Genomic DNA, 278,749 nt, shown 5'->3' with positions numbered 1-278,749 from the left:
AAAGCGACAAAGTTACAAAAAGTCAAAGTTACAAAGAGTCAAAGTTACAAAGCGACAAAGGGGCAATGGGTCAAAGGGGCAATGGGTCAAAGGGGCAATGGGTGGATGGGACAAAGTTACAAAGTTACAAAGAGTCAAAGTTACAAAGAGTCAAAGTTACAAAGGGGCAATGGGTCAAAGGGGCAATGGGTCAAAGGGGCAATGGGTCAATCGGTGGATGGGACAAAGTGACAAAGCGACAAAGTGACAAAGTGACAAAGAGTCAAAGTTACAAAGCGACAAAGTTACAAAGCGACAAAGTTACAAAGCGAGAAAGGTGCAATGCGACAAAGGGGCAATGGGTCAATGGGGCAATGGGGCAAAGTTACAAAGCGACAAAGTTACAAAGCGACAAAGTTACAAAGCGACAAAGCGACAATGTTTCAAAGCGACAAAGTTAGATGGAGTCAAAGCTACAAAGCGACAAAGGTACAAAGCGACAAAGGTACAAAGCGACAAAGTTACAAAGAGTCAAAGTTACAAAGCGACAAAGGGGCAATGGGTCAAAGGGGCAATGGGTGGATGGGACAAAGTGACAAAGCGACAAAGTGACAAAGAGTCAAAGTTACAAAGCGACAAAGTTACAAAGAGTCAAAGTTACAAAGCGACAAAGTTACAAAGCAACAAAGGGGCAATGGGTCAAAGTTACAAAGCGACAAAGTTACAAAGCGACAAAGCGACAATGTTTCAAAGCGACAAAGTTACAAAACGACAAAGGTACAAAGCGACAAAGGTACAAAGCGACAAAGGTACAAAGCGACAAAGGTACAAAGCGACAAAGTTACAAAGAGTCAAAGTTACAAAGCGACAAAGGGGCAATGGGTCAAAGGGGCAATGGGACAAAGAGTCAAAGTTACAAAGCGACAAAGTGGCAATGGGTGGATGGGACAAAGAGTCAAAGTTACAAAGAGTCAAAGTTACAAAGCGACAAAGGGGCAATGGGTGGATGGGACAAAGGGGCAAAGTTACAAAGAGTCAAAGTTACAAAGGGGCAATGGGTCAAAGGGGCAATGGGTCAATCGGTGGATGGGACAAAGTGACAAAGCGACAAAGTGACAAAGCGACAAAGCGACAAAGCGACAAAGTTACAAAGAGTCAAAGGTACAAAGCGACAAAGTTACAAAGCGACAAAGTTACAAAGCGACAAAGCGACAATGTTTCAAAGCGACAAAGTTAGATGGAGTCAAAGCTACAAAGCGACAAAGTTACAAAACGACAAAGGTACAAAGCGACAAAGTTACAAAAAGTCAAAGTTACAAAGAGTCAAAGTTACAAAGCGACAAAGGGGCAATGGGTCAAAGGGGCAATGGGTCAAAGGGGCAATGGGTGGATGGGACTAAGTTACAAAGTTACAAAGAGTCAAAGTTACAAAGAGTCAAAGTTACAAAGAGTCAAAGTTACAAAGCGACAAAGGGGCAATGGAGCAATGGGTCAAAGGGGCAATGGGTCAATTGGTGGATGGGACAAAGTGACAAAGCGACAAAGTGACAAAGCGACAAAGTGACAAAGAGTCAAAGTTACAAAGCGACAAAGTTACAAAGCGACAAAGTTACAAAGAGTCAAAGGTGCAATGCGACAAAGGGGCAATGGGTCAATGGGGCAATGGGGCAATGGGGCAAAGTTACAAAGCGACAAAGTTACAAAGTGACAAAGTTACAAAGCGACAAAGCGACAATGTTTCAAAGCGACAAAGTTAGATGGAGTCAAAGCTACAAAGCGACAAAGTTACAAAGCGACAAAGGTACAAAGCGACAAAGTTACAAAGAGTCAAAGTTACAAAGCGACAAAGGGGCAATGGGTCAATGGGTGGATGGGACAAAGAGTCAAAGTTACAAAGCGACAAAGGGGCAATGGGGCAATGGGTCAATGCGGCAAAGTTACAAAGCGACAAAGTTACAAAGCGACAAAGTTAGATGGAGTCAAAGCTACAAAGCGACAAAGGTACAAAGCGACAAAGGTACAAAGCGACAAAGGTACAAAGCGACAAAGTTACAAAGAGTCAAAGTTACAAAGTGACAAAGGGGCAATGGGTCAAAGGGGCAATGGGACAAAGAGTCAAAGTTACAAAGAGTCAAAGTTACAAAGCGACAAAGTGGCAATGGGTGGATGGGACAAAGGGGCAAAGTTACAAAGAGTCAAAGTTACAAAGGGGCAATGGGTCAAAGGGGCAATGGGTCAATCGGTGGATGGGACAAAGTGACAAAGCGACAAAGTGACAAAGCGACAAAGCGACAAAGCGACAAAGCGACAAAGTTACAAAGAGTCAAAGGTACAAAGCGACAAAGTTACAAAGCGACAAAGTTACAAAGCGACAAAGCGACAATGTTTCAAAGCGACAAAGTTAGATGGAGTCAAAGCTACAAAGCGACAAAGTTACAAAACGACAAAGGTACAAAGCGACAAAGTTACAAAAAGTCAAAGTTACAAAGAGTCAAAGTTACAAAGCGACAAAGTTACAAAGAGTCAAAGGTGCAATGCGACAAAGGGGCAATGGGTCAATGGGGCAATGGGGCAATGGGGCAATGGGGCAAAGTTACAAAGCGACAAAGTTACAAAGCGACAAAGTTACAAAGCGACAAAGCGACAATGTTTCAAAGCGACAAAGTTAGATGGAGTCAAAGTTCCAAAGCGACAAAGTTCCAAAGCGACAAAGCTACAAAGCGACAAAGGTACAAAGCGACAAAGTTACAAAGAGTCAAAGTTACAAAGCGACAATGGGTCAATGGGGCAATGGGTGGATGGGACAAAGAGTCAAAGTTACAAAGCGACAAAGGGGCAATGGGTCAAAGGGGCAATGGGTGGATGGGACAAAGTGACAAAGCGACAAAGTGACAAAGAGTCAAAGTTACAAAGCGACAAAGTTACAAAGAGTCAAAGTTACAAAGCGACAAAGTTACAAAGCAACAAAGGGGCAATGGGTCAAAGTTACAAAGCGACAAAGTTACAAAGCGACAAAGCGACAATGTTTCAAAGCGACAAAGTTACAAAACGACAAAGGTACAAAGCGACAAAGGTACAAAGCGACAAAGGTACAAAGCGACAAAGGTACAAAGCGACAAAGTTACAAAAAGTCAAAGTTACAAAGAGTCAAAGTTACAAAGCGACAAAGGGGCAATGGGTCAAAGGGGCAATGGGTCAAAGGGGCAATGGGTCAAAGGGGCAATGGGTGGATGGGACAAAGTTACAAAGTTACAAAGAGTCAAAGTTACAAAGAGTCAAAGTTACAAAGCGACAAAGGGGCAATGGGGCAATGGGTGGATGGGACAAAGAGTCAAAGTTCCAAAGAGTCAAAGTTACAAATAGTCAAAGTTACAAAGCGACAAAGGGGCAATGGGTCAAAGGGGCAATGGGGCAAAGGGTGGATGGGACAAAGTCAAAGTTACAAAGAGTCAAAGTTACAAAGAGTCAAAGTTACAAAGGGGCAATGGGTCAAAGGGGCAATGGGTCAAAGGGGCAATGGGTGGATGGGGCAAAGTGACAAAGCGACAAAGTGACAAAGCGACAAAGTGACAAAGAGTCAAAGTTACAAAGCGACAAAGTTACAAAGAGTCAAAGTTACAAAGAGTCAACGTTACAAAGCGACAAAGGGGCAATGGGTGGATGGGACAAAGTAACAAAGCGACAAAGTTACAAAGAGTCAAAGTTACAAAACGACAAAGGTACAATGCGACAAAGGTGCAATGCGACAAAGGGGCAATGGGTCAATGGGGCAATGGGTCAATGGGGCAATGGGGCAATGGGTCAATGGGGCAATGGGTCAATGGGGCAAAGTTACAAATCGACAAAGTTACAAAGCGACAAAGTTACAAAGCGACAAAGCGACAATGTTTCAAAGCGACAAAGTTAGATGGAGTCAAAGCTACAAAGCGACAAAGTTACAAAACGACAAAGTTACAAAACGACAAAGGTACAAAGCGACAAAGGTACAAAGCGACAAAGTTACAAAAAGTCAAAGTTACAAAGAGTCAAAGTTACAAAGCGACAAAGGGGCAATGGGTCAAAGGGGCAATGGGTCAAAGGGGCAATGGGTGGATGGGACAAAGTTACAACGTTACAAAGAGTCAAAGTTACAAAGAGTCAAAGTTACAAAGAGTCAAAGTTACAAAGCGACAAAGGGGCAATGGGGCAATGGGTGGATGGGACAAAGAGTCAAAGTTACAAAGAGTCAAAGTTACAAAGCGACAAAGGGGCAATGGGTCAAAGGGGCAATGGGGCAAAGGGTGGATGGGACAAAGAGTCAAAGTTACAAAGAGTCAAAGTTACAAAGGGGCAATGGGTCAAAGGGGCAATGGGTCAAAGGGGCAATGGGTGGATGGGGCAAAGTGACAAAGCGACAAAGTGACAAAGCGACAAAGTGACAAAGAGTCAAAGTTACAAAGCGACAAAGTTACAAAGAGTCAAAGTTACAAAGAGTCAACGTTACAAAGCGACAAAGGGGCAATGGGTGGATGGGACAAAGTAACAAAGCGACAAAGTTACAAAGAGTCAAAGTTACAAAACGACAAAGGTACAATGCGACAAAGGTGCAATGCGACAAAGGGGCAATGGGTCAATGGGGCAATGGGTCAATGGGGCAATGGGGCAATGGGTCAATGGGGCAATGGGTCAATGGGGCAAAGTTACAAATCGACAAAGTTACAAAGCGACAAAGTTACAAAGCGACAAAGCGACAATGTTTCAAAGCGACAAAGTTAGATGGAGTCAAAGCTACAAAGCGACAAAGTTACAAAACGACAAAGTTACAAAACGACAAAGGTACAAAGCGACAAAGGTACAAAGCGACAAAGTTACAAAAAGTCAAAGTTACAAAGAGTCAAAGTTACAAAGCGACAAAGGGGCAATGGGTCAAAGGGGCAATGGGTCAAAGGGGCAATGGGTGGATGGGACAAAGTTACAACGTTACAAAGAGTCAAAGTTACAAAGAGTCAAAGTTACAAAGCGACAAAGGGGCAATGGGGCAATGGGTGGATGGGACAAAGAGTCAAAGTTACAAAGAGTCAAAGTTACAAAGCGACAAAGGGGCAATGGGTCAAAGGGGCAATGGGGCAAAGGGTGGATGGGACAAAGAGTCAAAGTTACAAAGAGTCAAAGTTACAAAGGGGCAATGGGTCAAAGGGGCAATGGGTCAAAGGGGCAATGGGTGGATGGGACAAAGTTACAAAGCGACAAAGTTACAAAGCGACAAAGTTACAAAGAGTCAAAGTTACAAAGCGACAAAGTTACAAAGCGACAAAGTTACAAAGCAACAAAGGGGCAATGGGTCAAAGTTACAAAGCGACAAAGGTACAAAGAGACAAAGGGGCTATGGGTCAAAGTTACAAAGCGAGAAAGGGGCAATGGGTCAAAAGGGCAATGGGTCAAAGGGGCAATGGGTCAAAGGGGCAATGGGTGGATGGGACAAAGAGTCAAAGTTACAAAGAGACAAAGGGGCAATGGGTCAAAGGGGCAATGGGGCAAAGGGTGGATGGGACAACGAGTCAAAGTTACAAAGAGTCAAAGTTACAAAGCGACAAAGGGGCAATGGGTCAAAGGGGCAATGGGTCAAAGGGGCAATGGGTGGATGGGACAAAGTTACAAAGCGACAAAGTGACAAAGCGACAAAGTGACAAAGAGTCAAAGTTACAAAGCGACAAAGTTACAAAGCGACAAAGTGACAATGTTTCAAAGCGACAATGTTTCAAAGCGACAAAGTTAGATGGAGTCAAAGGTACAAAGCGACAAAGCTCCAAAGCGACAAAGTTAGATGGAGTCAAAGCTACAAAGCGACAAAGGTACAAAGCGACAAAGGTACAAAGCGACAAAGGTACAAAGCGACAAAGGTACAAAGCGAGAAAGGTACAAAGAGTCAAAGTTACAAAGCGACAAAGGGGCAATGGGTCAAAGGGGCAATGGGTCAAAGGGGCAATCGGTGGATGGGACAAAGTTACAAAGTTACAAAATTACAAAGTTACAAAGAGTCAAAGTTACAAAGTGACAAAGGGGCAATGGGTCAAAGGGGCAATGGGGCAATGGGTGGATGGGACAAAGAGTCAAAGTTACAAAGAGTCAAAGTTACAAAGCGACAAAGGGGCAATGGGTCAAAGGGGCAATGGGTGGATGGGACAAAGAGTCAAAGTTACAAAGAGTCAAAGTTACAAAGAGTCAAAGTTACAAAGAGTCAAAGTTACAAAGAGTCAAAGTTACAAAGAGTCAAAGTTACAAAGGGGCAATGGGTCAAAGGGGCAATGGGTGGATGGGACAAAGTGACAAAGCGACAAAGTGACAAAGAGTCAAAGTTACAAAGCGACAAAGTTACAAAGAGTCAAAGTTACAAAGAGTCAACGTTACAAAGCGACAAAGGGGCAATGGGTGGATGGGACAAAGTAACAAAGCGACAAAGTTACAAAGAGTCAAAGGTACAAAACGACAAAGGTACAATGCGACAAAGGTGCAATGCGACAAAGGGGCAATGGGGCAATGGGGCAATGGGGCAATGGGGCAATGGGTCAATGGGTCAATGGGGCAAAGTTACAAAGCGACAAAGTTACAAAGCGACAAAGTTACAAAGCGACAAAGCGACAATGTTTCAAAGCGACAAAGTTACAAAACGACAAAGGTACAAAGCGACAAAGTTACAAAACGACAAAGGTACAAAGCGACAAAGGTACAAAGCGACAAAGTTACAAAAAGTCAAAGTTACAAAGAGTCAAAGTTACAAAGCGACAAAGGGGCAATGGGTCAAAGGGGCAATGGGGCAATGGGTGGATGGGACAAAGAGTCAAAGTTACAAAGAGTCAAAGTTACAAAGAGTCAAAGTTACAAAGCGACAAAGGGGCAATGGGTCAAAGGGGCAATGGGTCAAAGGTGCAATGGGTGGATGGGACAAAGTTACAAAGTTACAAAATTACAAAGTTACAAAATTACAAAGTTACAAAGAGTCAAAATTTCAAAGAGTCAAAGTTACAAAGCGACAAAGGGGCAATGGGTGGATGGGACAAAGAGTCAAAGTTACAAAGAGTCAAATTTACAAAGCGACAAAGTTACAAAGCGACAAAGTTACAAAGCGAAAAAGTTACAAAGCGACAATGCGACAATGTTTCAATGCGACAATGTTTCAAAGCGACAAAGTTAGATGGAGTCAAAGCTACAAAGCGACAAAGTTACAAAAAGTCAAAGTTACAAAGAGTCAAAGTTACAAAGCGACAAAGGGGCAATGGGTCAAAGGGGCAATGGGTGGATGGGACAAAGTTACAAAGTTACAAAGAGTCAAAGTTACAAAGAGTCAAAGTTACAAAGGGGCAATGGGTCAAAGGGGCAATGGGGCAAAGGGGCAATGGGTGGATGGGACAAAGCGACAAAGTGACAAAGCGACAAAGTGACAAAGAGTCAAAGTTACAAAGCGACAAAGTTACAAAGAGTCAAAGTTACAAAGAGTCAACGTTACAAAGCGACAAAGGGGCAATGGGTGGATGGGACAAAGTAACAAAGCGACAAAGTTACAAAGAGTCAAAGGTACAAAACGACAAAGGTACAATGCGACAAAGGTGCAATGCGACAAAGGGGCAATGGGTCAATGGGTCAATGGGGCAATGGGTCAATGGGTCAATGGGGCAAAGTTACAAAGCGACAAAGTTACAAAGCGACAAAGTTACAAAGCGACAAAGCGACAATGTTTCAAAGCGACAAAGTTAGATGGAGTCAAAGCTACAAAGCGACAAAGTTACAAAACGACAAAGTTACAAAACGACAAAGGTACAAAGCGACAAAGGTACAAAGCGACAAAGTTACAAAGCGACAAAGTTACAAAGAGTCAAAGGTACAAAACCACAAAGGGGCAATGGGTCAATGGGGCAATGGGTCAATGGGGCAAAGTTACAAAGCGACAAAGTTACAAAGCGACAAAGTTACAAAGCGACAAAGCGACAATGTTTCAAAGCGACAAAGTTAGATGGAGTCAAAGCTACAAAGCGACAAAGTTACAAAGCGACAAAGGTACAAAGCGACAAAGGTACAAAGCGACAAAGTTACAAAGAGTCAAAGTTACAAAGCGACAAAGGGGCAATGGGTCAATGGGGAAATGGGTGGATGGGACAAAGAGTCAAAGTTACAAAGCGACAAAGGGGCAATGGGTCAAAGGGGCAATGGGTCAAAGGGGCAATGGGTGGATGGGACAAAGTGACAAAGCGACAAAGTGACAAAGAGTCAAAGTTACAAAGCGACAAAGTTACAAAGAGTCAAAGTTACAAAGAGTCAAAGTTACAAAGCGACAAAGTTACAAAGCGACAAAGTTACAAAGCGACAAAGCGACAATGTTTCAAAGCGACAAAGGTACAAAGCGACAAAGTTACAAAGCAACAAAGGTACAAAGCGACAAAGTTACAAAAAGTCAAAGTTACAAAGAGTCAAAGTTACAAAGCGACAAACGGGCAATGGGTCAAAGGGGCAATGGGGCAATGGGTGGATGGGACAAAGAGTCAAAGTTACAAAGAGTCAAAGTTACAAAGCGACAAAGGGGCAATGGGGCAATGGGTGGATGGGACAAAGAGTCAAAGTTACAAAGCGACAAAGTTACAAAGCGACAAAGTTACAAAGCGACAAAGGGGCAATGGGTCAAAGTTACAAAGCGACAAAGGTACAAAGAGACAATGGGGCTATGGGTCAAAGTTACAAAGCGAGAAAGGGGCAATGGGTCAAAGGGGCAATGGGTCAAAGGGGCAATGGGTCAAAGGGGCAATGGGTGGATGGGACAAAGTTACAAAGTTACAAAATTACAAAGTTACAAAGAGTCAAAGTTACAAAGAGTCAAAGTTACAAAAAGTCAAAGTTACAAAGCGACAAAGGTACAAAGCGACAAAGAGTCAAAGTTAAAAAGAGTCAAAGTTGAAAAGAGTCAAAGTTACAAAGCGTCAAAGGGGCAATGGGTCAAAGGGGCATTGGGTCAAAGGGGCAATGGGGCAATGGGTGGATGGGACAAAGTCAAATTTACAAAGCGACAAAGGGGCAATGGGTCAATGGGGCAATGGGTCAATGCGACAATGTTTCAATGCGACAATGTTTCAAAGCGACAAAGTTAGATGGAGTCAAAGCTACAAAGCGACAAAGTTACAAAACAACAAAGTTACAAAACGACAAAGGTACAAAGTGACAAAGGTACAAAGCGACAAAGTTACAAAAAGTCAAAGTTACAAAGAGTCAAAGTTACAAAGCGACAAAGGGGCAATGGGTCAAAGGGGCAATGGGGCAATGGGTGGATGGGACAAAGAGTCAAAGTTACAAAGAGTCAAAGTTACAAAGCGACAAAGGGGCAATGGGGCAATGGGTGGATGGGACAAAGAGTCAAAGTTACAAAGAGTCAAAGTTACAAAGAGTCAAAGTTACAAAGCGACAAAGGGGCAATGGGTCAAAGGGGCAATGGGGCAATGGGTGGATGGGACAAAGTGACAAAGCGACAAAGAGTCAAAGTTACAAAGCGACAAAGTTACAAAGAGTCAACGTTACAAAGTGTCAACGTTACAAAGCGACAAAGGGGCAATGGGTGGATGGGACAAAGTAACAAAGCGACAAAGTTACAAAGAGTCAAAGGTACAAAACGACAAAGGTACAATGCGACAAAGGTGCAATGCGACAAAGGGGCAATGGGTCAATGGGGCAATGGGTCTATGGGGCAATGGGGCAATGGGGCAATGGGGCAAAGTTACAAAGCGACAAAGTTACAAAGCGACAAAGTTACAAAGCGACAAGCGACAATGTTTCAAAGCGACAATGTTTCAAAGCGACAAAGTTAGATGGAGTCAAAGCTACAAAGCGACAAAGTTACAAAACGACAAAGTTACAAAACGAAAAAGGTACAAAGCGACAAAGGTACAAAGCGACAAAGTTACAAAAAGTCAAAGTTACAAAGAGCCAAAGTTACAAAGCGACAAAGGGGCAATGGGGCAATGGGTGGATGGGACAAAGAGTCAAAGTTACAAAGAGTCAAAGTTACAAAGAGTCAAAGTTACAAAGCGACAAAGGGGCAATGGGGCAATGGGTGGATGGGAAAAAGAGTCAAAGTTACAAAGAGTCAAAGTTACAAAGCGACAAAGGGGCAATGGGGCAATGGGTGGATGGGACAAAGAGTCAAAGTTACAAAGAGCCAAAGTTACAAAGCGACAAAGGGGCAATGGGGCAATGGGTGGATGGGACAAAGAGTCAAAGTTACAAAGAGTCAAAGTTACAAAGCGACAAAGGGGCAATGGGGCAATGGGTGGATGGGACAAAGAGTCAAAGTTACAAAGAGTCAAAGTTACAAAGAGTCAAAGTTACAAAGCGACAAAGGGGCAATGGGGCAATGGGTGGATGGGACAAAGAGTCAAAGTTACAAAGAGTCAAAGTTACAAAGCGACAAAGGGGCAATGGGTCAAAGGGGCAATGGGGCAAAGGGTGGATGGGACAAAGAGTCAAAGGTACAAAGCGACAAAGTTACAAAGCGACAAAGTTACAAAGCGACAAAGCGACAATGTTTCAAAGCGACAATGTTTCAAAGCGACAAAGTTAGATGGAGTCAAAGCTACAAAGCGACAAAGTTACAAAACGACAAAGGTACAAAGCGACAAAGGTACAAAGCGACAAAGTTACAAAAAGTCAAAGTTACAAAGAGTCAAAGTTACAAAGCGACAAAGTTACAAAGAGTCAAAGGTGCAATGCGACAAAGGGGCAATGGGTCAATGGGGCAATGGGGCAATGGGGCAATGGGGCAAAGTTACAAAGCGACAAAGTTACAAAGCGACAAAGTTACAAAGCGACAAAGCGACAATGTTTCAAAGCGACAAAGTTAGATGGAGTCAAAGTTCCAAAGCGACAAAGTTCCAAAGCGACAAAGGTACAAAGCGACAAAGGTACAAAGCGACAAAGTTACAAAGAGTCAAAGTTACAAAGCGACAATGGGTCAATGGGGCAATGGGTGGATGGGACAAAGAGTCAAAGTTACAAAGCGACAAAGGGGCAATGGGTCAAAGGGGCAATGGGTGGATGGGACAAAGTGACAAAGCGACAAAGTGACAAAGAGTCAAAGTTACAAAGCGACAAAGTTACAAAGAGTCAAAGTTACAAAGAGTCAAAGTTACAAAGCGACAAAGTTACAAAGCAACAAAGGGGCAATGGGTCAAAGTTACAAAGCGACAAAGTTACAAAGCGACAAAGCGACAATGTTTCAAAGCGACAAAGTTACAAAACGACAAAGGTACAAAGCGACAAAGTTACAAAACGACAAAGGTACAAAGCGACAAAGGTACAAAGCGACAAAGTTACAAAAAGTCAAAGTTACAAAGAGTCAAAGTTACAAAGCGACAAAGGGGCAATGGGTCAAAGGGGCAATGGGTCAAAGGGGCAATGGGTCAAAGGGGCAATGGGTGGATGGGACAAAGAGTCAAAGTTACAAAGCGACAAAGTTACAAAGCGACAAAGTTACAAAGCGACAAAGGGGCAATGGGTCAAAGTTACAAAGCGACAAAGGTACAAAGAGACAAAGGGGCTATGGGTCAAAGTTACAAAGCGACAAAGGTACAAAGCGACAAAGTTACAAAGAGTCAAAGTTACAAAAAGTCAAAGTTACAAAGCGACAAAGGTACAAAGCGACAAAGAGTCAAAGTTAAAAAGAGTCAAAGTTGAAAAGAGTCAAAGTTACAAAGCGTCAAAGGGGCAATGGGTCAAAGGGGCATTGGGTCAAAGGGGCAATGGGGCAATGGGTGGATGGGACAAAGTCAAAGTTACAAAGCGACAAAGGGGCAATGGGTCAATGGGGCAATGGGTCAATGCGACAATGTTTCAATGCGACAATGTTTCAAAGCGACAAAGTTAGATGGAGTCAAAGCTACAAAGCGACAAAGTTACAAAATGACAAAGTTACAAAACGACAAAGGTACAAAGTGACAAAGGTACAAAGCGACAAAGTTACAAAAAGTCAAAGTTACAAAGAGTCAAAGTTACAAAGCGACAAAGGGGCAATGGGTCAAAGGGGCAATGGGGAAATGGGTGGATGGGACAAAGAGTCAAAGTTACAAAGAGTCAAAGTTACAAAGCGACAAAGGGGCAATGGGGCAATGGGTGGATGGGACAAAGAGTCAAAGTTACAAAGAGTCAAAGTTACAAAGAGTCAAAGCTACAAAGCGACAAAGGGGCAATGGGTCAAAGGGGCAATGGGGCAAAGGGTGGATGGGACAAAGTCAAAGTTACAAAGAGTCAAAGTTACAAAGAGTCAAATTTACAAAGGGGCAATGGGTCAAAGGGGCAATGGGTCAAAGGGGCAATGGGTGGATGGGACAAAGTGACAAAGCGACAAAGTGACAAAGCGACAAAGTGACAAAGAGTCAAAGTTACAAAGCGACAAAGTTACAAAGAGTCAAAGTTACAAAGAGTCAACGTTACAAAGCGACAAAGGGGCAATGGGTGGATGGGACAAAGTAACAAAGCGACAAAGTTACAAAGAGTCAAAGGTACAAAACGACAAAGGTACACTGCGACAAAGGTGCAATGCGACAAAGGGGCAATGGGTCAATGGGGCAATGGGTCAAAGGGGCAATGGGTCAAAGGGGCAATGGGTGGATGGGACAAAATTACAAAGTTACAAAATTACAAAGTTACAAAGAGTCAAAGTTACAAAGAGTCAAAGTTACAAAAAGTCAAAGTTACAAAGGGACAAAGGTACAAAGCGACAAAGAGTCAAAGTTAAAAAGAGTCAAAGTTGAAAAGAGTCAAAGTTACAAAGCGTCAAAGGGGCAATGGGTCAAAGGGGCATTGGGTCAAAGGGGCAATGGGGCAATGGGTGGATGGGACAAAGTCAAAGTTACAAAGCGACAAAGGGGCAATGGGTCAATGGGGCAATGGGTCAATGGGGCAATGGGGCAATGGGGCAATGGGTCAATGCGACAAAGTTACAAAGTTACAAAGCGACAATGCGACAATGTTTCAATGCGACAATGTTTCAAAGCGACAAAGTTAGATGGAGTCAAAGCTACAAAGCGACAAAGTTACAAAACGACAAAGGTACAAAGTGACAAAGGTACAAAGCGACAAAGTTACAAAAAGTCAAAGTTACAAAGAGTCAAAGTTACAAAGCGACAAAGGGGCAATGGGTCAAAGGGGCAATGGGGCAATGGGTGGATGGGACAAAGAGTCAAAGTTACAAAGAGTCAAAGTTACAAAGCGACAAAGGGGCAATGGGTCAAAGGGGCAATGGGGCAAAGGGTGGATGGGACAAAGTCAAAGTTACAAAGAGTCAAAGTTACAAAGAGTCAAAGTTACAAAGGGGCAATGGGTCAAAGGGGCAATGGGTCAAAGGGGCAATGGGTGGATGGGGCAAAGTGACAAAGCGACAAAGTGACAAAGCGACAAAGTGACAAAGAGTCAAAGTTACAAAGCGACAAAGTTACAAAGAGTCAAAGTTACAAAGAGTCAACGTTACAAAGCGACAAAGGGGCAATGGGTGGATGGGACAAAGTAACAAAGCGACAAAGTTACAAAGAGTCAAAGTTACAAAACGACAAAGGTACAATGCGACAAAGGTGCAATGCGACAAAGGGGCAATGGGTCAATGGGGCAATGGGTCAATGGGGCAATGGGGCAATGGGTCAATGGGGCAATGGGTCAATGGGGCAAAGTTACAAATCGACAAAGTTACAAAGCGACAAAGTTACAAAGCGACAAAGCGACAATGTTTCAAAGCGACAAAGTTAGATGGAGTCAAAGCTACAAAGCGACAAAGTTACAAAACGACAAAGTTACAAAACGACAAAGGTACAAAGCGACAAAGGTACAAAGCGACAAAGTTACAAAAAGTCAAAGTTACAAAGAGTCAAAGTTACAAAGCGTCAAAGGGGCAATGGGTCAAAGGGGCAATGGGTCAAAGGGGCAATGGGTGGATGGGACAAAGTTACAACGTTACAAAGAGTCAAAGTTACAAAGAGTCAAAGTTACAAAGAGTCAAAGTTACAAAGCGACAAAGGGGCAATGGGGCAATGGGTGGATGGGACAAAGAGTCAAAGTTACAAAGAGTCAAAGTTACAAAGTGACAAAGGGGCAATGGGTCAAAGGGGCAATGGGGCAAAGGGTGGATGGGACAAAGAGTCAAAGTTACAAAGAGTCAAAGTTACAAAGGGGCAATGGGTCAAAGGGGCAATGGGTCAAAGGGGCAATGGGTGGATGGGACAAAGTTACAAAGCGACAAAGTTACAAAGCGACAAAGTTACAAAGAGTCAAAGTTACAAAGCGACAAAGTTACAAAGCGACAAAGTTACAAAGCAACAAAGGGGCAATGGGTCAAAGTTACAAAGCGACAAAGGTACAAAGAGACAAAGGGGCTATGGGTCAAAGTTACAAAGCGAGAAAGGGGCAATGGGTCAAAAGGGCAATGGGTCAAAGGGGCAATGGGTCAAAGGGGCAATGGGTGGATGGGACAAAGAGTCAAAGTTACAAAGAGACAAAGGGGCAATGGGTCAAAGGGGCAATGGGGCAAAGGGTGGATGGGACAAAGAGTCAAAGTTACAAAGAGTCAAAGTTACAAAGCGACAAAGGGGCAATGGGTCAAAGGGGCAATGGGTCAAAGGGGCAATGGGTGGATGGGACAAAGTTACAAAGCGACAAAGTGACAAAGCGACAAAGTGACAAAGAGTCAAAGTTACAAAGCGACAAAGTTACAAAGCGACAAAGTGACAATGTTTCAAAGCGACAATGTTTCAAAGCGACAAAGTTAGATGGAGTCAAAGGTACAAAGCGACAAAGCTCCAAAGCGACAAAGTTAGATGGAGTCAAAGCTACAAAGCGACAAAGGTACAAAGCGACAAAGGTACAAAGCGACAAAGGTACAAAGCGACAAAGGTACAAAGCGAGAAAGGTACAAAGAGTCAAAGTTACAAAGCGACAAAGGGGCAATGGGTCAAAGGGGCAATGGGTCAAAGGGGCAATCGGTGGATGGGACAAAGTTACAAAGTTACAAAATTACAAAGTTACAAAGAGTCAAAGTTACAAAGTGACAAAGGGGCAATGGGTCAAAGGGGCAATGGGGCAATGGGTGGATGGGACAAAGAGTCAAAGTTACAAAGAGTCAAAGTTACAAAGAGTCAAAGTTACAAAGCGACAAAGGGGCAATGGGTCAAAGGGGCAATGGGTGGATGGGACTAAGAGTCAAAGTTACAAAGAGTCAAAGTTACAAAGAGTCAAAGTTACAAAGAGTCAAAGTTACAAAGAGTCAAAGTTACAAAGGGGCAATGGGTCAAAGGGGCAATGGGTGGATGGGACAAAGTGACAAAGCGACAAAGTGACAAAGAGTCAAAGTTACAAAGCGACAAAGTTACAAAGAGTCAAAGTTACAAAGAGTCAACGTTACAAAGCGACAAAGGGGCAATGGGTGGATGGGACAAAGTAACAAAGCGACAAAGTTACAAAGAGTCAAAGGTACAAAACGACAAAGGTACAATGCGACAAAGGTGCAATGCGACAAAGGGGCAATGGGGCAATGGGGCAATGGGGCAATGGGGCAATGGGTCAATGGGGCAAAGTTACAAAGCGACAAAGTTACAAAGCGACAAAGTTACAAAGCGACAAAGCGACAATGTTTCAAAGCGACAAAGTTACAAAACGACAAAGGTACAAAGCGACAAAGTTACAAAACGACAAAGGTACAAAGCGACAAAGGTACAAAGCGACAAAGTTACAAAAAGTCAAAGTTACAAAGAGTCAAAGTTACAAAGCGACAAAGGGGCAATGGGTCAAAGGGGCAATGGGTCAAAGGTGCAATGGGTGGATGGGACAAAGTTACAAAGTTACAAAATTACAAAGTTACAAAATTACAAAGTTACAAAGAGTCAAAGTTTCAAAGAGTCAAAGTTACAAAGCGACAAAGGGGCAATGGGTGGATGGGACAAAGAGTCAAAGTTACAAAGAGTCAAATTTACAAAGCGACAAAGTTACAAAGCGACAAAGTTACAAAGCGACAAAGTTACAAAGCGACAATGCGACAATGTTTCAATGCGACAATGTTTCAAAGCGACAAAGTTAGATGGAGTCAAAGCTACAAAGCGACAAAGTTACAAAAAGTCAAAGTTACAAAGAGTCAAAGTTACAAAGCGACAAAGGGGCAATGGGTCAAAGGGGCAATGGGTGGATGGGACAAAGTTACAAAGTTACAAAGAGTCAAAGTTACAAAGAGTCAAAGTTACAAAGGGGCAATGGGTCAAAGGGGCAATGGGTGGATGGGACAAAGCGACAAAGTGACAAAGCGACAAAGTGACAAAGAGTCAAAGTTACAAAGCGACAAAGTTACAAAGAGTCAAAGTTACAAAGAGTCAACGTTACAAAGCGACAAAGGGGCAATGGGTGGATGGGACAAAGTAACAAAGCGACAAAGTTACAAAGAGTCAAAGGTACAAAACGACAAAGGTACAATGCGACAAAGGTGCAATGCGACAAAGGGGCAATGGGTCAATGGGTCAATGGGGCAATGGGGCAATGGGTCAATGGGTCAATGGGGCAAAGTTACAAAGCGACAAAGTTACAAAGCGACAAAGTTACAAAGCGACAAAGCGACAATGTTTCAAAGCGACAAAGTTAGATGGAGTCAAAGCTACAAAGCGACAAAGTTACAAAGCGACAAAGTTACAAAACGACAAAGGTACAAAGCGACAAAGGTACAAAGCGACAAAGTTACAAAGCGACAAAGTTACAAAGAGTCAAAGGTACAAAACCACAAAGGGGCAATGGGTCAATGGGGCAATGGGTCAATGGGGCAAAGTTACAAAGCGACAAAGTTACAAAGCGACAAAGTTACAAAGCGACAAAGCGACAATGTTTCAAAGCGACAAAGTTAGATGGAGTCAAAGCTACAAAGCGACAAAGTTACAAAGCGACAAAGGTACAAAGCGACAAAGGTACAAAGCGACAAAGTTACAAAGAGTCAAAGTTACAAAGCGACAAAGGGGCAATGGGTCAATGGGGAAATGGGTGGATGGGACAAAGAGTCAAAGTTACAAAGCGACAAAGGGGCAATGGGTCAAAGGGGCAATGGGTCAAAGGGGCAATGGGTGGATGGGACAAAGTGACAAAGCGACAAAGTGACAAAGAGTCAAAGTTACAAAGCGACAAAGTTACAAAGAGTCAAAGTTACAAAGAGTCAAAGTTACAAAGCGACAAAGTTACAAAGCGACAAAGTTACAAAGCGACAAAGCGACAATGTTTCAAAGCGACAAAGTTACAAAACGACAAAGGTACAAAGCGACAAAGTTACAAAGCAACAAAGGTACAAAGCGACAAAGTTACAAAAAGTCAAAGTTACAAAGAGTCAAAGTTACAAAGCGACAAACGGGCAATGGGTCAAAGGGGCAATGGGGCAATGGGTGGATGGGACAAAGAGTCAAAGTTACAAGGAGTCAAAGTTACAAAGAGTCAAAGTTACAAAGCGACAAAGGGGCAATGGGTGGATGGGACAAAGAGTCAAAGTTACAAAGCGACAAAGTTACAAAGCGACAAAGTTACAAAGCGACAAAGTTACAAAGCGACAAAGTTACAAAGCGACAAAGGGGCAATGGGTCAAAGTTACAAAGCGACAAAGGTACAAAGAGACAATGGGGCTATGGGTCAAAGTTACAAAGCGAGAAAGGGGCAATGGGTCAAAGGGGCAATGGGTCAAAGGGGCAATGGGTCAAAGGGGCAATGGGTGGATGGGACAAAGTTACAAAGTTACAAAATTACAAAGTTACAAAGAGTCAAAGTTACAAAGAGTCAAAGTTACAAAAAGTCAAAGTTACAAAGCGACAAAGGTACAAAGCGACAAAGAGTCAAAGTTAAAAAGAGTCAAAGTTGAAAAGAGTCAAAGTTACAAAGCGTCAAAGGGGCAATGGGTCAAAGGGGCATTGGGTCAAAGGGGCAATGGGGCAATGGGTGGATGGGACAAAGTCAAATTTACAAAGCGACAAAGGGGCAATGGGTCAATGGGGCAATGGGTCAATGCGACAATGTTTCAATGCGACAATGTTTCAAAGCGACAAAGTTAGATGGAGTCAAAGCTACAAAGCGACAAAGTTACAAAACAACAAAGTTACAAAACGACAAAGGTACAAAGTGACAAAGGTACAAAGCGACAAAGTTACAAAAAGTCAAAGTTACAAAGAGTCAAAGTTACAAAGCGACAAAGGGGCAATGGGTCAAAGGGGCAATGGGGCAATGGGTGGATGGGACAAAGAGTCAAAGTTACAAAGAGTCAAAGTTACAAAGAGTCAAAGTTACAAAGAGTCAAAGTTACAAAGAGTCAAAGTTACAAAGGGGCAATGGGTCAAAGGGGCAATGGGTGGATGGGACAAAGTGACAAAGCGACAAAGTGACAAAGAGTCAAAGTTACAAAGCGACAAAGTTACAAAGAGTCAAAGTTACAAAGAGTCAACGTTACAAAGCGACAAAGGGGCAATGGGTGGATGGGACAAAGTAACAAAGCGACAAAGTTACAAAGAGTCAAAGGTACAAAACGACAAAGGTACAATGCGACAAAGGTGCAATGCGACAAAGGGGCAATGGGGCAATGGGTCAATGGGGCAATGGGGCAATGGGTCAATGGGTCAATGGGGCAAAGTTACAAAGCGACAAAGTTACAAAGCGACAAAGTTACAAAGCGACAAAGCGACAATGTTTCAAAGCGACAAAGTTACAAAACGACAAAGGTACAAAGCGACAAAGTTACAAAACGACAAAGGTACAAAGCGACAAAGGTACAAAGCGACAAAGTTACAAAAAGTCAAAGTTACAAAGAGTCAAAGTTACAAAGCGACAAAGGGGCAATGGGTCAAAGGGGCAATGGGGCAATGGGTGGATGGGACAAAGAGTCAAAGTTACAAAGAGTCAAAGTTACAAAGAGTCAAAGTTACAAAGCGACAAAGGGGCAATGGGTCAAAGGGGCAATGGGTCAAAGGTGCAATGGGTGGATGGGACAAAGTTACAAAGTTACAAAATTACAAAGTTACAAAATTACAAAGTTACAAAGAGTCAAAGTTTCAAAGAGTCAAAGTTACAAAGCGACAAAGGGGCAATGGGTGGATGGGACAAAGAGTCAAAGTTACAAAGAGTCAAATTTACAAAGCGACAAAGTTACAAAGCGACAAAGTTACAAAGCGACAAAGTTACAAAGCGACAATGCGACAATGTTTCAATGCGACAATGTTTCAAAGCGACAAAGTTAGATGGAGTCAAAGCTACAAAGCGACAAAGTTACAAAAAGTCAAAGTTACAAAGAGTCAAAGTTACAAAGCGACAAAGGGGCAATGGGTCAAAGGGGCAATGGGTGGATGGGACAAAGTTACAAAGTTACAAAGAGTCAAAGTTACAAAGAGTCAAAGTTACAAAGGGGCAATGGGTCAAAGGGGCAATGGGGCAAAGGGGCAATGGGTGGATGGGACAAAGCGACAAAGTGACAAAGCGACAAATTGACAAAGCGACAAAGTGACAAAGAGTCAAAGTTACAAAGCGACAAAGTTACAAAGAGTCAAAGTTACAAAGAGTCAACGTTACAAAGCGACAAAGGGGCAATGGGTGGATGGGACAAAGTAACAAAGCGACAAAGTTACAAAGAGTCAAAGGTACAAAACGACAAAGGTACAATGCGACAAAGGTGCAATGCGACAAAGGGGCAATGGGTCAATGGGTCAATGGGGCAATGGGGCAATGGGTCAATGGGTCAATGGGGCAAAGTTACAAAGCGACAAAGTTACAAAGCGACAAAGTTACAAAGCGACAAAGCGACAATGTTTCAAAGCGACAAAGTTAGATGGAGTCAAAGCTACAAAGCGACAAAGTTACAAAGCGACAAAGTTACAAAACGACAAAGGTACAAAGCGACAAAGGGGCAATGGGTCAATGGGGCAATGGGTCAATGGGGCAAAGTTACAAAGCGACAAAGTTACAAAGCGACAAAGTTACAAAGCGACAAAGCGACAATGTTTCAAAGCGACAAAGTTAGATGGAGTCAAAGCTACAAAGCGACAAAGTCACAAAGCGACAAAGGTACAAAGCGACAAAGGTACAAAGCGACAAAGTTACAAAGAGTCAAAGTTACAAAGCGACAAAGGGGCAATGGGTCAATGGGGAAATGGGTGGATGGGACAAAGAGTCAAAGTTACAAAGCGACAAAGGGGCAATGGGTCAAAGGGGCAATGGGTCAAAGGGGCAATGGGTGGATGGGACAAAGTGACAAAGCGACAAAGTGACAAAGAGTCAAAGTTACAAAGCGACAAAGTTACAAAGAGTCAAAGTTACAAAGAGTCAAAGTTACAAAGCGACAAAGTTACAAAGCGACAAAGTTACAAAGCGACAAAGCGACAATGTTTCAAAGCGACAAAGTTACAAAACGACAAAGGTACAAAGCGACAAAGTTACAAAGCAACAAAGGTACAAAGCGACAAAGTTACAAAAAGTCAAAGTTACAAAGCGACAAACGGGCAATGGGTCAAAGGGGCAATGGGGCAATGGGTGGATGGGACAAAGAGTCAAAGTTACAAGGAGTCAAAGTTACAAAGAGTCAAAGTTACAAAGCGACAAAGGGGCAATGGGGCAATGGGTGGATGGGACAAAGAGTCAAAGTTACAAAGCGACAAAGTTACAAAGCGACAAAGTTACAAAGCGACAAAGTTACAAAGCGACAAAGGGGCAATGGGTCAAAGTTACAAAGCGACAAAGGTACAAAGAGACAATGGGGCTATGGGTCAAAGTTACAAAGCGAGAAAGGGGCAATGGGTCAAAGGGGCAATGGGTCAAAGGGGCAATGGGTCAAAGGGGCAATGGGTGGATGGGACAAAGTTACAAAGTTACAAAATTACAAAGTTACAAAGAGTCAAAGTTACAAAGAGTCAAAGTTACAAAGCGACAAAGGGGCAATCGGTGGATGGGACAAAGAGTCAAAGTTACAAAGAGTCAAAGTTACAAAGAGTCAAAGTTACAAAGAGTCAAAGTTACAAAGCGACAAAGGGGCAATGGGGCAATGGGTGGATGGGACAAAGAGTCAAAGTTACAAAGAGTCAAAGTTACAAAGAGTCAAAGTTACAAAGCGACAAAGGGGCAATGGGTCAAAGGGGCAATGGGGCAATGGGTGGATGGGACAAAGTGACAAAGCGACAAAGAGTCAAAGTTACAAAGCGACAAAGTTACAAAGAGTCAACGTTACAAAGTGTCAACGTTACAAAGCGACAAAGGGGCAATGGGTGGATGGGACAAAGTAACAAAGCGACAAAGTTACAAAGAGTCAAAGGTACAAAACGACAAAGGTACAATGCGACAAAGGTGCAATGCGACAAAGGGGCAATGGGTCAATGGGGCAATGGGTCTATGGGGCAATGGGGCAATGGGGCAATGGGGCAAAGTTACAAAGCGACAAATTTACAAAGCGACAAAGTTACAAAGCGACAAGCGACAATGTTTCAAAGCGACAATGTTTCAAAGCGACAAAGTTAGATGGAGTCAAAGCTACAAAGCGACAAAGTTACAAAACGACAAAGTTACAAAACGAAAAAGGTACAAAGCGACAAAGGTACAAAGCGACAAAGTTACAAAAAGTCAAAGTTACAAAGAGCCAAAGTTACAAAGCGACAAAGGGGCAATGGGGCAATGGGTGGATGGGACAAAGAGTCAAAGTTACAAAGAGTCAAAGTTACAAAGAGTCAAAGTTACAAAGCGACAAAGGGGCAATGGGGCAATGGGTGGATGGGAAAAAGAGTCAAAGTTACAAAGAGTCAAAGTTACAAAGCGACAAAGGGGCAATGGGGCAATGGGTGGATGGGACAAAGAGTCAAAGTTACAAAGAGCCAAAGTTACAAAGCGACAAAGGGGCAATGGGGCAATGGGTGGATGGGACAAAGAGTCAAAGTTACAAAGAGTCAAAGTTACAAAGCGACAAAGGGGCAATGGGGCAATGGGTGGATGGGACAAAGAGTCAAAGTTACAAAGAGTCAAAGTTACAAAGAGTCAAAGTTACAAAGCGACAAAGGGGCAATGGGGCAATGGGTGGATGGGACAAAGAGTCAAAGTTACAAAGAGTCAAAGTTACAAAGCGACAAAGGGGCAATGGGTCAAAGGGGCAATGGGGCAAAGGGTGGATGGGACAAAGAGTCAAAGGTACAAAGAGTCAAAGTTACAAAGGGGCAATGGGTCAAAGGGGCAATGGGTCAAAGGGGCAATGGGTGGATGGGACAAAGTTACAAAGCGACAAAGTGACAAAGCGACAAAGTGACAAAGAGTCAAAGTTACAAAGCGACAAAGTTACAAAGCGACAAAGTGACAATGTTTCAAAGCGACAATGTTTCAAAGCGACAAAGTTAGATGGAGTCAAAGGTACAAAGCCACAAAGCTCCAAAGCGACAAAGTTAGATGGAGTCAAAGCTACAAAGCGACAAAGTTACAAAGCGACAAAGGTATAAAGCGACAAAGGTACAAAGCGACAAAGGTACAAAGCGACAAAGGGGCAATGGGTAAAAGGGGCAATGGGTCAAAGGGGCAATGGGTGGATTGGACAAAGTTACAAAGTTACAAAATTACAAAGTTACAAAGAGTCAAAGTTACAAAGCGACAAAGGGGCAATGGGTCAAAGGGGCAATGGGGCAATGGGTGGATGGGACAAAGAGTCAAAGTTTCAAAGAGTCAAAGTTACAAAGAGTCAAAGTTACAAAGGGGCAATGGGTCAAAGGGGCAATGGGTCAAAGGGGCAATGGGTGGATGGGACAAAGTGACAAAGAGTCAAAGTTACAAAGCGACAAAGTTACAAAGAGTCAAAGTTACAAAGAGTCAACGTTACAAAGCGACAAAGGGGCAATGGGTGGATGGGACAAAGTAACAAAGCGACAAAGTTACAAAGAGTCAAAGGTACAATGCGACAAAGGTACAAAACGACAAAGGTACAATGCGACAAAGGTGCAATGCGACAAAGGGGCAATGGGGCAATGGGGCAATGGGGCAATGGGGCAAAGTTACAAAGCGACAAAGTTACAAAGCGACAAAGTTACAAAGCGACAAAGTTACAAAGCGACAAAGCGACAATGTTTCAAAGCGACCAAGTTACAAAACGACAAAGGTACAAAGCGACAAATTTACAAAACGACAAAGGTACAAAGCAACAAAGGTACAAAGCGACAAAGTTACAAAAAGTCAAAGTTACAAAGAGTCAAAGTTACAAAGCGACAAACGGGCAATGGGTCAAAGGGGCAATGGGGCAATGGGTGGATGGGACAAAGAGTCAAAGTTACAAAGAGTCAAAGTTACAAAGCGACAAAGGGGCAATGGGTCAAAGGGGCAATGGGTCAAAGGGGCAATGGGTGGATGGGACAAAGTTACAAAGTTACAAAGAGTCAAAGTTACAAAGAGTCAAAGTTACAAAGAGTCAAAGTTACAAAGAGTCAAAGTTACAAAGCGACAAAGGGGCAATGGGGCAATGGGTGGATGGGACAAAGAGTCAAAGTTACAAAGAGTCAAAGTTACAAAGAGTCAAAGTTACAAAGCGACAAAGGGGCAATGGGTCAAAGGGGCAATGGGGCAAAGGGTGGATGGCACAAAGTCAAAGTTACAAAGAGTCAAAGTTACAAAGGGGCAATGGGTCAAAGGGGCAATGGGTCAAAGGAGCAATGGGTGGATGGGACAAAGTGACAAAGCGACAAAGCAACAAAGCGACAAAGCGACAAAGAGTCAAAGTTACAAAGCGACAAAGTTACAAAGAGTCAACGTTACAAAGAGTCAACGTTACAAAGAGTCAACGTTACAAAGCGACAAAGGGGCAATGGGTGGATGGGACAAAGTAACAAAGCGACAAAGTTACAAAGAGTCAAAGGTACAAAACGACAAAGGTACAATGCGACAAAGGTGCAATGCGACAAAGGGGCAATGGGTCTATGGGGCAATGGGGCAATGGGTCAATGGGGCAATGGGGCAAAGTTACAAAGCGACAAAGTTACAAAGCGACAAAGCGACAATGTTTCAAAGCGACAAAGTTAGATGGAGTCAAAGCTACAAAGAGACAAAGCTACAAAGCGACAAAGTTACAAAACGACAAAGTTACAAAACGACAAAGGTACAAAGCGACAAAGGTACAAAGCGACAAAGGTACAAAGCGACAAAGTTACAAAAAGTCAAAGTTACAAAGAGCCAAAGTTACAAAGAGCCAAAGTTACAAAGCGACAAAGGGGCAATGGGTCAAAGGGGCAATGGGGCAATGGGTGGATGGGACAAAGAGTCAAAGTTACAAAGAGTCAAAGTTACAAAGCGACAAAGGGGCAATGGGTCAAAGGGGCAATGGGTCAAAGGGGCAATGGGTCAAAGGGGCAATGGGTGGATGGGACAAAGTTACAACGTTACAAAGAGTCAAAGTTACAAAGCGACAAAGGGGCAATGGGGCAATGGGTGGATGGGACAAAGAGTCAAAGTTACAAAGAGTCAAAGTTACAAAGCGACAAAGGGGCAATGGGTCAAAGGGGCAATGGGGCAAAGGGTGGATGGGACAAAGAGTCAAAGGTACAAAGAGTCAAAGTTACAAAGGGGCAATGGGTCAAAGGGGCAATGGGTCAAAGGGGCAATGGGTCAAAGGGGCAATGGGTCAAAGGGGCAATGGGTGGATGGGACAAAGTTACAAAGCGACAAAGTGACAAAGCGACAAAGTGACAAAGAGTCAAAGTTACAAAGCGACAAAGTTACAAAGCGACAAAGTGACAATGTTTCAAAGCGACAATGTTTCAAAGCGACAAAGTTAGATGGAGTCAAAGGTACAAAGCGACAAAGCTCCAAAGCGACAAAGGTACAAAGCGACAAAGGTACAAAGCGAGAAAGGTACAAAGAGTCAAAGTTACAAAGCGACAAAGGGGCAATGGGTCAAAGGGGCAATGGGTCAAAGGGGCAATGGGTGGATGGGACAAAGTTACAAAGTTACAAAATTACAAAGTTACAAAGAGTCAAAGTTACAAAGCGACAAAGGGGCAATGGGGCAATGGGTGGATGGGACAAAGAGTCAAAGTTACAAAGAGTCAAAGTTACAAAGAGTCAAAGTTACAAAGAGTCAAAGTTACAAAGGGGCAATGGGTCAAAGGCGCAATGGGTCAAAGGGGCAATGGGTGGATGGGACAAAGTGACAAAGCGACAAAGTGACAAAGAGTCAAAGTTACAAAGAGTCAACGTTACAAAGCGACAAAGGGGCAATGGGTGGATGGGACAAAGTAACAAAGCGACAAAGTTACAAAGAGTCAAAGGTACAAAACGACAAAGGTACAATGCGACAAAGGTGCAATGCGACAAAGGGGCAATGGGTCAATGGGGCAATGGGGCAATGGGGCAATGGGTCAATGGGGCAAAGTTACAAAGCGACAAACTTACAAAGCGACAAAGTTACAAAGCGACAAAGCGACAATGTTTCAAAGCGACAAAGTTACAAAACGACAAAGGTACAAAGCGACAAAGTTACAAAACGACAAAGGTACAAAGCGACAAAGGTACAAAGCGACAAAGTTACAAAAAGTCAAAGTTACAAAGAGTCAAAGTTACAAAGCGACAAAGGGGCAATGGGTCAAAGGGGCAATGGGTGGATGGGACAAAGTTACAAAGTTACAAAATTACAAAGTTACAAAATTACAAAGTTACAAAGAGTCAAAGTTACAAAGCGACAAAGGGGCAATCGGTGGATGGGACAAAGAGTCAAAGTTACAAAGAGTCAAAGTTACAAAGAGTCAAATTTACAAAGCGACAAATTTACAAAGCGACAAAGTTACAAAGCGACAAAGTTACAAAGCGACAAAGTTACAAAGCAACAAAGGGGCAATGGGTCAAAGTTACAAAGCGACAAAGGTACAAAGAGACAAAGGGGCTATGGGTCAAAGTTACAAAGCGAGAAAGGGGCAATGGGTCAAAGGGGCAATGGGTCAAAGGGGCAATGGGTCAAAGGGGCAATGGGTGGATGGGACAAAGTTACAAAGTTACAAAATTACAAAGTTACAAAGAGTCAAAGTTACAAAGAGTCAAAGTTACAAAGAGTCAAAGTTACAAAGAGTCAAAGTTACAAAGCGACAAAGGTACAAAGCGACAAAGAGTCAAAGTTAAAAAGAGTCAAAGTTGAAAAGAGTCAAAGTTACAAAGCGTCAAAGGGGCAATGGGTCAAAGGGGCAATGGGTCAAAGGGGCATTGGGTCAAAGGGGCAATGGGTGGATGGGACAAAGTCAAAGTTACAAAGCGACAAAGGGGCAATGGGTCAATGGGGCAATGGGTCAATGGGGCAATGGGTCAATGCGGCAATGGGTCAATGCGGCAAAGTTACAAAGCGACAAAGTTACAAAGCAACAAAGTTACAAAGCGACAAAGCGACAATGTTTCAATGCGACAATGTTTCAAAGCGACAAAGTTAGATGGAGTCAAAGCTACAAAGCGACAAAGTTACAAAACGACAAAGTTACAAAACGACAAAGGTACAAAGCGACAAAGGTACAAAGCGACAAAGTTACAAAAAGTCAAAGTTACAAAGAGTCAAAGTTACAAAGCGACAAAGGGGCAATGGGTCAAAGGGGCAATGGGTGGATGGGACAAAGTTACAAAGTTACAAAGAGTCAAAGTTACAAAGAGTCAAAGTTACAAAGAGTCAAAGTTACAAAGAGTCAAAGTTACAAAGCGACAAAGGGGCAATGGGGCAATGGGTGGATGGGACAAAGAGTCAAAGTTACAAAGAGTCAAAGTTACAAAGAGTCAAAGTTACAAAGCGACAAAGGGGCAATGGGTCAAAGGGGCAATGGGGCAAAGGGTGGATGGCACAAAGTCAAAGTTACAAAGAGTCAAAGTTACAAAGGGGCAATGGGTCAAAGGGGCAATGGGTCAAAGGAGCAATGGGTGGATGGGACAAAGTGACAAAGCGACAAAGCAACAAAGCGACAAAGCGACAAAGAGTCAAAGTTACAAAGCGACAAAGTTACAAAGAGTCAACGTTACAAAGAGTCAACGTTACAAAGAGTCAACGTTACAAAGCGACAAAGGGGCAATGGGTGGATGGGACAAAGTAACAAAGCGACAAAGTTACAAAGAGTCAAAGGTACAAAACGACAAAGGTACAATGCGACAAAGGTGCAATGCGACAAAGGGGCAATGGGTCTATGGGGCAATGGGGCAATGGGTCAATGGGGCAATGGGTCAATGGGGCAAAGTTACAAAGCGACAAAGTTACAAAGCGACAAAGCGACAATGTTTCAAAGCGACAAAGTTAGATGGAGTCAAAGCTACAAAGAGACAAAGCTACAAAGCGACAAAGTTACAAAACGACAAAGTTACAAAACGACAAAGGTACAAAGCGACAAAGGTACAAAGCGACAAAGGTACAAAGCGACAAAGTTACAAAAAGTCAAAGTTACAAAGAGCCAAAGTTACAAAGAGCCAAAGTTACAAAGCGACAAAGGGGCAATGGGTCAAAGGGGCAATGGGGCAATGGGTGGATGGGACAAAGAGTCAAAGTTACAAAGAGTCAAAGTTACAAAGCGACAAAGGGGCAATGGGTCAAAGGGGCAATGGGTCAAAGGGGCAATGGGTCAAAGGGGCAATGGGTGGATGGGAGAAAGTTACAACGTTACAAAGAGTCAAAGTTACAAAGCGACAAAGGGGCAATGGGGCAATGGGTGGATGGGACAAAGAGTCAAAGTTACAAAGAGTCAAAGTTACAAAGCGACAAAGGGGCAATGGGTCAAAGGGGCAATGGGGCAAAGGGTGGATGGGACAAAGAGTCAAAGGTACAAAGAGTCAAAGGTACAAAGGGGCAATGGGTCAAAGGGGCAATGGGTCAAAGGGGCAATGGGTCAAAGGGGCAATGGGTCAAAGGGGCAATGGGTCAAAGGGGCAATGGGTGGATGGGACAAAGTTACAAAGCGACAAAGTGACAAAGCGACAAAGTGACAAAGAGTCAAAGTTACAAAGCGACAAAGTTACAAAGCGACAAAGTGACAATGTTTCAAAGCGACAATGTTTCAAAGCGACAAAGTTAGATGGAGTCAAAGGTACAAAGCGACAAAGCTCCAAAGCGACAAAGGTACAAAGCGACAAAGGTACAAAGCGAGAAAGGTACAAAGAGTCAAAGTTACAAAGCGACAAAGGGGCAATGGGTCAAAGGGGCAATGGGTCAAAGGGGCAATGGGTGGATGGGACAAAGTTACAAAGTTACAAAATTACAAAGTTACAAAGAGTCAAAGTTACAAAGCGACAAAGGGGCAATGGGGCAATGGGTGGATGGGACAAAGAGTCAAAGTTACAAAGAGTCAAAGTTACAAAGAGTCAAAGTTACAAAGAGTCAAAGTTACAAAGGGGCAATGGGTCAAAGGGGCAATGGGTCAAAGGGGCAATGGGTGGATGGGACAAAGTGACAAAGCGACAAAGTGACAAAGAGTCAAAGTTACAAAGAGTCAACGTTACAAAGCGACAAAGGGGCAATGGGTGGATGGGACAAAGTAACAAAGCGACAAAGTTACAAAGAGTCAAAGGTACAAAACGACAAAGGTACAATGCGACAAAGGTGCAATGCGACAAAGGGGCAATGGGTCAATGGGGCAATGGGGCAATGGGGCAATGGGTCAATGGGGCAAAGTTACAAAGCGACAAACTTACAAAGCGACAAAGTTACAAAGCGACAAAGCGACAATGTTTCAAAGCGACAAAGTTACAAAACGACAAAGGTACAAAGCGACAAAGTTACAAAACGACAAAGGTACAAAGCGACAAAGGTACAAAGCGACAAAGTTACAAAAAGTCAAAGTTACAAAGAGTCAAAGTTACAAAGCGACAAAGGGGCAATGGGTCAAAGGGGCAATGGGTGGATGGGACAAAGTTACAAAGTTACAAAATTACAAAGTTACAAAATTACAAAGTTTCAAAGAGTCAAAGTTACAAAGCGACAAAGGGGCAATCGGTGGATGGGACAAAGAGTCAAAGTTACAAAGAGTCAAAGTTACAAAGAGTCAAATTTACAAAGCGACAAAGTTACAAAGCGACAAAGTTACAAAGCGACAAAGTTACAAAGCGACAAAGTTACAAAGCAACAAAGGGGCAATGGGTCAAAGTTACAAAGCGACAAAGGTACAAAGAGACAAAGGGGCTATGGGTCAAAGTTACAAAGCGAGAAAGGGGCAATGGGTCAAAGGGGCAATGGGTCAAAGGGGCAATGGGTCAAAGGGGCAATGGGTGGATGGGACAAAGTTACAAAGTTACAAAATTACAAAGTTACAAAGAGTCAAAGTTACAAAGAGTCAAAGTTACAAAGAGTCAAAGTTACAAAAAGTCAAAGTTACAAAGCGACAAAGGTACAAAGCGACAAAGAGTCAAAGTTAAAAAGAGTCAAAGTTGAAAAGAGTCAAAGTTACAAAGCGTCAAAGGGGCAATGGGTCAAAGGGGCAATGGGTCAAAGGGGCATTGGGTCAAAGGGGCAATGGGTGGATGGGACAAAGTCAAAGTTACAAAGCGACAAAGGGGCAATGGGTCAATGGGGCAATGGGTCAATGGGGCAATGGGTCAATGCGGCAATGGGTCAATGCGGCAAAGTTACAAAGCGACAAAGTTACAAAGCAACAAAGTTACAAAGCGACAAAGCGACAATGTTTCAATGCGACAATGTTTCAAAGCGACAAAGTTAGATGGAGTCAAAGCTACAAAGCGACAAAGTTACAAAACGACAAAGTTACAAAACGACAAAGGTACAAAGCGACAAAGGTACAAAGCGACAAAGTTACAAAAAGTCAAAGTTACAAAGAGTCAAAGTTACAAAGCGACAAAGGGGCAATGGGTCAAAGGGGCAATGGGTGGATGGGACAAAGTTACAAAGTTACAAAGAGTCAAAGTTACAAAGAGTCAAAGTTACAAAGGGGCAATGGGTCAAAGGGGCAATGGTTCAAAGGGGCAATGGGTGGATGGGACAAAGTGACAAAGCGACAAAGTGACAAAGAGTCAAAGTTACAAAGCGACAAAATTACAAAGCGACAAAGTTACAAAGAGTCAACGTTACAAAGCGGCAAAGGGGCAATGGGTGGATGGGACAAAGTAACAAAGCGACAAAGTTACAAAGAGTCAAAGGTACAAAACGACAAAGGTACAATGCGACAAAGGGGCAATGGGTCAATGGGTCAATGGGTCAATGGGGCAATGGGGCAATGGGGCAATGGGGCAAAGTTACAAAGCGACAAAGTTACAAAGCGACAAAGTTACAAAGGGGCAATGGGTCAAAGGGGCAATGGGTCAAAGGGGCAATGGGTGGATGGGACAAAGTTACAAAGCGACAAAGTTACAAAGAGTCAAAGTTACAAAGAGTCAAAGTTACAAAGCGACAAAGGGGCAATGGGTCAAAGGGGCAATGGGGCAAAGGGTGGATGGGACAAAGAGTCAAAGTTACAAAGAGTCAAAGTTACAAAGGGGCAATGGGTCAAAGGGGCAATGGGTCAAAGGGGCAATGGGTGGATGAGACAAAGTTACAAAGAGTCAAAGTTACAAAGAGTCAAAGTTACAAAGCAACAAAGGGGCAATGGGTCAAAGTTACAAAGCGACAAAGGTACAAAGAGACAAAGGGGCTATGGGTCAAAGTTACAAAGCGACAAAGGGGCAATGGGTCAAAGGGGCAATGGGTGGATGGGACAAAGAGTCAAAGTTACAAAGAGTCAAAGTTACAAAGAGTCAAAGTTACAAAGTGACAAAGGGGCAATGGGTCAAAGGGGCAATCGGGCAAAGGGTGGATGGGACAAAGTCAAAGTGACAAACAGTCAAAGTTACAAAGAGTCAACGTTACAAAGCGACAAAGGGGCAATGCGTGGATGGGACAAAGTAACAAAGCGACAAAGTTACAAAGAGTCAAAGGTACAAAACGACAAAGGTACAATGCGACAAAGGTGCAATGCGACAAAGGGGCAATGGGTCAATGGGGCAATGGGGCAATGCGGCAAAGCTACAAAGTGACAAAGTTACAAAACGACAAAGGTACAAAGCGACAAAGTTACAAAAAGTCAAAGTTACAAAGAGTCAAAGTTACAATGCGACAAAGGGGCAATGGGTCAAAGGGGCAATGGGGCAAAGGGTGGATGGGACAAAGAGTCAAAGTTACAAAGAGTCAAAGTTACAAAGGGGCAATGGGTCAAAGGCGCAATGGGTCAAAGGGGCAATGGGTGGATGGGACAAAGTTACAAAGTGACAAAGCGACAAAGTGACAAAGAGTCAAAGTTACAAAGCGACAAAGTTACAAAGCGACAAAGTTAGATGGAGTCAAAGGTACAAAGCGACAAAGCTCCAAAGCGACAAAGTTAGATGGAGTCAAAGCTACAAAGCGACAAAGTTACAAAGCGACAAAGTTACAAAGCGACAAAGGTACAAAGCGAGAAAGTTACAAAGCGAGAAAGTTACAAAGCGACAAAGGGGCAATGGGTCAAAGGGGCAATGGGTCAAAGGGGCAATGGGTCAAAGGGGCAATGGGTGGATGGGACAAAGTTACAAAGTTACAAAATTACAAAGTTACAATGAGTCAAAGTTACAAAGCGACAAAGGGGCAATGGGTCAAAGGGGCAATGGGTGGATGGGACAAAGAGTCAAAGTTACAAAGAGTCAAAGTTACAAAGCGACAAAGGGGCAATGGGTCAAAGGGGCAATGGGTGGATGGGACAAAGAGTCAAAGTTACAAAGAGTCAAAGTTACAAAGGGGCAATGGGTCAAAGGGGCAATGGGTCAAAGGGGCAATGGGTGGATGGGACAAAGTTACAAAGCGACAAAGTTACAAAGAGTCAACGTTACAAAGCGACAAAGGGGCAATGGGTCAATGGGGCAAAGTTACAAAGCGACAAAATTACAAAGAGTCAAAGGTACAAAACGACAAAGGTACAATGCGACAAAGGTGCAATGCGACAAAGGGGCAATGGGTCAATGGGTCAATGGGGCAAAGTTACAAAGCGACAAAGTTACAAAACGACAAAGGTACAAAGCGACAAAGGTAAAAAGCGACAAAGTTACAAAGAGTCAAAGGTACAAAACGACAAAGGTACAAAGCGACAAAGGGGCAATGGGTCAAAGGGGCAATGAGTCAAAGGGGCAATGGGTCAAAGGGGCAATGGGTGGATGGGACAAAGTTACAAAGTTACAAAATTACAAAGTTACAAAGAGTCAAAGTTACAAAGAGTCAAAGTTACAAAGCGACAAAGGGGCAATGGGTGGATGGGACAAAGAGTCAAAGTTACAAAGAGTCAAAGTTACAAAGAGTCAAAGTTACAAAGCGACAAAGTTACAAAGCGACAAAGTTACAAAGCGACAAAGGGGCAATGGGTCAAAGTTACAAAGCGACAAAGGTACAAAGAGACAAAGGGGCTATGGGTCAAAGTTACAAAGCGCGAAAGGGGCAATGGGTCAAAGGGGCAATGGGTCAAAGGGTCAATGGGTGGATGGGACAAAGTTACAAAGTTACAAAGAGTCAAAGTTACAAAGAGTCAAAGTTACAAAGAGTCAAAGTTACAAAGAGTCAAAGTTACAAAGCGACAAAGAGTCAAAGTTAAAAAGAGTCAAAGTTGAAAAGAGTCAAAGTTACAAAGCGTCAAAGGGGCAATGGGTCAAAGGGGCAATGGGTGGATGGGACAAAGTCAAAGTTACAAAGCGACAAAGGGGCAATGGGTCAAAGGGGCAATGGGTCAAAGGGGCAATGGGTCAATGGGGCAATTGGTGGATGGGACAAAGTTACAAAGCGACAAAGTTACAAAGCGACAAAGTTACAAAGCGACAAAGCGACAATGTTTCAAAGCGACAATGTTTCAAAGCGACAAAGTTAGATGGAGTCAAAGGTACAAAGCGACAAAGCTACAAAGCGACAAAGTTTCAAAGCTACAAAGTTACAAAATGACAAAGGTACAATGCAACAAAGGTACAAAGCGACAAAGCTCCTAAGCGACAAAGTTAGATGGAGTCAAAGCTACAAAGCGACAAAGTTACAAAGTGACAAAGTTACAAAACGACAAAGGTACAAAGCGACAAAGGTACAAAGCGACAAAGGTACAAAGAGTCAAAGTTACAAAGCGACAAAGGGGCAATGGGTCAAAGGGGCAATGGGTGGATGGGATAAAGAGTCAAAGTTACAAAGAGTCAAAGTTACAAAGCGACAAAGGGGCAATGGGTCAAAGGGGCAATGGGTCAAAGGGGCAATTGGTGGATGGGACAAAGTCAAAGTTACAAAGCGACAAAGGGGCAATGGGTTAAAGGGGCAATGGGTCAAAGGGGCATTGGTCAAAGGGGCAATGGGTGGATGGGACAAAGTTACAAAGCGACAAAGCGACAAAGTTACAAAGCGACAAAGGGTCAAAGTTACAAAGCGACAAAGGTACAATGCAACAAAGTTACAAAGCGACAAATTTACAAAGAGTCAAAGGTACAAAACGACAAAGGGGCAATGGGTCAAAGGGGCAATGGGTCAAAGGGGCAATTGGTGGATGGGACAAAGTTACAAAGCGACAGAAGCGACAAAGCGACAAAGTTACAAAGCGACAAAGGTACAAAGCGACAAAGCTCGAAAGCGACAAAGTTAGATGGAGTCAAAGCTACAAAGCGACAAAGTTACAAAGCGACAAAGTTACAAAACGACAAAGTTACAAAGTGACAAAGAGTCAAAGTTACAAAGCGACAAAGTTACAAAGAGTCAAAGTTACAAAGAGTCAACGTTACAAAGCGACAAAGGGGCAATGGGTGGATGGGACAAAGTAACAAAGCGACAAAGCGACAAAGCGACAAAGAGTCAAAGTTACAAAACGACAAAGTTACAAAGAGTCAAAGTGACAAAGTGTCAAAGGTACAAAGCGACAAAGAGTCAAAGTTGAAAAGAGTCAAAGTTACAAAGCGTCAAAGGGGCAATGGGTCAAAGGGGCAATGGGTCAAAGGGGCAATGGGTCAAAGGGGCAATGGGTCAAAGGGGCAATGGGTCAATGGGGCAAAGTTAAAAAGCGACAAAGTTACAAAGCGACAAAGTTACAAAGCGACAAAGTTACAAAGCGACAAAGCTACAATGTTTCAAAGCGACAATGTTTCAAAGCCACAAAGTTAGATGGGAGTCAAAGGTACAAAGCGACAAAGGGGCAATGGGTCAAAGGGGCAATGGGTCAAAGGGGCAATGGGTCAAAGGGGCAATGGGTCAATGGGGCAAAGTTAAAAAGCGACAAAGTTACAAAGCGACAATGTTTCAAAGCCACAAAGTTAGATGGGAGTCAAAGGTACAAAGCGACAAAGGGGCAATGGGTCAAAGGGGCAATGGGTCAAAGGGGCAATGGGTCAAAGGGGCAATGGGTGGATGGGACAAAGTTACAAAGCGACAAAGGTACAAAGCGACAAAGCGACAATGTTTCAAAGCGACAAAGGGGCAATGGGACAAAAGGGTTTTGGATGAAAGGGGCAATGGGTGGATGGGACAAAGTTACAAAGCGACAAAGGGTCAAAGTTACAAAGCGACAAAGGTACAATGCAACAAAGGTACAAAGCGACAAAGCTCCTAAGCGACAAAATTTCAAAGCTACAAAGTTACAAAACGACAAAGGTACAATGCGACAAAGGTACAAAGCGACAAAGGTACAAAGCGACAAAGGTACAAAGCGACAAAGGTACAAAGCGACAAAGGGGCAATGGGTCAAAGGGGCAATGGGTCAAAGGGGCAATGGGTCAAAGGGGCAATTGGTGGATGGGACAAAGTTACAAAGCGACAAAGGTACAATGCAACAAAGTTACAAAGCGACAAAGGTACAAAACGACAAAGGGGCAATGGGTCAAACGGGCAGTGGGTCAAAGGGGCAATGGGGCAAAGTGGCAATGGGGCAAAGTTACAAAGCGACAAAGTTACAAAGCGACAAAGTTACAAAGCGACAAAGTTACAAAGCGACAAAGTTACAAAGCGACAAAGTTACAAAGCGACAAAGGGGCAATGGGTCAAAGGGGCAATGGGACAAAGCGACAAAGTTACAAAGCGACAAAGTTACAAAGCGACAATGTTAGATAGAGTCAAAGGTACAAAGCGACAAAGCTCCAAAGCGACAAAGTTAGATGGAGTCAAATCTACAAAGCGACAAAGGTACAAAGCGACAAAGTTACAAAGAGTCAAAGTTACAAAGAGTCAAAGTTACAAAGAGTCAAAGTTACAAAGAGTCAAAGTTACAAAGCGACAAAGGGGCAATGGGGCAAAGGGTGGATGGGACAAAGAGTCAAAGTTACAAAGAGTCAAAGTTACAAAGGGGCAATGGGTCAAAGGGGCAATGGGTGGATGGGACAAAGTTACAAAGTGACAAAGTGACAAAGAGTCAACGTTACAAAGCGACAAAGGGGCAATGGGTGGATGGGACAAAGCGACAAAGTGACAAAGAGTCAAAGTTACAAAACGACAAAGTTACAAAGAGTCAAAGTGACAAAGTGTCAAAGTTACAAAGCGACAAAGGGGCAATGGGTCAAAGGGTGGATGGGACAAAGAGTCAAAGTTACAAAGAGTCAAAGTTACAAAGGGGCAATGGGTCAAAGGGGCAATGGGTGGATGGGACAAAGTTACAAAGTGACAAAGTGACAAAGTGACAAAGAGTCAACGTTACAAAGCGACAAAGGGGCAATGGGTGGATGGGAAAAAGCGACAAAGTGACAAAGAGTCAAAGTTACAAAACGACAAAGTTACAAAGAGTCAAAGTGACAAAGTGTCAAAGTTACAAAGCGACAAAGGGGCAATGGGTCAAAGGGGCAATGGGTCAAAGGGGAATTGGGTCAAAGGGGAAATGGGTGGATGGGACAAAGTTACAAAGCGACAAAGTTACAAAGCGACAATGTTTCAAAGCGATAATGTTTCAAAGCGACAAAGGGGCAATGGGACAAAAGGGTTATGGATGAAAGGGGCAATGGGTGGATGGGACAAAGTTACAAAGCGACAAAGCGACAAAGCAACAAAGCGACAAAGCTACAAAGAGTCAAAGGTACAAAACGACAAAGGTACAATGCGACAAAGGGGCAATGGGTGGATGGGACAAAGAGTCAAAGTTACAAAGAGTCAAAGTTACAAAGCGACAAAGGGGCAATGGGTCAAAGGGGCAATGGGTGGATGGGACAAAGTTACAAAGTTACAAAATTACAAAGTTACAAAGAGTCAAAGTGACAAAGCGACAAAGTGACAAAGTGTCAAAGTTACAAAGCGACAAAGGGGCAATGGGTCAAAGGGGCAATGGGTTGATGGGTGGATGGGACAAAGTTTCAAAGCAACAAAGGTACCAAGCGACAAAGGGGCAATGGGTCAAAGGGGCAATGGGTGGATGGGTGGATGGGACAAAGTTCCAAGCGACAAAGGTACCAAGCGACAAAGTTAGATGGAGTCAAAGGTACCAAGCGACAAAGTTAGATGGAGTCAAAGGGACAAAGCAGCAAAGGGACAAAGCGGCAAAGGGACAAAGGGACAAAGCGGCAAAGGGACAAAGCGGCAAAGGGACAAAGCGGCAAAGTTAGATGGAGTCAAAGGTTCAAAGCGACAAAGTTACAAAGCGACAAAGTTACAGAGAGTCAAAGTTACAGAGAGTCAAAGTTACAAAACGACAAAGGTACAAAGTGAGAAAGTTACAATGGGTGGATGGGTGGATGGGACAATGGTACAAAGAGTCAAAGGTTCAAAGCGACAAGGGTACAAAGCGACGATGGGTGGATGGGACAAAGGTACAGAGCGTCAAAGGTACAGAGCGTCAAAGGTACAGAGCGTCAAAGGTACAGAGCGTCAAAGGTACAGAGCGTCAAAGGTACAGAGCGTCAAAGGTACAGAAGTACAATGGGTGGATGGGACAATGGTACAAAGCGACAAAGTTTCAAAGCGACAAGGGTACAATAGGTCGATGGGTGAATGGGTCGATGGGACAAAGGTATAAAGCGACAAAGGTACAAAGCGACAAAGGTTCAATGGGTGGATGGGTGGATGGGACAATGGTACAAAGAGTCAAAGGTACAAAGAGACAATGTTTCAAAGCGTCAAGGGTGCAAAGCGTCAAGGGTACAATAGGTCGATGGGTGAATGGGTCGATGGGTGAATGGGTCGATGGGACAAAGGTACAAAGCGACAAAGGTACAAAGCGACAAAGGTACAATGGGTGGATGGGTGGATGGGTGGATGGGACAAAGGTGCAAAGCGGCAAAGGTGCAAAGCGGCAAAGGTACAATGGGTGATTGGGTGAAAGGTTGAATAGGTGAATGGGTGGATGTGACAATGGTACAAAGAGACAAAGGTACAAAGAGACAAAGGTACAATGGTTTGTTGGCTGAAAGGGTGGGTGGGTGAAAGGTACAAAAAGGTACAAAGGGTGGATGGGTGAATGGGACAATGGTACAAAGCGACAAAGGTACAGAGCGACAAAGGTACAATGGGTCAATGGGTGGATGGGCCAAAGGTACAAAGCGACAAAGGTACAAAGCGACAAAGGTACAAAGGGTCAATGGGTGAATGGTTCGATGGGTGAATGGGAAAAGGTACAAAGCGTCAAAGGTACAAAGCGTCAAAGGTACAAAGCGTCAAAGGTACAATGGGTGGAAGGGTGGATGGGTGGAAGGGTGGATGGGTGGAAGGGTGGATGGGTGAAAGGTACAAAAAGGTACAAAGGGTGGATGGGTCAAAGGTTCAAAAAGGTACAAAAAGGTACAAAGGTTGGATGGGTGGAAGGTACAAAGGTACAAAGGTACAATGGGTGGATGGGTCAAAGGTACAATGGGTGAATGTGTGAATGGGTGCGAAGGTACAAAAGTACACAGGGTGAATGGGTGGATGGGTCATAGGTACAAGGGGTGGATGGGTCAACGGTACAATGGGTGGATGGGTCAACGGTACAATAGGTCAATGGTACAATGGGTGAATGGGTCAGTTGGTGAATGGTTCAAAAGTACAAAGGTACAATGGGTGGATGGGTCAAAGGTACAAGGGGTGGATGGGTGAAAGGTACAATGGGTGGATGGGTGGATGGGTCAAAGGTACAATGGGTGAATGGATCAGTGGGTGAATGGGTGAAAGGTACAAAAGTACAAAGGTACAAAAGTACAAAGGTACAATGGGTGGATGGGTCAAAGGTACAATGGGTGAATGTGTGAATGGGTGCGAAGGTACAAAAGTACACAGGGTGAATGGGTGGATGGGTCATAGGTACAAGGGGTGGATGGGTCAACGGTACAATGGGTGGATGGGTCAACGGTACAATAGGTCAATGGTACAATGGGTGAATGGGTCAGTTGGTGAATGGTTCAAAAGTACAAAGGTACAATGGGTGGATGGGTCAAAGGTACAAGGGGTGGATGGGTGAAAGGTACAATGGGTGGATGGGTGGATGGGTCAAAGGTACAATGGGTGAATGGATCAGTGGGTGAATGGGTGAAAGGTACAAAAGTACAAAGGTACAAAAGTACAAAGGTACAATGGGTGGATGGGTCAAAGGTACAGTGGGTGAATGGGTCAAAGGTACAATGGGTGAAAGGTACAAAAGTACAAAGGTACAATGGGTGGATGGGTGGATGGGTCAAAGGCCAAGGCGTAATGATAGGGGGGCAGGGGGGGCACATGCCCCAGGCACCACCGCTGCGGGTCACATGGGGGTGCCGCCATGACCCCCGGGCCCCGCTGGCCAATCCCAAAATAATAAATTTTTTAAAAAATTTTTTTAAATACACATTTCTGCGGCCCAGCTGCAGCAGCACTCAAGGGAGCGCATCGGCACCCCCTCCCCCACGAGCGGTCCCCCCCATTGCTTTTTGCTGGCTTGGCTGCTGGCTTGGCGGCGGGCGCCTTTCATGTTCCTTCACTCACTGCTAGACGCACGCGCGACTCAGCCAGCGTGCCGAGTCGTGCGTGCGTGCGTCTCTGACGTCCTCCCTGCTGAGCTCGGTTCGCCTGCACGTGGCGTGTGCTTAACCTCCCCAGAGGAGAAGTGGTTCCGCTGCTCCGGAAAGCTCCCATTGGGACCACAAGCCCCTTAAGGGTTTTGTAAAACAGTAGTCGAAAAGAGGGGTACTGATCATTTTGATTGCTGTGCAACACTGTATGTGGACTTTGCCACTTGGAACAAGGAAATAATTCCTTGCCACGTTGTTTTTTGTTATTTAGAATATGTATATGCTGCTTTTCGACAACAAAAAAGCTCACAAAGTGGTCCATATAGCAAAAGCAATGACAAGGTGCTTCCAAGGGGTTTACAGTCAAAAAGAAAATACATGGAAGATGCCAGCAAGAGCCACTAAGAGGGACACTATGTTAGGTTGAATAGGAACAGTTGCTCTCCCCCAGCTGACTATAAGAAAGCCACTACCTTAAAAGTTCTGTCTTTGCCCAGTCAGCAGAGATCACGTGCTCTAGTTGAGAGAAGAACTGAGATAAGCATAGTTGCTGTGATTGCTTGGGTTTTGATAACCTCTTTCAATGCATTCAAACCCTCGTGCTGCTATGCCTTTGGTGTACTTAGGATTGGAAGGCCAATTGATTTGCAGTATACTCAAAGCTCATTTAATTGAAAGTAAGTGTAACTACTTTGCATTCCAGTCAACTGACTTACATGCAGATAAATGAAGTCCAGTGTATCACTGCTTTATTTTATTGCAGAAGTGGCTGAAGAGAAACAAAATATTTTTGCCACAAAGTCCAATTACGTTCGGAAATTAAAGGATAATTTTGTGGTCAATAACAGCCACAATATTATACAGCATGGAAGAAGTCCAGAGTGTGGATTAAATGTATCTATATCCTCATTTATGGTGCGCTCACATATTCTCTATGGCAGTGATCTTCGCTCACTTTGTAGTGGGGTCCACTGGCACATGCCCCCCGCTATCTGCTGCAGGCCTGTGCTTGGCCCAGTGGCCCTTCCAGCAGTGTGCAACCCAGCAGTGAGAGGGGAGGGGTGCGCTGAAGGTGCTCACCAGGCACTTTCCTGTCTTCCCCACCACCATTGTTCTTGTGGGCTGCTGCCACTCACAGAAGGTGCTGCAGAAGGTGCAGAGAGGGAACATGCCCCATCGGTAGGGGGGGAGGGTGGAGAGGCAAGTCGGGGCAGCCAGTATGGTCTGCATGGGCTACACAATGAAGAACACTGGTCAATGGGCCAGAATGGTTGATCAGTACAATTTGAGTGAATAAACAGGGTAGTGTTTGGGGGATTGCATTATTAGCCATGATGACCTTTAATGGTGAGTAGCTTTCACATACACACCCACCCACCAACTAGTGTATTCTGTTAAAAAAATAGTTTTAAACTGCTTAGTAAGCAACAGTGACCATATGATGGCCAAACAACTTTACTAATCCAACATTTTCCATCTGAAGAACAGACTGACAGCTAAAAATGAAAAAGTAAGCTTTCCCAAAGCAATCTTCTATACTAGCCGACCCCACACAGAGCATCTGTGTGCTCTCTGGGGCCGGCAGTTACCTCTTCGCCCCCACCTTCTGCCCCAGTCTCCACTTCCTGACCACAGCCGGCCCATGCCGGGCCCAGCCACCACTCCTCCCCACCACCACTCCCACCCCCTCCTTCCTTCTTCCCCTTCCTGGGCCTGCTCTGCAAAGGCTTCAGAATAAAGCTTGAATTTACTTTTTATATTGGTACCTATAACATGCCAGGTCATAACATGGGCTAGGATCCAAAGGCTTGTGTCTGCACTAGGGCTTTCCTGCTGCAGCTCCTTGTATTCCCCCAAAAGGCTGTCCTGAGGGCCAGTAGACCACACAGCGCACCATGCAGTGTGGCACTGGCGAGCAAACATAGCAAGCTGCCTTATACTGAATCAGACCGGGAGCATCATCATTGCATCATAATTCTGATGTTTGGGATACAGGCCAACTTCACAGGGTTGCTTAAAATAAAAGTTTTCTGAAACATGTGTGTCAGTCAGATGTATGCTGGGGGGGCAGCGGGTGTGTGTGTGCAATTTCAGTGCTTGCCCCAGGCGCCGTTTTCCCTAGTTACGCCTCTGGTCAAAGGTAGAAGGGGTGGATGGGTCAAAGGTACAAATGTTCAACCTTCGCCCCATTGAACCTTTGCCCCATTGAACCTTCTTCGCCCCATTGCAAACTACTGAAGCTTCGACCTGTTGAACTTTCCTGAGTGGCATGGAACACTCCAGGAGTCTCCTCAGCCAGACCATCTGATCTGTGCAAGAGTGTCCTGCACACTTTGCTGAGACAATGAGTGTCTTCTTTTCAGAACCTTTGAGTGCCGTACAGAGAAGATCGTCAGAAACCTACACATGTGCTACGATGTATCTTGTATGCAAAACAATCAAACATCCTGAAAGGAAGACAGTCACTGTGTCTCAGCAAAAGTATGCAAGACACTCTTAACATAGAAAAGTGTGTCTGGCTGAGGACATTCTCTGTGTAAATCTATACAAGATGGTCTAGGATACACTCTTTTGTGTGTGTGGTACACAGAAGATGCCCTGCTGGGCTGAAGAAACCCCCCACCCCACCCCACCCCCCCACCCTCTCTCTCTCTCGGCTGAGCATCTGGAGTGGACCCTTGGCCAAGCATGTGTCTTTCGTCATCCCAGCAGAGTGCTTTCTCTGCCTTGGCCAATCAACACAGTAAGCATACTTTATTTTTATGTATTTATTTTTCCATTTATATCTCGCTCTTCCTCCAAGGAGCCCAGAGTGGCATACTACGTACTTGAGTTTCTCCTCACAACAATCCTGTGAAGTAGGTTACGCTGAGAGGCTAAAGCTCACAAGAGCCCGTCTCATGGAGCAAGTGGGCATCACAACCCACTGCAAGGGATCCTCCCCGGCACTGGGAGCGAAACCAAATAATCAAAGCAAGGAGCCAGCTCCTCCTAGGACTAAGAGCAGTGCTTTAGCTTCCAGACTGATGGCCTCTCTTGCCTCCATCCGTGGGTCAAGCCCAGTCCAACCGGGGATCACATACCAGATGCTTCTCCAAATATGCAGGGCTTACTCTGAGCTGTCCCTGGACACAGTGGGGAGAAGCGGCCTTTGCTGCTGCCGCTGTGATCTTTTCTTGCGCCTGCCCTGGGCCGGCAGGAGACGGCGTTTGAGGATCGCTGCAAACAGAGAAGTCGCTCAATTATTTGGCGTCAGACAGCAGATCCAGGAAGGTGCACATCGAGAACAGCCCAAGGCCGCCAGAGAACCCAAACCAATAATTTGCTCAATCAATCAATCAATCAATCAATCAATCAATCGGTGAATAATAGTAAGGCTTGGTGATCTAGAAATGGGCAGCAAGGAGGTCAAATTTGCAGGTGATTAAAAAAACCCCACAAACTTATTTAGGGCAGTGAAATCCAAAACAGATAGTGAGGAGCTCCAAAAAGATCTCTCCAAATTGGGCAACAAGATGGCAAATGCAAGTCACCATAACGCGATGCACACTGGAAGGAAAATCACGCCACTCTGGGAAGTAAACTCATGTTGGACTGGCTGAGCAGGAAGTGAGGAGGAGGGAGAGGGAGAGGGGCTGGAGTTTGCTTGTGGTCGGGGACGGATGGAGAGGCTTGGCGAGAGACAGAGAGGAGGGAAAGGGAGCGTGGCGAGAAAGAGAGGGGCCAGGTGGCAGAAAGGATGGGTGAAACAATACAGTTCCTTGTGGCTTCAGGGGCTACAGCTTCAACACAATTTTTACTTCCGGGACTGGGCAATGCCAGGAGCTGTCCACAAGGGAGCAGAAGTAGCTGGATTAGCCGTGGTTCCAGCCAGTAGGAGGCGGCGCTGGAGAGACCTGCCTCCTGGAGAGAGTTTTCTGGCTCCTAGTCAGTCCAAATCTCCTGCTAAACCCTCTGTGTGTGTGTGTGTGTGTGTGTGTGTGTGTGTGTGTGTGTGTGTGTGTGTGCGTTGGGGGAGGGAGGCACAGCCCCTCCTGTCCCTACTGGCCAGGCACCCCGATGATGGAAAAGAGGCAGAGGCATGGCAAGGCCTTCAGCCTGTGTCCTTGTGCTAACCATCGGGCCTGCCACAGCCACATTTGCCTTGGGGTTGGAAAAGCTTGTCAAACATTTGCAAAACACAGGAACTATGAAATTTCATCCTTGCTGTCAGAGGAATGGACGTAACAATTGGCAGGAAGGTCTCCCCCAAGATCTCCACCTGCAGACAGTGCAAGGAGTTGCTCGTTCTTGCCCTACCCTTTCCTCTGTGCAGACACAGCTGCCATTTGGCCCCGATAGTTTGGGAGTAGAGAGAAAGGGGGGAGATGGCCCTGGGGCACACTTGCAGCTGCTTCTGCGTTCTCCCCTCTTTTCCATTTCTTGGAGAACGAGGCTCCCCAAAATCACAATGCCCTGAGAGGGTACCAGTGGCCAGAATGGGTGGGCCTGGCACTTAGCCTTCCTGCTTTTAATTGCGTGCCAGTCACCAGATCCTGTAGCAGTGAGTTCCACGGGGACAGGCCTTTGCCCAGCCATGTACTTACCAGCCACAGTCTCCTGCCCTTCCTCGCCACTCGCTGTCCAGTAGAGACTCCGGCTGCGGCGACAATTCTGGTGGAGACGCGTGTAGAGGACAGCCAGCGTCAGCACCACCAGCAGGAAGGTCAGGGCGCTGGCAGCCCACGCAGCTTCTTCGGTGCGTTGGGTGGGTCCACGGCGAGCCCCCGCCTGCTGCCCTGTCACTTCCTTCTGCTGCGGCTCTTGTGCGTTGCTTGTGTCTGGGCACTTGCATTCCGGTTTGGGGGCTGCAGCTTCCCAACTGGGAAGGGCTGGGCGTGAAGGCCCACTGATGTCCCGGGGAAGCAGGAGCCCTCCGCTGGGCTCTGCCGGGTGCAGACTGTCCTCGGTTTGGGCCTTGGCCGGCAGCGGGGGTGCGATGCTGCCTTGGGCTGCATTCCTCCTGCTCCTGGATGCATGGCGACGAGGGCGCTGGGGTGGGACCCCAAGGGCTTGCCTCTGCCTCTCTGGCGCCTTCTGCTTCCCGAGAATTCGGTCTTCCCAGCACTGGAAGAGCCTTTGCAAAACCTGCAGGGGAGGAAGCAGACGGAGGGCCTTGGGTGCAAGGACCAAGACTCAGAGGCAGCTGCTGCCTCCCGAGTCAGACCTCAGGTCCACCTAGTTCCGCATTGTCTACACTGACTGGCAGCAGCAACTCTTCAAGCTCTCTTTCAAAGAGGGGTCTTCCCCACACTCCCCTACCTAGAACTGCCAGCAGGGACTGACCTGGGACTTTTTGCTTGCACCCACGGGAGCTCAGCTCACAGCCCAGACCAGCCCCCTGGTACCAACCACGGCTTCACCTGTACTCTGTCCACTGGGCACACTTCTCTGGCTGGCACAAACCAGCCCCTCCACGGATGCCGCAAGTGCCTCCTGCAGGCGTCTCTCTTGAGCCACGCCACCGCCGGGGCCAGCTCCACCTTCGCCATGTGCAGAGCAGCCCCCCAGCCCACCAGCGCCAGGGGCTAGGAAACCAAAAAGGGGGTCAGAAGCCTGGACACACCAGCGGCGCGGCCTGGCCTTCCCCAACCTGAGTGCGAATGGCCCACCGTCTGCCCGGGAAAGAGGGGAAAGGAGGACCAGCCTGGGCCCCACACACTCACCTGTTCCCGTGTGAGGCCACTGTGCGGGGCTAGGACGTGGTGGGGCAGGCAGGCTCGGGCGAGCAGGGCCAGCTGGCGACGGAGGACAGGGTGAGTGCAGGGGTGGTAGAGGAAAGCAACATCTCCACGCTGTGGAAGGAAAGAAGCAGACTTTCTTTCTGCCCAGTTTTAACAGTCCACTGCCTTGGAAAAAACGTTGCTTGAAAGCTGCACACTAACTAAAGGCATTTCTCAGGTTGGAGTGCTTCATATACATCCACAGTAAGTCTCACAACAGCCCTAAAAGGTAGACCCGCACATCTCCCTGGCATGGACCTGGGCCATTTGAGAGCCGGTGAGAGAGCGGTTTGGCCTGGGGTTCCTGGGAGAGAGCAGCATTACCAAAAAAAGATAGGTATTCTGACAAAAAGGACACTGAAAATAGAAAGTGTAAGGCTTTGTCTTTACTTGGCAAAGCTGCAGTGGGAAACCAATGATCTAACAAAAATGGTGATCTTGCAATAAGCCTATCTGTGTTAGAGATACCTTTAAGGGAGCATCTCTTCTATGGAACTTGAACCGCAGTCCTTGAGAGGCCCCTCATAATGTGACGCCCTAAGCTGCAGCCTACGTGGCTTGTGCCTTAACCCAGTACTGCCCTTGTGTAAAAGGTCTCCAGTGACGTGCTAGGATCACACTGGAGGGAATTTAAAAAAGAGAGAGAGGCTCTTACTTTGAAACTCTAAAAGCAAGCAGACTGTGCTAACAATGTGCCCTGACCTAGAATTCATTTCATTCCCCCTTTAAATGTTTATATTCAATAGCAAACTTGCTAAAACCTTCTGTGCAACTCAAAAGTTCATTCACCTGCTTGTGGATCTCAGTTGGTCCCAGGAAAGGGAACCGGAGCACAGGATTTATGGGTTGAGCTACTATCAATCCTATGCACTTGGAGAGCCAAGGTGAATAACAACCCCCTTCCCCACTCTAAATGGGGTGGGTAGACAATACTTGTGTCATCCTTTTTTGAATCTTGTCCATAGCCAGGGCATAAAGCCCATAAAGCTACGGACAAGATTCAAAAAAGGAGGACACAAGTTAGAAAATCATAATGGGACAAAAAAAAGGGGGGGGGATCTAAATCTTAATCCATGATCCAAACTGTTATAATCCCTTATCACAGAGGAGTGTCCTTACTTCCCAAGAGGAAGTCTGGGAGTACCTGTTAGGTTTTGATAGGTCATGTCTAATTACAAGATAGCACCCATTTCGATGGGAAAGACATCATTTTAATATGTAATCATTATAATGATTAGGTACTGATCAATATTGCCTTGGGTGCACCAATTATGAATTGCATAGATTGCATATTTGGATTATATGACCTCACTAACATTTGACGATTATCTAATAGCCAACGTTCAGCAGAAAAAGCCCCTTCCATGTTCTTGTGGCTTTTCTCGTTAGAAGACAAGCCAAATTACATATAGCCCATCTAAATTCATTCTAATGGACCTATAGCCAAGTTACCCTCCCTGTTCTCTACCAAGAGCCAGCAAATCAAGTTTGCAAATTGTCAGCTTAGAAACAGATTTGGTCCAGAGCTCACATATGAATTCTTAATTAGGGGCACAGAAGCCCCTTATATGATAAAGGATTGAAAGAATGTGATCACATATGGTATATATGTATGCATATATGTATGTGCTGAAAAACGCAAGCTCCCTACTCCTTTCCGCTTACCTTCAACTTGTGGGGCCAGAGCCGGGAAGAACAGTCCTCGTTGTCTGCACACAGGGCTCTGTGGGGCCCACTGGGGGAAAGCAACACAGAAACATCCCATGAAAGCCTTCCCCTGTGCTTCTTCCCTCCCAAAATGTGCAGCTGGAGGCAACTGTCAGCTTGGTCCCCAAAGGACAGGTGATGGAAAGCTGTCTATTCTACAAATCCAGGTTAAGACGACAATGTGCCCAGATTTGGCAGAACGCAGCAGTTGTGAGAAAGCGTGCTGTGTAACTCAGACATTTCCATAGCCCCGTGGAGGCTTCAGCAGACTCCGTGAAACACAGAAGAGGTCTCAGCTGCCTGTGGGTCTTTTCTGCCCATGGCTACAGGTGCTTCAGGGGGAAGGCGGCAGCGTCTACATACCTGGTAGAAACACTCCAGTTGTAGACAATCTTGGTGTCCATGCAAATGATTTTGCTCTCCTAGCAGTCGAGTGGAGAGAAAAAGGTTAGTGCCGAGAACTTCTCTGTTGGGAAAGGGCAGATGGGGGCTCTGGACAAGACGCAGGCAGAAGGGGAACGACTGTAGTCTAGAGCAGTGTTCCTCCTAACAGGGATTCCCAGATGTTGTTGACTACACCTCCCATAATCCCCAGCCTAAGGCCATTGCAGCTGGGGATTCTGGGAGTTGTAGTGGTCTAGAGGAGCCATTGCTCTCTCCCCCCACCCACTAAATGGAAGATGGTTCCAATAGGGGCCTCGGTGTTGAGTGCCCAAGGCAGAGAAAGCACTCTGCTGGGCTGAAGAAAGGCACACGCTTGGCTGAAGGTCCACTCTCCAGACCAGGCCTGCTCAACTTCAGCCCTCTTGCAGATATTGGCCTACAATTCCCATCATTCCTGGCCACTGTGGCTAGGGGTTATGGGAGTTGTAGTCCAAAAACAGCTGGGGGGGCAAAGTTGATCAGGCCAGGTCCAGACACTCAGCCAAGAACGATCATGTGTGTGTCTTGGTTTCTTTGGCCCAGAAGAGCACCTGCTCCGCCTTGGGCACTCCACACAGAGGTCCCTAGTGGAGTTGTCTTCCACTTCGCAGGGGGGAGAGAGCAAGGGTGCCCCTCCTGCCTGCGTCTGGCTCAATCCATCTGCACCTTCCCAGCAGAGAAGTTTCACTGCTGGGCTGAAGAGGGGCCCATGCCCTCCCGCAGCTCCCCCCCCACACACACACTCACCCAAATGCTGCTGCTGCCAACCTCCAACTCTGGCTTCAAGGTGGAAGGGGATCCACCTAAGGAGCCCGGGAGAGTCACCGGCACAGCTTGCTGCTGCGGATAATAAGAGACGGAATTAAGGCGCTGGGGGAACATTCAGGATTAGGAGTACATAACTCCAACACTTTCCTGGGAGAGGCGGTCCGAGCCCACTCACTCCTCCACCGCTCCTCCTCTTCAGGAGAGAATGGCATCCTAGGACCACAAAGGCCCCACAAGCTCCACAGACACATTTCAGCCGTAGTCCATAGATCAGAGTCCTTAAATAATTCCCGCAGTGATAAAACAGAGGGCCCCATGGAACAGACCGACGGAAAGAAAAACTCTCATTCCTGTTAAAAGGCACCTCACAAGCCACAGTCACATGATCCAATGCCACTAGCTCATTCCCAAAGATCCCCGCATAAGCTGGGATCCAGCGGAATTTAATACCCTAACCTCTAGAATGTCAGCAATACAGGCAGGGGTCTCTCTCAGCCCTGAGATGCTGCCAGGGAGGGGACTTGGGACCTAGATGCTCTTTCCCAAGGCAAATCTCTTCCACTGCTCACACAGGTAGTCTCCCATCCAAATGCAAACCAGGGTGTGCCCTGCCTAGCAAAGGGGACAAGTCATGCTTGCTTCCACTCTAACACGTGTGCTCTGACAGCCCAAGGAGGGAGCTGCAAGGGCCCAAGCCTCTGCCGCCACCAAGGCATTCACTGGGCCAGCCCAGGTTGATGTTGTAAAGTCCGGGACTGCCACCTGGGCATTTTCTCACTGGTCAGAGCACCAGTCAGGGAGGAGTCTGTAGCTTTCAGGGGAACCATTAGGGAGAAGCGGAGACGCCCGCTTTCTCCTTGCAAGTTAAAGGAGCCGCAGCACAGAAATCCGATCTTCAGCTGGGGGTTTTGTGGGTTGGAAAGAGGGAGGGAGGAGGAGGAACCTGGAGGCCTTGACTGCTGAACACATCAGGCAAAGACTAAAGGCAGTGGGGCCCATAGCTCAGAGGCAGAGCATTGGCTTGGCATGTACGAGGTCCCAGGTTCAATCCCTGGCAGCATCTCCAGGTAGGGCAGAGGAAAACCCATCTGGAACCCGGGAGAACTGCTCCCGGGCAGAGTAGACAAAACGGAACCAGAGGGTCAGACTCAGGAGAAGCAGCTGCTAGGCCTGGAAAAGAAGATTCTCCAGTGCATGTCATAGAATGGGCAGAAGAATTCTCCGAGACATTCTCTTCCATTCCAATTAATGCATGGCCGAGTATTGTTCCTAAAAAACCCTAACCTCTAATTAATGCAGGAGTTCCAACCTTGGGTGCCCAGATGTTGGACTAGAACACCCCAAAAATACCAGTTGCAGGGGAGCAAGAGCAGGAGAGAGGGCATGGCCTCAGCTCTTGTGGCCTTCTGTGGGCTTCCCAGAAGCATCAGGTGGGCTACTGTGGGAAACAGGATGCCGGACTAGATAGGCCTCCTTGGGCCTGATCCAGCAGGGCTGTTCTTATCTTCCCATATGATAGCCTTCGGGCATTATAATCCAGCAACATCTGGGGACCCCCGATCTAATGGTTCATCATGCCAAAATTACTGGAGAAATCTGTACATTTATTCCAGTGGGTGTTTTCTCTCTCTCTCTCTCTCTCATACACATACACCAGCCATTTTTTTTTTTAACCACCTGGATTTATCCACTAAGGGACCGCAAAGGCTTTGGACCTGCATGCAAAGTAAAATCCCTGTGAATGCAGGTGCCAACTTAGAACCTCCACTTCTGTGGCCGAAGGTGGACACATGGCCATCATTCTGCAGAAGTGCAGGAGGCAGAGTCCCCATTTCTGGAGAACCTCAGTTTTCATTTAACGCAACCACAAGTTTCTAGCCCTTAAGGCAGCAAAGTCCGATAGTATAAACGGACGCTCAGTGAGTGTGCTGAAATAAAAGAGGTGGCTGAAGTGCCCTTCCTCCTTCCCATGGCTGGCAAAGCCAGAATTCTGCAAAAGAAGAGGAATTATGCCAACAAGCTCAGTGTGGGCTCAGGGCCCAAAATCCTACCTGCTGGGGGAACGGCCAGGGATCTCCAAGACAGCAGTGCTGCTCTTCTGAGAGTAGATCCTGCAAGTTGAACTGCAAGGATAAAAACAAACGGTGAACAAGCTACTCTCCCCACTTCCGATATAGTTGCAGAAAGGCCCCAGGGCAAAGGACGTCTCTCCCTTGACCCCCACCAGCTTGGCTGCACAAGTCCCATCAAAGTCAGTCATGCTGTACATCAGTCCCCGTTTTTTCTCCATATGGAAAGTTTTTAGCACAAGATTTCTCAAATGTTGGTCCTTGGATACGGCTGGACTACAACTCCCATCATCCCCAGCCACAATGGCCAAAGGCTGGGGATTTTATATTTATTTTCTTACATTGATATCCCGCTCTTCCTCCAAGGAACCCAGAGCGGCGTACATGTTTACGTTTTGCCTCACAACAACCCTGTGAGGTAGGTTAGGCTGAGAGATACATGACTGGCCCAGAGTCACCTAGTGAGCTTCATGGGTGAATGGGGATTTGAACTCGGGTCTTCCCAGTTCTAATCCGGCACTCTAACCACTAACGCCATGCTGGCTAAGACCATTCCCCCACAAAGACTGGGGTGACCACCATTTCCCCTGGCTTGGCTGAAGACACTTTGCCATATTGTGGGGCACAATCCGACATTTATAGTCCATGGGTCTTCGTGGGATAGGCATATTTAGCTCCCCCGCCCCGGAAATCAAGAAGATTTTCAAAAAGCTTTCACTGTGGTACAGCACTATTTTTTAAATTATCAGGCCAAAAGTGTTCAAATAGAAAAAAGGCAGGCCCTTGCCCCAAGGAAGCTACAATCCAGGAGAAGGAGCTATAATTGAGCGAATGGGTTCAAAGAATCCGGGCCCCCAAGTTCCCTCCCATTTTCTTCATTATCTCTTACACTCTTTGGGGGCCATCGGGAAGAGAGGGGGGCAAACACAGCCCCCCACCCTCCCCTAGCTACAATCCCAATGTTGTCAATGAGGGTGGGGTGGGGTGGGGCGGGGGCAAAGCTTACAGAGGAAAGGAGCAGAGGCAAGAGGAACCACAGACACACCAGTCAGGGAAGGGGGGGGGCTAGCAAGTAATCCCAGATGCTGCAAAGCAGGGTTTGAGGTGCTCCTTCCTCCAACAGAAGAGAGCATTGCTGGGGTGCTGCCTGGTGGGATCAGGCAAGTCCTGACCCTACTTGGGTGGGTCATCTCCTGTGCCCAGTAGCAGAGAGTTACATGGGTGCCTGGAAAGCCAGCATCCAAGGAGGACGAGCTGAGCGCCTTGGAGAAGCCCCAGAGATCAGGCGGCAGAGAGCCACCCCATGTGTGGGGCCTGGCCCAACCTCCTCCCAGCCCGCTAGGTAGCGCTGGCATACCTCGCCTGGGGGCTCATCCTCTGGGGCTTGGCACCAGCTGCTGCCGAGGCCAGCTAAAGGCTCGCCTTCGATGCCCCCCTGGGAGGGCTGGGCTGGGCTGGGCTGGGCCACTCTTCGGCTCTAGCCAGACACAGGCCCGCAGGCTGCGAGTCCGAGGCGAGCGCTCTGCCCAAGCCTCGGAGCATGTGCACAGCAGCACGCACCATCCCCTGGCCACCCCGCCGACTCCCCAGGGAGGCCGCGGAGGCTCAGCCCTGCGACAGTGCCGGGAGTCTTGCCCTGCTGAGCCCCTCTCCTCTGGGGCTGCTGGGCGAGGAGAGGAGAGGCGGCGGCAACCCTTCGCCTGTTACCTTCTCCCCGCCGCTCCCCGCGGCCAAGCTGAGCAAAATGAGCAAGATCGGGGCCCGGGGAGGCAGGGGCGGCGGCAGCTCGCCCCCCATCCGGCCCAGCTCCGGCTCCAAGCGGGGCTCGGCCCAGGCAGGCAGCCAGCCAGCCAGCCAGCCAGCAGCACCGCCTCCCGTGCGCCCTGGGCGCAGCGCCCCACCCAGGGACGACGGACTGCCCCCCCCCCACCCCGACAGGCAGGCAGGCAGGCTGGCTTAGCCGTGGGCGGAGCGCGCCGGGCCCGGCCGGGGAGGAGAGATCCCTCCCCACCGCTCGAGGGGCGGCTCTTCCCCCAGCAGCCCTGCCCGCCCGCCCGGCCGACGTCCGTCCCGCACCCCGCCCGAAAGGCGACGCTCCTTTACTGTGGGCTGCTCGTGGAGCGTCCCTGAGCATGCACAGAGGGCCTGGAGAGGGGGGTGCCTTGAGGACCCAGCCAGGGAGGGAGCCGGAGCAGTCGCGATCCAGACAGACTCACACCCCACGGAAACTTCACATGGAGGAGGAGGCGGCGGATCAGGGCCCCGCACAGCGGCGACTCTCCGCCTTGATTTTAAAAAAGCGAACCAGCCCCACTCCGGCAGGCGCTAGGGGAGGGCCTCGTATTTGCCCCAGCAATGATCTGGAGGCGGCCCACCACTCCTCCAGGCACTGAATCTCTGGTAGCATGTAAGAGTGGATTCATGGTTTGTCATTGAAAATCTCATATGCTGCCAGAGAATCTACACTCAGAAGACCTCAGAAACAACAGAACCCAGCACCCCATGGGTTAGCAACCCATGGGGGCAGTTGGCACCCTATGTGCACTACACCACGACTCACTCCTGGCCACCCCAGTGCCCCCCAGGTGGAGTTATGGGTCTGCTGAAACCTCCATTATTCCCTGGGGGGGGGACCTTAAAGAAGCGAAAACTTAAACAATTCCTAAGAAATCAGCCCTTTGCCCTATTCCTTTGGAATCTGGGTTGTGGCAGGCACCCCTTGGGGCACTGCCACCCAACCCGCTGTTTTGCCCCTCAGACCTCCTTTCTGCCCCGAATCTGCCCCAAAGACATTTCATCTTCAGAAATTCTTTAAAAATCAGCCCTTTTCCCAATTCCTTTGGAATCCGGGTGGCAGCAGGCACCCACTGGGGCACTACCACCTGAACCACTCTTCTGCCCCTAAATCCCCCTTTCTGCCCCCAATCCACCCCAAATAACATCAACATCACACATCAACAACAGCAGAGCTTTGGGGGAAAATCAGGCAGATTTCCAAAGGTCATGCACATCCACCTCCCCCCCTGCCCCAAATGCAATTGATCTACACACAACAGTGTAAAACAACAACAATGAAATGCACACTGGTCAATGAGCGTAAATGCACACTAGCCTAATGAGGGTAAAATTTACCCTGAAATTTGCTTAAAAGGAATAAGGAGGCAATTGCCAGCAGATCAGCTCATGCTTCCGCTGGCCAATCTGCAGGCTGGAAGGGCTGGAAATCCACACAGATGTCAAAACTCAAAATAGAGACTGAAGGAGAAAGACTTTTTGCAATTGCAAAATGGAGTTCCAAAACAGCTGAAACAAAACGTTTTGTATCCGAAACAGGGATGTTTTGTTTTGGCTGCAAAATGTTCTGTTTTGCGCATTGGGTGTTTTGTTTTGGCTACAAAACAGGCGAAATGGCCTGTTTTGTTCACAAAACGTTTTGTATCCAAAACGAAACACACATCCCTACTGAATTGTCTATAAATCTTTGTTGCAATGATTGTGTATTCCCTTTTGTTTAGAATAAACAAAATGTCAATTGCGAATTAGCCGTGGCCAGACCCCACCGAAGGCAGCTTCCAATGTCCATCTTCCGATCAGGAAGCCAGCTGCCAGCAGGGACTCAGGCAGAGACCGAGGGGGCACTCCGGAGCCCCTCTGGTGACTTTGCTCACTTTTTGGCCAGAGTTCACCTGACTCTCCACCGCAGCCCTCCCGCTCTCTTTGGACTACAGCTCCCATCATGGTCAGGGATGAGGGGAGTTCTGCTCCCCCGTGGAATACCTCTCCGGCAATGGCACCAGCCCCTCCTCCAGCCAGGAGCAGAGCCAAGCAAAACACCAGAGCAGGGCTGGCGGGGATTGCTTCACCCCGGTTTCCCCTGCACCGGCGAGAGCCTCCGGCTGAAGGCAGCAGGGAGAAGACGCCGCACACACAGGACAGGGCAAGAGGAGCCTTGGGGGAAGCCGAAGGGTTAAACACTTGCAGTCCACTCCCCCACACCAAGAGCAACCCACAGACAAATAAATAGGCTCCGTAACCAAGCTACCCGGCAGTGCAGGTGGTGGTGTGGGGTGCGGCGGGCGGGGGGAGATCCCGGGGAAGACACTCGGCTCTCCACTCCTCCTGAGGAAGGGCTCCCCTGCCAGTGGGCAGACATGGCCTTCTGGATCGGGGCCTTGGCCCTCTTTGGCCTCCTGGCCTGCTGGCTTTGGAGACGGGCGGCATCCGGGCAGCACAAACAGGGGCCCATGGAAGAAGAAGAAGAGGAGCAGGGGGGGTGTCACGGCCGGGCCGACTTTGCCGTTGGAGACTGCCAACTGATCTGCAAGCCCTCGGCTCTTGCGCAGGCCTTGCTCAAGAGCTTCCGCAGGTGCCCGGACCTGGAGGCCCGGTGCTGGGCGTGGAAGAGCTGGCCGAACCTCCAGACTGCCGCCCAGCTCCTGTGGCCACCAGCCCAGGCGCTGGAGTTTGCCAGAGACCACCTCGAACTGGCAGACGGCGGCCTCGTGGCCTTGGACTGGGTGGTGGGGCCGTGGGAGCCGGGCAGCAGAAGAGCCACCAGCCCGGGGAAGGCCGCCACGGTGCTCCTGGTGGTGCCCAACGCCACCGGCCGCCTCACCCGGGCGGTCCACCAGCTGTGCCAGATGGCCCTGCAGCAGGGCCACTGGCCGGTCATCTTCAACCGGCGAGGGCACAACGGCTGCCCTCTCACCAACCTGCGGCTGCAGCCCTTTGGCCAGCCGGCGGACCTGAAAGAGGCCGTGGCCTACATCCGCTCCCGCCACCCGGCCACCCTGCTCTTTGCTGTCAGCGAAGGCTCCGGGTCGGGCCTGCTGCTCTCCTACCTAGGCGAATGCGGCTCCTCCAGCTCCCTCCGAGGGGCGGCCTGCATCTCGCCTGTGCTCAAGTGCCGGGACTGGCTTGAAGGCGGCATCCCCTGGCTGTACGAACAGAGCCTGCTCTTGCTGCAGAAGAGAGACATCAGCAGGTGGGTGTTGCCCAAGCCTCTGAGAGGGGGCCCGGGGGGCGGGGGGGGGGGGCGCTGGCTGGCTGGAGTCTGCTCTAGGCAGCAGCCCGCTGAAGCGGCCTTCTACCAAGCTGTTCCGTCTAACTCAGGTTCCTGGCAGAAGTCTCTCCTAGCCCTACCTGGAGATGCTGCCAGGGCCTGACCCTAGGTCCTCCTCTAGGCAAAGCAGGGGCTCTGCTGCTCAGCTAGGGAGCCTAGGAACAGAGGAAGCTGCCTGCTGAGTCAGACCCTTGCTCCATCTAGTTCAGGATTGTTTACACTGACTGGCAGTGGCTCTCCAAGGTTTCAGGCAGGGATTGAACCTGGGACTTCTAAGCAGATGCTGTTCCACTGAGCACTTCTGGAAGCCAACGGTCATCTCACCCCTTCCTGGCCCCTGCCTCCTTGGCACCCCACCTGCCTTGAGTCCCTAGCACTTTGGCTGCACAGAGCCAACCGGTGAGGTTTTTGCTTCTAGAAGGGCGACAAGGTAGGCCCACATCTGCCTCAAGCCCAATGGGCAAGTTGACCTAGTTGCTTGCTTTGCACAATTCAGTGGGGTGGGGCGCCAGCAACAAAGTAAGGCACTCGAGACTGGCTCAACCACGGGGGTGGGGGGTGGGGGGTGGGGGAGATGTACGGAGCATGTCTCTGCCTTGCGAGGCGGGTCTGCTGTCGACTTCCCCTGCCTGCCCACCCCCGGTGGACTAAAACTCCCATCACCCCCTTTGAGGCTCTCCACTCTAGTCCAACAGCAGCAGCTAGAGTCTCTGGTTGGGCAACCCAGTCGGCAAAGCTCAGAGTCAAGTGGAAGCAGCCCCCATGGGTTCTGAACCCGTAGGGGCCTGCCCCGAAGGAGAGGGAGGACATCCCCCCCCCGCTCTGGTTCTACAGCGAAGGCCAAACATCCGTTATCAGTGTCTCGGCATGCAGGGAGAGGGGTCCCAAGGCAACCAGTGGAAGGGCTGCCTGCAGAACAGCCAAGGCCGTTGCCAGGGAGACCCCAGGGAGGCATGCATCCCCAGGTGCAGAGATGCCCCGGAGGTTGCCATGGCAAGGGAGAAGCATTTCCCTCCAGCCCTGGCACCACAAGCAGGACCCCAGTGGGGAAGCTTTCCGCCTGCTCCTACCCAGTCCCCACTCAGAAGGGGCTGGCTCACCTCCACAGCAGGGGTTGCCAGTTGCAGTCAAGCAGGCCTCCAGCTCTGGAGAGCAGCTTTGGGTGGGCTGGCTTGTACATCTGCTGCTTTGGCTCTCGGGGCCAGACACTCCCTGCACCTGGCCTTCCTCCCCCGCAAGAAAAATCCCCTTTGGTCCAACCCAGCAAAACATCTGTCCCCTGCTCACTGGGCAAAGAGGCACCTTTTAACTTGGCGATTCTCTTTCTTGAGCAGGGGGAGAGTAGCAGGCCCTCTCCACCCCCAGCACAGCAGCCCTCCCGTGGCTCTTGCTGGTGTCTGCCTTATGGTTCTTTTCTTATGTTTCTTGTGAGCCCTTTGGGGACAGGGATCCCTCTTATTTATTTATTATTCCTCTGTGCAAACCACCCTGAGCCATCTTTGGAAGGGCGGTAGAGAAATTGAATGAATGAATGAATGAATGAATGATTGTTATTTCTAGGTACCGCAAGGCCCTGCGGGAGGCCGTGGACATGGAGCGGGTGCTGAGATGCGGCTCCCTGCAGGAGTTTGAAGAGGCCCTCTTCTGCCCCCAGGAGAGGGGCCCGGCCACCACCTGGGAGGCCTACTGGGAACACAACGACCCACTGAGGGACGCGGACAAGGTGGCCGTGCCGGTGCTGTGCCTGTGCAGTGCCGACGACCCCATCCGGGGCCCACCCAGAGACACCCTCCCCTGGGAGCTCTTCCGGAGCAGCCCGTACTTCTTCCTGCTGCTGACCCCGCAAGGCGGGCACTGTGGCTTCCTGAGGAAGGGGTCCTCCCCCCCCTCCAGCTCCTGGGGCAACGCAGTGGCCCTGGAGTACCTACGTACCTTGGCCAAGTTCTTCCGCTCCGAGGAGAGGCTGTGCCGGAGAAGCTCCCGCGTGCAGCATCGCCGGCGCTGAGGGGCCCTCCCGTGCAGAGAGGCCTTGCTGCTCTCCCCCAAGACCTTCAGCTGGCAAAGGTCCTACACACGGTGAGGGTGTCGGTGTCGTCGTCAGGAGCCACAGGAGGAAGTGGGGTTGAGAAGGAATCCCCCCCCCTGGCAGCTGGAATACACCTGCCCAGTTTTTATTTAAACTATTTGCTCCCTAATCCTAATTCGGATGTTACTCATATCGTGGCCAAATATTGTTATATGATATGCCAAATGCGTATAAATGTAGTCTGATTTTATATCATCATCTTATTATCATCATTATTATTTTAATATTGTTGTATTTCTGGTCTACGACCGAAATAAAGTTTTACTAACCTGCCCAGTGTCCCATTAGACAAGCGTGCTGAAGAGCCTGAAGCAAGACTGGGAGAGCTGAGTTCAAATCCCCACCCAGCCATGATGCTCCCTGGGTGACTGGGCTCTCAGCTGAGGGGTGCTGAGAGAAGCTGGGAGGGAACCACATCTGCTGTCTCTTGCAAGCAAGGAAGGACAAGATCAGCAAGGTGTCCCAACCTTGGATCCCCAGTGATGTGCCCTGTAAGGAGGATGCCCACATGTTGACTACAACTCCCACCATCCCCAGCCAAAGACCACTGCAGCTGGGCATGATCGGAGTTGTAGTCAACCCATCTGAGAACCCCTCTTACGGGGAACACTGGTCCCCAGGTGTTGTTGGACTACAGCTCCCATCATCCCCAGCCACAGACACCTTGTTGAAGCTAAGCAGGTCTAGGTCTTGCCAGTGCCTGGCTGGGTGACCACTTAGGAACTCCCATGTAAGCTGCTTCGAGTTTCATGGTGGAAGAAAACTGGGGAATAAAGCAAACACGACCTCTGGTTTGGTGCCCATTTCTGCAGCGTATGGTGGTGGCACACTTGCTTGGGTTCTCCAGAGTGATTTATTCATTATTCATTTTTTTATTTATTGGATTTGTATCCCGCCCTTCCAAAATGGCTCAGGGCGGTTTACAATGAAAACACACCACTTGTGTGTTGGAAGACACTCTCAGCAAGGGATTGCCCCTCTGGTAAGCCCAGAGGCACCTTTAGAGTGGTGGCCCTCTGCGCAACAGTCCCTAGCCAGCCCAGCCCAGCCTCCTCCCGAATGGCTACTTCTGGACTCCCCTTGATCTTTCGTTCAGATTGTGTGGGGGATTCTCAACTGGTTTTTGCTATGGAAATACTTTAGAGAAATTCCAACTTCCGAAAGGGCACGTGGCCCAACATCGGAAGGCATGCGGGGGGGGGGCTGTCCCCACATTCACTATCTCCCTGGACATGGGGAGTCAAGAGGTCAGGGGCTGTGGGGTTCAAAGGCTTGGCCAGGCCCAGTCTGTGAGCCCCATTCATCCTGCTCTGTGCCCAGCTTGGCTTTGGCTCTCTCTGCCCAGGAGTGTGGGATCCGGCACAAGCCCCAGCTCCCCTCAGACCTCTCCGGAACAAACCCACCCCTTCCAAATCTTAACCGACACTTTCCTCTGATCTCCGCCTTTGTCCTCCATCCTTCTGGGAGTCGCTCTCTAATCTGCCTGCGATGGTCGGCATCTGTCCATCGTGCTCCAACATGGCAGCAGCGGTGCCTCGACACCAAGCTCTGGGCTTCAGAAGGAATCTGACAGTCAAGCCAAGTTCAGCTGCACCCCCTTGCACTGTGCGACAAAGCAACACCCGGACGCCATCTACTAAAATTACTTTATTATTACAGCTCTTTTTTTTTTAAACATTTCCTTTGCTATGATACAAAGGATACTTACAAACAAAATATTACATATGACCTCTTTCTCTTCTTTTCCAACAACTTGGTAACAGCTTTAAATGCACAATCTATACAATTAATACAGGTTATATACGAGCTATTATGTACGTCTGAACCAGGAGGAGACCGGAATACTGACAAGAATATCGTACAATAGAAGCTCTACTGTAAGCGCTCGTGGCACACGCTGCCCATAAAGGAAAATGCACACCTGGGGGGTGTGGGGAGGAGTGGGTGGGGGTGGCGGCTGGGAAGCAGCTCTTCTGGTGTCCAAGGAACCAGCAACCTGGCAGTGGAGAGATCTGCTCCTTAACACCTGCGTGTGACCAACTTGTAAGGAAGGAAGCTGAAAACAGATCTCTCTCCCTCTCTCTCTCTCTGAAACCCACCTGCAAATGAGGGGAACCTGACAGCCTACCACAGCTGTCTCTAAGTTGAGCCTGTAATACAGACATGCAGTTCCACTGCCAAGAGAGCATGGGGGGGGGGGGGAGAGGAGAGAGAGAGAAAATGAAGAGCCTCGTCAGAGAATCGAGCCCCAAGCCGGCTTCCTGGTGGCTGCGCTACAGGCTGCTCTGCTGGCTCCACAGGGGGGCTTTAAGTCAAAATAGTTTTGCAGGGATCCGGGCAGAGGGCCAGGACATGGACCACGAGGGTGAGCATCCCCTTAAATGGGGCCGAGGGGCCACACGTATTCCTTCTGTGCAAAAGGCTACCCCTGCCGATCCAGTCAACACACTGGGGGCGGGGGGAGCGTGTTAGGCCGGGACTCCCTGCTCTCCTTGCTTTGGGTTCCCAAGCCCAGAATGCACCTTCGCCTACTTCTAGGTGATGCCCAGCAGTGGAAAACACATGAGGCAATGGTAGGCTTTCATTCTACCACTTGGGGTTTGTGCAGCAACAGGTGTGCATCTCTCCTTCCCTCCAGTCCAGCTCCAAACGGCAAAGGCTGCCAACTTTGCCATTCGGTTCCTTCCTTTCAATGGACGGACAGGTTATGCGTTTTGACTCTCAAAAACAGGATCAGACGTTTGCACAAGAAGCTGCAAACAGCGACCAAAAACTAAAGACCGACCGGAAGAGGGGCAAGGACTTCAAGAAACCACAATGTTGTAATTTTAATGTATGCAACCCTTGTGCAAAATCGAGGGGGAGATCAGACCCACGCTAGAAAGTCATGAAGCCGGGAGGTGGGGGGCGTCAATCATATAAAATTAATAAATAGAACTTCCGGCTGGCTGGTAGAGTCAGCCAACGTGGCATACAAAGAGGATTATACATTCAAGATGCCCTTTTACCCCCAGTGGGATAAAAAATGACACTGAAGTTGTGTTAATCGTTTGTTAGAAATCAAGTCTCCTCTTTTGTTTTTAAAGACATCTTCACAATACAAGCAAGCTCTTTCCCCCGCTCAATGTCAAATGTACACTATTCACACCTCACACGCTTGCCTCGCGGGCCTTAATTTAAAAGAGATGCCATCTGCCTTGTCCATTAAAGCCAAGAGGAATTGGGCTGTTCAAGAGATCCCCCTGGATGCAAAACCATCCCAACGGAGCACTCGCCACAGCCCCCTCTCACCACCCAATGGCTTGGGGCCTTCTCCCCGGGAGGAACGTGCCAAGGACTTCCAGCACCATAAAGCATTAATTGTAAAGAGAGAGAAAAGAAGACCTTTCGCATTTAGAGCTATTTCAGCCCAGTGTCGTTTCTTCTTGTGTGGGGTATGTGATGCCCTTTCAAAAATACTGCTTTACGTCAAATCCACTCCAGTGCATGGGTGTGAACTGGACGGGGTAAACTGTGGGCTCATGGCTGGAAAAGTGGCGGGCTGAAAGTGGGTGATGTGACGAGAAGTGTGCGAGAAGCCACCAAGTTGTGTGCATGAACACACCCACAACCCTCTCCCCACATGCTCCTCTCTGGCTGCCTTGGTCCCTTCTCCCCTGCCCAACTCAGACACCAGCAGCAGTTCCAGAAAACCCTTTCAACACACACCCCTTTCCCCCAGCACCACAAAGACTTCTCAGCTTCCGGGCAAACGCCAACACCTCAGAACCACCCACAGAGAACTGCTTGCCCACAACATGAGTAGCAGTTCCGGGTCATCACTTCTAGCCCCTCCATGTCTCTTTAGGGCTGTTCACACAAATTGGAGTTGAAAAGCAAAGAAAAACCACCCAAGAATTTAACAGCTCTCCCCTCAAACTAGGACTCTCGCCAGCCAAGAGCTCACATCTTTCTCCTGCAAACTCCACTGCAAGCTTCAGCTCATTTGCTAACATCTCCTGATCCTGACATTCTGCTGAGCTAGGAGTTACCATAGAGAAGGGTGATGCTGGAATTAAGAAGCAGGCAATGGGGTTAATGAAATCCACCTCTTTTTCTATTTATTTCAGCACTGGGTTTTTCCCTCCTCAAACCCAAGAACAAGTCCCCTGGTCCCCAAGAGAGACTTTTGTGTTATGAGAAGGGAAGAGACACTCGTAAAAAACACACACCAAGCACAGACCCCACCAAACACAGGAACCAAAAACTCTCTCACCAGACCCTAGAACTCCCTGAAACTGCTTTGCCCCTTGGCACATACTGCAGATTCTGCTAAAAAAAGAAACTGTATTTTTAAAAAAGAGAAAGGCTTCAGACTTCAAAAGAAACGCACACGCACACGTCAATTTGTTAGCTATGTTATTTACAGATAAATTACAGCATTTCCTTCCCCACATTCCCGAGAGTGGGCTGTGAAATTCAGATTTGTACATGTTCCAGATTACCCGTAATTTTGAAAGGGAGAGCACAGTATGTGTGGATAGGTGGTGGTGGGAACCCATTTTCGTTCATACTGCTTCCTGCTGGCAAGGTGGGTGGGTGCGGTTTACTTGGCAAAGAAGTTAATACACAAGGTTTCTGGCTACACTAGAAAGAGGAGATGGGGATGGTTCACTTGCCTTTTTCATCCACTAGAGAGCCTGGCTAGTGGGTGTGGTGAAGGAGATGGACAGTTACTGAGAGGCACTCGGGACTCTGGATTAAAGAGCTGACTTGTTCACGCAGGCCTCTGCCTGCCTGATTCCTGCTCTCGCTGACGCAGCCCTTTCACCCCGGAGAGTATGTTTAACCCAATGTTTGGGAGAGGGCTTTCACAAGAGCCGAGGAAGAGAGCAGAGTTCAAAAGAGGGGGAGATGTTGCATTAATGTTAAAAGAGAGTTTTCAATATCTATCTATCTATCTATCAAATTTATACCCTGCGCAAACTTGCATCTCTGGGTGGCCAGTATGAGGTGGTTACCTTTTGGGGCAGGGGAAGGAAACTAGCTTCAGTGCAAAGAGGCAAGCAGGCAGTAAAAAAAATTAAAAATGAATGCAGGCATTTTCAACCTCTTCACTACAACTCCCACCATCCCGTCACAGTGGTCAAAAGCCACTGTGGCTGGGGGTGATGAGAGTTCCAGTCCATCATTTGAGGGCCCAAGGTTGGGACCCCCTGCATTGATTGGTTGGGAGAAAGGAGCTTTCAGCAATGGGGCAGCCGCTAATCAGTGACTCTGCATCGGGGTGGGGTGGAAGGGGGCGTTTCCTGCCACTCTCTGAGCGGTGTTAAAATAATCTTCTATGGCTTAAATTGTGTGTGTGTGTGTTCGTTTTCCCAAGAAAGAGGGCACCTCAAACGGAAGCTCAGTGAAAGCAAAGCACTTTGCTATGGGGTTGAGGAACCGAAGGACTAGGCACCAGTTTCTGTTCCAAAACACCGCCTTCAGCGCAGCTCTCAGAGGAATGGCAGAAAGGAAAAGGCTGAGAGCTGCAAGCCAGCTAACCTCGCCCATGTTGCTGCAGGGAGGCTTCAGGTGTGCCGTCCCAAGCGGGGGGAATCCTGCACTGCTGCCATGTCCTCTGCCTTCCTCTCCATCCATGGAGGTGGGGAGCTAAGCAAGAAACCTCAGCTGACGTGCTTTGCCAGGATCCAAGAGGGGCTGGCGCTGGGAGGAGGCTTCCAATGACTCCCCCCACCGCCATGTGCAGCTGTGGGGTTGTGTGGACTCCAACGACCCCCGCATCATCAAGTGATCGGTTTCACAGCGGCTAGGGTCAGGATGTGCCCCTCCAGGTCAGCAGGGGTGCCCAGCTGAGGCTCGCCAGCTCCTGCTGGACTACAACTCCCATCATCCCCTGTGGCAATCTGCTGCACAGCTATTAAAACATGGTAGAAAGGGGGTAGCTTATAGTCTCATTGCTGACCTGTGCCTCACACCTAGCACGTGTGCTCTCTCTCTCACACACACTCACACACAGTCAGTGTCCTATTAACAGCACCATCTTAAGAACAAGCAGACTGCCAGAACAGCCCCCATCTGAATCAGTTTTTGCAAACTATTTTAATTAAAATATTAATTCATTGAGTAGTTCAGGGTCTGGCATGTGAAGACATACAGAGAGGGAAGAGAAACTGGTTACACCAGACTTCTCTCCAACACCCCCCGGAGAAAAGTGAAATAGACATGGGGGTGGAGGGGAGGAGAAACAGGCAGTAAAACGATTTCAAGGGAAAGCTCTTGACGAATCAGACCAAAATCTTCCCCTAAACACAAGAAAAAGAATGAACAAAGAACGGGGTTCCAAGCAGTGCTCAAACGAGTCGGGGTGAGGGAAACCCAGGGATTCCCCCCGTCTCTCTCACACACACAGCCACATTCGATATTGCTGTCATGTTCTTGAGGCGATACTGCCTAAAAGGGAGACATTCCAGAAGTTTAGGGGATTCCATTGGGATGGAGTGTATAGGGAGTGCTTCCAAGTTTAAATGGTGTGTGTTTTCCTCTCCCTCCCTCCTTTTAATGATATATTAAATATATAATACTTAATATAATTCATAGCCACCACCTATTAGCTTGGTTTAGTTTCGCTTGGAAGGACCAGATACCTGGCAACCACGATGGACTCACTCTGAAACCATCACAGAGGCACCCATGGCCGAGAATAGGGGTTATTCTCAAGCTTAGGTCCTCAGATGGTGCTGGACTACAAGTCCAAGGCCACTTTGGCAGGGAATGATGGGAATTGTACTCTGCCATCTGGGGACCCACCCCAGTTTGTGAACCTTTGTCCTAAAATATAAAGCCCACAAAATCTTTTCTTGTTTTGATGCTGTGCCCCCCGCCCCAATCCTTTGAATGGGAGGCTACGTGCATGAGTACCATACAATATTCCCCTCAGGGATGGGTCCGCTCTGGGAAGAGTGCTTGCATGCAGAAGGTTCCACGTTTCCTCCCTGGCATCTCCAGATAGGGCTGGGAGAGACGGCAGCCTTGAAGAATCTGCTGCCAGTCTGTGTCGACACTATCGAGCTAGAGGGACCAAGGGTCTGACTCAGTATATGGCAGCTTCCTGTGCTTCTATGATGCTTAATGCAATCAACTGTGCTCAGTTCAACATTAGTTGGCCTTCTCCCCTCTCCACTTTTTAGGTTATGGGCTCATCTTTGCTCCCAATGATATGATCAACCAAAGAGCTGGAGGACAGAGAGAGAGAGAGAGAGAGAGAAAGAGGTTGACTGAAGTGGCTTTTAATTTAGCTAATAAAAAAAGGTCACACTGATTAAAACAGAAAGGAACTGAGCAGCAGTGTGACACACAGAGTATTTTCTATACAAATGTGTCGCGTGGACATAAACACATTCGGGGGGGGGGGACCCTCTCATTTTCTGAGCCCTATAGAAGTGTTAAAAGGCAAATCCTACAGTTAGTAGCTAGTGTTTGGTTGGAGTGGCAAGGAAACTAATGTACACTGAACACCAAGTGGGGCAGCCCTCGTAGGGAGAGGGGTTTCTCTGCCTCTCCGCCCACCCCCAAACGCTTCTCGACTGAGCTTCTCTGCTGCTGGTCACAATGCTTCTTTTTGCTGCCTTGGTGGCTGCAGGTTCCCAAGACCCCCGAGCACACAGGGGAAACCTTGTTCCCAGGTCCCCCGGGAATCTCCTGGGAAGCTGGCTAGGCAGCAAAGAGGCCGCTGGGCGCTCACAACAGCTGCAGAGCTGCACAGGATTTGCAGCCGAGAGTCCGTGCAAAGGACAGCTCCAGAGGCAGTAACAGGTCAGTCAGCAGCTGGGAGAGACCCCCACGGCCTGTCCCCTCCCCCCCCCGTGGCAACTGAACACTCGGAAAATTGGCTACGGCTTACATGGAAACGAGGAACTGTGGCAAGCCCAAGACGGGTAACGAAACTGGCAAATGTAGTGTCAGAAGGGGGCGGGGGGAGCTCCTTGCCTAGCGGTGGCACCTGCAACTTTATGGCCTCGGTCACAATACCTCAGGAGTCGGGGGTGGGTTGGCTGCCAAGCGTGACGCTGCTGAAGGGGGGCGCAGAGCAACCGGGGCGATTCCGGGTGGCCTGCGAGTGGTTCCGATGCTTAACTAAGAGGAGATGTCACAGTATTATGCAGCGGGGGACAGAGCACCGCTCCCAGGGCCCACCTCTCCCCTGCCCGCCACCACACACGGCACCGGCTGTCGGGCCCAACTGCTCACAGGGTCCTAGCAGGTGCATTCCACTGGTGCTGTTCTGTCCGGCCCCGCGAGCGCAGCCTGCCCAAGGGGCCCCGCCTTCTAGTGCAAGCGGGAAAGCGCGCCGTCAAGGGCCTGCCCCGCCCCTCTGCCGCCAGCAGGCCAAGACCTCTCGCCCCTCTCCTGCAACAGGCTTCTGTTTGGTCCCTTCTCAGCAAGAGGCCAGGCCTACAAGCGGGCTGGGGAGGAGGGCCTGCAGGACGGAGAGGGACCCCCGCAATGCACGGCCACACCCCCGCTCAGCAAGCGAGGGAGTCTGGCTGGGGAAAGGGATGCCTACCCTTCCCTCCCGAGTGGATTCGGGCTGCTGCCGCCACCACCGCCGCAGACCAGGCTGCCCTCTCCTCACCACCGCTGCAAAACTGAAAAAGGGAAAGGGACTCTGCATCCCAATACTATGACATCCCCATTAGTCAACCCTGAACGCATCGCCTTCCCCAGCCGGCAGCCGGCGTCCGCCGCACTGCCCAGGCCAGGCTCCTGGGGAGGCTCTCCTGACGGCAGCTCCTGTTGGCAGACAGCTCCAGCGGCAAGGCCGCTCGCGGGGGCCGCTCGAAGTTAGGTGTAAGACACGTGGGACCCGTTGGAGATTTGCGAGGTGACGCTGGCGCTCCTGCTCATGCCCGGCTCCGTCCGTCCCCCGGAAGCCGTCCGCCTCAGGGCCTGGGGGCTGTTGCGGACCCCGAGCGCACTCCCTCGAGGGACCCCTTGCATGGGCCCCGAGGGGTGGCCCCACGGCTGGGGGCCGCCTTGCATCGGGTGGCCCCAGGCTTGGGGTGGGCCGCCCATGGGATGGCCCCAGTGAGGGCCCGTGCTCCCAGAAGGGTTGTGGGGCCAGCTGGAGGCTCCTGGGTAGCTGTGGCTGAACGCCTCGGGGGAGAGGGTGGACAGGACCATGTTACTGAAGCCCAGCCGCATGCTCTCCGAGTCGAAGGCCTCGATCTCCCGGGCCTGGCGCTCCAGCAGGCTTCGGATCCGCTCGGTGCGCTCGTTCTGCAGCGTCAGCATCTCCTCCTCGATCTGGAGAGAAACGAGAACATGGGGCGTGGGTGTGGGGCGGGCGGCACTGAGAATGTCAATTCCTCAAACATGTTTTTTAAAACTCAGGTGGACACTTGAACACCACAACCACTCTTCAGGTTGCTGTTTTTCGAACCCAATAACGCGGGGTGGGGGAGGATATGGCCTCGTTCCATGACGCAAGCTCGTCTGTTCCCTGGAAGGGTTTTTGATGTACGCCAGCTCTGCCTAGTTAGCCACAAGTGGTTAACTGGGCTACCAATGCAGCATGCCCATGTCCTGCATACTTCAGTGCTGGAACCTGCCAACCTAAGGGACACATTGGCCTCCGGGACTCCGCCTGGGCTCCACCCCCCCACCCCGCCCCCATGCTAGCTCCTAATAGGCTCCTGCCACGGGTCAGGGTGTGGCAGCTTCTCTCTTGCCAAGACGCAAGGCTTTCGAGAGCCATTCTAACTGTCCCAGAACTGAGCCACCAGCAAACACACAGCATGGCTGCCAGCCTGGCTCTCCGCCCCGGCAGCTGGGGTCAGCTGCTCACCTGGCTCAAAAGCAGACCCGCCCCTCTGGGGTACCGGCACTGGACTTTGCCTTTGCAAGAGTGGCTCGTAAGTTTACTTGGAACTTGCAAGCCACTCTGGGCTCCTGTCCCATGCGGAATGGCAACTAACTTAAATACGCAGGGCAGGTATGTGGAATTAGTTCCCGGCTACATCCAATGGCAACACCAGGGCTTGAAGGAGCTGCAAACAAAAGCCAGAGGAACAGGTCCTGGTTTGACGGCCACGCTCCGATTCCTTGTGGCACTGGAGGCGACCACCAGGTGGCAGCAGAAGATGCAAGACGAGAAGAGCCCGTGACCTTCACACAAGGAGCAAAGGCACCAGACCCACCATTCGCATCTCTGGGGCTGCTCTCCAAAGCTGAACCTGGCACTAAGGGAGATGGGGGGGTTGACACTGTCCTCACCCCTGCAAATGTGAACAGCCCCCCAAGCTGCTATTAGCTCCAGGAGAGGGGAGGAGATGGAGAGGGGGACAGAAATCCATTTGGCTTAACCATGCAATCCTATCCTCGAGCTCAGCCGGCTGGAGGAGGCCAGGACTGTAGCAAAATCCCCAAGACTTGCTCCACGTCATGGACTCCCCGGGCGGGGTGGAGCTTCAGGGCAGCTGGACGGCAGCACTGTTCACACACGGCAAGGGGCAGAGAGCTGGGGCAAAGGCGGGGCCACCGTGGCCAGGGTCTTATCCTTCCGCCGGACGAGCCCCACCTCCCTGCACACCAGCATAAACTCACTACAGCAAAAGACCTGGAGAGAGGGACACAGACAGATTTCTTGGAGCCAGCAGAGAGCTCAGGGACAGACGGGGAGGCGAGGACGGCACAGCACCGGCTCCACAGAGGAGGGCAGCAGCAAGGGGCAACCTCCCTCCCACGTCTTGGGAGGAGCCTGGAGATCTTGGGCCGGGGCAGGCCAGCCGGGCTCTCGGGCTGCTGTCGAACGACAACTCCCCTCCGCCCCAGCCAGGCTGCCTGCTACCCTGCTCGAGAAGTTCGCGGTGCAGCCATGCTCACCTCTGGCGCTGCCTGCTGGCCATGACTGGAGCAGCACTTCTGCCTTCCTGCCCCGCATCCCGACCAAATGGTACTGGCTGGGTCTGGGCAATGAGGCGGTGGGAGATCAAAACCAGCCCGTCTGAGGAAAGCCCTGGGGCTGCGGGAGCTCCTGAGCACTGGACCAGGGCATGAGTCGTTCTGGGAGAGGGGAAGGGACGCGGCAGGGGGCATCGCTTGGCACCTTCGGTGTATGGCTACTAAGTATGTGGGCAGGATCAGGGAGCGACACGGTCACTGGCGGGTGGGTGGTAAGGGCGTTGCAAGGGATGCTGGAGGCCTGGCTGCCACCGCTTGGTCTGATGGCCAGTGTGTGCTTTCGATGCGGCTGGGCGAGCAAGGGATGCTGCACAGCAGTGGCTGTCTGAGCTGGGCCACAGAACTGCACTGCCCACGGGTGGAGGGGTGCCTTGCCAACGCCCTGCACAGCTCTCCTTGCCCATGGCTAGCTCAGGAGAGAGAGAAACAGGCCAAGTGGAGTACATCTGCAGAATGGACGCAAGGGGCAGAATCCGGCCGGGTCAGCTGCAGAAGCCAGCTGGCCTTGGTGCGGGGTTTAGAAAGCCCGAGGGCTGAACCCCCACTGCCCCCGCCCCCACCTTCTGCTCCAGGAGGGCCCTGCGCAGGGAGACCCGCTGCTCCAGCTCCCGCAGCTCCCGGTCGTGCTGGGCCTCCGCCTGCATCTTGATCTTGCTCTGGTAAGCGTTCAGCAACTCCAGTTCCTGCTGCAGCTGCATCTTTAAGACCTGGCACTCTGCTTCCTGCGCCTCGTCCAGCCGCAGCTGCAAGAAGAGGGCAGATGGGGAATTGAGAGGGGGGAATCCTGGGGAAGGGGCTGTCAGAGATGCTTTTTAGGAAGTGCGGGAGAGGGCGGTGTTAAGCCGTAGCAGTATAGGAAGCTGCCATATACTGAGTCCGGCCCTTGGTCCATCTAGCTCAGTACTGTCTACACGGACAGGCAGCGGCTCTCCCAAGTTACCGGCCGGGACATTCTGCATGTTCTTCCACTGAGCTATGGCCCCGTCCCCTAAGATGGGGTAGGCAACTTTGGCTCTCCAGCTGTTGTTGAACTACAACTCCCATCATCCCCAGCCACAAGGGAGGAGGATGGGAGCCATTCTTCAGCAACAGCGGGAGAGCCAAGGCTGCTTACACCCTTGCCCTAAGGGGACCATCTTCCAGTGTTCACCCTTCCAAATGCAGACCAAGGCAGACCTTGTATAGCGAAGGGGACAGAAGACCGACTCTCCTCCCTGCCCTGCCAGATCAACCCACAAACTCCCAGCCTGCCAAAGGACGGGACCTTCCAGCTTGGCAGGTCCACCCACCCCGGGAGAACCAGTCTGCGGCTGCACCTAAGACCCCTTAGGCGGGGCGGGGGGGGGGGGACACTCACGGCTTGTGTGGAGAGCATCTCGTTGATGCTGTGGTCGTACTGCTCGGCGAGGATGGCCAGCTTCCGGGTCTGCTCCTCCTTGAGCCGCTTCAGGACCGCCTTGTGCTCGCTCTTGGGCGTGGTCTCCAGCAGGTGGTTCCGCAGCGCTTTGTACTGCCGGGTCTGGATCTTGCAGGTGTCCTGGAACTGCTTCTTTATCTGAAGCTCTTTCGACTAGAGGACGGGCAAGGAAGGGACACACAAGAGCCATTGTCAGGGAGGCCTTGGCAGCTGCAAGCATCCCCAGAGCAGAGGCTGGAGTTCCCTTTCAAGCACACACCTCTCATGCGGAAGCCTAGACCGCGCACACACACACCCCCGCCCAGTGCCCAAGAAGAACACAGGAAGCTGCTGTCTACTGAGTCAGACCCTGGGTCCATCTAGCTCAGCATTGTCCACACTGACTGGCAGCAGCTCTCCAGGGTTCCAGACAGGCATCTCTCCCAGCCCTGCCTGGAGATGCTGCCAGGGAGGGAACGGGGGACCTTCTGCCTGCCAAGCAGAGGCTCTACCACAGAGCCACGGCCCCATCCCCTAAGGCAGCGGTCTTCATTGTCGTGACACTCAGGGCATGACATCGGACCATGAAAAGTTGCCTCACAGTGAGCCAGGCCCTTGGTCCATCTAGTGCAGGGCTGTCTGCACTGACTGGCAGCGGCTCTCCAAGACTTCAGGCCGGAGTCTCACCCAGCCCTGCCCGGAGATGCTGCCAGGGAGCGCAGGGGGGGCCTGGTGCATGCAAGGTGGGTGCCCTGCCGCCCCCTCCCTCTTGAGGCACACCGCTGCCGTCCAACAGGCCCAGGCATGGACAGCGAGAGAAACCAACACCCCTCCCTGCTCCTAAGCACCGAGCGAAATGGTCCACGCAGTCATGGTGCAGCCAGGCCCAGCCCAGCCTCCGGACAATTTGGAAGGGGCTTCAGGCCATCGCCTGGGGGGATCTCTTGGCAACATCGGAGGCTTTCACAGGAAGGGCCAAGCCTCCCAGCTGGGCGTCTGGGCAGATCACTTGAGACTTCCCAGCTCAGCAGCAAGAGCTCATCGGCATGACAATTGGGGCTGTCAACATAATTCACCAAATTCAGGGATCTCTCTCTCTGAAGGGCAATTGTGCCTTAATGTGGGAGACCGCCAAGGCCTGGAGCACACACACAAAAGCGGACGAGCTGAGTGAAAGCAGCAAGGCTGGGCTTGCCAGTGTGTGTGTGGCCACCAAGGGTACTGGTCACGGCAAGGGAAGGGCGAAGTCAAAGAGCAGAGGTATCTGGTCATTGCACACCGTTCGATGGCGGGCTCCCTCGACCCACGGGATCTAGTATACGTTCCATGGAGGTCCATACGCAGCGCTGGTGTGGATGTGGGGGCCAACCACCCGCCGCCTTGGAGTTCCTTGCTTCATCACAAGGCGCCATCCGGGATGGGAGCAAAGCTCTGTGGGAGAGCCCCTGCCCGGCATGCAGAAGGTCCCGGGTTCACTCCCTGGCAGCATCTCCAGGAAGGGCTGGGAAGGCCCTTGGAGAAGTGGCTGCCAGTCAGGGCAGGCAAGACTGAGCTCAAGGGACCAAGGGCCTGACTCCGTAGACGGCAGCTTCCTGTGTTCCCCCATATCCGGCCAAGTCTACATGGCATCCCAGCAGGACCATCGGCACGCCTCCCTTTCCCAGAAGCTTTGCCCCCTGCTGCTGCTCTGTCCACACGGGTAGGGTTAACCTCCAATCATTCCTTAATCAGGAAACCGCCCTGAGCCATTTTTGGAAGGGCAGTGTATCAGTCAAATAAATCAATGAGGAATACATACATTCTGGAGCACACAAGACTCCACCCACCCAGGGGACAGAAACTGCTCTTCCAAGGATTCACTGTGGTGTCCAAGGATGCCGGCCAATGGCCCAAAGGCAACCTGCTCCTAGCCCACCGTGCCTGGCAAGTGCCGGCAAACCCACAGCAGGAGCCATTGCCACAGGGAGAGCGAGGACCCACCAGCGGGAGTGGTGGTGGTGGTGGGGAGGTGGTACCTTGAGGCTCTTGGGCTGCTGCCGGACCTCCATGACGTGCTTGCGCCTCAGCTCCCGCTCTCGCCGCTTGTTGTACTCCAGCTGGTTGGTGAGCTCCGTCTGGTGCTGCAGCCGGATCAGCTCGCAGCGCATCTTCTGGATGGTGCTGAGGTGCCGGAACTCCAGCTCCTGCATGGACTCGTGCTGCCGCAGCAGCATGGCGTGCTCCAGGTCCTTCTGGGTCTGCCGCTTGTTGAGCTCCTGGGGTCACAAGCAAGGGGGGCTGTTAGTCCCCCAGTCGGTGGGGCGGGGCGGGGAGGGCGGGGAGAGGCCAGCTGCCTGGCCCTGCACCTCGCCTGGAAAGCCAGCCAGCCAGGGGCCTCTGGAAGTGCACCAGCAGGGAAACCAAGGCGAGGGCCTCCCTCCGGCTCCATTTACTGCCCGGACTTGGCATTAGGAGAGAATTCAACTTGAACCTCCCTGTCCACCAGCAGTCCATCGTGACTAACAGTTGTCCATCCGTCCATCTGCCTTGCCCCCTTCTTAGAGCCCCCTAAGCCAGTGGACCCCCCCCCCACATCTTAGGACAGCTAATGATGGTTTGAAAAAGTATTTTTTGCCTAGGCTGAACTATTGCCACACAGCTTTGTTGGGTTACTCCTGAGTTCTGGCGTATGAAGAGGGAGAATAGTTTTAATCTACTCTCTACACCAGGGGCAGACAACTGTTGGCCCTCCAGGTGTTGCGGAACGACACTATGAATTGGGGCTGGGGATGATGGGAGCTGTAGTTCAACAGCAGCTGGACAGCCAAGGTGGCTCACCCCAGCTCTAGACTACTCATCCATGTGTGAACCCAACATATGCCCTTCCCTCTTTAGCCGTCTGGTTTTTTCCTAAATTATAAAGGTCTTTGTTCTTAACATTTACAGATTGTTCTTAATTAACCCCACCCCAATGCTATAATACATTTTCATAAGGTTCCAGTAAAATTTAGAGAGCAGCAGGGAAGCACTCAGGGGAGTTGTTTTCAAGAACTTTATTCCAGTTTACCAGGAAGCAAATGAAACTCTGTGCAGCAAAGATCTTCCTATAGAACACTCAAACCTACATCATGGAGCTCAGGTTCAGAACCCGCTGGCCTCAACGCTTTGGTCTTTCCCCTTCGGGAAGATGCTCTGAATCTCTGCGCGTCCTTTTCAGGGCTGTTTCGGCTGCAGGGTATCCCAGACACACCTTCCCCCAGCCAAACTCTTTGGCATGCCACGAAAGCAACGTGGCAGAAGCAGAAAATGATCTTTCCTGTTACAACTACTGAATAAATCTCACAGACCACAACAGGCGTGTGCATTGTCACTTTAATGCTGGTTCTCCGAATACAGCCGTGCGCTACAAGTCAGTGGCACGTCTAAGAGGACCGACAATCGCGTACAGGCATGTCATCCTCGTGAGCCTGTGGAAGTTAAGTGTATAGTGAACCACACAACGGCCAAGGCGAGGCCCTATCCAACCCCAGCAGAGCATCCCTCCCGTGGCTGTTGCTGGTGCAGTGTCTATTTTATGTTTCATTTTAGACAAGGAGCCAACTTATTAATTAATTAATAACTTTCTGTGTAGACCACTTTGGAAACGTTTGTAAAAAAGCGAAATATAAATAGTAGTAGTAGATCTACCCTACACCACGCCCAAATTTCTACCATACAGGCTGTTGACAAACAGCCCTTAACTATTGAAGCCCTGGGCTACCTACCCAGTACCATGCAGGCGCCTACTGAAAAGATGGTGAAAGATGGGCCTGCCTGTACCCAGGAAGAGTGCTCCTCACCAGCAGGCTCCATCAGCTCCGCCCATCTGGTTGTTTGTTCACTGCCCTCTGGATCTGCAAACGTTCTGCCCCATGGAGTTCCATTAGGGCAGCCCGGGGTTTTCTCCCTTCAGATTTTTGAGAAACCATCGTATCTGCAGGTTATTTCTAAGTCTACCAGTACTTCCTTCTCACCTGCAGGTGCTCCAGTTATGTTCCTACAAGGATCATAACGTTCCCAGCACTGTCAGAAACCGATGTGAAGATATGCAGACCCCAAGAGCGGATGATCTGTGGGGAGCTGCCGAGTGGCAACGGCTTGTGGGCTACAGGCTCAGCAGCTGAGCCACTCCTCTTCTGTGCCGGCACCCACCTGCTCGGTACCTACCTCCCGGACGAGATCCTGCTCCAAGTTGTGGCGGGCGAGCAGCATTCTCTTCTTGAAACGGCGGCACTCCAGCTCCAGGTACTGCCTCTGCCGCCGGAGCAGGTTGGCCTCCTCCTCTGCCTGGAAGTGCTGGATGTTCTCTTTCTGCTTGGACAGCCACTCTTGCTTCTCCTTCTTGGGGGTGCTCTGGTTCTCATTCAGCTCCTGGAAGCCACAGAGTGGGATGCTCAGCATGGCAAGGTCCCGGAACCCTTTGGTACTTCCAGGAGCGCAGAACTGAGCACCTGAACGGAACGGGAGGCGAGACAAGCCACAAGAGAGGCAGCCTCTCAATTCAGTCGTGCTGCCATTCAGGCAAGAGTGTTGTACACCCAGGAAAAACACCGCTATGGGACACAAGTGTCCTTGCTGGAGAAGGCGGCCTTTTCCTTTTCAGATGCAAGGCCTGACAATCCACAGAGTAGTAACAGCAACTAAAATACCGCAAAGCAGTGACAGCAAGGTTCTGAGTGCTCCGGAATTCCTCTCATCAAGTGTTCTGGAGCTCAAACAATTGTGGACTACTCTGTGATGTTTCAAGTTGGTCCTGGTAAAGGTTTTGCCTCACTCTGATTTTTCTTCGTATTAGTGAACCAGCTTGCCCACCTATCACCCTTGTGTAAAATGCAGATTTCTGGACCGAGACCTTTGCTAGGCCAGGCACCGCCATCACCTGACTTGGGTGAACATTTAGGACATCTGCACAGTGCAGGACAACACAAGCATCTAATCCAGAAGACAAAGGACCTTGCTTACTCACAGCAAACTACCTCCTTTCCTACCGCTTCCAATTAAAACAGGCCCAATTTTTGTGCAACTGCCTTTTCACACCAAAAGTTAACTCTACTAGACCATCAGTTCAGACAGGTACTAGGTGAATGCTCAGTTTCTCTGCCCCTCATTCTCTAGGAGGGGGTTCCCTCTTTTAAAAAAAGTGAGATGGGGTTACCTCTTTGAGTTGCTCCTTCCGGAGTTTATACTCTCTTTTCTGGGATTCCAGGAAGCTGCTGAGCTCCTTCTTTTGCTGGGCTTGAATGTGCTGTTGGAACTTCTTCTCTTCATTGGCCATTACTTTTGCCTACCCCAGGCCCAGGAGAGAGAACAGCAAGTTCAGGACTAGGAGGCTGCAAATCAAAATATCTGTATCCTCAGAGACACAAGGGAGAACGAGTACAGCAGGAGTAGGCCACCTTGGTTCTCCAGCTGTCGCTGAACTACACTATGAATTGGGGCTGGGGAGGATGGGAGTGGAAGCTCGACAACAGCTGGAGAGCCAAGGTGGCCTGCCCTTGCAGTGTAGCATGCTGTGTGTTAAGTGCTCCGTCCTACGTTCAAGCACAATGAGAGCAGAGAACATGCTAAGCTTTTACAGCAGATTGGTCAGAGGCTTCCGTATCATCCGGTCTTCAAAAGGGGACTGGACAATTCCCCAGCAGTAGAGGAGTGTGTCCACGAGTGGGCTTGCTCCTCTTCCTCACTGCAGAAACAGGGCCAATCAGCTTTCCCCTGCTAACTGGACAAAGAGGCCCTCTCCACCCCCGCAACACAGTACCGCCAGTGACTGTTGCTGGTGTCTATCTTATGGTTTCTTTTTGAACTGTGAGCCCTTTGGGGACAGGGAGCCATCTCATTTATTTGTTATTTCTCTATGTAAACACTTTGGTAACTTTTGTTGAAAAGCAGTATATAAATATTTGTCGCTGACGTTTCAGCTTCCAAAGGCCTCATACAGAGGGAGGAGCTCACCATGCGGCCATTTCTTTTCCAACCTTGCTCTAAAGCACAGGCTTGTCAACTGAGACTCTCTGGAGCTTTCCTTTAGCTTTCCCTGTCCTTTCTCTCAGCCACCCTCCACACGCATCTGGACTAGCTAGTTTGAACAGCAAGGGAGGGGGAGGAGGAAGTCTTCCTGCCTTCTCCAGAAGCAGCCCCACCAAGGGAGGGCAGCCCAAAGCCAACCAAGTCTAAGGCCACCAAGGGAGCAGACCCAAAGAAGAGGGCCACTACCTAAGAATGTAAGAAGATCCCTGCTGGATCAGACCCAGGGAGGTCCATCCAGTCCAGCATCCTGTTTCCCACAGTGGTCCACCAGATGCCCCTGAGAAGCCCACAGGCAAGAGGTATGTGCAGGCCCTCTCTCCTGCTACTGATCCCCTGCATCTGGTATTCAGAGGCATCTTGCCTCTGAGGCTGGACGTGGCCCACAGCCACGAGCCAATACCTCCTTCTCCATAGCCGCCTGGTGCTTCTTTATGAGCTTCTCCATTTCCGCTGCAAAGTTGTTGCGCTGGGTCTCGAGGTCCTTGTCCAACCGCAGGCGGTGCTCGTCCATCTCGGCCTTCAGCTTGTTCTCCAGGGCCATGAGCTGCTTCTGGTGCTGCCGCCGCATGCGCTTGTAGCCGGACATCTGTTCCCGGAGCTCCGAGTCCTGCTCATGTTCCTGCATTTGCCTCGTCACCTGCAGGCAGACAAGGCAAGACGCTCACCACACTGAGCTCCCCTCTTCACATTCATGGCTCCACAAAACCCATGCAACGGCGTGGAATCTCAGGGGTTGCCCCTTAAGCTCGCAATCAGCAAAATGACCCAAAGGGACAACCTCCTTTGACCACCACAGAAATAACCCTGTTCTCGCGGGAAGCAACCTTGAGTTGTAGAAAAACATTCATGGAGAGGGAAGGAAAGACACATTAGGTGGAGGGAGGGGAGAGCACTGTTGAGAAAACGCTAAAAGGCTCTCCTGTGCTCTCTGGGACAAAGCAGACTTGGCTTTCGAAGACCAAGGTGACAGTCTTCAGTGAACCCCTAAATGGGTCATATGATCCCCCAAGAAAATACAGAACTGGTTTTATTTCCATGGTTTCCGATTCAGTACAGACTGATGGTTGGGTGGGTTTTATTTGCATTAGTCATTAGACCACAGCAAAGCAAAAACTGCTAAAAATACACAGCATGGGGGAGAAGTCATGCCGTTCATTGAACCATAGCAACAATAAAATAACCAGTTTAAAAAACAAAACAAAACAATAAATCACAGCAGCAACCACCACCCAAAATTGGTAAAGATATACAGCATGGGCAGACTAATAAAAATCTGGCCTCCTAGATGTTGCAATCAAATGTTTCCTGATATTGGAGGATCCTGGGTGAAACAACCTCGTCACATTAAGCGAAGCCAGTGAACAGGCTGGAAGCACCCAAGGCTGTGGTATGCTTGACAAAAAGTGGGTGCAGGATTGAATAGTGATTGTATGGAAGACTGCTAGGAGCCCCTTGTGGGTCGCTGACTCAAAGATCTTCAAGAAAGAACATTAATAAATAAATGCTCATTGCAGAGGAGCCCGTGTATAGGTTGGGGTGAGGGGGAAGCTTTCCGGGAAGAATCTTGTATTTTTGGAGAAATGGCAACCCCTTACACAAATCTTTTCATTTCGGCTGGGGGGAAACAGGTTTTATGCTGACACACGCACTGACCAGCTTTGCCCTGAGTTTCTCACAGGTGAAAAACCAGCCACTCAAGGCAACAGCCAAGAAACCACTCCCAAAAAAGGGAGGTGGGGTTGGAGCTCAACGTACCAGCGATGCTGTGCGTATGGTAGCAAAGTGCTCTCGGTTGCGATAATGGGACCGGTGGCGAGACACTTGGGGTGGCGACTGTGGTTCCGACGTTCTTGACCTAGGGTCCGAATCCTCTCGGTAATTTTCTTCCTCCTTGGGATCAGAGCAGAGCAAAGATTGGACAGCATATTAAAAATCAACACAGAGTATTAAAAGGAACTTCTGAACTTGGCCAGGTTGGCTCCAGACATTTCACATTAGCACAGACTTTGAAAAGCCAACTGCAGTCAGCTAGCTGGATTAACAGAGCTCTAAAGGGAAGGGAAGCCACACTAGCCAGAGGATCTGGGCCTTCATCTGTAGACTGTGGGCTGCCAAGGGCACAACTGCACACCAGCAGCACCACCCCTACTGAAGTGTTCAGTGGGCTATTGCCACATAACCTAAATTTAACCTAACTTAAATGCAATAACACCAATATGCTCTCTCTGGGGTCCTTCAAACACAAACACACCACAAAGCTAATTCTACCAAATCCAGGAACAGAACTGGATACTCACTGCCTTGTGAACCTGAACTTCACCAAGTAGTCAATAAACCGTAAAATCTTATTGGCTGCTTTCACACAATCACAGCAATCCTGGTCAAATAATTAACTGGGATCACTGAGCATGGCAGAGTTGATTAGGAGAACCCAGAATTTCCGGCAAACCACAGGATCTGATCCTGGTTATCTATCCGGGCTAAATGTGAGTTAATCACAGCGGTCTGACCAGGATTGTGCAGAAATTCTGGGTTCTCACAATAAGCCCTGTAGGGCTTAGCTACCCTGGTTAAATTTTTATCCAGGATCATTGTGACTGTGTGAAAGCAGCCAAGGGAAGCTACATCACCACTCTGCAGGTCATTACGTGGAAGTGGAAGTCACATTTCTTTCTGCCATCAGAGGTGAAAAAAGGGGCCCCCAATGCCTCTGCTCCAGGCTGCTGTTGATCCTCGGCTATTCCCAACAGAGGCAGCTACTTTGGATTGGCATATTTCAAGTTCCCCCTCAGGAGGGCAGACAGATCTGAGCCAAGGGGAACAAGATTGTGCTCTTCCACTCAAACATTTTTCAACGGGGTTTGTGCAGGATACTTTCCCCTGAGGTCTCCCCTCTGACTTCGATCATGGCTCTCCATTACAGGCAACCTCGAGCAAGTAGAGAGGTGGCCCATTAATGTTCTCCCTCATTCCCTCTCACTCCAGAGACCGGTATCTAAAACCGTGTTTCTGCATTTTACATTCCCGTTCTTCAGAGGCTGCACCAAGCACACTTGTGCCAGGTCTGCTCAATCTGAGGAACAAAAGGAAGTTGCCTTCATAGTCACATCATTGGTCTATCCAGCCCAGTATCGTCTACTCTGACTGGCAGCACCTCTACAGGATTCCAGACAGGAGACTTTTCCAGTCCACTAAGATGTGTTTGCCAGACCCGAATAGCTTTCTTTCATTTCCGGTTGAGGGCTCACTGTTATGATTTCTTTCCCATCAATGTAGGATAGAAGATAAATCCTTCCCCATTCTTCACCTTACAATATTGACGCTTCTCTTTTGCACGCACACACCCCACCCCGCCTTGCATCTTCTAGGATGCCTGGACTAAAACAGTTCCTCCGACTGTGGTGCTGGCCACCGACTTCTTTTGCACTGCTGGTACCCAGATCACCACTGATGCTGCAAACAGCACAGCATCTAGCTCACGTCTGGTGGCCACTCAGGGACGGGCCTTCTCCGCTGCTGCCCCGAGGCTTTGGAATACACTCCCTAGTGAAATAAGAGCCTCCCCATCTCTGACAGCTTTTAAAAAGTCTTTAAAAACACATCTCTTCACCCAGGCTTTTAATTAATGTAATTTAATTGGTTTTAATGCTGTTTTAAAATATTATTTTAAATTTTTAAATTGTTGTAATGTGTGTGTTGCCTACCCACCTCATTTTTGTCTTAACCAATGTTTTATTTTGTTGTAAACCGGCCATAGACGTAAGTGTTGGGCGGTATAAAAATGTTTTAATAAACACACAAACAAAGAACTGGAGGCCACACGTCCCCCGGGATGAATTACCGGCTTCAAGTGGATGACAGAGCTGTTGGACATCACCGTGTGGTCCCCCTCCATCATATCCAGCTCGCTCTTGTCGTCCGAGGCATCTGGAAGACTATTAACACTACTGCTTTGGCTACTGGCACTAATGGACATGCTGGGGATGGACTGATTGCTGCCAACGCTGTTCACGGTTCCCGTCCGGCCCAGGCCGTGGTCTTGCTCCTAAAGGAAGAGGGGGAGGTTTGAAGATTAGCAAGACAACCCGTGGCGGTTCTAACATTAAGGGCCTTTCCGAGCGGCGCTACAGTTTTCAGGTCTGCATTCAGCTTAACATTCTTTTAGGTCTCCAAGTAGCTAAACAAAGTTCCACACAAGTCCTTCAGGGAGGGAAAATGTGCTACTGATACTGTATTTACCCAAATAGAAGACGACTTTGGATTCAAGACAACCCTCTTAAAAACACAGGTAAAACGCAGGTTATACCTGTATTTAGTGGAAAATAAGATGACCCCCTACCCACAATTTCTAGTACCAAAGAACATGGGGAAAACCTTGCTTGGATTCAGGTAAATACGGCAAATGTTTGCTGCTTTCACAAACCAATCCTTGCAGCTCACTAGGAATGTATCTGTGAATACCTGACTAACGCCAATGTCCACTGGCGACAGAGAGAACTCCATTCGTGCTTTGCCTTACAGCACGGGTTCTCAGGCTTGGGTCTCCAGATGTTGTTGGGCTCCAACTCTCAGTCACTGTGACTGGGGACGAGGGAAATTGTCGTCCAACAACAGCTGGGGACTCAGGTTTGAGAACTTGTGCCGTGAAAAAGTAATAACTTTTCTATTCAACCATTCCACTTTATTTGCAACACAAAGTAATTTACACGATAAGAGCTGTTCTGATAGAAGCACTTCCACCAGTGAATTCTCTCTCGTATTGCCTCAGCTCATGTTGAGAACCCATACAGGTTCGGTTAACAAGATCCAGCCAGTCTTTGCTTCCAATGTGGTGCCCAAAAGGACAGCTCTGTTTTGTAACAACTCTCTTCTTGCTCGAATGTTATGCTGCTCTCATGGTTGCCATTTCAGCCACTGGCATAATGCAGCAGAAGGCTTTTAGAATACAAGAAGGGAAGGCGATGTCCGACAGCAGTTGAAACTCGCCCCTCGTTTTAAGGGGGAATGGCAAACCATTCTCCAAACGCACATGTAGTGAAAGACAGGCTAGTTGCAGACGGAGAGGTGGACTCCTTGGAACAGCGGCTCCAGTGGTGCAAACAAGCACCATCCAAGCTCAACACATCTCACGGGGATCTGCAAGACATCAGGAATCCCCAATGTTCTCTTTGCTCTCCCTCTTTCCCACCTGGGGCCATCCCCTGCCTTACCTCCTCCTCTTCCTGGGCTTCCACTGCAGGTCCATTGTGAGCCTCCTGGAAGAGGAGTTTCTTCATCTTGCGATACTGTAGATTGTCCAGCTCTCGGACCGCATCCTTTGTTCTCTGGATCAGGTCTATTAACACTGTCTCGGGGCGCTCTCGGACGACAAAGACATGCTGCAGCAGAACACACAAGCACAGCAGTTGGTTCCCCCAAACCCAGGTTGAGCACGCTGTCCTCCACCCAGCCCACAATGGCCACCAGCAGAGAGTTCACACCTTTCTCTCTTTGGGGCATGGATAAGGGTGTGGGCGCCAACTGCAGGATCTTCGTGCAGAGCCTAGGAAACATTTGGCGGGCAGAAATCTGTAGAAAGCTGCACGTGGGAAGTTGCTGCTCTGCTGGAAGGGATCAGACTGAGGGGTCTGGCATTCAAGATCACCTATAGCCCTACTCACACGTTATGCTCAACAGCTGTCCAGCGAGTGCACACAAGCACAGTCATTCACACATGATGCTGAACTGTCTGTACCCTGCATTTTAGGGGCCTGCCCCCAAGTCCACTTTTAAAATGTTGTTCACATGAAAACATCTACATGTGTGCAGAAATCTGTACACTTGTACAACTTAAGGCCTGAGTAGGGCTTATTCCCAATTTAGACAAAGCCCTCCTCCCCAGTACATCTAATATTCAGGATGTCTGGATGCACAAGAACACTCTACGTTGGGTTGAATCCATCACAATGGATGATCCTCACATTTGTGGGGGCTGGGGAAACCTGCCACAGACGAACCACCTACCTGGAAGGCTAACCACACAAGAGGCCAACAAATTAAATGCTGCTAGGGTTGATATCCAGAGGCAGGGGGGATCTTAACTTTAAAAAGGAATGGGCCACAAAGTAAATCACCAGGGGACACTGGGAAACTGTCATCACCAAGCATTTAAAACCACATGTGTAACAAGTCCTTCCTGATGGCTAGTGATTAACGGAAGCTCCAAACTAGTACCTGAAGTCTTGGCTTCACCCAATAAGAGCTGCCTGCTTTTCTGAATGGAAATTCTTACTGTGTGTATGTTTTTATTTACAGAGGAATCACAGCAGCAGACAGACAAATGCACACAGAGAGGACAGAATAAAAGCCTGCACTATGTAGCTGGTGTGGCTAAACTATAAAGAGAGGCACATGCATATATTGCAGGGACCAGAGTTCAGTGGCATGTGCTTCACATGCAGAGGGTCCCGGGTGCAGTCCCTGGCATCTTGAATAAAAATTGTATCTGGGAAAGACCAGGGAAACCCCCTCTCTGCCCTCGAACCCGGAGAGCCACTGCCAGTCAAAGCAGAGAGCACTGGACTCGAGACACCAACAGCCTGGTCCAGGGGTTACCAGCCTTGGGTGCCTAGATGTTGTTGGACCATTTCTCTCATGATTCTCAGCCACAAAGGCCTTTGGCCAGACTTCTACAAATCTGCTTGCCAGTGGCCACCAGCCCTCTGGCAAGCGGGGCACTCAGTGCCACACAGATCTCCTCCCCAGAGACCTCATGTCCACCAGTATTTTTGAGTAGGTAAGAAACAGCAGGAATCCTTTGGGAGCAGTAAGAAAGGGCGCTCTATGACAGAAGACCTGCTTCTCTCCTAAGCCTTTGGCCTGAGTGCCAGAAAAGAATCTGAGGGGTTTGATAGCGGTCACAAATAATGGCTGGCTAGTGAGCTAAGCCTAAATGTGTGGATCCCCATGACTGGGGGTGATGGGAGTTGTAGTCCAACAGCATCTAGAGACCAGAGGCTGGGAACCCCTGTTCTGGGCTAGGATAAGGCAGCTTTGTGTACGTGGTATTTTTTTTTTGAAATAGAGAAAGTATTTTTACCGTGAGAAGAGGAACCATTAACACAGTAGCATTTTTACCATTTACTAGTACTTGCTGCTTTCTGTCAGTAGAGCAAAGGAAATTAAATCTATAGGACACAAGGAAGATGAGAAAGAGAAACAGCACGGCATTTTAGAAGCAGCAAACAACCTGTAAGCAATCTATGCCAGGGAAAGAACAAGTTGGGAGTAATATCAGTGATCCACCCCACAATTACACTCGGCAGGTTAAGACTGAACGCCCACTGGGATATACATGTGTCTATGTGTCTGCGCGCGCACACACACACACACACACGTGTATACCCCTAGGATAAAGAGGAGATGGTGGAGATTTCATTAACTAAAGTGCAATAGGCCAATGGGCATCAGCCAATGGCTGAGCTACATGAAAAGATGGCTGCTGAGTGGTATCTAGTCCCTGTAATAGTAGGAATTGGAGGCATTTCATGCCTGACAGAAATGTCCACCTGTTTGAGACAAAACATATGGATACGAGCTAGATAAAACTGAGGTAGATGTCGTGAGCAGGCTGGTCTAAGTCTGTGGGCATCAAAATGGCCATGGGTTACCCTCTTGCATGATCTGTGGCACAAACCTCCATCAAATTTACATTAAATTATAGGGTTCGGGGCGTAACCAAGACAATGACCATGTTCCCAGGTCTGCTATGAGTGAACAACAGTTATGCAGCAAGGTACTGAAATTAAAACACACATGAATAATGGATCGACACAAAGCTCCAAAATTATAGCTACAAATTGTTTAGCAACAAGACCTCCAGTATACAAAGTGTATTGTAACCAGATTACAAACAATAAATACCAAGGGGGGGAATTAAAGGGGGGACACATGGATTACAAATGTATGCTGTTAACACATTTGCAGAGTATGCAACACAAGCAATGCTGGATCAGGCCCAAGTCCAGCACCCTTTCCCCCACAATGGCCCACGAGATACCTCTGGGAAGCCCACAGGGAAGAGATGAAGGCATGCCTGCTCTCCTGCAACTTGTATTTAGAGGGGCATTGTTTTAATGCAGTCCAAAACGATGATCAGTTCAGCAAGGAGATGAAGCAAAGTGTCCCAGTTCTCAAGGAGAACAACTGGTGGCCATTTTAGAAGAGGACACCCATGGACGTATGGCAATCTGCTCATGATGCCTACCCACGCCTCTCTCATTCCAGATCCTGTCTCCTGCTTCATACAGGTGGGAATTGTTGTCAGGCTCCTGACATTCCTATGGAGGGTCTGTTAATCCGAATATTCAGTGGCAGCTGTGAGATGAAGAGTGTAAGACAGACACCCAGGAAGTCTGCTACTGGGAGAAGGAAGGAAGGGAGACGACAGGCGACTTCTAAGGCGAATAGCACTGACCAAAAGGTCTCACCCCCAAGCATGGCTTGGCCTGGACAGCAAGTAATAAGCAAGAGATCCAAAAGCTGGGATTCACAGGGTAACCAACATGGGAGTATCTGATAGTTGGGGGCAGGGGAGGGAAAGAGATGAATCGTCAGAAAAGACAAGCTAACCTTCAGGAGTTCCTCCGACGTAGGCCTGTCTTGGGGGATTTTCTGGAGGCAAGAATCTACAAAGTTTCGAAAATAATCAGACCTACAAGGGTGGAGAAAGAGGGAATTGAAGGCGATTGCTTGGTCAAGGTTTCAGTTTTGTCAGAGACCATTGCAGATTTGGTTTAGCGATGCAAGTTCATCATATAGGAGCTGCAATTGAGCCTCTGTTTGCCAGAGTTACACATCACTTATGTTTGAAACACCCACAGAACAATGGTTATAGGGCAGCCAATAGGATAACAGTTATTTTTACTATTATACAGAATCATGAGGAAAACACAGCAGCTATGACGAGGGTACCAGCAGCCCCTGCAAGCACTAGGCAAGCGGGAGAAACGACACCACCATGACAATTTGATAGGACAACCTTTCTCTCTCTCTCTCCCCCTCCACCCCCTGATGAGTCTAGGGCAGGGCTACACAACTTCAGCCTTCCTGCAGACGCTGGATTACAACTCCCATCATCCCTGACTATTGGCCACTGTGGCTGGGGATGATGGGCATTGTAGTTCAGCAACAGCTGGTGGGCCTAAGCTGTGCAGCCCTGCCCTAGGGTCTTTGCATCTTCCTAACTATAAAAATAACTATGTACATCGCTCTGAGCTGCTTGGAGGAAGAGCAGGATATAAATGTAATAAAAAAACAAAACAAAAAATAAAACGAAGTGCAAACCAACCACGTCCAAGTACCCAAGTGGTAAAAACTGAGTGCGTCATCAAGTTTCCTCGCTCAGCCGTCGACTCACCATTCACTGGACTGGAGTGTAGGGGATTCATTCTGCGCTATGTGATATAAGGCACTCATTGCGTTCATATTAAACAAAGGAGGCTTCCTTTCCGCTGCACAGAAAAGAGAAAGCGCTGGCTTAACCAAGGGGAAAACGATGGGCTACTTCCTCGTCAGCTCATGCCAGCTTCTGGACAGAACCCCCAAGGACAGGGTCACTAGCGCTTGCCCACCCACCCAGCACAGATGGGAAATGCAGCTTGTCTGGTATGTTCAGCAGGGCTTCAGCTGCCCAGAAGATGCTAGATTTCTTGCTTAAGGCTCAAAACCCCTTAAGACACACCTGTTTTCTCAGGCTTTAAATTACTTTTAATTGGTTTTAATATCATGATTGCTTTAATCATTTTATCCTGTTTTTATATTTGTTGCATTTTAACTTATGTATACTGCCTAGGAATTCACATGTCAGGCAGTACAGAAAGATGACAGACAGACAGAAATTCACCACCTAAACTTAATGCTGGCTGGGTTCTTACCACACAGCACAGAAAGCTATGTGCACAGTTTGACAAAGTATAACCATTTCCAGTACTAAGAACTGGTCAGAAAAGCTACCCAACCCAACATCCTGTCTCCAACCAAGGCCAGCCCGACAGCTCTCGAAAGCTCACCAGCAGGCAACAGCCCTCCCTTTGCCCCCACAACCTGGAGCTCAGAGGTGGACTGCCTCTGTACACAGAGGCCCTATTTGGTTACCATGCCCAATAGCCATTCATTAGCCAGCGTGGTGTAGTGGTTAGAGGGCTGGACTAGGACCGGGGAGACCCGAGTTCAAATCCCCATTCAGCCATGAAACTAGCTGGGTGACTCTGGGCCAGTCACTTCTCTCAGCCTAACTTACTTCACAGGGTTGTTGTGAAAGAGAAACCCAAGTATGTAGTACACCGCTCTGGGCTCCTTGGAGAAAGAGCAGGATATAAATGTAAAATAAAATAATAATAATAATAATTAGGGCAGTGTAGAGCTCTGGCATGAAGAGACGGGTGTGGCTTACCTAACTCAATGCACGTTATCCCAAGAGACCACACGTCCACTTTACCATCATATTGCCCTTCGTCCATGGCTAGAATCACTTCTGGGGCCATCCTAGAAAAAAGTGTTAAAGATGTTCAGCAGATCTGCTCTTCACAACTGTACGCTTTACTTCCACCACTACCAGCCACTGCACCTGGCCCTTTACTCTCTCCCTTGACTAGTGGGTAAGATCCAACATAAGCAGGCCCATTACTCTGAGCGACAGCCAGTGCTGCAGCACTGCCTTACCAATATGGCGTCCCCACAAATGAATTGGCAGGAGATGCTATGGAAGCAGATCCAAAGTCAGCGAGCTTCACCTGGCCTGGTTCCGTCAGTAGGATGTTTCCCGCCTTGATATCCCTGGGGAACAGGAGAATGTTAGTGGGCCACACCTTGAAGCCAGCACTGCACTTGCTGGCTGGCCCTGATGGAGTGAGTACAAGCACAATTGCACCCATTCAATGTCACAAGCTGTAGCGTTGTGGTAGAAAAGTGCCCCACCAGTTTCAGTCATACTGCATTGATGGCAACAGGACTAGGCAACAGCTCCCACTGTGAGAGCCACAAGCCATAAGGATTAACTTAACAAGCGAGTACCAAGCAAGAAGGGCCACAGCCTAAGGAGACTACAGGATGTCAGCTGGCTTGAGCAGACACAGTGGCCGACCTTATAAACCACAGTAGGATCAGCCCTGCTGGATCAGGCCCAAGAAGGCCCATCTAGCCCAGCACCCCATTTCCCAGAGTGGCCCACCAGATGCTTCTGGGATGCCCACAAGCAGGAGACCAAGACATGCCCCTTCTCCTGCTGCTGCTTCCCTGCCACTGGGATTCAGAGGCAGCCTAATAAATAAAGATTATTATGCCAAGTACAGGGGCTAGGTGGTTATTTTCAGTAGATTTTTAGATTTTACCTTTGTTACATTAGTCCATAATGCTGGGAAAAATTGAAGGAAAGAGAAGAAGAGGACAACCAGCAGAAAGGTGGATGGACTCTATTACGAGAGCAATGAAAGCACCACTGAGAGACCTTCAAGGCCAAGTGGAAGCCAGATCATCCTGGAGAGAATCTACCTCTGTGGTTTCTAAGAGTCAGCACCAACTTGACGGCACTTAATCAATCACATTAGAATAGTTTTTAAGTAATAATTGCAACCCTCAAATCTGCCTGCACGTGCTTTGAAAAGGCTTCCAACAACCAAACCATTTTATAAGCTTGCTTACTGAACAAATTTTCCACAAATAAATATATAGCTATAGTGTATAAAATGCTACACAATCCCTGGAAGCTCAAGGCCTGCATGAGAACAGCTGGAGCTTACAAAATGCTGAGTAATCTGTGTAGGGGACTGGGTGGGTGAATCCTGCCCCATTAAGCCAGTTCACCACTGCAGGGTCCTCTGTACTTGACGGAACAGAAATGTGTAGCCTCTATCAAAGGAGCAAAGCTGACGATCCAGGAAGCCCATGACGTCCAATATGCGATCTTACATAACGGGGTGATTGAAATGCTCACAACAGGAAACCTTGTGTGGAAGTACTTACCTATGGATCATGTTGTGGGAATGCAAATATGCCAGTCCTTGGAGAGCACCGTGGGTAATGGCAGCTATCTCCACCTCCTGCAATGGCTTTTTATGGACTTGAGGAAAGAGAAACTCAGTTAAACAGGCAAGGCACATGTGGTGCTGATTCGACAAATACATAAAGTAAGAGCAAGGCTCAGACAAGTCAGAGAGTGCAGTGTTAAGAGATTTGGTCATCAGAAGGTTTGTCAGAAACCACTCAAAGCCAAGGCAACTGTCTGTTACCATTACTATTATTTAGATACCCCTTTTCAACAAGAAGTTCTCAAAATGGTATATGGAAACACCAGCAACAACCACTGGAGGGATGCTGTGCTAGCATTGGATATGGTCAGTTGCTCTCCCTCTGCTTAACGTAAAGAGAATCACCACTTTGAAAGGTGCCGTTTTGTCCAGTTAGCAGGGGTAACTGTCAAGTTACCAAATCACTGGATGCCTGCCCCACCCAAATATCAATACCCACTGACAGACAGATCACGCACCTTCAGACACATCACACACGAATGGTCAAGAGTTACCATACAATAAAGCAAGTGGCTGCAAAGGCTTAACCCCTGCCCCCCACCACAGAAGGTGCTCATAAGCTACTGGCCAGGCCGCAGAAGGTACCCCAACGAAAGAGTGGTCCCTTATGAACATCTGATGTCAGATGTGGGGGGCGTGGTCTGGCTCCCGAACGGGGCCACGCAGCCCCGTTCGGGAGCTAGATCAAGGCCAGTGGTATTTTCCCAACACAGCCATAAGCATCTTTCCCTGTCTTTAAGGCAGGGAAGACCCGCTCTGGCCACGCTGAGAATGTAGTGATGGCCATTTAACTCCCAAAAGGGGCCGCACAGCCCCGCTCGGGAGCTAAACCAGCCCCCACTCCTACCTCACGTCTGACTTCAGAAAATTCAATTTTCTGAGGGGCGGTGGCCCAGGTTCTTTGAAGTCGGTCACCCAAGGGTGACTACGCCCCTGCTTATGAAGTTGTTGGGGGGGGGGAGGTGTATGCTCTTCGCACTGAGCAATACAAGAAATTGGCCACCAAATCAGGGCCAAAGACTTCACAGTAAGAGAAAGTTGCTTGGCTAGAGAAGGCACTCGTGATGGAAACATAATGTGAAAACACACACATTTTAGAAGTGTAGCCGGGCTGCCCCCGTGCCTATGGTATACTCCAGTGAGCTGGGGTCTCTCTTTCATACAGGATCATACAAACTCTTGCCAAACATAGTAACAAGGAGAACATACCTTCTAATAAATCTGATGCTGATCCTAGACAGTATTCCATAACAAGCTGCATGGGGAAGAGAGGAAAACCAAACATGGTGAATGAGAAGACCTACAAGCAGCTAAGATCGCGCACACACCTGTGGCTGGGGATGTCCAAAGCCAAAACATGTGCTCCACCACTGAGCTACTTCCTTTCTGCATCCCAACAAGAAGGACGGACCAACCAACCAACCACACACTCACGAATTTAAATGTTACCATTCTGAGACAGGCTGCCTACTACAGTCACTGGCCTACATCCAGACGAAGTTACTCAAACTGGCCCCATTAATTTCAATGGGAGTACTCAGTGTTAGCTTTCTGGAGCCTGTCAGGCAGGCGGAGGGGTGGGGAATGCAGAGCATCAGCATGTAGCCAGCCAATCAGGAGCAGAGGAGGAGAGGCTGCACCGTCCCCTTCTGCAGTGGAGACATTGCTGAGGGCGTGTCGGCTTCAAGCTGGCAATCCTCAGATGTGCAGCTGCAGTGTGGGGAGGTAGGAGGGCTTTGAGTACTCCCTGGAAACCCTTCAGGTACACCTAGGGATGCTAGTACCCCTCACCGTTGGGAACCCCTGATACAGTGGAACTAAACCTTCGACTCTCTGCGTCAGTCCAGGCCAACGGCACACCCACTGGGATGTCCACAGCGACAAAGTTTTGCCCTCAAAAGGAGAACCGCGTGGGGACAGGCCTGCAGGATTTTCCACAGAGTTCCTCTTCCACTCAAGCCAATGGAACGTTTCCATATTTGTTAAAGGTTTTAAAATTCCAGAGGAATCAATAGATCTCATAACATGTAGGCAGGGAATTAGTACTAGAATTTAGGCCAATTAGGACAGAACAAACTTCAGTCAAAATCCTTTGGCTTAGGAGGGCCAGGAATGGGCTGAACACTCAGTATCCTTATTTATGTCATGTGGGATTTAGTCAATCACCCGGAAGCCTCACTCAGTTAAGCCAATTCTTCCCATGTTTATACAGAACCAAGCCCTGTCCATTCCAGAGGAATTTACTTTCACAGAAGCAAGCAAAGGGCTGCAATTTTGACAGACTGGTTGAAAGAGCCCCAAAAGTTCTGTCATTCCTGTGTTTGATTTTGCTAGAGTGAGGTTTGAAGCAGCACTTTGAACTGGGTATGCCTGTGCCCCACAGCCAGGACATCCTAGAGGCAGGAAAGTTGGAAAAACAAGCAACAACTGGTCACTTTCGCAGGTACTGTGCAGGACAGAGATTGGGAAAAGAGCACAAGGTTCTTTCAGTGCCATGATTTGGTTTTCACTTTTAAAGTATTCTCCGTAAACATAAAGAACTGGCATTGTTAAACAAAACAATGTTGCATTAAAATAATTCAACAAAACAAAAATATGATTATGCCTCACACAATAGTGGGAGCAAAGAGTGGATGGAGCAAACAGGCGAAAGGAACAGCAGAGCTCCCGCCAGAAACACAGCAGGGACAAAGAACTTTAGAAGGTGCTCCACGAGGCCTCCACACACGTGAGAGAACCCATCGGTGTGAACCACAGAGGCCACGATGAAGAAATATTATGCCATTTCAATTAAAGCAAGGCCATCCCTTCCCAAAAATCCACTCGCCTCTTCTTTGAGAGGCCAGTGTTTTGATGTTGTCTCGTTTTCAACAGATGAACAGGGTTTCATCTGCATTAAAGATGAAGCTTTAAGTATCAAGAGCAGCAGCAGCAGGTAATGAGGCAAATGATAAACTGTATCATGATAAAAGATGCACAGCAGTCTTTATTAGTTCACACGATTGTAAATCGAATAGGACAAGCATCCTAGCAAGCTTTGGAAGCTGTGCACTCTTCCAATTTTCAGGCATGTGTCAGCAAAATCCAAGGTGGGGCGGGGGAGACATCATCTGCCAGTCAGGACCTGGGGAGGGCAGCTTTTCATCCACCCTCAGTAAAATCTCGGGTACAATTACTGGGTAGGAGGACGCCATTTGACCCAGTCCCCATCTTACAGAAGATCCCTCTCCCCTCCTCCCACTGAGGATTTTGCTAGCACTTGACCAGAATCTGGGGGCCTGGGTAGGATGCTCGTCCTGCCCCATGCACGGCTGTGTGACCTGGCTTAATTAATGCGACATCACCCCAAAACACACACAGGAGATTCTTACCCACGCCGTATGCTCCCGCAAGTAGCAGCCTTTGTATTCTATACTGTTGGGATGTTGAATTCTTTGTAGGAACTTGACTTCTTTAATGATATCTTGCCATTTCTATGAAAGAGAAAAAGAACTTCAGGCTTTATGATGAAAGAATTGACATCAGGAGGGTGAGGGAGAAGAGTAGAAAAAACAAAATATGGAAACAGATAACACGGTCGTTTCTGATTATCTGGCACACTGTTAGAATGCGTATGACATCTCAGACAATGTAAGAGTTAAGGCAATTCCCTTGCTGGAGAAGTGAAGGTCTGTCCCTATTAAAATGGTACTTCACAATCAACCTTTGTGAAATGTTTTCTCTATAACTTAGCCCCCCCCCCACATATAGTACAGTTATTGATATGACCTTTCTATTGAAACCAGGCACATACAAACATTGAATTTTCATTCCAAATGGTCTTCCCTGCTGCACTGCTAGATCTTTCTGTCGCAGAGCTGCACAACTTTGGCCCTCCTGCAGATGCTAGAATACAGCTCCCATAATCCCTTACTACTGGCCGCTGTGGCTGGGGATGATGGGATTTGCAGTCCAAAACCAGCTAAAGGGCCAAAGATATGCAGCCCTGCCTTGAAGACAGAAAAAATGGACACACTATTTGGGAATCAACTGTTTTGCTGCGAACTCTTGCCTAGAGCGAGCATTATAGTGGTGGCAGAATCCAGGCAAAAGGAATCTCCATCTCTGTCCATGCAGCCACCTCTTTCAGAGGGCCAGAGAATGATTCATCATAACTGCAGCTTGAGAGGCCTTTTCTCTCAGTAACGGAGGAGCCATCCAGAAAGAATTTTTAACTGTGCTTTTCAAAACAGACACCCCCCCCCCCCAAACCCACTGGAGAGAATCCGGCCCCGTTTCTGGAGTCGGCCCCACATGCTTCATTCATGTGAACGGAATATTTATAGCTCAGTAGTAATTAAAACAGCAGGATGAGAAGCAGGTACAAATTATCCTTTCACCATCACACAGTTAAACAAGATGCACAAGGCTGTTCGAAGAGAGTCGAAGTGGAAGGTGTGAGGCTGGAGGGCAGTGTGGGAGACTGAGCTCAGCTCTCTCAGAGCGCTCCTTCCCCGCCAGCATTCTGCAGTGTTCACAGGAGCAGGGCCAGGAGTAGCCCTTTTCACACCTCAGGCAGGTACCCCATTCTAGACCAGGACCAGAGCGAGTTCACAACGGCTGCAAACTTCTAAAGGCACGACCGAACTCTCGCTGCAGGTGACGTGCTCTTGTTCAAAGCTGCTGTGCAAAGGCAAGTCCACTTCTCTTCTTTCCCCTCCTGCTGCCCTCACTAAGCCTCTGAGCGGCACGGGAGGGCTGAGCAGACTCCTTCGTGTTAAGCTGAAGGTGCAGCAGCAAGACCAACAGCCTAGCCTGCTGCCCTCACTAAGCCCCAAAGCAAGCAGATACGGGCTTCTCATCTTGAAAGTTACATAAATCAATAGTCTAAATAAATGTTTTAACAGCGACAGCTCTCTCCTGCACTTGGTGTGTCCGGGCAGCGCCCCATCCGAGTTACACTCCTGGTTAGGAGTAGAAGGAGAGCCAGTGCACCGGGGGCATAGCAAGGTTGGAGTGGGCCCAGAGACAAGATTTTAAAAGGCGCCCCCTCACTGAAGCTCAGCTCATGAAGAAAAGAAATCGTAAATGAGGCTAAATAGTGGTAACAAAAAGCATAGTAAAATTTTATATGTATGTGCCACAATAGAACATCATCCTACATTATTTTTGGAAATTGTGGACGCTGCAAGTCATTCAATGGGACTAGAGAAAGACACGCTGTTCTGGTAGCTCCAGGTCTTAACACTCACATCAATTTTGGAGGATGGATACAACTGAAGGAACCCCGGGTGGGTGTGCGGCTGGGGGGGTCAGTCATGTGACTTGCCTCTGGGGCCTCCTCCAAGGCAGTGGGCCCCCAGACAACTGTCTCCCCTTGCCCTATTATAGTTACGCCCCTGCAGTGCACAGAGGGGAAGTTGAGAGCTAGCTGGGAGGAGAGAGGGGAAAAGCTGCCCACCCCCAAGCATACAGCACCTCGCTACCTATGGGGCTTGGGGCAGGAAGTCCACGTCAAAGGTCAGGCTGGCCAGCTTCTGTGTAGAGTTGGGGTTCACACAGACTATGACAGAGTGAGCATTTGGAGGAAGGGGTGTGTGTGTGAGAGAGAGAGAGAGAGAGACTTGCGAGAGACACACTCGACACACTCGCAGGAGGCTGGAGTGAGGAAATGCCCACTAAACCTCCCAATAAGTATCACCTGTCTACCACTTCATATTCTGGGGAGAAGGGAGGTACCACAGCCATGTGATGCGGAGCTGCCCCCCGGGGGTGGAAAGAGGAGAGCTGGTCTTGTAGTAGCAAGCATGACTTGTCCCCTTAGCTAAGCAGGGTCTGCCCTGGTTGCATATGAATGAGACACATGTGTGAGCACTGTAAAAGAGATTCTCCTCAGGGAATGGAGCCACTCTGAGAAGAGCATCTAGGTTCCCAAGTTCCCTTCCTGGCAGCATCTCCAAGAGAGGGCTGAGAGAGACTCCTGCCTGCAACCTTGGAGAAGCCGCTGCCAGTCTGTGAAGACAATACCGAGTTAGATGGACCAGTGGTCTGACTCAGTATATGGCAGCTTCCCATGTTCCTAGGCAACCATCAGGGGATGGAGCTGTAGTTCAGTGGCAGACCCCTGCTTGGCATGCAGAAGGTCCCAGGTTCAATCCCTAGCCGCATCTCCAGTAGTGCTGGGAGAGACTCCTGCTTGCAACTCCTGCTTGCAACCTTGCTGCCAATCAATGTAGACAACACAGCACTAGATGGACCAAAGGTCTGACTCAGAATAAGGCAGCTTCCTATGTTCCTAAGAGATCCCAACATACAGAAATCCTTAAGAGGATGAGATATGCTCCTCTTCCTACAAAATTCAGACACTAGGATTGTTGAAACCTTGTAAATTAAAGCCTCCAGGCGTCCGATCAAGAAGCAAAAGCATCTTGGCCCGTGCTCTAGAACTCAGGCAGATCTGGGTTGCCACGAGACTGCGTGACATTCCTAACCCCCAAGCCTTGCTCTCGCTGGTGGCGCTCAAAGCCGACCTTAATCTGCCTGGCCCGGAATTTTCCCACGCTCGCACCGCTGCTTCGCTGCATCTTTGCAAAGTTCCTCGGGATGAATTTGTTCAGAGCAAAGAGGTTAGGGGAAAGGGATGCATTTCTGCTTGATCTGCCTTTTATTAAATTCTGCAGGGAAGCCCTCTGTCTGAGCCTGCATCTCCGCTGCCTACATGTCGATCATTCCTAGCAAATTTTCTTTCGGTAAGCAGCAAAGTGGTGGAGCTTTTCCCCCTCTTAAACTGAATTTAGAATGGAATGTGGAAGGCCAAAGTGGAAAGTCAAGTTGCATTTAAGTCTGAATGCCACAGAACTAGGTTCATTTCACATTTGTGTTATATGCTTCTGGTACAAACAGAGCCCCCTTTCTGCACAGCAGCATGACAGACCCTGGCAAAATTGAAGAGGGAGCAGCAGCAAGAACACACAAGTCCCCCCAATAATCCCTCACAGCATCCCTTTCACTGGTAAAGGCACAATCACAACATTTTCTGAATAGGACCATAGAATTTAACTTCTCTGCAGGACATTCAACAAATTCAAGTTTCTATTTTGCTGTTAAAAACCACACTTCTAGTCCACATAATTTTAGATATATGCTCAAAAATGGGAAATGGGGCTGCTAAAGCATCTGGAGGTCTTAGGAAATGCTTCACGTGACCAGCGAAAAGACAAACTTTCTTACTCATCAGAGAAGAGGAGGCTGGAGCTCAGTGGCAGAGCATCTGCTTTGCATTCAGAAGGCCCCAGGTTCAGTCTTTGGCAGCATCTCCAGGTAGGGCTGTGGAAAACCCCTGCCTGAAACCTTGGACAGCTGCTGCCAGTCAGAGTAGACAATACTGAGCTAGGCAGACCAGAGGTCTGACTTGGTATAAGACATTTTCCTGTGTTGCTATGAGCTCTTTCCCCTATCAGGACTCTAGTCCAAATACCGTGGCCATATAAACATCTGAGCCTGCCTACTGAGCAGTGTTCCCACTAAGGCATGCACATGTGCATTGTATGCGCACCATTTTTTTTTTAATGTCCACTCAGTTAGTTTTAGATCCCACTCAGGAAGGCCCCATTCTGAATGCACCTGTGTGCACACTGCCTTGATACGGCTGCCCAGAACAAAAGTCACTCTGCACAGAGATGAAAAAAATTAGATGGGCCACTGCTACTGAGTCAGAACGCTGGTCCATCTACCTCAGCATGGCCTACACTGGCTGGTGGCAGCTCTCCAGATGGACATCTTTTCGAGCACTGTCTAGAAATGCCAAGGAATGAACTGGGAAACGTCTGCATACAAAGCAGGTGCTCTGCTGCTGAGCTATAGCTCTATCTGCCCATGGCTCTTATGCCTCACTTCTTCCTTCTTCATATAAAACCTTTGTTTTCCAGTTAGAACAGAAAAATGTTTATGGTGAAGTTTCAAAAATCACAAAGCAGGAAATACCACCCAAACCTGCAGTGGCACTTCTATTTATATTTGAGGACCCTCACATTTAATAAGGACCTTTTAAAAATATATATATTTAGATTTATTTTATTTTTTAGGTTGTGACCTATTACAGGTCACAACCAAGTGTGACCTAGAGACAGCTTAAGATATGTAGAGAGAGCTTAAGCACTGGAAAAATCAGACCAGTTGTCATGGGAACTATGGTATCAGAGTCTGGCATCTTGCTTTATTGGAAAAACTAAAGAATGGAATTAGGTCATCAAAAGCCTATATATACAGACTCTATTGCAGTATGGTTTAACGTCACTGTATATATACATCAGCAGTACTGGGCCATCCTTATGACCACCACCCATGCACATCAACTTCTTGAAATAACTTTGGGATGAATGTTTAGTGAACATTATATGGTCTCTAGCCTTTGCATACTAACTCTCTTAAAGTATTTCCCTTAAATTTCTGGCCTACAGCCTCTTGGTAATGTTTGCATTGTTTATGGAAATTATTAAAATAAGTGGTTTAAAAAAAAAATTCACAACAGAAACCTAACCTATTGCAAGTGCCATTGCCACAGAGAAGCTGTTACCATTTCAGGATATAATTGCTAGACATTTTTAACATCACATCTGTCATTCGAATTCATTCTGCTTGTGGAATTTGTACTGGGAAATTCTGTATGAAAGATCTGAGTTCCTACCCCAGATGGATGCAGTAAACAGAGGACCCTGAATGAGGGCTTTTCTCCTGGCCAAGTGTCATTATTTCAAGGCAACACCACAGATGACTAACAATGGTCTCAAGCCTGCAGGGTAGAAGAGGAATTCACGTACCTCATTGGATTGCTTCCCACTGTAAGACATTTTCTTGATGGCCACCACTTCATTGGTGCGCACATCACGTGCCTGTAACAGCAACATACAACTCATCAGTACCCTGCCGTAGCAGAATTCAACCCACCCAAGTCCAGCTATCTAGGGCTCCAGCCTGCTGTGGGTCCTAAAACTGGAAACCTGAAAGGTCAGCCACCACCCAGCTCCCAGGAATTGCCGGGAGAGCAGCCACACCAGCAAGGAAGCCTCTGAACAACCTAGCAGAGCAGGACAGGCCTGACTGGGTCAGCCTGGCTTGCCAGCCAACACAAGTCGTTCTTGCTGCTGCTTGTGCTGGCTACCAACTAACGTCCCCTCTGCTTCTCCTCCGAGCTGAGAGGAGCCAAGAGCAGCATGGCCTAATGGGGATTCCCAGATGTTGCTGACTACAACTCTCATCATCTCCTGCTAAAGGGCACTGCCACTGGGGATGATGGGAGCTGCAGCCAACCACCTCTGGGAATCCCTGTTACAGGGAAGATTGGCCAGGACTGACAGTGTCCTTTGGGGATCCTCTCTGGAATGCAGGCACTGATTAAATATCACCACTAGCACCCGCAGCATGGCGAGGTGGGTATCCTTATGTGCAGGTTCAGCCTCCCCAGGCAAGGAGGCAATGGTGGATCTGAACCAAGAGGTGCACTGCAGGGGAAGGAGCTGGGCTTGGCCAGCAACCAAATAGGAAGCAAGTGTAAAATGTCCTCACTGCAGCCTGGGCACCGTCAGCCAAGAAGCTGCATTACTGGCACACTCCATGCGGAGAGCTAATGTGATGTCATGGCCAGGCAATACCATGTAGATATACACCAAGAAGAAAAGCCCCTTCTCCTTGGATGGAGAAGGCAACACAGTGGGAGCAATTCAGGTTGCTGAAGTCGGACCTTGTTACCAAGCAAGGAACGCTCCATCCTGATTTGGGTGATCAAATATCTGAAAATGCAACAGGCGACCTCCACCCCCACCCCCCTGCAACTCCCATCATCCCTAGCTGCAATGGCCTTTGGCTGGGGATGATGGGAGTTGAGGTCAACAACATCTGCAAATCCCTGTTTCAGGGAACACTGCTGGGGAGTCTGCTCTTTACAGTGGGGGGCGGGTTGTGAGTTTTGAGGCACATTCTGCACCCAGCTGGCCATTCAAAGGGCCTTTTCCCTATCCTCCTCTACCCGGTAATGAAACGGTTTCTTCTCCCACCACCAAGATCACCCCGCTTTGACAGAAACACAGTAAGCATCCAGTTCTCCCTCCTTCAAAGGAAATCGAAGGCTCCATCGAACTTCCCAGACTTTGGAGGAGTGACAAAAAGGGTTACTTCAAAGGCTAAGAACTGAGGAGAAAAAAGGGAGTGTCGTCTGGCCTTCTTCAGACTGCAGGCTGAGATGGCCAAGAACTACATTGACCTTCCAGGTGGCACAGGGCAACTCTTGCACGGCTTTCCTTGGAAGCTCGCATCACGCCGCTCAGGCAGGTGTGAGGCGCGAGCAAGGAGGGGTCCCCTTCCCAGCTGCGCTCTGCAAGGCCAGGCTGACAATGGAGACCAGTGTCTGGCTTGGCAAGCATCTCCACTTCCACACAATGACGAGCTTTTGTTAGGTTTGCGATTGTTCCAGGGAGGCGCTCCTCATTTCTGACAAGGACACTGGAGCGGAGCACTCAACGCCCCAGTCACACTGCCCCGATTCAAAGCCAAGCCAAGCCCTGCTTGATCCCTGGGAGGCCTGTTTCGGATGGGTCACAAGGAAGCTCCGAGGGCTTAAAGCAGACCAATCTGTCACAGGGCACCTGGGTCCCTTCGAGACTCCCTTTGGAATGCAGAGCACAGTCCTTATACAGAGCAGGCCCCCTCTGGAAAGGACTCTCCCATCCACTGAAAATCCAGCAATGAGGAGCGAAGCACGTGGACTGCTCATCCAAGGTAATAAGATCCAGGGAAGTGTTCTACAGGGAATTCACTGTCGCACGAGCCCCACAGAAATGAAATGGAAGCGTGAGCATGAAGGAAGCACAGCTCAGTTGCTGAGGGCAGCATCTGCAGAACGCAGTGCTGAAATTTAGGCACAGGGCTTCAGGGAAAGAGGTCAGGGGACCATTTAGGGGCAACTGAAAGGACCCAAGAGGGCATGACAAGTGGAGACAGAAAGACCAGATGGAGCACAACCCACGGCATCTGACCCACACCATGATACAAAGTGGGAGAAGTTGGAGAACAGCATGTGCCTCCCAGAGGAGCACCCCAGGGTAGACAGACAGAAAAGCTCAAGATGCCAATTACAACTGGGCAGGTGACATCAAAGGAGTGGGGAGTAAGGGGCAGCTGCTGCTAAGCCTGAGGGAAAGGGCTTGCTGATGTGGTGTCAGACGAAGTGGCAACCTGAGACAGCCAAGGGCTAGCCATTCATCTGTCCCTCCACCTGCCACTTGTACTCCAGAGCCCACCCACGCCACGTACAAAATAAACAGCTCCGAAGCTTCCATGGCCGATTTCTCGGAGATCTGTGAAGAGCTTCTCTGGGTCTTCCTTGAAGAAGAGCTCTGCAATTTCTGGGTCCTTCAGGCTGCCTGCTCGGCTGGTGGATGGCATCCTGCTGGGCAGTTAGCCAACTGACTATCTGGGTTGAAAGTCCTGCCTCGACCCTGGGCTCATCTGTATGAATGGAGCCTCTTCAGCATGAGTAACTGCAAGGGGGCGGGGGGAGGGGGGGGAGAGAGAGAGAGAGAGAGAGACCCCATTACAGAGAGCAAAAGCAAACAGACAAATTAGTTCCAAACCCCATGCACAATGCCTTCAGTTTATAGTCCATGTTATAAGTGCTTTCACAGCACGCACATCAAAACAGGTCAGGAGACTTGGATGTTGCTAGTTAGTGTTAAATTAGTACTATTATTGATGGAGTCCATTTCTGGCACCCAAGCATTGCAACGCTATCCTACAGGACTTTGAGTCTGCTTCGAATGGGCTCCAAAGCTCCCACAATGCACTGCAGCCTAACATTAAGGAGGGGGTCCTGGATCAGTGGTAGAACACCTGCTTTGCGTGCAGAAGGTCCCAGGTTCAGCCCCAGCAGCATCTCCTAGCAGGCCTGAGAAAGACTCCTGTCTGAAAACTTGGGAGAGCTGCTGCCAGTCAGTGCAGACAACACACTGTGCGTAGACCAATATAGCAATGGTCTGACTTGGTATAAGGCAGCCCCCTATACTTTTGTGCCTATTAACCTTGCATTTCAGGAGAACATCCTTAGGTGTGTGGTGGATCACAGACTCTGCAAGCAAAAGACTCCAAGTTCAATCCCTGGCATGCAAGTCAGAGTAAAGTCTGACTGCAGCCAGAGGTCTTGGAGAGATGCTGCCACTTGGATGAGAGTACTGAGCAAGACAGGCCAAGGACCTAAAGAAGGCGACAGGTTATGGTCCATTCCAAACACATGTCTCCCCCAATGCCAGTGAACGGTTCATTAGGATAAGCGTGTATTACAATGATAGAGAATTGCACCTTCTAAGACTGCATATACCTAGGCTACATTATGCCGTTACATTCCTACCCTCAAGTTAGATTATCAATAACTGTATCACTGGCACCACGTCAGAGAACTCGGCAAGTCCTGTTTCTATAGCAATGGAGCTACAGAATCAGATCAGACAGAACATTAGAAACCAAGGGAATGTCAAAACCTCTTGTGAAGAGGAGCTATCTCATGGCCACAGCATGATATTTCCCCATATAAAATATTAACTATTTCAAAGGCTTCTGTAGCCAAAAGATGTTGGTTGCCCTGGAACCAGGGTTTAAAATCTTCCGGTCAGAGTCTTTAGCCAGTCTGAGGGTTGGAAGCATGGCCATGTTGAAAGTGGTCCACAAACCCCTCCTTCATTTTGCAGAACATTCCAGATCCCCACTTTCCCTCAGCACAGCACCCTGACGTACATTACGGTTCCCAGCCTCTCCTTTAGTCAAATCCCATACGTAGGATTTTCTGACCAAGTTACTAGACCTGAAGAAGCAGATGTTTGGGGTGGTTACAAATTTCTACATGAGGAGGAGAGCTAGACGTCTGGTAGCCAGCATGAGCTGTCCTCTTTGCTAAGCAGGGTCTTTCTTGGCTTGCATTTGGATGTGTGATTACATGTGAATACCAAGATATTCTCCATAGGGGTTGGGGCCTTAGCTTGGTGATCTACTTGCATGCAGAAGGTCTTAGGTTCACTTCCTGTAAGCATCTTTAGTTAGGGCTGGGAAAGACTCCTGCCTCAAACTTTGGAGAAGCTGCTGCCAGTCAGTGTAGACCAGGGGATCTCAACGTTGGGTCCCCAGATGTTATTGGACTTCAACTCCCATAATCCCTAGCCCTAGTGGCCTTTGGTTGGGGATTATGGGAGTTGAAGTCCAATAACATCTGGGGACCCAATGTTGAGAATCCTTGGTGTAGACAATATTGAGCTAGATGGACCAAGGTTCTGACTCTGTATAAGACAGCTTCCTATGTTCCTAATTTTGTACCCTTTGAGTGGAAAAACAATATTAAAATGTAACTAATTAATTGTCTTGAAGAGTGTCTTGAACATTCCTGGCCTAAAAGAGAAAAAAACCCACAATACCAATGTTTTTTACACTTGAAGCCTGCTGCTGAAACAATAGACAAAAACCATCAGGCAGAAAGGAAGGAGAAAGGGTTGCGGGGCAGGGGGAGCAGATAAGTGACAGCACACTCCACATTACTGAAGGAATTCTTCTCCATGCAAACAGTAATGAAGTCACACTTCATCTTTAAGAAGCAGATTCTCACAAAAGACGATTGTTCAAGCAGCAACTGCTGCAATCCTACAATGCCCTCCCCCCCCCATATCTGCTCATCAGAAGGATGAAGATTGGACGGACCTGACAGTGGGCAGGCCCCTATTTCTCTGGGCACGCAAGATAACACCGCCACCACTGAGATGAGGCCCATGATGCACATGCCTGCAAAATGTCACCCCAAGGCAAGGCTGATTGCTCTAGACAAGGCCCAGAGCTAGCCAGGAGCGGCTGCGACTTGGCCAGCGCCCTCACAAAGCAGGCCGGTCGCACAGGAAGCAACTCGGGCGAAGACAACTCTGCCACCTTGCGAAAGGTTTCCTTAGGTTTGGGCGCTTTTGACAGCTCTGCAAGAAGTGTAGTTTGTCAGCAGTGTTTATTTTTACTATAATTTATAACCCATGTTGCCACAATAGAATTGTACTCCAAACGGCTAACCATTCAACGCAGTAACAGGAATGGCAGATATACAAGATAAAACCGCTGCTGCACTAATCACTGTAACGCAACACAAAGCAGCAGCAGCAGTTTAACAATTAAAATAGGAAGAAAAGTCTAAGCAAAAGCCCACTGGAGGAAGACCGTATTCACTGCCTGCTGGAAGGCTGGCAGCAAGGGGGACTGGTATTCTTCCTTGGGGAGGGTTCTGGTCTCTGAAGTTTCAGTGTTCAAGTGCTTGATTTGGTGCCTATCCTCATGTCAGTTTTAAAAAGAGCCAACAATGCCAACCCACACCCAGACCACATTCCCAATTCCAAACTCCTGAGAACTCCACACCTTAGATAAAAACAGCCCTGCTGGATCAGGCCCAAGAAGGCCTATCTAGTCCAGCATTCCGTTTCTCATAGTGGCCCACCAGATGCCTCTGGGAAACCTACAGGCAAGAGGTGAGGGTGTTGTATTTAGAGGCATCATGCCTCCAAAGCTGGAGGTGGCCTACAGCCACCAGACAAGTAGCCATTGATAGCCTCGTCCTCCATGAATCTGTCTAAGCCCCTTTTAAAGCCATCTAAGAAGGTGGCCATCACCACATTCCATGGCAAAGAATTCCATAGGTTGTTACCCTTCTTTTAAGTTATGAGAGGATTTGGCTTATTTTAGTGCCATATTTCACAATATTTACTCTTGAACAGCAAATAATTGCTGACTGTGGATTTTTGTGTGCAAAATTAAGTCACACTTCCCAATTACCAACAGATACCAAATTTTACATAAACGGGGGAGGAGCTGTAAATAAATTACACAAAATGACTGACTGGTGAGGCCTCACCGACTAGTAACCAATATTTGTGGGAGTCTGTCTGATGCATTAAATGCACAAGGTCTCAAGGTCTGGTTCATCCAAACACAACTGGTAGCTTTAAGAAGTTTTAAAGCATTTTTCAGGACACCCAAGTTTAAAAAGTTCTCACAGGAAGATGTTGAATTTGCTGAGCAATAATGATTTGGAGCATCCCCAACTACTGAAGTTCCAGTGCCATTTAAATCCTGCTTTGGGGCTGTTGGTGGAATTTTTTTACATTCAGATCCTCCCATTTGTCCTCCAAAATCTTCCCAGCCAGCCACAACGCCTGCTGTTTTGAAAATTTAATCTAGGACAAAACTGGGGGCATCAAGCAAAGCAAGATTGCTCACTTGCAAGAAATTGCTTGCCCAAAGTCAAGGGCAGTGTTTGGGGTTTTGTAGACTCCAAACTATAAGCAGATAATTCTTCCTCTTGCAATATCTAGTCTTCGGGCAGGAACAAACTCCGCCTGCCAGTGCTAAAGGACCAGGATGCCAGGGATTTTCTGTAATGTTGCATGAGGTTTACAATTCCACAGAGTGCATGGAGCAGAGATTAAGATTATCCTCTCAAAACCCTATTAAATTCTTCCTGACTTTCAGTGAGAGTTACAACCTCCCTTACGCAGGAGGTAAACCAGAGTCTGACTAAGTTTTTTGTTTATTTTCGTCTTACTATTTCATCTAAAACAACTGCCCTTCAAAGCAGATTCAAATGGAAAATATACTTGCAGGATAAAAATGGGCATGCCATCACCTCTTTTCATTTCAAATGACTTTGGGTCACCAAATCAAGGCTTTAGGGCACTGTCCAGAGTGGACTTTGGTGGTGGGACACTTGGGCAGTTCTTCCTAATTCCAAGAGGGCTCATGAGGCACGCGGGGTTGGGGCAGAAGCGAGGAGCTCCTCTCTCAAGACTTTCTCCTGCTGGCTGGAGAATGTCACTGCTGTCTCTGCCCTGGGCTTGGTGAGCAGTGGAGGAGCTGGTGGTTGGCTCACGCCTTCCTGTCCACCACACACCTAAATTAGGGACGGCTCCCTCCCAACTCCCAACCCTTTAAAGTTGCTTGTGATCCCTGAGTGAGTGAGTGAGTGTCCCAACCCACAGTCAGAACCCATGATTCTAGGGGTCACATTATCTAAAAGCATGAGAACCCTTGAGCTATGGGATCCAACTAGAGCAGATGGTTGGACAGCAATTCTGCTTTCACCTTTGACGCTTTCTGCACCATATCCGCATCTCTTGACCTACTCCCCTTGGGCTGACGCCTGTGGTGGACACCCCACCTTGACTGACTTCTGGATTATGTTCCAGTTCTTCCCATGAACCTCTCAATCTAACCAGATAAAGACTCTGCTTGCATCTGGGCAAGCTTCTGTCTTGATTAATGATGGATAGGCTGTTTACATGTATGGAATTGTTCTCAGTTATTGTTATGACTATCTATATACGGCTTATCAAGACAAGTTCTCAAAGCAGTTCACACAGAAGAAAAGAATAAGCTGGTTCCCCAACCCCAAAGGGCTCACAATCTAAAAAAGAAACACAAGGTGGGCACCAACAACAGGCACTGAAAATATTCTGTGCTGAATAAGGACAATTGCTCTCCTCTTGCTAAACAGAAAACAGTCACCACTCTAAAAGGTCACAATTAGTAAGGGTCACAATGTGGTAATAAATAATGTGATAATTTTATTTATTTAACATATTTTATATTGCCCAAAACTTGCATCTCTGGGATGCAATGTTGTGGGAATGCAGCCAGTACAAGGCATTGAACTATCTGGCCCAGCAAAGGTGAACAGAAAACAACAAATGACATTCAGTCACCCACAATGAATGCAATCAAAAATCATAGCGGGCTGCTTTATAGAGAGTCAGACCATTGGTTTATCTAGTTCTCTACTGCCTACAGAGATTGGCAGTAGCTCTCCAGGGTTTCAGGCAGGAGACTTTCCCAGCCCTACCTAGAGAAGCCTGGGATTGAACCTGGGGCCTTCTGCAAGCAAAACAGATGCTCTTCCACTGAGCTACAGCCCCATCTAAATCACAAGATACAAATTCAGAAAGTCAGCTTCTTACACAAGAGCCCATTCGAATAGCTAAAATTAGGGTATACCAGAAGACAAGCTATTATTGACTTAGAACTAGGTAACATGGGACTCCAAGTGACACACTGCTTGAGCAGCAAAGTAACAGGAACTACTGTATAATTAAAAAACAAACAACTCTGGTACATCAACAGCCTATTCAGCCTGTCTGAATTTCAGCAGCAAAGTGGAAAGAGTATAGAGTCAAAGAGATAGCAGAAATGAGGAGTGAGAAAAGTCATTCTGCACTGCCAAGGCTTCCTGCCTTCTAAGTCAAATATATGAGCTTCATCTCAACCAAGATAGACAAGCTAGAGAACAACATTCATAAGGTCATTTGTGGCAAATGCCTTTCAGAAAACAGGACTTCAGCCAGTCAAAAGATGTTGGGGGGTGGGCAGAGAGACAGCTTAAATGTTAAGATCAAGTATATCACATATTTTTAAAAAATCAAGGCAAGATGGTTAAATCAGTTTTCTGGATTATTTGGGTGGGGAAAGAGGAAGCTGCAAGAAAGACAATTTGCTTTTTAAAAAACTAAATATTATTTACTATTAAGGATGATGCTTAGAAACTGACACACACTCCTCATCTGCCTCAACCAATGTTCTGAATTTGAAAAAGTCACATTCTGTGACGAGAAAGGCTCAATTCTGCAGCATGAACATACTGAGCAAATTAAAGGAACCATGCTAATGGTTACTTTACAGAATTCTGGATGCAGAATTACCCTTGTGTGGCCTTGCCATGGCATTTATTTTTCAAAGGCAATCTATCCCAGATCCTTATCTTCCAAGAAGGGAAGAAGCTAAACTATTACAGCTTTAGATGTTTGTGTTCACACACCAAACGCTTTCCCCTAGTTGCAACTCCCAGGACAGAAAGCAAGTGGTCCAGCTTCAGGCCAGCTCGACTAGAATATTCATCCCTCCTACCCTCACATGATTGAACAGAACAACTTGTTAACTAGCATGCGAGGAGAGGATGAGTCAAAAACACAATCCCTGCCTTTGTTCTTCCTGGCTCGTGGAAGAAATGTATCCCTAGCAAGGTCTAAGAGCTAGCTTCCTCCTCACCCCCCTCCAGGAAATTTCAAGGTGGCAGAAGTAACAAGCATTGATTATAACACAATTTCAAGCCATTCTCCTTGGCTTACTTAAAAAGCTCCAACTTTCCTTGCAGATAATATATATGGCCAGAGATACAGATACCCCTGTTCTTCTTCTGCATCTCCAGGAAGGATTTGGTTTTGTTTCTTTAGAGCAGCCGTGCGCCAGAAGTTCTTGGTAACGCTGGAGGGATGTTTACAAGCAGTTTGTCAGATGGCAAGCAAGGCAGCAGAGCTGGGTTTTTGTTTCTTGCTCGCTTCCTCTTCTGTGTTGCAGCACAGTACAAAATCTGCCACAATGTACACAAATGCAGGCCACTGATACAACTGCAATTTTAGCCTGCAGTCACCAAGAAAATAAAGGCTAGAGTTAGGACTGTACAGAGACCGTGATCCTGAGGGAACACGGGCACAGAATTCAGCTTCCTGAGAATTTCGTCTTTCCTTTTAAACCTCCTACAAATTTCTAGCCCTTCCTACTGCAGATAAGCTTGAAAATGTGTGCAGTGCTTGCTGAAATCTCAGAAGCTAGAGAAATAACTGAATAAGATTTTCAGTGGAATGAGGCTTCGGTGTCTTTGCCCCCACATGATTAGTAAAACTAGAATTTTTCAAAATGAGAATTCATACAATTTAGCTCAGTTTGCATAATTTATACAGAGGTCACAGAATTCAGCTTCCCTTGGCACAGAATTTTATTTAAGAACAAAGTACACTCGGTCTTGGATATAGCAGTATGGAAAAGAAAAACCAATACAATCTGCAAGTTATTAGCACTAGAGAGCACCTAATCAAAAACATAAACATTAAGTCATGTTTCATACATGCATGATTATCTTTGGAGCTCACAGTCAAGGGATCTGGTAAAAGGAGAAGAAAATACCCTGCATGGTAGGAATAGATTTAAACACAAACACAGACACAAACACAAACACACCCTCTACCTGAAGATACAAAGCTAATAATCTATTTTATTGGCCTGTGTAAACTTTTGAGTTACATAGAACATTTAGAACAAAATGGAAATGCCCCTTATCCTTAACTAAATGTAAACATATTATTGGATGATACCCTATTAGCATTCAAATACAAATGTCATGGACAGAAACACTGTCATTGTTGTTTGTCATGGACAGAAACACAATGGCAATGCAAAGTTAAAAAAAGGATGTTTTTGTCCCCTTCCCTCACAACCAGTTTATACACTTAGACACAATGGGGGAAATGGACATTTTTCTAACACCTGACATCTGTACTGCACTTTTGAAAAAGGCCTACAGAATACAAGAGATGTCAAAAAGGTCACCAAGTGCAGAGATCAAGCGTTACTCGCCACCCAAGGAGGTTTCGCTAAAGTAAGATTTCAGCATTTGTCTGTGTTCATTAGGAGCAGACAATGATTATGCAGGCTGATTACTCAGTGCCACAAGCAGATTTGCATGTCGTGGAACTATTGGAGCCTGGCAGAGTAATGCAAGTGGAAAGTGGATGGATAACCATTCTGACTGCTGAAACACCATTCTGAATGCTGAAACATTCCCTTCTGCTGCAACGGCCTAGAGACCCCTTATTTAATTGGGCCCTACTGCAAGACAGTGGTCAAAAGGATCCTTTTGCTCCAGCATCTCTTTCCAGGACTTCTCCTAGTCTCTGACAAGGAGATGGGGGAGTTTTAGACCCGTAAAGTTATAGCAGCTAAAATGCTCTAAAACTTGGGTCACTCTAACCGTAGCTTAGGATGGGGCCGTAGCTCAGTGTTACAGCACCTGCTTTACATGCAGAAGGTCTCAGGTTAACTCCCTGGCAACATCTCTAGGGAGAAGAGTTCCCTCTATGGCGTGCACGGGTTCACACATTTTTGGTTGTCCGCTCAGTTAATTTTAGATCCCACTCAGGTTGAATCACTAAGGTCCCACTCTGAATGCATGGGCACACACACTGCCTTGATACTGCCACTCAGAACAAAACTCATTCCACACAGAGATGAAAAATTTGAGAGAACAAACCATCAGGGAGGCCTTTGAAAGACTCCTGCCTGAAATTTTGGAGGGCTGCTGCCCATCAGAGCTGACAATACTGAGCAAGATGGAGCAAGCATCTGACTCGATATAAAGCAGCTTCCATATAAACACTCTCCTAAGGTTATGGCTGGGCTGGTGTTCTATAAAAGCCAGACCTGTGATCTGGACCAGAGCTTGAGCTGTCAATTTACACTCACTGCTTGGAAGTATCCTGCCTTCTGTGTCATCTGTCCCTATCAGACTTACACACAATGACTCATAACATCTGTTTATTAAATTATATATGTGGATTATTCTCGTGTGATACCTATATTGACAGCCAGAAACTGTGGGCTGGGGGGCCGGGAGAAGCAGGCATCTGGGGGAAGAAGTAGGCCAGCCTGTCCAGAGGAGGTGCAGATGTTCTGCGCCCGGCCCAGCTAGTATATAATAAAAAGGCATCTACAAATCCATTTGCCAGGTTGTAGTGGCGAGTGCCCCTAGCCCTCTGGTGAGCAGGACAGCACCACACAGATCTCCTCCCCAAAGGTCTCATTTCCACGGCCATTTCCAAGAAGGAAAAAACAGCAGGAATCCTCTCTGAGCCAGTGAGGGCCTTGCTGTTTCTTACTATCTCCTCTCAGTGCAAATGACAGAAGACCCGCTTCTCTCTGAAGTCTTCTCCCAAGTGCCAAAAAAGGATCTGATGGAGAGAGAGGATTGGTGGCAACCACAAGTAATGGCTGGCTAGCGAGCGAAGCTTCAATTTGTAGATCCTTGTAAAAGTGACCTTCAGTCACTCATTTTTCTTCTGTCAAAGACAGACCTGAAATTTAGTTAAAACATTTCACCTTTGCCAGGAATGCAGCTGGCTATCTGAAGGCCTCCATGAAGGATTGCCTCCTCCAGTACCGGATTCCGCCCACTCTCTTGGGTCTTCAGCAGCGACCTTGCCTCACTGCCTAAGATCAAGTAGGCGAGTATGCAGGGGGCTTTTTTTTGGCCATTACACTCAGGCTTTGGAACTCTCTCCCCTAAAATGTTAACCTGGCCTTGAGTTTCCAGATTACCCAAGGACTTTTTTTGTTTGTTCCCAAGGACTTTGAGCAGGAGAGTTAACTGGTTCTGCTGTATTTCTATTGCTCTACTAGTTTAATTTTGACTCTCTCTGCTGTTGTGGTTCTTTCAAGGAAGATTTCATTTTGATAGATTTTATGCATATTTTAAACTCTCTTTCTCTGATAACTGCTTTGGATATTTACTCTGAATGGAAAAGTGAGACACAAGCATTTTACAAATAAATATCAGTTTTAGAAGCAGTCCCCTTCTCACCTGTGGCAAGTAAGCACTACCTCCAAGTGACCAGGCAGGAAAGCCTTTGTACATTTGAAGACAGCTCCTTAAGTCTCTTTCAAACTGCTGATGTGATTAGCTGGCATCCATATGTGTGGGCAGATGGGCTAGTGAAAATTGTGTGGATTATTCAGCTTTTATGCATTCATTTGCAAGGCTTATCGAGGTGTGCGCACTGCATATACTGAAAGCGGTTTCTTAGAGCACTGCAGAATAATGGCAGCAATGCCCACCAGTCTAGCACACACACGTCACAGACATATTCTACAAGAGACACAACCCTCAGACTCACAGCATGCCCTCAACAGCATACTGTAACCCCTTTCCCCTGAATGGCTCCAAAGCACCAAGTCACCGGAAACTATTTCCTATGTCTGTCCATTCCTCCCTCACCCCACCCCAGGTTCATTCAGTCACCTCCATCTGACATACATCTAACCCAATAATCATGCATCATCTAGGGAATAGGGATGATGGGAGTTGCAGTTCAACAGCAGCTGGAGCACCAAAGGTTGCCTACCCCTGGTCTAACCATTAGAATCAGCTCACTCTCCTTCCACCTACCGGCAGCAATTCCCAATGACCGAGACAGCAGCCAGGGACTCTTCCATTGTGCCCGGGACCCAACCCCGGCTGAGCATCCCACCCCACCCCTGAGCATTCTGCACTGAGCTTTTTTATTGCCATTCACATTATAATCCAATTACTGCTTTGGAAGCCTACTTTTGGCTAAAAATGGGATAAAAATATATATCAACATTTTAAGACTAATGGCCTGGTGTGGCCATAGTAAATTATTTCTTGATAGAGCAAACAAATGGAAGCCATGTTATCAGCTTGGTTGACAGACTCCACCTACTGCTGACCAAAAGTTCTGCTGTGAGAACTTCCTGTCTGTTCCTGAGGCATGCTGGGTACACAACCCTCTGTTAATGGATGGGCTCTGATTAATGGCGGAAAAAATAAATCTGCAAGTTCTGTACCTGGTAATTCATTACATTCAAGCTGCTCCCCACCCCCACAGCTGTAGCACACTAAGCCAATGCCCTTAGTGAGCTCTCTAGCCTGACCTCACAATCTCTTCCATGAGTCGTCACAGCCAAGTTAGATTCCCATCAGCGTACATGTGAAGTCGGGATCAGGAGTCAAAAGACAAAGAGCAGCATTCAGGAGACAGGCACGTCCCAGTCCTGTGGCTTTTAAGCTTTCGGCTTTGAGGGGAACCCTTTCCACACAGGCTGTGTCTGCCACAAAACCTGTGCGCAGCGAGAGATTCTGGGAGCCATCTGCTTCCACAGGACACCAGCCTGTCCTGTTGGACCTCCCTGTCACCCTGCATGAACTAGATGTGCCTTAGGGCACATCAAAAATGATCTGGAGGGTGTGAATTAGAGAGTGAAATGGGTAGCGGTGAGCAAGCTATCTTTCAAGGAAGCTTGGAAATGGTGGACAGTTTTCTCACTGAAAAATGCCAGGATTCTTTGGAAGACGGTTTTTATAGCCACTGCCCCAATGTATTATCCAAAGAGAGGCAACACCCTATATCTCCACAGTGTAATGCATTTTTTCAAGAATAAGGTGTGACCCCCTAGGCATGTCAATGCTATGGTGAAAGCCACAAATACATATGAAATGACCCAATTCCTCTCTACCAAGATCAGGAAATAACTGACCTGAAACCAAACACCAACTCAGCTCATGCCCTCTTATCAAAAAAGCTGTGCGTAAATAGGCAGGTCTCACTACAGGCAGGTCATCTGGACGATTTCAGAACGAGGACTAGGGTGTGGTGTTCAGCATTTCCTCCCATAGGTTAGTGGTGCTAAACTAACCTATCAGATGTTACATTAATTATAGTTATTCCATAACTGACCTATGGAATCCTCTGCCATGGGATGTGGTGATGGCCACCAGCAGTGTTCCCTCTAAGACATGTGCATGCGCTCAAAGGGTTTTTGATGTCTGCTCAGTTCATTTTAGACCCCGCTCAGTTGAATCAGGAAGGCCCTACACTCTGAAGGTGTGCACACACTACCTTGATACCGCCGCCCAGAACAAAACCCATTCTGCACACAAATGAAAGCAATTAGTGGGAACACTGGCCACCGGCTTGGATGGCTTGGACAAATTCATGGAGGACAGGTCTAATGGCTCCTAGCCTTGACAGCTATAGGCCACCTCCAGGCTCAGAGGCAGGATGCCTCTGGATCCCAGTTGCAGGGGAGCCACAGTAGGAGAGGGGGCATGCCTTCCTCTCCTGTTTGTGGGCTTCCCAGAGGCCTCTGGTGGGCCACTGTGGGAAACAGGATGCTGGACTAGATGGGCCTCCTTGGGCCTGATCCTGCAGCAAGGCTGTCCTCATTAGGGAGACCATCTGCCAGATCCCAGCTCTACAGCAGTAGCTGGAGTATCTTCACTGCCCCTGACTGTTGCACTGAAGCAGAAAGAGGAGAGTGGCCACCCATACCAGCATATCCGATAAACCAAGGATCTGAATGACCCCACCCAAACCCATCAGAGTAGAAGCAAAAGTTCCAAAGTTCACAAGGCCCAGGCAACTAATGACTGCAGCACAATGCAACCAGCAGGAACAGCAAGCTGTAGCTGGTCACGTCACTTAACACAAACAGATAAGATGACCTAAGGCAGACCCCAAAGGACCTCCACCCAAAGAGTTCCTACTGGAATCCCGACAGAAACTGGCTTCAGGTTCTGTGAGAGGGAGAGCTCTGGTTGCTAACTATACAAAGGGGGAAATAGCAAGGGTGGAAGGCAGCTTTGGAAGTGCTCACATGAAGAATTAACTTTGCCATTTGGCCAAAGCAGGCTTCTTCCCATGGCAGAGAGCACAGGGAAGTGCACCAGCAATTGCTTGCTAACCTCTCAACACCATCCCCTGCCAAGCATGGAGCTTTCCACTGCAAAAGGTCACAAAGAGCAAGTGGCAGGCAGAAGATCTGTTGGGGTGTGGCTCCTGCAATCTAAAGTAAGTTAGGGTCTCACAACTGCTGTACACATGACCTATGATGCATAAAATCCTACAGTCTCTCAATTCTGGGCCTTGGGAGTGGAAGAAGCTGTCACGAGGCTAGGCTGTTGGAGCCCAAAGAGAGCCTGAGACCTGTGGGATGGAAGCTTCTCTGTTCTGTTGCTTACAGACTGGAGTCTAAGGCCAATGCCCAAGAAGAAACTGGCCAACGCCTAGCACTGGTGGCAATGGCCAAGTCCAAAAGGTTGTTTCTCTGTCTTGTTCAATGGATGAAGACAGAAAGTGGTTGGGAGGATGCTGAACAAAGCAGGCCACCAGAAGCATTGGCAAGGGTGAGTGATCGCATGGGGTGAGGCTCAAAGGGACAAGGAACCAGAAGGGAACCAAACACCATACACTTTTAAAGAAATAAATAAAAGGGTAGCATACTGTCTATGGGAACAGAACAAACATGCCATTTCTTCTGCAGGATACGAGACCTCCCTTGGATAAGAGCCTACCCTTTGTTTTTATTTTCAGTATTCACAAAAGTACCTTTCTTCTAGAGAAGTGCTTAAAGTGGTACACAAACAATAAAATTCATTTAAAACCTAGTCAAATAAAAATTACAAAACAACAAAAAGCAAACGCTTGAACGACTGCTTTCTCTATTTCCTCCTGCTCCAGTGGCACTTCCTCCTTTTGGTTAGAAATCTGACCAGGAAGACAGGGAGAACCATGCTACCAACCACCAAGAAGGAAAACTGGGAGCAACTGACCCCACCCCCAAATCCTGCTGTTGGTTAAATGTGTGTGGTGTATGTTTTTGTGGACTAGTATCCACTTCAGCAGAAGTTACAGAGCCCTCTCCTGAGCTGCACATGGCATGGAGGCGAAGACAAAAGTTTGTAAATAGTAGAACTTGAAATGCAGTGGGCGACAGTGGGTGTGCCACGCATCTGGCTGGAGAAACTGGTAGAGCAGGGAGGTAGCATGTTTGCCCATCTGAATGGGTCCAAGACATAGCCAAGAGGCAGGCAGGCCAAGGATCTGAAGGAACTGCATTAATTTTGTTTAAGTAAGAAGAGGAAGGTGATGTTGTTTACTAGGGAAATACTTTTAAGGCAAACTGTGTATTGATTCGCCCTCTCCCTCTGTTTTCATTTAAAAATCCACATGGTTTAAGAAATATGAATGTTAGTGACAAGCAATCAAGCTCAAAGTCATTTGTAAACATTCTTACTAAAATATTAGCCTCCAAAAAAAAAAAAAAGAGCCTTTAGTGTATTGTGCAAGTTCTTCAGGCAAAGCTCTCTCAGAGTATTGTGGACAAATGAAACAACAAAATAACTCACTCTGCACACCATGCCTTAGTACAACAAAAATCTGTGCGACTGGGATAGTTATAAAACCAGAGTCAATGGAAAACCACAGGCAGATAAAAATTGCACCTCACAGCTCCAGAGCTTTAGGAATTTAAAAAATGGGGGGAAATGAGTACATAGAAGAAAGTAAACATTTAGCCAATGTATCTTATTGTAAGCACGGTCCGACATGGAAGCTGCCTTTTTATTTTAAAAGGAAATCTAAATACGTATTATGAAATTCAAACACTTTGGTACATACAAAATGTTGATTTTACAGATTTAAAAAACAAAGCACCCACTGACCTTTGTGCTCAAAACCAATTACTACTTTTAATGAAAGTATACTTAAACCCTTAATTCAAAATGAATATTTCTTTGCAAAGAATGTTCTAGTCCAAAGAATGAACCTGGTAGAATGAAATTAAAATCATTAACTTATCAATGTACCTTTGAGCAAATACATGCAAGTAACACACAGGAAGACCAGCACAAACTAGTGCAATGTTGCAAAGAATTTGACCTAGAGGGTCAAACCTGTTGTCAGCTATGCTTGGCCTTGGGCTTAAGTAGCAAACCTGTTCAAGTTCCACCATATGAGAGGAGACAACACAAATGAGAGGTTATAAGCCCTATTTCATTCTGAGCAAGATGTTTATTAGCAGTTTCTACCACTGCAGAAACAGTGGCACATCACCAGTAAGATATGTCAAGAAAGCTACATCCCTGGCACCCTGTTTTTCTACCATGCTGATGGTATGATTATGTGCTTCGTATCACAACGCTCTATAGCATCCTTGCAAATACGTTACTAACACTACCAAAAGTTGCCTTGTTGCCCAAACCAAAGAACCACTCAATTTTAAACATCCCTACCTAGCCACCTGGAAGTAATTACTAGCCACAAATGACCAGGCAAACAGCTAATTACAAGCCTAAATTACAGCAAGCAATGAGTTACTTCTCACTAAAGCCTAGCTTCTGTGAACCTTCTACCCAAAACTTTCAACAGCAACCACCTTTATGAAAATACATTTTAATGCCAAAATGGAAGCATACAGCCCGCTAGTGGCACGTATCCCTAGATCTCTGGTGAGCAACACACCCAGCACCCCACAATTCTCCCCAGAGGTATCATTTCCACCACTGTTTCTGAATAGGTAAGAAACAGGAGGAATCCTTTCTGACCAGTAGGAGAGGGCTCCCACTGTTTCTTATTCTCTCAATTTCCCAGTGCAAATGACAGAAGACTGACTTCCCTCCTAAGCCCTCTGCTTGTGTGCCAGAAAAGAATCTGAGGGAAGAGAGGGGATTGGTGACAACCACAAATAATGGCTGGCTAGTGAGCTAAACACAGTGTTAATACAAGACGCACTCCTACAGGTAATATTTCAGCTTTTAGTCTTGAGTGAAGGGCACAATTTGCTCAATTTAAGAATAGCAATCTAATCAACCAACCCCCTGACAAAGCCACATAACCAAAGACACTATGTCATGATAAACCAGGGCTTGACAAATCCCAGGCACCAGGGAGCCTAGAACTTTAACTGTGGTGCACAGATTAAGATATGCAAAGGCAGTTATTTAATAAAATATTGATTTGTCTCAGGCAGCCTGGTTTCTGTAAAGGGGAGAAAGAGAAGCCCTTCCCACATAATGTCCATCAAGACAGGTAATTTTGTCAAGTGTGAATTGTCTGGCTCTTAAAACCCAAGAAAATTCATCAAAGATATAGGCTACCCTTTTCATGGCTGCAGGAATAATGGCATGAAGAACTGAAGTTTAATAATGGAATTCCTCAAAATATTCAAGTAACCACCTGTGACAAAATCATTTACTTTCACACAGTTCCTTGTACCACACCCCTCACTGAAATGTCAATAGACCTAGATGCATTGGACCCACTCCCGGCCTTCCAAGCAGCAGTTAGTAAGCTACTCAAACAGAAGGATCTCATAAAGTAATAAAAACACAGAAGACGCTTAGATCCCAAAGGATATTATGATTTGATGTGTTAAAATGATATTTTGGCATCAAGAGAAAACCATTACTAAAACGAATCAACACAAGGTCTTTTTAAATATAGGTCACTGCCATCAATTAGCAACATGGGCACAGTGAAAGAGTGCCTCTTGCACAGAAAACCTTGCCATCAATCTGAAAGAAAGAGGTCCCCAACACATCAGAGGAAGCTAGAGAAAATGGAGATGAAACAGATGCAGCTTTCAAGAAAGAAACCACTAGCTCTCTTGCTTGCTCTCCACCAGGTCGACAAAATCAGAATGCAATGAAAAAGTAACAGCTTCCTCCATTCAGAAGATGATGCCAAATCAGTGACAGGCAAGCAAAGCCCCCATGCTCCCATTGCCACCCCCACCCCACATTCATCTGGGAAAACATTCATCTGGCTGACCCTCCTGTTGATTAAAAGCAGAGAAGTGGCCTTACAACTCCCGCTGCTCCCCACCCCTGCCCCTTTAAGGGTACAACATACACACAATCGCATGGCTGTGTATGAGGAAGGAGCAGTGCAGAGGGCAAAGGGGCGGAGGGATGAGGGGAAAGATGTCTGTTTCCCGCTCCCTCTGAAGGGGTATTTTTGTCTCCAGCAGTTAGAACAGGCCTCCACCAGCACATGAACACATCTGCTGGCTTCTACTAACGACCAGCTGACAGTGCATGGTGGCGCAAGGGAGGGAGAAGCGGGCTTTCCGCCCCCCAAAAACCTCTCCCCAGTTCTGTGCAAGCCATCATCTCAACTAGGCAAAGCCAGCACATCTTCTGCACTCACTCTCAGGACAAGGCAAAGCAAGCGGAGGAAAATCACTCATCTCTCCCATGCCTGGAGAAAGGAGGTCCTATTGCAGTAGGCCAGAAGAACCCATCATTTTAATCCCTGCCAAGTGGCAAGAACACAAGATCAGATCTCAGCCCCATCGCGGGAGGGGGAACACTTGTGAATACTGGACTTTGTGACAGGCATATGGGATGTGGGGGGATGATCTTTTCTCTGCCCCCTTTACAAGTAACATACCTAGAACACAAACAGGGCTGCACGGGCAAATAAGGCTGTTAAATAACTATGAATATTCTAGTCTTGGCACCATGGATAAATTTCTAGGGTCCCTGCCAGATTTTCTTTCAAAAATGTACCCCATCATCTAGGCCTAGTGCAAGTTTCCCTTCTAACTCTCAATAAAGATAGGAAGGTGACTCCAAAAACTGGCAAGTTCACAAAACACACTTCCCACATACTCTTGTATTATTCAAACCCAACAGAAAGGCCTACTTTCAGGCATAGCCCCACCTATTGAACCTTGCCTTTCAAAGCAGGAAGAAACCCACTCTCAACCCTTCTTCCTCACCACCACCACACACACCCCTGCCAGTTCAGCAGAGAACACACTTCTGGCCATCAACCCAAAACACTGACCCATATGAATTGACAAATTCCAGGCTCCAGGGAACCATGGCGCCTAGAAATTTATCCATGGTGCCAAGACTAGAATATTCATACTTATTTAGCAGCTTTATTTGCCCAGGCAGCCCTGTTTGTGTTCTAGGTATGTTACTTGTAAAGGGGGCAGAGAAAAGATCATCCCCCCACATCCCATATGCCTGTCACAAAGTCCAATAATTTTGTCAAGTGTCCATTCTCTTGCTCCTAACTTTTTGGGCTAGACTGAAGAAAATTTCCAAGGCCTGCCACAAAACGTACGAACCAATATAGGGTGCTCTCTGCAACACATCCAGGGGTGGGGAGGGATAATAAAAATAATAATAATAATGAAATAAATAAATAAATAATTCTTGAGACATCCTACCCCACAAAAGCAAAGATGCTCCCTCCATTACATCACCAACCTGCCCCCTCCAAGGGCCATGCTATTGGCTGGGAAGGCTGTTGACCCCTCCTCTTGCCCCCCATGAGGATACCTATATTTTCCCCATAATGATTTTTGGAGTGGGAGGAATCCACTGCTCAGTTCCCTGGATCTCCCAAATAAAGAAGCCACGCCCCTTTATTTGGGGGATCACCAGAGGAGGAGGAGAAGCACCAGAGGGAGTCTCCCTTGAAAACAGGGCTGCACAGCCTTCAACCAGTTTTGGACTACCACTCCCACCCCCTCAAGTCACAGGGGATGGGACTGGTAGCCCAGCCTCTGCGGGAGGACGAAGTCGCGCAGCCCTTGAGGTGCGAGAGGCCCCCTCCCCATGACAGCCAGGCCCCCCCCCGCCCCTTCTCTCTCTCTCTTAAGGGGAGGGCCCTCTCGCGCCTTTAAGAACTGTCCCAGCTGCGAAGGGTGGGGAAGAGCGAGCCCCCTTTTGACCTTCCCGGCCCCGCCCTGAGCCGCCCCCCCCGCTCCACTCGCCAATCCCTCCCCGCACCCACTGCCTGGGCCCGGCTCCTCCGCGGCGCGGCGACTCACCCTGCGGGGCTCTGGCGCTGCTGATGCTGCTGCGGCCGCCTTCGTGGGGGCGGCGGAGAACGCGGGCCGCCCCCCTCCCAGCCGCTTCAGCCTCCTCCGCCTTCAAGGCCACGGCCCCGGCCTGCACTCGTTCGCTCGCCCGTGAGGCTCCGGCCCGGGAGGGGCTGAGCGGACGGGGGGGCGGGCCGGAGACCGCTCGCGCGTCTCTCCGGGCGGGGCCAGGCCGCTTCGCGCCGCCCCCCTGCCTGCTCGCCTGCCCTCCTGGCCCCTCGGCAGCGGCGGTGTCGCCCCCCGCCCTTCCGATCCCGGTGGGTCGTCGTTGCCCCCTTCCTCCTCCTCCTTCTCTTTCCCCCTCAGCCGCGTCCTGTCCCCTCCCTGCCTGCTTGCCCCTTCTGCTGCTGCTGCTGCTGCTGCCGCCGCCCGCCCTCGTTCGCCCTTCCTCCTCCGCCTCAGCGGCAGCCCACCGTGCACTCTCGCGAGACTTGGCTGCGCTCGAGCCTCCCTTCCTCAGCGCGAGCGCGAGAGGAGGAGGTCCTGTACCGGCGGAGCGAGCGGCTAACGTGTGCGCGCGCGGGGAGGGGGCAGCAGCTCCTCGGGAAGCAGAAGCCACCATCGGGCGCGCGCGTGCTGCTGAAAGGGGAGGGAGAAAGGAGGAGGCTGGGGTAGAGTGAAAAGGGGCGTGTGCGTGCCAAGCCGCGACGGGGAGCGTACCAAGTGGGAAGGGGGGGAGAGAGGGAAAGGGAGTGTACCAAGAGGACCAAGTCGCGGGGGGGGGGAGAAAGGGAGTCAGCCAAAGGGGAAACGGGGGAGGAAGGTACCAAGTGGCAAGAGTCTAATAGGGGGGAGGGGTGTGTCACCTGGGTGGGGAGGACGGGCAGGGATCTGTTTTATGGCTGTTGACAGTCGCCCCCAGCAGTAGTGCGCTGCAGAGGCGGAGTATAAATATTTTTTCTTATTAATAATAATGAATTGGGGAAAGGGAGAGAGATTTATTAGAGGTAAGCTCTCCGTTTACCTCAAAGTACCACACAATTATAGAATAATCAGCCAGGAGTGGGCAACCCGAGGCTCTCCAGCTGTCGTGGGACTACAACTCCCATCACCTCCCGCAGAGGCCATGTTGTGACTGAGGGTGATGGGAGTCGTGGTCCCACAACCGCTGGAGTGAACAGGCTCGGGCTGCCCATTCCTGGAATAAGGAATAAGGAAGTTGTACTTAAAACTATGGAAAAGTGTGAGCGCTTGAAGAGATAGCCCCTTAGGGGATAAGGGGGCCGCTCTGGGGAGAGCATCTAGGCTCCAAGCTCCCTCCCTGGCGGCAGCATCTCCAAGATAGGACAAGATTTTTTTTTTTGATTTTTTTTTTAATAGGACAAGATTTTTTTTATTGAACCAACAAACTACCAAAGCATACAGTACGATGCCAAAGCACAATTATATACAAAGTGGTTGTTTGTACATCATATACCTACAAAGATTTACACACAAGGATTTGGAAACCCACAGGGTTATAAAGTATATGCAGGCAGGCAGTACTGTAACTCGGGGGTGGGGGATTTCAAGGCACATCAGGTAATGGGGGGGGGGTTTACGTCCGACGTCCATTTCCACCATTTGTCCCATTGCTATTTAGAAGAGATACTCTTGTCTTTTTGCACATAACCATACAAACTTTTCCAGAAGAGATTTACTGTCTCATCCACGTGAACCTCTTGGTCACGTCTTCCCTCCCTATTCCTATGCAGGAGTATTGCATAAATGACATACAGATTTACTAACCTGATTACGAGAAGGGAAACGTTCCAATTCCCTAGTGTGAGGGCACCCGTTCCGTCCCGTTTCCTTAAAGGTTTCTTTCTGGGACCTCGAAAAGAGGTTCTATCGCTCAAACCCGAGGTCAGTTCTTCCCAAGTCTGTTTTTTCCAAATTGGGCCACTCTAACAGCTTGCTTACTCCCTGCCACACTCTTTTGGCTACCACACACTCTTTTAAGAAATGTGAATGGGTTTCCCTGAATGTTTTGCCTAGCTCACTAGCTTCCTGTTTGCAGGTGATTTTAGGGCACTCTTGCTGGTCCTCTGGGAGCCATGGCTTAGCCGCATTAAGTGGTAGTACTTGGTGGTATAAACGCCACCTATCTCCAAGATAGGGCTGAGAGAGACTCCTGCCTGCAACCTTGGAGAAGCCGCTGCCAGTCTGTGCAGACAATACTGAGCTATATAGACCAAAGGTCTGACTCAGTAGATGGCAGCTTCCTATGTTCCCATGTGTTGTGCGGGCCGGAGGGTGGGGGTGGAAGTTTCCTTTTTATTTCATTTAAGTGAAGAATAGAGGTCCTCTGAGGGGACATTGGCAGGAAGGGAAAGAGAGAGAGAGAGAGAGAGAGAATCTCTGAGGGGAAATGGGAGAGGCAGGGTGGTATAGTGGTTAGATCAGGGCTGCTCCATGTTGGTCCTCCAGCTGCTTTTGGACTACAAGTCCCATCACCCCCAGCCAAGGGCCCCATAGCCAGGGATTATGGGCGTTGTCGGCTGACGTCTGCAGGTGAGCCGCAGTTGAGCAGCCCAGCATTAGACAGTCATACTAGTGCGAAGGAGACCTGTGTGGTGTTCAAATCCTGGGTGCTGGGTGAGCCCGGGCCAGTCACACACTCTCCTCCTACCTCACAAGGTTGTTGTAGGGAGTGGGGTAGAACCATACACCCCACTCTGAGGAAGGGCAGGGTAAATCGGTCACGCCAACCTATTGGGCTTTACAGAGTGTGACGGGGAAGCACCATGGGGAAAGGGTTCCAGGAAGAGAGGGATGGGTGGTTGTCCTAGGAAGTTGGTAGTGGGTTTCTCACCCAAATCGGAAGACAGCATCCGAGTCGGTTCATCAGCCCACTGCTCTGCGACAAGTGGCAGCCTCCTGTGGTAGTTGAAATGTAATCAGGCTTACTTTTGAATTAAACGACATCCACTGGCTTTAATGTAAATTAAATTAATTTTCAAGGTGCATCTATCCATAATTTACGTCATAAGAATAACAAACTCAATCATGTTGAGTCTGTTGCTCTTTAACGGTATCTCAGAATCTGTCCCCTGAAACAGGCAACCACTGTCCTCTTGGGCTGGACCTGTGCAGAGAGGTTTTGTCCTGGGTAGGGTTGCCAACTGTCCCTCATTACGCAGGACGTCCTGCATTTTTAAGGATGAAATGATGATCCCTCTAGGGACAGCACTTGTCCCTCATTTTAGTGATGGGGCAAGCAGCTTCTTATTTTGAGAAGTTTTGGGTGGGAAAATGGTATAATGTGAATATGTTATAATGGTATAATGTGAATAATAACAATGCTGGCATTATTCTAGAGCATATCATTCAATGACAATGATACTCAGGCTCTTGATTACCACTGCATACACCTCCCGCCCGCCCCCAGCTGCCCCCCCCCAACTTGAATCCCTTATTCTGGCAATGAAATGTTGGCAACCCTAGTCCTGGGGGGAAACATTCAAAAATTGGGGGGGGGGTTGTGACAGCTTCTGTGTGGGTTGCTACATGTGTTCTTTGTGTGAGTTTCATTGTTTTAATTTACAGAACGGAGGATAACCAGTTGTAAGTCTGTGCAGGAGGATAATTTGCCGCAGGACAGGAGAGATCCTTGCGGAGGGGACCAGGAAACCCTCTGTGTTGCAGAGATTGCTGGGCAGTTATTTATTTATATTTATCTTTATATTCCACCCTTCGTCCTAAGACCCCAGGGCAGTTAACAACAAGATACAAACAATTCAATGGAAAAATAAAAAAATAAAAAAACCTAGACCAAATACAGCTAGGAGCCAGCATAGCGTAGTGGTTAGAGTGTTGGACTAGGACCAGGGAGACCCGAGTTCAAATCCCATTCAACCATGACATTCACTGGAGTGACTCTGGGCCAGTCATGCATCTCTCAGCCTACCTGCCTCACAGGGTTGTTGTGAGGATAAACATAACCATGTATACCGCTCTGAGCTCCTTGGAGGAAAAGCAGAATATAAATGTCCTGGTTCTAGTCCAGCACTCTAACTGCTACACCAGCTGGAATATGGCAACCCTAATGCCAGGGCTTCTTGAACTGGCTTCCTTGGACTACAACTCCTATCACCTCCAGCCACAATGGCCTTTGGAAATTACATGGAAGTTGTTCCCAACCTCAAGTCCCCAGTGATATTGGACTATAACTCCCATCATCCCCAGCCACAATGGCCTTTGAAAGTTTATGTCTGGCCATTTTGGCTGGGGATGAGGGGGAGTCTGACATCTGGAGACCCAAGGTTAAAAACCCCTGGCTTGTGCTGTAATCCACTTCTTAGTCTTTAAGATGCCACCAGTTTCATTTTTCCTTATTGTGGATACTCGGAAGTTAATCCTGTTTTTTTCAGTGGTCTACCCACAATGTCTTCTCTCTCTCACACACACACACACAGTTCAGCCAAGTCCCTAATTATCGGTTGCAATGTTATACACAAAAAACGTGTTTTGGGGAGGAAGACTGGTGGAAACTGAGTCGATAACGGCTTCCTGGCCTGTCGCATACCTTACATGGTTGCCAGCAAAACGTGTGACTGCAATGGGATGGGGCTTTTCTCGGAAGGAAATTTCAGAACGGCACAGGTGGAATTTGTCTGCCTGGTATGTGCCACGACAACAGACCCCGGGCCTTTTCCTTGTCTGTGGACACGTCCTGGGTTGCTGGAGTCACATTCCAGGAGGAACTGGACAGCAGGATTGCAAAAGAGGGTGACGATATCCCTTGGGGAAGCCTCCGAGGGGAGTGGCTTGGAGTCTGAAAAGGGGGCACTTGATCCAGATCTGGGCTCCAGGGGAGCCTGGAGGACCAGCGTTCCCGCTAACAGGGATTCCCAGGTGTTGTTGACTACAACTCTCAGAATCCCCAGCTGCAGAGTGGCTTTTGCTTGGGGATTCTGGGAGTTGTAGTCAGCAACAGCTGGGAATCCCTGTGAGAGGGAACACTGGACGACTCCATTCATTTTTCTTATTCCCATCAGTCACATCATCCAACACAAGGCAGCTTTTGCGTAACTTGAATTTCTGAACTGCAGAAATATTAGAGCTGCCTTTTTGGGCGGGGCGGGTAGGTGGGTGAACATTTTGTATCTGGTGGCAGATTTTTAAAAGCCCCGCAATGGAACTGGTGTGGGTGTGCAAGCTAAAATTAATACCTCGTGTCAGGTTATGCTCTCCCGTGTGTTTCTCGGGGGAAGGACTATTAGCATTTATTTCTAAAGCACCTAAGATATTTGAGGCGTTGTACAAAAGTTTTACAAATAACGACGAAAGTTTCATGTCATGTGTAGTTCGCTTAGCACCTTTAGATCACCCACCCAAATGGAATCTGAAGGAAAGTGGGCATCAAGTTAAGATATGAGCAGTTAAAGATCAGCGAGTTAAAGATCAAGTCTTCTCCAGTTCTATAGAGACTGCCATGTAACCCACTCTAAGGACTCCCCCCCCACCCTGAAAAACAGTATATAAATATCCATAAACAATAATGCCATCTCAGTCCACAGACTTAAAATTTAACAGACCCAATGCAAGAGGAACAGGTTGTTCCAGTAAGAACTAATCTGCCTACTTTCCTTTCACTACCCCTACAACTGGACTAAATTTGGTTCAAATCAAGGTCCACAAGTTAGACCTCTTGTGCCTCAAATGTTCACATGTCCACCGGCTTGGATCAAAGGGGATAACATCATTACAAACTACACCATTGAGGTTTCCCTGTGTGTACACCACTACAACTGTACCATATTTGGTTCAATCAAATTGGTTAGACAGTCCACAAGTTAGCACACTTGTGCCTCAAATGTTCACATGTCCGCCATCTTGGACCAAGGTGGATGACATCATCACAAGCTACACCATTGGGGCATCCCTATGTGTCCCTATGGCTTTAGCAAATTTGGTTCAAATCAGTTAGGCGGTTCACAAGTGAGCCCACTTGCACCTCAAAAGTTTTCGCGTCCGCCATCTTGAATTGGGGTGGGTGACATCATCACAAACTATGCCATTGAGGTGTCCCTGTGTGTCACTCACTACCACTGTACCTAATTTGGTTCAAATCGGTTAGATGCTCCACAAATTAGCCCACTTGCACCTCAACTGTTTATGTGTCCGCTATCTTGAATCGGGGTGGATGAATTCATTACAAACGACGCCACTGAGGTGTCCCTATGTGTCCCTACAACTGTACCTGATTTGGTTCATAATTGGTCCAGGCGTTGAGAAGTTGCTAGCGGGGGATACACACATGGACGCACAAAATGCCAGATGATCTCATAAGCCTACTTTTAGTAGGCTAAAAAAGGATGCAGGTCAGCCCATTTAAAGAAACGGGGGCGGGCGGGATATTTGCCCTGTTGATCAAATGCTTTTTGTTTATTCCACAGATGAGTCTTCCTCCTTTTCCAGGGGGGAAAAGAAAGGAGGCAACAGAGCCCCATAAGCCCCTAAGAAGACAATTCTATCTGGCCCTCTGGTTAGGCATTGGAGACCCGTGCTTTGCTAAGGGGAAGAACAAAAATGAGATTCCAGCCTTCAAGACGACCACAGTGAGGTTGAATGCGTGGTGACAGAACTGGGAAATAAAGCCCTCCTCCCAATTAAGTGGACTGCAGCCCACAAAAACAGATGCTGAAATATGTTTGCTAGTCTTTTAACTGATGAGGCTATTTTGCTACTGGAGTTGGTGGTTTTAACTGTAACAAACACATGCAACGACTCCTCTGGAATTGCTTCCTTCCTTGTATTTCCTCTGCCTTCTTCCGAGTCAGACCCTTGGTCCATCTAGCTTAGTACTGTCTGCACTGACTGGCAGCAGCTCACCAACGTTTCAGGCAGGATTCTTTCCCAGCCCAACCTGGAGATGCTGCCAGGGAGTGAAGCTGGGACCTTCTGCATGCCAAGCAGACGTTCTGCCACAGAGCCATGGCCCCAATCCACACTGGCCATCTTTTGCTCTCAGGCTTCCCACCTTTACCTTCAACACTTCTAGGACTGAGAGAGACGCAGGGCCCTACTCTGAATGCACGTGCACACACCCTGCCTTGATACTGCCGCCCAGAACAAAACTCATTCCGCACACAACTGAAAAACAGTAGAGAGAACACTGCCTCACAAGTCAGTGTGCTATTCCGAAAGAGCGATCGGACTCTGCACTTCCTTTGGTTCTTCTTAAGTAGCTGAGGAGGTCTAGCCTTACATAGGAAGCTGCCATAGACTGAGTCAGGCCCTTGGTTCAGCTAGCTGAGGATGGTCAACCCAGATGGGCAGCGGCTTCTCCAAGGCTGAAGGCAGGAGTCTCTCTCTGCCCTATCTCGGAGATCCTGCCAGGGAGGGAACTTGGAACCTAGATGCTCATTCCCTTAAGGGGAATGTCTTACAGTGCTCACACATCAAGTCTCCCATCCATATGCAACCAGGGTGGACCCTGCTTAGCTCTGGGGACAAGGCATGCCTGCGATCACCAGAACAGCTCTCCTCTCCCCATCCAGGGTGTCTTGTGGGGAAAGCCTCTGCTTCATCCGGAAGGGTCTCTCTGCCTGCTGCTGTGTCCGCCTGCCGGTTGCTAACAGCGGCTTTTGCTGCAGCAAAATGAGTCACTCTGTCAGGGGGCTGCAGCAGTCGTGGTCGAGAGGGATGGAGGGCGAGTCCCTCCGCAGCAGTCTGGGAGGCTGGTGCTTCCCATCCAGCCCCCACAGGTTGAGAGGCAGCTCTGATGTCCCCGAGAGCGGTTCTGCGCTTCCCATCCCATCCTTCATGTTCCTTCAAAAGATGTGCCAGGGCAGGAAAAGAATGGGTGGCGTTTCTACAGGGATGTTTACAAATCACCTGCAAACCCGCCCCCCCCTTTGATAATTAAACTCAATCATACCCTCCCTCAAGAATAATTATGTATATTTCGAAAAGTGTCTTAGGTCATCATACAGCACTTGTGAAGGTGGGAGCAGTGGAGAGCTGGGTAGGAAGGAACAGGCTGCCTTTGCTGCATCTAGTCTGGTGGCTATAGGGCAGCCTCCGAGGCAGGATGCCTCTCCATCCCAGTGGCAGGGGAGCAGCAGCAGCAGGAGAGAGGGCATGCCCTCCCCTCTTGCCCGTGGGCTTCTTGGAGGCATCTGGTGGGCCACTGTGAGCAGCAGGAGGCTGGATGAGATGGGCCTCCTTCGGCCTGATCCAGCAGGGCTGCGCTTATGTTCTTCTTATGCCTCTCAGGATTGTCTACCCAGACTGGCAGCAGCTTCTCCAAGGTTGCAGGCAGGAGTCTCTCCCAACCCTATTTGGAGATGCTGCCTGGGAGGGAACTTGGGACCTTCTCCCTACAAGCAGGCAGGTGCTCTTCCCAGAGCAGCCCCATCCCCTGAGGGGAATATCTGACAGTGCTCACACATGTAGTCTCTCATCCAGATGCAAGCCAGGGTGGACCCTACTTAGCCAAGGGAGAATTCATACTGGCCTCCACAAGACCGGCTCTCCAGCCTTTTCCAGGCCTCCTTGGAGATGCTGCCAGCGACGGAAACTGGAACCAGCTGCATGCAAAGCAGATGCTCGACCACTGAGCAATAGTGCCTTCCTAAACCTGCATAGAGAGAAAGGTGCCACCTACTGAGTCAGACCCTCGGTCCATCTAGCTCAGGATTGTCTACCCTGACTGGCAGCAGCTCTCCAGTTCCGGGCAGGAGTCTCTCCCAGCCCCATTTGGAGATGCTGCCAGGGACTGAACCCGGGATTTTCTGTGTGCAAAGCCGGGCCTCTACCACTGAGCCTGAAATGCAGGATGAAGCTAGGAAGTGTACTGTCGTACATGTGTTCAACAGAATGTGTGAATAACAGTACACCGTTTGTAGATGTGTTGAATGCCTGCACAGAGAGGTAACCTCTGAATTAGCCCTCGGTGCTCACAGAGCTTGGGAAGTGCGATAGCGCCATGATGAACCACCCCCTTTGCATGCAGAGCAGGGCTTCTTGAACCCAGGTGCCCGGATGCTGTTGGACTACAACACCTCGCCGAGGGTGATGGGAGTTGTAGTCCAGCAACATCTGGGTGGGGATCTGAGGTGGAGAGGACCCCAGGCCCAATCCCTGGCTGCTTCTCCAGCCCAAAGGATTCCGGGTCACCTTAGAAAGCCACTGCCTGGCAAAACCAGCCTGGGGCTGGGTACAAGCAGCTTTATCAGCCCACATGTGCCCTGGAGAGTGAGTGTCCTGTTTCCCTTGAGACGTCAATACTCCATCTCCCCCCCCCCCGCCCCCATAGCATGTGCCAGTCTCTGTCGTTGGCTCTGCCCACATGCAGGACCCCCAGCCACAGCCCATCAGCCGATGCCTCCCAATCGCTGCCCTCCTCCAAAGAGGCCCACTTCTCATTGGCTCGGAGCGGAGGTGCCAATAACAGGGCCCCCCCTGCCTGGCTGCCTTGTTTCCTAGAGAACAGGAAGCCTGGGAGGGGAGATGCTGAAAGGGATTGGCAGAGGGACAACCCAACCCACCCACTCGACACCAGAGAAAGAGCCGCTGATGGTGGAGGGCTCAGGTGAAGCGATGCAGGCAGGTGGGGCTTGGGGAAGGAAGTGGGACATCCCTAGGAAGGAAGGAAGGAAGGAAGGTGTCTCACCAAGGCGTGATGCTCTTGGGGCGCTGGAGGCAGGCGTTAATGTCAAGGAGGGCTTAAAGTGGTTTGAGAGAGGCATGAGGTGCAGCCCCACTGCGTTCCCAGGCTGGGGTCCCCAGATGATGCCAGACTACCACTCCCATCACCCCCTGCCGCTGCAGCTGGGGGTGATGGGCATTGTAGTCCAGCACCCTCTGGGGACAGATTGAGATGCTTGGGGGACCCCCTGGCAACCGTGCACATGTTTCCCTCTAGTTCCGTTGCTTCCACTGATCAGACTGAGGGATGAAGTGATCGTTGCAAGCCAGCCTGTGGGGTGGGTGTTCGCAGCAGCCCGCACTCTCTAACCAGCTCCCAACTCCCCACCCTGAGAGAAGTGGCCATCTGTCTCCCGCCTGAGTCTCCCGGGTAGCCATGGGAACAGGAGAGAGCTTTGCAGCTTCAGGGGCTGAAGACAGGCAGCGTTTCCCCCACACAGGGCAGGGTCCTCCTCTGTGGGGTGCACAGGCATGCCCCTTCACCCGCTGCCACCTCGGGCCAAACGGGCTCTGCGGACCGTCGGAGCCCTGCCATGCTCCGCCTGGCCCGTTGGGCCTGAGAGAACACCCTCGTGGGACCACCAAGGACAGAGCCCATCGGCCGGACCTTCTCCAGATTGACTCCCCGGATGCTCCGCTGATTCCTGAAAGCATCTTGGATGGATGGATGGACAGACTGAGCCCCTTTGGGACTGCTGTGCTCCTCATCCCCAGCCACAGTGGCCCCTGGGAGTTCTCGCCTGTCAGCCCCTGGGGACCCGGGTTCGAGAACCCCTGCCAGAGGCTTCTACGGCACCGTGGCCTTCCATTCTGGGTTGTGCTGGCTGTGGCTGCTGAAGTGACAGGCGTGTGGTTGTGCAAGGGTGCTCTCTACAGGTCACAAGAGTGAATTGCATGTCATAGGAACATGGGAAGCTGCCTTATACTGAGTCAGACCACTGGTCCATCTAGCTCATTATTGCCAACCCAGACTGGCAGCGGCTTCTCCAAGGTTGCAGGCAGGAAACTCTCTCAGCCCTATCTGCAGATGCTGCCAGGGAGGGAACTTGGAACCTCGGATGCTCTTCCCAGAGCAGCTTAATCCCCTAAGGAGAATCTCTTCCAGTGCTCACACTTCTCATCTCCCTTGCATATGCAAGCAGGGCAGACCCTGCTTCGCTAAGGGGACAAGTCATGCTTGCTACCACCAGACCAGCTCTCCACCCAAGAGGATCTCCCCCCAGCTAGTCCTCCTAGCTGAAGTCTGCACCAGGTCCCCCGATGATGTTGGACTACAACTCCCATCACCCCTGCCATTCATTGCAGCAGGGGATGATGGGAGTTGTGGTCCAACACCTGGCAACCTGAGGCTGCAAACCCCTGGAAGTCTACACAGTTTCACGAGGTGAAAGGAAATGGGGTCTCTGGAGCTCTGGGTCCTCCGTTGCTTCTCAGTTGTGCAAACCCCTGAAGCTTGACCCCCGAAATGGGCTTCTCTCTCTCTTGCTCTTATGCATTGCATCCTCAGCAGCTTGCACTCCACATGACGTGCACCAAACAAAATTCCAGTATTTAGGTCTTGCAGATACTATAAAATCCAGCCAAGAAGCACAACGACAGGATCCTCAGGTGCTTGGCACCACGGAAGCGGGGAGTGGACCCTCAGCCCTGACTCTGCTCTGGCCTTTCCAGCCCTGGACACCACCTTTTGCTGTTAGAACCACCGTCGTGCCAGCTGCAGAGAGGTTGGGGTGGCCTGGACCAGGCTCCAGGATGAGAAGGATGTCAGCATTTCAGCAGAGGCAACTCCCTGCGGCTGGAGGAAGTCAGCTGGCCCTTCCCAGACTCCCCCCACACCGCTGCCTCCATCTACATCAATTGGCTGCTATGAAGATGAGCCCCCCCCCGAAGAAACCAACGTCCCCCCTAAGATTGTCCATGAGCCAGCTGGGGGGACGGGCACAATCCGGGAGGGTTGAATGCTCAGGGACCAGGTCTGCCCCCTAGAGGCGACAGCTGCACTGCAGGACATCCAGTGGGTTCTCATGTTTTCGAATTTATCTCCTCAGGGTGCGCCTGCCAAATAGCCTCTGAAATCCTGACTGATGTGAGTGCACATGCAGCAGTAGCCCCTGGGTGAGAGCGCTCCTGCACAAATGTGCAACAACCAACACTGCTGAGGCTCGCCCTGTTTTCAGGAAGTGCCTTCCACAGTCTAAACACGGCCCTGAGGGTTGCACGGACCTCAGGGACACGTGTCCACAGGTCTAGCGGCACTTCCAGAGCTTTGGGACGGCGCCAAAAAACCCGTTGTGCTTCTGTGCCAGAGCGCTCTCATTTCGGAAGTGCGGAGATTAGTGCTGAGGCTGGAAGCACGCAGTGGTGGTCTTATTAAGTCGGCCAGATGTTTAGAAGTACCTGCATTAAGACAGTTCGCACCTTGTAAAAAGACTCTGCTGCCTAATTAACTGAGGGCACTGTTTTGATCGGCCAAATGGTGCTTAACAGAGCCATCTCAACGGATGTGCAGCACAGCATTCTGCACGTTTGCTCAAGAGTACGCTCCACTGAGTTCACAGGTTTCGATCGCACGGCACCTCTAGAAACAATGCCACACTGTGCACAACCTGGGCCTCGCATTTCATGCCCAAGATCCCTGCCGCAGAGATAGAAGTTGTCAGCATCCCACGGCTTACAGTACAGAGACGGGCTCAAAATACCTCGACAACTTTGCAAACTAAAAATAGCTCTGAGGTCAGGCTCCTTCTTAAGGTGGTAGCAGCAGCAGCAGCCACCGCCAAAGAACAGCCCTGATGCAATCCAACATGGTTTGCTGGGGACCCAGAGGAGATGGGAACAGATTCCGAGTGGATTGGGATAGGAACCTAGGAAGCTGCCATCTCCCGAGTCAGACCCTTGGTCCATCTCGCTCAGTGTTGTCTGCACTGACTGGCAGCAGCTCTCCAAGGTTTCAGGCAGGAGCCTTTTCCATGCCTGCCTGGAGATGCTGCTAGGGATCGAACCTGGGACCTTCTGCATGCCATAAGAACAGCTGGGCTGGATCAGGCCCAAAGCCTATCTGGTCCATCATCCTGTTTCCCACAGTGGCCTGCCACCCACCAGATGCCTCTGAGAAGCCCACAGGCAAGAGGTGAAGGCATGCCCTCTCTCTTGCTGTTGCTCCCCTGCCACTGGTATTGACAGGCATCTGGAGGTGGCCTATAGCCACCAGACTAGTAGTCATTGATAGACCTGTCCTCCTTGAGACGATGGGAAACACCGATATCGGGCAGCAACGATATAGGAAGATGCTGAAAGGCATCATCTCATACTGCGCAGGAGGCAGCCATGGTCAACCCCTCCTGTATTCTACCAAAGACAACCACAGGGCTCTGTGGTCCCCAGGAGTCGACAACTACTTGACTGCACACTTTACTAAAGCAGAGTAGTAATACTCCTAAAATAACTTGTGCCATCGATTCGGTGTCGACTCCTGGCGACCACAGAGCCCTGTGGTTGTCTTTGGTAGAATACAGGAGGGGTTGACCATTGCCATCTCCCATGCAGTATGAGATGATGCCTTTCAGCATCTTGCTATATCGCTGCTGCCCGATATCGGTGTTTCACCAGCGGGGATTCGAACCGGCAACCTCGGGCTTGCTAATCAAGTCATTTCCCCTCTGTGCCATTAGGTGGCTTAGTACTGCTAAAAGCACTACTGAACTACAATCCTCCCCTAGAGGTTACATAGGAAGCTGCCTTTGACTGAGTCAGACCCTTGGGCTGTCTTTCTCAGTAGTCTCCACACTGACCGGCAGTGGCTCTCCAAAGCTCTTTCTTTGCCCTGACTGGAGATGCTGGCAGACAGGAAATGAACTTGGGGGCTTCTGCATGCCAAAACGGTGCTTTACCACTGAGCTACGGCCTCATCCCTGTTTCAGGTGGAGCTCTCTCACACCGGCAGTGTTTCCCAAGCTTTGTTTTGCGAAAGCACCTTTTTTTCCTAAATTAAAATGAGAGACACTCTTCACTCCGGCATCCAAAACGACAGAGACACAGGAAACTGACACAGTTCTAAAGTGAACGCAGGTACGGTCATTCATGGGAAAATGTGTGTGCATAGAGACATCTGAAAGCAGGTTGAATGAGCAATGTCTGAATCGGGCTTTTTCCTGGAATGGGCCTCCATCTCTTGCTCCGTTGTCTCTGCAAACCCATATGCCCCAGCTGTCAAGAAGATGTGCTTCTCTCCTTTCCCTGTTCATGTCCCATGTTATTCTCTAACTCCCATGTGGCAAATTAAATTTGGAGAGCGGGAGATTTGAAACGCACTTATGGACTGACCACCACAAGCATTCCACGTGGAGGAGAGGTGATGATGCAGTTAATCCTGTCACTGGTGGCAGAAATAAATACAATATTGAAGTTATCAGGGGAAAGGGGCAGTGCCGGCACTGGCAACCCAAATCTAGCGTGGAGGAGAAAAGAAGCACGGCAACACACACACAAAAGCAGGGGCGTAACTACCATTAGGCAAGCTCAGTGCTTGAACATCCTTTTACTTGCATGCAGAAGTTTCCAGGTTCACTCCCCGGAAGGATCTCCTTAGCAACATCTCCAGGTAGGCCTGGGAGAGACTCCTGTCCGAAATCCTGGAGAGCTGCTGCCAGTCAGTGTTGACAGTTCTGAGCTAGATGGATCAAGGGTCTGACTCAGTGTAAGGCAACATGCTATGTTCCTAAGCATGGGGGAAATAGCAGTTGACAATGATGCCAAATCCCTCATCAAGGGTGATGAAAAAGGACAATTTTCGATTAAGCCACCCCCCGCCCCCAGAAGGACATGCACAGTGTCAAGTTTGCTCTCTTTCGTGCAGATTTCCAAAGTGACTCGCTTGGGGTGGACCTTCAATGTGGCAGAGTGAGGGGGGAGCAGGAAGTGCAGGGGGGCTCTGTCTCCATGGGCACCACCTCACTGCCCATTGCTTCCTCACCACCTCTCCCCATCTTGAGCTCAGAGCCTTCCTTGCCACCTGTTCCACTGCATGGCCCCGGGGAGATCATAAGCACAGCCCTGCTGGATCAAGCCCAAGGAAGCCCATCCAGTCCAGCATCCTTTCCCCCACAGTGGCCCACCAGATGCCTCCGGGAAGCCCACAGGCAAGAGGTGGATGAGGGCATGCCTCCTCTCTTGCTGTTGCTCCCTTGCCACTGGTATTTAGAGGCATCTGAGGCTGGAGGTGGCCTATAGCCCTCAGACTAGTAGCCACTGATGGACTTGTCTTCCATGAATATATCTAAGCGCTTCTTAAACCCATCCTGACTGGTGGCTGTCACCACATCTTGTGGCAGATAATTCCATAGGTTAATTATGCACTGTTGTGTGAAAAAGGACTTCCTTTTGTCCGTCTTAAATTTCTTGGCCATCAGTTTCATGGGAAATCAGTTTCCCATCAGTTTCATCTCTCTCAACACCATGCATGGTTTTCTAGACCTCTATCATGTCTCCCTTCAGTGGTCCTTTTCCTAAACTAAATAGCCCCAGGTGCTGTAGCCTTACCTGTAAGGAAGGTGTGCTAGGGAGATTATGGGGGAAAGAGAAAAACATCTTCCTAGCCACACTCTCCATGCCAGAGGTCCCCAGCCTTGCGAACCCAGTTGTCGCTGGACTACAGCTCCCATCTTCCCTTGTCTCCAGCCACTGTGGCTGTGGATGATGGAATGGCAGGAGTCCAACTGCATCTGGGGAATCAAGGGGCACCAGTCCCCTGATCATTTTGCCCGCCCTTCTCTAAAGCCTTGGCTGAGCGCCGGGTGGGGGCTCGTGGGCAGACTGGATGCCCTCGTGGCACCCCTTTCCAGCGAGCCTCTTCCCACGTGCGGCGGGGAGGCGGAGCCCAGACACGCTTCCACGACGCGTCGTTTCTTCGCTGCTCTGTCCGGATCCTGCAGTGAAGTCATAGCCCTGATTTAGGACCTGACAGTGACATCCATTTCCCGGAGGCGGCGGGGAACGGGAAGAGCCCTCCCCCGGAGTCCCCAGGCGGGGGCGGCGCGACAAGCGCCCCCCATCCAGGCCAAGGAAGCGGGATCGCGCGGTCCACTCGAGTCCTCCACCTCCAAGCACGAGCCGCTTCTCCACGTTTCCTTCCTTCTCCAAACCGGCGTTGCAGTTCGGAAAATTCAGGGCCGGTTTGGGAAGCGAACACGCCACCCTGACACTTCCTTGTTCCCTTTGCATCATTAAAGGGAAACAAACAAACAAACAAACCCCAGAATAAATTAAACGGAGACCCAGAGAATGAGGCGGATGACAGTCTCGCTCTGGAGACGGAGAGACGGTTCAGCCCCCGGCTTGCTTTCCCCGTGTTTAAAGCCGGCCCTCGGCGCGCTGACCTGCATTTCCCACGGCCGGTCCTCCAAGGCGCGCTGGGGAGCAAGCCCCGGGGTAAGGCTGGCTCCCCAGTCAGGACAGGAGGCCGAGGAGCGGGCCGCGGCGGGGGTCCCCCCCGCCCTCCTCCGGGGTGCGTTTCCAGGAGCGCCCGTCAGAATTCCGTGCATGGGATGGATGATCTCGGGCTTCCTTAGCCCTCTTCCTAGAAAAGGGGGCTTGATCCCCCCGCGGCCTTTTGCAGGAAGAGGGAAACCAGTGCCCGCTCTCCTCGTCTTCCGAGCAAGATCGCAAGGGGGCGACGGCGGCACGAAGCGCCTGGGCCTTTCCTTGGGATCGGCCGGGTTGGTTTGGCGGAAGGAAAGGCAGAGCACGAAGCGCGCAGACAGAGCCAGCAACGCTCCGAGGGCTTCAGACGGGGAGGCAGGGTGGGGTGGGGGGGGGGGGGAGGCCAGGCTGCGCCGCTGCCCCGTCCGCTCTCCGCTTTCCACGTCTCCCTTCAGGGCGCGGCGGAGGCGCGCGGCCGCCCGCCGCCGCGTGTCTGTGCGCGTGTGGAAGCACCTCTTGCAAGAGGAGCGGGCGAGGCGCGCCCACAGGAATCGCCGGGAAGTGCTGACGTTGCTCGCCCGGCCCTGGCGAGGCTGCAGAGCGAAGTGGAAAGAAAAGGAGGAGGTGGAGGACAGAAGAAAAGGATGGGCTGTGGAGAAGGCGGCGGCGGCGGCGCAGCAGGAGGAGACCGCTTTGCACTTGGGAAGTAAGGCGCGGGGTGGGGGGAGTTGACCAGGGCGGGGCGAGGAGGCCCGGAAGCGTCTGGATTGCTGGAGCCCGGCTGTCAGTCGGCTGGCAGCAGCCCCCCTCCGGCCGGGCGCGGAGAGAGCGAGACGGGCTGGCTGGCTGGCGGGTGCGCCCTCCCCGAGCCCCGCCAGAGCAGGCAGCGGCGTGCGCGTCCGGGAAGCGGCCCCTTCCCTCCCCGCCGGCTGCCGGTGCCCCCAGCCGCCATCGGGAGGCCCCGTGGCTTTCCAATGGAGGAGCAGCCCGGCCAGCCGCAGCCCCACCACCAGCAGCAGCAGCCCCAGCCGCCGCCGGCGCAGCAGCAGCAGCCCCACCACCACTACCACCACCATCATCACCCGCACCACCACCACCACCACTACTACTACTACAACCACAACCACCACCAGCACCACCAGCAGTATCTGGGCGAGGGCAGCCCCGGCAAGGCCCAGCAGCAGCAGAAGCCGCCTCTGCAAGCCCTGAAACATGAGCCTAAGCACGGAGGCGGCGGCGGCATTGGCGGCACGGGCACCGCAGCAACAGGAGGCGGCGGCGGCGGCGGCAGTGGCGGCCTCCAGCAACAGCAGGAAGCGCCCCGCAAGAAAGCAGGTCGGCGGCTGGCGGGTGGGCTGGGAGAGGGCACAGGGATGGGCCCGGCTGCAGAGCGGCCCGGTGGCGGATCGATGGGGACGGGAGGAATCTGGGCCTGGGGATCCGGCGGCGGCGGCGGCTCCCGGGAGGGAGCAAAGGAAGGCCGGGCCAGGCCGGAGCGCGCTGGGAGAAGCAGCGCTTCGGGGTAAGGGGCACGGAGGCCGCTGCCCGGCGGGGAAGGAGCGCGCGGGCGGGGGCCTTTGGACCTGGCCCGGGTGCTCAGCGCGGGGAAAGGCGGCGCTGCTGCACACGGCGGGCCCGATCTCTGCTGGGCCTGACGGTGGGGGGGCTGTCTCCAGCAGGGCAGAGCGCGCCGGAGCGCCAGCAGGGAAGGCCGCCTGGGAGGGAGCCCGCCCGCTGCGCCTGACTTGGGGCGCGGGCAGGAGCAGCCCAGGCCTCCTCCGGCGCCGGGGGTGGGTGGGGGTGTCGCTGGTAGGCGGGCCGCCTCCCCACCCGGGGAAGGAGGAGAAGACGTGGTGGGGCCGGAATAAGGCGAAGGGGCCCGGGGCCGCGAGGCCGGCCTGGCCCCGGTCGCCGGGGAGGCCGCTCGGGGGCGGGCGGACCAGGCCGGGCCCGAGGAGGGGAGGGGGCGGCCGGGCCGACGTGATCTTCCTGGCGGCGGCCGGGCCTGGGTTGGGGCGGCGGCGGGGCCGCGTCCTTCCCGGGCCCGCTGGAACCTTCTCCTGGGCCGCGGCTTCCTCCTCCTCCCCCGCGCGGCGTCCCCGCCGCCATGTTGGGCGGGAGACGAGGCCGCCGGGCCCGGCGCGAGACAAGGCCGCCGGCCACCGCCCCGCTGAAGCCCTCCGGCCTTGGTTGTGGCCGGCCGCCCACAACCAACCCGCGCCTCCGGGCAGCACAAAGCCAGGGCCGGGCCTGAGCCGCCGCGGAGGAAGAGGAGGGGAGCGCCTTGGGTGGGGCCGGCGGGGTGGGTGGGTTGGAGGGAAAGTAGATGGGGGGGCGCCTAAGATGGGGCTGGAGAGTGAGGAGCCCCCCTGTGGGGTGGGTGGCACAGTCTTGATCTCTGTTCAGTCTCGGGGGGCTTGGTGGTGGGAATGGAAGTGTGCCCAACATGGGGGGGCCCAAGGTGGGGATGCCACAGGCACCCACACTCTGGTCGGGCAATGTGAGGTGGGGCCAGGAGATCAGGGTGTGTGAGAGAGAATGTCTATGGAAGGCCCCTGCTATCCTTTGACCCCCATCTCCCCCCCCCCCTGCCCCAGTATGCTATTCTTAGCTGTAGGCCTTACAAGCCCCCCCCCCGTGCACCTAGGTAATTTTGGAGCCTGGACCTCGAGTCCTTTGGAGGCTCCTCTTCCTCTGCCAGATAAGCATCATCATGCTCAGCCAAAGGACCACAGCACATGGGGGGGGGGGGCAGGGGCTGCAGAGGCCCTGTACCTTGGCCCGGAAGTCAAAGAGCACCTGTAAGAACACAAGAACAGCCCTGCTGGATCAGGCCCAAGGAGGCCTATCCAGTCCAGCATCCTGTTTCCCACAGTGGCCCACCAGATGCCTCTGAGAAGCCACAGGCAAGAGGGGCGGGCATGCTCTCTCTCCTGCTGTGACTCCCCTGCAACTGCTACTCAGAGGCATCTGAGTCCCTCACACTTCTGTCCCTGGGATGCTCAGCACCTTCCTTTCTTGCCTGTCCTGATTCCCTTCCAAAGCCCAGTTTGCCACAAGGCTTCTATATTTTACTTATTTGCTACATTTATATCTACTTCTTAAAACTGAGGTCTGTTGTAATGCAACATGGCAGCATCTATATTTTGAGCAGAACTTCAGGAAGCGGAGAAAACAGGTTCAAGGGCAAATCTTTTATCCAATACAGTGTGTCAGGAACCCACACTGCATAATGCTGTGTAGTTCAGGGGTTTACAAACATTCTGCTAGCCTGTGTCTAGCGTGTGGCGGTTTTCATCTACCTCCGAGAGACTTGAGTAGGAAGGTAACGTGGTTCCTAGAACTTGCTTCCTGTTGAGAAGTTCTGTGGAACATGGAATACTCTCATGCTAGCGTAAGAAGATCCAGGAAGAGATCTCTTTACTTATTTCATAACATTTTTAGAATATGCATGGTTAGATATGCATGATGAGACATGCTCTCGCCTGCGCCAATTCTTTTAAAATTCACAAAATCATTGCGCCAGGATTAGAAATGGCCGTCGCTGGAACAAAGGACTGGCATTCATGAGATCCATCTTTGATCAGCTTGGCTGCATCACAGGCAACAGAGAGCTTTCTCTCGTCCTGTCTCATAGGGATATAAGATGCTGCCTTCTAGAGTTGGGCTCTTGGCCCTTCTAGCTCAGGGCTGTCTGCAATGACTGGCAGCAGCTCTCCAAGGTTTCCGGCAGGGGTCTTTCTTAGCCCTACCTGGAGATTGAACCTTGGACCTTCTGCCTGCAAAGCAGGGGCGCCGCCACCTTATCCCCATTGTATCATCCTCCCTGGATTATTGCTGCCGCCTCCTGAGTGCAGATCCAGCCTCTTTGCATAAAGGAAGAGAGAGAGCTGGTCTTGTGGTGAGCGTGATTTTGTCCCCTTTGATGAACAAGGCCTGCTTGGGTTTTCATTTGGATGGGAGGCTACTTGTGAGCTCAGTAAGATCCGAGGCCGTGCCTTGGCAGAAGAGCATCTGTTTGCACAAGGTCCCAGATTCACTCCCTGGCATGGGAAAGACTCTTTCCCGGAGAGCCATTGCCAGTCAGGGTTTTCTCTCCAAAGATGGTTGACTTGGTTTGCCGCACCAGAGAGGGAAATTAGTTATTGCCGCCTGTGGCAGTGTATGCCCCCTCAATAACAGTGAAGACTATCCCCAGGCCTGGGGATTTGAGCGTGGCACTGAGCCAGCTGATGGATGGACAGCTGAGGGAGCCAAGAGGCACCTCTCAAAGTATCAGTTCTCTTGTATTTGGGGAGAGCAACTGGCCCTCTCCATCCCCAGCACAGGCAGGAGAGCTGGTCTTGTGGTCGCAAGCATGACTGGTCCCCTTAACTAAGCAGGGTCTGTCCTGGTTGCATATGAATGGGAGACTGCATGTGTGAGCATTGTAAGATATTCCCCTTAGGAGATAATGGGGCTGCTCTGGGAAGAGCAGAAGGTTCCGAGTTCCCTCCCTGGCAGCATCTGCAAGATCAGGGTGAGAGAGAATTCGCCTGCAACCTTGGAGAAGCCGCTGCCAGTCTGGGTAGACAATACTGAGCTAGATGGACCAAGGGTCTGACTCAGTATATGGCAGGTGATGATAACTCACCTTTTTGAGGGAGAAGAGAGCTGGTCTTGTGGTAGCAAGCATGACATTTCCTTAGCTAAGCAGGATCTGCCCTAGTTGCATATGAATGGGAGACTACATGTGTGAGCATTGTAAGATATTCCTCTTAGGGGATGGGGCCGCTCTGGGAAGAGCATCTAGGTTCCCAAGTTCCCTCCCTGGTGGCATCTCCAAGATAGGGCTGAGAGAGATTCCTGCCTGCAACCTTGGAGAAGCCGCTGCCAGTCTGTGAAGACAATACTAAGCTAGATAGACCAATGGTCTGATTCCATATATGGCAGCTTCGTATGTTCCACAGCATCTGTCCAGCAGTAGCTGCTGGTGTCTCCCTCACATTTCTTTTTAGATCGTGACCCCTTTGGGGACAGGAACCATCTTATTTCTCTCTGTCAACCGTTTTGAGAGCTTTTGTGTTGATAAGCAGCATATACATACTTGTAGGTAATAGCAGAGAGGTCTCCAGAAATTTTGAGCTGGCTCCCAGAGCCAAGGAACACTTAACAAGGCCAGAGAGTATGTCTGGGTTCAAATGAAGCTAAAGGGGGTGCATTGCTATTAACTTCTGTTGTGGAGTGGGGAATACGGGAGCTGAACCCAAGGACAACTGGGGTGTGGCACCAGAGGGTCCCCTTCAGAGCGTCAGTGTGTCCCACCCCTATACTTCAACATTGTTTTATTTTGCTATGTGCATAACTTACCGGCTTTAGGGAACGGTGCCCTTGCGTTCAAAAACAGCCCCCACCGTCTCCTTGTTTCTGCATGTCTTGATCTCACCGGCCTAGATGCCGAGGGACAGCCTCTGCCCGATGCCACACGGCGCTGGCTTCTTGTTCAGAGTGCTCAAGCCCTCCGCTTGAAGTGTGTTCTGAGCTTTCCTCTCTGCTGGTCCTCTGAGCCGAGCGCCCTAGTTCTCCCACACAGAGAAGATTGTCAGCTGGAGATGTACCGATAGGGTCTCTGTCTCTCTCTCTCACTCACTCACTCACTCACTTTTGTTTTCTAGGCACTCACATTTGGGTCCCCTGGTGACGTTTCACTATACCTCCCATAATCCTGAAGGCCATTGCTGCAGGGAATGATGGGAGTTGTAGTCCAGCATCATCTGGGGACCCAAATTTGAGAGCTCCTCAGATCTGATCTGCTGGGTTCAGACCCAGTTTTGGTGAGTGTTGGAAAGCCAAGCCAAACACCTGGAAGGGTTTTCTTTCTGAGGAAGGTGGCTTTCTAAAATGCAGTAGTGGAGGAATAATTTCCTAAAAAGGTGGGGGGGGGGCGGGGAGGAAGTTTCTGCTAGGCATTTCCTGGTTGGCTTGAAGTGACTCCTTGCCGTCAAGGCTTGAGTGCCCGAGAGAGGCATGCTGAAAGATGCACTGCCTTAATCGAATTTAATCTGGACTTCAGAGCTGCGTCTGGTACATGGAGGTTTTCTGCCTGTCCTCTGAGGCTTTGCTCTTAGACTGTACTTGTGGAGGGGGTGGTGATGGCTTCATGTGACTGTCTTTTTGCAACAATAAACATAATAATGTCAATATTACTGGAGTCCGTGGGTGTTAGGGTGTTGGGCGAGGAGTGTGGAGACCAGAGTTCAAATCCCCGTTCCGCTGTGAAGCTCCCTGAGTGACTTGGGGCCAGTCACACATGGAGGGGCTGCCATGGAAAAGCAGCTTCTCCACCCCCACTGAGCTGTACCCCCATCCCCAAAGGTGGCATGTAGCAGCCTCCCGTCCGGGCACGGAGCACACCGAGGCCTGCTTAGCTTCAGCAAGGAGGCTGCATCGTGTGCCCCTCGGCCCTTCTCTGAGATCACGGTCTAAAGCAGTGATCTTCACTATTTTTCAAGAGGGGCCATTTTGGCCAAAAAAAACCCCCACCCTAACCCTTCCATGCCCTCGTCTCTTCCGAGCTCCAGGAGGTCAGTGCTGGGAAGGGCTACGCTCCCCAGCACTCCTTCCAAGATGGTGCCGGGGCTCAAGACGACTCTGCTGCCCTACATGGAATCCCACCAGCACTGGGCAAAGAGCAGCACTGCATGATGGGAATGGTCGCCTCCACAGGGCGCCGGAGGAACTGTGCAGAGTATTCCGCTGTGGCCGAAGCCTCACACAGGCCCAACCCACGAGAAGTCCAGGGCCCACACTTGGGGTTGACGGGCCACCACTGGCTCCTGGGCCTTGCTATGCAGGTCATTGGTCTAAGGCAGGGATTCTCAATGTTGGGTCCTCAGATGTGATTGGACTTCAACTCCCATAATCCCCACCCCCAGTGGCGTTTGGTTGGGGATGATGGGAGTTGAAGTCCAATCACATCTGGGGACCCAGTGTTGAGAATCCCTGGTCTAAGGGCTTCAGGCCTTCTTCTAAACGATAGATGTAGCATATCCTGTGTGATGCTAACCTCCTTGTGTTTTCTAGGCTATGGGGAGCTCAACGGGAACGTCGGAGAAAGAGAAGCCTCTCTGAAGAATCTGAATGCGGCCGAACCGGCTGGTTCCATTTCCAGGGTTCCCAACGGCAACCAGCAACCCGGAGACACTACTCTCGCCCTGAAACCGGCTGTGAAGGGCGGCCCTTTTGGGAAGGCCGGACTCAAGCCCAAGAACTTCATTCTGAAAGGGGGCTTGGACAAAAAGGGCGAGAAATGTTACGAGAGTAAAATGCGAGAGAGCCAGCCCTCAGAGAAGACGGAGGCACTCTCTATCCCCAACGGCGTGGTCACGAGCGGTCCCGCCTACATCACTAATGGTTACGTCGGCAAAGGGGTGGACAACGACGGGAGCGGCTCGGAGAGCGGCTACACCACGCCTAAGAAGCGGAAAGGCCGGCAGAACAGCGCCAAGGGCTGCGAGAACCTGAGCCTCGTGCAGGAGAAGATCATGCAGCACGAGTCGGCCCTTGCCGCCTCGACCTTGAAGCAGGAGGTGGACGGTTTCAAGGCCGACGGCGGGGAGCTGAAGGCGGGCAGAGTGGGTGGCATGAAGCTCACTTGGAAATGCGAGGCGGGGGCCGGTCGCGGGAAGCCAGGTGCCGGGGACATGCCACGGAAGAACTCGGAGGCCAAAGTGGGCGTCGCCAGCAAGAAGTTTGAGGAGCGCCCCAAGGGGAAGCACCTGTCAGTCGCTTCCTCCAAAGAGGACTCCTGGACTCTCTTTAAGCCGCCCCCAGTTTTCCCAGTGGATAACAGCAGCGCCAAAATTGTTCCGAAGATCAGTTATGCAAGCAAAGTGAAAGAGAACCTCAACAAAGCCGCACAGAACCCTTCTCCGTCCCTGTCCTCCTCCTCCTCCTCCTCCTCCTCTTCATCTTCCTCCTCCTCCTCTTCCTCCTCCTCCTCTTCCTTGTGTTCGTCATCTGCTGTGGAAGTGCAGGTCCAACCCTCCAGCCGCCTGTCCCAGGTCCCCATGTCCGCCATGAAATCCGTTACTTCTGCTAACTTCTCCAATGGGCCGGTTTTAGCGGGGGGCGACCGCGGAGCATGCTCCCTGGGGACCCAGTCGCTGCTCGTGCCTGCTGCTAGTGCCGTTCTGCCGGCATCTTCTGAGCTGGTGCCCCAGGATGCGAGTTCTGCTCTGGTGGCTGTGGAGCAGAAGAAGTCAAGTCTTTTAATCTACCCTTCAAATATGCAAGCCGTTCTCCTCAGCGCCACACACCCTGAGCCACCGTTCCAGACGAACCAGCAGAGCCTCGGTGACATCTTCCAGAACCAGTGGGGTTTGTCCTTTATCAACGATCCCAGTGCGGGCCCTGAGACTGCTGCTAGGAAGGCGGGGGATGCGAAGGCTGTGGAAGTGACATTTCAAGGGGAATGCCCTGCCGTTTTGGGGTCCCAGGGGGCCGAGACGGGTCCCGAGCAGCCGGTGTTCCCCAAGGCTTACGAGCTGGACAAACGGACTAGTCCGCAGCTCCTCGGCAGTCTCCTCGAGCTGGGGACCACTGGTGAGGCGGGTGGCTTCTTGCTGGAGTCCCATCCACCCAGTGGCCTGCGGCAGGCTGAGCTCAGTGGCCCAGGGGCATTTGTGTTCCTGGCCAAGGACTGCAATGTAGAGAGTCGCCTGGCCTCCCCTCCCACGAACAGTTTGTTAGCCTCCGCCAAAGAACAGAGCCACCAGAGGGGCCTAGAAAGGAAAGAGAGCTGGAGTGATTTTGACCTGAGGGCTGCTGTTCTATATCACACTCAAGGTAATGCCTTTGCCTTTCTTCTGAGCATCTGCCCACACCCTCTCTGAACCTAACGTCTCATAAGGTGCTCCTGGCCACCAGTGCCTATAGGAAAGAACATAGGAAGCTGCCTTATACCGGGTCGGACCCTTGGTCCTTCCAGCTCAGAATTGTCTGCTCTGACTGGCAGCAGCTCTCCAAGGTTTCAGGCAGGACTCTTTCCCAGTCCTACTTGGAGACGCTGCTGGAGATTGACTCTGGGACCTTCTACGTACAAAACAGGTGTTCTGCCACTGAGCGACAGCCCCAGTCTCTCTCAAATATAGGCCCGCCGTATCTTGGGATATGCAGACTTCCTTCATGGAGGGCGGAAAGCCCATAGCTTAGTGATGGAGGATGTACCTGAATCCTGAAGGTCCTGGGTTCAGTTCAGAGCATCACCACTGAAAGCAGGGGTTCTCCAACTGGGGTCTCCCCAGGTGCTGTTGGACTACAGCTCCCATCCTCCCCAGCCACAATGGACCATCTTGTGGCTGAGGGTAAAGGAGTTGGAGTCCAACATAATTTAGGGACCCAGGTTGGAGAACTCCTGACTTGAAGGGTCTCGGGTGAAGGGTCCCGGGAAGCATTTGAGGGAATGGCTGCTGGGATGTAGACCATCCCAGACAAGGCGGCTCGCGGCTGGACTTCTTTTGCTGCCTTCTCCTGTCGTTTTCCACCCTCATTTGCCCCACACAAGCCAGTGGAGGGGCTGGAATGGGGGAAATGCTGTGGGAGGAACGAGGGTAACCTTGTTGAGTTACCACCATCGCCAGATCCTAAGAGGAGCAGCAGCGTCTAGGGTAGGGGTCTCCTTGTGTGATCTTCCTGTTCAGTCATGTAAAACAACCACCACCAACCTTTTTTTTTTGGCGAGGGGTCTTGTTCTGTGGCCAGTGAGCAGTCAAACCAGGCAGGGGGTCACGGATTCTCCATCTCCCTTCTCGAGCCCCCTTGGTTCGGTGGCAAAACTCTAGCTGAGGGTTCTGGGCTCCGGCATCTGTTTGTAAGGGGCGTTGACTCTTTCTTTCTCTCTCTCTCTGTCTTTCCGCTCTCGCTGGGCTGCTGGGCTCCTATGCAGTAAAGCTGGAACTTGCTTTGCAAGCGTGAAAGGGGGGTGTCTTGAGGAGCGTGACCTGTTGAGAAACCCCCGGCCTGCTGCCAAGGATCTGGGGCGGTGCGTGGGGGAGGGTTCTGTGACGCATTCAGCACCTGCCAGGGTGGAGTGAGAGGGGGAACCTTCTTGGCCTGGATCCGAGGGCTATGCGTTGCTGGAGTGGTGGTGAGGGAGGCCTCCACCACAGGGAGCCTTCTCTGCCGTTTTGGACCTCTTCATCCGAGTCCTGGTTTCTGTCCTGTTTACAATTCAAACTCTATGGTTAATGGGGGGAAACACCACCTTGCAATATGGACAATCATCTAGTCACAGAGCATTATAAATCCCACATTTCATCTAGTATTTAAAAATCCCGGTTAGAGAATGCATGGTTTTCCATTCAAATGATCATTTGTACCCAGGTAGAGGAGTCTAGGGACATAGGGAGTGGCCTTCTAGTGAGTCAGACCATTGGTCCATTTAGCTCAGTATTGTTAAAGGAATTGCTCTAGAGTGTTGGCTATGCACTCCTGACCTTTGGGCTTGTGTGGGGAATCAGCAAATCCAGAGTGAGCAGCATATTACAGAATAAATTTGGGCAAAGCTTCAGATTTGGAAATTACTGACCGAGAGTTGAGGTCAAATACAATTAGGTTTATTTCGGGTTTTAGGGGTACAGAAAGGAAATCTTGATTAATAAGCAACACAATATTAACTAACAAGGCTAGCAATACCCTTACCAACCGTAGGAACATAGGGAGCTGCCATATACAGAGTCAGACCCTTGGTCCCTCTAGCTCAGGATTGACTTCACAGACTGGCAGCGGCTCCTCCAAGGTTGCAAGCAGGAGTCTCTCTCAGCCCTGTCTTGGAGATGCTGCCAGGGAGGGAACTGGAAACCCAGATGCTCTTCCCAGGGCGGCTCCATCCCCGGAGGGGAATATCTTCCAGTGCTTACACTTCTAGTCTCCCATTCATATGCAGCCAAGGCGGACCCTGCTTAGCTAAGTGAACAAGTCATGCTTGCTACCCCAAGACCAGATCCTCCCTGGAAGGCAGTCTGAAAAGGCTCTCCTTTTCAAGTGCTTCAATGGCCAACTGGGTCAGAAGGAACAGACAAGTGGTGTGAATTCAGCGCTTTTTCCTGGCAGCGGCAGGCTCAGTGCTGAGTTCGGGAGGGTGGCAGGGTTTGGCCTGGGCTCTGGGGAGGTTTGCACCTCTTCCTCCTCAGAGTTCATTGCCCTGGGTTTGCTTGCCTGCCCTTTTTTTTTTTGGAAGCGATAACATTCTAAAGTTGCTTCGGCCCTTTATTGGAAAGAGCGCAATTTGGGGGAGAACTCGTATTTTTTCTCCCCTCCTCTCGGTCCTCTCTGTGGTGGGTGGGTAGCACATTAGTGGCGATGAAGATGGCGCGCACGGTTTTGTGTCTCTCTCTTTAGAGTGCAAGCCCTGGGTGTGCATTAACTGTCAGTCAGGGCTGTGTGTGTGTGTGTTTTCGTGTGTGTTTTCGTGTGTGTTTTCTCTCTGTTAGGCACATGCTGCCTAGATCCAATCCAATGGGAAGCACACACCTCGGTGTTGTTGGATCCTGCAAACTGGGGACTTGGGGAAACTGACTGAAGCCAGGGGAAACTGACTGAAGCCAGTTCAAAGCCAGACACTTGTGATTGGGAGCTGGGTGTGCTATATTAACTGACTTTTCCCTCTTCTCTCTCTCTCTCTCTCTCTCCCTCTCTCGCAGAAATGGAATCTATTCATAACTTGCAAAAACAAGGTAAGAATCTTGAGCCTTCTCTGCCCAGCACCCAGAAAGGTACCTGTGAGGGAACTGGGGCCTGCCAAGTGATGTAAAATTCCTACTCCGTTCATCCTCACAACAGTCCTGTGAGGTAGCTCAAGCTGAGACCCAAGGCACTTGGCCTGAACCCATCTAGCAGGCTTTATGGGTGAGCAAGGATTTGGACTCCCCAGGCCAGCTTTCCCATCAGGCAAACCACACTAGCTTACATTAGTGTAGCTCAGGGGTTCTCAGACTTAAGTCCCCACTTGGTGTTGACTACAACTCCCATCATTCCCAGCTGCAAATGGACCTTGGCAGTTTCAGGGCCCCTCTTTTGGGGCTGACTTGGAGCGAGTCAGCCTAGCACACAGGTTGGGAAACGCTTGCAGGCCTCAGGGGCTGAAATCAGGATGCCTTCTTGTCAGGAAGAGCCAAGTGCTGCAGCAAAAAAACATGGCTCAGTTGGGCAGTGCCTCTATTTTGTTGTAAACCGCCCAGAGCCACAAGTTTTGGGCGGTATAAAAATATGTTAAATAAATACATATTAGGTGGATTTGGGAGGGGGCTGCTGTTGTGAACGTGTTGTTCTTACAGCAGTGGAAAGAATTCAAGAGCAAGTGGAGAACTTTTCAGGTACTGAAAAGGACACGGGATGGGGCCTCTTCGGATGTGGCCTCTTGGCTTTGGAACGCCCTCCTCCTGGAAGAGCTCCCTCCCGCTCGGGTTGCTGTTGTTTTTAAATAAAACAATGAAAGACCCACCTTTTTAGAGGCTTTTTAATGTTTTTGACTGCAGCTCATACCTGGTTGGCTTTTAGCGGTCAACTCTTTAATTTGTGATGTTTAAACGTGCTCTTCACTGGGTCTTTTGATTTCAATGTCATCAGGTGTATATTGTTGTCCGTTTGGGGAGCGACCCGGAGAAGCCGTGCAGTGGCGGGGTGGTGCATGAATGTTTTAAATAAATAATATGCTAGTGGGGGGGGTGTGGGGCTATGACCAGCCCTCCTGTCTCTTCCTGGGAGCCCCCTCATAGTGCTGGTAGCCGTTATGGAGCCCGTGTCTCCTCCAAGCCGACTGTGCGTGTGTTGCTCTTCCAGATCCCAAAAGGATAATCACCTACGATGAAGCCATGGATCATCCTAACCAATGAGGGGAGAGGACGGCGTTGCTCATGGGCGCCTTCTGCAGCGACCACCACATGCTCCCCACCAGGAACGGGCGGCAGCAACGGCCTTTGGTGCTCCTAGCGCCTCTGGGCGTGACAAGACTTCTCAAGGAATTGGCAGAGACTCTCATTATGGGATTATTTAAACTTCCGGTTTTGAACTTTCACAGTCATACCCCTTCCTTACCCCCCTTTATTATCTCCTCCCCCACCCACCCCCACTTTCCGAAAATGGACCCAAGTCGCTGAAGGCTGCTGACTCGGCCTGCCCAAGAACTTTTGGACATCTGTGGGACGAGGGCATCACAGGTTTGCCAGGACTCTGCAGGCATCACTCACACACTAATGGCGAGGAGGTTGGGGCATCTGTTACCTTTTCGTATCCCTCTGGCCACACTGCTTCTCTCACCTCGCCCCTTCCTGCCCGTCTCCCATCCACCCCACCCCACCATCTTTCCTGGAAGGCTGGTTAGACCTGGAGCATGATAGGGTTCTTCACCCTTGTCCCACAGAACTGGGTGCAGGGGGAATTGGTCTTAAAACACTGTGTGTGACTGTGTGTCTGCTCCCTGCCTCTGCAGGGAGCGGGGGAAAGCATCACTGCAGTTCCAGAATCGCACACAGTCTACAAAGCATTCGGGTTCACTTAGGGGAAGAATGTGCCATTCTGACGTCTCCAGGCCAAAACCCTAGATCGCCTCGTTTTGGTTTCATTAAGGCATTCAGGATGTGTCTGTGTGTGTGGTATGGGGAAAAGGTCTGAAAAACAGTGGCCACATTCCCATAACTTTATACCATGTCCCTGAGAGCGAGCAAGCATAAAAAAGAGAGAGAGAGAAATCCGTGTCCCCCATCTCCGTCGCAAAGCTGAAATGTAAGGAATTTGTATTTTTGCTAACTTTCTATGTGATGTGTGCGCACGCACAGATGCACACGTTAACTTTTGTTCTACCTGAAATTAATTTTTTTTCCTCGAAAAAAGAGAGAACCAGTACCAGTGCACCCTGTTGCCCACCCCCTTCTCCCACCTCCTGCTTGCCTTCGATTCTGCTAATTCGCCCTTTTCTGGACTGAGACAAAGAGGCTGTTCTAGGTCATTAATGCTCTCTGTATCTCCCCCCCCCCCTTCCTTCTGAGCTCAGCTGCATTTTCACAATAAATTTTGTTGCTGAAGCAGATCTGCGGGGGAGGGTTGGCGAGAACTGAATTTTTTATTTTTTATTTTAAACGGAAACAAATAGGAAAAAGTTGGAATTTGGGGCTCCCGAAACGGGTTGTGAAGTTGAAAAATCTGGGCTGCTGCTGTGTGGCATGGGGAGGAGGGGTGGGGAGCAGTGTTTTATGAGGAAAGGTTGGAGGGAATCTGGGGTGCCCTCTTGAGGCCAGGGAAAGGGTTTGAGTGGTGGGACGTTTAGGGGTGTCTGGTAGTGGGGAAACATCTTGGTTGAGAGTGACTTCTGGGGGTCCTCAAAGGGGCAACAGCCAAATTTCTTTCTCCTTTGTCAAAGATTTGTACTGTGTGTGCATGCGTGCGCACGCGTGTGCATGCGTGTGTGTGTTCTCTCAACATGCCTTTAAAAAAAACCAAAAACCACCAGCTATGATTCTGTTGCTCCTTGCCACTGCTGGCTGAAACTCTCAACCGTTGGGACTTGCAGGCTGTTGAAGCACCGCCTGGCTGGCGTTGGCCTTCTTAAGCAGCTGGGTTTCTTCTCCCTGGCCCTTCTACTGTGTCTTCTGGGGGGGAGGGGGCAGCTGAGCACAGCCGGTCTTGCAAGATGGAGGGTTGTGTGTGTCTGGCTGTTCTTGCCAGATGGAGTCGGGGGTTTTCAGGTGTGGGTCCCCGGATGATGTCGGACAAGTTGTAGTCCAGCATCTGTGGACCCACATGCAAGAACCCCTGGAGTGAGTCGTTCCAGGTCATTTTCCAAACCCTGGGCAGTCTCTTAAAGAAAGCAGGAAACACTGCTTTCTCTTTCTCCTGATCTGCTTTGGGAGTGGAACGAAAGGAGTGTCCCACTTCTCTCCCTGCCTGATGAGAAGAGACAGCTTGGGACTTGTCAGTTGATTCACTGGGCCTGGAGTTCAGTGGGAACCACCTTTCTATTCTGAGGGCCCCCATCCCGGCCCAGTAGCCCAGGGCCAGTGGTTGGGAGCCATGGCTGCAACACTCTCTCTCTTCCCCCGTGGCCTCGTTTTCGATTTTTATAGCCTCTTTCCTTGTCAGGAGTCTCCTCCTGAAGTCCTCACACAATTCTTTATTGAGCACTTACTAAAGACAAGTCATAAGAACTTAGTCTTTGCCTCATCCTTCCTGATTTATATTTTTGTGCAAATTTCTGTGGGGGTGGGGAGACGAACGGCTTAGCACATGGAAATAACGCTGACGTATAGAAGTATAATGGCTTTTTTTCACTCAAAAGTATTAGTACTGTATCATTAACCAAATATAGAATGTGTGTATGTACGCGCATGTGTGAGAGATCCTCCAGTCCATCCCTAGAAGGCGGGCACAAGCAGAGGTGAAGACACTGGAAGTTGCAGCTTCGTACATTAGAGCATGGGGGTTCTCGGCTGGGGGGCGCTCCAGATGATGTTGTACTACAACTCCCATCTCCCCCCTGCCATTGTGTCGGGGTGATGGGGGCTCTAGTCCCAACAACATCTGGGGACCCAAGGCTGAGAATCTCCCCTGCCTTGGGACTTAGAAGCGAGCTCTTCTTTAGTTGCATCATTGTTGAAGTTGTGGAGTTTTGCAGGGTGACATTATGTTCAGTGCATGTGGAGCCCCAAGATGGAACTGCGGTCTCTCCCTTCTTCGCTGCAAAGATGTGCAAATGGGTGGAACACGCGTGGCCTTTTCGTCTTTTAAGGTGGTGTTGCACAAGGCTGGATTTGTCCTCTTCTTGCAATATCTCTGGACTTCCGCCCTCTGGTGTGAGTTTTGGGGTGGAGAGGGGAGCAGCAGCAACATCCAGAATTGTGGAAACGAGGGCTGATAATAAAGGCAGAGGATCACAAGGGTTTTTGTAGATCCAGAGGATCACTGAAGCTTATTGTAGGGGGCAGACTGGCGTCTTGACCCTACCACTTCAGGTGGAGTGCTTCACGACTGAATGCTCTTCCATATATTAAGCTGTCCCTGCTCAAAGAAAACCAGACCTCCTTAGGAAATTGAAGAGGTGATCTAGCTTAGCTCCTCGCTGATTTGCTAGTTTATTCTTGGCGTGGCTTCCCTCCCATTGGTAAGCATTTGACCATGTGATTCCCCCCAACACCCTGACAGTCTGGAAGGAGATTTCCCACCTCATCTGCTCGGTGAGTGAGCTAGGCCCCAGTTTCTGTTATGATGCTGTTTCCTGGTCACCTGCAGAACCTTTGAGTGTGGCTGCTGCTGCTAATGAAAAGTATCTAGTTCCCAGCTGCAGGCCTACGTCTACTTCTGTGGCCTGGTGAAGGGCCTGCTTTTCACTTTTTGGACCCGCAAACCGTCTTGCTTGTAACTACGTTGGGGTAGTTGGGGGGGAGGGAATCATCCTAATACATTGGAGCACCCTTGTTAAATGGTGAAAAAGTTGATGTCAGCAACGCCCTCTGCCCTTTGTCCAAGAGCGTTCCTCCAGTGTTACTGAACTCAGAAAAATGTGTGCTTGTTCCAAGGCGGCATCTTTCAAACGGGACATTGTTGGCAACCATGTTGGGCACGCCAGTTGGGGCTCACCGGTCGCTGGCACTGGAGGACCTGCCTCTTCTCACTCTCAGATGGTCCAGAGCAGAATCTTTTGGTTGCATCCTAATCCAGAGTTCTCCCAAGACATGGAGGATTTGTTCTTGGATGAGAAGGAAGCAGTGGTGGTCCCAAGCGTGCAACGAGAACCACTGCACTCCTAACACTGCAGATCTCTCTTGAGTAACCTTTTTGCCTGCATATTGGTGGGGAAACTGCTGTTAGTCATGACTGCTACATAGTGGCTTCCTTGGCTAGAGCGTTTTTGAGGGGTGTGTGTGTGACTGAATGCTTTTCTTTCTTTTCAGCAGCCTTAATACATTTTTAAAAGCAAGCCTGTAGGTGTTGTCAAAACGCCATTTAGCCAGAATGTGTTGATTTTTGAGATGCTTATGGCCTGCTTCTCTAGTTCAGCAGTTGCCTTTTTAAAGTCTGTGTTTAATTGTCATAGTGTCTGGTTTTTCTTTTTTGGGTGGGGGCTTAATCTAGGAAGGATTTTACTTCCGACACGCAAAGACATTTCATTACGTTGCACTGAGCCTTCTCCATCTTTCTGCTGCTGTTATATGACTCCCTGTGAATGTGGTGGAGGTAAAAAAAAAATCTGGCTTGTGTGGGTTGTGTGCACCTCATCCCATGAGCGTGGAGGGGAAGGGATTTGGACCCCAGTTACGGGAGGAGTTGCTGTGTTAGAGCATAGCAGTACCTTGAAGACGAACACGTTTTATTGCTATGCAAGCTTTTGTGGATCACAGGTCATGTGCATCTGGTGAAATGTGCTTTAGTCCACATAAACTTGTTACAGTACATTTCTTAGTTCTTAGTCTGAGATGCTACAGATCCCAGGTAGTGCATGAAAGGTTGGGTGCGTGCGTGCGTGAGTCTTACTACTTACTCATCTGTATAAAATATAATTAAGGCAAATGCTAATTCAGAAAGGTGCTGCATATTTCTCCCTTCCCTTCACTCTGTGGGAAGGGTTCTGCAATTGGTGAGGTTTTCTTCAGGTTTAACATTTCAGAGAGTCCACATCTTGTGGTCTTGTCTTGGGACGAGCATGGTGACCCACACACCTCTACCACCTCCTGCCATTAAGGGCTCATTCAAGATGATGAACACAATCCAGTTTGGGACTGGCTGAATGGCTATTGCTTTCCCCAAGGGATCCTTGGGAATGGCTGCTTTGCAAGGGTGTCAAGAGCTCTGGATTCCCCAAGGCCTACTGCAGGACTGCATATCCCCGATTTCCTTCACTGTGTCTGCTTTCAAGCTGGGTTGAGATGGCAGTGCATAGATCCGCCCTTAGTGTACCACCCGTCTGAAGATCCGGTGAACTATCCAGGTGCACTTCAGTTGTTGCATGTTATGGAGGATGCTTGGTGATCGTGTGTGAGTCTGCTCTGATTTTTAGGGATTCTGGGAGAAGCCCCTTAGCCAGCAGAGAGGCACCAGACCAACCGCGTGGCAGTCCAGTCTCAAGGAGTGGTATGTCTGGATGGGAGGGCAGACAAATGGGGTGGAGAATGTTGGCATTCTGCTACAATCCTGCTGCACTGTTCAGATCTCCTTCCTAGCCAAATTTGGCCTGTTAAGGTCATTTGTCATTCTCGCTCATCAGGGTGGGCGCTGCTCACTTATGGAAGTGACTTTCATGCCTTCACTCTTTTGAGCAGACCGCTCGCATTCAGCATTGGCTGTAACTAAATTAGTCTTATCTGCCTGGTCTTGAGGCAAGGGAGACTACAGAAAAAGCTTAGAGCCAGGGGCAGCCAACCTGGTTCTCCAGCTGTTGTGGTTCAGCAACAGCTGGAGAGCCAAGGTTGCCTGCTCCTGGCTTAGAGCAAGGGTTCTTGAGCTTGGGGTTCCCACATGTTGCTGGACTACAACTCCCATCATGCCCTGCCACCTGGAAACCCGAGCTTCATATCCCTGGTTGATAGAGGAAGTTTCCTTTTGTGCTCTGGCGCAGAGACACAGGGCTTCCTTGCCTGTCAGCACCTGGTTAAATCACGGGAGCTCCCGCCCAGTCTTCCAAACCCAGGCTGGCAGTCCCAGAATCCCTTTGGGGAACCAGCAAGGGTCACAGGAGGCTTCCACAGCCTCTTGAGGGAGGAAGACGTTTTAAGCAGGGATAAATGCTTTTGGAGTTCCGGGGAGTGTGTGCGTTGGACACCTCAAGGGTCTATTTGAGCATTCCTTGCCTGTTGTCCTAGTGTGTGTCTGTGTGCTCTCTATGTCTGATCTGCTTTGCTTCATATGATGTGCCTTTCTTGTAGTGTGTGTGTGTGTGTGTGTGTGTGTGTGTGTGTGATGACATCTCATTGTACCCCAGGTCACTTGGCTGCCCTTGAGGCTCATAGGGAAGGGCTGCCCCCTTGTATGACTGGGTAGCTTCGGCAACGAGAACTGCCTGCTCAAGCATGTGCCTTGGGTCTAGCCAAGGGCACAAGCCTGAGTTGTGGTGTCTTAACCCAGGAGTCCTCAACCTGGGCTCCCAGTTACTGATGAGACTAGATGACACACACATCAGGTGGTATATCAATATAAATAAGATTACATATTTTTTTTAAACTCCCATCCTCCCCATCCATAATCACCAAAAGACGGGAGTTGTGATCCGACAACACCCAAGCTTGAGAAGCCCTGCCTTAACGGATCTCAGTGCAAAAGCTGTTTTGTTCCTTGTGTGCATCCATATTTATTTGGTTTTCCGGCCAGAGACATGGTGAGCTGTCCTCCCCTTTTAAATAAAAGACCAGTATTGGAACACAGGAGACCTTTGTGTGTGCTCTCGTAGACATGTCTCACTTAAGGGCGCAAAGCCACACAATTAGCTTGCCCTAAGGTGTTGCATTGAAGTGTTTTGTACAGCTTCTGAAACTCTGTGTGTGCTGTTATAATTCAGTTGATCAGGAATTCCTCCCCAGGTCTTCATTTTTTAGGAAAAGGGAAAAAGCACCTTACACTAATTCTGGTGTTCAAAATCGTTGGTCCACAGATGTTGTTGGACTACAACCCCCATCATCCAGGGCCACAACTGTTGGGGGATAAAGGAAGTTGTAGTCCGATATCTGGGGACTCAAGTTTGAAAACCTCTGCACTAACCTTTCTCAATCTCTCTCTCAAATAATGATGATGATGATGATGATGATGATAATAAAAAGGAGTACTGTAGTGTGGAAATTTGCAGCCTTAGATGTAAACTGTGCAGTTCTGGTTTTTTCCAGGGTCACGGTGTGAGGGCAATCTATGTGTGTGCTAGTATCTCTGTACTGCCACCTGAATGCATGGAACCACTTTGGGTGCATTTACTTTTTATCATCAATTTCTTAAGAAATTGTCTTTTGCACACTTAGGTTTCAGTGAAGTTCCCGTGGGGAGTAGGTGGGAGGATTAGTTCTTAAAACAGGCAAAATAAAACTTTGCATGTTTTCCAACACCTTTCAACACTGGTCTTTCGTTGCCAGAAGTGACACATAGAACCTGATCCTGCACATGTTTACTTGAAGGCAAGCTCTGCTAGTTCAGTGGGATTTACTCCTCAGTGAACATATTTAGGAGGGCAGCTTTGTTGGGCTTCAGAGGAGGGTGTGATTTTTCCTAGTTAAAATTATTGGCTCTTGCTTCTGTTGCTCTTTTTGCCCAGTAATGGGGCATGCAATTTAGGTCACGCTACTCTGCTGTCTCTCTCCTGTAGTAAGGTTCCCCCCCGCCAAAATAGCTTGGACACTGCTCTGGATAGCCTTTCTACCTGCCAACCCCAGCCCTGCATCTGGTTCTGGGCAGAAGTGTACCTAGGTAATTTTGGAGCCTGGACCTGGAGGTCTCCTGCCCCGACACACACAAGTTGAGCATCATCATGCTCGGCTGGGCAACCACAACACCCAGGACAGACTAAAAAGGATTTGGAGGCCGCAAGGGGCTGTGGACGCCCTGGAATTTGGCCCGGAAGTCCAGGGGTAAGAGCACCTCTGGTTCTGTGGCTTCAAGACCCTCTGAGAAGATTTTCTGTGAGCTGCCCCCAGTGTTCCTGGACAGTGATGGAATGGGGAAGGGGCTGGGGCTTCAGGGATTTTGGGAATACAAACTCAAGTTGCAAATGCGTGCCGTACATTGATGTCTTAAAACACCCCCCCACACACACTTTTTTCTGGTGGAGTTGGATTTCAGAAAGGGAGCTAGATGTAGGCCCCAACCCCAGTTAGGCACCAGAGCGTTGCAAGTTGTTCAAGCTTAAGGATAGAGGAGGGCTCTCTATGGGCCCCCCACAGTATTGGGGTCATGGAGAGTTGAGCAGCTGCTGGCCACAAGTACCTTGCTGCCTGCCTCCCAAAGGTCTCGGCTATGGGTTGTCTGGCCTTCCCCAGTTCATGCCTGAAGGCCTGGGCACAGGTAGGTCAGGTTTCTTGTCCATGGTACTCAAGTTCTAAAACCTTCCTCCTGTGTGCCCCTCCTTGGGCCACAGCTGTATCTTCAGGTCCTCCCTGTCCAGTGCAAAGGCCTTTCTGCCATCTCACCTACGCTGGGTGTGACTGCTTGTGCTTTGGAGTCTAGAAGTGTTTAAACTGACGTGTGGTGAATCGACGGGCCCTCTCCTATTCACCTTCTAGTAGTCAGTCAAAATCCGCTCTCCCCAGGCTTGAGTTCGGCACCCGTCTGTTTGGAACCAGACTGATCCCAGCCCACGCCTGTGGAATGGTTTGCTTTAGGTCCATAGATCCCATCTGCCATGTGTTGCTCCAGTTCTTTTCAGTGGGGTCCCCCCACAACAGCCATTCACGACAACGGAGGGAGGCTGCCCAGAGGCTGCATTGGAGGTTTTTGTGGCATCGTGAGTCCTTGGACGTGATAGAGGTGGCTGGGTAAGGTGGCTTGGTTTTGCGCCAGAGTCAATGGCCGCTTAAGCTGCAACTGAGCTGTATGGTCTTAGTTTAAAAAACCACCACCAAGGAGTGTTGGGGCAAGAGGAAGATGGAACACCTAGAGGCCTTTTGCACACCAAGACTGATGAGTGCAAAAGCCTGGCTGGGCAGAAATTCAGCTGAAGGTGGGTTTCTTGCTTTCTCCCTTGCCAAAGTTTTCAGAAGGTAGAAAGGAGGATCTTGCAAAGAATGGTGCTTCCCAGGCTGTGGAAATCTTTTTGTCTGGAGCATTTGTTTGAGGGGTCAGGCGATAATAGAAGCATTAGGGTCTTTCCCTGCCCCCTGAGTGCAACATCTCCTGGCTATCTGTACTGGGGGTTAATTTGTTGGCTGCCATGGCAAAATCTTTCCTATGGTCTTCTCATGTTTATATACTGCAACAATTCTTATGGTTAAGTTCCCCACCAACTCACCCTCCCACCCCAACCTATTTTATATTTTAAAGAGCGGGTGGGTGGGGACTAAACATGGAGAGAGACGTGTGTAGAGCAAATAAACTGACAGATGCTACGTGATGTAAATTGTTGAATAAAAATTTAAGTTTCCATGTTTCTGTGGTGTGGTTTCTTCACTCTCCTCTTTCCCTTCCCTCCTGAGAATTCTGGGCCTTATGCAGCATTGCTGAGGTTTTGCTTCCTTTGGCTTCAAGAGAATAGTTGGGCAAATAGTATGAGGCGGGGGCGGGGGGAGGGGAGCTGGTCCTATGGTAGCAATCATAAACTGGCCCTGTGCCTATGCAGGGTCCACCTTGGTTTGCATTTGGATGGGAGGCTACATGTGAGCTCTGTAAGAGATACCCCTTTGGGGATGGGGCCATAGTTCAGTAATAGAGTGCCTGCTTTGCATGCAGAAGGTCCCAGGTTCAATCCCTGGCAGCATCTCCCGGTAGGCCTGGGAGAGACTCCTGCCTGTAACCTTGGAGAAGCTGCTGCCAGTCTGGGTAGACAATCCTGAGCTAGACGGACCCAGGGTCTGACTCAGTAGAAGGCAGCTTCCTATGTTCTTTGTACACACTATAAATAGGAACTTGGGCAGAAGCAAGGTTGACCTCTGGCCTATGCCATTAAGCTGCCAAACTCTGCTCCAGAGCTATCTCTTCCGCCTGTCTTCCTCATATATAACTAAGCCAGGGATTCTCAAACTTGGGTCCCCAGGTGAAGCTGGACTATTCTGCATGCAGATGGTCCCAGGTTCAGTCCCTGGCCACATCGCCTGCTAGGGCTGAGAAAGACTCCTGCCGGAACCCCTGGAGAGCTGCTGCCAATCAGTGTACACAGTACTGAGCTAGATGGTCCAAGGGCCAGACGTGGTGTGAGGCAGCTTCCTGTGTTTTGCTTTGATGCCCTTCTGTGTTTACTGCAACCAGGAATGTGCACACCCCAGCTCTGTGCAAACACACACTGGTCTCACACACACACACACACACACACACACACACACACACACACACACACACACACTGCTTTGACAAATTGCCTTCCCTTCTAGACTTTACATTTTTGTCCAAAGCATTTATTCACACTTATGGCAGTAAGGAGGAATCTGGGGGAGGAAAAAGCTCACCCAGCCCACAACCCAAGGGGGCTCATTGCCCAGGTGTGGGGAGGGGAGTCTCATGGGTCTGGCTACCTGTGAGTGGCACCCCAGAGCAAGTGGGGGCTTATTGCTGGATGCGCCGGACCGACTGGACCTGGGAGGTCTGGGCGTGTGAGCCCCACTCCCGCCAGTGCTTGTAGTCTCCGCCGTGGTGGTCGGACTCCAAGATGTACTGGTAGCCACGGTAGCCAGGATACTGGTAGCAAACCCATCTGTGTGTGGGGGGGGAACAATTACAGTTGGACTAAGAACTACTGTTTGTGAGGAGGAGGAGAGTCTTTAATGCAGGGGTTCCTAACCTTGGCTCCCTGGCTGCTGTTGAACTACAACTCCCATCATGCTTGCTTAAAGTCTTCATACCCTGGGGGAGCAGCTTGCCAAATCAGCGACACAGATACAAGATAAAGCTAATAGAAGTTGACTAAAAACAAGACCCTGTTAAAACCAGATGTAAAATCACAAGTTAAAAAGTTAAGATCCACCAGATAAAATATGAGAGGCAGGAGTCTCAAAGACACTGTGGGAGGGAGCTTGGCAGAGCCATTCTAGGAGGGTGTTCCAAAGCTGAGACGCCACCACCACTGAAAAGGCCCTGTTTCTAGTCCCCGCCATCATCCCTTGCCTTCAGCTATTGTGTTAAGGGAGAATGGGAGTTGTAGTCCAATGCCATCTGGGGGACTAGTGTTCTCTGTAACAGAAATTCCCAGATGTTGACAACTCCCACAATCACCAGCTTCAATGGCCTTTGGGGATTATGAGGCTTTTGAACGTCTGGGAATCCGTGGTACAGGGAACATGGCTGGGGAGTGAAGGTTGCTCCTCCTGCTCTAACCCATCACAGAGGTATGAACAGGGCGTAGCAAGGTTGGAGTGGGCCCAGAGACAAGATTTTAAAATCACCACCCCCTCCTCACTGAAGCTCAGCTCATGAAGAAAAGAAATCGTAAATGTGGCTGAATAGTGGTAACAAAAAGCATAGTAAAATTTTATATGTATGTGCCACAATAGAACATCATCCTACATTATTTTTGGAAATTGTGGACGATGCAAGTCATGTAATGGTACTAGAGAAAGACACGCTGTTCTGGTAGCTCCAGGTCTTAACACTCACATCAATTTTGGAGGATGAATACAACTGAAGGAACCCCGGGTGGGTGTGCGGCTGGGGGGGTCAGTCATGTGACTTGCCTCTGGGGCCTCCCCCAAGGCAGTGGGCCCCCAGACAACTGTCTCCCCTTGCCCTATTATAGTTATGCCCTTGCGTATGAATCCCTTCTCAGAAAACCATCACACTTCCCTCCCTGCTTATTATGAAGCAACCAGCCTTAGTAGCAGTAAATGGTCCAATTGCCAATGGATTCTGCAGTTGGCCACTTCCAGAATGAGGCAACAGGGAGTGCTGTTGCTTTGCTTATCTCTGCTGTAAGGGGAGCGCTGGTGAAAGGGAACAGTAGCAGGAGGGCCGTGGAGCCATGTGGGGCAGCTCCCTAGGTTTGCTTCAGAGGTAATCCAGCTATGAACGCTGGGTGCTTCTCAATCTCACCCTTTATACGATAGGCTCTGCCCGCCCCTCCTGCAGCTGTACAGTCCTGTGCACAGCTAGCTTTACTGAAGGGTCACTTGGAAGAAGCAGTGGTGAGCCACACCCACCCCTTCTCTGCACTGCTGGCAAGTTCCTTGGCCCCAACACACCTTTTGGAAGGTAGTGACGGGGAGGTATTTTAACGCTCCTCTACTCTACCCCCAATGTTCACTGAGCTCATCCGAAAGGCACTGGAGTTGGGATGAGGCCGGGCATTGCTGGATGTGTGACGGCTGGGCTCTGGAGTCTTGCTGAATGTTGCAGATTCTTTTTCTCACTCCTTTACAGCAGTGTTTGCTGCTGTTATGTCTGTGGATTTGGGTATTGTTTTTTTCTTAAGGTGATGGCAGTTGTAACATTTTTATATAATGATTTGCAAAAACAACACATTTTCCAGAGCAGTTTACATAACAAAAGATATGAGGAAATGCTTCCTTGTTTGAAAGGGACTCACAAAAAACAACCCCGTCATAAGAGACACCAGCAACAGCCACTGGAGGAATGCAGTACTGTGCTGCGCAGAATGTTAGCGTTGGAAGATCTTCTTGTCCAACCCCTGCTCAGTGCAGAAGGAAGAGGAATCGTTAATCTCCCTCTCCTAAACAGAAGAGAGCCACCACTTTGAAAGGTTTCTTTGCCCAGATAGCAAGGGATAATTGTGCTTTTAATATTTATTATTTATGACATTTTTATCATAAATTTTAACCCCTGCTAATTGAGCAAGAGGAACATTTTAAAGTAGCAATTCTCTTTATTTAGCAGGGGGAGAGCAACTGGCCCTATCCATCCCCAGTACAACATGCCTCCAGTGGCTGTTGCAGGTGTTTATCTTGTGTTTCTTTTTTAAGATTGCAAGCCCTTTGGGGACAGGGAGCCATTTTATTGCTCTAACTATGGAAACCGCTTTGGGAACTGTTGTTGAAAAGTGGTATCTCATGGTCCATTCTTTTGATCTCCAGCTCTCTCTCTCTCTCTTTCTCTTCCTTCTCCAGCTTTTTTAGTTTGAGTTCCCCCTCTCTCTTCCTCTTAGCCTTCTCCAGCTTTTGGGCTTCCAACTTCATCTTTTTCATTTCCAGTGCTTGCTCAGTCTGCCTAGCTCAATGTTTTGCAGTTTGATTGGGAATCTCAAGAGTTCTATATTCTGGGTGATTGCCTCTGAACCGGCATCTAGCTCTGACCTCTGCCCAAGATCATTGTTTGCCTGGGCAACTTCCCCTTTCTCCACTGCTTGGGACATCTTTGTTACTGTTGGCTTCTTTGCAGGGTTGGCATGTAGAGTTTCCTTGATGGACCGCAAAAACATGAAGTGGCCCCTCTCCACAGTCTATACTAACTTAGCTAGCTGTCGAAACTGGCAGCTAAACATTAAAATAACCGTGTGTGATTGCAATCCCTTTTTGTTCACAGCCAAACAAAAATCTCTCTGCTCTTCTCACTCTGAGAGTGAAAGGGCAAGCAGAGAAAAAACTGGTCTCTGGGGCCCTCTGGTAGCTGTTCAATCCCAACCGCTGGGCACCATGTAGCGGATTACAACAATAAGTTGTTTTAATGCACATTTAAATGTTTATAGAGTCTTCTGCAATGCCATAAGTAGAATGGGCATAGGCTAGTGTCTCTTATTTCAGTTACGTTGCAGGTAACTATAATAAAACCAGTATCAGGAATATGCAAAAAACACACCAAAGAAACAGAAATTCCCTAGACTAAACTTCCCAAAGCCTAGGCTTCCTTTTCCTTTAACTAACCAAACCTTGGTTGAGATTCAAGCCCCTGCAGTTCTATCTTCCAAGAGCTGCAGTCATCCTCCTGCAGCTATCCTCCATGGCCACATGTATCCTCTCGCCTCTACAAAGACCTGCCCTGCTTGTTCTCAGAATCCCCCGCAACTGCTCTCTAGGTCCCATCCACCTGGTGTACTGATTGGCTGCCCTGGAGTTCACAAGCGTGTCAGTCAAGACAAGGGTTCACTCCCTGTTAACTCTTTAGGGAGAAGGGTGGCTGATCACTACAGCGGTATATAAATATTCATCATATTCATACACAGACACATACACATCACGTTCTTCCTCCAAGAAGAACACAATATATATATGAAGCAGCCCAGAAACATGGATCCCCACAAAAACCCTGAGAGATCATTTAGGCTGAGAGAGAAGTGACTGGCTCAGAGTCACCTAGTGAGTTTCATGGCTGAAAACTCATGAAATTTCATGGGTCTTCCCGGTCCAAGTCCAACACTCTAACCGCTACATTACAGTACTGGCTCTCAGTAATATGCTACGGACACTCTAGGCTGCAAGCGGAGGTATTATTTCCCACAAATCGATGTACCTCTGGGGTGGGTTTTGGACCAAGGGGTGCCAGTTGCTGACCCCTGCTCGGTGTGATGGAGTGAGCCTGCTTGTTTCTAAACTGGATCCATTACGTAATTTAGCCTCAGCACACAGAACCTATCCAGCTTTCTTTCCAGTCCAGGAACCCTCTGCCCCCCAAGCTGCCCCTCCCTGACTTACGCGCCACAATGGATCTTCATGGAGCCCACTTCGTTGTTGGCCCAGCCCATGGCCTGTAGGGAAGGGTAGTCGTCCTGAACTTCCCACTGGTGGCCCATGAAGTTCTCCTTCTCATAGAGGGTGATCTTGGACTCCTTGTGGTTCTGTGGATGCAGAAGAATAAACCCTGTATCACCAGCACCGTAGTCCTGATCAGCCCAGCAGTGGCAACGCCTAAGGCCCAGCCACTGATTTCAGCACTGCAGCCCAGTAATGGGGCATGGAGAGCGATAGTGAGGGGGCCTTCGACCGCATGCAGAGGGTCTGTCTCTTGGCTGGAAGCCGCTCCCTCTAAGAGGAGGGAACTGGAAAAGGGTGCCTGGCAAGTGTGAGTCCCAGAACCTTTTGCCTTTTTAAAACAAATAAAACAAACAAGCCATTTCAGAGCCTTGGAGACTGCATGAGGTTTTGTAGCTGCTTCGTTACAAACAGAAGCTCGTTTCCCTGTTTTTCTCTCCTGGTTTTGAATACTCCCAAAATCTTGAACCATCAGGATGCTTGTCCTTTGATCTTCCTTACCTCCAGCTATTTTTACTTCACTCTGAAAAACCTTCATATTGCTTAGCATTTCCCCTTTTCCTGAGAAAGTGTGTGTGTGAGCACGCACGCGCACACACACACACACACACACACACACACACACACACACACACACACCAGCACGTGTGCAAGCACATCTCCCTCTTCATACCTCCCTCTGCTCCCCTGTTCAACCTCTGGACATGAGCCCCCTTGTTTCAAAGATAAAAAATTCAAACATTTTTTTATAATCAGCTTATTTTGTTACTTTAAAAAACAGAACCACCATTCTGAGGAACAGTTCTGTGTAACAAAAAAGCCCACTTCTGGCACTGTGAACTCTGCTTCTAAGCAAGGTCTTGTTTTAATGGGCCTGTAATTTGGGATGGGGTCCACCTCGAGGAGCCCAGAGTGAAGGCAATACTCACGGCCGAGCAGATGGGACGGAAGGACATCAGCCGCTCCACGTGGTAAGCGTTGCTGCCACTCCAGGCCTCCCACCGGGGGTACTCACCTCGCTCCAGGACAAACTGCTGCCCACAGAAGCTAGTGTGCTCGTAGCCAAACCAGCTGCCAAGGGAAAGTAGAAGCCACGGCTTGGGGGGTGCCCTTGGAAGGCAGGACACAGAGAAACAAGGCCCACCAGGTACCCCCAGCCCTACACTGGCACACTAAATCTTTCCAGGCGTGAACCTGGGACCTTCTGCCTGCAAAGCAGATATTCTCCCCAGAGCTGTCCAATCTCCTAAGGAGAATATCTTGCAGCATTCACATGTAGTTTCCCATCCAAATGCAAACCAGGGTGGACCCTGTTTTGCAAAGGGGACAATTCATGCTTGCTACCACAAGACCAGCTCTCCACCTATTTATAATTGGAACTATAATTCATTATTGTCATTGCTTGACATCCACACTGTATTGGTGCTATTGGGGAGGAGTACTTTTTGCCCACCTCCCCTTCCCTCTGGAGCCAATGGTGACTTCCAAAAATATGTCCCTGAGGGTCACGCATTCCTCAGAGACATAGTTTTCAGGAGACAAAGTAGATGGTGGGAACTATAGCCTAACAACATCTGGGGACCTAAGTTTGAGAACCTCAGTCTTAATAAAAGCAGACAGGCAGGTGCTTCCTACCTAAAGATGTGGCCAGAAGCAGTGGAAGAAAGTCTTCTGCATGCATAGGGCATGCGGCTGCAGCTGATTCCACAGCCCCACCCCCCTCCAAAGCCACTCCCACGCTTTGGAGACTAGCCCCATACTCACGTGCCACTCTCCACCTTGAGTGAGCGAACATTATCGAAGCTGCACTCCACAATGTTGGGGCAGGCAGCGGTGAATTCCATCCGTTTTCCCTGGAAGTTCTCTTGGTCATAAATGGTGACCTGAAAGAGGGCGTGCTATCAGATGGGAGCCTGAACTGGTGGAGAAGACTGGAAATTGGTGTGTCTTGGGGGCAGCTCAAGGTATTGCGGTGGCTGATAAAAGGCATCAAAATCCTGGTGGGGGTCAAAACCAAAGTGGTGCCAGGGGCAGGAAGAAGAGAAGGTTGCCAGCAGCAGCAGCCTCCTCTTCTCTCCTGGTGCTTCTTGCAAGCTTCAGAAGGAGTATGTAGGGGGGCACTCTGTGCAAATCTTGCCAGGGTCTGATCGGTCTGGAAGAGCTGCTCTGATGGCGACAGTGGGGAGCATCTCATCACTCTGCTGGTGCCGCAGCCACCCACCATTTCAGGCCACTGCATCACCGTGTCTCATGAATGATCTGCCCCGAGGGGTGGAAATCTAATTAATACTTTAAAAACTGAACTTTGCTGTATGTAGACACCCAGATTCACCACCTGAGGCAGCTGCCTCCCTCTGTCTCATGGCAGAAGTGAGCCTGTCTGTGACACCTTGTCCCACTCTGCATGGCCAGCCAAAGCTCTTGCTTGTGTGCTGAGCTGCTAAACGAGAAGGCATATTGAAAAATAAAATGTAGGACTACCTTCCATGGGCCAAGCTGCGCCGGTTGGGGGTTTGTCTGAGCCATCTTGGCTGCAGGGATTGCTTCTATTGAGAAAGAGAGGGAGAGTGAGAGGGAGGGAGAGAAGGGGGGAAATCAAATTTGTCTTCAAACTTGAGTCACCCACGACAACTGATTGGAACTGATTGGAGTTGGGACACTATCCTTTGGCATTCACACTGTCCTTATTGCAAATACAACTTTCTCCAGCAGTGTCTGGCAATAGTGATCCCAAAAGCCCGCAATATAAACTGTCCAGGAGGAAAAGGATCTGTGACAGCAAGGTTAAAAAAAAAAAGTAATTCAAAGCAGCTGCTGCAGTACTGCATGTTTCCCCTGCAAAGCAAATAAGTGGAAGTAGAGGGTGTGTGTGTGTGTGTGTGTGTGTGTGTGTGTGTGTGTTTGGAGGGTGACAGGGGAAATGGCACAGAGTGGAAAGAGAAACACCCCTTCTTCTAGTGCCATGGCCCCAATCCAACCCTTCACAGCTTACATAGTAAGTTGCTTTACCAAGTGAGAGAATTAGTTCACCTAGCTCAATATTGTCTATACTCTATACTGACTGGCAGCAGCTCCCCCTGGTTGCAGGCAGGGGTCTTTCCAAGCCCTACCTGGAGATGCTGCCAGGTACTGAACCTGGAGCCTTCTGCATGCAAAGCAAATGCTCTCCCACTCAGTTATGACCCCTTCCTGGAATATCCCTGCCCTTAATATATTGGGATTTAAGAAGCTGCCATCTACTGAGTCAGACCCTTGGTCCATCTAGCTCAGTGTTGACTACACTGACTGGCAGCAGCTCTCCAGGGTTCCAGACAGGGGTCTTTCCCAGCCCGACCTGGAGATGCTGCCAGGGACTGAACCTGGGACCTTCTGCATGCTAATGCTCTGCCACTTACAGCCCCCACACCCCATATCTAACAGCAGATGGTGCTTACATGCAGTCACCTTTCCAAATGCAAACCAGAGCTGACTCTGCTTTGCAGAGGCGACAATTCATGCTCACTACTTCGAGGCCAGCTCTTTTCCTCATGAATCCAGGAACCCCTGCCTCGCAAGGTTGCTGTAGAATGGCAAGTGCTTGCACACTTTGAAAGCACCAGACATATGCAGCAAACCATTGTTATCATGCAGTTTCCAAGCTCCCATCCCAGCTCTTCCCATCCCTACACACACTGCTATTTTCCAGGAAGGATTCTTTGATATGGGGGTAGTAGGGAGAGCCTTCCGAATGAGAGGCTCAGCCTGTCGAATCCAGCCGAGAAGGGGAAGCCCGGCTGTCTGGAGTGACTCACCTCGCTCGCTGAATGCTGACACTTCCTCCATGGGCCGCCTGCTGCCCAGACAGGCTCTGTTTGTTTATATAGTGCCCGCCTGCCGGCAAGATTCATGCTGCGGTCAGCAGGATGCATTCTCTGCCATTGTGCCTCTCTTGATCCCCAGAGATTTCAGCTGCTCGCCTCTTCGGTCCAAGCTGCATTCTTGGCGGAAAATGGATCCAAACTCCACCCCTGCCCGCAATATGTACAGGAATGTCAGATTGGCTCCCTCATAACGAATCATTTCTAGCACAGCATCTATCCCCTTTCATCCCTATGACACAGGCCAGGAAACAGATCTGGACGTGGGATAATGGCAATGCGTGTGATTTAGGAACATGGGAAGCTGCTGCCTACTGAGTTAGACCCTTGGGTCATCTAGGTCATTATTGTCTGCACTGACTGGCAGCAGTTTTCCCAAGGATCCAGGCAGGAATCTCTTCCAGCCCTACCTGGAGGTGTCACCAGGGATTGAATCTGGGACCTTCTGCATGCGAAGCAGATGCTCTACCACTCAGCTATGCCCCCATTCTCTGGGAATACCTAACAGCACTCATATGTCGAGGGGTTTGATAACTTCATAGAGGAGAGGGCTGTTGATGGCTACTAGTCGGAGGGCTGTAGGCCACCTCTAGCCTCAGGGACAGGGGGCCTCTGGGTACCAGTTGCGGGGAGTAACAGCAGGAGAGAGGGCATGCCCTCAACTCCTGCCTGTGGCTTCCAGCGGCATCTGGTGGGCCACTGTGCGAAACGGGATGCTGGACTAGATGGACCTTCTTGGGCCTGATCCAGCAGGGCTGTTCTTATGTTCTTATGTAGTCTCCCATCCAAAAGCAGACCAGGGCAGACCCTGCATAGCAAAAGGGACAGTTCATGCTTGCTGCCAGAAGATCAGCTCTCCTTCCTTTTGTCTGCTGCCATCAATCTACGTTGTACTTTGCAGAGAAACAGAAGGAAGAACGTTGCTCCTGAGGGCAGGACTAGGACTAATGGGCTGAAAGGACAAGGAAGCAGATTTAGGGTAGACACCAGGAGCCATTTCTTAAGAGCTGCAGGACAATGGGCCAGTCTGCCTCCTGCCGTGGCGGGCTCTCCTTTGCTGGAGGTTCCCAGACTGAGGCTGGGCGGCCCTCTGTCAGCAACACTGTAGCTGTCTCTTGCACTGGGCAAGGGTCTGGGCTCGAAGACCTCCAGGGCCCTCTCCCAACTCTGGCATTTTGTGGCTCTGTGAGATCCAAGCCAATCTTCTCAATGGCATCTCAGCCTCCTTAGGGGAGAGGGGAATGGAGGGTGGGAGATAGCTGCCCCCTCTCACACCCTGCCTTTCACAGATGGAGCATTGGCTGGGGACAGGCATCTACAAACCCATTTGCCAGCTCACCCGTGGCGAGCACCCCCAGTCCTCTGGCGAGCCGTGCAGGTCACCACCTCAGACAGGTCGCATTTCCACTGCCACTTCGGAGAAGGCAAGAAAGCTGTTTCTTACCCTCTCTGTATCCCTGCGCAAAGGGCAGAAGACCCACTTCTCTCCTAAGCTTTCTGCCTGTGTGCCAGAAAGGATTTGCGGGGAGACAGGGGATCATTGTTGCCGACCACAAATAATGGCTGGCTGGTGAGCCAATCCTAAATTTGTGGGACCCCAAGCTGTGAGGACCTGCTGCCAACCCTCTGCCCACCCAGTGGGGGAGGAAACCTCCCAGAAGCCGGTCGGCTGGGCCTGGTGCCCAGGCTGGGCTTCCGCTGGTGGTGGCACCCAGGCTGCAGGCTCAGCACTCTGCCCAGCGACTGAGTAACTCTTTTGTTTTTCACAAGTGAGCGGTAGGGAATGCAACAAAGCCCTCCGGCAGTTCCCGCCACCTCAGCCCACAGCCAGCTTGAGGCTTAATTTTTTTTTTATTATTATTATTATTATTATTATTATTATTATTATTATTATTATTATTTATTAATTAATTCAATTTCTATACCGCCCTTCCAAAAATGGCTCAGGGTGGTTTACACAGAGAAATAAATAACAAATAAATGAGATGGCTCCCTGTCCCCAAAGGGCTCACAATCTAAAAAGAAACATAAGATAGACCCCAGCAACAGTCACTGGAGGTTAGGGTTGTGCGTTTTGTGTTTTTTTCTGTTTTGTTTTTGGCACAAATCCGAAACACCCCCGTTTTGTACTTTGTTCAAAACCAGCCAATCCGAAACACCCCAATTTTGTTCTTTGTTCGAAATTGCAAAATCCAAATCCGAAACGTTTTGGATTTTTTAAAATGGCCCCAGGGAAAAACTAGTGGGTGGGGGCGGTAGTGCCCAATGGGTGGAAACTACCACCCAAATTTCAGAGGAATTGGGCAAAGGGCTGGGTTTCGGTGAATTTTTGAAGTATAGGATTTTTCCCATAGGGAAGAATTGAGGTTTTAGCAAAAGTATAGCTTCATGTTGGGGGGAAAGGGGTGTCCCAGAGCAGAGTAGGGTGGGTGGTAGTGCCTAGTGGGGGCAAGGAAGCTGCCAGAAGTATTTCAAAGGAATTGGGCAGAAGGCTGATTTTTAAAGATGTAATGGAGTTTGCGTGTCTGTAAAGTTCTTCCCCATAGGGAATGATGGCCCTCCATAATTCCTTCTAGCATATGAGATTTTCAATGACAAACCATGAATCCACTCTCATATGCTACCAGAGAATCTGAATCTCTGGTAGCATATAAGAGTGGATTCATGGTTTGTCATTGAAAATCTCATATGCTACCAGAGAATCTACACTCAGAAGACCTCAGAAACAACAGAACCCAGCACCCCATGGGTTAGCAACCCATGGGGGCAGTTGGCACCCTATGTGCACTACACCACGACTCACTCCTGGCCACCCCAGTGCCCCCCAGGTGGAGTTATGGGTCTGCTGAAACCTCCATTATTCCCTGGGGGGGGGGACTTTAAAGAAGCGAAAACTTAAATAATTCCTAAGAAATCAGCCCTTTGCCCTATTCCTTTGGAATCTGGGTTGTGGCAGGCACCCCTTGGGGCACTGCCACCCAACCCGCTGTTTTGCCCCTCAGACCTCCTTTCTGCCCCGAATCTGCCCCAAAGACATTTCATCTTCAGAAATTCTTTAAAAATCAGCCCTTTTCCCAATTCCTTTGGAATCTGGGTGGCAGCAGGCACCCATTGGGGCACTACCACCTGAACCACTCTTCTGCCCCTAAATCCCCCTTTCTGCCCCCAATCCACCCCAAATAACATCAACATCACACATCAACAACAGCAGAGCTTTGGGGGAAAATCAGGCAGATTTCCAAAGGTCATGCACATCCACCTCCCCCCCTGCCCAAAATACAATTGATGTACACACAACAGTGTAAAACAACAACAATGAAATGCACACTGCCCCACTGGTCAATGAGGGTAAATGCACACTAGCCTAATGAGGGTAAAATTTACCCTGAAATTTGCTTAAAAGGAATAAGGAGGCAATTGCCAGCAGATCAGCTCATGCTTCCGCTGGCCAATCTGCAGGCTGGAAGGGCTGGAAATTCACACAGATGTCAAAACTCAAAATAGAGACTGAAGGAGAAAGACTTTTTGCAATTGCAAAATGGAGTTCCAAAACAGCTGAAACAACAAAACATTTTGTATCCGAAACAGGGATGTTTTGTTTTGGCTACAAAATGTTCTGTTTTGCGCATTGGGTGTTTTGTTTTGGCTACAAAACAGGCGAAATGGCCTGTTTTGTTCACAAAACGTTTTGTATCCAAAACGAAATGCACATCCCTACTGGAGGTCTTGTGCTGGGGTTGAATAGGGCCAGTTACTCTCCCCCTGCTCAATAAAGAGAATCACCACATCAAAAGGTGCCTCTTTGCCCAGTTAGCAGGGCTATATCAATGATCTTCACTGCAAGCAGTGGTGGCTCCTGTCAACCCCAAGTGTGGGCCCTGGACTTATTGGTCTGATTTTATATTTAGCTTGTGCAAATGTCTATGGACCCCCCCCGCCATCCTGTTGATTGATTGACTGAAGAAATACATTAATTAAAAGGTCTGGAGTGATCTCGGAAGCACAACTCACCCACCCACCCTCCAAGGGCCACTGAGAGATGGTTGAGGAGGACAGAAGGGTGAGGAGAAGATAGGTCAAAGCAACCCATGAAGGAGCCGTTCCCTTGGTAACCTGAGACTGAAAGACACAGGCTCTCAAAGAAGAGGGAGGGCAACATTTTTGTGTGGCCATTTATACACGGAATGGCTTCCACCAATCACACACAACGTCACCTCCATACATCCACCCTTGGCTCTTTCCCTTGGTCTTTGGCCCCAATCCTCTTGAAGACTGGAAACACAGGAAGCCCTATGCATGCCTTATGTGCAAGTCACATACCATCTGTGTGTAGCATAAGTATGCACAGATCTGTACACATGTACAATTATTCACATGTTGAATGCACATATAGCAGTACCCTTCCTATTGTACCCTGCATGTGAGTAGGCCTGTATCCAGGTTCATGGTTAAAATGCATGCATATAAAGGCATTCACACAAAAACATGAATACACGTAGAGACAATGGTTTACATGTACAATGTAATGTCTGAAGAGGGCTTAAAGCTTATAGAGGCCGTGTGGCAGACTGATCCCTCACTTTCCCTCGATGCATTTTGGTTAGGGAGAATGGTATATGTTCCCTGCTGCTCCTGGGTGCAGGACCAGGGCGTTGAAACCTCTAGGAAGCAGATTTAGACTAAACATTAGGAAGTATTTCCAGTTGTAGGAAAGGTCTGACAGTGGAACAGCCTGCCTCATGCACTGGGGGGATCTCCTTCGCTGGAGGGTTCCAAACAGAGGCTGGAGGGCTGTCTCTCAGGTTTGTGCACTGAGTGCTGTAGCAGATTTCTGGCTAGCCTAGAAAATCACAAAGTCTTGTTTGACCCAAGCGTTCTGGGATTGTATTATTCTATGCGGGGCCACCCAGAGACTTGCGTTTTGGACAGTATACAAATATGTCTAAATAAATAAATAAATAAAGTAAATAAAGCTAAGGGCAGATGAGCACGTGTCTGTTTCCTCGTGAGGATTATCGGAGCGGCCCCTTCACTGGTTCACTCTGTTGAAAACTAGTTAATCAAATCTAATTTTTTAAGTGGCATAGGCCTAGCGTCTCAGACAAATTTAAATGGCTATTTTGCTGGTTCTACTTTTTACCTGAATCCTAGATTTTCCTGCAACTGCTTGATAAGATGGGTCCTATTCCATTCTGAGTTGGATGCCACATATGTTACAGATATGAGATTGGATGCTTATTCAAAGGTATTCCTGTCATTAGCAGTTAAAAAAAAAATATTAAAAATACCAATGGACCACATCCAGAGTTAGTTCCCCAGGTTCTTTGCTGTTAGAAATTGAGGCGTTGTCTTAAATTCAGAGTCCTCTTCCTTTTGAGTTAATACAGGTATGACCTGTATTTAAACTCAATTTTTATGGGCGTTGTCTTAAATTCAGAGTTGTCTTGTATTTGGGTAAATACAGCTACATCTTATTCCAGTCTGGCATAACAGTGACACAGCTTCAGTGTCCCGTCCCTCCACACACCTGTAGAGGATGGGGGCTGAAGGACCAAGGGAAGGTGTGGGTGCATGGAGGCCAAGTTGTAACTGAGAACACTACAGTATGTGAAACTACAGAAAATGTTTACTGCTTCCTTGGCACACAAGTTCAGGTGAGCTAGTGACCTGCCTAAGAAAAGAGCTGGCCAGCTAGGACCCATATTCACAACCCTGAATTCATTATAACGGGGGTTCTCAAACTTGGGGTCCTAGATGTTGCTGGACTACAATTCTCATCATCCCCAGATACAATCGCCTTCAATAGAAACATAGGAAATGGCTTTATAGGAAGTCTATCTAGCTCAGTATTGTTTACACCAAGGATTCTCTACGTTGGGACCCCAGATGTTAGTGGACTTCAACTCCCATAATCCCCAGCCCCAGTGGCCTTTAGATGGGGATTATGGGAGTTGAAGTCCAATAACATCTGGGGACCCAACATTGAGAATCTACACTGACTGGCAGCGGCTCTCCAGGGATTCAGGCTCAGGAGTCTCCCAGCCCAACCTGGAGATGCTGCCAGCGAGGGAACCTGGGGCCTTCTGCATTCCAAGCAGTCGCAGATCCTAGTCTGAGAACTCCTGGCCTAAAAAGATTAAAACTGTTCCCTAAGCGGTTACACCCCCAGCACAGCAATAACACTTTTGAATAGTTTTGTGTGTGATTACGTCAATTTCAACATCAGGTCAATTGCAACAGGTGGTTAAGCTTCCCTTAGAATTCTGCACACTGACTTTTCAGACAGTAGTGGGTGCTGTCGCTTCATTTTTGGTTAGGGCACCGATTGCAAAAGCTACTCCCTCCCATTATGTGGTCTCTTTTCTCTTTCTGTTTGCTTATTGTGTCTGCCTTTTTACTTTAAAAATAAAACACCAGAAAGACAGATGATGTTACATTGCCTTCCCAGGAGAGCACAACAATCTGGAGGTGAACTGAAGGCTCTCCAGTTGTTGATGGACTACAACTCCTATCACCCCCAGCCACAACTGAGGTGATGGGAGTTGTGGTCCAACAACAGCTGGAGAGCTTCAGGCAGGCCAGTCCTGCCTCAAGGTAAAAAGGAAGTCTTTGTGGGCTTTTGTCACATCAGAAGCAGCAATGAAGGCACGCTGCTTCTCTTTGGGCACATGAAGGTTAACTTCAAGGCCTAATGAAGTACATCAGGATGGGGTGTGTTCTTATTTTGATGAACAGGATGACTTATACAATTGTAGTTAGAGGAGGAGCAATATGCAAAAAAACATAGTGGAAGGCTGTCTGCAAAGGCTGAGGACCCAGCGGTGCTTTGGAAAGCCTTACAGGAACATGAAAGAAATGAAAGAGTAGTGTTGTCTGGTGGTTAGAGGGCATTTACCTCTCCCCACCTCCCAGTAAAGTCCTATCTTCAGTGCAATTGGAGATTTTTCTCCAGTTCAAATATTACCAATTGGCTTCTAGTGCCAAATTCTTACATTCCTCCTCTAATTATAATTTGACAAGTGCATCACCTATAGCTTTGCAAGGAAAATTTACTAGACTTTCTATTTTTGGACAGACAATAATCAACAAGCAAGAAGTTTATTGTCCATGATGGTAACTGATTTAGTCTTTTTGAAACATCAAGGCAAATTGGTCAAATTGGAATTCAGAACTCGGTACATTCCTTTGGACATTCCTAATGTTCCTTTGGACATTCCTTTTTTGGAAATGGGTTTGGAAAGTTCAGAAAAGTACCTTGGTTACTAAAGTACTAATCTTAAGGAAACCTGAAGAAATGTGTACTTCACTGGTCTCTCTCTGATGAAAATGGGTTATATTCCAGTTGCCAAGACAAATGTTGCAGGTGTATCGCGTTTCTACAGCAAACACCTTTCTTGTCTTTTGGGATTGCTCCAATATCTGAAATTGTACTGGGCACTTTACAGATTAAACCTTAAAACAGGGGTAAAATGCTTTGGTTTGGCACGATCGTATTGAAAATGATCCCCAGAATCTCAAACTCCTATAATTTTTTAAATTTTTTGCGACGCACATGCAAAGTTGTAGCACTATATCGTAAAGATAAAATCCGAAAGAAGGCACTGGAAATGTGAATGGCACCTTGCTGTCAGCGCAGGGTCTGCTGTGTCATGACACAGGAAGTACGGAAACACACTTAGCAGATCCGTAGTAAAACTGCTGTAGGGTTTAATCTGGAAAGCACTCTGGACTCCGGTCCTAAACCCAGTAGATGAGATCTCCAGCTATCATCTTCCTCTGGATCCTGAGATCATATTATTTTGTAATATAACATCTTTAGTCTTACCTGATAATTATGAGCTGATGATCCATCTTCAAGGTTCCTCATTGTTGATCTGTCTGGGAGTTTAATGTCAGTCAGTCAGTGACTCAGTGATGGCCTGGAGTTTGCCACCATTTTGTTCTCTTGCTGTGACTCTAATCTTTTCCTACATCTAGGAGGTATCATTCCCCCTGCTTTCCAATGGGTGAGTTTTTCAAGATATTCTGGAAAAGAAAAGCATTTTCCAGAGTTTTGTTTTTTTGTGTGTGGCAAGGTCTGGAACCTACCTGTGGAAAAAGCATGTTTCTGTCTTGTGTGGCTTGTTCTGTTCCTGAAGCACAGTCCACTAGAGGGGCACCAAAGTAAAGCAAATCACAATTTTAATGACTTGCTCTCCATTACCATTAGGAGGTTATGTATGTAGCCTCCAATAAAGAAAATGGCTCAATTTTCTTTCCTATCTGTCTCTGCAGCTGCTTGATAGGATGGGCCCTATTCCATTCTGAGTTGGATGCCACATATGTTATAGATATGAGATTGGATGCTTATTCTAAGGTATTCCTGTCATTGGCAGTATATACACACACACACCAACCAATGGACTGCATCCAGAGTTAGTCATGACTAGCTCCCATTGAAATTGATGGGACTTAGGTTAGTCATGATTAACTTGGCCGATTGATTTCAGTTGTGCTTAGTCACGACTAACTAATCTAGATGCTGCCCATTCTTTTTCAAGGTAAATGTACCACCTACTGGGGTATCTTTTGAGCCATTCAATGGTTTTTAATACATTAATCAGATAAAGAGGCTTTTACTTGATTAATCAATCAAAGACTGTAGTTGTAATAAATACCACAACTTAGCCTTGGGAATAAAGGAAACTCCTATGGACAATTCATATGGTACTCCTCTTAATATCAGCTAGAGGAGAGGTTCCAAAATACTTTGAAGCAAAATTTAATTTTGGTCCAAACATGCAACAGCACTGAAGTGGAAATTAGGAGAGCTGCCCTTTGGGGCGGACAGCTGGTCTTGCGGTAGTGAGCATGAACTGTCTTTTTGCTATGCAGGGACCACCTTGGTTTGCATTTGGATGGGTGACTACATGTGAACACTGTAAGATATTCCCCTTAGAGGATGAGGCTACAACTCAGTGGTCTGCTTTGCATGCAGAAGGTCCCAGGTTCATTCTCTGGCAGCATCTCCAGGCAGGACTGGGAAAGACTCCTGCCTCAAACCTTGGAGAAGCCGCTGCCAGTTTGTGTAGACAATCCTGAGCTAGACGGAGCAAGGGTCTGACTCATTAGAGGGCAACTCCATATATTATATTATCCCTTGAAATTTCGCAGCAAGTGCAGAATAGGCCTTGGAGAGAGAGAAACGTATCTAGGTATCATCATTGGTTGTAAGAACTGCAATGTAAAAAACTGTGCCATTCTGCAGACTTGTCAGGGAAGAACCAGGAAACAGCAGCTGACACAGAGAGAGGCCTTGGATATCAGATCCTGGCCTGGAAAGTAAAAAGGATAAGAATCATTATAGGACTGCAATGTTTAGCCAATTAACTAATTAATTAGTGTTACCTCCTTTCAGGCACCAAATTAAAACCTGACTCTTTAAAAAAGCCTTTTTGCTGGTGCTGTTATTAGTCTTTTACTAAGACTAGTGTTTATTAGTTCCTGTTGTTGTTACAATTACTACAAATATTTACATACCACTTTTCAACAAAAGGTTTTCAAAGTGGTCTACATAGCAAAAGAAAAAGAACCAAACCTCTTAACTCACGCAGCCCTATATTATTCCTATGCAAATGTATATAGATTTCATTCATCTAAAAAAACACATATGATCACAACACAAGGTTGCTTATATATAGGCTTACAAGCATCAAACAATCTCAAAATACTAAAACCTGTTTAAAAATATAACAAATTTAAAAAAAACACTCCTTGAAAAACAGAAAGCACCAGTAACATAAAAATGTATGATATAAACATATATGAGGAACATATCTTTTTGTACTCTTTGTGTGTGTGTACACACACATATAGAATTGAACTAATTGAACTAAATTTATTATGGTCTTTGACCAACCAGGAAAAATAAACCAATTCCATCCTCCACCAAAAATAACATACATTATAAATAAAATATAGATGTATATAAAACAGAGATTACAGAATAATTAGAATATACATTGAAACAAAGACTAAACATCTGATTATTTGACAACATAAAGATAGTTGTCATTGGTAGTAAACTCAGGCTGAATATTACACGCTGCTGCACAAAACTTGGTAACATTCTATGTAATATTAGAATATATATTTTATATATATATATATATATATACACACACACACACATATATATACATATACACATATATATATTTATTTGAACGGTAGGATCAAGTTGAGAAACAACTTCTCAGCTTCTCAGGAGGCTCTGGATCTTGGAAGAATAGGTTTAGTCACTAAAATATATATTTATACACTAAATATATAGTCATACTGTTATACTACTGCTACTTATACAGTATGCTGCTTTTCAACAAAAGTTTCCAAATGGGTTTACATAGAAAAATAAATAAAGACTGACAACGGAGAGTCAGCAACTCCAGGCTTCTTTAAATATAAGCCGAGAAGTTCAATTAAAATTTCTAACTCCCTGTTGCCAGTCATCTCTCTTCGTACCATTCTCTCTCTCAATCTCTCTCTCTCTCTCATTTATTTGTATGGTCACATACACACTGAAAGGCAGGATATAAATCTTGCAATTGACTACATCAAGCTGAGGTGGAGTTCTCCCATCTCCTCATAAATGCCGGAAAGGAACACATGAAGCGGCTGAGAGGACCTTCATGAAGACATGAAGTGGCCGAGAGGACCTTCCCACAGGAAGACATGAAGCGGCTGAGTGGACCTTCCCTCACGAAGACATGAAGCGGCTGAGAGAACCTTCCCACAGGAAAACATGAAGCGGCCAAGAGGACCTTCCCTTGCTGAGTGGGCCTTCCCTCACGAAGACATGAAGCGGCCGAAAGGACCTTCATGAAGACATGAAGCGGCCGAGTGGACCTTCCCTCGCGAAGACATGAAGCGGCCGAGTGGACCTTCCCTCGCGAAGACATGAAGCGGCCGAGTGGACCTTCCCTCGCGAAGACATGAAGCGGCCGAGTGGACCTTCCCTCGCGAAGACATGAAGCGGCCGAGTGGACCTTCCCTCGCGAAGACATGAAGCGGCCGAGTGGACCTTCCCTCGCGAAGACATGAAGCGGCCGAGTGGACCTTCCCTCGCGAAGACATGAAGCGGCCGAGTGGACCTTCCCTCGCGAAGACATGAAGCGGCCGAGTGGACCTTCCCTCGCGAAGACATGAAGCGGCCGAGTGGACCTTCCCTCGCGAAGACATGAAGCGGCCGAGTGGACCTTCCCTCGCGAAGACATGAAGCGGCCGAGTGGACCTTCCCTCGCGAAGACATGAAGCGGCCGAGTGGACCTTCCCTCGCGAAGACATGAAGCGGCCGAGTGGACCTTCCCTCGCGAAGACATGAAGCGGCCGAGTGGACCTTCCCTTGTTGAGTGGGCCTTCCCTCACGAAGAAGCGGCCGAGTGGACCTTCCCTCGCGAAGACATGAAGCGGCCGAGTGGACCTTCCCTCGCGAAGACATGAAGCGGCCGAGTGGACCTTCCCTCGCGAAGACATGAAGCGGCCGAGTGGACCTTCCCTCGCGAAGACATGAAGCGGCCGAGTGGACCTTCCCTCGCGAAGACATGAAGTGGCTGAGTGGACCTTCCCTTGTTGAGTGGGCCTTCCCTCACGAAGAAGCGGCCGAGAGGACCTTCCCTCACGAAGACATGAAGCGGCTGAGTGGACCTTCCCTTCTTGAGTGGGCCTTCCCTCACGAAGAAGCGGCCGAGTGGACCTTCCCTCGCGAAGACATGAAGCGGCTGAGTGGACCTTCCCTTGTTGAGTGGGCCTTCCCTCACGAAGAAGCGGCCGAGTGGACCTTCCCTCGCGAAGACATGAAGCGGCTGAGTGGACCTTCCCTTCTTGAGTGGGCCTTCCCTCACGAAGAAGCGGCCGAGTGGACCTTCCCTCACGAAGGCATGAAGCGGCCAAGAGGACCTTCCCACAGGAAGACATGAAGCGGCTGAGTGGACCTTCCCTTGCTGGGTGGGCCTTCCCTCACGAAGACATGAAGCGGCCAAGAGGACCTTCCCACAGGAAAAAATGAAGTGGCTGAGTGGACCTTCCCTTCTTGAGTGGGCCTTCCCTCACGAAGAAGCGGCCGAGAGGACCTTCCCTCACGAAGACATGAAGCGGCTGAGGGGGGTCTTTCCTCTAAAGGGACATGGAGCCCGCGCGCTCCCCTCCACGTGCATGGGGGGACTGGGGGACGCCTCCTCCTCCTCCTCCTCAGGAGCGGCCCGGCCGGCTGCTCGCCTTCCTTCCGCTCACAGGAGCAGCAGCAGCACAGTGGGCCTCGCCCCCTCGCCGGGCCTGCCCGCTTTCCCCGCCCCGCCGCCGCCGCCGCCGCCTCCTCCCTTCTCCTCCTGCTGTTGCTAGTACTGCCGCCGCAGCCGCGCTCGATGCCGGCCCGGGAGCGGCCAGAGAGGGAGGCCCCGACGAGCTACAGCAGAGCCAGGCCTGGCCCGGCCTCCTCACAGCGGCGGCGCCGGCCGAGGGTGAGCGAGGCGGAACAGTCGCCGCGGGGACGGGACTGGGACTGGGACTGGGCCGGGGAAGGGCGGCGCCGGAGACTGAGGGGCCGCTGCCGTCCCAGGTGTGTGGGGTGCGGCCGGGACGGGGCTGGGTGTGGGGTCGGGCCCCCCGGCTGGTGCGGTGGGCCCGGGCACGCCTCGCAGACGCGCGTCTCCCGGGCGCGTGTGGTGGGGGAGATGCGTGTCTCGCGCACCACAAGTCGGGCACCCCCCCACACACATATCCCCGCCTTGCATCGGGCTGGGGCGAGGAGGGGGTGGTGGCGGTGGGTCGGTGGCCTGTAACGTGTGAGTGGGTCCAGGCGTGCAGCGGGCGGGGCGGGTTTGTCTGAGTCGTCTCTCAGAGGCGTGAGGAGCGAGTGTCAGTTGGGCAGCCTCGTCTCTCTCTCTCTCTCACATATAGATAGACACATACAGATATACACAGCCTGTGTACTCTGGGTATGAGAGAGAGGGGTGTGTGTGTGTCTGTCAGTGAGCATCCTTCCCCCCCCCTCATATACACACGAGTGTGTGTCTGTGTGTGTGACTCTCCCGCTTCCTCATGCACCCTTTACCTGTTGCTGTCTGCTGTCCATACCCTGCTGAATATTATGAGCTCTGCGTCACAGGGGCACGCACAAGACAGGACACGTGTGTGAGTTGGTGAGCATAGTTTCTCTTGCACGTACACAGGCACACCTGCGTGTACACACATGCGTACACACGCTCTTGCGCATGCACAATCACTCTTGCACATGCACGCACACATGCATACACACACTTGCACATAAGCACACTCTTGCACACACACACACACACGCTTGCGCATACACACGCTTGCGCATACACACGCGTGCTTGCGTGTACACACACACACACACACACACACACACACACACACACACTCTCCTCTTACTCACCCATCCCTGCCTAGGAGCTGGGTGTTGGCCACACCCCTCTGGACATGGTGTGCAGCAGGCCTTGGAGTGTGTGAACGTATTTGGGGAGCAGCCAAGTGTTGGGTCTTAGGAGCACTGGAAGCTGCCTTCTACCGAGTCAGACCCCCGGTCCCTCTAGCTCAGTATTGTCCACACTGACTGGCAGCAACTCTCCAGGATTTCAGGCAAGAGTCTTGGGAAAGGCTTATCTGAAGATGCCGCCAGGAATTGAACCTGGGACCTTCTGCAAGCAAAGCAGGGTTTTTTCCCTCCTCTCGGGTGTGAAAGTGTGGCCTGTGTTTCCTTTCCCCTCTTAAACTGGTATAGGGGTGTTAGCTTTGTGTCCCTATGCGTGACAGTGGGAGGCAGGTCCTGAGTTTTCAGTAGCGTGGATGAAATGGGCCTGCCTGTGTGTGTGTTTGTGTGTCCCCTTAACTCTGCCCTGCTCCTGCTTTGAGAACTGTATTTGCATGTGGACAGTGCCATGTGTGTCGGCTTTTTGCATACTGTGTTGTGCACTAGCTCCCAGTCCTATCCCAGAGTTGTGCATGGCGTTGTATATGTGTGCATATACAAATAAATAAATAAATAATACATAAACAAATAATTATGTCATTTTTGAGATGGTAATTGTGCTTGGGAGAACATGGCAATTGCTCTCTACTTTCGGGAATAAAGTTATATCCCACCCACCGCCCACGCATTGGCTCCTTGGCAGTGTTGCCACTTTTTTTCCCTGGTAGAGCTTCTGTGCTGTTAACATCTGCGTGGTAAGCAGAAATTCAGGGTAGCCTTGTCTGAGCATGCAGCTCCTGTAGGGGGAACAGCTTTGCATGAGGCGGGCTTTGCTGTGGGAGACTGTATATTGTGGGGAAACACAGTTTGCAAAAGCTGGAAGCTGATCTGGGCCTGGCTGTTCAGCCTTCCCTTCTTTGACCGCCCTGTCCGAGGGAGAATTCCAGGGAATATCTTGTGTGTGGGGCCTGGAAATGTCAACTCTCCTCTGGGTAGCTGCGCTTTGGCTTCAGTTTCCCCACTCGCTCCAGGACAGCGCAGGAAAAAGCTTTGCTCCATATGCTGAACATCTTTAACGCTACCCCTGCAAGCCATAATGATACCTTTGCAACGTTTGGACTGTGTGATGCTAATCTCTTACCATCAGCTCTGTGGTTTCACCAAAGGACGCCACCTTTCTGTCTCGGACATCCAGAGGGTTCCTTGGCATGTTTACCTTTTTTCAGTGTGTGCGTGATAAAAGCAAAACTGAACAGGGGAGAAAAATGTGACTTCCGGAAGATATATACAGTGGTGCATATGTGTGCATGTGACAGGGAGGCTGTGGAGGTCTGGGCTTTATAGCAACATAGGAAGCTGTCTTATACATACTGAGTCAGACCCTTGCTGCATCTAGCTCAGTGTTGTGAGCTACACTGACTGGCAGCAGCTCTCGAGGGTTTCAGGCAGGAGTTTGTCCCAGGCCTACCTAGAGATGCTGCTAGGAACCTTTTGTGGGCAAAGCAGATACTATGTCACTGAGCTATGCATTGATTGTTTGGAGCACTTCCATCATGTAGTAAACAACGCTAGTGGGTACTATTTATTTATTGGATTTGTATGCCACCCAATTTTACAAATGCCCTCAGGGTGGTTTACAGTTGGGGGCTGGGGAAAGAGATGTTAAACAACCAAGTCAAATCAGCAATAATACAAATTAACAATGCATGCAATATCCGAGGCAGATGCTCGGCTCCTGAGGTGTGGCCCCAACCTCTTTGCGTTTGCTTAATACTCGGAACTTGTGTTGGCTGTTTTGGATTTACGCTTAGGGCTGTTGGCACTTTGTGGGGCAATCCCAGGGCTGCCATTGTCGCTTCATGATGAGTGTACCTCCCAGATGGGTGTGTGCTAGAGCGGAGTGGGTTGTGTCATGCTTAGGTGCAGCCCTTAGATGTTTTATGTGTCATCCTCAATACCTGGAGAGGCCTTCAAAAAGCAGGAACTGAGGCTCTCTCTGGGTAGGCCTGTACCTTCCTCTTCTCACAGAGGTTTATAGTAATAGCATTCTCATAACAAGGAAGACTCCTGCTAGGCACTTTTGCATTGCTAATTTGGGAAGGTGTGTCTGACTTTCTGTACTTGCCCAGTGTGTGTGTTATGGACAGGAGTGAAGATTGTAATGCAGGGAAATGGCATCTGGCAGGCACACGAGGCGGCTCTCTTGGAGTGACTGAGTTGTGCCCGCTCCCTCTGCCTTGGGCCCTGGCGTGAGGAATCTATAGAACACCCTGTGCCGGTCCAGGCCCGTCTCTCAGTTGCCGGAAATACTTTTGGTTGGCCAGCGAACACCCCCGCAAGACCAGGACTACACAACTTTGGCCTTCCAGCTGTGGTTGGATTACAGCTCCCATCATCCCCAGCCACAGTGGCCAATAGCCAGGGATGATGGGAGTTGTGGTCTTAACATCTACAGCAGGGCCAAAGTTGAGTAGCCCTGAGTTAGGGCTCTACGAAACTCTCCACAAATCGTCTGAGGAGAGGACTGGAGTCAGTGGTTGAACCCAGGGGTTCTGGCTTAGGAGAGCTGGTCTTGGGATAGCAAGCATGAATTGTCCCCCTTGCTAAGCAGGGACTGCCCTGGTTTGATTTTAAATGGGAGACTACATGTGTATATTAAGATATGCCCTTTAGGGGATGGGGCTGCTCTGGGAAGAGCACCTGCATGCTTGCATGCAGAAGGTTTTGAGTTCCCTCTCTGGAGGTATCTCCAAGACAGGCCTGCAAGCCGTTGCCAGTCTGTGCAGACCATACTGAGCTAGATGGACCAAGGGTATGACTCGGTATAAGGCAGCTTTCTTCAGTATCCCCTGCTAAATGAGCAAAGAGGTACCTCTATAAAGTGGTGACTCTCTTGTATTTAGCAGGGGGAGAGCAACTGGCACTGTCGATCCCCAGCACAGCATCCCTCCAGTGGCTGCTGGTGGTGTCTATCTTTGGGAACTTTAGTTGAAAAGCAGTATATAAATATTTGTCGTATTTGTACTGTATTTACCTAAATGCAAGACTAGGTTTCCCCTCAAGTTCTTTGATATTAGGAATTAGGAGTCCGTCTTCAATTTAGAGTCCTGTTCCAAATTTACATTTGGAACAGATATTTGAGCAAATGCAGGTATAACCTGTATTCAACTTCTAATTTTTAAGGGGGTTCTTTTAAAATTCAGAGTCATCTTTGATTTTTGTAAATAGGAATGTTCTCGAGCTTGGTCCCCAGGTACTGCTGGACTAAAATTTCCATCTTTCCTCCAGGTCCTTGTGGCTGGTGGGTGATGGGAGTTGTAGTCCAAAAATCTAGGGACCTAAGTTTGAGCACCCCTGCGTTCACCCAGTCTCCGCTTAGAGTGTCATAAGACAGGCAGGCGTCTGGTGGGGAAGGTTCTGTGCCCCAGTTCAACCGTGCCTGCGTCATTGCCTGCTGACGCGTCTGTGCCTCTTACTACTCTGCAACTTTGAACCGTGGCGATTTCAGCTCAGGTGGGCTGGAAGGGCACCTTGTCCTCCCCCCTGCAGCCAGTTGGGCCGAGCTGCCTCTTGCACCACTGGTGTGTGTCATAACATAGCTGGCGTGTTTGTTGGGTGTGACCCAGGTTGAATCCCTGAGAAAGCGAGTTCCGGTCGGAGTGTGGGTTTCCTGACACTGCCGCTGCCGTCTCTTCCCAGGCCACCTTGGCTGTCAGTTGCCTGAGTCAGACAAGGAAATTATGGAAGGCTCTCCCTTTGCCTTGCCAGAGCAGGCCTTTGTGAGCTAGACCCAGGCATGGCAGTGGCGGGACGCAGGAGAGGGCTATGACCTTGTCCTGGCCTCCCTGGAGAGGGTGGAGCCCTCCTGTGCAAATACTTTCAAGCCTCCAGACTTGCCTGCTCAGGGGGTTGGCATTTGTGCCGGCTAAAGTAACCTTCACAAAAGCTTTGCTGTCTGCAAAGTGGCAATCCTGTTCTGGTTGGGGGGGCTTAGGAGAGTTGGTTGGGGAGGAGAGAACAGCTCATGTGGTAGCGAGCATGAATTGTCCCCTTTTCTAAGCAGTGTCTACCCTGGTTTGCATTTGGATGGCTGACTGCATGGAACCTAGGAAGCTGCCATATACTAAGTCAGACCCTTGGTCCGTCTAGCTCAGGATTATCTTCACAGACTGGCAGCGGCTTCTCCAAGGTTGCAGGTAGGAGTCTCACTCAGCCCAAAGGATCCTCCTCCATTAAGCAGCTAAGGAAAACAATGTATGGAGAGATTCTAGAAGTGGGGTTTTTAAAACCTGATTTAGAACGTAAACGTTACAAACACCGCACTTCACGGTACTTGTTGCAACCTGATCACCCTATCTCTCTCTTTAAGGAGAAAAAGGTCCCTTTCCATTTATGGGAAACGAGGTGGCGTTTATACCACCAAGTACTACCGCTTAATGCGGCTAAGCCATGGCTCCCAGAGGACCAGCAAGAGTGTCCTAACATCACCTGTAAACAGAAAGCTAGTGAGCTAGGCAAAACATTCAGGGAAACCCATTCACATTTCTTAAAAGAGTTTGTGGTAGCCAAAAGAGTGTGGCAGGGAGTAAGCAAGTTGTTAGAGTGGCCCGATTTGGAAAAACAGACTTGGGAAGAACTAACCTCGGGTTTGAGCGATAGAACCTCTTTTCGAGGTCCCAGAAAGAAACCTTTAAGGAAACGGGACGGAACAGGTGCCCTCATACTAGGGAATTGGAACGTTTCCCTTCTCGTAATCAGGTTAGTAAATCTGTATGTCATTTATGCAATACTCCTGCATAGGAATAGGGAGGGAAGACGTGACCAAGAGGTTCACGTGGATGAGACAGTAAATCTCTTCTGGAAAAGTTTGTATGGTTATGTGCAAAAAGACAAGAGTATCTCTTCTAAACAGCAATGGGACAAATTGTGGAAATGGACATTGGATGTAACCCCCCCCCATTACCTGATGTGCCTTGTAATCCCCTATCCCCGAGTTACAGTACTGCCTGCCTGCATATACTTTATAACCCTGTGGGTTTCCAAATCCTTGTGTGTAAATCTTTGTAGGTATATGATGTACAAACAACCACTTTGTATATAATTGTGCTTTGGCAACATACTGTATGGTTTGGTAGTCTTTGTGGTCCCTTGGGAGTTGTAGTCCGTCAGCGTCCAGTTTGGAAGCCCCTGCCATACCAGAGGGTGTATGGGCTAGCCCCTTTTTGTGTGTGGGCTACTAACTTTGCAAACTGACCTACAAGGCTGTCTATTCTTTCCTCCCCAGAGACACCCCCGGCTGCTAATTCCTAGCCCCTTCTGAATCTGGGGACCTCTCCCTCAACCGCCTTCCACCATGTTTAACCTGATGAAAAAGGACAGAGATGGCTCCAGAAGGGAGAAGAAAGAGAAGAAGGAGAAGAAGGAGCGGATGTCGGCGGCGGAGCTGAAGAGCCTGGAGGAGATGAGTCTGCGCCGCGGCTTCTTCCATCTCAACCGGTCCTCCAAGCGGGACTCGAAGAGCCGGCTGGAGATCTCCAACCCCATCCCCATCAAGGTGGCCAGTGGCTCGGACCTGCACTTGACCGACATCGACTCGGACAGCAACCGAGGCAGCGTCATCCTGGATTCGGGGCACCTCAGCACAGCCAGCTCCAGCGACGACCTAAAGGTGGACGACGGCAACTTCAAGGGCTCCGTACTGCAGCGGGCCGCCAAGTTTGGCTCGCTGGCCAAGCAGAACTCCCAGATGATTGTCAAGCGGTTCTCCTTCTCCCAGAAGAGCCGCGACGAGAGCACCTCGGAGACCTCCACGCCCTCGGAGCATTCGGCCGCCCCTTCCCCACAGGTGGAGACGCGGACGCTGGAGATGCAGCTCGCCAAGCCGGTGGGTCCTCTGCGGGTGGCTTCCTCCATCTCCAGGCTGCCTGAGGTGGTCAGCAAGAGGTTCCCCGCGGATCTGAAGCTCCCCCTGGTGGTGCCCCCTCAACCCCCCGTGCCCCGGCAGCTGGAGCTCCAGCGGCGTAACACCGGCGACTTTGGCTTCTCGCTGCGCCGCACCACCATGCTGGACCGGGCCGCCGACGGGCAGGTCTACCGGCGAGTGGTGCATTTCGCCGAGCCGGGGGCCGGGACCAAAGACCTGGCGCTCGGCCTGGTGCCGGGCGACCGCCTGGTGGAGATCAATGGCCGGAACGTGGAGAACAAGACCCGGGACGAGATTGTGGAGATGATCCGGCAGTCGGGGGAGACGGTGCGCCTCAAAGTGCAGCCCATCTTGGAGCTGAGCGAGCTGAGCCGCTGCTGGCTGAGGAGCGGGGAGGGCCTGCACCGGGCAGCCTGTGATGTAAGTAGCTCCCATGCTGGGGTGGGCAGGGTGGGCGAGGCTGTTCCTGGGGGCCACCTAGCCCACAGGTCCAAGACAGCCGGGCTGGGTCGGCGGGGGCTTGTTGTGGCCTTGGGAACTGTTGGGTCTGTTCCTCCCAGCTGAGCAAGCTCTGATCTCGGGCGTGGCTGGGGAAGTTTCTGGGAACGTATATAAGGGCTTTCGACCTGCAGAGAGGGTGGGGAATGGTGTGGTGGATAATACCCAGAGGAGCCATTGGGAGAAATTTCTTCCTTTGAAAGACCAACATCCAATGCCATCCAATTGTGTTCTGGCTAAATAGGAAGCAAACTTTTAAAGAATTGCCGTCTTGGCACTTGGGGAGCAGTTTGTCTCCTCTGTTGTAGAAAAGGTCACACATTCACATAGCATCGGATTCTACTAGCTGTCTTTATATAGCAGGTTTCACGTGTGCCATTCAAAGCACGTAATAGAATAATCCTTCACACCAGCCCTGCAAGGCTGACCAGAAGTATTAGCCTCCTCTCTCTGGAGCGATTGTGTGTGTGTGTGTGTGTGTGTGTGAGCTTTATTACTTGCATACTTCTAGAAATAAATAACCATGCAACCTAAATTTGATTTCTCTCCTCCAGGAAAACAGTTTAAAGAAAAAGTGGAAATATCCTTGGTATATAGTTAGATTCTAAATAAATATTTACCATTGAGATGACACTTTGAATTCAAACAATTTATGGCTGACTTCTGTCAAATACCTGTCAATGTCCAGCCCTTCCTACTGGGGCCAGAGTGTTCTCCAAGGCATTCAGTTTTTCTTGCTAGGTACAGGTTTTGATGTCCTCTCAAAAGAGCATCTGGTCTTAGATCCTTCCTGTGGAACTGTGTACCCACTAGGATCATTGCCCCATTAAGGGTGGGGGGAGTGTGTGTGTGTTTGTGATTGTGTGGGGAGCATCTCTTATAAATAGCAATAAAGACTTTAAGAGTACCTGTGGCGGATTAAGCCACATAATGGGCAGGTGACCCACATCCTGCTGGCCGCTAGCAGCACTCTTTGTTAATAATGTTTGAGCTGGCTTGAGTCGTGTGTGTGTGTGTGTGTGTGTGTGTTTTGGTACCAATGGTGTCATTTGGAATCTCATCAACCTCCCTGACGTGCCCGGTCCCTGCCAGAGAGAGTTAATTCTCCTCCTGGCATGGGGGAGCCCGTTGGTGCTTTCCTTCCTTGCGGAGAAATCAATGCGCCCTGTTTTCGAACGGGCAGGGAAGCACAGGCTGTTTACAGCTCTTGAGTCAAGCGCGCAGCCCAGGCTGTTGAAAACCAGATCCTGGATAAGCTGCCGAGAGGCCTTGTGGTTCAGGTGCTGAGAAGCAACGTGTGTGGGGGGGGGAGAATGTGAGGTGTGAGGCATGCGTGGAAATGGGCATCGCCTAAGGGGCGGGCTTCCTTAAGTGGGGAGGAAGGCTTCCCAGAGACTGCCGAGAGCTGAGGCTGGATGCCTCTACAGCATTAGAGTCAGGGTTGCTCATTCTGGGCTGTGGGGGGAGCCTTGTGTATAGTCGGCCTCTGCGCCCACCCCCTGGGTAGAGATCTGGGGGCACTCCTGGGCTGCATGCATGCCCCATATCTGCAGCAGCTCCGTGCAGGCCTGGAGTGTGGTTTCTGGCGTGGGATTTAGTATTCTGTGGATGTCTTGGCGAGCGCTTAAAAACATCACAATAATCAGTGAGGGTTTTGAGAGGCTCACTCTTGCTCTTCCACTAGCAGACAGAAGAGCTCCATGCTGTCTGGTTTCCAGGAGCACTCGAAGAGGTGGTTTGCGAGGGCTTTCTCCACCAGATCTGAATTTTCAGACGGTTGTGGGGTGTGGTGCTCCAAAGTGCAGCTGCTGTTATTTCTCGGTCGCCTACGATGAAAGGTAGCCAAGATGGGCAGATTGCGAGGAGCTCCAAAAAGTCTCTCCAAACTGGGTGAATGGGTGACAAAATGGCAAATGAGGTTCAGTATAAGCAAGTGATGCATATTGGGGCAAAATACTCCAACTTCACCTATATGCTGATGGGATCGGAGCTGTCGGTAACTGACCAGGAGAGAGATCTTGGGGTCATGGTTGATAGCTTGTTGAAAGTGTTGACTTGGTGCGCGGCAGCTGTGAAAAAGGCCATTCCATGCTAGGGATCATTAAGAAGGGGATTGGAAATAAAACTACTAATATTATAATGCCCTTATACAAATTTATGGTGTGGCCACATCTGGAGTACTGCGTACAGTTTTGGTCACTGTATCTCAAGAAGGATATTGTAGAACTGGAAAAGGTTGCAGCTGAGGGCAACCAAGATGATCAGGGGCCTGGAGCACCTTCTTTATGAGGCAAGGCTACAGCATCTGGGGCTTTTTATTTTGGAAAAGAGGCGACTAAGGGGAGACATTATGCATGAAGTAGAGAGAGCGGATGGAGAGAAAATTTTCTCCCTCTCTCACAACACTAGAACCAGGGGTCACCCCATGAAACTGAAGGTCGGGAAATTTAGGACCAACAAGAGTTATTTCACACAGTGCATAATTAATCTATGGCATTCTCTGTATGTCAGCCGGTGTGACACTCTATATCAGGGATTCTCAACGTTGGGTCCCCAGACGTTCTTGGACTCCAACTCCCATAATCCCCAACCCCAGTGGCCTTTGGTTGGGGATTATGGGAGTTGAAGTTCAATAACATCTGGGGACCCAAAGTTGAGAATCCCTGCTCTATATCACGTAGGGCACATGGGTGCGTATAGGCAGGTGATTGATTGATTGATTGATTAAGTGCCGTCAAGTCGGTGTCATCTCTTAGCGACCACATAGATAGATTCTCTCCAGGATGATCAGCTTGGCCTTTAAGGTCTCTCACTGGTGCATTCATGGTTGTTGTAATTGAGTCCATCCACCTTGCTGCTGGTCGTCCTCTTCTCTTTCCTTCCACTTTCCCCAGCTTTATGGGCTTCTCAAGGGAGCTGGTTCCTCGCATAATGTGTCCAAAGTAGAATAGTTGAGCCTGGCCATTTGTGCCTCAAGTGAAAGTTCTGGATTGATTGGTTCTAGGATCCATTGGTTTGTTTTCCTGGCTGTCCATGGCCTCCTCAACAGTCTTCTCCAGCACCCAAGTTCAAAAGCATCAGTAGTTTTTCTGTCTTGCAGGTATTGGCAGGTAGGCTGTCAAAAACAAAGCAAAATTGTTGACCACTGCTAGGAACGTCTGTGGACCTGTTTGCTAGGCTGTGAAGTCTTTTCTTCAGTCGTTGGCCTGCGGGCTACCGGAATCACTCCTGTCCTCTTCGATTGGCTCTCCAGTTCCTTCCTCTTTGCCACCCAGGCAAACCTCTTGCCTTCCTGGCTATTCTGGGTGGCTTCTGGTTCTGGAGCTGCAGCTGCCAGGTTTCCTGCGCCAGAAAGGAGCACCGCGCACGTCATAAGTGAATGAACGTCTGTCGTGTAAGAGCTTGTTCCCAAAGTAACAGTTTGCATGAACGCAGCTTTGTTTGCGGAAAACAATGGGGTTTGGTTTTCGCTTCCGAGGGCTCGTAGCCAGTCTCCAGAGAGTGAGCGAGCTGTGGGTCTTCCAGATTTTGCCCTGCTCCCTAGATCGTCCCAACCTGCCGTCATCCCCTTCCGCCACACAAATGGCATTCTTGACTAGGTCAAGCATGAAAATGCTGCCCGTCCAGCAAAGAAGCACCAGGAACTCTCAGCTGGACTTGTTCTGCTGTCCAGACATCCTGATCTCACTTCCGCACAAACTCCTGCACAGCCAAATTACTGGGATGCTCAGGGAATGCTAGTTATAGGGCGCCCCCGTATTTTGGAAGGCTGATGGAATAACATTAGGAATAATTTAAGGAAATTGGGGCCGGGGCTGTAGCTCAGTGGCTGAGCCCCTGCTTGGCATGCTGAAGGCCCCAGGTTTAACCCCTGGCAGCATCTCCAGGTAAGGCTGGGAAAGGCTCTCCTGCCTGCAACCTTGGAGAAGCCGCTGCCAGTCAGAGTAGACGATCCTGAGCTAGATGGAGCAAGAGTCTGACTTGGTAGCAGGCAGCTTCCTATGTCTTTAAGATTTGGATGCTGCCAAAGCCTGGCGTCTCATGGAGGATTAACCTTTTACTCGGTTTAAAATAAAAATAGTTGTCGGACTGCGAGGTGGCTGGCCCTGAGGCGTGGTGCCTCTCCCAGCTGACCCAGCATATGTTCCGGACCACCAGGAAGAGCCAGAGAAACCTAGAATGTGAACAACTCCCCCCCCTGCGCGCTTGTGTGTCAGCCCGCAGCTTGCAAGCCACTCGGAATCTGGTGCTTTCCATCTTCAAATGGGAGGGGTGGGCTGGACTGTGATGATTCTGTGTTGGGCCTGCCTGCCTTCTAGAATCTGGCGGCACCTGACCACTAGAGCTGATGAGGTCAGCTGCTGGGGAACAATGTCCGGCCCTCTGTGAGCAGGACGCCCCCCCCCCACTGCCCGGCCACTAACAAAGCAGTTTTGCAGAGGACACAGGCGTTTGTTGTGCTGCTGCAGGAGGAGGAGGAGGAGGAGTGGTGGCAGCAGCAACCCCCCCTTCCCCAGGCATGCTGGCCCCTCCTCCCCCATTACCTTCCAGCTGACTGAAAGCACAACCTCTGGCAACAGGCACCCCTTTGTCCTGGCCGCAGGCTCCAAGTGTGTGTAGTTTTTCCATCTCTCCGACTGTTTGACCCCACCGGCAGTGCAGATTTTGCGGGACGTACGTGTGTGTGTGTGTGTGTGTGTGTGTGTGTGTGTGAATGTCCAGCTGTAACGGGTAGACCTGGAATTCTTGAACGTTGACCCTTTTGGAAGTTCACACATACCTCTTCACCTCTCCCCTCCCCAGCCTGTCCCACACTGCTGGCTAGTCGGTTCCTCATTTAATTTAATTAAAATCAATCTCTTAATTTAATTTTAATTTTAGTTTGTTTAAAATTGGTCTCCTCAAATCCAGCCCCAGTGGGAACAAAGAAGCCAGGTGGGGGCAGGTGCCCTATCATATAGCCTGTATTATTATTATTATTATTATTATTATTATTATTATTATTTCGATTTCTATACCGCCCTTCCAAAAATGGCTCAGGGTGGTTTACACAGAGAAATAATATATAAAATAGTGGGCGATCACTGGTTTACATTATTAACACTAATTAAATTTTTATTCTGCTTTAACCCAGATGGCTCTAGGTGGTCCACATGAATGAAAACACATAAAAATGTGGTAGAGTGAGTGTAAGAACAGCCCTGCTGGATCAGGCCCAAGGAGGCCTATCCAGTCCAGCATCCTGTTTCCCACAGTGGCCCACCAGATGCCTCTGGGGAGCCCACAGGCAAGAGATGACGGCAGGCCCTCTCTCTTGCTGCCGTTGCTCCCCTGCAACTGGTGGGTGCAATAACCACTTTCGGGTGCAGGTGGGAGAGAAGGCGTTTTTGAGTGCTTCCCCATTAAATGAGACCCCCGACTGGTGGCCAAGGCCTGCCTGCCTGCCTTGTGTTGGGTTTAGTTCTTCCGGCGATTCCGGCTGCTCTCTGGCCCCTCTGCCAAATGCCAGCAAGCAGCAAGCCAGAGGTATGGCCTGTTCTTGGGCCACTGAGTCACCGTCTGGATGTCTGGTGGCTAATCGGTGAGACTGAGCTGTGCCATGCCTTGGTGGCTCCTTCCACTGCCGCTCCGTGAATCTGCTGTGCCGAATGATCAGAAACGAGCCTCCTGCTGCCCTCATGGGCAGATGAGAGAGCTGGCTCCTGCCAGAGCATTATTGGGTACCACAGAAGAGATGTGGGGAGATCATGATGAGGGGAGGAGGAAGAGACCAACATAGAGCAGGGCTGCACAACACTGGCCCTCCAGTTGCCATTGGGACTACAACTCCCATCATTCTCAGTCACGGTGGCCAATAGTGTGTGTGTGTGTGTGTGGGCTAATGGGAGTTGTAGTCCGACCTCTGCAGGGGGGCCGAAGTTGTGCGGCCTTGTCCTGTGATAAGGGGATGAGCTGCTCTTGTGGTAGCAAGTATGAATGGTCCCCGTTGCTACGCAGGGTCTGCCTTGGTTTACATTTGGATGAGAGGCTACATGTGGATGCTGCAAGATACTCCCCTTAGGGGGATGGGCCTTTGCTCAGTGGAAGAGCACCTGCATGTTTGCATGCGGAAGGTCCCAGGTTCTGTCCCTGGCAGCATCTCCAGGTAGGGCTGGGAAAGACTCCTGCCTTGTAACTGTGGGGAAGCTGCTTCCAGTCTTGGTAGCTAGATGAACTAAGGGTCTGACTCTGTATATGGCAGTTTCCTGTGTTCCTACGGTGGCCATCACAATGTCCTGTGTCAGACAGTTCTGCAGATTAATTCTGCACTGTGTGAAAAAGTGCTTCCTTTTGTCATCCCTACATGTCCTGGCACTCAGTTTCATGGGGTGACCCCAACACACTTGCTAGACATTGAAGATTTGGAGCGAAAGACACACACACGCACGCACGCACGCACGCACACCCCTGCGCCTTTTGCTCCGCTCTGGACTTGGTTGTGTCAGCAAGGCCTTCGCGAGTGTGCTCTCCTTCCGCCTGCTATCCAATAAAGGGATCAAGCGCTCAGGTCAGCCAAAGTGGTGGTTGCCACCTGTCCTCGGCTGGGCCATTTGCATCTTCCGTGCCCGCTTTCAGACAGTGTTGGGTTGGGAAGCGGTTCTGCTTCCTCATTGGGAGAGGATTTGGAACGTAAAGAGCTTTGGGCAGCATCGCCTTACAGAAGGATCCTGGATGGCTTTCTGCCCTTCCCTGTCTGTCCTTCCTGCTGCTCTTTCCCAGCAAGAATCATGGCAGCTTAAGTTGGACATCCTTTTTTCCCCGTCCACATTCACGGCTTCTTCACAGGAAAGGAACCTTGCGAGTTAAATAGGCTAACTGTGGCTGGAGTATGCTGGAGGAGCGGCGGCCGCCTTGGTCCTAGCTGAATCTGAGCTGGGCTGTCATGCCACTTGCCTGGTGGGATGCGAAGACGCCATGGCAAGCTCTCTGCACAAGCCGGTTGCTGCTTTTGCCGCCCGAGAAGCCGAGCCTGTACTTGGGGCTCCTCCTGAATGCGGAGGTGCCCCCTGCGGCACCGGCGGGAGCATGGCCGTGGTGGGCTTGAACAGCCGGCTTCACCGCCTCACTACGAGCGTGGAACGGCTCACCAAAGAGTTTGCAGAGCAGGGGGCCCGCCTCTCCACCCTCGAGGGGCAGATGGCAGCCCTGGAAGATACCTCGGAGAGGCTCTCATGCACCGAGAGGGAGAGCCGCTGCCGAATCAGCCATCTCGAGACCTGAGTGCGGCGGGCAGGCTTGGTTACTTTGCCCCGAATTGCTGGGAAAGGGCTGAATGGCTTCGATCAGTCCCCCTGCCAGAATTGGGGCTTCAGCAGCTATGTTGCTCGGGTGTGGGGCGCATCCTTTTCTTTTGTGTGTGTCGAAAGACTCCCGTGCCTCTTGGTGCTTTCCCCCTGAGAACGTAGGCCTTTTCGGGTGAGAAAACGGGCCTTGACCAACCTGGGATGTGTCGATTTCTATACCTGTGCGTCCCAACCACTTGGGGTGTGGGATGCCCTTCCGGATTCCAGACGAGGTCAACTTGGAGTTCAAGCAGCACCCGATACGTGCCTGCCGTGTCTCAGGAAATCAGGGGGAGAGTTGAAGGTGCTGGTTCCTGACGGGTAATAAACGGGTCTAGCCCAAGCTGCCGTGTCTGCTTGCATGCTCAGAGGGCGGGCGGGAGGGGTCACTGTCATGCCCTCCTTGTGGTGTTGAAGCTCCCCCTGTTCTTCAGCATCGCAGAGGGAGCCTTCGAGGCACAGACCTGCTGCGGGAGAGTGTGGGGGAGGGCCTTGGGCCTCTCCCCCCAGGCCTAACTAAGCCGCTTGGAATGTTTCTGGTCCTAATTTGAATAAAAATTACCCTCTCTCCTTTCTAAGGCAGGAAATGGTATACATACTTTGGGCCATTGCGTTGGAGCCGTGCCCTCCTCCTTTGCGCTGGGGAAGCGTGCCTGTGTGTGCACACACAGAATGTGCCAGGTCCTCGCGGGCCCTTGATTTAAAACTCTGGTGGGAGGAGGGTTATTTGGGGAGGAAGAAGGCATTTGCTCTTGGCCCTGGTTGGGGATGCTGGAGAGAGAGTTCTGGGGAGCCCTCCTCGGCGTCATCCTGGAGGTCTGCTTTTCTCCAGAAGGGTACCTGCTCCTGTCTGTCTTCTCTTTGCCTTTACTGATGGCTGGTGAGACAGAAACTTTGCCCCATAAACTAGCTGCAGGTGTATGGTGTATTTGTTAACATAGGAAGCTGCCTTTTACCGAGTCAGACCCCTGGTCCATCGAGCTCAGGGTTGTCTGCACTGACTGGCAGCGGCTTCTCCCAGGTTTCAGGCAGGAGTCTCTCCCAGCCCTACCCGGAGATGCTGCCAGAAAGCTGAGATCCGCTGCCGCATGCTGTGCATCTGCAAGGATCTAGAGAAGTCCAACACTAGCATGCATGCATGGGCTTGCGCACACGCGCACTTGAATGTGAGTTGGGCAGCTCAGACAAACTGTCCCTCGGCTGCTGAAAGGGCCGCAGCTGGTGCTTGGGAGTGGGTTTTGCTGAGATGGGGGGGGGGGGCGTCTGCAAAGGCAGGAAACCGCCTCCGGGCGCAGACAGCAAATCTCTGTGCAGACTCTGGGAAGAGGAACGCGTGGAATTCGCTGGCAGGGCACAGCCCCTTGAGCTGCCAGATGTTTGCAGGGGGGCTGTGTGGAAGGAGCCGGATTCCTGAGGCTCAGCAGGGCAGCGAAGGGAGCTACTCGCCAGCACTGCTTTCTCCAGCTTCCCTCTGCAGCCGGCACTATCCCCACCCCTGGCATGCTCTTCTGCCGGGCCTTCAGGGAAGAGACGCCTGGGTCGAGGCCAGGATGCCCGGACTCCCACTTGGCACCTCTCTGGGGTTCCAGCCAGAGCCCAGGAGCCATTTCCCTGCTCCCGAATCTGTGCCGGCACAGCCAGCTGCTATTTGCTTTGCACTTTGGATACGGGAGGCCCGTGGCTTACAGTGGAGGGCTTGCTCTCCGTGCAGAAGGCCCCGGGGTGCTGGGGAGCAGGCCCTCTTGGCCAAGGCCGTTCTCAGCTGGGAGAAATACCGCCAGTCCATGTGCATCGTGGTGACCGGGTTTATTTCTCAAAGGGGGGGCTGTGAGCCCAGGCCTTGGATCTCCCCAGCAGTGCCTGTGCCTTGGTCCCTAGATGCTGGACGGCATTGTGGCCCCAACCACATTGGGGACCCACGTTTGAGAACCCCCAGCTCCATCTTGTCTGCCAGGAGCGCGGCTCCTCAGAAGTCGAGGACCTGGCCTGGGCTTGTGGGGGTGTTTATTTGGCTCCTGAGGTGCAAAGTCCTAAAGAGGAGCAGAGGCCCCCTTGGCTGGCCGTGCAGACAGAACAGAAGGGCTTCCTGCTGAAGCGGAGGTGGGGCCAGGCCTCTGCGGCTGTGCGGACGGGGAGGTGTGTACCCCCCAGAAGGGTGTCCAGGATGGCATCCTTGGCAGACGCTGTCCTTAAAAAGCACCTCCTGGGGAATTAATTGTCTGGGGTGGGCTTCCTCTTTTTGCTGCAGCAGCAAAGACACTGCAGGAAAGCACCATCTGTCTGACCTGCCTCCTGAGGCGAGAGCTGAGTCGGGGCTTTTAAAAAAGAACACTCAGGACTGCACAGTGGCCTGCAAATACCTGGCTGGCTCTCCTCGAGCCACATTCCAGGACATTTAGAAGCCCACACAGTGTGGGAGGAAATCCTCGGAGCCGGGAACTGGACAGAGCCCAGAGGAGTGTGTGAAGTTGCTCAGTGAAGGCTGTGGGGAGCGACTTTGGTAGGGGGCAGAGATCTGGGCCCGCTTGATCAGGATCTGGCTCCCAGCGGAGCCTGTGCTACTGCTTGACTTTTCTCAGTGTTACCAGTCACTTAAAAAACCAACCAAACAAACAAAAAAACCCACCATCTAGCCCGAGACAATATTTGCTTGACTTGAATCTTTGAACTGCACAGATTTTCTTTTGGAATGAAATGTTTTATGTTGGGTTTCACATTAAAAAAACAAACAAAAAAGCGAGCTCTGAGTTGTGAGTCCCTCCAGAGAGAGAGAGAGAGTTTTGCAAGGCGGAAATTGATCGGTTGTCCTTGCCTCTCCCTCCTGCTGAAGTCCACTGTGGTGTTTGGAGAAGAGCCCTGATCCATAGTGGCTCTCGCTGGGAAACATTGCAGGCGCGGAGGCACAGATCCCAGCATGCCATGCACCCTGGAGCCTTGGAGCATGCTGGGGGATGTAGTCCCCCTGAATGCTTCATTCCAGGCCTTTCCTGTAGCCCATGGGTGAGGCAGCAAAGGATCCCTGCCAGCTGTTTGCTTTGAGAACAGCAACAAAAGAGGCAATTTCCCATCTAATGACCTGACACTGGGGAGCCATTCTGAGGCTGCCGAGCACTGATTCACATCTCTGTGCTCTGGGGCTGCTTCTGACTTGAGTGTGGAATCCTGAGTCTCTGGAATGCACTCCCTGCTGGAATTCCCTGACTCTAGGCCTTCCCCAGAGGCTCCTCAGGAGGCCTGTTTGTGGAGTGAATCCGCAGCTGGGCAGGAAGCCGCCTGCTGCCCTCTGCTCAGATCCTGCTGTGCACAACTCTCTCCGCAGGGCCTGTGTCTTTAGGTCAGAAAGTGACACAAACAGGAAAACGGGAGGAGTCGTCGTCCCTGGACTGCTGGCCTCCAGGAGACATTCGGGAGCCAGGCGTGGTGTTGAGGTCCGCTCGGTCTGCTCTCTTCCTTCCAGCCCAGGCTTGGAACTGCTTCTCTTGAGGAGGCAATGGAGGTCACCAGGATGAGAACAGTAAGCCGGGAAAGAAACGAGGATTACCCCAGAGCCAGTTTTTTTAAAGTAATTACTACTTCTACATCCCGCTCTTCCTCCAATGAGCCCAGAGCATTGTATACATGGTTCTGCTTATCCACACAACAACCCTGTGAGGTACACTAGGCTGAGAGAGAAGTGGCTGGCTCAGTTGCCCAGTGTGTTTCGTGGCTGAATGGGGATTTGAACTCGGGTCTCCCCAGTCCTAGTCCAACACTCTGCACCCCCGTGGCTCTCAAATCTCTTGGGAGCGGTGGGTAGCTGAGGGATCAGTTCTTAGTGGGGCTGGGCACCCCAGAGCCACAGCATTCAACTCCAGTGCTCCAGCCCCATTCTCTCCCTGGGCACTTCTTGAGGCCTACTTTGGGGGCTTCAAGATTGGGGCGAGGGCATCCAGGAAGATTCATTTCAGCATATTCCATCTCCCCTTTCCTAGAAGGCCCTCCTATTTTATCCTTGCCACAGCTCTGACGGAGAGAGGTATCTCCAAGGAAGCTTCATGGGCAGCCAGCCTGTAAGAAAGAGCCAGGGTGCCTCCTTGGTTCCCTGAAGCTGTTCTCGCTTCTTTGAATCCCCCAAAGCTGTGTTGCTCTAGTGTGTTCTCTCTCTCCCCCCCACTTTCTCTTTGTGGTCTCTTTTGGCCATCCACGAAAGAATTGGATGATGATGATCTTGTGGTCCTTGGTCCAATCAGAGCTGGGAGGAATCTTGGAGGTCTTCTCGTCCCTGACGCCTGTCCAGCCTTTGATGAAGACCTCCAGCAAAGGAGAGCCCACCAATGCATGAGGCAGGCTGTTCCACTGTCTAACAGTTCTCAGGAAGTTCTTCCTAGCGCCCAGTCTGAATCTGCTTTATCTTCCTTTCAGCCCATTGGTCCTAGTTCTCAGAGGATGAGTCCACTGCTCCCACTCCCTATGGGACAGCCCTTCAGATATTTGAAGAGGGCTCTCAGCTCTCCCCTTCCGAGTGGGATATAGCATCTCCCCTCTTACCTTCTCTCCGTCAAGCCTGGGTCTGTCTGCTTTCTCAGCTCCCTTTTCTGTCCGGTAGGTGGCACCAGCATAAAGCAAATCGTTGTGGTTTGGAAACTCTCAGTAAGAGTTAGATGATCTCTTTAGCTCTCCATTCATCATATCGCCCCACTCTGCCCCACTCTCGCAGCATTCCTAGGAGCATATTCAGACTGCAGGCTTTACCTGATGTAAATCCAGCTACACTCGAATGTATGATGAAAAACCTGAATCGTGTGAGAAGTGCTCCCCAATAGCTCGCAGGGACTTTGGGGTAAATCAGGCCACTATGTGAACGCTCCCGCTCCGTTCCTGAGAAGATGCGAGCTAAAAGCTGGGTGTGGAAAAAGCTCCTGGAAACCGGACCCGAGATGGGCTCCTTGGAGGAAGAGTGGGACATGCGTGTAAAGACGAAGGAATGAATGAAATCTGGCGGAGCACTGTGTTCTGGAAGGGCCTCACTCTCCACTTACAGCCGCTTCTTCATAGTCTTACTCGGTGAGCGTAGCGGCTGAAATGGTCAAGGCACTCTGTGTTGTGTGTGTTGGGGTGGGGAGTGTCGTAAGAGTTGGGGTGCTGAGCAGCGCCTCTTTTCTGGATGCGGAAGCCAGGCTGGGGCGGGGGGGGAGGCGGCCCCAGGCCTGTGATGTTGGCTCAGCCCCTAAATGTCTCGCTTTCCTTCCCACCCCTGCCCACCAGCAGCCCCTCGGCCCTGCTGGCCTCCCTCCATCCTGTGCCTATTTATAGCACACTCTGTCAGCCCGTAGGAGTGAGGCACTCCTTGCCAAGAGAAATGTGACATTCTGCAGGCCTTTTGGAGACCCACGTGGGTGATGTGGGGCAGCTCACTGAAGCATTGTCCCAGAGACCAGAGCGAGTGAATGTGGTCTTGTGGTTGAGGTAAAGTGTGCCGTCAAGTCAGTGTCGACTCCTGGTGACCACAGAGCCCTGTGGTTTTTCTTTGGTAGAATACAGGAGGGGGTTGACCATTGCCTCCTCCCGTGCAGTATGAGATGATGCCTGCTGCACAATATAAGTGTTTCCCATAGTCTGGGAAACATGGTAGCAAGCACAAAATGTCCCCTTTGCTAAGCAGGGTCTGCCCTGGATTACATTTGAATGGGAAGATGGACCAATGGTCTGACTCCATGATGAGGCAGCTTCCTATGAATAGAGCGGGGGTTGAGTTAAGAACACAAGAATCGCCTTCTGGGCTGGATCAAGGGCCATCCAGCCCAACTCTGCCTCCAGCAGCCAGCCAAGTTCTTTCTTACAACTGCCAGCACCTGGTACACCAAGATACACTGTCTCCATACGTATATGGAGGTTCCACATAGCTATCGTGACAGCGTTCGACAAGTCTCTCCTCCACAAATGTGCCTTTTAGAAAACAGAATCCATACTGTTCTGTTGCTCTCTTATGCTGCCAGGAGTTGGGCACTGTGGCAAATCATAGCTTGCATAGAGAGCTGCCTCCTGCCAAGTCAGACTCTTGGTCCATCTAGCTCAGTACTGTCTGCACTGATGGGCAGCAGCTCTCCCAGGTTTTAGCTGGATGCTTGATCTCCTGAGTTGTTGCATGATCTCGGTTGCTTGTTGGTAAAACATCACCCACCAAGTCACACCAAAGAAAATGTTGGCTGTGGTTGTGTTTATAGAGATACGGCAAATATGGCTCTCCCAAAAGAATGGGGAGAAGGAAGTCTCACCTTTCTGCCCCCATGCTTCTCCGCCCCTCCAGGATAAGTGGCTTCTCTGGCAGCATGGCCTAATGGTTCTCCTTGGGAATGCCATACGTGAGGCCAGCCTCTCTGCACGTGCCCTGCCTCTTGAAACGCGCCCCCTCCCTAGTCAAGTGGGAGGAAGCCCTTGATTTTGGACCTATTCCTGGTGCTGTGTGCTGGTTGCCATGGAAGTAGCGGTGCGTTGGTCGTGTGTCTTTGTAGCCGCATCTTCTGTTCTATAAAAGTTCTAAGTTGGTGGGGAGCTGGCGGGGTCACCTACTCCGACCTCCTGTTTTGAAGCCTGAAAGTCCTGTAATTAAAAGATCTCTGGTGGATTCTTCCCCAGCCCTTTCCTTGACGCGTCAACAGCTCAGATCGGGCTTGAAAAGGGTTGCCCAGAGGTAAGTGATAGGAGTCATGTTCTTATGGGCCTGTCTCTGAATGTCGCTCTCTTCTCCTGTCAGTGGGGCGCAAAGAACATGCTGTCCTCTTTGCTGACTCAGCGGGGTGCAAACAAAGCGCCATCTTCTTTACTGACTCAGCACTTTGCACCCTGCTGCCGACAGAGAAGATAGCACTTTGTTTGCACCCTGCCATCCTCCTTGTGGTGACTCATCCAGGTGCAAAGGGCTCTCTCCTTCAGTGACTCGGCAGCTGAGTGAAAAGCAAAGGCTCACCATCACAAGCTGTATGCGGTGCAAGCTGAACCGTAAACCGGAACGGTAAACGTGTGTGTACGAAATGAGAGCGTGCTGTCTTCTTTGAAGTGGCCGCGCAGTACGGAAAAGGAACCCAGGGTCTCATTTGGGAGGGGGCCCCTTGCGTGCGCGAACCAAGCAGCGAGGGACGCGTCCGCGGCCAGCGTGTGCGACAGCGACCGGTCTGTCTCCTCTGCTTCCGGTGGAGGTTGCGTGCTCTTCTGGAAGTCCGTGCACGTGCCCGGAAGACCGGAGGCGCCCTTTCCTCGCCACCTCTGCTACGCGGCCGTGCATACAGGGCCTCAGTATTGTGGTTGGGATACTGATGTGCTGAACTCTGGGCCTGGTTTCCTGCAGCACGGCGCGGCGGGGGGGGGGGGGCGGGGGGAGCGCTAACGGTTCAGCTGCCAGCCACCCACATCACTTCCTCTCCCAGTGTGTGATGAGAGGCTGCTTCTCCTTTCTCCAGACTCCCCCACCGGCCACGCCAGCCGTGGACTTGCCCACGTGTGGTTGCACAAGCCCTGCTTGTGCCGTTGTGAGGCCAGGGGGCAGCTGGAAACGCCCCCCCCCCCCCGGCCGGCCGCTGCCTTCACATTCCCGGCTATTTTTAGGCCGCCTGTCTCAGCTCAGCTGTCCCTCTGCCTCTGGCCGCCAGGCAGGGAGGTGACATTTGGCGCACCTCTCGCGTTTCGCTCTCCACTCTCTTTCCAACGGAAGCCCTGCTGGGTGCCCACTCGGTGGGCCGCTTTCTCCGCCGCTCCCTGGGGCTTTGGCCTCCCCGGCCTCTGGTAAGGTAGAAATCCCTCCAGGTAACGTGCCCTGTCTCCCGGCGGAGGGGTGGCGGTTGGGGGGAGAGGCGGAGGAATGGCTGGTCTGGGGGCTTCTCTGGCTCCTGTAACCTGTGGGGCAGCCGGAGGAGGCAGGCCACCATTGTTACCCTGCCCTATTTATAGTCTCTTTGGAGCAGGGCATTGGAGACCGCTCGGCTGTGGCTCCCCAGTCACTGATTTTGCGGCTGCCAGTGGCTTGGGTTCCCCCCCCTCCACAAAATCCCCGGCAGGGATAGCATGTGGGGGTGTGGCAGACCCCCAACGGCAGGCTCCCACATGGCCAGTTCCCCTGCCTTGCGTGCTGTGTGGGGAGCGTGGTTTTTGGCAGGAGGGGGAGCTAATCGGCCCGGGAAACGCTAACCCCAACTTGCTGATAACTTCTAAATCCTCCAGAGAGGGTTCTCGAGGGCTAGTCTCTTGCAAAGGCTTGGAGGGACTGCTCGGGGGGCTTCCCTGGGGGATCTGGCGTGCCTTGAAGGGACCCAGGGCTGGCTCCTTGTGAGGGAAAGGCGAGGCTGTGTGTGGAGCTGGATGGGACCGTTGTGGCCCCGTGTGGGTGTGGCTGCCAGGCACTTCACGGTCCTCCTCTTGGAGAAAGACTAGTATGTTCCCATGTCTGCACATGAGGAACGGACCCTGGGGCATTGCTAGGTGCCCCAAAGATCTGGGACCCAGGCCCGCAGCCCTGCTCTTGATGATCAAACTCAGTCATGCCCTCCCAAGAATAATGACGTCTGAAACTGGAGGAGATGAGTGCTGTGTGTGTTAAAGTATCATCTCTTTAGTGCCCAGCACAGCACCTTTTGAAGGCAGAGGCAGAGGTGAGAAGCCTCTTTAGTGCAGCCGCAGAGACGTTCTGTTTTTTCATAGCCCATTTGACTGATGAGATACACTTGAAAACGGCAGGACCAGACCTGGTGAGACATCAGAAGTTGGTGGGGGGGGGGGGCTGCCGGAGAAGGCTTTCAGTGGCCCAGATGTGGGGGTTCAGCCCTCTGGCCCTCTTCACAGCTAGCAGACAATACCGTATTTACCCCGAATACAAGACGGCTCTGAATTTTAAGACAAGTCCCTTGGAAAATAGAGGCTAAATACAGGTTATGCTCTTATTTCCTGAAAGGAAGAGGACTTTGAATTAAAGATGACCCCCCAGCCCAATTTCTAACATAAAATAACTTGGGGGGGATTAGAAAGGCAAGGTATCCTGGACCCCCTTCGGGTTGTGTGTGTGTGTGTGTGTGATTTCCTGCCTATGCCTCTCGGAGGCCGGGGTTGACTGCCAGAGGTGGCTGTGGTGAGTCAACAGAGGCTGACTTGGTGTCTGGGGTCTCGTAATCTCCCTTTCTGGACTGTGCAAGCGACGGAGGGGTTAGCCAGGCACCTGACATAGAGTCAGCCCCTCTGAATAACTGCTGAGTTAAGGACTATGGGAGGAAAGCTGGTCTTGTGGTAGTGAGCATGACTTGTCCCCTTTGCAAAGCAGAGCCCACCCTGGTTTGCATTTGAATGGGAGACTCCATGTGTGAGCACTGCAGGATATTCCCCTTAGGGAATAATGTGATAATGTGATAGGGAATAATAATGCAGAAGGCTCCGGATTCCCTCCTTGGCAGCATCTCCAAGAAAGGCTGAGAGAGACTCCTGCCTGCAACCTTGGAGAAGCCGCTGCCAGTCTGGGTTGACAAGACTGACCAAGGGTCTGACCCGGTATATGGCAGCTTCCTATGTCCCTATGACAGGGCCCGCCTGGAGGGAGGAGCAAAAAGAGGCGTGCATCCTGGTGAGAGTTGAGGAACTTCCCGGGCCCTAGGATGGTGCCCCCGTTACCCCAGGAGTCTTCCTTCGGCGCTTCCTTGCTCGTTCTCCACCAGAGAGGAAACGGCTTCCTCTTGTGACTGCCGCTCTGTGCCCGAAAGCCGTTGGTAGCACCAAAGTTGGTTTTTGTTAGCTGAGATGTTGCCCTCTTGCTGTGCCAAAGCCCATTAGCTCTGTCAGGCAGCCTCAAGCCTTGCTCACAATACAGGAGGGGGACCCATGAAATGGGCTTTTAGCACGGGGATTGGGGCATTACCCTGCGGCGCCCCAGTGCTGGAGAGAAGCCAAGGCTCGCCCCCCCTGAGTGGGCCCAAGGAGGGGCCTCTTCCAGCCATTCTTCCGTGGCACATTTCGCCTGTTAAGAGGCCATACAGCCTGCTGGGCCGTTTTAATCAGTCAAGAGCAAGGGATGGTAGGACCTTCCTCTTGGCTTTGTGCTGCCCGGCTGGGGAGGCTTCTGCATTCTGGCAGGATACGTCCCAGAAGCGCCCCATCAGGGTTTAGCCAGATGCTTTGGGTGGGGGGAGCCATCCCCCCTCCCTAACCTCCGATGCAGCTGCTGATCGGCTCTCCCGGCGGGTGCATCTGCTGATATCTGCACTAGTCCATCTAGGTGGTCTGCTGAGGTCGTAAATGATGAGGCCCGGTGGTGCCCAACTAAAGAAACCGGAGTCAATTAATCAAACGGGTTTTAATTGATTAAGCAATTAGGTTTCCATAAGTAATGTTGAAGGGGACTGTCCCCCTCCCCCCGCCCCCGTTTTTAGAGGGTGCCTCTAAATGTTGCAGTAGTTGTCGTCTTAATGGCTTTTTAATTGTAAGCAGCGCTGAAAATCTTTTTATCAGTTGAAGGGGGGATGAAAAATATTTTCAATAGCTCTTTGAGGAGGCATTTCCCCCTGTGCCTGCCATCTGCAATTTCCATTACTTACATTAAAATAATCTTTTTTAAAAAAACTGTTGCCCAGTTAACTGGGAATGCATTTTTAGAGGACTTAAAAAGGATTTTTAAACTGATCAACATGGGGAGTCTCAAACTTGGGTCTCCAGGTGTTGTTGGACTACAACTCCCATCATTGCTTCAGCCATTCTGGTGGTGGATGATGGGAGTTGTAGTCTGAGGAATCTGGGGACCCATGTTTTGGGACCCCTGGATTAACAAACCCCTTGGTTTCTTGTGTGTGTGTCTGCGGGTCTGGGGTCCAGGGGCCCTGGCCTGCAGACCCTCCACCTCTGCTACTGTCTTACTTTTTCTCCCCTTTTTCCTCCCAGTCAGGGTTGGAGGCGTCCGGCTCCGCGCGGCTACAGCCATGGCCTTTTCCTCGCGTTTTGCGTTCTGGGAGCAAAAGGGAAGTCTCTTTGCTGTTGTGGTTGTGTCGTGTTTTCCTCTTTCCAACTGGGCACCTTTGTGATTTTGCACACGAGGCACAACAGCATGTCGAAGGGGGCTGGATTCCCCCCCACCCCCATCCTCTCAGTGGAAAGAGCTGGCTCTGGCATGCCGCAGGAGATCTGGGGGTGCCGTGGCCATGGGCAGGAGTGCCAGTGGCCAGCCCTGGGCCTCTTCTGGCTTGTGTGCTGAGCAGAGGTTCTTGACAGGGGGAATCCATCCCCTCTTCCCAGAGGCCCCAAGCACTGGGTCTGAGCAGACTGGCCTTCTCCAAGCCCTTTGCACTGCACCTGTGTGGAATAACCTGCCTGCAAAATAACTTGTTGGCTAACCCCATCACTTATTAGGGCGATTGGGTGGTCTTCTGGTGGTCCTCGGTGCTGTTCCTGGAAGCCTGGGTTGGACTGTATGGGGAGTTCCCAGTGAGAACAACATAGTCTCCGCCAGCGTTCCCTGCAGCAGATGTTGTTGACTACATCTCCCATCATCCGAAGCTAAGGGACGTTGCAGCTGGGGACACTGGGCGTGGTAGTCAACAGCATCGGGGAATCCTTGTTACAGGGAACACTGCTCTCGGCCATTCATTGCTGTCGAGCTTCTTGGGGAATCTGGACTGGAGGCTGCATTGGGAAGCCAAGGTGGCCCCAGCAATGTTGCACCGGAGATGAGGCACCACCTACTGCCTTGCCCCGTGCCCCTGGTGGGGCCAGCCCCCTTTCAAACACAACCTTGCAAGCTTGGGATGCGGCACGTGGGGCAGGGAGGAGGGAAGGTCTCCAGCAGCCTCTGTATCTTGCAGGCTTTGCAGGGAGTGTGAGGCGAGGCGCTCTGTGCAAAGCTGGTGAGGCTCAGATCAGTCTGGAAGAGCCGCTCTGGAGTCAGCAGTCAAGGATATCTTGCCACCCTGACAATCTGCCACCTGAGGCTAATCCCTCACCTCGCCTCATCAAAGGGCCGCCCTGCTTAGAAGGGAAGAAGAGGGCCCCCAACCCAGGCTTACAGGAACTGTGGGTGTGTCTTTGGGCCGGATCCTTCCCGCATCATGCCCCTACACCCCTGCATGGCTTGAGTGGGTTTGGACCCGACGTCTCCCCATACGCTGCAGGGCAGATGTTCTTCTGAGCCGCTGGTTGCTGTGGAGTCTTTCCTGAACTCTTTGTGGTCCAGGTTTGGGGCAATAATGCCAAGCTGCCCTTGGGCCGTCTCCTGGCCCCAGAGAGGCCCACTGACTCTCCTGCTCAGTGGGAACACATCCCACGGCAGCTGCCTGCAATCTCCTCTCAGAAACTCTCTTTCTTCCAAGGCTGCTGTTCTATGCCATCCCCTTGCTGGGCCTGCTTGTTACTGGCACCTAGCTGTTGGGTCGGATGCTTCTTGCTCAATGGAGGTGGGAGAGCTTAGAAAGAGAGAGAAGAGACTAAATTCCCAGGGCTACCTTTGTTGCCACACTCTCCAGCCTCTTAGACGTGCATTAAATCCCAGAAACGTGGAGCAAAGCAGCCAGTGCCTTTTTCCTGGCCAAGACGAAGATGAGTTCAGTATAACTCTTAAAGCTGCCACTGTTGGGCACCTGCAGACAGAGCTGCGAAGGACTCCTGCCTGCAGCCTTGGAGAAGCCGGTGCCGATCAGTGCAGACAGTACCAAGCTAGATGGACCCAAGGGTCTGACTCGGTATGAGGCAGGTTCCTGTGTTTCTAGTTTGAAGAATGCTAGACTCTTTCAGCCGTCGATATTAAAAGCACGCTTTCCTCCCTCCAATGCACAGAGCAATCTGGATTTTGAAATAACCTGTAGGCTCTCTCTTGGGTGCCTAATGCAAGAAAGAGAGAGCAGGATCCCCCAGGACCTTCACGTTGTTTGATTGCCCCACAGCTCCCCCCCCCCAAAAAAACCATGGGTCCTTTCTTCCTCGCTCCCTTGTGAGGATCCCTTTTTATTGCTCTTGCTTCAGTCATCCCAGCTCGTGTCCTCTTCCTGCACATCCTGTAGAGATGGACACTATCAACCCTTGCAGCGGGACGCTCTGTGAGCTAGAGGCATCCCCTGAGGCAGCCGGCGTCCCAACCCCTCGGTGCTTGTGAGAACGGCCCCGCTCCTGGTGGGGCCCGGGAGCTGCGTCCTGCTTGGAATGTGCTAGCAGAAATGTCTCTTGTGTGCACAACACGGGCTCTGTGTGTGTGTGTGTTGAAATGGCCCATCGTCCTGCCAATGCAATATTACCTCTTCTCCCTTTGGCTTCCTCAGGTTAAGGATGAAGACAAGCCTTTAGCTGTGAAAAAAACCGAGCAAGAGGACGGGGCTGTAAGTGTCTTAAGGACTGGGGCATGGTGTTCTCACTTGGGCTGACCCCAAGGCCAGGACAAGTTTCGTGCCCTGGGCCCCAGACACTTCTGTGATTCCAGTTTAAATAGAATTCAGCTTCCTCTTTTTTATTTTTAAAAGATTGCGTTTCTAGACGCAAGAGAGATTCTAGAGCAACTGCCGAGTGAGACGGCAAGAGGGCAATGCTTGGGTGCCCTTCAGAGCTGCTCTCCTCGTTAGCTGAGCCAATTAGGCAAAACAGTCAGAATTATGCAAAACAGGGACATCATTTCCATACACTTCCTGTAAAAGAAGAGCATCTGCGGCAGGTTTTCAAGCAGCGGATGTCGAGCCCCTCTGCCAGGGATGCGGGAGCAATTTCTGCCCTAAAGAAGGGGTTGGTCTAGAAGACCTCTCGGGTCCTGCTCGACTCTAAATTGGATGAGCGTCTGCTTTTCCTGCAGACGGTCCCAGCCAGTCCCTGGCAGCCTCTCCTGGTAGGGCTGGGGAAGCCCCCTCCGTCCGAAATCTTGGAGAGCACTTGTAACACTGTATTGCCAGTGCAGGCAATATGGAGCTAAATGGACCAAGGGTCTGATGCAGTCCAAGGAGGCTTCCAATCTCCTGTGGTTCTAAACCAGGCTCCTGCAGCGCTTGGCCTACGGTTCCCCTAATCCCTGGCTTTTGGCCACTGTGGCTGGAGATTATGGGAGTTGCAGTCCAGAAGCAGCTGGCGGCGGGGGGGTGGGGGGAGGTCTAAGTTGAGCAGGCCTGCTGGAAACAGCCTTGCCAAATGGGGCCAGGAGACCTAGATCGGCGCCACCCCGTTCCCCAGCGTCCTGCCCGTGATCTAGCAGGCCTCCCTTCTCGTGCCCCCTTCTTCTGGAGTCTGGCCCAGGCCTCCCCTTGTAGGTCACTGGGCTTCAGCGCCCGGACTGGCACACTTCCCACGGAGGCGTGGCTGGGGAGGCAGCCGTGAGCAAAGCCCCCCAGCCTGGTGTTGCTGAAGCACTGCCTGTCCTGGGGTGGCTCGCCTTGCCGATGCCCCCTCTCTCCCTCGAGCCGCCCCGCCTGCAGGCAAGCCCTGGCTGGGGCAGGAGAGGAGGGAGCCTTGGCAGGCTGCTGCTGCTGCTCTGCTTGGATGTTGTCCTGAGCTGGCCAAGACATCCCTGCTGCCTGTCCTGGCTCCAGCTCCCTGCTGGAAGCGTCTCTCCCCCGTGTGGTCCTCTGGCAGGCTGCACCAGCCACTGACCTGCCGGAGGCTCTTGCGGCTCCGGACGGGAGAGCTGCTGAATGCCCATTTGGTGGCAGGAGCTCACCCGGGGAGCCTCTGCCGTCCTGAGGCACGTTGGGGCGGTCCAGGAGAATCCCGAACCGATGCCGGGGGCTCTCTCTCGCTGGCTTGCAAGGCGGAAATCCCTCCTGGGAAGGGCGTCCGCTGGGGAGCATCCGGAGGGGCCGCCTCGGCTGGTCTCTCTCCGGCCAGGCTTCTGCTCCCGGCGGGGGCCCCGGGGCCCCGGGGTGGCTCCCGGCCCCCAGGTGAGTCCCTCTCGGAGTCAGCTGCTCCTCAGTCGGCCCCACAGAAGGGCAGCGCCTGGCTCTCTCTGCTGCACTGCAGGCTGCTTGAACAGGAGGCGAGGCTGCTCCTGCTGCACTTGGCAGCTGGACCCTTTCCAAAAGAGAGATTGCAGCCGAGTTGGGAGGGAGGGAGGGAATCTGCCAAGGGACCGAGGAGGCTGCCTTCTGCCGAGTCAGAGTCTGGCTCTCCAGCTAGCTGGAGTGATGGGATGGGATGGGTGATGGGAGTTGTAGACCCACGTCCTCTGGGGGACCCAAGTTCCAGAATCCTTTTGGCCAGGGAGTGTGCCTGGCTGGTGGCCATCACTTTGCGCTGTGCCTTCCGTTCTCGCTGGGGCCTGCCCCCTTGTAACACCTTCCTGTGTCTGTAACCGCAGTTGGATGCCCTGAGCACAGGGCAGGAAGAGCCCCGGAGCCCGGAGCCCCCCAAGCGCTCCGGGAGAGTGACGAGCCCAGAGCCGCTGCTCAACGGGGACCTCCAGGATCCTTGCCCTGCTGCCCAAGCCATGAACGGCCCGGAGACCTCCAAAGGAGCCGGCACGTTGGCCCAGGCCGAGGCGGCCGGCGACGACTCCCAGGGCCCCTCGCGCAAAAGGGTGGTGAAGGTGGTGCGGAAAGTGGTGCGGAAGGTGCTGCCGGGAGACGACTCCAGGGGCGCCAAGGAGCCGCCCAGAGACATCAAGTCCCCGGAGCCGGGCAAAAAGGAGGAGAAGCCGCCCCCAAGGGTGCTGTCCCCGCCCCCCAGGCCGCCCTCCTCCTCCCTGAAGGCGGAGCCCAAGGAGGCAGCCCCCAAGGACGATCTCTCCGATCTCTCCGTGGGGCTGAGGAGCCTGATGTCCAGAGGCAAGACCAAGGAGCACCGTCCCCGCTCCAGACTGCTGGAGAAGAAGGAGGAGGAGGCTGCCAAGCCTCCCGAGAAGGCCAAGACCCCGCCTCTCGCGGAGCAGAGAGCCAAGCAGGCGAAGGGGGCTCTGGAACCCAAGGGGACCCAAGTGTCGCCTGCCAAGCCGGCTGCGCCCAGAGTGGGTGCTGCGGAGAAGGTATCGGCGCCCGGGTGCATGGGGCCAGGGGGCCAGGTCGGCATCCTCGTGTGCAGAGTGGCGGTGGAATGAGTGCCCAGTGGATTCAAACTGCAGAGCTTGTGTTGAGTTTGCCCCCTGCCGTGGTCCACTGCTTGCACAGAACCTAAGAGCAGCCCAGCTGGATCAGGCCCAAGGAGGCCTCCCTAGTCCAGTGTCCTCTTTCCCACAGTGGCCCACCAGATGCCCCTGAGAAGCCCACAGGCCAGAGGGGAGGGCATGCCCTTCCTCTTGCTGTTGCTCAACTGCTGCAACTGAGATTCGGAGGCCTCCTGCCTCTGAGGTTGCAGGTGGCCTGTGGTTCTTCTGATATGAGGCAGGAGAGGAGAAGTTCCGTGGGCTGAGAACCGGGACTAAACCATTCCTAAGAATGTGGACACTGGGGTGGGGATGTGGCTTTCTCTCTTCTGCCCACCCACCATTCCCGGTCTTGTGGCGGAATGGACTCTGTGAGGACTCTGTGGGTGGTGGGTGGGGGTATGAAGCTTACACATCAGGACCCCGAGCATTGTGTTCTGGTGTGGCGTTGCCCTTACACAGTGGCCAAGTTGCCAGAAAATGCTGCCTAACAAGAGTGTGGCATGAAATCCTCCATTAACTAGAGCTGAAGACAGACTTGCCCTAAGAGAGCTTGCAGTGCACGACTGGTATGATAGGCGTGTAATCTAGCCAATGGGGCACCTCCCCATGCTTCAGGGGTACTGCCCAGCTTTCCTTAATGTTTAATATTGCCACAGGGCAGTTTCTGGGTTTATCCTTTCAATCCTTGCCCTGCTTAATTAAATTAATTACATTTTAATTTTAATTTTGAAAAGGAAATTTCTTCGGGCTCGGAATGGCTCTGGGGATTGGGTGGGAGTGGTTCTTCGTTATGACTTGTGGAGCTAGCCAGTCAGTGCTGTGCGTTGCTTCAAACTTGCGTCTGACTTCAGCCAAACCTGCACTGCATTCCATGGGACTTGTGGACACAGGATGTGTATTGGGGGTGTGTGTGTGTGTTTGCACGTGTGCATGTGCAGGCGGGCCTTTCTTGGGCTTCTCCAACACAGAGTGACCCGGTGTTCTCATCTCTGTTCTCCTGGCTCCCTCCAAGGAGAAGCTCCAGCCAGCCAAGCCAGGAGAGAAGCCCTCCCCGCCAGCTGGAGAGAGACCCATCCAGCAGGTGTGTCTTGGTGCTGGGAGGGCCTGCTTTTGTCTGCAGAGGCCTTGTGTGCTGTGCAGTTGGGGAATTGTGCTGGTGGAAGGTCCCTGGAAGGTGTGCATGTTTGTGTGAGTCTATCATGATAGGTTTTTCATCAAGTGGCTGCTCTTTACCGGGAAGAGCTGCAAGATGAGTGAGTCTCAGTGCTGTTGGGTGAGGAGGAATACGTAGGCATTCACTTCCTCTTTGCATCCTTCTGAGGTATCTGCTGTTTGCAGAGCAAAGCTGGTGGCAGATGCAGAGGCTTGCCTCTGCCCACAGAGTAGCTTCTTCCTGCTCAAAATACCGAGGGCCTTCTCCGTTGGGTCTGACAAAGTGCTTGGTGTAGCTCCAAAACTAGCATGCTCCTGCCCCAGCAGGAGTTGAGCCGTACAAATAACCCGTCCCACGGGTGTGTTTGCGTGTTCCGAGTGCTCCACAGGAATTGTCTGGGTAATCTGAGGTAGCCCGAAATTATCCTCCCCTTGCTGGGGTGGCGGCTGAGGTTGAGGCGGAGTCACGAGTGACTTGCCTTGGACCACAAAGTCAGTTTGTGGTGGAGGTGAGATTTGAGCTTCCTGGTTCAGCGCTCGGTCTCTCAGACCCTGCCCTAGCGCTCCACTGCGAGATCTCTCTTGACCTGCTGTGAACTCTAAGGAACTTTGAACTCTGTGTCCAGTGCAAAAACAGCCTTTTCTTCCTCCCTCATTGGGGGGCGTTCCTTGACGTCACCCCTTGGTGTTCAACTGGCTGAACGACTTGGATGGTGCCCCAGTGTCCTGTTGGCTCTTGCTGCTGCCTTGGGCTCAATTTAGCTGTTACACAAGCCCTAGCTAGACATTATGCTGAACACTTCTATGACGAGCGTGCACGGGTACAGATCTGTGCAGAGGCACGATGATTCGCACGTTATGTTGAATGCAGGTACAGCAGTCGGCTCTCTGTCCGTATCCTGCATTTGAAGCGATCTTTTACCCAGATTCTATTTCTAAATGAATGCAGGCACAATAATATCCGCACAAGGACATGTCTGAATGTATCAACACTTGGATGCACGTCGGGCTATAGAGTCCCATGGTTCTTCCTTCTGCCTCTTTGTTCTTTAGGGGTCCTCAGACTTTGGTCCCCAGAACTTGTTGAATGACAGGCCCCGTCATTCTCGGCCACAGGGGCAGAATACCATTGTGGCTAGGGATGCTGGGCATTGTAGTACAACATCGTCTGGGGTCCCCTGTGACAGGGGGCACTGCTGGGGGCCTGAGTCTGGATCCCCTGCTTGAACCCAAACCAATCTGGGGCAGGCTTTCCCCAAGCAGAAGCAGGGCGTGTGGATGAGGCGTGCCTGGCTCTTTGCCTGCTGTCGCTCTTCTTAGCTGAAAATTGCCCTCCCCGGGTTGCTTTTTCACGCACAGAAGGAAAAGATCCCCCCCCCATCAAAAAGCAGTTTGGGGAGGGCAATCTTGGGCTTGACAAACGGCGAGAGGGGGAGGGCTAAGCAGTTTCCATTTGAAAACTTTTTTTAAAAGGCAAGACCAGGGCAGGCTGCACAGCTTTCCCATCAGCCCTGGCTATCAGCCACGATGCCTGGGGATGATGGAGTTTGTAGTCCACCAACAGCTGGAGGGCCGAAGGAACCGCTTGAGCTGCCGGGGAGGATTGTGCTGCCTGCTTCCCTCTTCCTGCTGCTGGTTTCTCACTGTGTGTGTGTGTCTGAGCTCCTCTCTGCCGTCTGTCCCCCCTCTCTGCTGACCTCTCTCTCTTCTCTCCCCTCTCGCCTCGCCACCTCAGCCGGAGCCTGCGACCCCCACAGCCGCCCTGAGCCAGGTACTGTACCCCAGCGTGCCCGAACTCCCTCCGTCGCCTGCCTGCCTCTGGGTGGATGTCTGTGCTCGCGCCTCGTGCTGGAGTGTAAGGCTTCTTCCCCTCTTGCGCCTGGCCCGTCGTGGGCCTCCCTCGCCATCCCGCTGGGCTCCAGCTTGTTCGTATTTTGGGCAGCAGCAGCAGCGGGGGAGAACGGCTCTCTCTGGTTGTGCTTTGAAGCCCTTGCAGGAGTGTGGCTTCTATCTCCCCAAAGCCCCAAATTCCATTTTCAGCTCCAACCCCCAGTCCATCCCTTAATCAGACCACGAACGCAGAAGCCGAAATGAGCCAAGGAGCTGGTGACCCAGGGCAGCTGACTTGATGCTGCAGATCAGCTCCATTGGGGCTCAGGTCTGCGTGTGCCAGGTGGGCCCTCCAAGAGGCGGGGACAGGTAAGGGAAGGAAGTGGCTGGGATGCTGCTCTGCTGCCACCTTCTGGCCGGCAGCAGAACTGGCACTTGCTTTCTCACCTGTGTCAGGTGAGTGGGGAGCAGCCCTTCCTAATCCATATGCAAACTTTTGGACCCTCCACTGGCGGCAGCATGGAGACTGAGCTGCTGCAAAGGGGGAGGGGGGGTGATCCCGTCAGGCTAGCCGCAGGGCAGCGTCTTGGCCTTCTGGGCTTCGCTGGCCCCCTCCGAAGCAAGTTTTCCGCTGGGCTTCCTCACGATGGGCTTCTCCCTTGAGGAGGAAGGGGTCTCGTGCTGCCGGGCCTTCCCTCTGGGCCAGAGGCAGGCGTCCGGAGAGATTGACATGGCCACCTCGCTTCCCTTCCTGTCGGCTTCCACAGGGCCAGGCGGAGGACACGCCTGCAGCTGCGCTTGGGTTGGCTTCTGCTGTGTCTCTGCGGCAGGTTTGCCCACTCCGTTCGCGACTCGATTGTTTGCGGGTTGCAGCCATCCGGGCGGGTGGGGGTGGGCAGCGGGAAACAGCGCTTGTGTGTTGGGGTGTGTGTGTGTGCAGTCTGGGGTGTATGCATTTTGTTCATTTGTGAAGTGGGTTGGGAGAAGGGCACATAGTTCAGTGGCAGAGCATCTGCTTTGCAGGCAGACGGTCCCAGGTTCTATCCCTGGCAACATCTCCAGGTAGGGCCAGGAAAGACCCCTGCCTGAAACACTGGAGAGCTGCTGCCAGTCAGAGTAGGCAATCCTGAGCTGGGTGGACCAGTGGTTTGATTCAGTAGACAACAAGCTTCCTATGGGGTGGGACTGTAAGCTCAATGGGAGAGCATCTGCTGCCAGTCAGTGTAGATAATCCTAAGCTAAATGGACCAGTAGTCTGACTCCATATAGGGCAGCTTCCTAGGTTCCTAGATGGTGCTTGGTAGTGGGGCGCTGGATCGAGAGGAGCAAGCTTGGATCAAATTATGCAGCTTCCCCATCCTTTCCCAAGAACTCTGGGCAGGTCACACCATGTCATTCTCTTTTGTTTGACTCTCAACAGTCCTGCAAAGCAAGCCAGGTTGAAAGAGTGGGACTGCCTCCTCTAGCGAGCGTTGAGCTTTTGCGGGGACTGGTAGCATGATCTGAACCCAAGGCTCACTTCAGCTGCTCCCTGCTTGGGGTAACTTAGCCGGGCTCGTTACTGGAAGGGCCCTGCCCATCCTCTTTGGAGCTGGCCTTCAGCTCACTGCTGCATGGAGAACTGTGGGGCAAGGATGCTGAGGTTCACAAGCCCTGAAGATCCTCCAGTTGGCTCACACCTCCTCTAGCCTGCCCTGGCGAGTTGAAGCTGAAGGAGTTGCATGCCCTGTGGCTCTCCTTGTCCTGTGCTGGGGGCATGCTGGCCCCTCTTCCTGTGGAGTGGCTGGCTGACCTGGGCATGGGGGCTGGCCCCCTCCCAGCTGTGCGAGGGCAGGAGAGGGAGGAATCCGTGTTGGGCAAGAGAGTGAGGTGTGAGCAGCTCTGCCCTGGGCAGAGGCAGCTGGATTTTGGCAGGGAGAGACCTTTGGCAAGGCAGAGAGGCGGGCAGAATCCATCACCCTGCTGTTAATACTAGGGTTGAGCACGAACCAGTTCGGCGCTCCTATTCTGGAGCACTTGGACCGGTTCGGAAGTCCGGCGTTCGGGCCGGGATGGTGGCAGTGAGGTTACCTTTAAGGAGCAGGGAAGGTGCCCATCCCGGCCCTGTTGCTCCCCCCCCCTGCACTGTCCCCAAAAATGTTGGCGTGGGGCTGCTGCTTACCTCCTTGCAGCCCCACACCAGCATTTTTGTTGACAATGCCAGTGGGGGGGGGCAGAGTGGCAGGGCAGGGATATGGGCACCTTCCCTGCTCCTTAAAGGTCGCTCCCCCACCCACCTCCTGTCCGTGCACATCCCTAGTTAATACCAGGCACTGTGTAGTGACCTGTCTGTCTTTTCTCCCCACCCCACCCCCTCAACGGACCCGGCAGGCCAAGACGGAGGAACAGATTGCAGCGGAAGAGGCCTGGTATGAGACTGACAAAGTGTGGCTGGTCCACAAAGATGGCTTCTCCTTAGGTGAGTGTGTGCGTCCGGGTGCGTGCTTGGGGCAGTGGGCCTCTTCTTCCGTGATCTGGGGTCCTTGCAGAGGTCTGGCCATCCAGATCCCAGTCTGGAGAGTTTGTCGTCTTGGGCCCTTTTCTTATCCATGTCATGACTTACCTCCCCATGCCCATTACTGCTCAGCAATGGGAGGGAGGGGCGGCAGGATTACATGATGAATCCTGTAGAGAGAGGGATTGACAAGGAAAGAGCTCTCAGAACGGAAGGTGTTTGTCCCACGAGACTGGCAGGCATCTGCAGGAGGGGAGAATATTCACGGATGAGGAAAAGAACGCTTAACCTCTGGAATTCATTGCCACTGGATGTTGTGGTGGCGGGTGTCTCGGGCAAAGTGTTGGTGCTTGACTGGGCCGTTTGGTGGCACCATCGCTTCAACTCTTGAGATTCCAGGGTGGGTTTGCCTGACAGAGAGGGGTGTGTGTGTGTGTGTCTCTGTGTGTGTTTCTCTCCTGCAACTAATGTGATTGTCCTGTATCCCTGCCCCTCAGCAAGCCAGTTGAAGACAGATGCCGCCGGCCTCCTCCCTGAGGGGAAGGTCAAGGTGAAGCTGGACTACGATGGGGCTGTGCTGGAGGTTGACGAAGATGACGTGGAGAAGGTAAGAGCCCGGTTGGGCCAGACGCTTCCCACCTGCAGTGGCTTATGGCCATCCTTCTGGCTGGCCCCCGGTTCTGCCCAAGCTCACCGCCTCTCTCCCTCTCTCTGGGTGCCAGGCCAACCCCCCGTCATGTGACCGCACGGAGGACCTGGCCAGCCTCGTCTACCTCAACGAATCTGGCGTCCTGCACACCCTGCGCCAGCGCTACGGGGGGAACCTCATCCACACGTACGCCGGGCCCAGCATGGTCGTCGTCAACCCCCTCAGCTCCCCATCCATGTACTCGGAGAAGGTGAGTGTGGAGGAGACCCTCAGCCACGGCACTCTGGATGGCTGCAGGGAGGAGGGCTCAGCTCTTCCCCTTCCTGATGGCCAGGGTGGCAGGCTTCAGAGGAATGGCCCAGGGGCCTTTGCTTCTCGGGGTGGACCCCCGGGGGCTTTCGCCTTGTCTATAGAAGAGGTCCTCCCTTTGCATGGTACCACTTTGTCTTCATATTTTTAAGCCAGGCGTTCCCGACCTTGAGTCTGTGGAAGTTGCTGGGCTACAGTTCCCTTCATCCCTAGGGGCCATTGTGGCTGGGGATGATGGGAGTTGTAGTCCCACAGCATCTGGGGGACTCACAGTTGGGAACACCTGATACAGGCCACCTTTTTATTGGTGACTCAAAGAAGACAAAACGGAAAACGCCATCGCAGTAGACAAAATTACAAAACAATGGATTTATTTCTGTTCATACATCCAGACCTGCCCAACTCTGGCCCTCCTGCAGATGTTAAGACTATAATCCCGGGCTATTGGCTGCTATTGCTGGGGATAATGGGAGTTATTGTTCAAAAACCGTTGCAGAGCCAAAGTTGTGCTCAAAGAAACAAAACAAAACACGGCAAAATGACCCTGCGGCTGCGTGGAGTCGCTCAACCAAGGGCTCCAGGCCGAAGCCCGCCGAATCTCTTAGCCACCTCCTGGCTGAATAGGCCGCCTCGCAGGGGCCTCCTTCTGGAAGCCGTTCTTGCTTGGCGCTCCTTGGCTTGTCCTTCACCCCTGCCCTCCGAGCCCCCTCACTTCTGCTGGCCTGACGCCCCGGCTGCTTCCTGCAGGTGATGCACATGTTCAAGGGCTGCCGGAAGGAGGACACGTCCCCCCACATCTACGCCGTGGCCCAGGCCGCCTACCGGAACATGCTGATGAGCCGCCAGGACCAGTCCATTGTCTTGCTGGGCAGCAGCAGCAGCGGCAAGACCACCAACTGCCAGCACCTGGTCCAGTACCTGGCCACCGTGGCCGGCAGCTCCGGGAAGGTCTTCTCAGGTGAGCGAGTGGCCGGATTCGGCTCTGGGCCCTGGCGGGAGGCGGCTGGAGGCAAAGCAGGGAGGGAGCCTGGGTTGCGGGGTGTGTGTGTGTGTGTGGCAATAGAGGGAAGGCAGTGTCTCCAAAGGGTGGAGGGGACGCCTGGGTGAATCTCTCTGCCAAGCCAAGTTCAGCAGCAGAAGAGGCAAGCTGGTCTTGAATAGACGTGCCCATGATTCTGGTCTCTGCCCCAACCCCTATACACCTTGAAGCGGCTGCAATCACTCCCCACCACGCACTCTTTCTTGGAGAACTACTGTCCTCATTGCTCGTCGGCTTGCTGCCTACTATACACTGTGGAAGCGCTCTCTCTCTCTCTCTGCCTCTGCCTCTGCCTCTTTCCCTTCCGTCCCGATGGTCGCGTTTGTATCTGACTATGTGTCTTTCCCCTTCTTCGGGGGCACCAGGGCCATAGCAATATTCACTTTTTTGCACGCTGACGCCCCTCCCTTGGAGTGGTGAGCTTTGCCTAGTTCAGTGGGAGGGGTTGTGTGCGCGGAGACAGCAATAGGAGTGTTCAGCAGCCTTCTGCACACCGGACTGGGAGGAGGGAGGGGGAGCTGATTCACACGTGTGTGCGCACCACTCAGCCTGTCACTGCACGCTTCTCCTCGCTTGTGCAGTGGAGAAATGGCAGGCGCTCCACACCATCCTGGAGGCCTTTGGCAACAGCAGCACCAGCTTGAATGGCAACGCCACCCGCTTCTCCCAGATCATCTCTCTGGACTTCGACCAGGCGGGCCAGGTGGCCTCTGCCTCCATACAGGTGAGTCGCGGGTGCCAGTGTGGAGGGGTCATCCTGTGTTTCTGTATATCTTGTCACCTCTCTGTGTGGGCAAGCGGTGGCGATTTCCTTGAACTTGCTGCTCCCTGGCTAACAGGCTTGTTGAAGTTTACGTTGCGGGGAGGCAGCCATTGTGGTGTTCCTGCAATGCCACCACAGCAGTTGAGAATACAGGGTTCAATCCTGCTGGATCTCAGCCCTCACAGCTGGCCATGTGATTTTGGAGAACAGCAGGGCAAGGGGATGGGGCAGATGGTCCCACGTTTAATCCTGGGCAGCATCTCCAGGTAGGGCTGGGAGAGACGCCTGCCTGCAACCTGGGAGAGCTGCTGCCAGTCAGTGTTAGACCATCCTGAGCTAGGTGGAGCAAGGGTCTGACTCACTAGCACCTGAAAATACCCTTGTCTGAAACTCTGGACAGCCACTGATAATCGGAGCAGGAAATACTAAGCTAGATTGTCTAAGGTTTGGACTGACTAGGGCTGCGAACGACTCTTGCCCGCAACCTTGGAGAGCTACTGCCAGTCAGTGTTGACATTCCTGAGCTAGAGGACCCAAGGTCCAGACTCAGTGGAAGGCAGCTCCCTAGGTTCCTAAGGCCAGCTGGGCTGCTGTGGACGGGTCTTGGGTCAAGGAGGACGTCCACCAGCCTCACATCCCTCTTGGTGTCCCTCAGACGATGCTGCTGGAGAAACTGCGGGTTGCTAAGCGTCCTGCGAACGAGGCTGCTTTCAACGTGTTCTACTACCTGCTGGCCTGTCCAGACAACGCTCTCCGGTAAGGGGGCGGTGCTTTCAGCCCGAGGGATATGTGCGCATGTGCTGCTTTGGACTGAGGGTGCAAGGGCTTACGGGGGATGCAGTGGGGAAGGGAGGGGGTGTCTTTCTGTCCATTCCCCACATTGCAACTTGTGCCCCTGGCTGAACATCTCCTGGGCCTTGCAAGTTCCCGTCCAGGGCTTCGTTTTAGCCCCTGGGTCTGTTTGGGATGCCTATGATCATAGAGGTGGACCTTAAGAACAGAAGAACAGCCCTGCTGGACCAGGCCCAAGGAGGCCCATCTAGCCCAGCATCCTTTCCCCCACAGTGGCCCACCAGATGCCTCTGGAAAGGCCACAGGCAAAAGATGAAGGCCTGCCCCCTCTCCTGCTGTTGCTCCCCTGCAACTGGTTCTTGGAGGCATCCTGCCTCTGAACATGAAACTAGCCATCGAGGCTAGTAACCACTGATAGACCATCTTCCAGGAATTTGTCTAAGCCCTGCTCAGAGCCATCCAAGCTGGTGGCCATCACCGCATCCTATGGCAGAGCGTTCCACAGATGCATCCTGTGCTGCTTGAACTCCCTTGGCTTCCTGGCTGTCAGTTTCATGGGATGCTCCCTGGCCCCAGTGTTTGTGAGCTCTTGGGGGGCAGGAAACGGTCTTAATGTATGTGCGTGTTTTTCTGTGTAAGCCGCTTTGGAAACTTTGGTTGAAAAGCAATATATAAGTAGTAGTAGGGAGAGAGGAGGAAGAACTTGAGGCCCTCTGGTCCAGCCGCTTGCTCAGTGCAGGAAACGACGGCAGCATCCCGGAGAGGTGCCTGTCTAGCGGTGGTGTCTTTCCCAGCAGCTTAGGAGACTCTCCCTCTTGAGGAGCACAGGCTCCGGTCTGGCCCGAGGGGAAGGCGGAGGGCAGGGCAGGGCAGGACAGGACAGCGAACCGGGCCTTTCTGAGAGGGTCCGTTGCCTCTGGTGCTCCCTGACTCCTCTCCTCTTCTGCACCCCAGGACGGAACTCCACTTCAACCACTTGGCGGAAAACAACGTCTTTGGGATTGTGCCTCTGTCCAAGGTAACGTTGGAGGAGGTTGGAGGTGGGGCGGGGGCGGTTCTTGCCTTGCTGGGGGTCTGTCTGTATTGGCCAAAGTCAGCATACCTGGAGCACAACAGCTAGGGGGACAGGCGGTGGGCGGGGAGTCTGCTTCAGCCTATCCGGTCCTGACATCGTCGCCTTACCCTGCTGGGACAGACAAAAAGCTGCTCTGCTCCAGCATCCTTTCCCCCCTCACAGCAGCCCACCAGACGCCTCTGGGGAGCCCATAGCAGGGCAAGGGTTCTTCCCCATTGGCCGGCCAGCGTTTGGCATTCAGAAGCATCACCGGAACCTGCCTTGCACTGAGTCAGACCCTCAGGGTGGAGAGAGCGTCTTGCTGGAGCGAGCATGAATGGCCCCTTTGCTAAGCAGGGGTTGCCTTGGTTTGCATTTGGAGGGGGAGCAACAGGGGAGCGGCTGCCAGTCTGTGTAGATGCGTCGCTAGGAAAAGGGGTCTCCCTCCGCTCTAAGACTTGAGCTTCTCAGCTGATTTTTAATTTCAAAGCGGACCAGAGGCCTGTTGGCGCCCTCCGCCGTGCTGCCTGTCGCGGCGGGGGCTTTTCGCAGGGCCACGGATCCGCCCTCGTGCCAGGCAAGCCGGGAGCGGGATTGCTCTCCTGGCCTGTCGCAGATGGCGTTTATGGGGCAGCGATAAAAAGGCCGGCTGTGTCTTCACGCGGGCCAGTTGGCCGTCTCCTTCATTTGATTTCCCCTTGGCTGCAGCCGGAGGAGAAGCAGAAGGCGGCCCAGCAGTTCAGCAAGCTCCAGGCAGCCCTGAAAGTGATGGGCATTTCCAGCGAGGAGCAGAAGGCGCTCTGGCTCGTCTTGGGGGCCGTCTGTCACTTGGGGGCCGCAGGAGCCACCAAAGGTGAGGAGCCGAGGCGACCCGGAGCTCTGCTTGGGGGCCCCGAGGAGCCCGGAGTCGCTTCCTGGGCTGAGGCTGGCCTTGGGCCGCTGGGAGGAAGGGTTGCAGGCTGCGGTTCGGGAGCGGGGATGCCCCCGTCCTTCTGGTGGGCTGCGTTTTCCCTTTTCTCTAGTCCATTTTTGAGGCACTGGGTGTAGATTGATCCACTTATTGGCTGCCTTGATACTTTTTTTAAAAAGCCCCGTGGCTTAAAGGACGTTGCATCCACTTTCACCCTGAGCCTACAGTCTTACCCAACATGGGCCAGAAGAGGGCAGGCCAGCCTAGGCTACGTACTTTTCTGGGTTGGAGGAAACGTGGCACACTCTGGAAGGGATGCGCTTGAGGGCTGTGGTGTCTGGCACAGTCTTCTTCCATGGTGCTGCTCAGGGGCGGTTCTTCCTCGGGAGACCCTCTCCAGTGCTCCCTGTAACGGGGATTCCCGGACGTTGTTGACTACAACTCCCATCACCCCCAGCTGCCATGGGGGTGATGGGAGTGGTCGGCAACCTTTGGGCATCCCGGTTGCAGGGAGAGCCCTACCCTGGGCTCCCCTCTGCTGGCGGCAAGGTCTGAAAAGGAGCCCCAACAAAGGCCACGTCCTTCCCGGCCTGGTCTCGAGCAGGCTGTGGATCCCTCTCCCCTCCCTTGTATTCAAGCCCCAGGCGGTGCCCTGAAACGTTCTCCTGGCCCATAAAGGATTGGGATGCTTTGGCAAATAGCTCAGCTCTCCCCCGCCACTGCTGCCTGCCCCCAACTTTGAGCATGTAGGTTTTTGTCTGTGTGTGTTGGGGTGGGGGCACGTCTCTGTCCCATTCAATGTATGTGCAGGAAGCTTTTTCTGTCCCACAGCTGTGTTGTTCTAACGCCCTCTTTTTGTTTGCATGATGCATGCTGTCCCTTTGCAATGCAGACGGCGATGAAGGTAAAGCTCTCTTCCTCCTCTCCTCTCCCCCCCCGCCGAAACCCCTTCTGCCTCCGTTTCTCTGCCTTCTCCCCCTCTGCACCCCTATTTGTGCACCCCACTCCACACTGCGTGTGTTCACCTGGCCCTCCTCCTGTCATGTCCCCGTTCTTAGTTTGTTGTCCCAGAGCCCCGCCAAGCCAGTGTTCCCAGTGGCAGGGAGTCCCAGGCATTGACAACTACAGTTCCCAGGATCCCCAGCTGCAGTAGCCTTTGGCTAGGGATCCTGGGAGTTGTAGTCAACACCATCTGAGAATCCCTGTTGCAGGGACGACTGCCTCCAACTTGTCCTGGTGGGACGGGCAGTCCGAAAGTGATGCTCTGGATGTTGATGCTTCGTGTAGCCCTGGGCCTCTTGGGCTGTGCCTCCCCCTGCCCCCCATGTTCTCCGCAGTCTCCGCTGTTGCCCTGTGTTGGAGCTTGGTTGCTTGGGAAGGTCAGTTGTATACAGCTGACACCCCCCCCTACTAATTTTAATTGCTGAAGATCTCCTGATCTTCTGCGACGCCCTTCATGTGTTCAGGGAGAAACACCCAGTCCTGGGTAGTCCAGGGCCGCTGGACATCAACGTAGGTTTGTTGTGGTTAAATTGGCTCCTGGGAATCTGGAATCTCTTGTGAAAATCTGAGGGCTTGAGGGCCCACCCGCCTGGGGGTGCGTCCCACTTGGACTCCCAGACTGTAGGCACCAGGGTGGATGGACAGCTGAAGCGATGGCACACCTCCTGAAAAGTGATATTTCTTCGGAATGCAAAATGTTCTTCTGGATGGCAGCATCCTGGCATTAAAGCAGGGGTTCACAAACTTGGGTCCCTACAACCACAAATATTTATATATCGCTTTTCAACAAAGGTTTCCAAAGCGGTTTACATAGAGAAACAATAAATAAATAAGATGGCTCCCTGTCCCCAAAAGGCTCACACTCTGAAAAGAAACATAAGATCGACATCAGCAACAGTCACTGTGCTGGGGGTGGAGAGGGCCAGCTACCCTCCCCCTGCTCAATAAAGAGCATCGCCACATTACAAAGGTGCCTCTTGGCCCCCAGTTAGCAGGGCCCTAGTGGTGGTTGGACTACAGCTCCCATCATCGCCTGCCATTCAGCCGTTGCAGCCGTGGATGATGGGAGCTGTAGTCTGGCAATATTTGGGGACCCGGTTTGAGAGCCCGTGCCTTAAGGGATGGCTTTTATCCCGTATTCACGACGCTTGTCTCTCGCAATTAGGCATTTTTGATTCTCTTATCACTCTCTTTTGGTAAACTGCTGTGAGTGCATTGGTATACAAAGAAGGCATGCCATTAGCAAGGAGAGGCATGGAAGCCCACCCTCCCTTCCTGCCCCACATGTCACAGGAATTTGCCCCGAGGGAGATGCCGCCTTTCCGTGGTCAGAGTCTTCCCAGAAAAGGGCCCTCACACTGCAGTGGAAGATGCCTCCCCATCAAGAGACCCTCCCTCTCCTTTGTCCCGTCGCATTTCCACAGGCTCTGCTCTCCCTCCACAGCCATATCCCCCCCCCGCCCCCGCTTTCCTGGCAAGGCAGGGAGGGTTGGCTCGCTGCCCGCCGCCTGCCATGATCAGCCCGGCAGAGCCACAAAGTTGTTGACCCTCCATCTCTTCTCACCAAACTCCGAAGGGCCTTTCCATCACATCTCTCTGCCTCCTCACATTCTCTCCCCCCTCCCGCCCCGGTCCCTTGGCGTTCTTTAATTCCGTGTAATGCGAATCATGACAAGGCCAGGCGCTGGGTCTCGGCACGGGGAGCCCTGATTAAAGCACAGTCATCACCTGATGAACCTTCCCATCTTCTGTCTTTCTCTGTGCTTGCTCCGTCTCACTGGGAGACATCTGCCCACCGGCCGTACTCTCTGGGGCTGAAGTGCTCTCTGGGCCTGGGAGGGGGTAAGCCCTGGGCTCGTTCCCATGATCTTCTGCTCGCCTCCCGTGGGCTAGGAGGGCTCCGTCTTCCCCAGCTGCTAACTGAGGAAGGAGGAGCAGCCTTGCAGGCGACCACGTCCCCTGGCTCCCGCCTTGCTTTTTGCTCCCAGATGGAGCTGCACACAATTCCTGGCCTTGGGTAGCACCAGTGCTCCCTGGGACAGGGATTTCCAGGGGGGCGGTGACTACAACTCCCATCATCCCCAGCCAAAGGCCGCTGCCTCAGGGCATGATGGGAGTTGTAGACCACAACCGGGACATCCCTGTCCCAGGGGACACTGGGTAGGACGTTTCTCCCCCACTATTAGTCCTCAGGCAAACCAGACTCCGGGCGAGCCGAGGATGCTTCATGGCGAGAAGGCTCCTTCTCAGGGCTCCTCCCAAGATGGTGGGCCAGCCTCTTGCCTCCCTGGCTGGGCCCTGACGTGTTCCCTTTCCCCACCCACCAGCTGGGAGGAAGCAGTTTGCACGCCACGAGTGGGCCCAGAAGGCCGCCTACCTGCTGGGCTGTACCCTGGAAGAGCTCTCCTCCTCCATCTTCAAGCACCAGCCCAAGGGGACGCTGCAGAGGTCCACCTCCTTCCGCCAGGGGCCAGAGGAGGCGGCGCTGGCAGATGGTTCAGGTACGCGGAAGAGGAGGGGCTGGGGAATGCTTGCGCGTGTGGATTCTCCCCTTGGCATGCAGGGTCCGGCTTGGTTTGCGTTTGGATGGGAGACGACACGTGAGCGCTGCAAGAGATTGCCCTGAGGATATGGCGCTGTAACTCCGTGGAGGAGCATCCATCTGCTTGGCATGCAGGAGGCGCCAGGTTCAGCATCACCAGGTGGGGCTGGGAGGGACTCCTGCCTGAAACCTCGGAGAGCCGCTGCCAGTCAGTGCAGACGATACTGAGCTAGATGGGCCAAGGGTCTGGCTCGGTAGAAGGCAGCTTCCTGTTTAACTTCTAGGGAAGGATTGTAGCTCAGTGGCGGAGCCTCTGCTTTGCATGCAGAAGGCCCCAGGTTCAGTCCCTGGCAGCATCACCAGGTAGGACTAGGTTGGGACCGCTTCCTGAAACATCGGCGAGCTGCTGCCAGTCAGTGCAGGCGAACCTGAGCTAGGTGGACCAAGGGGTACCTGACCCAGCATAAGGCCGCTTCCGATGTTCCTCTGCCCTCCCAGTCCCTCCTGTCCAGCGATGTGGTGGCTGTGCTGTCCCTTTCCCGAAGACCTTTCTGCTGGTGCCGTGGGTTGCGTTCCTGTCGCCTGACCATGGTGTTCTCTCTCCCAGGTCCGAAGACGTCTGCTTTGGAGTGCCTGGAGGCCCTCGCCTCAGGCTTGTACTCGGAGCTCTTCACGCTGCTCATCTCGCTCCTCAACAGGTAAAGCGGCTTCTGTGCTCTGTCCGGCCCCAGCGCAAAACCGCCTCCTCTTTCCTCCCCCTGGGAACAACCTCCATCCGTGCCTCAGACCTTTCCCAGACCCTGAGTGCATTCGTCCAGCTCATGATGGAAGAAGCTTTTACGCTTGACAGTGCTCCTTCTGCGGAGCACTGCAAGCGGCCCCCTGCCCTTGGGCCGAACCTGAGTGGCGCTGGATTCCCTCAGAGTGGCCTCTGGGACACCCTGTGCCCTTGGTAGGTGGGGTTACCTGTGGGCCAGGTGCCAGCCCCTGCCCTAATCCGCGCTTCCCTCCCGCGCAGGGCTCTCAAGTCCAACCAGCGCTCCCTGTGCTCCATGATGGTGGTGGACACCCCGGGCTTCCAGAACCCTGAGATGGCCGGCCAGAGCCGCGGGGCCACCTTCGAGGAGCTGTGCCACAACTACGCCCAGGAGCGGCTGCAGATGCTTTTCCACGAGCGCACCTTTGTGCAGGAGCTGGAGCGCTACAAGGAGGTAGCTCAGGGATTGGGGTGGAAAGGGCTCGTCCCAGGAGCGTGCTCCCCTGGCCAGACACAACAGTGCCTGCAGGTCGACTCTCAGTGGCCGTGGTGTGACCAGGGGGAGTGCCCAGTTGGTGTTCAGGGGCCTCCTCTTCTCCCGTAGCTAATTCCTTTCTGCATTACCTTCTAATTGAGACCCCCGTAGACTCGGCTGACTGAAACCCACCTGAGGGAGCCTCATTTAGAAGCCCTGATTAATCCTAATCAATAGTTTCTGATCTGCCACTTCTGAGAAGCAGGGGTTTTCCGTGGGGGGGCCCGTGTGTGTGTGTGTCATTTCAATTCCCCACCTTTTAAATTGGTGTGGGATTAAGGCAGTCGAGCATGTCTCACAGAGGGCGAAACACAACTGGGCGCTTCTCAGATTAGCGCATCTGCCAAATGTGCTTCCGTACGTCCTGTGCGCTGACACCGCAGCCCCTGCCCTGACAGCAAGCAGCCGATGCCTGCATTTCCAATGCCTTCCTCCGGATTTTATCTTTGCGATTCAGTGCTACCACGTTGCAAGTCCATTGCAGGAAGAAATAGCTGCCTTTCCACGTGGAGTTTGAGATTCTGGGGGTCGTTTTCGATACGCTCCTGCCAAGCCCAAGCATTTTACCCCCGCTTTAAGGTTTAATCTGGAAAGCGCTCTGATCGTGTCACCTTTTGTGACATGCCTGTAATGCCATCTTTCCCTAACTGTATGCCACAAGGGAATGGCTAGTTCTCATTCATTTTAACAAAGTGTTAAATAACTTGCCCCCTGTAGACCCCAAGTGCTGCTCATGGAGATGGGATGCTACCTGGTGCATCTCTGTGTGAGTCTCTGCCCTAGTCTGGCTTCTAATCAGGAGGCAGGCCCAGGTCAGGGACTTGTGCAGAAACAGGCCAGTCCCTCCGCAAGCAGGTAGCTCTTATTTTTACATACTTGAACGGTACACTCTTTCAGGGGTCAGCCTGAGCAGTGCCTTCACTTTCAGTTGAGGGAAAAGCTGTGCCCCAGCTGGCTGAAGTTTGGGAAACTGAAAGGTCCATAAGGCGTGGGTGGAGGCGTCCAGGGTCTTTGTTGAAAGAGTTCGCCCCTGGCTGAGTGTTGAACTCTAAGGGTGGAGCCAGTTAATCCATGCATTCAGGGCCTTGGGCCAGCTTGTTCCCTTCCACAGATCCCACTAGCACCTGTTCCTGTATCTCTGCTGGAGGAACTATAACTCCCATCACCCCCAGCCACAGTTTATTCGACAACAGCTGGAGAGCCCAGGTGGCCTGCTTGGTCTACTGTGGCCTCGCTGGACCAGGGCGGCTCCATTCCTGCTGCCACGCCCCTGCAGGGTCCCCTCTGGCAAGGATTCCCAGATGACGTTGACTACAACTCCCAGAATCCCCAAGTGAAAGCTGTTGCAGCGCGGGATTCTGGGAGTTGTAGTCAGCAACATCTGGGAATCACTGTGAGAGGGGACACTGTTCTCCTCCCCTCTTTCCACAGCAGGAAGCACTTTTCATTCAGGGGCCGGCTGGGTGGCGGGCGGGAGCCTCAAGGCTGTCTAGGGAAACCCCTGCTCCATGTGTGCCCTCACCCCATAGATTCTCTCCCGACTAATGCACTGACCGTCGCCTGTCTTTTCTCTCTCTTTCCTCTCTGGGTGCCGTTAACTGTGATCTATAGCCACACGGGCCACTAATCTCTCCTCCTCTGTCCATCCTCTCTAGGAAAACATAGAGCTTTCCTTAGATGCCTTAGAGCCCAGTACTTCGGGCTCTGTAGCCACAGTAGACCAAGCGTCACACCAGGCACTGGTAAGCTGCATGCAAGGGCCTCTCCGGGGCTGGCCGCCGCCGCCGCTCTCCGCTCTCCCCCGCCCCGGCCTCGTCCCCCTCCCTGCACCCCAACAGGTCTGCTTCTGCAGTGCAGCGAGGCGTTCTCCTTTGCTTCTCCTCCTTGGGGAGCCATGGGACCCAAGCATACCTCTCCGCCGCTGGGTTCTTGGAAGGCAAGGCGTGGACCTTTAGCCATCGCTTCGGGAAAATCCACCACGTGGCGGGAACCGGCGGCCACTCAAGGCTGGGGAAGGACCATGTGTCAGATTGACCAGTGGGGTTGGGTGGGCTGTTTTTTTTGGCCAGGTTGGGGGCCAATAAATAACATCACCTCTGGCACGCGGCTAAAGATACAAGTCTTGTCTTGCGGGATCCCACCCAAACGGGTCCGTCTAGTCCTGTTTCCAACCACAGCCAGTCATCTGGGAAGCCCGTGAGCAGAATTCTTCCTTGCCCCTTGCATCTGATCCCCGGAGGTGTGTGGAGGTTCTGCCCGCCATGGCTCATAGCTGATAAACCTCCTCCCCATTGGATTGGTCTAATTTATTTATTTTTCTAAAAAAATTGCTGCCATTCTTCAGGAATGAATTCATGGCGTCTTACAAGATGCATTTAAAAAAAACAAACCCAAAGTTATACAGCAGTCTCTAAAGTCGTAGAAGTGCGGGATAAGATCATCACTGAAACAGGGCGGTCCTAGAGAATATACCGAGTTTGGGGAAGGCCAGGCAGAGCTACATGGGAGTGGATGGTCCTTCAGGTATCTTGGCCTTAAGCTGTTTGAGGCTTTAAGGGCCAAAACCAGCCTGCCTCCTTGAGCTGTTACTCTGCAAGCACCTTTCGACCGCGCGGGCTCTCGGTGTGGAGCATCATTTTGCCATGGATTGTGGGGTTTGATTAGGATGCTGGGGTACAGATGGGCACAGATGGCGCTGCTTTATAGCACTGTGTGGGACTAGATGGCCTTTGGCACAATCCGCGGCGTCCTCGGACAGTCGAGAGGTATGCTTGTAGGATAGACCCTGCGAGAATTATTTGGTTCTTCCAGCAACCTCCCAGGTCCCCTCTGGCCCTCCCAGCAGGCACCCTAACCCCGGTTTCCCCTCTCGTGCCAAGGGGTGGGGCGGGGAAGATGCCACACCTGGGGCATGCTGGGGGAGGGAGGGGGCGCGTGCGGATGACGGACACCTCCAGCTGGAGCCGAGGGAGTCGCCTTTCCAGCAGCACCTTGGTGGAGCGTTTATCCTTCCAGTTAGCGAGGAGAGAGTGCTGGCTCCGAGTGGGGAGACAGGGCTGTCAGGGTTAGTTAAGGCTTCTCTCTGATCTGAGCAGACCTGTCGTGTGTGTGTGTGTGTGTGTGTGTGTGTGTGTGTGTGTGTGTGTGAGAGAGAGAGAGAGAGAGAGAGAGAGAGAGAGAGAGAGCGCACTTATGCATGTGCAGGATGGAGAGGGAGAGTGCAGCTCCAACTTGTTGTCTGGGGCAGCCCATCTGAGAGATCTCTTCAGTGCTGGGATTCTGAGCCCAATTGGAGGAGCCACTTGAGAGGGTCAAGCTGAACAACGGGACCTTTCTTGTTGCAGCACAAAATTGGCCCCAGTCAGTAGGAAAAATGAGGTACTTGAGAAGCTGCCATATACTGAGTCCGACCCTTGGTCCATCTAGCTCAGTATTGCCTACCCAGAGTGGCAGCGGCTTCTCCAAGGTGGCAGGCAGGAGTCTCTCTCTCAGCCCTCTCTTGGAGATGCTGCCAGGGAGGGGACTTGGAACTTCGATTCTCTTCCCGGAGCGGCTCCATCCTCTAAGAGGAATATCGTACAGAGCTCACACTTCTAGTCTGCCATTCAAATGCAACCAGGGCGGACCCTGCTTAGCTAAGGGGACAAGTCATGCTTGCTACCCCCAGACCAGCTTGCCGCCTCTCCTTGTCCTGACCCTCAAGCCTGCAGCAGCCACATTTGCCAGGGTGTCTTTAAAAGCTTGGAAAAGTTCTGCAAACACACAACCTCCTCTAAAATTGTACCTGTGTTGCCAGAGGAACGGAAGTGCCCAAGAGCAGGAATGTCCTCCCGAAAGCCCAACTGTTGGTCCATGGTGACCCTAACCCTGCCCTCTGTGCAAAAGCGACAGCTGTTTGACCCGAATAGTTTGGGGGCAGAGACCAAGGAGGGGTGATGATGCAGAGAAAGCTGTAAGTGCCACCATGCTGTGTCGCTTTTCCACCACTGGGGGGGGGAGAGACGTGGCCCCAAACTGGTGCTGGGGAGTCGTCATCCCCGGAAAAAGGCCAAAACTTGTGGGCCTGCCTCTTGGTCTCCGTCGCCAGGCGAACCGGCTGACCCCCAAAGGGAGCTGTGCGGGGCAGGTTGGGGTGGGAGCTCCTGCGCCTGCTGCCCTCGCAGCCCATCATTTTCCTTTTCCATTAGGGGCTGGGCCAATAAAGCAGCAGGGAAGCGACGGGGCTTGAACATCTCGGCGGCCGCTTGTCATCCTAATGGAGGGGCCTGTTACTGCCGCCACGGTGCCCGCGCTGATGGATTCTGGCAGTTTGTGCCGCATTAGGAGGCAGAGAAGACACACACCCACCCCCCGGCCCTCCGTCTCCCTGGCTTCTCCTCCTGGCCAGCGATTACTTGCAAGGGAAGGAGCTTGTTTCCGTATACCCTTGCGACCATTTGGTCACGAGCCTTCCAGGGGACTGGACTGGGGGCACGGAGCCCCGGCCCTCGAGGAGGAGAGCCGGCCTTGCGGTAGCGAGCACGGATGGTGCCCATTGCGAAGCCGGGTCTGCCTCGGTGTGTGTTTGGATGGGAGACTCCATGTCAGCACTGTAAGATGCTCCCCCTTTGGGCCTGGGGCCGAAGCTCAGGGGCTCTGTAGCGTGGCATGCTGAAAGTCCCCGGTTCAGTCCCTGGCAGCATTTCCGGGCCGGACTGGGCAAGACCCCTGGCTGAAACCTTGGAGAGCCGCTGCCAGTCAATGTAGAGAGTGCTGAGCTCGATGGACCAAGGGCCTGACTCGGTAGACAGCAGCTGGCTGTGTAACTTCTAGGGAAGGGTTGCGCCTTGGTACTGCCGCCTCAGCCATCAGAGCAGCTCTTCCAGACCCCTCTGACCCCGGCAAGGGGAAGGGGTGGCACTGGGGGGATCCCTTGCCCACCCCCAAAGCAAGGCTCTTCCGAGGAAGGCCCAGAAGGCTGATCTCTCTGAAACGCCTCCCCTTGCGGGGCTGGAGATCCCCAGCCCCCCCACCTTCTCCTGATCTCTGCAACCGGAGGCAGCACAGAGGTGTGTGTGTGTGTGTGTGTGTAGGGCAGCGCAGCTGTTCCCATCGCTCCCCGCTGAGTTGCGGGGAGTAATTTTTGCTGCTTAAGCCTCCAGATTGAATTTCTACCGAGTAAACGTCTCGTGCTGGAACATTTTACTAGACAATGTGTGTTTCTCCTGTCTCTGGTATTAAGTATTGATTCTTCCCTGGCAAAGGATCGTTTTCTGCGCTGGAGCCACCCCCGCCGCTTGCGTGTAGCGCTTCGCTGGCTTCCAGACAGGCTGGGCTTCCCTGGGCCGGCTTGCCACCTGTGCATGGCTGGGGGGCCGGAGAGCGGGCAGGGTGGGCCCCGGGGCACTAGGAGCACCCAGTTCAGCCCCTTGGCCGAGGCGTGTGCCCCGCCCGCCTTCCTGCTGGGGTCCTGGCTGCTCGGCGGCCGGAGTTCTGGGTTCGAGTGACGCCGTGGGCTGCTGGGCTCCTCTCTGCAGGTCCGCACGCTCGCCCGCACCGATGAGGCCCGCGGCCTGTTGTGGCTGCTGGAGGAGGAGTCCCTTCAACCCGGGGGCAACGAGGACACCCTGCTGGAGCGGCTGTTCACCTACTACGGCCCACAGGATGGGGACAAGAAAGGTAAAGCCGTCTGGGGGTGGGCTGGGATTTGCGAAGCCCCGTTTCCACTCTGTGTGCCTTGCGCGGAAAGCCAACGAGCGAGGTGGCTGGCTGCGGAGGCAAGAAATCAGCTGTGGGAGGCAGATGCTAGGGCTGGGCTGCACAACTTGGGCCCTTCTGCTGATGTTGGACTACAGCTCCCATCATCCCAGCCACCAAAAGGTGGCAACGACAAAGCAATTAATGGCTCTTAACCACCCCCCTCTAGAAGGCTGGGGAAAGAACATCTTTAGCTGGGCACCTAATGAAGTTGGCGCCGGTGAGCATCTGTGTTCCCCCATCAAGGCACCACCCCTGCAAAGGTTTCCCGCCGGCTCCAGAGGCTGGGGCGCTCGGAGGAGGGTCTCCGAGGGGGCCCTTAAAGCCTGGCCTCCATATAGGGGCAGGTTTCCCTAGTGATGCCTTAAGGTGTACAAACACAGGGCCGGATTATGATGTGCTGAGGCCCGAAACCAGGCCTGCTCAACTTGCTCCCCCCTAGCTGTTTTTGGACTACAACTCCCATAATGCCTGGCCACAGTGGCCAGTAGCCAGGGATTATGGGAGTTGTAGGCCAGCATCTGCAGGAGGCCTGAAGCTGAGCAGCCCTGCCCTAAACTACAGCCCAGTTCAGACATTATGCTGTATAAATATATCACTGTCTATGCACTTGTACCTGTGTTTGTGTGAATGACCGTACCTGTGTTCATGTTAAAAGCCAACCTATGTACAGACCCTTCAAATGCAGGATACAGAGTGGAAGTGTGCTGCTGTTCCTGCGTTCGGCATAACATGTGAATGACTGTGCCTGTGGACACTGTACACTCATTCTACAAGTGTTGAACGTAACATTCATTCATTCATTCGATTTCCATACTGCCCTTCCAAAAATGGCTCAGAGCGGTTTACGTAGCGAAATAACAAATACATAAGATGGATCCCTGTCCCCAAAGGGCTCACAACATGTGAAGGGGCCTTATGGCAAAGTTTAAAAGTCAGAGCTGTCCCCTGGTCCTGAGCCGAGGGCAGCAGCAAGGAGGGTCTGCCTGGGAGCGAGGCCTGGGGGCCAGGGCTTTGAGCCGTGGTGGTGCTTCTTCTCCGCAGGCCACAACCCCCTCCTCCGGAGCAACCGGCCCCGCCACTTCTTCCTGGGCCACAGCTACGGCACCAACTGGGTGGAGTACGACACCACGGGCTGGCTGAGCTACGTCCGGCAGAACCCGGCCTCCCAGAACGCCCTGGCGCTGCTGCAGGAGTCCCAGAAGTAAGTCTCGGGCGCGATGGGGAGGTCGAGAGCTGGTCGAGGCAAAGTGGTGCCGTCGAGTCGGTGTCGGCTCCCGGCCGCCCCAGAGCCCGGTGGTTTTTCTTTGGTAGAATACAGGAGGGGTTGGCCATGGCGATCTCCCGCGCAGACCCTTTGCTGAGCACGGTCTGCCCTGGTTTGCATTGGAAAGGGAGACATGTGTGAGCACTGCAAGATGTTCCCTTTAGGGCAGGGTTTCGTAATCTTGGGCCCCCAGATGTTGTTGGACTACAACGCCCATCATCCTCAGCCACAAAGGCCATGTCTGGGGATGATGGGAGTTGTAGTCCGACGACATATGAGGGCCCAAGGTTAAGAAACCCTGCTTGGGGGATGGAGCCACTCTGAGAAGAGCATCTCTATGCTTGCACGCAGAAGGTTCCAAGTTCCCTCCCTGGCAGCAACCCCAGATAGGGCTGAGAAAGACTCCTGCCTGTAACCTTGGGAGAGCCGCGGCCAGCCTGGGTAGACAATCCTGAGCGTCTGACTCAGTCGACAGCAGCTTCCTATGTAAAACTGACCTTCCTTCAAAACATCTGTCCTGCAGGAGACAGGGTGCTTGATTGATGCCCCCCTTCTGGCTTGGGATGCAGTGTTGAGCGAGGTGCCTGGTTCTGTCACCACCAGGTGCTTTTACCCTGTGCGTAGTGAACGCTCCCCGCTGGAGCTGGGCAGTGGTTGCTCCTCCTTGACTCCTGCATCACAACAGGCTTTATTGTCCTTTGATTCCCAAAAGATGGTGATGTTTGTTATTGTTAGGACATACTGCTTTCCATCAGCAACAAGAAGAAAAACCTCAAAAGCAGTGCCATTGCACTGGAGCCCCCTTCTCTGGATGGCCTTGGGAGGGAGGCAGATTGCAAGGAAGGGTTGTGATACTCTCTCCGCCCCCCCCCCGCCCCCTTCAGGAAAATCATCAGCAGTCTCTTTGTGGGCCGAGCTGGGGCCGGCATGGTGTTGTCGGGCTCCATCGCTGGCCTGGAGGGGGGCTCCCAGCTAGCCCTGCGCAGGGCCACCAGCATGCGGAAGACCTTCACCACAGGGGTGGCGGCCGTGAAGAAGAAGTCGCTGTGCATCCAGATCAAGCTGCAAGTGGTGAGTTGCCCGGCCTGTGGCCTGGGAGGGGAGGCTCTGTCAGTGCTCAGAGGCGCTGCTCGCTTAGAAGGAGGAGAGCTGGTCTGGTGGGAGCAAAGCATGACTGGTCCCCTTAGCTAAGCAGGGTCCGCCCTGGTTGCATTTGAAAGGGAGATGATGTGTGAGCAGCACTGGAAGAGATTCCCCTGAGGGGATGGAGCCGCTCTAGGAAGAGCATCTGAAGGTTTCAGGTCCCCTCCCTGGCGGCATCTCCAAGATCGGGCTGAGAGAGAGAGACTCCAGCCTGCAACCTTGGAGAAGCCGCTGCCAGTCTGTGTAGACAATCCTGAGCTCGATGGACCAAGGGCCTGACTCGGTAGATGGCAGCTTTTGATGTTCCAGGCCAGAGTCTCTCCCAGCCCTGCCTGGAGATGCTGCCAGGGATTGCGCCTGGGTCTTTCCGCCTGCGCAGCAGCTGCTCTGCCACGGAGCCATGGCCCCTGCCTTCACCTCCACCGCCCCCCTTGCCTTTCAGGATGCGCTGATAGACACCCTCCAGAAGTCGAAGCTCCACTTTGTGCACTGCTTCCTGCCCAAGGCGGACGGCTGGAGCGGGGACCTCCGGGGGCCGTGTGTCCGGCGGGTGAGCACCAGCGAGCTGGACCTGCACGGGGAGCATTGCGAAGCTGGCCTCATGCAGCTGGACGTGCCCTTGCTGAGGGCCCAGATCCGGGGCTCCCGCCTCCTGGATGCCCTCCGCATGTACCGCCAAGGTGGGTGCCTCTCTGCCCCAAGGGGTGTGTGTGTGTGTGTGTTGCTTTGCTTCCTCTCTAGAATGATGGCTCTGCTGGCAGCTTAGTTTAAGCTGGGGTCTTGCCCTTCTGGGTTTTCGACTAAGTGTAAGCCAGTGTGCTGTAGTGGCTAGAGTGCTGGACTAGGGCCGGGGAGACCCGAGTTCAAATCCCCATGCAGCCATGAGGCTTGCTGGGTGACTCTGAGGATCCCCCACCGAAGGACTCTCCTGTCTCGGTCCTTCCACACGGCACACGGCAGAATTGGTGTTGATTGTTTCAAAAGCAGGTTGTTAGTGCTCTGCAGCAAGATCAATGGTCTGTGCGGAACCCGGGGATCAATGGCCCGGTTGGGGCGGGGGGCGCTCAGCAGGCCGGTCGATGTGGTTGATGATTAATTAAGACCTGAAGAATCAACATCGCTATCTTTGCCCATAAATTTAATTGCAATCCGTATGCAGTCGATAGCAGCAGCATCTCCTCTCAGCCCCAGCTGCTTGTGAGTGCAGAAATTCAAGCACTGCCAGGTGTTTTCTCCGGAGTGCCAATGGGCCCTCTTTTTCCACATGGCGGGGATGACACCTCCTGGGAGGCGTCCGTCTCCTCCACGTCTTTGCAGGCCCTTTCTTAGCAGCCTCTCCAGAAGGAGGGAGGGGCACGAACTCCCCTCCCAATCCCTCAAGGCCGTATCCACTCTGCAGTGTGAAGTGAGGCCGATTCGGACTGGAGGCGAGCCGTTGTTTTTCCAGAGAGTTGGAGGCTGCTGAAAAAAGCGAGGGAAATTGCACACGACTTCCCCTCTAGTGAACAAGTTTTTGTGGTGTTTCCAAAACCCTGTCTGGACCAGAGATGAGAGTGGAGCTGAAAAGCCATGCATATGCACTAGGGCTGAGTGTCAGAACCTCTGATGCCAGCAAATGTGTACCCCCACCCCTGCCCCCCGGTGGTGCGCACAGCCTCCCCAGCTCTGCACAAACCTGCTATTTTGGGCATGACTTTTCAGTGGAACTGGGGCTTTGGGGAGATGCTAGGAAGGCGCACAGGGACAACTGTTTCCCCCCATAGATCCCTCTTTGTGCTTCCGTCCCAGCATCTCCACGGGTGCCAGGGGGGTGGTATGTACCAGAGGGATGGTACGCTGGCCATAGACAGGCTCTTGGTCTTTGGTTCTTATATCCCAGTGTCGGTAGGGATGGGGCTGGAGCTTAGTGGCAGAGTGCAAAAGGTCTTGGGCTCAATCCCTGGCAGAATCTCCAGGTAGGCCTGGAGACCTTGGAGAGCTGCTGCCGGTCAGAGTAGACAAGTCTGACTCGGCATAAGGCAGCTTCCTGTGTTTGTAGAGGTCTAGGGAATGATATTAGAGTTTCTTTAGAGGTTGGGTCTGTAGCTCAGCGGTAGAATGTTGTTTTAAAATTGACATTGTTGTAATGTTTTAACTTGTTCTGTATCATCATTTATTTTGTTTTAACAAATGTTTTGGTTTTTCTGTTGTTTATTTTAACTAATGTTTGAACTTTTTTCTGTTTGTTTGCTTTGTTGTAAACCGTCCAGCGGCGTGAGTTTTGGGCTGTATAAAAATATGTCAAATAAACCAAATGGGGCAAACTGTAACTCTGAACTGAAAGTTCTCCCTTGCAAACGCAAGGTGTAAACGATGAAGTCTGTGGAGATGCAGCCAGAGTAGTGATCTCTCTGAACAAGCACCGTGCCAGTAGATCTTTGCCTCTTGTGTGCTGCCTGCAGATTATTCAAGACCAGTGCCCCATGTGGGGCACCACATGGCTCTGTCACCAAAGATAGCATGGACATGCTGAACATTTCCCATCGCAAGCTTTCGGGAGCTGGTTCTTTGGCCGGCTGTCTCAAATGACTCCCTGGCTGAACCCGTTGTGCCAGCCAAGGAAACCTCCCCTCCCTCCTCTCCCTCCTCATGGCCATATTTGGAACTCAGGATGGCTGAGCGGGAAGGGGCGAAGCAGTCAGCCGTCTCTCTTCTGGGAGTGAGGCCGGCCAAAGGCCCAGGGAAATGTGTAAGCAAAACCTGACCTGCTGTCCATTCCCTCATGTTCCTGGTGACTTGGTGTTATTGCTGGCAGCTTGTTTCTGAACAGGGGATGATGCTTTTTCGCTTTTGGAGCTAGTTGGCCCTGGTACTCTGGGAGTTAATTTTCCAAAGCCTTTTAAAAAGCCATCAGAGAATGTTTTGGCAGTGAATCCCTCATGCATTATGCTAGAGAAGACTTTCCCCCCCCCCATGAGGGAGAGCGATGCCAGCAGCTACAATGCACAGTCAATCCAGTGGAGCCTCTGTGTTCTGACGCAGTCTACGTACAAGTATCCAATACTGGAGACAGATGTCAGAGCATCAGCCAAGCCTTTGTGTCCTGCTTGTCGGCTTCCCAAGTGCATCTGGCCTGGCACTGTGGGAAATGGCTTGCTGGGCAGAACTTGCGTAAGAGCCCTGCTGGATGACCACGTTGTGAGAGCTCGGTCACCTTGCACATATGCTATGTAGGGAGAGCTGATATCCCCCCTCGCTGCCCCTCCAGTTGTGCTTCAGAGGGTCCCAGGGAAGGAGCTGCCATTACACTTTTGCCTTAGCAGCGGGGTTTTCCCCTTCCTGCCCTCTGCCCCTACAGAGGCCATCCAACTCTGAGCTGGGCTTCCCATTCAGAGCGTGCCATTTGACTGCCCCTTTCCTCGTGTGACTCTGCAGGTTACCCCGATCACATGGTCTTTGCGGAGTTCCGGCGGCGCTTCGATGTCCTGGCCCCTCACCTGACCAAGAAGCATGGGCGCAATTACATTGTGATGGATGAGAAGCGGGTACGTTGGCCGTGGGGCGTGGCCAGGAGCCACCCTCCCAGGTAGTGGAGAGGGGGAGCCTGGGAAATGGGAACTGGGGCTCTCTTTGGGCAGAAACACAAGAGGGTCTTCTGGGCCACTTGTTCCCGGGGGGGGTGGCCAATGCCCCCCCCCCAATTTCGTGATGTTGGAGTACCTGTCCTTGATCTTGAAGGGGCAGCGCAGTTGCTGACCGCACCCCCCAGCATGCTCAGCGAATGTTGGGTGGGCGGTGCCTGACGCGCCCCTCTTCCTCTCCTCCCAGGCAGCGGAAGAGCTCTTGGAATCACTGGAGCTGGAGAAGAGCAGCTACCACATGGGCCTCAGCCGGGTGAGAGTAGTCTCTGTCTTCGGGAGGCGTCCTCCGTCCTCTAGACAAGCGTCCGTAGCTGGTGCATGCTGTAGTGTAGGTTGTGAAGGGAGGAAGGGCTGGCCTGGAGCGGACTGGGCCGGTCCTTAAGAGGCAGGTCCAGGTCGAGGATCTGGACACAAAGGTCTGGTGGCTGCGCTCGGACTGTTCATGTCTTCTGTGCTAAAGGACGTGCACAGACAGGCGTGCAGAATTCTGCAGCAGCAGGAACCGAATTCTGATGCTGTATAAATTCTGCAAGTAGAGCCTGATTTTCTTGGTTTGTTTTACATAGCTTTCTTCTTTCCTTGCACGTTTGCATAGCTTCCCCCCACTTTTGCTAGCCGTGGGGTGATGGGAGAGGAGAGCTCTGTGAGATACTGAAGCCCTTGTTCCCCCCAGCCACGCACCTGGCTCCTGAGATTTCCCCAAAGGATTGCCGACACACTTTAAAACTATTTGTGTTTTAACTTATGTGCACTACCAAGGGATGCACATGGGGCAGTCTAGAAATATGAGAAATAAATAAAATAGAAGCCACAGTCTTGGAATGTAACCCTTTCTGGCTGTGTGGTGACCTGCCCGTAGGGGAAGAGGGGGTGAGCCAGGCGCTTCATTGAGCGAGAACCATCAATGTCACGTGGCAGAGGATGCGGCCGTAACCGAGCCGAGGTTGCTGGCTTTGGGGCCAGCGGAGAGGGCTCTGTCTGCCTCTTCCTCAGCCCGAGCTGTGTCACCACCGGCTAATGAGAGGGGACAGTCTCGCTCGGGGTGGGAGGGCAGGGGGGCTGGCAGGTTTGTCACAACGATTCTGCACGCTCCGGGAGCCCATGGATTCGAAGTGAACCGAGGACAGGCTTGGCTCAGCTGCGCGTGGGCTTCTCCTCTCCCCCTCCCTCTCGGCACCGCTCCAGAGTGCAGTTGGCAGGCCGGCACCCCCAGGAGCAGGTGGGCGTCCCCCTGGAAAGGGAGGTGGGTGCGATCGGCGTCTATTCATTTGGAGGTCGCTACTTGGAGGTCTCTTAAGGATGCCATTCAACAGAAGCCGCTGGAGTCCAGCGTTTTTGCTGGGGGGCTTAGGGTTATTTCGGGAGGCTTGGGAAACCAGGGTTTCCTCTGGCTCCCTTGCCTCTACTTCTGTTGCCTCTGGATGAGGGCCTGCTGGGTTGCGTTCTGAGGCTCTGGGGATCATCTCTGTGTCCCCACCTTGCACCAAGAGGCCTGACCTGCCCCTCCTTGGGCCAGGGGTCCTGGTGGGGGCCATGGGAAGCAGCCAGGAGTTGAGCTTTGCCTCCACTCTCTTTCTGGCTGGTTGGCACGGGCCTTCCCCAACAGCAGTTGTGTCTATGCCAGCAGCCACTCCTGCTCTCCAGCATTTTTCCTTCTCTCCTGACTCAGTGGCCCGGGTGGCAGTGGAAAATCAGGGCCGCCGTGGACTCTGGTGCATCTGCACTTCCCAAAGCAGAGGCGCCTCTGCTGTTGCTTGAGAAGCTGGTTGGTTCAGTGCTCCTAGACTTCCCAGCATGGGTGGCCTCCTTGTGACAAACGTCTGCATGTCTTGCCCGGGGAGGGGGCCCATAGCGCCATGGAAGAGCATCTCTGCTTGGCATGCCGGAGGTCCCCGGTTCTCGGTTGCTTGGTTTTCGGACCCATGACAGAGAAGCTGGGGTGTACCCTGACGGGCAGCAGCTTCAGAAGGGGCCCTGCCTGGAGATGCTGCCAGTGGTCGAAGCGGGGCCCTTCTGCATGCCGAGCAAGGCCTCTGTCCCTCCCCTCCCATGGAGCCTGCTCCGGGCTGCCTCTTGCCCTCGAGCCGGCAACTGACTCTCCCCCTGTGCCACTTCTGCCTTCTCCCCCCCCCCTACTTTTCAGGTGTTTTTCCGGGCAGGGACTTTGGCCAAGCTGGAGGAGCAGCGGGATAAACAGATGAGCAGGAACATCAGCCTCTTCCAGGCCGCCTGCCGGGGTTTCCTGGCCCGCCAGCACTTCAAGAAGAGGAAGGTATGTTGTGGGAGGCAGGCAGCGGGAGGGCAGGGATGGACACACACACACACACACACACACACACACACACACACACACACACACACACACACACACACCCTCTCGCAGCCTGCCCTCCTCCCCAGCCCTCTCGCGTTTACATCTCATGCAGCTGGCTCCCTTCTTTGGCCTAAAATGGGCAGCAGCTCCGTCTCCCACAAACTCTGGGCAGAGGCCCAGAAACACGGAGTCGGCCCGCAGAGCAGCAGGGACTCCCCCAGCCGCAGAGATGGCTCTTTAGCCTTCCAGCAGGTGAGGGAGGGAGGGTGTCTCTTCACAACAACCAGCCGGGGGTCCTCTTCATTTTAGGGGAAGGTGGGGGTTCCTCCAGCAAGTTCCAGGTGTGAGGGGTGCAGTGGGAAAGGGGTGGTGGAGGAAGTGGGGTGTGTGTGTGTGTGTGTGTGTGTGTGTGTGTGTGTGTGTGTGTAGTGCTTTATTAATCCCTAAAGCAGATGGTGAGTTTGTGGCTTGTACAGCATTGCAGGACTGATGTCGGGGTGTGTGTGTGTGTGTGTCAGGGGGGCATCAGCTTTCTGGGTCCCAGCTTTTTGGGGTCTGTATTGGGTTGGTCTGGCCTGAAGCACAGGGCCATACTTGTGTGCGTGCGTACACACACACACACCCCGTTTCTGTCTTCAGGTCTTGTCTTAAAATCGATCTCACCCCACCCACTCCCCCAGAAGGTCCCTGTACTCCCGCAAGACTATCCATTCTTGGAGGGTTTTTATTTATTTGTTTGCAGTCTTCAAGAGGGAGCCAAGCTTCAGTGGACTCTCTGTAGTGTGAGAACCCCTCGGTGTAGACCCCTGCTAATTGGAGAAAGAGGCCCCTTTGAAAGTGGAGGCTCTCTTATCTTTAGCAGCGGGAGAGCAACTGGCCGTCCCCGAACCCAGCCCAGCATCTTTCAAACGGAGGGATGCTTCTTTTTGATTGTGAGCCCTTTGGGGACAGGGAACCCTCTTAGTTCTTTCTTATTGATGTTTCTGTGTAAAGTGCTTTGAGAGCTTTTTTGCCGAAATATGAATTGCAGTGTATAAATATTGGCTGTCATAATTGTAGCATCGCCCCTCTTCTGCCTGGCCTCCTAAGCCGTGAGGGTGTCTTAGCATGGGTTTCTTTGTGTCGTTTGTGTCCTACGGAGTCCGCGAAGCTGCTCGGGCTTTCGTAGTAATAGCGATAGTTTCTGGGAAGCGGGTGGGCCTTGGACGTAACTAGGGAACACCTGTACCTGTACCTGTGTCCAGATCTCTCTGGGCATTCCCTGCATCCTAGAGCTGCACCATTTCAGCCCTCCTGCCGATGTTGGACTACAACTCCCATAAGCCTTGACGATTGACTGCTGGGGCTGATGGGAGTTGTTGTCCCACAACTGCTGGAGGTGCGAAGTTGTCCAGCTCTGCTCTATCCAGAAGCACTCTGCAGATGTTATGCTCAGCTCCCGTTCAATCTGTATACAGTGCAAACGTGTAAAGGTACAGTTAGTCACAGGCTTCGTTGGATGCAGACGCAGCAGTCGATTTCTGCATTTCAGAGAGCCTGAAGTGAGAAAGTGAATACTCCCGTTCGTTTTTTTAAAAGGATGTGGGCATCGTCATCCACACCGAAATACAGACAAACGGACAAATCTCTGAACGAGAGGGGGCATCGTAATGTCTGCAGAGGGTCAGCTTTGGATGTGCCTTGAACATACCAGTGTCTGAACGTGACTTGAAGCAGCCTTGATTACACACACACACACACACACACACACACACACACACACCCCGGCACCGCTCTCCAAACGGAGTGACTGGCGCACAACACAGTCTGCAGCGACCCGAGAGTCCAGACTCTCGAGACTGGGGGTGGAGTGCGTCTCTTTTTCCACGCTGGAAGGGAGGGAGCTCTCTGCAGCCGGGCAGGCAAGAAGCCGTTCTGGGAAGATTAAAGAGCTGTGTCAGCTCCTCCACTTATTACCGAGTGCATAAACCAGACATTCAAGCGGGCCCTATGTTTTCGGCAAGATTAGGCTTTATGGCTGGATGTGGGCGAAGGTGTTTTGCACGCAGCGCAGTTTTAAAAAGAAAAAAAGACAGGCCGGTAACTAATCAGCGGGAGAGCGCCAACGCTGTTGCTCTCCTCCTCCTCTCCCTACTCTTATGAGCCCTGTAGATTGCAGAAGAGGGACCCCACGTGACTCCCTCCTTTGGGCCTCGAAGTCTGATAAGGGGCAAGAATACCATTTGAGGAGTGTTTGGCTTCTGCCTTTTTGGAGAAGCCCGGGGGGCCTTCTTAACTGGCTGCGCTCTCTCTCTCTCTCTCTCTCTCTCTCCCTCTCTCCCTCTCTCCCTCCCTCCCTCCCTCCCTCCCCGCCCTGGCGGAAATATTACAGATCCAGGACTTGGCCATCCGCTGTGTGCAGAAGAATATCAAGAAGAACAAGGGGGTGAAGGACTGGCCCTGGTGGAAGCTCTTCACCACCGTCAGGCCCCTCATCGAAGTTCAGCTCACAGAGGACCAGATCCGGGGCAAAGATGTGCGTACGCTCCCTGCTCGGGTTGGTGGGAGGGGGCAGTTGCTCCAGAGTTTCGAAAGGAAGCTAGTAACGTAGAACACCGGCAGCTGCCCTCTGCAGAGTCAGACCCTTGGTCTATCCCGCTCGGTATTGTCTGCACTGACTGGCAGCGGCTCTCCAAGGTTCCGGGCCGGAGTGTCTCCCAGCCCTACCGGGAGATGCTATCGGGGAGGGGAACTGGGATTGTCTACATGCAAAGTAGATGCCCTGCCACGGCTGAAGGGGATATCCGACAGTGCTCACATGTAGTTGCGCATCCAAATGCAAACCAAGGCATGCCCTGCTTAGCAGAGGGGGCCATTAATGCTCACCACCACAAGACCAGCGATCCTTCCGCCATCAAGATAAGGCTGCTAGTCTGGATGGCTATAGGCTCCCTCCGGGCTCAGGGCCGATACCTCTGAATCCCTGTGGCAGGGGAGCAGCAGCAGCAGCAGGAGAGAGGGCATGCCTTCACCCCTGGCTTGTGGGCTTCCCAGAGGCATCAGGTGGGCCACTGTGTGAAGCAGGATGCTGGATTAGATGGGCCTCGGGGGGCCTGATCCAGCGAGGACATCACGTAACGGGCCCTCCAACCATTCTCTCTGGCATTCTCAGCCTCAGATCCCCAGCTGTCTCTGGACTGCAGCTTCCATCACCTTTCTGCCGTGGTGGCTGAGGATGATGGGAGTTGTAGTCCTGACAACCTCTGGGGGACTCAAGCTTGAGAACCCCTTTGCCATCCGCATCCGGTCTTCTCTGCTGTAATGATTTTACACGGGACCAGGATCCCCCTCTCGTCGGATTTTGGGTGCCTGGAACTCCAGCCAAGAGCAGTGTCAACCTCCGAGGGCCATGCGGCTGTGATTCTGGGAAGCCTGGGTGCTGATGCGCCCGGCGGGGCCTTCCCCGGGCCGCCCCGCTTCCCTTTCAGGTCCCTTTCCCAGCAGAGGGCCCTCGGCAGCCCCCGAGGTTCCCTTTAAGCAAGGACTTCACGCCGGCCAGCCTGCCTCCCCCACGAGGCGGTTCTGGGCTCCCGAGCAGCCGGGCTGAGGCTGGCGGCTCCTGAGCGGAGTGTGTCTTGTGCCCCCGGCAGGAGGAGATCCAGCAGCTGAAGAGCCGGCTGGAGAAGGCGGAGAAGGAGCGCAACGAGCTGCGGCTGAGCAGCGACCGCCTGGAAAGCAAGGTGCAGAGCTGGGGTCTCCCCGGGCGAGCGCTGGGGGGTTTCCGGGAGCTGCCCGGAGCGGGGGAGAGGTGGGCGTCACGGGGCGGGGGGAGCAGTGGCGGCAAAAGGCCGGCAGACGAGCCGGGGGGTGGCCCCCGAGAGGCTCAGGCGGCAGTGGAGGCCTAGTGAAGGTGACCCGGCGTTCGGCAGAGGAGGAAGCCGCCCAGCAAATAGCCACCCAAGGGAGCCGCCCAGCAAGAATGGTGATGCTGCATTCAGGTGGTTTGTGCAGAGGGTGGGCGGGGGGCAGCAATACATAGGCTCACCTGCGCAGTGGAGAGGGAAAGAGGGCAGTCCATGGCGGGGATTCTCAGCCCCGGGTTCCCAGATGTCAGACTACGGCTCGCATCCTCCCCAGTCCCACTTGGAGCCCACCAGCCTCTGTGGACCCACAGCTCAGAACCCCAAGTGGGGATAGTCAGTAGCGGAGATGTCTTGAAAAGGAGGACTAGCTGCCCCCCTCCCACCCGGTCCCTTGCTCAGTTTCAGGCATCACTTGGGGCAGGCTGTATCCTCCTGGCCCCGATGCCCAGCCTGCCGTTGAAGACGTGGGGCAGCTGCCTTCTCCATCTATTGGCTGGGTCCTCCTGCCCCTGTTCGCAGGGCCCCACAGATGGGGCCGGCGTTGGGCACTCTCCTTGCTTCCCGCGCCTCTCCCAACTCCCCCCACTGCTGCTTGACCCCCTCCCAGATCACAGAGCTGACCTCGGAGCTGACCGACGAGAGGAACACGGGCGAATCGGCCTCCCAGCTCCTGGACGCCGAGACGGCCGAGCGGCTGCGAACCGAGAAGGACATGAAGGAGCTGCAGGTGAATCGGGTTAGGGTTGAGATGCTGACCCCGGAGCCATGCCTTCCTAGCACTGGCCCCACATTCCTTGCGTTCAGCCCCATAGCAGAGTGGGGTGGGGACAGCTCCCCAGCCAGGTCCTTTCCCCCCCCCCGCCACCCCCGACTGTGTTTACTCACCTGGGTCATGTGTTTCCCCCCACCAGGCCAAGTATGATGCGCTCAAGAAGCAGATGGAGTCCATGGAGATGGAGGTGATGGAGGCCCGCCTCATCCGGGCCGCGGAGCTCAATGGCGAGATGGATGACGACGACGCAGGTGGGCCCCCGCCACCCACCCACCAGCGGCGTCCCGTCCCCTGTGGCTTGCTCCGAAAGGGCTCTAGAATATCTGGAAGCAGAACTCGGTTCTGCCAGCTGGACAGAGGCAAAGTTGCATCGTTGATCCTGGTTGTGAGAATTGGATCTTCCCTGGAGCAGAGTCCGAAGGAGGTCTCTTGGTGGAGGGGGCTGTAGCTCAGTGGTTAGAGCACCTGCTTTGTGTGCCTGACGGGGGAGACCTGCTCCAGTTCCTGACCTCCACGTAGGAAGGCTGGGGTGGACCCAGCTGCTGGAAGGAGCTTGAGACTCCAGAGAGCTGCTGCCAGTCAGAGTAGTTGGTATCAGCTTGCATCTTCCCCTTCTTACCCTTGTTGCTCTCCATTCTCCCCCACCCTCCTCTCCTCCTCCAGTATATAAACTTGTTTTGTAAGCTCCTTGGGGCAGGAAGCTGCCTGCTTATGTTCCTGTGTATAGAACAACTACTTTGGCTCAGTAGAGGATGATCCTGTATCCCAGGAGTTCTCCAGCTTGGGTCTCCAAATATTGTTGGACTACAACTCCCAAAGGCCATTGTGGCTGGGGATGCTGGGAGTTGTAGTCCAACAACATCTGGGGACCAATGTTGGGCTAGACAGATGAATGATCTGGCAGCTTCATTACAGTCTGTAGATCAGCTGAGGGATATATTTTGGTGTTCTTTGTGTGGTCTCTAGCTGCATCCTGTCCCCTGAATAGCTGTGTTCTATTCCCTGCCGTCCCCTTGCCTTTTTAAGCAAAGCTAAGTTTCTAGGCCTCGTGATAAGTTTGGGGATGGAGCATCTCTGAACCAGACCAGTCTACCCCACCCTTGCTTCAAGGCTGGATCCAGCTTGTGGCTTTGCACCCGGAAGAGGGCTGGATCTTCCCCGGCCTGCCTCTGAGTGCAGGCATTCTCCCAACGCCCCCCTCTCTCTGCCTGCCCCCTTCACCAGGTGGCGAGTGGCGCTTGAAATATGACCGCGCCATCCGTGAGATCGACTTCACCAAGAAGCGCCTGCAGCAGGAATTTGAGGACAAGCTGGAGGTGGAGCAGCAAGGCAAGAGGCAGCTGGAGAGGAGGGTAAGTGTCTCCTCTTCCATGGAGACTTCAGGGTGCTGGGCAGTCGCTTCCGAGGAGCTGGCCAGAACCCGGGTTCTCTGTTGCCAGAGCCCTCCCCTTCCCAGCATGCCCTTCTCTTCCATGTTGGCCGGTGCCACAAACCAGACGGATCCCTTTTCTTCGTGCGCTGTTTCTGGCTGATTGGTTTAGACGTGTGTGCTCCAGTTATCATTTAACGAGGCCTATCGACGGTTCTGAAGATCTTAATCATCGGGTGTTTTATTGTTAAAAAAAATAATAAAAAATGGATGCAGGTGTTGGGGGCAGGATATTTATCCACAATATTTGTATTTATTTGTCTTTATTTATTTGTATACCACCCCAAACTCGCATCTTCGGGTGGCTTGCAACAACGACAACACAAAACGGAAACAGTTTAAAAATAGCTTCCCCATTCTACAGCTCTAATTAAAAGCTTGGATAAATAAATGTGTCTTGAGAGTCTTTTTGAAAGCTGCCGGAGATGGGGAGGCTCTAATTTCGGCAGGGAGCTCAATCCAGACCTCAGAGACGGTGGAGGCGTGCAGGGAAGAGAACTCCAGACTCGCCATCAAGAGCGGCTTGCTTTCTTGAGCCATCCAGCTTGCTCTGTAAACACCCTTCTTGAGAGTGCGTAGAGGCCGGGCCTCCATATGCCAGGCATGCTATTGTACAGGGGCCGGCAATCTTTCAGAAGCACTGTGCCAAGCCTTTTCTTTTCTTCTCTCCAATGCTGGGAATGCATGTTAATGTAGAAGGTCTCTACAGCCATCCCTCGCCGACTACGGTTTCCCCAATTGCACTCTTGAATATCCGTGACTGGGGAATTGTGACCCTTCGTGGCAGCCGCGACCCGAGAATCCACAGTTTGGCAAGGTTTTTTAGATGGGGGTGGGGCGTTTCTGCAATTTTGCGGTGTTCAGGGGTTCAACCTGCTCATTCCTCTTGCTGACCCTGCCAAATCCTCACGATTTAAAGTGACTTTGAGTGGTTTTTTGGTGTTCAAAAGTGCCTTTGAGCAATTTGAGGGGGTTCAAAATTTTCCAGAGGTTCAATTTACTCACTCCTCTTGCTAGTTCTTGGCTATTTTAAAGGATTCTGGGTGGATTTTGGCAAAAAAATTTGTATTTTTTCTTTGATTTTTCGGTCTTTTCATGACCGCAGTTCCCCTAACCTCCTGCTTCCCATTGATTTCAATTACTCACCAACTGCGAATTTGCCAGCGGTGAGGTTTTGCTGGAACGGAACTCCCCTCATGGTTGGCGAGGAATGGCTGTACATAGAATTAAATGATTGCTGCATGTAAAGCAATTTTTTAAAAATAAGCTCAATGTCCATAATTTAAAAGAAATGAAAATGCAGATCTTACCAGTTTAGCAACTTAGTAATTGCTGGACAAGCAGAATTTCTGTGAAACTCCCACTGATGTTTTCCATCCCTGGATAAAGGCCTGGAGAAATCCCAGTGAGGGGAAAGACGATGTAGCACAGAAGAGCTGGCTCCTGCTAAATTGGATGACACAGCCAGTCTGAGCGCCATTAAAAATCGCTTTTGGCACGCGAGCCATAGGTTGCCCAACCCCTGGGTAGCCTTTGGGCAGGGTCGCGGACCAGTGTTCCCTCTAACAGGGATTCCCAGATGCTGTTAACTACAACTCCCAGAATCCCCATCTGCAGTGGCTTTTGCTTGGGGGTTCTGGGAGTTGTAGTCAACAACATCTGGGAATCCCTGTGAGAGGAAAGACTGTTAGTGGACCCACTGGTCCCTTCCAGCCCTGTGACCGCTTCCTTCCCTTTGCAGCTGGCTGACCTGCAGGCTGACAGTGAGGAGAGCCAGCGGTCCCTGCAGACGCTGAAGAAGAAGTGTCAGCGGCTGACGGCCGAGCTGCAGGACACCAAGCTGCACCTGGAGGGCCAGCAGGGCCGGAATCACGAGCTGGAGAAGAAGCAGCGCAGGTGAGCAGCAGGGCTGTTTTTATGTTCTTGCGTTCATGAGAAACCCCCTGCCTCTGTGGGTCCCAGCTGAACGTATGTGCCCAGGAACCCATGGGATAAGCGTACCATCCCTGCCTCAAGCAGGGTGTGTGTGGGCGCTGACGCATACATGTTCCCGCTGCCCCCTCCTCTCCACGCCACTCTGACGCTCATTTTCTGCTCATCTCTGTGGGGGAGGTCTTGGCACTGCCAGCAGAGGTTCTGCCAGAGTTTCCCAGAATCCAGGTAATGCTACCAAATGAAGAGCAATTAAGGAGCGGATAAATTGTCCGGAGAGCCGTTAGCGTCAAAGCTGGCCCCAGGCTGTGCCCTGCGCCCCCCTCTGCCTCCGCTCGCCTCGCCATCTCCTCTTCCATTAGGAGTCTCTCCTTGCTTTTTAAAAAACGTTATTAAGCAGCAGAGACGCTTTCATCTCATTATGGTAATGATCACAGGCAAAAACAAAACCAAAAAAAAAAAAGGAGAAAAGAGAGACCCAGCGAGTGAGAGAATCAACCTAATTAATTTCAATTTCCGAAGAGCAGAGCCCTTGCTAATGCCGCTATTTATTACCCGGCGTGAAGAAGAATGGGGATTAGTTGACTGGACGTTTAACACGGGTCACTGCATACACGGGCGAATGACACCATTCTGTGCCTCCAAGCCAGGATGAGTATTGGAGAGCTCGCGGCGGCGTGATCCAGGCTCTTCCTCAGTGCGGTTTCTCTGGCCCGGCTGAGGAACTTGAGGCTTCCCCAAAAGCTGTCGGGTGGAGCCCTTGGGCTCTGTCCAGATCACCCTCACAACCCTTCTGAGAAGAGCACCTCTTTGCAAGCAGAAGGCCCTCAGTCCCTGGCAGGCATCTCCAGGAAGGCCTGGGAGAGACTCCTGCCTGCAACCCTGGAGAACCACTGCCAGTCAGTGTGGGCAATCCTGAGCCAGATGCACCAAGGGTCTGACTCTTGCTAAGGCAGCTTCCTATGTAGCCTACTGGAAATAGCCTGCCTGTGCTCTTTCAGCTCATCTAGTCCCCGACTGCCAGATATTGGGAGCTTGGTTAATTCCATGCTGGCCCATATAATTAGGAACCCGGGAAGCGGCCTCCTTGGGAGTCATCCCGTGGACCCCTCTAGCTCAGCATTGTGTGGGCAGAGGCTCTCCACTGGGGCTTTCCTCCCAGCTTTCCGGCCAGGGTCCTTCACCCAGAGAGGCTGTCAGGGACTGGACCCAGCTGAGCTCTGGAGTGGGGCTGCCCCACTCCGCCCCCTCCACCTCTCATCTTCGCTGACCGTCCCTCCCCAGGAAACCCACTAGCAAGAGCAGGTCCTGCTCGCCCCCCTCCTGGAGTCCCTCCCACCAGTCTTGCCTCCCCCTGCCGCGGCTCTGACAGGCAAGTGCTCCCGATTAGCAATTCCGGGCGGATTCTCTGCAATTTGCTCCCCGCTTTGTGCTCTTCTGGTGGAAATTAAAGGCTTGTAAACAGTGGAGTTAAGAGAGGCCCCCAGCTGAGAGCAGGTTTAAGGCGGGGCGGGGGGGGCTCTTGGCAGGGGACCAAGGCAGCGGGTGGCAGTGGGAATTCGAGAGGGAATTGGGGAGCGGAGGTGAAAGCCGCCCTTGCTGAGGCTGCCAGGCTCTTTACGGGGCTATAAAGGCGGCAGCGGAGGGCTTTTCCTCCCGCTCCTCCTCCCCAGTGCAGCTTGATTAAAATAGAGATGAAACCGCATCCCTTCCGAGCCGGGCACGTTTCACGCTGCCTCAGTCTCGCCACGCCATCAGTCTGGTAGCAGGCGCAGAATCCAGCTTCACGAGAAACCTCCGTTCTTAGTCGTCCTTGTCCCTTTTGTGTTGGTGTTCTTTTTTGGAAAGCAAGTTCCTAGCCCTCATGGCTTTCAAGGTGAGGGTAAACTCAGGTGAGCAATGCTCAGTGAAACTACCGGAGCCCAAGGCAGAGGCCGTGTCAGATCTGTCTCCATTCCACGCCTAGGCCCTGCCTTGCTCCCGGTGGATACGTGATGCGCACCCAAACCCTCCCGGTGGTTGCATCTAGTGCCTGGCTAGATGGCCATTGAGCCCCTGAAGCTGCTGCACAGCATCACCCAAAACGTCAGGAGCCATGGAAAACAGGCCACATAGGAAGCTGCCATGTGGAGTCAGAGCCTTGGTCCATCTGGCTCAGGATTGTCCATACCGACTGGCAGCGGCTCTCCAGGGTTTCAGGCAGGCGTCTTGCCTGGCCCTACCTGGAGGTGCTGCCAGGGACTGAACCCGGGACCTTCTGCATGCCAAGCAGATGCTCTGCCACAGAGCCACACTACTACCCATCTTTACCCAAATAGAAGATGTACCTGAATTGTTATTGATCTATTTCGCATATTTTTATACTGCCCACAACCTGAGTGTCTGGGCAGTATATGGTTAAAAACAGAATTCCAGACAACCCCCTTAAGATAGAGGTTAAAAATAGGTTATACCTGTGTTTACCTGAAAGGAACAGGGTTCTGGATTTAAGATGACCCCTGATTTCCAACAGCAAAGAGCGCAGGAAAAACTTGGTCTTGGATCTGGGTCAATACAGTGTAGAAAGGCTTCCCCACAGCTCTTGCTGGCTAAAATTTAAGTGAGGTGGTGGCTCAGGGTGAGCCCATTAAGAATCGAGCCCAGACTTAGAAGGATCTGGGCTCAGTCTCCAGTAAGTTGGGCGAAGGGGAGAACCTTCCCGTGGGCGGTTCCAGCTTCCTCCTCTTCCTCCCAGCCGCCTTGAGGAGGTTCCGTCTCATCCAGGCTGGAGTGGCAGATGGTCGTGTATTTGGCAGCCGGAAGCAGCCCTTCCCGGGCCTGAGTGGGGGCAGGCTGTGGGGGCCTTCAGCAGTGGAGCAGACTGACGTGGGTGTGTCTCTTGGCAGATTTGACAGCGAGCTCTCTCAAGCCCACGAGGAGGCCCAGCGCGAGAAGCTCCAGCGGGAGAAGCTGGGCCGGGAGAAGGATATGCTCATCGCGGAAGTCTTCAGCCTGAAGCAGCAGCTGGAGGTGGGTAATCCAGCCACTTCTGAGCCTCACAAATAGGCCAGTCTGGTTGCTGGCGCCCTCAGCGTGGCGGCACACACGGCTCACGGAACTGCCTGGGGAGGGGCCTTGGTTCTCCCTTTCTGCCCCACTCTCCCAAAGACCGTGGTCCCTGCAACGGGGATTTCCAGATGTTGTTGATGACAGCAACTCCCAGCATCCCCCGCTGCAGTGGCCTTTGGCTGGGTGTGATGGGAGTTGTCGTCAACAACATCAAGTCAGGGAGGAGGTCTGGCCTCTCAGTAGCGAGCCTGGATTATCCCCTTTGCTAAGCAGAGCCCGGTGTGCATTGGGGTGAGTGTCCACGTGTGAGGGCAGTAAGATGTTCCCCTTGCGGGATGGGGCTGTAGCTCAGTGTGGGGGAGCATCTGTCGCCCATACAGAAGGGCCCGAGTTCCCTCCCTGGCAGCATCTGGGAAAGACCCCTGCCTGAATCCCTAGAGGGGCCCTGCCAGTCAGTGTCGACCCTACTGAGCTGGATGAGTGGAAGGCCTGACTCAGTGGAAGGCAGCTTCCTTTGTCCCTAGATGTTTAGGAAATGATATAAAATATTCCTTGGGGGATGGAGTCCTCGCACAGTAGCAGAGCACCAGATTTGCATGCAGAAGGTCCAACTCCTGGCAGCAACTCCAGGCAGGGCTGGGAAAGACTCCTGCCTGAAACCCTGGAGTGCTGCTGCTGGTCAGTGTTGTAGACAATCTTGAGCGAGATGGACCCAGATCTGACTCACTAGACAGCAGCTTCCTATGCTCCTGAAATTTGGGGATCTGTGTCATGGGGAGCACTGCTCTGAGAACCTTCCTCGCAGCAGACACCGGTTCTGACTCACGTGAACCAGTCCAGCCTCCAACTCTCTTGACAAACTTGCTCCCTCTTCCTTCCCGCCAGGAGAAAGACTCCAGCATTGTCACCTTCACGCAGAAGGTGGAGTCCCTGGAGGCCGAGCTGCAGGACCTCTCCTCCCAGGAGTCCAAAGACGAGGCTTCCTTGGCCAAAGTCCGGAAGCAGCTGCGGGACCTCGAGGCCAAGGTGAAGGACCAGGAGGAGGAGCTGGACGAGCAGGCGGGGACCATCCAGATGCTGGAGCAGGTATGGCCGGGGCAGGGCGGCCTCCCGGCAAACTCTGGCTCTGCCGGTTCTCTGGGCGTGCCAGTTTCACGGGGGCGGGCGCCTTCCCATGCTGCTTCTCCTCCTCCTCCTCCTGAGGCTCCCGGAGAAGGTGCCTCAGTTCAGCAAGCCAGACGGGAGCAGGCAGCCACTGAGTCTCGGCCCAGCAGCTATGCAGGCTCCCGAAGCAGCGGCGGCCAGGCAAGTAAGTAGTTCCCTTTCAAAGCCCATCGCCCTGGAGGCGCCGCCCTCCCGGCCCTGAGGCGCCACAGCGGCCCCACGCCGGGTCTCTGGCACCAGCCACGCCTGTCTGAAAGCCCCTCCTGGTCTGGCTCAGCAGGAGCAAGTGGGCTGAGCCCCAGCAGGACAGGCTCGATCGATGGGGACTGTGGCTGCCTGCCTGCCTCCCTCTTTGGCAGAGGCCGATGTGTTGGAGGAGGCCCTCTCCTCTGTCGCAGAGATTCCTGGGGTGGTTGACATGACAGCTCCCATCAACCCCAGCCAAAGGCTGATGATGACAGGGTTGATGCCAGGGTGTTGTAAGAAGCAGGAAGTGTAGAACACAGTGGATGTTTGAATTACCTATGTGAAAGGGTTGGTTCTCCTCTCGTTGTCCAGCTGGTTCCCTGGGAGGTTCAAAATTCCATATTGGATGCCTAGATTTAGACTTTGTGTGGCTAGTTAATTAAACATCTTTTACTCCTTATATGTACTACTACTACTTTTGTGTCTTTCTTATGAATGGGGTATTTTGGGGATGGATAAGATCTTGTTTGTAAACACGTATGTTTGTTGGAATCTCAGAGATGTAACATCTTTGTTTGTCAGGGGGAGTGTAACTGGTCCTATCCACCCTCAGCACAGCATCCCTCCAGTGACTGTTGCTGGTGTCTATCTTACGTTTCTCTTTAGAATGTGAGCCCTTTGGGGACAGGGAGCCATCTTATTTGTTTGTTATTTCTCTGTGTAAACTGCCCTGAGCCATTTTTGGAAGGGCGGTATAGAAATCGGAATAATAATAATAATAATAATTTTCTGTTTTTACTTATAATATTAATAAAACCCAACCCTCTGCTCTATGCAGGGATCTGCTAGCGGGGGGTGGGAGAGGGGGAGAGGCAGCCTTGCCTCTCCAGTTGCTGCTGCACTCCAACTCCCATCATTGCCAGCTGCAGTCCGTCACAGCTGAGGTTGATGGGAGTTGTAGTTTAGCCACAGGTGGAGAGGCAAGGCTGCCGGACCCCCACCCTACGGCATCCCCGGCAGTGAAGGAGAGCCCTCTGCTGCAGGAGGTTCGTAAGCCAAAACCTGGACCCATAGTCTTGGGTGAAGCCCCAAAGAGGGATGGCGGTGCTTAGCTCAGCACTGGGAGGTCCAGAAGAGCAGGGAAGGAGGCAGAGAGGCGAGGTGGGAGTTGAGGGCGCGAAGGGAGCCCTCTGCCCCGAAGGAGCGCCTGGGATTGAGACGGGGCAGCCCAGGCGGGGAGCCAGCCGGAGTTGTTGAGGTGCCTTGATGGGGCAGTTCTGATACTATTGTGTGTGATCTCGGGGTGGCCCAAAGGGGTTGGATTCTGGTGCATTCAGTGTGTGAATCGTGCGTGCGTGTGAATGAATGAATGAGAATGTTTGCAGTTCCTAGAGAGCGGGAACTCCACCAAAGAGCCGAACTGCCTTGCCCGCAAAGAGGCTGTGGTCTTGGGCAAATCAGCCCTGCAAGAAGCCGCCCGCAGACGCCCGGCTTCCGCCTGGGCCCAGGTGATTTCCTGTGCTCTTTGCCAGTCAGCAGCAGGGCAATCTTATCGTGGGGGACAGTTTGTGGGGAGGTGGGAGCTGGTGGGGGAAACCCTGGGCCCTCTGCTTTGCGGGACGCACCCCTCCCTCCTCCGTCTCACCGGCCCTCCCCCCCCTCCCCCGGCAGGCCAAACTTCGGCTGGAGATGGAGATGGAGCGGCTGCGGCAGACACATGCCAAGGAGGTCGAGAGCCGGGACGAGGAAGTCGAAGAGATCCGGCAGTCGTGCCAGAAGAAGGTGAGCGGAGCCCTGTGGCACCAGACGTGGGGCTGTGAGCCCCCCAAGTCCTCAGCCTGTCAGTTCCGGCTTGCCAGGATTTGGGGGCAGGGGTGTGGTCGCCGCCAGCGTGTGCGTCCTCATAATTAGCCATGGCAACTGCTTCCCGGAAGCCCCTTCTGTTGGGATCTCCAGGGGAGGGGCCTTTTTTTGGCCCTACCTGTGGATCCCGCAGTGGAGGCCTCCAGGAGTGGCGGCTGCCAGCCTAGGCCTACAATTAGCACCGCCCCGGGGCAGCCACTGGCAGGAAGTGCAGAGGGAAGTGAGTCCTTTTCCTGCTTCGGCTTGCTGGGGCTTCAAGCGTGCTGTTTACATCCTGTTCTCTTGACTTAGATGTGTACGATTGCTGTAAACAGATTATAAGCCAGCCCTGCCTCCTAACAGTACTTAGGATGTATGTAGCACTGTGTGATCTTGGCCATTTTTGTGCCACTCCTGTAAAGTAGGCCAGTCTCAGGATTGCAGCAGCAGGGAGGCGGAGAGGTGAGCCCAAGGCCAGCCGGGGAGTGTGTGGCAGAGGCGAGGTTTCTGTCGGGGACTTCCTGGTCATGACTTGGTCTCTGAGGCACCCGGTGACTTCTCTTCCTCCCGCTCTCCGAAATGAATGACGAGTCAGCACAAAGTGTCTCAGTCGGTCAACGAGTCAGTGCTGAGGAATGTTCAGACCTGGAGGTGGGACAGTGGTTCTCTAAATGAAAACTCCTGATGTCCTTGAGGGAACCCAGAGTGGTCTCTCTAGGAAGGGGGGTCCCGGAGGCCCTGCTTGGGAGGTGGAGCAAGGTTCGTTCTCGTCGCCTGGAGGAAATGCCCTCTTCATAGGCAGCAGCAACTGTGGGATGCACGCACCACAAGGCAGAAAGCACAGAAGAGCCAGAAAGCACCCACCAAAATGCCACAACAAGAGGGAACATGTCTCAAGATGCTTGCAAATGTCTGATACTACCTTTTAAAAAAAACCGGAGGCCTTCTTCAGGGCAATTCTAAAACAGACATTCAACCTTTTATAAAAGGTTTTGTGTGTTTGAAGTAAAAGGGTGGTAATTTGTTTTATGTTTGTTTGTTTTTTAATTGCCCATTTGTTTGAGAATTGCCCCTGAAAAGGACCGTTTTTTCCGAAATGTGTCAGGCTTCCAATAAAATACACTTGTACAAGCATCTTGAAACAAATAATCCACTGTACACAAGGCTGCAACCTTTACTTCAGGGCTGACTAATCTGAGGTCCTCCAGCTGGTGTCGGACTACAACTCCCATTGTCTCCTGCCACAAGCGATTGTGGCAGGGGATGATGGGAGCTGTAGTCCAGCAGCCAAAGAGCCTCAGGTCACCCACCCCCACTTGAGTTTGTCAGAGCCCAACTTAATCCAATGGGGCTGTGACCTCAGGGGACATCTGTACCCTTATGAAGGGCTGTTTCGATTCTGCTGCGTTGCTGTCCTTGGGAGTGAAAATGAGTGGCCGCTCTGGATATTTCCAAGCAAAGACGGTGTTGGTTTGTTGTTCCTTCAATAACTCCAGAAGCTTATGTGTTTAATGTTAATTGATTTAATTTATCGGTTGAAATAAACATGATTAACCAACGAAGCATCCTCTAATCAGTTGACAACTCTGCTATAATGGCTTTATTATTTATCCCGAACAAGTGTTCAGGCCTTCAAAAAAACCAAAACATTTCTGCAGGCTTTGCCCTGCAGACAGACTTTTACTCCCTTGAGCATCTTTTGGGCCAAAGGGCACTGTATGCATTTTTTAAAAAACAGAGAAAATGGGATTAATTAAGAACGGCTGGCAAGTTTTGAGACAGAAAGAGATCTGTAGGGCCTGGAATAGTAGCAGGGAGTTTGTCCCTGGGAGACATGGTGAGGCAGTGAGAAGCAGCTCTGCAGGCGGAGCTGAATTTGAACCCAGGCCTCAGCCCCAGCTCCTGTGCCCCGTACCCCAGTTCAGCCCTGGAACCAGTGTTCCCTCTAAGAGGGATTCCCAGATGTTGTTGACCACAACTCCCAGCATCCCCAATGGAAATGGCTTTTGTCTGGAGATGATGGGAATTGTAGTCAACCACATGTGCGAATCTCTGTCCGAGGGAACGCTGCCTGGAACACGTAGTGTCCTAATGGGGAAGAGAGTGCCTTGGCTCATTGGCAGCGTGTGCATCCTTTTCTCCCTGAGAAACCTCTGGCTCACCCTGGCCCATCTGGGAATGCGGCTCTCGCTCAGTGGCAGAGCACCTGATTTGCATGCAGAAGCTCCCAGGTTCAATCCCTGGCAGCAATTCCCGGTAGGGCTGGGAGAGACTCCTGTCCTCAAACCTTGGAGAGCTGCTGCCAGTCAGGGCTGGACCAAGGGCCGGACTCAGTAGAAGGCAACTTCCTATGTGACTTAGGTAAAGCCAACCCCTATTTTGAGGATGGGGCAGGAACTCAGGGGTCGAGCATCTGCTTTGCATGCAGAAGGTCCCAGCGAGAGACGCTGGGCTGATGGCAGGGGTGTCGCAGCAACGTCTGGGGAGCCCGGGTTGAAAACTGCTGGACTCGGTGGATCTCCGGTCCAGCAAGAGAACTCCCGCAGTTGCCTGTGGCCCAGAGCCCCAGGTTGCTGAGACGGGGACCTCGGGGTGGGTCAGTGCTCCTGAGCACTCTCCCTCTTTCCCGGATCCGGGCGTGAGAAGGCTGATGGGGAGTTCTACAGTGTCTTCCCTTCCTTGTGGGAAGGAGTGATGGGTGTGCATCACAGCAGCCCGGCTGGATCAGGCCCCTCTAGTCCCAGCACCCCCATTCCCCCCAGTGGCCCACCCCCAGAGGCCTCTGGGGTGCCCACAAGCAGCCCCCTCTCCTACTGTGGCTCCCCTGCAGCTGGGATTCGGAGGCCTCCTGCCGCTGAACCGGGATGCCTCTAGCCAGCCAGACGAGTAGCCATTGACAGACCGGTCCTCTGGTGGCGGGGGGGGGGGGGGGACGGGACGGGGACACCTGGGACTAGCTGAGCTTGGCCCCCGCTGCCACTGCCCAAGCCTGGCCTGATCAGCCCCCCTGTGCCCCCCAGTTGAAGCAGATGGAGATGCAGCTGGAGGAAGAGTACGAGGAGAAGCAGAAGGTGCTGCGGGAGAAGAGGGACCTGGAGGGCAAGCTGGCCTCTGTCAGCGACCAGGTACGGGGGCGAGGCGGGAGGAGCGGGCCGGTGGGGGCGGGCTCTGGGTCTCCTGGCGCCCGCCCTCACTCTGGGGCCTCGTCCCCCAGGTCAACCAGAGGGACTTTGAGACGGAGAAGCGGCTGCGGAAGGATCTGAAGCGCACCAAGGCCCTCCTGGCCGACGCCCAGGTCATGCTCGATCACCTGAAGAACAACGCGCCCAGCAAGCGGGAGATCACCCAGCTCAAGAACCAGGTGGGTGGCTGGAGGCGGGTTGCCGCCCGTCCTGCCACGTCCCGCCCGCCTCTGCTGAGCCCCAAGAGCACTGATGACGGCTGCGGGAGGTCTGAGGAGGCCTTGCGTAGCCTGATCTCCGGGGCCCCACTTGGGATTCTGGGCCCCAGAAGGACTCTGGCAGAAGGGAGCAGCTCCAGAGGAGGGGGCAGCCAAGCCCGGTCCTGTGAGGGAAGGTGGAAGGTGCAAGGCTCTGGCTATGCTTTGCCTGGAGAAGGGAACATGGAGGTGAGAGAGGAGAGCCACCTTCCGGGGTCATTCCATCAGTGGGATGGAATGACCAGGAAGCAGATTCAGGCAAGATGTTGGGGGGCATTTCCTGACTGCAAGAGCTGTGGGACAGCCTGCCTCGTGCACGGTGGGTTCTCCAGGGCTTGAGGTCTCCAGACAGGAGCTGTGTCAGGGATGCTGCAGCAGATTCCTGCCCTGAGCCGGGGGCTGGACTAAAAGATCTCCAGGGGTCCCTTCCAGCTCTAAAACGCGACACCTGTGTGAGCGGTGTCAGGCCTGGCCATTCCAAGGGTGTTAGGTCAGCAAGGGGGTTTGCAGCTGCGGGAGGGAAGGCCGGTGCTACTGGGGCCGATGGCATCTGTCCTCATGGTGGGTGTGGGACCTCTCATTGCAGCTGGAGGAGTCGGAGTTCACGTGTGCGGCCGCTGTCAAGGCCCGCAAGTCGATGGAGGTGGAGATTGAGGACCTGCACCTGCAGATTGATGACCTTTCCAAGGCCAAGGGAGCGGTAAGGTGGCTGTGGTGGTTGTGGATTTTAAGCAGTATGTGTGCATTTCTGTGTTCCCTCATTACCTTAACTAAGAAGACGAAGCCAGGGAAGCGGGGCCCATTCAATAGCGTGGAACTGCTTTGAGCATGTGGTCAGGGAGAGTACTCTCTTTCTCGACATCACAGGCACTGGCCAGTCAGTTGCCATGCACTACAGGCTTCTGCTACAGACTTGCAGGGCCAGTTTTCCGAGCTGCGCCACTCCGAGGGAAAAGGCTGTTTGGGCCGAACTCGGTGAGGGCGCGTAGAAACTGGCTCTGCCGCTCTAAAAATGTTATTTCAGCCGTCACCTGAATTCCTCCCAGCACATACTGGAGAGTGGCAGGCAAGTCCTAGCGAGAGCCATGTTTGTGCTTCCCACGTAATTGAGGGCAGAGAGCTGGTGTGTGTGTGTGTGTGTGTGTGTGTGTGTGTTTGTTTTTTGCACTTGCCAGCCCAGCCCAACGAAGGAATGACTTGGAGAGGGTTCTGGACGTGGGGCTTGAAACCCACCTTGCTTCATTTGCAGCTGTGCCTCCCCTCCTAGCTGGTGCCAGAGGAGCAGCTTGCTTCAAGGTAGAGAGACCAGGGGTTCTCAACCTTGGGCCCCCAGCCGCTGTGGGGTGACAGCTCCCATAATCCCTTGCCACAAGAGCCGGACCCCCTGCCACAGAGACAGGGGACGATGGGGGCTGTAGTCCAGCATCTGGGGACAAAAGGGTGAGAAGCCCTGGTCCTATATCTTGAAGCAAGAAACCAGGATGAGCAAAGGGGGGAAATCCATAGTGGTTGCAGGACAGAAACCAGAGGAGCACAATAGAATTGGCGTTTTCTCAGCAAGTTGAGCATATGCTGCTTGCAGAATTTCCATTCCCAGGTCTCCGAATGTGAAAAAGGTAATTCACAGAGCTCAGTTCGTAGGATATAGGAACAATCCAGCCAGCCACTATTACTACCTTCTGCTGCTGCTGCTGCTGCTGCTGCTGCTGCTGCTGCTGCTGCTGCTGAAAGTGGAATTGGGGCAGGGCAGAGGTTCTCAAGCCAGGGTCCCCCAAATGTTGCTAGACTACAACTCCCATCTTCTCCTGCCATGCTGGCCTTTGGCAGGGGACGATGGGCTTTGCAGTCCAACCGCATCCAGGTACCCAACTCCAGAGAGGACAGGAAACACAAAGCCCGTGGAGCGGTGCCTCCCCAGCCTTCTCGGGCGCAGGGCCTTCCGCTTTCCTCTTTTACCCCCCGGGAAGCCCGGAGGCATCAACTTGTCTCTCCGTCTTGTCTCCTTCCCCGCCACCCTCAGCTGGAAGAGCAGCTGAGCCGCTCCCAGCGGGAGAAGAACGAGGTGCAGAGCCGCCTGGAGGAGGACCAAGAGGACCTGAACGAGCTCCTGAAGAAGCACAAGGCCGCCGTCGCCCAGGTGAGACGCCCACCCCAGCCGGAATCCCTCTCCTCTCCTCTCTCCTGAGGCGAAAGGCTGGGCCCTGAGCCCTCTGCTCCTCCCCTGCAGGCCTCCCGGGACTTGGCCCAGATCAACGACCTCCAGTCGCAGCTGGAAGACGCCCACAAGGAGAAGCAGGAGCTGCAGGAGAAGGTACTCCTGGGGAGGAGCTGGCCACCCCGGTGGCGGGCGCGTGGGGCCTGGGTGCCCTTGGCCTCTCCTCTGAGTGGCAGCCTCTCTTTCTCCTCCTCCAGCTCCAGGCCCTGCAGAGCCAGCTGGAGTTCCTGGAGCAGTCCATGGTGGACAAGTCCCTGGTCAGCAGGCAAGAGGCCAAGATCCGCGAGCTTGAGACACGGCTGGAGTTTGAGAGGACCCAAGTGAAGCGCCTTGAGGTAGGCGAGCCTGTGCTGTCTGGGGGGTGGCCGGGCAAGAGACATCCCTGGGCCAGATTACCGCGGGGGGCGGCGGGGTGAAAGGAGGAAGCATGGGAGGAGCTGGAGGAAGGAGCTCCGTGGGAGGAGAGGGTCTGTTTTGGCATACAGTTCCTGGCAGCATCCCCGGGTAGGGCTGGGAGAGACTCCTGCCTGCAGCATTGAAGAAGACGCTGCCGGCCTGTGTAGTCAACCCCGGGCAAGAGAGACTGCAGGGTCAGACTCTGTCTAAGACATCCAACCTTCCTAGAGTGTCAGTGTGTCTGTGGCTGGCAGGAGGAAGACCAGAGACAGACCGGAGGGTGTCTGGATGGATTCGAGGAACGGAAGATTGCCCCCTCCCGCTGCCAGTTCCCACCCCAGCCCTGCGTTAGCCCAACTCAGCCCAGCAACACCCCCCCCCCGCCACCTTCCCAGCCCAGCCTCTCTCAGCCACACCTGCTCCATGCCCTGCTTTATATTCTAGCGCCGCAGCTCCTTTTTCCGCCAAGGGAGCAGAGAAGCTTTAGAGCTCCATCTTAATATTTCCGTACCATTATTCGCTCTCCCCCGCCCTCCAACCCCTACCCCGCCAGCCCCATAAATATGCAGGGGACAGCACTCAGCTGCCGCGAAAGGATGGAATCTATTTTTCTCCCTACATTACATGCTGTAATTACTCCACACAAAGTTAAATCTATTTTTCCAATTCACCAAAGCGCCCCCCCAAGCCCGATTATGCTGCCCACGCCTGGGGGGGGGAAGGTTCCTCTCTCTCAAAGGCGGAACTTGGCAGCCGCTCCCCCCCCGCCCTTCCCTCCGCCTCACTCCAGTCCCCCCCCCTCATGTAAATTCATAGCGCGGGGTTCGTTTGTTCCATTAGCACTCGGCAGGGAGCGATTGGGCCAAGGCTCCTTCCTGCGCCCCGGCCTCCATAATTGCTGCTGTCTGCTGCCATTATGTGCCAAAGATGAATATGGATGCGCTATCCCTTGGGCGCTGCTGCTGCCGCTGCCGCCACCACCTCCTCTTCACCTGCCACGTTTGGGGAGCGGGGAGGGCCTGAACCCCTTGTCAAGGATGGGGAGGGCAGAGGGACCTAGGACGCGGCCACATACTGAGTCAGGCCCTTGGGCCTCCAAGCTCAGGATGGACTGCACGGACTGGCAGCGGCTCTCCGAGGCTGCAGGCAGGAGTCTTCCCCAGGCCTGCTTGGAGGAGCTGCCAGGGATTGAACCGGGTTCCTTCTGCATGCAGAGCAGTGACTTGTAAGACTCCGGAAGGTCTGAGGCGGACCAGCCGATATGTCTTGGTTACCGTGGTGGCTCGTGTCTTGCTGTAGTTGCCGGCAGGTCTCCCATCCGTGCCCACGAAGCTCCGGGCTTGCCTCTTCAACCTGAGCCACCCGCTGCCTGCCTAAAGACCGGCTTGTCTCCTCTGCCGCACCCACTTGCCCTCTCGGCGCTCGCTTCTCCTCCAGACCATCTGCTCATGGGGTGAAGGATAACCCCCAGTCATCTTCCCTGTAACCCAGATTCCCAGAGGCTGCTGACTCCAGCTCCCACCATCCCCAGTGGTCTCTGGCTGGGGGTGATGGGCCTTGTAGTCTACAGCTCCTGGAAATCCCTGTGGCAGCAAACACGGACCACCAGCTGCAGAAGCCCACTGCCACCCACGGGCCCCAGCTCTCTCCCTCTGCGGGGATCCCTCTTCCCCACATTCCCCAGGCGGCTGACTTGACCCCCTTCTGTTCTCCCCCTCCCTGGGCGGAGGGACGCTGCTGTTGGCGCTGGCTTTTGTGCTCTTTGGGAACAGAGTTGGCCTGGCGTAGGCTGGCTCTCCTCTGTGCCTTCCTGGACCTTCACCCACTCTTCCAAACCCTGGCATGTGGGTCGGGGGCGGCCCTAGACGTTGCAGCCTTGCCCCACACCCCTAGTGGGGGCCAGCCCCCTTTCATAACCAGCCCCTGCAAGCTCTCAAAGGGGCACAGGGGTGGGGAGGGGGGCAGGTGGCCAGCAGCCTCCTCTTCTCTCTTGGTGCTTCTCGCACGCTCACCAGGGTCCGATCAGTCCCCCAGTCCTGCTCCGATGGAAGCAGGCGGGCATCTCTCCTGCCTGCTGGCACCTCAGTAATATGCCCCACCTTGTCTCTAATTCGCGGGCCGCCCGAGGCAAAGAATTTATGGAGCCAGGTGTTGGCGATCCAGCGCGATTCTACGCAGGGACTTAAGAGACCGCCTCTGCCCCATGAACCCCACCGCCTATTCAGATCCCCAAGGGAGGTCTGGTTGCGGTTGCCACCAACTCAGATGGCGACTCAAAACCAGGCCTTTTCTGGGATTTTGGGGACACCCTTCCTAACAAAATTAGAGCCTTCCTTTCTCTGGACATGACCTGAAAACAAAATTAGAGCCTCCCTTTCTCTGGACATGACCTGAAAACAAAATTAGAGCCTCCCTTTCTCTGGACATGACCTGTTTAATCAGGCTTTTCATTTATAGTTTTAAGATTCTTTCGAGTTTTTCCTCTGTATTTTAAGCTGGTTATCAGTTGTGTTCAGGTTTGAATTGTTGTGTCTTAGACTGCACACTGCCCAGAGATTTGCATAGAGGGCAGCATAGACATGTGCCTGAAATGAAATGAAATGAAATGTGATCCCTTCCTCAACCTTTGCCTGCTGGGGTGGGAAATGGGGGGTGGGTGCAAGCCCCCCAGTGGGTGAGGGCTCCCTGCATCTCTCCCCACTCTGCAGAGCCTGGCCACCCGGCTGAAGGAGAACATGGAGAAGCTGACGGAAGAGCGGGACCAGCGCACGGCTGCCGAGAACCGGGAGAAAGAACAGAACAAGCGCTTCCAGCGGCAGCTGCGGGACACCAAGGAGGAGATGGCTGAGGTGGCCAAGAAGGAGGCCGAGGCCAGCCGCAAGAAACACGAACTGGTGAGGAGGAGGTTGCTAAAAGGGAGGCTTTTGCTGGGTGAGATCTCCAGGGCTTTGGAGCAGGGTGCTCTCAATATGCAGATGGCACCCAAATCTATTTCTCCATGACCGTCATCCTCGGGGAATGGCATAGCTCCGCTGAATGCCTGCCTTCAGGCAGTAATGAGGTGGATGAGGGATAATAAACTGAAACTGAATCTAAATGAGATGGAGGGACTAATGGTGAGGGTTCATAATTTGAGGGATGTGATAGAATGTCCTGCTCTGGGCAGTGGGGAGAGCTGGTCTTGTGGTAGTAATTTTGACTTGTCCACTTTGCTAAGCAGAGTCCACTCTGGTTTGTATTTGAATGGGAGACTGCATGTACAAGATATTCCCCTTAGGGGATGGGACCACTCTGGTAAGAGCACCTGCCTGTTTGCATGCAAAAGGTTCCAGGTTCCCTCCCTGGCAGCATCTCCAGGATAGGGCTGAGAGAGATTCCTTCCTGCAGCCTTGGAGAAAGCCGCTGCCAGTCTGGGTAGACAATACTGAGCTACTCTGTATATGGCAGCTTCTTATGTTCCTGTGGGGTTGTATTCCTCCTAAAGGAACACGTCCGTAGCATAGGAGTTGTCCTCACAATGGTGGCCAGGAGCACTTCCTCTCAACTTGGGTTGATACCACGGCAGTGTCCATTCCTTGAAGTTAAGGAACTCAAAACTGTGGTGCACTCACTGGCAACTTCTCAGCTTGACGACTGCAATGCACTGTACGTGAGGCTGCCTCTGTATGTCGTTGGGAAACTTCAGTCAGGTCTCCGTGCCTCAGCCAGTTTGGTCCTTGGGGTTGCTCGGAGAGACCATATCATGCCTGCTTTACAACGGCTGCACTGGACAAGGTGCTGGCCATTACCTTTAAAGCCCTAAACGGCTTAGGACCGACCGGGTTACTTGGGAGGGCGCTGCCTTCAGTATGATCCCCACCGCACTTCAAGGTCATCAGGCGAGGTCTGTCTCGGGCTGCTGCCAGCTTGCCCGGCAGCAACTCGGAATCAGGCCTTCTCTGTAGCCGCTCCTGGGCTCTAGGATGCGCTCCCTGTGGATATTCGAGTTTGAGCAGCTTTTCAAAGAGCCCTTAAAACATCTCATTTTAGCTTGCCCTTTAGTGAGTACTGGACTGATTTTAAACGGGTTTAAATTTTGTTTCAATGAGGGGTTTGTTTGTTTTTTGGTTCTTATCTGTTTTTATATTTGTGAACCGCCTAGAGCCACCTGGGTGAGGCAGTATAAAAAGTCTAATAATAATAATAATAAAATCACCATCAACCAATTACAAAAAACAACTTTACTGGGAACAGCCTATATTCTGTGACGATATCTATAATAATAGCAGCAACAATAATGATAATAAAATTCAGCCATCCCAGGTCCTTGGGAAAGACTTGATGTCTGGATAAAACAAACCAGTCAGTTACACCTGTCTGACTGTGTAAACAACAACAACAACAAATTAATAAAGGGAAGGGGTATCTACCGTCACTTCCTTCTAGAATGGAGTTGATTCCTGGTAGTTGGGGTGGTTGAGCGGACAAAACGATACAAAAACCGTAACCTAAAAGAAACGACTGTAGGTAGGGCATATGGTCAGTTGGGGGAATCGCAAGGTGGGTCGCAGTCAGTGGGTCAGCAGGGCACCAAGAGTCTCTGGTCTGTATGGATCTGTGGACGGGAACGGCTCCACCGGGCCACCACGGTGGGTGGAGGGGCAGCCACAATGGCGGCCTCAATGTCCTTCCCTCCCGCCTCTAGGAGATGGATCTAGAGAGCTTGGAAGCTGCCAACCAGAGCTTGCAGGCGGACCTGAAGCTGGCCTTCAAGCGGATCGGAGACCTGCAGGCGGCCATTGAGGACGAGATGGAAAGTGATGACAATGAAGAGCTCATCAACAGGTGGGTGGAGTTTTGGGGTGGGGGCGAGACATCCCCCAAGCCCTGGAGAGCGAGCGACTGGGTGTGCCCTGCGAAGGGAGTCCTCTCTTGTTTGTCAGACACCCATTCCCATTGTCTGACTAGCCTGAAGGGGCACTGAGCTCGGGCGGCCAAAGATGAGGCATTTGGAGGCCCTCTTTCCAAACGGTGGCCAACCGAATGCCCCCGGGAAACTCGCTGGCAAGGCTTGAAGGCAATAGACATCCTGTGGTCTTTGGCCCAGACATCTGGTCCTCCGAGGTAGACTGCCTCTGAACGCAGAGGTTCCATTTAGCCCTTGTGGAGAACAGCCTTGGACAAGCCCCTCTTCCCAGCATTTGTCCAATCTGCTTTTTGAAGCCCTCGGAGCTAGTGGCCTTGGCTCCCTCCTGCACCTTTGAGTCTAGGGCAGTGGGGCAGGAGCCCCTGCTCTCCATGCTGAGGGCCCCACGTCCAATCCCAGGCAGCATCCCCAGATAGGGCTGGGAAGAGGCGCCTGCCTGGAGAGCCCCTGCCAGTCAGTGTGGCCAATACTGAGCTAGATGGCCCAAGGGGCTGACTCAGTCGGAGGCAGCTTCCGACATTCCTGCGTTATAGAGTCTCCTTGTACCCCTCCCTCCCTCCCTTTCTCCCTCCCCCCAACTTGTGCTTTCTGTTGCCCCTGCCTCCCACCGCCATGGATTTGGGTTATCTTCTTCCTCCTTGTTCCTCTGTGTTTTATTTTGCTTCTTTCCCCCCACCTCCCCCATTCCCCCCAGTTTGCAGGACATGGTGACAAAGTACCAGAAGCGCAGGAATAAGCTGTGAGGATGAGTTGCTGTGCCCGGTTCCCAGTAACCCCTTGGCTCGCCCTAACCTCAAGCATGCTATGGAGGGTGGGGGGGTGCCACTATGCCCCCCCACCCCGATGCAGTTGCATGCCCCTCATGCATGTGCCTTAAAACTCTAACAGGCATTTAGCTCCCGGTAGCTCCCCTGCCCCCCGGCACAACTCCTGGGGTGTGGACGGGGTGTGTGTGCATAGAGTGTGGGGCTGGGGCCTTGCTTGGTTTCTGAGCCTGGGATGGGGTTGGGGGCCAGCAAGGAATAAAGGGTGCTGGTGTGGGGCGGGGGAGAGGGCCCAGTTCCCGTTGCTGCAGCCTGCCTCATGGCAGATCTACAGTCGGCATTCCTTGTGGCCGAACTTCTTCCCCAAAGGCTTCTCAGCAGCAGCCTCTTGGAAGCAGTTGCCAGGATGCAGCTCCTAAACATGGCTTTGGTTGCTTTGCGTAATTGTGTGGACGCAGCACCGTGGCAGTATGTCTCGGGCAGGCGGTCTTAAACCCCCCCCTTTTTTTTTTGCACCTACGGACCCCCACCCCGGATTCTCGAGTATTACCCCTGGACCCTCCACCCACTTAGATTTATTTTCATAAAGCTTCAGTCAAAGCTAGAGGAACAAAGTAGGTAGTCAGGATAGTTATTTTCAAACTCTTCGGGAAGGAAACTCAATTCAGTGCAGCATAAGTAGTCGATCCAGTGTGGACCACCTTGGGAATGGACCCCAGCTTAAGGATTGCTGGTTCAGGGTGAGGACCCGAATTTGCTGTGGCTCAGAAAAGAGAAAGTGGAGTCCAGGAAAAGTGTTGAGCCCCCCTTTTCTCTCTATCTCTATTTCTTTCTTTTTAGTGTACTCCTGGAAACCTAATGTGTCAAGTGTCTGCTAACTAGTAAATCATAAATTGTAAATCATGGATTGGTTTGAAATATTTCTGTCCCACTCCTCCAATGCAATAGTGCTTGAGGTGGCTCTCGAAAATAATGAAACCGTCAACATAGTAAAACAGTTAATAAAGCGTTCATAAAAAATCAACAGACAAAGACCCAAATTTACAAGTTAAGAAGTGGAAAACCCATTAGATGTAGCTGTGGATGAGGCACTTAAAAACCTCTCTAAAAGAGGGGTGTTTTTGTTTATACTAAATAAGTAAATACTAAAAAATAGATGCTTTAAAAAAAACCCTGGAAGAGAGAACATGGCAAAGCTCTTCTGGGAGGGCGTTCTGAAGTCAAGAGGCCACAGCCAAAAAGGCCCTGTCTCTCTAGTCCCCGCATACCCATCTCTAGTCCCTGTATCCCAAGACTGCACGACTGGGGCCCTCCAGCTGTTGTTGGACTACAGCTCCCATCATCCCCAGTCACAGTGGCTGGGGATTGTGGGAGCTGTAGTCCGACATCTGTAGGAGGGCTGAAGGTGTGCACCCTTGCTGTACTCATCAGGGTGCCGGGATTTGCTGTCAAGTGTTCCCTTGGTGCCATCTGTATCCAACTGTCTTTTACAAACCACTGCTACACACACACACACAACACCCCTCCTTCTGAGCCTGGGATCTCGAGATGCTGCCTATGATTATTTTGATCGCAACAACTCCTTTTGCCGCGCTGAGCTGGAGATGGACCTGGCTTTGCTGTGGCGGGATCTATACAGGCTAATGATAAATGTAATCACGTGTAGCAGTGATAGAGGGCCGCTGGAGCCTGGTTGTCACACACAATTAATGTCCCCCACAGTTCAGTCTGCGTTCCCGCGTTCCCTGGCGATCTGGATCCCAGTGAACTAATAGCACACTCGCCTGGACATAAATTGCCTTTGACGTGAGGTTTAATTCCGACAATTTAAAATCTCAGCTGCCCCCGGAGTTTGTTTACGGGGCTTCTCTGCTTCCCCCCCCCCCACCACGGCAAAAAATAACGAACTGCCTCCTGGCATCTATTCCCAGAGAGAGAGAGAGGTTTGGTTGATCATGGGGAGTTAATGGCTTTGCATTTAACAAGGGGACTTCGGATGCAGAGGCGGCGTTTGTCCGGTGGAGGAGAGGCCCGTGGTATGCTGAAGGAGGGTGTCCGTTTAAGATGGCATCAGATATCTGTTAAGGGGCATCCTGTCAAGTTTCTCCGGGACCCTCTGCAGACCTCGGAAGAACGATGGTGCCCGTCGAGGTGGGAAGAGAGAGAACGCTCCAAAGATACTGATAAAGCCCGTGGTTGTTGCCATATTCCTAATGAAAGCGGCAAACAGCCCTGTATTAGGGGAGAGATTTATCCAGGAGCGGCTTTAAACACGGAAGAGTGGCCACTCTCCCCCACCCCACCCCACGGGTCCGCACCCCTGCGCTCCAGGCAGTCACCACCGTTATGAACGCCACTTATAAATTAGAGGCTTTACGCCGGGCGGGACCACCTTGAGAGATGTGCATATAAATCAGACCCCGCTACCAGCGGCGGAGGGAGGCACCCTGGGGGCCATAAATCCTCCTGCCGCCAAGTCGCAGCCGTGCAGCCCGCTAAACTCCAGTTTACCCGGGGACGGTGGCATCGCTCTTTCCTGCCATTGCCTTAATGTGACGCTCAGCAGAGGAGGGGGGCCGTAAAAACGATTCCCGCTCCCTCCCTCGCGCTGAGATATCCTTTCCCCGCTCTGCAGCCGCCTGCCGCCTCCCCTCGCTGCCTTTTTATTATCTATTCAAGGCCATAATTCTGGGGAGAGGTTCCTCTCTTGGCAACGCAGAGGGAAAGCGAGATTTATGCCGGGAATTGAGGGAGCGTTTGTGTGTGTGTGGTTTTGGGGGTTAGTTTTTTTTTAATGAGCAGAGCAGTGCAAAGTTTTAGTTTAATTCTAGGGGGCACAGCCGACCCCTGGGGGATCTAAGGGTTCATGAGGCGGGCTTCTCACTGCGACTCTTCTCAGATGTCCCTCCTTTTGAGGGACGTAACTGGGTATTTTTTCTTTTTTCCTTTTACTCAATTCCATCATTCCCTTTACAGTGCCTCTGATTCCCCCCACCCCCCGTACATGTTCCTATTCTTCTAGCTTTGCCGGCCGCTGTGAATACAAATGTGAGCTCGTTACTCCTTAGTAATATATTAAGGAATAATACGCTTAAGCTCAGTTTCTATTCCGCACCCCCTCCCGCCGCCCCAAGGAGCTCATGTGGTATGACGCCCTTTTTATCTTCACAGCAACCTTGTGAGGTAGGTTAGTCTGAGAGAGAGAGAGTCGCCGGGTTCACACCGTTGTTCAGCTGTGGGTTTAATGTGTGTTACTGGCATTAGCATGATTGTGTGGTCGCCTGGGAGGAATCTGAAAATCTTGACTTGGTCTGGGTTCACACAACCACGCTGATGTCATTAGACCTAGATCCAAGCAATTGTGTGAACCAGCCCAGTGATCAGCCTAAGATCTGTAGTGCAGCGGGAGCATGGAACCTTTCCTGCTCCGTTCCCCTCTTTGTGACATGATGCCAGTGGGAGGGGGCTGAGCTCTTGCACTCGGGGCGTTCAAAAACCCGCCCCATTTGCATCTTCAGGCAAGGAGCCATGAGGGGCCGCTAGGCTGGAATCCCGCTTGAACGTTTGGGGGGGATCCCGTCTTCTTGGAACGGACTGCTCCCAGCCAGGTGAGCAGGCCCGCCTGGTTCCCACCAGCAAGAAACTAGAGGGCGGCACTCTAGCTCAGTGGTGGAGCATCGGCTTAACATGTAGGAGGACCCAGGTTCAATCCCTGGCAGCATCTCCACATTAGGCCTAGGATCTACCCATCCGAAATCCTGGAAGGCTGCTGCCAGTAAGAGTAGAAAACGCTGAGCTAGAGGGACCAAGGGTCTGACTCAGTAGAAGGCAGCTCCCTATGTTCCTAGATGTTTAGGAAATGGTGCAAAATGTCACTTTGGGAAAGCATCTGCTTTGCGTGGAGACGGTCCCAGGCTCAACCCTTGGTAGCATCTCCGGGTAGGGCTAGGAGAGACGCCTGCCTGGAGCCTTGGAGAGCCGCTGCCCGTCAGAGTAGACGATACTGAGTGGATGAACCAAGGTTCTGACTCAGTATAAAGCAGCTTCCTACACCTTGGTCCAGATCCGAGTCCATCTCTCTCTATGAGGAGGGCATTGTGCCCTTCTTCACTCTGGGGTGAGGGTTGTAGTGGGTGGGGGTGTCTTCTGAGGGCTGATTAACCCTTTCCTGGCTGGACATTCTAAGCTCTTGTGCATGTCGAGTTGATCCCATCATCCACCCCCCCACCCCCGCTTGAGCAGCACTGATCTTCCTTCTTCCTCCCACCCCCTCTTCCAGCGAGGGAGACTCGGATGCCGATTCAGAGCTGGAAGACCGCGTGGACGGGGTGAAGTCGTGGCTCTCCAAGAACAAAGGCTCTTCCAAGACGGTCTCGGAGGACGGCAGCTTGAAGAGTAGCAGGTCAGCTTGGCGGGTCTGGGTTTCCCTCCCTGCAGCCTCTTTATTCCTCATTGCCTCCACCGGCGAAAAAGAGCACAAGCCAGGAAGGTTGGAGAGGAGGGTTTGAGGGTTCTGTTGACGTTTGCGGGATTCTTAGGCAAGGGATTCCTGCAGAAGCCGTTCTGTGGGGACGTGTGTCGCAGGAGTTCCTTTGTGCAACTCACGTTCAGGGCTGGTTGTGCGAGTGGGAGTCCTGAATTGCAATTTAGAATGGGTTGGTGGGAGGGGTCTTAACTGGTGTCTTAATTGGCTGCAAGGGTGTGTGTGTGTGTGTGTGTAAAGAACTTGTCCATTTTTTGGAATAACAGCATCATTTTTAAAAAAGGAGAGAGAGAGGCACAGTTGGAAAGTACTCCGGGCACACAAGCTAGTGTCTGATTCCAGAAATCATCCTGCAAAGCCTGGCCCTGAGAACAAGAGAGGGTGGCATGGTGAGATTCCCTGTAGCAATAATTCATCATTGTTCCGCCGTCTTTTCCTCAACAACCACAACCACAACCGTTCTCCAAGTGGTTTATAGTAGTGGCTGTGAACTTGGAAGCCCCCTGTTGGAATCCCGCCTCTGCTGTGAACTCCGAAGAAGGCCCTGGACAAGCTGTTCAGCCTCCACTCCCAACCTGCAATAGTGGTGGTGGTGGGTGTTATAAAGGTCCAACTAATAGCAGGGCTGGGGTGCCATTTGGAGCCTCATTTCTAGATCCAAAGGAAGCCCACCGGTGAGGAGAGCTGGCCTTTCCCCCCCGCCCCATCTGTCACTGCAGCAGCTCTTCTTCTGGGCTCGCTTCTGGTACTGGAGGCCAAAAAAAGGAGATCAGATGGTGAGTGTCGGCATGGGACGGCCACGGGGCCCAGCTCCCCCCGTGCACCTGCTCTCTTCGGCATAGAAATTAGGGCCCTCCTTTTGCCACGTGGAGAGGGCAGGCGTGTCAGCAAGCAAGCTGAGCTTGTGGCATCACGTCTGGCCGGGAGAAGGCATGCTGAGCTTTGAAGGCTCTAAAGCAGGGCCAAGTGTGGCTGGACACCAGCTCCCATCATCCCTTTGGCCATTGTAGCTGGGGATGATGGGATTTGTAATCCGACCGCACCCTGCTCTGCCATGTCCTGCCCCTTCGTCACTCCATTTCTAACATCAAAGCCCCCTCCTCTGCTGGTCTTCCCTGGTGGGGAAGGGGCTCCCCCTGGTGGAGACTGTGATGCTGCATCTCCCCGAGAGGCAGGATTCTTTCCCCTGCTCCCTCCTCGCAGCAGCCAGCTGACCGGTGGATTGTGTGTGTCCTGGGTGCTTTCCAGATGACACCCTGCAATGGGGTCACGGCACATCTCGGAAATGTGCTTCCACACTTCCTGTGTTGTGACACTGCAGTCCCTGCCCTGACAGCCGGGTGCTGTTCAGATTTCTAAGGCCTTGCTTCGGATGTAATCGCTGCAATATAGTGCTAGGATGTCGTATATCCAGCATTACAAAGTTGCTGGTTTGGAGGGTTGTTAATTTCCGTGAGACGTTTGCGTTTTGAAAGCACTTTGCCTGAACGGGAAGCATTTTCCTGCTGTTGAGCGGCTAATCTGGAAAGCACCCAGGGGGTGTCAGACCCCTTGGCTTTGGGGACCCGCTGGTCCTGAAGCCCCACTTCCTTGGGAGCAGGTCTTGGGTGTGCAGAGCAGCTGAATCCCTGCCCACCCATCTGCTGGCATGCATCTCTCTGGGAGAGGCTGGCTGTGGCAGAGAAGGGTCTGACCAGAGAGAGACGCTGGTGGCCGCGCTCCAGGCTCTGGCCTGGTAGTCAAGAGGGGCCACCCTTGCAGGGGCCGGAGGCCTTCGGCAGACCAGTCCCCTTCCCTCCTCAGAGTCCTGAGCCCCAGCAGCACAGAGAGGAAGGCCCTGCCTTTATTGCCCCCTCTCCATTTGGTGCTGGGGGCATCTGCCATAGCAGACCGGCCGGTGGCTGGCCACACTTGGCCAGAGTGGGCCCTCAGCCGCCGCCCCCCCCACCCGCTGCCTCCTCCCCAGCCTTCGGAAGTGACCAGGAACCAGGCGGTCTATTTATAGGACACCTGTTGCCATGGCAACCGGCGGCACGGAGCGTGGCTGCAGCCCGGTGCTGACGGCGCTGCCGCTCCAGCAAGGGCCTTTTGTGCTTCTCCGAAGGGGCGGGAGGCGAGCGAGGGGCCCTCCCTGGCGTGCCTGGGCAAGACCCCCTCCCATCCACCCACCCAGCCACCCCCACACTGAAAGCTGGCACATACAGGACCCTGGGAACAGTGCAAAGTCGGCTCTCTTTTCCTTCCCGCTAGCACCCGCTCGATGGAGAGAGATTTGCTTTTCCATCAGAGCTGTTTCCCGCTCTGGGGATTCAGGCATTCTTCCCTGCACCCCATCCCACCCCACCCCACCCCACCCTGGTGTGCTTCTCCTCCCCCAGACACCCCCCTCCCCCAGGCGTGTGAGTGCCAAGCCGGGGAAGATCTGAGCCACACTCTTAATTGGCTTAATTTATTCGCTGGCATGGATGTAAAACACTGTGTTATGGAAGATAATAATGCCCCCTTTTCTCTTTCCGACGTTGGGAATCAATCAGGAGCCGCCAGCGTTTTCCAGGTAGTTGACAACAAAATAAATGGAAATCGATGGTGTGGGTTTCCCCCCTTCTCTTTTTGGGTAGGGGCGGTGGCGTAGAACCAGGCCTGAATTTTCCGTGGCGCTTTCTGTGAAGTTGTTCTCTTCCCTTTCTCCCCCCTCTTCTAAATTTCTGTGGGCCGCTCCCTCTTCCTCTCTCGCACACCTGGATTTCACCCTTTCTCCTTCCTTCCTTCCTTCCTTCCTTCCTTTTCCCTGCCCTGCTGCTGCTGCTGTGGTTTCCCTTCTTGCCATCTCCTCCAGACCAGCCCTCAACTCTGTTGCCAAAGAGGGCAAGGAAGTGGATGAGCGGCCTGTGTCGGTCATGAGCTCCCTGAGCTACCGGAAGCGGGCCACGCTGAAGGACTCCATTGGGGGCAAAGGGGACGAGGAGACCCTCTTTTCCACCCTGAGCGAGCGCCCCGCCTCTCCGGACCGCTCCTTCCGCAAGGCCAAGCGCAACTCCGCCGCCAGCAGCTTGGACAATGGTGGCTCCGTTGCCTTGTGGAAGAAACCTGGCGGGGTGGACGACATGGACGAGAGGGCTTCGGTCATCTCCCAGCCCTTCTCCGAGGCTGGCAGCCAGGCCCACAAACGCTGGTCCATCTCAGCAGCGGAGTTCGATACGACCTCGGTTCTGTCCGCCCCCATCAGCCGCAGCGGAGCCTCCTGGTGTGGCCTGGATGCTCGGGAGGACGACGCGAGGTCATCCCTGAGCTTTGCCCTGTCCAGCCCGGGCAGCTTGAGACGCAGCACCTCGCGCCTGGATGACCTCAGCCCTTCCTACAGCCGCCCGGGCTCCCGCCTCTCCTTGGGCCGCTCTCAACGGGACGACGCAGAAAGCATGGCCCTGAGCGACTCCCGGTCGCTGTACAGCCAGCACTCGCTCTCCCGTAGCCTCTCCGTCCCGCCGCGTCCTCGGACCGCAGCCTCGGACGAGCTGCAGGCAGAAGACCCCGACATCCGGCCCGTCGGCCACCGCAGCTACCTCGACCCGGACCTGGAAGCGGCCATCCACGAGGTGCTGAACTACAAGCCAGTCAAGTTCAAGCGCTCCAGCCTGGATCCCGACTCGGAGGACGACGATGACCGCAAGAGCGTGCGGAGCACCAAGAGTGCCACCCCGTTTGAGTCTGCCGAGCGCCCCGCCAGCAACCTGTGCCGGTCGGCCTCTGCCTTGGATTTCTCGACGACTCGCAATGTGAAGGGCAGGAGTCGGAAGAGAAGGAGCAGCTCCTCCTCTTCCTCATCATCGTCCTCTTCTTCGGAGCGGCAAAGGAAGAACTCCAGGAAGCACGGCAAGAAGTCCAAGAAGAAGTCCAAGAAGAAGCACTCCCGTTCAGGCTCTTCCTCCGAATCCTCCTCCAGCACTTCGGGCTCTGTCGCCTCGTATCGCAGCAACTCCAGCATCAAGAAGGGCCCGAAGCGGGGCGGCCTGGGCTCGGAAGGGGAGGATGCCGCCGCCCAGGAGGGCCGCGAGGCTGGCAGGTCGAGCAAGCAGCAGAAGAAGGAGGAGAAGCAGCGGAAGAAGCAGGTGGACAGCCTGATGATGAAGTACCTGTATCGGCCAGAGAGCGACTAAGGCAGGTGGCATGGAGTGCCAGGTGTGAGCACGGAGTGCCTGACTAACCTTTAACTGGGGAGAAGGAGGGAGGGAGGAGGGCTCCTGCTCAGCCCCAGCCTGGAACACGGATGTGGCCCAGGTGCTTCCCTGCATGACCGCCACATGGAACGACCGAGGCTCGTGGACTGCCCTGAAGCATGCGTGTGTCTTTCTGGTGACTAACCCTGTCTCCCTGATCTTTCCTTGCTGGTGGCTGGACGCTGCCCCCGAATTGCTGGCAGGTCTTGGCTCAGCCGCACCGACCCTAGGTGGCACAGGGTCGGATTCGAACCCGGGCCTCCCTTTGTGGCTGGAGGCGGCCTGCCCACAGAGCCGCCTGGATCTTGCCGTGCGTCCTCTGCGGGGCTTGGGACGCCCTCCAAGGAGAGGAAGCCGGCCCTGGCCCTGCTGGCGGGAGTCAGGCACGCAGGTTGCTGGTTTCCTTTCCCTGCCAGCGTCTTCCTCCCCCAGGAATTAGTGGCCGTGGGGAGCAGGGCACTGAGAAGCCTTTCTCCTCTCGCCAGCCTTTCAGGAACTGGCTGTATTTTCTTTCCTGTGCAATGAATGGGCCTCGCTGCGTTTCCAGCCACACGTGTGCCCCCGATGCAGCTGTGCCATGCAGCCTAGCTCCTGCGAGGCCGAGAAATGGCTTGTTTGCCTTTTTCTTCCTAAAATGCTGGCGGGGACTCCTACCCTCTCGTCTCCCGTGGATGCCGTAGAAGCCGCGCCAAGTGCTGCTGGCAGCCCTTCTGAAGCAGCCATCTTTTGTCCCAGCAAATGTTGGGGGAGCCACGGCGAGGCAGCTGGCCAGCACCAGCTCCTGTCGGAAGCGTCTGGGGTGCTGCTGTTTGCTTGGGGACAGCGTGGGCTGCAGGACGGAGCGGCCCAAGGATCATGGCCTTCACTTACTAAAATGGGGGGGCGGGGGCGGAGCGAATGTTTAGCCTTTAGACTGGCAGAAATGGCTGCTTGTCAGCTGGGCCTGGTGACCCTCAGAAGCGGAACAGGGTCGCTAGAAGGAGCCCCTTTGCATGTCTGTCTGGGAGACCTGGAGTGTGCGCCACTCTTTTCTGCATGTGCTAATGGTGTGGTTTTCGTGTCACGAAAGAAAAGAAACACACACACACCCCATTGCATTTTCAGGCTGGAATGTTTGCGGGGGGGCGGGGGGGGATCCCGTCTTCTCACAGCAGACAGTCCCCAGGCAGGTGAACCTGAATGTTTAGGAAATGAGGGGAAATGTCCCTTGGGGGGCTGTAGCTCATTGGGGCAGCCTCTGCTTTGCATGCATGGGGCCCCCTGCGCTGTGCTTGGTCTGTTGGCCATCTGCCTGGGGCGCAATTCCCGGACAGGCAGCACGCTTGGCGTGTCCTCAGAGCCCCGTGTGGGGCTGCCGGCTGAGCAGGCCTCTGTCCGAAAGGAACCACCTTGGGAAGGAGAGTGCTTCTCCTTCCCCTGTTGGTGTCTCCTTTGCCAAGTTCACCTTCCCTGCCCACCGCCAATCTGTGATGTGGCGCACCGGGCCAGGGAGAGCGAGAGAAAGGAAGCCAGACAAAAGCCGCCTCCGTCTTGTGGGGCTCGATGGAGCCACAGGCTGTGTGCGTGCGCACACACACACACACACGCCCCTTGTTTGGCAGCTGCTCACGCCCACCATGGAGAGCCTTTGTGTTTGCCCAAGTCGGAGGTGTGTCGAGGGAGAGGCAAGCTGCATCTTGGCTGGGCGGGAGGGGGGGGCGGTTGGAGGCATTTTCCTCTGCAGCAGAGAGCTGGCAGCAGAGGTGCGCACAGACGCCTCCACCACCCCCCCCCGCAAAAAATTGTATTTGTGTGTTAAATTGTTTCCGACAGCTTTGAAAGCGAGAACGAGCCGGAAAGGGAGAAAGCGGCTTTATTTTGCTTTGTTTTGTTTTGAACAATTCCTCTTTAAAAACGCTCGACTGCCATCGCAGGCTTCTGCAGCTGGGGGACAGGGCGCTTTGGATTGCTTAATGCACTCAATGCTCCAGCTGCCATAACAGAAATGGAGGGGGGGGCGGGTAGAAGGAGGGGAAGAGGCAAGAACCTCCTTTCCAGGAGCCGCTGCGCCGGAGGGTCTGGTCTGCGAACTCCTCCGCGGCGTGTGCGCCTTCTCCACGGCCACCCCTGGACGCTTCCCGCAGTCTTGTCCTCTGTGTGTGTGTGTGTGTGAGAGAGAGAGAGAGAGAGAGAGAGAGAGTTCAATAAATATGATGGCCGTGAGTAATCCAAGCCGTAGTCCATCCTGGGCATCCAAGGGTGACCTCTGCACAGTCTAAGGAGCGGCCTGGAGGACCCGGCATCTCTGAGCTCAGCTGCTGGAGCCAGAGCGAGGGCATGATCCTGATGCGCAGCTGGCAGGTTGGCTTTTTGTTAGAGAGCGTTGCGTTGATCAAAGCAGACAGCAGTGGAAATATGGGTGTGGGGGGGGGGTTGTACGAAAGGGACGGGGCCAGTCGCTCAGTGGCAAAGCATGCAGGGGGCCCCAGGCTCCATCCCTGGCAGCAGCCCTCTCCAGGGAGGGCTGTGAACAACTCCTTCCCGAAACCCTGGAGAGCTGCTGCCAATCAGGGTAGGCAGTACTGAGCCGGATGGCCCCAGGGCCTGACTGAGTAGAAAGCAGCTTCCTGTCTTGCTAAAGGGAAGTGGGGGCATCATGGCACCCAGCAGGTCGCGTGGCACCTTTCCGGTGTCCATCCCCAGCATCAGGGGCCTGGGATTGGCACTGCTGACCCATTGCAGGGACCGATCCTGTGCACACCCTTGTTCCCTTACACCCTGAAGGCCTCTGAGACCCGAACCTCCACAACAGGAGGACAGAAACCTTAGAGACCCACTGGTGCCAGGCTTGCTCCACTCCAGCCCTCCTGCAGATGTTGCCCTACAACTCCCATAATCCCTGGCTATCGGCCACCGTGGCTGAGGATTCTGGGAGTTGTTGTCAAAAAACAGCTGGGGGGGCCCTAATTTGAGCAGGCCTGTCAGATGGACCGAGAGTATAAGGCAGCTTCCTATGTCTGATGGGCAGGGATCCTTCCGCAGGCCAAACAGATCCTGCCTGCAACCTTGGAGAGCTGCTGCCAGTCAGTGTAGAGCATCCTGAGCTAGATGGGCCCAGGGTCTGACTCAGTAGGAGGCAGCTTCCTCTGTTCTACCTCCACTCAAACCTTGCCAACAAATCCTTCCAGGACTTGAGCGTTGGGTTCCCAGCCCCCTGCGTTTGGGTGTGGAAGGGTTTGAATTTGCTCTGTGTGTGCACCAGGACTCTCTTGACAAGTACCAGAAATGCGATTCGGGATGTAACTGGTGTGGAGGTTGGGGAACTGCGAGGTTCCAATAGCGAATCCTCCCTCCAGCAAGCTTTCTGAGCCGGGATTTTGGGGGGCGGGATTTGCAAACGACTCCACTTAATGAGCAAGTTTGCGAGGTTATTTTGTGTCTTCGCCCACTCCCCCAAGCACGGCTTGCAACAGATAGGGGTGAAATTTCCAACAAATGCCTGATTTGCTACAGATTATTTGCTTAGCTCTGCTAACTACGGGGGAGAGTAAATCACCGCTGAATGCCCTGGAAGTGTCTGGGAAGAAATAATAAAGATGAATAATGAGCTCTCGCGGAAGCGAGCGGCTGGCTTCACGGTTTGCCACGGCAAGCTGGGACCCAGAGGAGGCCCGGGCCCCCTTCGAAGGGAACCCTCCCGCCGCCTGCTTTAAAAAGCAATCCCCATTCTCAGGGCTGTCAAGGGCTACTAGCCTGGATAGCGAGGGGGCCGTTGCCCCCTTCCCCACATTTGCGGGCTCCCCTGACGCACCCTGCTTTGCCTCTGGAGGGGTGACGACATGTGGGCACTGCCAGAGATTTCCCAACTGGGACAGGGCTGTAGCTCAGTGGAAGAACATCAGCTTTGCATGCCCAAGGTCCCAGGATCACTTTCTGGCAGCATCTCTGCCCAGGGCTCGGAGGGACTCCTACCCGAAATTACAAAACGGAGCTAGATGGACCCAAGGGCCTGACTCAGTGGGAGGCGGCTTCCTGAGTTCCCAGGTGTGAAGGAGAGGCCGCGCAGAACAAGGACGTCCGCTGTCGGCGTGGCCTGGGGCCGGCCGGCCGGCTTGGGGAATGCAACGCCCCGGCCCCAGCGCTGCCTGCCTGCACAAGCGGACGCAGCCCGTGCCCAGCTGCCCGCCGCCGCCGTGTAACTTCTCTTGTCTCTCTCTCCCACAGCCCCCCAGGCTATCGGAAATCGTTTCCCTACGACAAATCGGACGAGGAGCGAGACCTCTTGGACAGCACGCCCAGATCCAAGTGCTCTTCCCGGAGCCACCTGAGCGACAGCGACTCGGAGAGCAAGCCGGCGGAAACCACCGCATAGCCCCACCGGTGGGAGCAGGGGGGCGGGCGGCGTGCCTCCTCCCAGCGCCGCAGCTGCCGCCCTCCCTCCCCCTTGCTCTCCAGACGGACTTGCCAGGCACGAGGAGACCCCCGGGGCTTGTCCCTTGGCCCACACCCTGCTTGGGAGTCTGCCTCTTTCCGGGAGGGCAGTGTGGCCGCCCTGCTCTTGCACGGCAGACAGCTCAAGCTCCGTCTGCAGGGACCATGTCCTCTCTGCAGCAGCTGGCCTCCTCTGGGCCGCATGGGGGCCAGTCCTCCTCCTGGCAGTGCCTCCCCCCCCCGCCCCGCTTCATAATTTAAATCCGTTCTGACCCTCATGTGGCGTCCGAGAAGATCGGCCCCGCCTCTTTGTGTGTGTGTGTGTTGAAACGATTTTCTTTTTAAATCTAGCCCAAACCAAGCATGTATGCACACTCATGCTCACTCCCCCACCCCGCATACACCCACACACAAAAGCAGAAGTGGTTTGCCCCCTTGAGCACTTGAACTCTGTCCAGGTTTGGTGCATTTTACTCTCCCGCACGATGCCATGTGGTTTCCCTTTCCACGTTTCCTTGCACTCGGCTTCTGGGGTGCGGGCTGTGTGTGTGCGTGCACACTTTAATGATCCCTGAGACTCCACACCTTGGATATTTTTGTTTCCAGAATCCTGGGAGTGGAATCTCTTCTGCCACAACCACGCACATAGCCCCGCACTCGCACTCCCACAAGGAGTCTAAAGTCAGTCCAACCTGCACTCCATCCACTTGCCAAAATGGTGGCATCTTTCCAAATTGTGTTACTGCTGCTGCTTTCTCTGGCAGACTTCCAAAGGAGCCCCCCCCACCCATCAACCTGCCCCCACGCCCTCTCCCAAGAGCCCACCCAGCCCGACTCACTTCCCTGGCCGGGAGCCAGCCTGCCCCCTCCCCTAGCCCCTGGACCCCCCAAACACTCGCATAAACCCCTTCTAAGTTATACGACTGGACTCAACAGGCTTTGGGGGGAGGAGGAGGTTGTCAAGGGGGGTTGGCGAGAAGAGGGGCTTCCCACACTGCCCTGTTGCTCCTCCATCTGGGTTTGGTTTATATCTACTTTTTGCACTACTTCAGTTGTGCGTTTGGATTCTTTCTTGCTCCTCCCTTGTCTGCCTACTTTAAATAAGAAAATAAATGTCAGTTCTGGCTGGTGAGTCCCCGGCCGGTGTCTTCTCTTGGAGTGAGGGATGGCGGATTTCTTGGCCAAGATAATGGGAGGTAGATTTCTGCAGAACAGGGTTTCCCAAGCTTCTGAGAGCTGGAGGGGACGGCTCATTCTTACACCCAGAAAGGGTGACTTCTAGACAGTGAAAGCGTGAGAATTCGCTGCGTTCCAAGGAGCCTGTCCTGTGTGCTTCTGCATGAGTCACTGTTCTGGGTGGGAAGGGAAGTACATTCCCACCCACAGTGGTCAAAGAAGGAGTTATAATCCAACATCTACCCAAGCTTGAGGACCCTTGCCTAGACCCTTCAGCTTTTCTCTGTCCCGTTACCCTATGGTGTTAGACCCACACTGGATTCTTTTCCGTCTCTTATATGCTCTTTACCATTCCCTGTGTCCTTTTTGTTTTTCAAATTTTCTTCTTTTGGCAGGAGAGTGGATCTTGTGGTAGCGAGTATGACTTGTCGCCTTTGCTAGGCAGAGGCCACCTTGGTTGGGATTTGGATGGGTGGCCACTTGTGAAGAACACTGTCTGCTGTAAGATGTTCCCCTTAGGGGATGGGGTCCGTAGCTCATGCTTGGCATGCAGAAGGTCCCAGGTTCAATCCCTGGCAGCATCTCCAGGGACTTTGACACACAGCTGGCTTTACTGAGAGGCTTTACTGTGAACTCGAAGTTGTCCCCAAAAAACAGACACCAATCGTGTATTTTTTTTTTTACCCCGGATATAAATCGGGCTGCTAATGCATAGTGAAAAATCCAAATTGTGTGTGA

The 278,749-nt window shown here is 51.7% G+C and overlaps 6 protein-coding genes and 1 long non-coding RNA gene across 31 annotated transcripts; 3 read left to right on the top strand and 4 right to left on the bottom strand.

Annotated features, from left to right (window-relative positions):
- Positions 1-41,594: 41,594 nt before the first annotated feature.
- TP53I13 (tumor protein p53 inducible protein 13) lies at positions 41,595-51,473 on the bottom strand. The gene is made up of 9 exons (XM_053274585.1): positions 51,272-51,473; positions 49,547-49,618; positions 47,475-47,567; positions 46,668-46,726; positions 46,263-46,332; positions 44,541-44,669; positions 44,238-44,402; positions 43,422-43,962; positions 41,595-42,054 (listed from the first exon to the last, which is right to left on the bottom strand). The coding sequence occupies exons 1-9, from the start codon at positions 51,359-51,361 to the stop codon at positions 41,945-41,947; spliced, it is 1,329 nt and encodes a 442-aa protein (XP_053130560.1). The 5' UTR covers positions 51,362-51,473; the 3' UTR covers positions 41,595-41,944.
- A 2,188-nt stretch (positions 51,474-53,661) lies between these two features.
- On the top strand, positions 53,662-56,984 carry ABHD15 (abhydrolase domain containing 15). Its single transcript, XM_053275315.1, has 2 exons — positions 53,662-54,548; positions 56,187-56,984. Exons 1-2 carry the CDS (start codon positions 53,716-53,718, stop codon positions 56,629-56,631), a joined length of 1,278 nt encoding a protein of 425 aa, XP_053131290.1. The 5' UTR covers positions 53,662-53,715; the 3' UTR covers positions 56,632-56,984.
- Positions 56,985-58,346: 1,362 nt separating this feature from the next.
- TAOK1 (TAO kinase 1) lies at positions 58,347-117,865 on the bottom strand. The gene is made up of 20 exons (XM_053274622.1): positions 117,388-117,865; positions 98,449-98,675; positions 95,961-96,032; positions 90,534-90,635; positions 88,372-88,417; positions 87,098-87,194; positions 85,799-85,912; positions 85,530-85,621; positions 84,495-84,588; positions 83,708-83,789; positions 80,308-80,475; positions 78,939-79,142; positions 76,853-76,987; positions 75,498-75,734; positions 74,226-74,354; positions 73,238-73,441; positions 71,068-71,307; positions 69,014-69,226; positions 68,217-68,399; positions 58,347-66,000 (listed from the first exon to the last, which is right to left on the bottom strand). The coding sequence occupies exons 2-20, from the start codon at positions 98,578-98,580 to the stop codon at positions 65,539-65,541; spliced, it is 3,006 nt and encodes a 1,001-aa protein (XP_053130597.1). The 5' UTR covers positions 98,581-98,675; positions 117,388-117,865; the 3' UTR covers positions 58,347-65,538.
- A 7,434-nt stretch (positions 117,866-125,299) lies between these two features.
- On the bottom strand, positions 125,300-140,677 carry LOC128335863 (uncharacterized). 2 transcript variants are annotated; one of them, XR_008311751.1, is made up of 3 exons: positions 140,537-140,677; positions 138,841-139,046; positions 125,300-126,004 (listed from the first exon to the last, which is right to left on the bottom strand). It is a non-coding gene; the product is annotated as an uncharacterized LOC128335863 (long non-coding RNA). The 2 variants fall into 2 exon arrangements; XR_008311750.1 differs by lacking the exon at positions 125,300-126,004 and adding an exon at positions 136,683-136,855.
- On the top strand, positions 134,052-155,572 carry NUFIP2 (nuclear FMR1 interacting protein 2). The gene is made up of 4 exons (XM_053274623.1): positions 134,052-134,826; positions 140,554-142,317; positions 145,173-145,205; positions 146,311-155,572. The coding sequence occupies exons 1-4, from the start codon at positions 134,466-134,468 to the stop codon at positions 146,361-146,363; spliced, it is 2,211 nt and encodes a 736-aa protein (XP_053130598.1). The 5' UTR covers positions 134,052-134,465; the 3' UTR covers positions 146,364-155,572.
- CRYBA1 (crystallin beta A1) lies at positions 141,580-176,623 on the bottom strand. 7 transcript variants are annotated; one of them, XR_008311744.1, is made up of 10 exons: positions 172,458-176,559; positions 169,773-169,883; positions 164,567-164,782; positions 163,257-163,321; positions 162,540-162,658; positions 161,705-161,846; positions 160,719-160,861; positions 156,657-156,835; positions 143,196-143,690; positions 141,580-141,714 (listed from the first exon to the last, which is right to left on the bottom strand). XR_008311744.1 is itself a non-coding variant. In XM_053274624.1 (8 exons), exons 3-8 carry the CDS (start codon positions 164,595-164,597, stop codon positions 156,688-156,690), a joined length of 648 nt encoding a protein of 215 aa, XP_053130599.1. In that variant the 5' UTR covers positions 164,598-164,782; positions 169,773-169,883; positions 172,458-176,559; the 3' UTR covers positions 156,524-156,687. The 7 variants fall into 7 exon arrangements, 1 of the variants encoding a protein (XP_053130599.1); XR_008311746.1 differs by having other exon boundaries at positions 161,791-161,846; XR_008311749.1 differs by lacking the exon at positions 156,657-156,835.
- A 362-nt stretch (positions 176,624-176,985) lies between these two features.
- MYO18A (myosin XVIIIA) lies at positions 176,986-277,967 on the top strand. Of its 18 annotated transcripts, XM_053274616.1 has the most exons (47): positions 199,496-199,598; positions 202,728-202,805; positions 205,092-205,147; positions 207,103-207,765; positions 208,898-208,966; positions 210,773-210,892; positions 213,238-213,325; positions 213,859-213,968; positions 214,084-214,260; positions 215,067-215,277; positions 215,940-216,082; positions 216,777-216,877; positions 217,868-217,931; positions 218,676-218,820; positions 219,770-219,781; positions 222,207-222,380; positions 223,029-223,119; positions 223,440-223,632; positions 225,369-225,455; positions 229,230-229,371; positions 230,494-230,653; positions 231,601-231,787; positions 232,302-232,539; positions 235,274-235,383; positions 235,667-235,732; positions 237,623-237,751; positions 240,165-240,308; positions 241,423-241,512; positions 242,243-242,362; positions 242,547-242,658; positions 243,632-243,759; positions 245,578-245,732; positions 248,654-248,777; positions 249,702-249,902; positions 251,838-251,948; positions 255,029-255,133; positions 255,223-255,369; positions 256,034-256,147; positions 257,468-257,584; positions 257,675-257,758; positions 257,860-257,997; positions 260,767-260,952; positions 262,743-262,882; positions 263,659-263,703; positions 268,008-268,130; positions 271,048-272,366; positions 276,629-276,767. In XM_053274616.1, the coding sequence occupies exons 2-46, from the start codon at positions 202,766-202,768 to the stop codon at positions 272,363-272,365; spliced, it is 7,278 nt and encodes a 2,425-aa protein (XP_053130591.1). In that variant the 5' UTR covers positions 199,496-199,598; positions 202,728-202,765; the 3' UTR covers position 272,366; positions 276,629-276,767. The 18 variants fall into 18 exon arrangements, with proteins under 18 accessions (XP_053130578.1, XP_053130579.1, XP_053130585.1 ...); XM_053274603.1 differs by lacking the exons at positions 199,496-199,598; positions 202,728-202,805; positions 205,092-205,147; positions 207,103-207,765 and adding exons at positions 176,986-177,126; positions 183,382-184,440; XM_053274604.1 differs by lacking the exons at positions 199,496-199,598; positions 202,728-202,805; positions 205,092-205,147; positions 207,103-207,765 and adding exons at positions 176,986-177,126; positions 183,382-184,440 and having other exon boundaries at positions 271,048-272,387; positions 276,629-276,747.
- The last annotated feature ends 782 nt before the right edge of the window (positions 277,968-278,749 follow it).

The sequence above is a fragment of the Hemicordylus capensis genome, chromosome 12 (assembly GCF_027244095.1).
Source record: "Hemicordylus capensis ecotype Gifberg chromosome 12, rHemCap1.1.pri, whole genome shotgun sequence".
Classification (NCBI taxonomy): domain Eukaryota; kingdom Metazoa; phylum Chordata; class Lepidosauria; order Squamata; family Cordylidae; genus Hemicordylus; species Hemicordylus capensis.
The sequence above is the reverse complement of the archived record's forward strand: the minus strand, read 5'-3'. Positions and strand labels throughout refer to the sequence as shown.

What these genes read in the sequence shown, in the direction of transcription:
- TP53I13 (XM_053274585.1), bottom strand. Translation starts at nt 51,361, where the DNA reads ATGGGGGGCGAGCTGCCGCCGCCCCTGCCTCCCCGGGCCCCGATCTTG. An exon ending in AACTGGAGTGTTTCTACCAG is followed by an intron (nt 46,333 to 46,667) that starts GTATGTAGACGC and finishes GCTTTCCCCCAG; the next exon opens with TGGGCCCCACAGAGCCCTGT. An exon ending in TCTGGCCCCACAAGTTGAAG is followed by an intron (nt 44,670 to 46,262) that starts GTAAGCGGAAAG and finishes TTCCTTCCACAG; the next exon opens with CGTGGAGATGTTGCTTTCCT.
- ABHD15 (XM_053275315.1), top strand. Translation starts at nt 53,716, where the DNA reads ATGGCCTTCTGGATCGGGGCCTTGGCCCTCTTTGGCCTCCTGGCCTGC. An exon ending in CAGAAGAGAGACATCAGCAG is followed by an intron (nt 54,549 to 56,186) that starts GTGGGTGTTGCC and finishes TGTTATTTCTAG; the next exon opens with GTACCGCAAGGCCCTGCGGG.
- TAOK1 (XM_053274622.1), bottom strand. Translation starts at nt 98,580, where the DNA reads ATGCCATCCACCAGCCGAGCAGGCAGCCTGAAGGACCCAGAAATTGCA. An exon ending in TTTGTGGGGACGCCATATTG is followed by an intron (nt 85,622 to 85,798) that starts GTAAGGCAGTGC and finishes ACTTTTTTCTAG; the next exon opens with GATGGCCCCAGAAGTGATTC. An exon ending in CCATACGCACAGCATCGCTG is followed by an intron (nt 75,735 to 76,852) that starts GTACGTTGAGCT and finishes GTCTGCCTGCAG; the next exon opens with GTGACGAGGCAAATGCAGGA.
- NUFIP2 (XM_053274623.1), top strand. Translation starts at nt 134,466, where the DNA reads ATGGAGGAGCAGCCCGGCCAGCCGCAGCCCCACCACCAGCAGCAGCAG. An exon ending in TGTTCTATATCACACTCAAG is followed by an intron (nt 142,318 to 145,172) that starts GTAATGCCTTTG and finishes CCTCTCTCGCAG; the next exon opens with AAATGGAATCTATTCATAAC. An exon ending in TCATAACTTGCAAAAACAAG is followed by an intron (nt 145,206 to 146,310) that starts GTAAGAATCTTG and finishes TTGCTCTTCCAG; the next exon opens with ATCCCAAAAGGATAATCACC.
- CRYBA1 (XM_053274624.1), bottom strand. Translation starts at nt 164,597, where the DNA reads ATGGAGGAAGTGTCAGCATTCAGCGAGCGAG. An exon ending in GTCAGCATTCAGCGAGCGAG is followed by an intron (nt 163,322 to 164,566) that starts GTGAGTCACTCC and finishes CTTTCTCAATAG; the next exon opens with AAGCAATCCCTGCAGCCAAG. An exon ending in CGCAGCTTGGCCCATGGAAG is followed by an intron (nt 162,659 to 163,256) that starts GTAGTCCTACAT and finishes GCCCTCTTTCAG; the next exon opens with GTCACCATTTATGACCAAGA.
- MYO18A (XM_053274603.1), top strand. Translation starts at nt 183,451, where the DNA reads ATGTTTAACCTGATGAAAAAGGACAGAGATGGCTCCAGAAGGGAGAAG. An exon ending in ACCACATGGGCCTCAGCCGG is followed by an intron (nt 235,733 to 237,622) that starts GTGAGAGTAGTC and finishes CCTACTTTTCAG; the next exon opens with GTGTTTTTCCGGGCAGGGAC. An exon ending in CAGAAGCGCAGGAATAAGCT is followed by an intron (nt 263,704 to 268,007) that starts GTGAGGATGAGT and finishes CCCCTCTTCCAG; the next exon opens with CGAGGGAGACTCGGATGCCG.